This window comes from Epinephelus lanceolatus, chromosome 10, assembly GCF_041903045.1.
Source record: "Epinephelus lanceolatus isolate andai-2023 chromosome 10, ASM4190304v1, whole genome shotgun sequence".
Classification (NCBI taxonomy): Eukaryota; Metazoa; Chordata; class Actinopteri; order Perciformes; family Serranidae; genus Epinephelus; species Epinephelus lanceolatus.
Genome location: NC_135743.1, coordinates 2,440,833 through 2,670,130, shown reverse-complemented (window position 1 = coordinate 2,670,130; position 229,298 = coordinate 2,440,833). Strand labels below are relative to the sequence as shown.

At 42.8% G+C, this 229,298-nt stretch overlaps 3 protein-coding genes and 1 long non-coding RNA gene across 5 annotated transcripts; 1 reads left to right on the top strand and 3 right to left on the bottom strand.

Moving 5' to 3' along the window:
• Positions 1-52,247: 52,247 nt before the first annotated feature.
• Positions 52,248-53,280, bottom strand: LOC117265452 (uncharacterized). Its single transcript, XR_004502412.2, has 3 exons — positions 53,203-53,280; positions 52,765-52,878; positions 52,248-52,611 (listed from the first exon to the last, which is right to left on the bottom strand). It is a non-coding gene; the product is annotated as an uncharacterized LOC117265452 (long non-coding RNA).
• Positions 53,281-77,712: 24,432 nt separating this feature from the next.
• cpne4a (copine IVa) lies at positions 77,713-194,587 on the bottom strand. The gene is made up of 16 exons (XM_033640977.2): positions 194,398-194,587; positions 172,516-172,708; positions 146,369-146,548; positions 137,171-137,242; positions 130,678-130,752; positions 129,827-129,910; positions 127,836-127,925; positions 116,429-116,527; positions 104,439-104,525; positions 99,444-99,503; positions 93,305-93,438; positions 92,481-92,535; positions 89,449-89,500; positions 87,242-87,375; positions 85,766-86,002; positions 77,713-82,448 (listed from the first exon to the last, which is right to left on the bottom strand). Exons 2-16 carry the CDS (start codon positions 172,684-172,686, stop codon positions 82,317-82,319), a joined length of 1,662 nt encoding a protein of 553 aa, XP_033496868.2. The 5' UTR covers positions 172,687-172,708; positions 194,398-194,587; the 3' UTR covers positions 77,713-82,316.
• Positions 194,588-199,642: 5,055 nt separating this feature from the next.
• Positions 199,643-228,723, top strand: cmtm6 (CKLF-like MARVEL transmembrane domain containing 6). Its single transcript, XM_033641467.2, has 5 exons — positions 199,643-199,775; positions 202,677-202,797; positions 215,408-215,584; positions 222,854-222,952; positions 223,232-228,723. The coding sequence occupies exons 2-5, from the start codon at positions 202,684-202,686 to the stop codon at positions 223,394-223,396; spliced, it is 555 nt and encodes a 184-aa protein (XP_033497358.2). The 5' UTR covers positions 199,643-199,775; positions 202,677-202,683; the 3' UTR covers positions 223,397-228,723.
• Positions 216,377-221,892, bottom strand: LOC117266328 (uncharacterized). 2 transcript variants are annotated; one of them, XM_033641466.2, is made up of 4 exons: positions 221,361-221,892; positions 218,703-219,250; positions 218,452-218,586; positions 216,377-216,766 (listed from the first exon to the last, which is right to left on the bottom strand). In XM_033641466.2, the coding sequence occupies exons 1-2, from the start codon at positions 221,718-221,720 to the stop codon at positions 218,894-218,896; spliced, it is 717 nt and encodes a 238-aa protein (XP_033497357.2). In that variant the 5' UTR covers positions 221,721-221,892; the 3' UTR covers positions 216,377-216,766; positions 218,452-218,586; positions 218,703-218,893. The 2 variants fall into 2 exon arrangements, with proteins under 2 accessions (XP_033497357.2, XP_078027400.1); XM_078171274.1 differs by having other exon boundaries at positions 218,294-218,586; positions 221,361-221,890.
• Positions 228,724-229,298: the final 575 nt, after the last annotated feature.

Genomic DNA, 229,298 nt, shown 5'->3' with positions numbered 1-229,298 from the left:
CCCACCAGCGGGAGCATTCATTGGTCCACTGCAGCGCAGTGCATTCTGGTAGTTGTAGGTTTTCTACCTCTTGATCCACAGCAAATGCCGCAGCTCTTTGTCTGTTTTCTCTGATTCTGTGGCACCAGTCTCAAAAGTATTTCGATCCTCTTACTTCATAGACAGCCCAGTTTTATGAGAAGAGCATCTTTCCAACAGTGAAATACTTTTTAATGCACCAACTTTATTTACATTCCTTTTAGAAACTGATACGTTGGAACAGATTGTGTTGTGTTTCTTTGTTTAATTACAGAGAACAATGTTTACTGAGATTTTAGTTTAGGAAGATCAGCCTGAAGCTAAAGTGGTGGAGGGGCAAAAACAGTATGTGAAGTATTCACGTCACAGTTTACTGTTCAACTGACTCGACAGTTAATGTGGCAGCTTTCGTCTACGGTAGTTCCCAGGATCACATCAGAGCAAGGATACGGGATACAGCTGAAAGATTTGGAAAATATGTAAGTACACCTTGAGTTTATGATTTTTATCAAAGTGTCATCCAGATATCTTTTGACTAAAATAAGTCTGTCGGCATGGTGGAGCAGTGGTCAGCATTGTCGCCTCACAGCAAGTGGGTTCCTGGTTTGAACCCAGGTTGGAGGAGCCCTTCTGTGCGGAGTTCACATGTTCTCCCTGTGTCAGCATGGGTTTCCTCCAGGTGCTCCAGCTTCCTCCCACAGTCCAAAGACATGTCCGTAGGTGTGAATGTGAGTGTGAATGGTTGTCTGTCTCTATGTGTCAGCCCTGTGATAGTCTGGTGACCTGTCCAGGGTGAACCCTGCCTCTCACCCAGTGTCAGCTGGGATAGGCAGTTACAGAAAATGAATGAATAAATAAGTCCTTTGTGCATCTTGTAATAATAGTAATAATATTTTCCTTGCATTTTACACATCTCAAAACCTTTACATAAATCTCCTAAATGGAAGTCAGCCAGGGTTAATGACCACAGACGTGTTTAATTTGACAGATTGACTGATAAAAACAGATTATATATTTATTACATGAGTTAATGAACAGCTATAATTGATTAAAAAGGAATCAACAGCAAAATTGAACAGAAGTCATTGGCGCTTGGACACCAGAGAGAGATATTTTGTGATTGAGGGAGATCTGAACGGCAGCAAGATAAATCCCCCCATGGAGTCCAGACACCGGTGGTGCAGGTGGCTGATGACTGTAAGGCTGATGAGGCTTAGAGGATGATGAATCTGTAAACTCTTGAAAGAATTGTATCCATCCAACTTCACAACCATCTTAAATCAAACAGTCTGTATGTAAAATTCCAATCTGGTTTTCGTCCCTCCCACAGCACCGAGACAGCTCTCATCAGAGTCACCAATGACCTCCTGATGACCTCTGACTCCGGCTCCACTTCCCTCCTCATCCTTCTCGACCTCTCTGCTGCTTTTGATACTGTTGATCACCACATCCTCCTTCACCGCCTCCAACACGACATCGGTATCTCTGGCACCGCCCTTCAATGGTTTCACTCTTACCTCACGGGAAGGACCGAGTTCGTAGCCCTGGAGGATGCTAAATCCCACCCCCACTCTGTTGTCTGTGGGGTCCCCCAGGGCTCTGTGCTCGGTCCAACCCTCTTCACCATCTACATGCTCCCCCTTGGTCGTGTCGTCAGCAGGCATGGAATACAATTCCATTGCTATGCTGACGACACACAACTCTACCTCAAGGTCACCCCCTCCTCCACTTCCTCCTCCTCTGTCACTCAACTGGACTCCTGCCTGGAGGAGATAAAGGCTTGGATGAGTGAAAACTTCTTACAGCTGAACAGCTCCAAAACGGAAGCCATTCATATCGGCACCCCTCACCAGCTCCGTTCTTCCCACATTTCCTCCGTCTCTTTTCTCGGCCACAACTTTTCCCTCTCTCCTTCCGTGACTAATTTGGGAGTCAGGTTTGACCCCCATCTTAGCTTTGACGATCATATCAACCATATCTGCAAGACTTCCTTCTTTCACCTCCGTAATATCGCCAAACTCCGGCCATCTCTCTCTCGTCCTGCAGCAGAGAGGCTCGTCCATGCCTTTGTCTCCTCCAGGCTGGACTACTGTAACGCGCTCTTCATCGGGATCCCGGGCAAGAGCCTACAAAGGCTCCAATATGTCCAAAACAGCGCTGCTCGGGTCCTGATGAGAGTGCGTAAACATGAGCACATCACCCCCATCCTTCACACTCTGCACTGGCTCCCCATTCACCTCCGCATCGAATTCAAAATCCTCCTTCACACCCATCACTGTCTGCACGGTGTAGCCCCCACCTACCTCACCGAACTCCTCAACCCACTTACCTCAGCCAGAACCCGGTCAGGCCAACTGCACTGTCTGCGCCCGCCCAGGACTCGGCTCAAGACCATGGGCGACAGGGCCTTCGAGGCTTCTGCTCCCCGTCTGTGGAACGCCCTCCCCAACCACCTCAGGGCTCCACAGTCGGTGGATGCTTTTAAAAAAGGACTCAAAACCTTCCTTTTTCAGAAAGCCAATCCTGACTAATCTTATCTGATTTTATCTGCTGACTTTATTGTTTTGTTCTGTTGCTCGATTTTACTGTTATTGTTGCTTTTATTTGCCTTTGTACTGTGCACTTTGAGATTTGTATTCAAATGTAAAGTGCGTTATAAATAAAATCTATTATTATTATTATTATAAAGACCAGGTGGTGATGGGGAGGTGGAGGGCGTGCACGACTACAGCAAGAAAGAACTACGGCAGAAAAGAAGACATATTTAAAATGAGGAGCAGTAAGATGATCAGCTGACAGAGAAGGTGAAGGCACAATCACCTGTTTTTTTAGTCTGGAGCGGGGGCAGTCAGTAGGTCCTGTTCAGAAGACCTAAAAGACGACCTAAGAGACGAAGAGGCGATATATGGGTGGAGGAGTGTTCCTCAAAGTTCAGATTGTACCTGCTCATTGTCGCTGTGCTGTTGGTTGATTGCGAATCAGCTTAAGAACAGCTGATGACTCAACTGACAGACCTGCACACGTAGAGATAGTGATCGGGAGCGAATGGCAGGGTGAGAAAGAAAACTTTGCGTGAAGCACGAAAAGTATTTTTCTCCTGATTGAACTTTCGCTGAGCTTCATGAGTCTAAAATTAAAAGTGAAGTTTTTCCATTATTATTTTTACTCCTGTTGTTCTGTGTGTTGCAGTTTGTTCTGTGTGAATCTGCAGCAGTTACAGTTTTAAACAGCGACACATATTAAATGTCTGATGTGATTCGTGACAGCGTGGTGGAGCCTCCTGCTGAGATCACAGGTGACAGAAGGTGAAACCGGCTGCAGGTGAGTTGTGTGGTTTGTCTCCTGCAGTTTGTGTCGTCGCTCAGAGCGATCAGGAACTCTGTTTCATCTGATGTGTCAGAAAACCTGTTTCTTTTTCATAATGAATAATAGACAGCTGACAGAGACGTCTTCTGTCTGTGAGCATAAAGTAGCGTTCTGCCATCCACATGCTTTTATTCACATTTTCAATTTGCATATTTACATATTTAGATGGAAACTTGTCTGCGCAGACCTTACAGGTGTTTGCAGTTAAAGCTGAGTGATTGTAAAGGCTGCTGCGTTTAGGAGACGAGTCAAATCATCTGAAATCCCTGAGATTAAAACGTCCACATGCTTCAGCCGTGTGAATATACAACTAAATATACTGAAGGAGTTGTGATGTGAATATTTAGCCAACTGTCAGATGACCGCAGCGTGATTAAGATCTAATGAGACGGAAGTCAGTAAATGCTAATGAGAGCTCTGAGATGTAATGAGGTTTGTTCGCATTTTAAAGGTGTCAACAAGATATAACGGCAGAAAGTGAAGATCAACACTCGGAGAGAAGGTAACTCTGACCCTGAAACTATCTGCTGTGATTTATTAGAAGGGAAAATGATTAAAAGAAAGGAGACTGAGAGGATTTATTTTAATCAAACAGACAAAGAACAAGGAGGATTATCCAGGAGGGAGGACGTCTGCAGGATGTGAAGCTCGGCTAAAACAAATGAGGCTTTTTCCTCCATTTTCTCTCTGCAGGCTGTAATTAGCCTCCAGCTGGAGGACGAGCTTCACTTTGACCCTTTGACTCAGTCCTGGGGAGACTAAAACCTCTCAGCCGGAGAGCAGGTCACAAAACTACAAGAACACCACGTTTGTTTTTAATAAATCAGGTGAGAGGAAGGACTTCCTGTTTTCTTATTCAGGAGTATCTTTTAAATAAGAGCATGACTGCACTTATTTAATCAGAGTTAAATCAATTTATCAACATATTTCTCTGTTTAATGTGAAAAGGTTACACTCACTGGCCACTTTATTAGGAACACCTGTTCAACTGCTCATTAACACAAATATCTAATCAGCCAATCAGGTGTCAGCAGCTCATTAACATTTAGTTATGTAGACATGGTGAAGACGAGCTGCTGAAGTTCAAACGGAGCATCAGAATGATGAAGAAAGGTGATTGAAGTGACTTTGAACGTGGCATGGTTGTTGGTGCCAGACGGGCTGCTCTGAGTATTTACTGGGATTTTCAGCACAACCATTTCTAGGCTTTATAGAGGATGGTCCCAAAAAGAGCAAATATCCAGTGAGCCAAAATGCCTTGTTGATGCCAGAGGTCAGAGGAGAATGGCCAGACTGGTTCAAGATGATAGAAAGGCAACAGGAAGTCAAATAAGCACTGGTTCCAACCAAGGTGTGCAGAAGAGCATCTCTGAAGCAACAACACCTTGTCCAACCTTGAAGCAGATGGGCTACAGCAGCAGAAGACCACACCAGGTGCCACTCCTGTCAGCTAACAACAGGAAACTGAGGCTACAATTCACCAAAACTGGACAATAGAAGATTGGAAAAACCACATTCAGATGGAAGCATGGATCCATCCTGCCTTGTATCAACGCTTCAGGCTGCTGCTGCTGGTGGTGTAATGGTGTGGGGGAGATTTTCTTAGTACCAACTGAGCATGGTTTAAACACCACAGCCTACCTGAGTATTGTTGCTGAGCGTGTCCATCCCTTTATGACCACAGTGTACCCATCTTCTGATGGCTACTTCCAGCAGGATAACGCACCATGTCACAAAGCTCACATCATCTCAAACATGACAATGACTTCACTGTACTCCAATGGCCTCCACAGTCACCAGATCTCAGTCCAATAGAGCACCTTTGGGATGTGCTGGAACGGGAGATTCTCATCATGGATCAACTGTGTGATGTCATCATGTCAATATGGACCAACATCTCTGAGGAATGTTTCCAGCACTTTGTTGAATCTATGACACCGAGAATTAAAAAGGGGGTCCAACCTGGTACTAGTAAGGTGTACCTAATAAAGTGGCTGGTGAGTGTAAATGGAAAACAAAGAACAAATTGTCAGATATTCGTATTGAACTCCTTAATTGGAGTGAGGAGCAGCAATTCTTATAGACCCTTTCAAGGCTAACGTTGCAATGACATGTTATCAGCTGGAGGTGCAGCTGCCTCTCCCCCACAGGGCTGTAGGCTCCACAGGAGTGTTAAAATGTGTTTGTCTTGTTGAGTTATTGGGAGCCAGAATAGAAGGAGTCATGGCTCAAAACCAGCCGCCACTGCCCGTCAACAAAACAAAGACAACTATGGTTAAATGTGATAAGACCCAGATACAGAAAAAAAATGAGCAAATTTTTTTTTTGACCTCTCAGATATTGTTTTAGGAGGCCTCTGATGCAGAAATCAAAGAGTTTTCATTTTTTTTACATTTTACTAAGTTTTTAGGGAAATGTTGTAAATTTGCAACGTTGGGCATAGTTGGGAGCAGAACTTCTGTGTTTGTACTCACTTTGTCTGAACAGATATACAGAACATTTAAGTATTCATTTGCAGGGTTGATTGCTTACTTAGCCCCATAACAGTATATATCATGAGTAATAATCACACAACAATCATAGTTTTATGAATAAGCATTTATTAATAAAAATATTGGAAAAAATATATTTGCAAAACTTTTTCCTCCGTCACTTTCAGTGTGGTTTACTACAAACAATACTGTCTGGCTGGCCTATTATGCTCTCTGCTTATCATACTAAAAGGAACACGTGCATCCCCCCAGAGCACTTACAGGTTCACATTCAAGACCATTCGCACCTGTCCCTGAACAATGCAACAGGCATTGGATCGTTAAATTCATGGGCTAAAGAGATACTGTTGGTCCACTGATCCCAATTAAGGTGATAAAAACCTTTGGATGATGGCAAATACATTCAGTTTCTTATTTTCATTTTCAAGACCACATCACATTACATACAATAACAGAAGGATGGCACACGGCGTGGCCAAAGTACAACCAACGTTACTCAAACAGAGGAAGAACGTTCTTTAGACAAAACACCCAGTTAACAGATGACTTTAGATGGACGGTTCAAATAAAACTTTGGCTAATACCTTTCTCTGGTAGTCATTAAGCCTCATTCTGACATTCAAACTGAATATGAAACTCATGTCCCACACCATCATCATCATCGTCATCACCATCACAGAGGTTACAGATCCTCTGGTTTCTGTCCAGCCTGTCACATCTTCACTGACTTCAGGACTTCTGGTGTTAAATACTCTAAAGTTACAAACAGCCTTTTTTGTTTTCATGCCACAGATCCTTCTCCAGTTTAAACCCTTGTTTAAATATATATTATATACCACATGATGTATAACGTCAACGGGAAGTTTGCAGGTAGAGTGAGTTCATGGCCAGATGACCAGACCTATAAACACTTCTTCTATCCAATAGCATTGTGAGGACAAACAATAGGACCCATTAACTATGTAAATGTGGTCTTGAGAAAAAAAAAAAATTTGCAGGCCTTTTTTTAGAATTGTTAAAAGTGATGTTGTAAATTTGCAACAGTGGGTTTTACAGGGTTAAATGTGATAAGACCAAAGGACTGGACGGAGGCCATCATCAAAAATGCTCACATGTGCAGCGCACACTTCATATCAGGTTAGGGAAAAAGTATTTCCTGTTGTAGGGATGAATAAGGTTATGTGTATTAAGGGTTATCATGTCCACCTCATCAGAAACTGGGGAGGGATTAAGAGGAATATTGGATTTCTCTGCAACGCTAACTTTTTAGCACATTAGCTAACGTTAGCTTCCATAGCAAAACAAACAAGTGTGGTCCTCCTTTGTAAGATTGGCTTCCTGTGACATCATCATCGCTCTGCTGCTCCATCTCCACAGACAGAGTGTCCAGAGTGCGCTCCCACACTCACAATGAGTGTTTCTGAACGCACCCTCACATCATCTTCCTCCATCATCTAAAACAAGACAACACAACTTGTTAGCTAGCGCTAGCTAATGTCTGTGGAGGATTGTTTTGCCTCCAGCTAAGCCCCGCCCACCAAATAACATCACACTGTTTACTAACAGTAAACTGGGCTATTCAACTGATCTTTTTCTCTTTCAGTTGTCAGTCTGGTTAAACCGTACGGTGTTTTGTTCTCCACGTACAAAACAAATGCTTCATACTTTATAACATTTATCTGTAAAGAGTATTTTCTACAACCTAAAACAAATCAAAGACCGATCGAACATATGGAGTCGTCCTCTCACACATCTGACTGGACCTGATCGAGCTCTGTGGCAGAAGACTACTGAAGGTAATGTGTATGCTATTTCATCCATTTTAAACTATCAAATGACAAATTATGATACGGTGGTTATTTTCTTTCCATATTTGTGGCGGTATAAAAACAGATAATGTTGTAGTTCTGTCTTTACTACAAAGAGCTTTGTCAAACAGTCTTTGACTCTGTTTAGGAGACCTGTAAACATATCGTGTCTTTAATATGATAAACTGTTGCATGGACTGCTTTAGTTTGAACAGGTTGTTTCCAATAACCTGGACACTGAGTGTGTAATGTATAATGTAATCCTGCAGTGTTTTCCTGCTTCACAACACAAACCTTCTGTTTAACGTCAGACTTTTTCTCTGAGAAACAATTAAACTCTTTAATTGTCTCTTTCCTTCTGTCGGAGCTCAGCAGGGAACAAAAGCAACAACATTTCCATCCAAACTGGTTTTATATTGTTGGGGGGGGGGGTCGGCCTCCGTCACAGCTCTGTGGAGCTCAGCAGGCTGACAGAGAAGAGCTCCAACCCTGCCAGAGGTTGGAGGTTTAAATCCCACTGAGAGCTGGTTTGGATGAAAGCTTCAGCTGAACAACAGATACATCTGCTTTTTACACCACAAAATCCTTCCAGCAGCAGAGAAACATCCAGGAGTTAAACAACTCTCTGAATTATCAGCAGCAAACATGAATTACAAGCTTAAAGTCACTGAAAACATTTCATACAGCAGAATCAGATTCATGATTTGAAGGATGTCGTGCTGTCAGACTGTCTGGTGTGTGGAGGTGGGGAGTTCCACGAGTCTGGGGGCAGTGCAGCTTACAGCACCCATGATGCTGAGGCGTGAGGTCGGACTGGTGGAGAAACCAGCGGAGGAAGAGTGCAGGGAGCGGGAGGAGGTGTGAGGTAAGTGGAGGCTATGTTGTGGAGGGCTTTGAAAGTGAGCAGAAGGATCTTGTGGTCAATCCAGTACTGAACAGGGAGCCAGTGTAGTTGGATGAGAATGGGGGTGATGTGGTCGGATGATTTGGTGCGGGTGATGATCCAGGCAGCAGAGTTTTTAATGATTTGAAGCCTGTTGATGAGTTTGGTGGGAAGGCAAGAGAGTTACTGCGTCACAATAGTCAGTACGAGATGTGACAAAAACATGGATCAAGACCTCAGTGCTGGACTGAGACAGTGATGGGCGGAGTCTGGAAATGTTACGGAGGTGGAGGAAAGCAATCCAGGTAATATTTTTTATGAGTGGTTCGAATGAAAGAGTGCTGTCCAGAATGACACCAAGGCTCTTGACATGGCTGGAGAAGGGGACTGGGAAGTTATCAGTGATGATGTGAGGGACGTGGGTGCTTTGGATTTGGCCAGGGTGTTTTTGGAACCAATGAGTAGGGCTTCGGTTTTACTGCCATTGAGCTTCAAAATTACCCTGGAAATCCAGAGTTCTCGCGAGAGCACAATTTGAATTTGCTCAGCGAGTCACTCTGGCAATCAGTAATGATGCTCATTACCCATGCCGTTGGAGCCGAGCTGCACCAATCACATCAGGGTATCTGATATAGGCAGGCCAGAGGCGAGCTAAACAGATGATGACAGCGCTGCGATGACGAAGTCCGGAATCAGTCAGTAAACATTGCAAGATGGCTACGGATGAACACCAGTCGTTTGAAACGGCTTTGGCCGCTACAATGAACGAGTTAGACTTGGCTTTTTCTCTAAAAGAGGAACAGAAGATGGCGCTTGAGTCTTTCCTTTGCAAGAAGGACGTTTTTGCTGTTTTGCCGACCAGATACGGCAAGAGTCTAATCTACCAGTTAGCTCCGCTGGTAGCTAAGCTCTGGATACGTCACCCCGTGTATTGTTCTGATTGGTCGTAGTGTTATCCAATTGCATGCAGTGATATTTTCAAATGCATGCTTGGTGCCGCCCCTCGAGTTGGGCCATTTGCATTACTCATAGCCAGACCCTAAATCTTTCTAGATTTGGGTCTGGATTTCCAGGCTACTTCAAAATGTTCTTGCTCATCTAACTCCTGATATCCTGAAGGGAGGTGGGAGGAAGGGCAGTGGCGAGTTTAGTGGAGATGTAGACCTGTGTGTCATCTGCATAGCATAACACCATGGTGACGGAAGATTGTGCCCAGGGGAATGAGGTAGACGATGAATAAAAGTGGACTCAATACTGATCCCTGGGGGCCACCCAGTAAAACAGAAGAACACCTTGACCTGTGGTTCCTCATCTGGACAAACTGTTGTCTGTCAGTAGGATATACGTGACCCACGAAAGTGCAACACCAGTGATCCCAGTGTCAGCCATGCGTTCCAGGAGTAGTGGGTGGCAGATGGTATTGAACGCAGCACTGAGATCAAGGAGGATAAGGATGATGAGCAGTCCAGAGTCAGCTGCACAGAGGAGGTCATTGGTGATTTTATCCAGGGCTGTTTCAGATGTGTGTTTTGGGTGGAAACCAGATTGGGAGGGTTCATGGAGGTTGTTTGAGTCAAGGATGGACTGAAGTTGAGCAGCAACCTCCTTCTCCAAGATTTTGGATATGAAGGGGAAGTTAGAGATTGGCTTGTAGTGGTTAAGGTCAGCTGGGTCAGTACTGGTTTTTTGAGGATGGGTGTAATTGCAGCCAGTTTGAGAGTGGTGGGTGCAGTTCCAGACGTAAGGGAGGAGTTGATTATTGCAGTGATCATGGGGGACACGGATGGCAGGCAGGCTTTGCGGAGAGTAGTGGGAAGGGGATTGAGCTGACAAATGCTCTTTGGCATGTCAGAGACAGGCTGCTAGCCCAGCACCTGCTCATGTGTGCTCACCTTTTTTCTCTGATAACTAAAGATCCAGATGTTCAGGAGGTTTTCACCAGGAGCTGAGTTATCCACAGAGGTCTCTCTCTCTCTCTCTTCCTCTCTCAGAACAAACTGACTCTGTGATTTAAACCAAGAATAGCACTGAATAAAGCAGTTTCACGTTTTAAAAAGTCTGCGTTTTTCCGATGCTCTTGTCACAGAGGGGCTGCTAACTAGGGTGGTGAAGACGCCCTATTTAGAGCCAGTGTTTGGTTTGTCTGTCCTGGGCTACTGTAGAAACATGGCGGTGCAATGTGGCGATCTTCATAGACGAGCACTTGCTATGTAGATATAAATGGCTCATTCTAAGTTAATGAAAACAGGACGATTATTATTTCCAGGTGATTATACACTAAAGAAAATATAATCACTATATTATATTCCGTTTCTATCAATACATCTCTCTAACTTCTACACACTGGACCAGGTCACTGAGTTTGGCGGCCTGGCCCTTGAGGGGCCTGGACATCAAAAAGCTTGGTCACCTTTATTGTAGCATGCTGACTTCAGCATTTATCTGCACAGTGTGTAAGTAGAGCCTCACAGAGCTGCCAGCGTGACTGCAGAGTCTTAGTGTTAAGTTACTGTTTGATCGTCGCTCCAGAACCTCATTTATAACCACAGGGTTAGAAACTGAAACACTGCAGTTCAGACAGACCTCGTATCACACTGAGAGAAGCCAGTTAAACTGTTCAGTGATATATAATTATGTTTTTATCCTGGCCAATTACTTAACGGTCCTTTAAACTAAACGTGACTCTCCTGGAAAACTTGGGATCCCTCGGTTGGTCGTTAAAAGTTGAGGCAAGAAAGATCCAAAGGAATCCTGAGGCTCTGTGTTCAGTGGATAATAAGTCTTTATCACAGGAAGTTAAGAGTTTAAAGTTTAAAGTTTCAGCGTGAAATTTGGTTTTTATTAATACAGAGAGATGTTTGAGGTTCATGAGATATATTCAGCATTAAGCAGCAGCTGGAGGTTTGGTTCTTTGAGACCCAGGGCGCTTTCAGTGATTTAGAGACCAGTGTGAGGTCCTTATAGCTGGTGAACAAACACTGTGTGGAGGCAGCTCTTCTCAGTTTAAAAAGCCACAGAACTAAAAGACAGGCTCAGGACAGAAGAGACGATATAGCAAGAAAAAGACTATACGTATGTTAATTCTTTTTAGACACAAGTATCTAACATGCTTCTTCACAAAGCACTCGAACATCCACTGTTCTGCAGGGGTAAAGGACCAAAGTCCACAAATCTGTGTGTGTGTGTGTGTGTGTGTGTCTTCTGATTGAGGCTTTGGTGCTTGACTGGTGATCTGTGTCGGATTAGTTTGACAATCCAGTTCAGAGCTCAAGACGTGACAAAGACATGCTTATACATTAAAGCTGGAGTGTGGAACTTTTACATATAAATGAACATCTGGTACATTTCAGCCCTCGCTAAACGACTTCACATAATGCTGAGTCAGCCTGGGTCATTGCCAGGGAAAGCTTTCTGTATTTTAAGTTTACCAGAGTTGCTGTTTCTGCAAATCACAAATACATTATGTTTGCACTTCTTACAAATCATATCAATATTTCTAAAGTGACATAGTGTATGAGCTGGAGGTGGAGGTGGGAGTATAGTCAACGAGTATCGCTGACAGCTGAATATCGCTGCTTTGTCAGCAAGTTTCACGTCTAAATATGACGTGCTAGGTATCCTCCTGCATCTCTTGCTGACGCTCCAGGATGGTGTATAAATTTACACTTGTTACATGCATTTTGTCTTTTGAAAATATACGATTTTTCACAGGACATGTATTTAGAAATCAAAATAAACTTAAAATGAGGGTAAAAAACCTTGTTTTTACGTTTATTTCCTGGTGCAACAAAAGCTTGTGGTTACATTGAGAAAGGACATCGTTGAGAGAGTCAGGAGATTGTCGGGCCCCTCCATCCTCCCTGCTGCCTGCCCTATGGGGACTTTATAGCTCTTTATATTATGTTGTTGCCGGCGGCATTACAAGCTGATGCCTCTTGGCGGTGTATCCCACATTGTGAAAGGGGCCTTTGTGCGTTGGTATCTGATGCCAAAATCATAGACAAAGCGGTGGTATTTAACAAGTTGGGAATGAGAGCGGGTCATGATGGTGGATGGCATGACGCCTAGATGAGACACCTGCCAATCTGCAGACCAGTGTTCGACACTTAGAAACAACAAAACCTGTTGTGATTTTAAGAGTCATTGCTGTGTTTCCTGCAGGGTTTTTTTTGGCATGAAAAGAGTCAGTTTTTTCATTCTTTCTTCAGGATTGTGCCCCACAACATTATTTTTCTCTGACCATAACCAAGTGGTTTTTGTGCCTATATATAACCACATGTTAAACACAGTATTGTGGAAAAATTGTTTCAGTATAACATGCCAATGTAATGTGTTCATAGTTTGCAAACATGTACAATGTCAATTTTTTTTGCTGGTGTCAAGGCAAACACAGCCCCGGGCTCTTGATACTGTTACTTAGGGCAAACACTCGTCTAGGGCTTCCAGGGCTCGGTTGCGTGTACATATATTACCAGACAGAGAGCGTTTAGCTGCCAGACTAAAGGTCAGGGATGTGTGCCTAGCTGTTGCCTTCCTGTCCTGATCCTGATCCGATGGCCGTCACTCTGTCAGCTCGCTCTCCGTGGTCGAACAGTGTTTGGCTTTGGCACTCCTTTGACCGATCTGTTCTCATTTGAAAGTCGTCTAATACTGCTGCTTTGTCAGTGATTTTAGCACAAAAGAAAAAAGCCATCCTTTCGTGGAGGTATGATACGCTGCTCGGAGGTGTCAGTTTGAAATGCTGCGTTTTTTTCATTTGGAGATTTTAGAGACTTTTTTCAAAGCAGTGCTTGTGTGGACGGGATTTTTTTTAGAACAAAGAAGGATTAACCTAACCTGTTCTCTTTCCACCTCATCAAATACCACTGCTTTATCAGTGATTTCAGCATCAGACACCAACGAAAAAAGGTACCTTTTATGGTGGTACGATACGCTGCCGGGTGTCGTCACTTTGTAACACCAGAATGCCGTAACAACATATTATAAATGAGCCAAAAAGTCCCTGTTGGCTGGGCGGGAGTGGTGCTGGATGGATCCAACAAACCCTAAACTTTCACCTGGTAGCCCGCCGTTCACTTCCTGTATGAATGTTGAGCCAAACCATGATGTCTCTTTTTCTAAACCTGACCACATGCTTTTGTTGCACAATGAAATAGAAGTAAATATGAAGAGTTTTACTGATGCAAGTTTATTTTGAAAAAGAGTGCATGCATCTAACGAGCAGTAAAGTTCCTGTGAAAGTGTATTCTGAAAAGACACAACGTGTGTAACAGGCATAAATCAACATGGCGTCCCAGAACATCAACAACAGACGCAGGATACCTTGTTCGTCATATAGACGTAGAAGTCCACTGACCAAATGGCGATACTTGACGAGATGGAAGTGAGAACATGTTGCGTTAACTGTTAATTTGTTGATATAAAAACACGCAGACAATAACTGGAAACAAAACTTCACAGGGAAGGAAGTAACTCCACTGTCAGTATTCCTCGCAGACACATCTCTCATCACCTGCCGTTTTCCACCTGGTCTGAATTGTCTCACTAAATTACTTCACCACGCTCCCTTTCAAACTCACAGAGGTTCAATGCAGAGCTAAGCCCAGCTGACAGAGCCTGTGACAGTGTGCTGTGATGCTAGGACTGGGTTGACAGTCCCACTCAGGTCTTCTTTCACCAAAAGATCTTCAGGGACAATCCAGCATAAAAAAAGTTTTTATTGTCATCTCATAGATTTCATTTCCAAACCTCATGGGGGTCATCTTTGTGCCCTTATTCCTGTGTTGCCTTTTTTTAATGAGACCAACTGTCTCCTTATCCGTCATTTATCCAGCTGCATTGCAGGATCTTCACTAATTTGCTGATCTTGCTGCTGCTGCTCAGGTCGCTCTGTAACGGTGACGGTGCAGCCGCTGCTGCTGGAGGCCGAGCCGGAGTGATGGGCACCCAACCACCTGTGCTTCTGACCCACATGTGAACTCTGAATGTTGTGAAGCCTCGAAGGCGTTGTGCTGGATACTCCCCCCACCGACTGGTCCAATCATTATCAGTTCACACTGACACACACACACACAGACACACACACACATTGTTCTATTGTTCAGTTTTTGGATGGCAGTAATCTGTCAGACCCAGAAACAGCTGCAGTCTGTCTCTCTCCAGAGAGTCCCAGAAACTCCTTCTCTATACACACAGTCAATAATCATTATCAGAATCAATAATCAGTCTCTCACTAATATCTAACATCAAACAGTTCACAAAATTAGTTCCAGAAACATTTTCATCTCATCTGTTGTTTTTCTCTCTGTCTTTAAAATAATGTGTGTGTGTGTGTGTGTGTGTGTGTGTATTAATTTGTTTTGGACGGTGTCTCAGTGCTGAGGCCCCCTTCAACATCTGAAAATGGAGAGATGTAATACGGCCAAGGAGAAACCTCTCTGAGCTAAAAATGGAAACACTGACCCCAGCTGTCTCAGGTGCAGTTTAACCAACTGAAGAGTGACATCGAGGGCTCTAGTTTCCCAGTGCAGCGCAGGTGGCGCAGGGTGGCGAACCCCACGCAGAACTAGTTTCGAGCAGCGCAACCCGAGGCGCGCTCAGTTTCGTAGTTTGGCAGACCAAGGTGCGCTGAGATGGGTGTGGCGGTGCAGCAGGGGGAGGTGTCCACAGATCCAGCTTGGCGCAGTGACAGTTTCGCGCCAAAAGGCTTCGCCGAAGGTGTGCTAAAAGCTCGCCATCTGAAACCAGGTCTACTGTCAGCGCAGGCGGAGCGCAGCCGGTGTAAGCCGAAGTTTGGCTGACCGGCGGACAGTGCGCACACGTCACCAAAACCTCACAGGCAGGTTTCCAGAATATCAGGCACATTAACAATGCAATAAATACCCACAAAAACCACTATTCAATGCAACTATCTGCAATCAGCACATAAATGTATCTCTGTATCGACTGTCCCGTCACATCTGATGTCAGATCAAAGGGGATTGGCACCGTTTGGCACGTTTGGCACGTGTAATGGAAACCCAACCTGATTTGATTAAACAGCTGCAAACTAATAAGTTCACATCCCTCTCAGCCAACCACAAACAGCCACAGCATCAGATAGGGAGTATATATTCAGCATCTGTCATCTTAGAAAAGTCAAAAGAAAAGAAACAGAGTGAGACTGCGAGAGAGAAAGAGAGAGCGCGCGCACGAGAGAAACACAACATTGATTTACAATTGTGGTGACCTCCTCCCAGGCTACCTTTGCATCATCAGCCCGTGGAGGTCTGCTCGCAGTTCCGTATATTCAGACGCTGCGAGCTTGGACCTCCCGGAGCAAAACATCAGTTTCCTCCTGGGAGAAGTTTGGCCGTCTGACGCTGCTGCTCTCTTCTGCCATGGCGAATTGAGTAAACTCTCATTACGCCTTTGCGCGGCGCATTTAAGGGGGAGGAGAGGGGCTCATTTGATTGGTGTGCTGTGTGTAAAACCCACTCCACGCCTTCTCTCCTCCCTCCTTCCGACTTGTGCAGGTAGGAGGGACGGAGGTGGGAAAGAGGAGTAGCTGCGCCAGCGCGCACGGTGTGCCAAACTTACAAAATCCGCCTGGCAACACCCAGTTGGTGAAGTGCAGATGCGCTGCACCTCCACCTCGCCCGGTCTGCGAAACTAGAGCCCCATGTGAGGTCTGAAAAACGCAGTATTGGAGGAAATCACTGCTGCAGCCGACAGCGTTGCAGTGGACAGTCAATCTCCAGCTGAGGTTGGAATATCTAATTTACACATCCATGATATTTACCCATTTATAGCCCTACGTGTATTGATAATATGAGCCTATAAATTATATAATTTAAACATTATTATAATATTTATATAAAAGCTTATAACTGACCCAGAGTGAGGAGCACGTGACTGTGCGTATCAGGTTTGAATCCATCAGGCAGAACAGATGGTGAAACTTTAATCACCTAAACTGATTGTATGTTAATAACGACACCGTTGCATGATTCATTTCTTTTAAATAATAAATAAAATAATGAATAATTTTCATGATAAATGATATAAACATGCTTTGGTTTGTCAGTGTTTAAAGAAATGAGTAAAGTTTCAGATAAATGAGAGTGTTCATCCTTCGTCCACTCAGAGCCAGGCAAACACCAGCTGTGTTAGAGAGCACACGTTGATGAAGGCCTTTACGAAGTGTATTTCCTCATTGACCAAACATTTTTAAGTGATTAATATGTGGCTGCAAATACTTATGTCAGTCACAATATGGTTTGATAACAACTCTCCAGCTCAGCCACATTTACTGTGCTGCACCAAAAGTCCACGCTGACCCAAACTTGCTGAACATGTTGAGACCTGACCTTGTTCGTAGCTTCTGCTCACGTCCACATTGATGAATGCTAAGTTTTTTCCGTACGCCCAGTTTTCTGTCGTACATTTGTTCCAAAAATGAGAGTTGTTCAGATCAAGAAATATCCTGAGCCATGAACCTGGTCTCACCGAAGTTGTAAAAATCTGGCACTCAGTCAGTGACTTCTGACATCAGACATAGACGAAAAAGCCATCCTTTCACGTTTTTAAATTTATTCCTTGTTTACTTCAGTAAATTATAATAATGTTGTTGTAAGCTACTGTTATTACCTGCATCTCTCTCTCTCTCTCTCTCTCTCTGTCTCTCTCTGTCTCATTGTGTCATATGGATTACTGTTAATTTATCATGTTGATCTGTTCTGTACGACATCTATTGCACGTCTGTCCGTCCTGGAAGAGGGATCCCTCATCAGTTGCTCTTCCTGAGGTTTCTACCGTTTTTTTTCCCCGTTAAAGGGTTTTTTGGGGAGTTTTTCCTGATCAGCTGTGAGGGTCATAAGGACAGAGGGATGTCGTATGCTGTAAAGCCCTGTGAGGCAAATTGTGATTTGTGATATTGGGCTTTATAAATAAAATTGATTGATTGATTGATTGATAAATGGAGTGTTCCCCTTTTTTGGATTCTCCGTACCCTGTGAAGGCATGATGGGAAAAATAAAGTTTTCTTCAACAATTCAACGTAACACCAGGTGAGTAACTGATGTACAAATGCTCATTCTGCAGATCAAGTGTTCCTTTATAACCCGATCTCGCAACAAAGTTGTCCGACGTCAGACACCGACACATAAAGCTGTCCTTTCACGTCGTCATGATAGCCGGCTGGTTGCCATTATTGTTTAACGGCTCCTGGCAGCATCAGGGGGAAACGCGGCTGGACAAGAACGACATGTAACGCATTTTTCATTTCATTTCATTTATTTGCACATATGAAATAAGCAAACAGAACATAGAAGTAATATAGTCATACATAGCATGTGCAGGTGAGGTAGAAACCCATTGCAGGCTTATGTTAAGAAACCTCACCGAGACAAACATAACAAAACTATGCAAAAAATAATGATAAACAAAACATACACGATAACAAACAATAAACAAAAGTGGACAATTGATTTGTTTCGTCTTATATACTGACAAAGACATGGAAGCAGATAATAAGTAATGGTACATGTTCCATAATTGTAGTCCCCTGTATCTTAACGAGTACTGTGCTCGAGATGTATTAAACATAGGTAAATAAAGGTTATTCATTTGTCTGGTTGTGTAAGAATGGATTTGAGAATTACAAATAAAATATTTTTGAAAGATATTTTGCAATTTTGTACCCATGAATTTCACTTTGTAGACAAAGGTGCATATTTGAAAAGTGTTGATATTGTTAATAACCAAAATATTACATTTGGAGAACAGTGGAGAGGATGCATCATAAGACTTGGAAGAAGTTGCTATTCTTACAAAACGTTTTTGCAGCAGCAGTATCCTGTGAAGGTATGTGGGACAGGTACTAGCCCATACAATGTTACAGTAAGTGAGATCAGGATATATTAGGCTGTAATATAAAGTTAAAAGACAAGATAAATGTACAAAAGCTCTAATTTTCTTAATAATCCCAATAGATTTATTAATCTTATTGCAAACAAAACTAATGTGTTCTCTCCATGAGAGTTTTTCATCCATGAAGATCCCAAGAAATCTTGTGGATGTAACTTTAGTTATTCCCTCACCATCAATAGACAACTTCAATAGCTTCGGATCATAATACTTAGGCAGCAGATGTCAGAGCAGGGCGGGTCGGAGGGAGGGGTGGTGGATGGGTCCAACACTGACTGACCACTGACTTTCACCCAGGAGGCGGGTGTTCACTTCCTGTAAGACTGTAAAGTCAAACCCTGTTCTCTTTTCCTAAACCCAACCACGTGTGTGTCGCTGAAGGAAAAAAAACGTGCTTAAGGTTGAGGGGTCATGTTGGTCAGCGGTTGACGAATGAACATTTACCTGCACTTAAAATTAAATTAAAACACTCGTGATTTTCATTGTTTCACACTAGTGTTTCATGAAGACAGATTCCCAGTTAAAACAGTCTGTTAATCGAAACTCGTGTTACCATGGAAACAGATCCCTCCAGACCAACCTGTTCCTGGCTCCTAATATTAAATAATTACTGTTATTAATTAAGTTCAGTTGTTTTTTTATCTTTTAATAAATTATATTGAATAAAAACGTAAAATCCTCTTGATGCAAAAACAAAAAGATAAATTCTGCTTTTTGCTTTTCAGTGAAGCAGTTTTTCCCTCAGCGACAAAATTACATAAAGCCAAATAAAAACTGATTATGAAAATCAAATGAGACGGATAAAGGCCACATTTAATGTTTCTTATTGTTTTTAGAGAGTTTTGTGTTTGTGCTGATAATGTTCACATTATTCTCTTCAGCCAATTATCTCGTAAAAATAAAATAAAATAAACCACAGAGTTATGATCATCGTTACTGTCACTGAGAAGATATGGCAGTAAAACACACACACACACATACACACACACACACACACACACATACACAGTGAAAAATATTTCCAGTGAGTAATTATACTTCAGCTCATATCAGAGGAGTTTCTTCTTGTTCCCTGGTGAGTCATAGGGAGTGCAATTAAAACAAACGGCTGTGTGTGTGTGTGTGTGTGTGTGTGTGTGTGTGTGTGTGTGTGTGTGCGTGTGTGTGTGTGTGTGTGTGAGAGATAAATCTCACAGATCAGTGTGTAGGTGTGTGTGTTTCTCGTTGTGTTTGTGTTTGTGAACAAATAGCAGGAGTTTATTGCTGGAGGCTCTCTGGAGTGAAGACACGTAAACCAGCCGATAAATGCTCTCTGTGTGTGTGGAGACTTTCAAAATAAAAGCCCCAGACATTTCTCTTCACAGACAGTGTGTATTTCCCTCAGTGATGGTTCAGCTTTAACAAACACACAGTAAACAGTTGGTTGTTGTTAACGTATCAGTAAATTGAGATGCTGGAGGCACTTTATAGGTCAACGCGTGATTTCTGGATGTTTCTCCTCATCTGAATTACATGTGTAATTAAGGGCTGAGCCACAGCTGATGTTGTGTTGATAGAGATGTTAGTGTAAATGATATCCTGTGAGTCTCCATGGATTCATGAAGGCGTCAGAATGAAGAATGAATCAGAAAAATGAGTTCCAAACTGGGAAAATTTCAAGTCGTAGCATCAACTCAGAAAGTCAGTAAAAAGTTTGGCACCCATCTGTTATGACAGCTTTACTGGTAGTTTAATGAATGCCTTGTAGATGTGGGTGTGGTTTAGGCAGGGTCAGCACTGATGTCACACTCAGGAGTTGGTGCATTGACTCATTAGGCGCTAGTTGCATCACCTGAAAGGAGAGCTGCTGAGGCCTTTGAGCTGAACGAGCACGCCACGAGGAAGATGCAAGAGGCAGGACATTCTGAAGACAAAAACAGACTGAGAAAACTTTTAACACGCAACCACAAATTATCTGTGTAAATACACCTTTACTCTGAGCACAACGAAGAAGAGCGAGCTTGCTGATTGGTCCGACGAAACAGTACCCGAGGGGTGTCCAGGAGAGTCACCCGGTGCAAGCGAGCTGGTCAGGAGCAAGAGCGGTGGCCTGGTGGTGAGTCAAACTACACATAACCCCCAGATAGCAAAAGGTCACACTCACTCAGGGAAGTCTAACTTACTAGGTTTTGCTCACACGTAATTTGTGATATAACAGCCTTCTAGGTTGTAAGTGTTAGTCACTGTCCACTGAAGTGACCGAGATTAGTTAGAAAAGTTATTTATTAGCAGTAACCCTGATAACGAGTCAGCATCCTAATTTATTCTCACCAACACCTTTTGGATGTCCATATTTATTCAACATATAATACGTCAGTGAAGATTCTCAGTCATCCAGGTCATGGTAATCATAAGTGCTATATCGAAGCAACTGGACCTGCTTGAGTTTCTTGAAGATGCTTCCCTTCTAATTAGGTTTGGCAACCTAACAGTACAACTGAAAAACAGGTTTGCCAATATGCACAGAACAGCAGTGAAGATAATTGGTATGAAACAAACAATGAGTCCATAGAGAATTTGTACAACCAGTCGGTCATGAAACAAGCAACAAAAAGCTCTTCAGACTCTACTCACCAACTGTCCTCTGAATATGAACTCAACAAACAGCCTCAAATTATCATTTGTTCCAGCCTCCATTAAGCTGTTGAACAATGTTAAAAAAACTAGTGCAACAGAGCAATGAACACACAGCACCCAAGCACTCAGCACTTTTTCTTGCAGTTTAGACGTCTCTGTATGTCCCTGTGTTGTGATTGTTAAATATAGTCCACGTCTGTTTTATGTGACAGAACTGTCCTTGTGATGATGATTTTATCTTGTGTTGTGAAGCAATGAAATGTAGCACTGTGCCCAAGACGTATTTCCCTTGGGGGACAATAAAGTTTACTTTACTTTACTTACTCATCCAAGAAGCTTCTTCAGTTCCAAGAATCCTGGTTAAGTTTAAGAAAACTTTTTTACCATCCAAGATTTTCCTCGATGCAATTTAAAAGAATGTTGACAGTGCATGGATCACAAGGTTTAAGCGGGAGATATAAGTGAGTGTCGTCAGCGTAAAAATGGTAAGAGACAGTATGTTTTCTGAAAATAGACCCCAAGGGAGGCATGTACAAGGAAAATAAAATGGGGCCTAACATGGAGCCTTGTGGTACGCCACAGGAGATGAGTGCAGAGGAAGAGGACACATTGTCGATTGAAACTGAGACAGATCAGTTCAGTTCAGATCAGTAGGTCGGAGGCAAACCACTGTAGGGCCGATCCATGAATGTCAACAACATGCTGAAGGCGGTCCAAGAGGACAGAGATCGACTATGTTGAGGACAGACGAATGTAGCATTTGTATATTTTTACGGATTCAGCACAGTGAACAAATCCGGGACAAAATCAATCATATAAAGCTTTAAACTGTGATTAACATGTTTTTAAATGCTTCTAGCAACAAAATACCAACTGGTGAACATGAATGCAGCATAACTGCTCTTGTTAAGTGTGGCAGGAAACAACATCCTTGGGGTCAAATCAAATAATCAAGGGTCTTAATGAGACGGACCAAATGAATAATTAATTTCATTATTGAAGCATAAACTTATAGTCGGGCAGGTTTGACCATCTATTAAGAACCTTGTTGTACATGTGGGTGCTTCACAGCCTGGTTTAGGCCGGGGGAATATTTAATTTCCAGTGTCATAAACACTGTCGATCATGTCACACAGTCACTCAGATACAAGCTGTCGGCTCATGGTGGCCTGTGACAGCATCCAGTCAGTGATGGTTTGACATGGTGAGTGAAGCTGTAGCCACAGAACCTCCACACTGTCAGGCCTGAAGACTCGACTCATCTTTACTGGGATGTGACTTTGAATGTAATGGCAACCCCTCCTCTCTGCAAGTTCCTATCCTTTCTGTAAACATGTCATAACTCTGAATATTCACTGTATTATCAGATGATGTATAATCCAGGTCAGTGTCTGCTGAAATATGGATATTATTTATGATCAATACACCTGATATTTGTTTCTCAGACTGTGAACATGACCATGAGCTGCTTTCAGCCCTGTCCAGGGTAGTTTGGATAACACTGACGTGAGTTATCAAAATTTGTGTTTCACCCCTGGGTCTCTCATGAAACATTACGCCCCACATTCTTTTTTTACTTTGAGTTTATGTGTCTCTCTGAGCTGTGATGATTAATTTGTCAAACTGAAGATCACCAGTCTTTCGTCTTTCTCTGGCAGCTATCAGGCACGAGTTCTGTCCTTCGTTTGATGCTTAGCCTCTAAATAAGTGATATTATTGGTCGTCTGTCTGTCTGAAGATGAAAACTGATCTGCAGTCAGTCTGGAACTTTATTAGAAATCTGAGAGGAGGGAAAAATAAATCGCTTTCATAAAGACAGTGTCGGAGCAGCAGCAGATAATATCATCAATATATCTGCATGATATAAAGAAACACCTATCTATCTATCTATCTATCTATCTATCTATCTATCCAGTTTCATTTTCTTCACGCCTCAGTGGGTCTTTCAATCTGAGCTGCAGAATATTTCAGGTTTCTCAGTCCGACCTGTGTCAGATGAGCAGAGATCCTTCTTTCCTGTTTCCACATACAATCAATCTGCTGGATTAGAATAAAAAGGGACAAAAACAAGGCAAAGCTTTAAAAAACAAGTCAACCTGCTCAGTGTGGTGACGGCCTCGTTAGTGTCAGTGCGTCCAGCTGAGCTGATTGTTGATTACGCTCAGCTGTCAGTCACTTTGTGTTTCAGCTCTCAATCTTTCCTCTGTCTGTTTGTCAGAAGTTTTGATTCTGACTTTATTTCTGAGTGAATACACACTATCAAACTTCCCTCTGCCTCTGTCCACTTATCCACAGAGCACCTTTGAACTCTGACTCTGATAGTTTTTGTCATTTCACAAAATGTTCCTGTTTCAAAAAAGGTAAAAACATCCGAAGGGATTTCTGCTTTCATTTTGTAAATCATTCGGTGAATCAGATTCTGTCTGAAATCACAAACTAACTTTGAGATTAATTTACTGAATGAAAGTTTGTGTCAAACCCACCTCCCAATAACAAACTGAACTGACAGCATCAATATTTCACTGATAGGTCACTAGCCATGTTTCCTTCAGCCTGTTTAGATGAGCATCTAGAAGTATCTCATCAGAAAATTATGATGGAAACGCCAAAATTCAAATTCAAATCCCCTGATTCGCACAAACTAAAATACGCTCGCTTTAGCCGGGTTTTGGTTGATTCGAAAAAAATTTGATTCGCAAAACGGGGGATGGAAACAGTTATGTTCGAATTAAGTCTGACGTAGTGCACCTCTCTCCATGGTGATATCCACACTCTGGGTCGGGAAGGCGGTAATGCATTTACAAGCTGGTTGCCAACCGCCAGAAAATGTAGAAGAAGAAGAAGAATGCGAGACTTGTTTTGTTTCCGGTTCTGCGGAAAACTCACGCAAGTTCATAGTTTTCACCAAAGTCCGTACATTTAATGGAAACACACAGGATTTGTATTTCTTTTAATGCGCATTTCCCAATGATTCAAATCACTTTTGGATGGAAACACAGCTACTGATAGGTCACTGTGACCTCGTCACATGTCCACGTTTGGTCATGGACTTTCCACGTCTACATATGACGTCCAAGGTACCCTGGGTGTGTTGGTTGTTGACGTTCTGGGACGCCGTGTCAACTTCAGCCTGTTACATGCATTGTCTGTTTTCAAACTACACTTCTGTTTTCACAGGAAATGTACAGTTTGCATACAGTCTCTTTCAAAATAAAAGCACTACGTCAGTGCAACACTGTAAATTGTCGTTTTTTTCCTTCAGTAACAAACACGTGGTTGGGTTTAGGAAAAAAGAACAGGGTTTGGCTTTACAACCTTACAGGAAGTGAACACCGGTCTCCTATGTGAAAGTCGGTGGTTGTTGGGCCCATCCACCACCCCTCCTGACCACCTTACTTGGATTTCTGCCATCTTAACTTTCGTTGTTGTCCCGCCGTGTTTCCCCTTGACACCACTGTCCGCCATTAAACAATAATGGCAACCAGTCGCCTATCATGGCGACATGAAAGGACAGCTTTATGTGTCAGTGTCTGACTCTGTATGACACTGGTCAAGCATCAGACAACTTTGTTGTGAGATCGGGTTTTAAGAAACACCCACAGAATGACCATTTGTACATCAGTTACTCAGCTGGTGTTACGTTGAATTGGTGAAGAAAACTTTATTTTTCCGCCCTCTCTGGGAACAGAGAACCCAAAAAAGGGGAACACTCGTCATGAACTGAAGTTACCAGGGAACACATTTAACAACAGCAACACTATTTAAAAAAGATCTTTTTACAAACTGTCACATCTCATGCAGTATAATCCAAGTCTCAGTTATCCAGTCGTGTGAGCAGTACTTTTTTATGCACATACATTTTCACTAAAGCATCATGATTTATAACACGTCAGTACAAACAATCTCGTGCACAGCTGAGCAGCACCTGTGTGTGTTTGAACTCAAGCAAAGCTCATACGCATGTGTGGCTCAGGGTGCTACTGGTAGTTAGAAGTGTTTAATTCATAATCTTTTAACTGCATACGTTGGCATGATGAGTGTATTGTCTGTCTACTGTGTAGATGAGAGTATGTGTGATGGATGAATGCATTTATTTATTTATTCTTACTTTCCATTTATTTATTTTTATTCTGAGTCCGATCTTGAATGCAACTGAATTTCGTTGTATGTTCTGTACAATGACAATAAAGTAGTCTAATTTAAAATGCCTGTTTGTGAAGCACTAAACATACAACTGGACAAAAGAGACTCAGATTATACTGCAGGGGTTGTGTGAGTTTCTAAACAGATGTTTTGATATAGTTTTGCTGTTAAATGTGGTCCCTCTTTACTTCACTTTGTTTAGAAAATCCTTTTTTGGATTTTACGTTCACTGTGGAGGAGTGTGTTTTCTTTCCAAATGTAACCCAACCCAACTGTGAGTAACTGATATACAGATGATCATTTAGTGGGTGAACAGTTCATGTGAAGTTGTAGCAGTTTCCACTTCATGTTGGCTGCATGTCATGGCTGATTGGAGGGTAATTCAGATCACCTGTTGTGCAGGGTGTAGGCATCGACTCCTAATGAAGACTGGAGAGCAGCTTGGTGTGTTTCCCCTCTGGACCAATCAGGGTGTGAGGACGCCCGTCCTTAGGGCTTATGAAAGGTGAGGACAATCAGGACATTCTGACCCTTCATCAATCCAGTGCAGACCTCATGTTAGCAAACGCTGTCAGACAGAAACTCTGGTCTCTGGGTCTGTTTGATGATTCAGTGCTGTTTTTTTCTGAGCTGTGAGCGGGTGGTTTAGTGCATCTTAAATCTCAGTGGAGGGAATATTAAAGAATCCCTTTACACTGAGTCACCTGCATGTGGGCCCCTGTGGTTGTTTACGTGCAGGAGTTTAGCTCACCAAACAATCACCTATTTATTATTTTATTTTATTAAGACCCAACATAACTTGTACCCACCTATAAACACATTTGTTCGTTTTCAAAGAGGCATTTTTTAAATATTATTGATCTGGAGGTATTTTCATTGTAAAGACTCTTGTGAGACTTGTTTCTACATGTGAATATATATATTTTATTATGTGGTTGGTAACTGCTTCTCACACTTCTTCCTGCTGAAATTTGGGAATCAGTACTGCCACAAGATTTTGCTTTCTTGGTGGAAAAACAAATCAAAATCAATCACCAGAAGAAAATGTTGACATCGTAGATTTCTGTGAACCACTGATACGTTACATTTGTTTGTTGTTATTGTGAAGACAATATATAATGAAAATTAACATTTTAGCAACACACTGGCTGACGTGCAGTTGGGTTTAGGCGGTAAAAGCACTTGGTTGTGGTTTGGAAAAGATGATGATTTGGCTTAAAGTATCCAGATTTTGGGGGCCTGCTCTCACGCCAAAGTCATCAAGATCCGGCGTTTGGTTGGTGACATCAATCAGACATCAACAAAAAAGATGTCCTTTCATGTCAGCATGACACCTGGCTGATTGCTGTTATTGTTTAATGGCGCCTGATGGCATCAGGGGGAGATGTGGCGGGACAACAGTGAAAGTTAAGGTGGCGGAAGTCTGAGTAGGGAGGTTGGGAGGGGTGGTGCATGGGTCCAACAACCACTGACTTTCACCCAGGAGGTCTGTGTTCACTTCCTGTCAGATTGTAAAGCCATACCTTGTTCTTTTTTCCTAAACCCAACCATGTGTGTTTGTTGTTTAAGGAAAAAAACGTCAGTTGGTGTTGTACTGATGTAGTGCTTTTATTTTGAAAGAGACTGTATGCAAACTGTACATTTCCTGTGAAAACAGAAGTGTATTTTGAAAACAGACAATGCATGTAACAGGCTGAAGTTGACACGGCGTCCCAGAACGTCAACAACCAACACACCCAGGGTACCTTGGACGTCATATGTGGACGTGGAAAGTCCATGACCAAACGTGGACATGTGACGAGGTCACAGTGGTCTGCAGCGTGGCAGCCATCTCGCCGAGGTGACACACCATATTCTCCACCTCAGACGACAGTCAGCTTATGTACTACGTCACTTCAGAAACATTTATTAGATACGTTTGAAACATGTAAGTGTTATGTATACGAGGTTTGCAGAAACATACAGCGCCAACATTTTCTTCTGGAGTGTGAAAAAGTGTTTCAAGTATTTCCTGAAAAAGTTCTGAAAAAACTTTTTTATTGCTTCACTGGATTGATTGTTTTTTTTTTTGTTTTTTTTTTGTTTTTTTTCACTTCTAAAGTAATCAGGTCTTTGGGTGTCGACAAATGACTCTGTAATAAACATTTATTTTTCAGCATCTTCTGAACAGTTTTGTTTTGCTGAGTTTATTTATTCCTTGTGTATTTTTGAGCCTCTTAAATAAACCTGACGAGGCTACGTGAGGGTATTTGAATGTCTGTCCAGAGCCCGTGAGCTCTCCGTCAGTCTAATATTTACCTCATTATCTTCAGGACGTCTGCAGCTATTAGAGAAGAAACCCTCCAGGTGTTTCTGAGAGCTCCTCTAAAGTTTAAATGTGGAGTTAACTTTCTCCTCAACGTCCAATTAACTCATGAAACTTTATATTTTAATACAAATGATGGCCGCGAATCAAATGTCAGCTCAGACCTGAACTGTCTCATTACATTTTTACTGAGGAACACACTGCTCACCTGACAGTCTGACACCTAATTTATACTTCTGCGTTGAATGGCATGGGCTCCACGTTGCCGTAGCCTGATGTGCACCTCCCCAGAGTTGTAACTACGCGTCGACGCAGACCACAAAAACTTTGATTGGTGATTGGTCGGCTTGTAGGCCGCATATTTCCTGCAATGCATTTGCGGGTGCTCAATCTTCAATCTGTAAACATGGACCAAATGGAGGAGAGGCTGATCGAGGTCCACAAATACGTGCATTCATACGACTCTTCGTCACCCCAATACAAAGACTCACAAATGGCTGTAAACTGGTGGAAAGAGACTTCACATGACATCGGTGTGGACGTGGTGGAGTACACCATGAAGTGGAAGAACGAGGGTGAAGCTTCATGTAAAGGAACAGTTCAACATTCAGGGGCAGTTTGTCGTGGGAGTGGTTTGTGGTGAACAACAGACAGACTCCCCCCAAAAACCAGGCAACTCAGACTCTGAAAGAAGTCAGTCCTCACATTTTCCTTTAAATTAGGAACGCTGACAGCAAGTACTGTTGTATAAAGAGTGAGAAAGTTAGTATATGGTGGGAGGAGAGGTGAAGGGTCAAACTCTGGACTTTCACCCCAGAGCCCGCTGTTTGTTTCCTGTGTAAAACTAAAAGTCAGTGGAGATATTTTAAGAACAACACAGTGTGCTAATTTGTGTAAAATGCTGTGCTAGCGACAGATGTGACATCACATGACTTAAAGATGCTGGTAAGAACAATATTTATTTCAAGCCAAACCATGATTTTTTTTTATTTATTTATTTTTTTAAATTAAGCAGGGACTGCAGTTGCCTAAAATTAAGGAAATTAACCTAAAACAATAGTGTGTCTCAAATCTCATACTTCTGTAAATAAACTTCAATGTAGTACGTAGGCTACGTACTTCTTGCATGGTGCACTAATTTCAACAGGGTAGTGTTGTCTCAGATTGGGCGCTGCTGTTTCGCACTTACAGACGTGACGACAGCTTTTTTTCCTCTTTTTTAAACGCCAAGTTGCAAACAGACAGTGGAGCATTATCGCTAACGTTTGACCGCTATCTCCACCCACACATAAACCAAACTTACGCTGCGGCATCGCTGCTGATTAGAATTTGCCATTGTAGCTGGGAGGAAGTTTGCTAACTAGCGAGTGCTAACGTTTGACCCCCCCCCCCCCCCCCCCCCGAAGAGTCAGAGGGGGATCGTGGAACTAAATCATCTCAACAGGTTGCTGGTCAGACCACTTAAAGAGGCGCACCCACTGGATCACGCAGAATACACCACACAAGAAGGAAAAGGGCGCGATTTTTCTATTGTTTAAATACAGTGTTTCCCATACATTGACTAATTTGCCCCGCCATAGTCTCCAAAAAGATATAAAATGGCCCCCATTGAAACTGGCCCAGAACCGCCACTGCTTCTGACGAAGGCGCAAGTTTCCACCGAAACATGTCAAAGTATGTTACATCCTAACGTGTCTGAGATAAAAGAACAACCAAAGTCATGTATAACTTCCATCTGTAAAACGCAGCTCAGGCTCCGTGTTGTCTCCAGCCGCCATGTCAAAAGTTGAAAGCCAGTACAGTATGTCACAAAGATGGCAAGCGCTAAGGGGGACAAGTGTCCGTCATTCCACACTCAACTTCTTGACCATTTTGAGTGCACCAGTAGTACACTGCATTTTACCGTACTATGCAGTGTGAACGCACTCAGTGCACTCACAGTATTAAGTGTTGAGTACAGAAGTATATGATGTGAGACACCCTCAAAAGAAAAAGACACAAAACATGTGACAAGCGTCAGTTGAGATGATGGCGTCCCTGAATGTCCAAACTGACGCAGGAGGCTACGCAGCGTCTCATGTTTTGACGTGTTGGTCCACTGACAGAGCGACTGTATCTGATGAGTTGGGATGGGAACGAGTTGGTATTTCCAAAAAATAATATCTAACCACATCACTGGAGCATAAAAAATAAGATGTTTGAATCTAAATGAATGACTGGATTAGTTTGGTAAATAAATTCTGAGTCATTGAGTGCTGAAATAAACGTTGATAAAACTGACAGTGTTTGTTGAGATCTCAGAAGAGGAGCTGATTGTTTGTGACAAAGAGACAGTCTAACAATTACTCATGTTTGTCCTCCAAACTCTCTCAGACTCTTTGAGATGATTTCTAAAAGCCTCACAAGGTCAGAGTTTCTGTTTCATCACTTTATCATTCATAAATCAGTGAGTGCAGGACGCTGCAGTGAAGCCACACTTTATTCTTCCTAAAACTGTTTTTGCAGCGCTGCCACCGGCGCCTCTCTGCGTCCTGATTTGAATAAAGGTTAGCGAGCTGGCCTTCAGTAACTCTCAGCCACCCGACTGCATTAGAATTTATGAATGTTGATGCTCTTTAATTGCTGCTGGTTCAAACATGCCCTCTGTTCCCACTTTTTAAATACCAAGACCCTTTTTTAACCAGCGCTGTCAGGTCACCTCTCAGCTCCACAGAAACACTAAATACAGTTTGTTCATAGTCATTAAACACATCACGACAAGTTTAATGATTGTATTCATTCATTAGCTCACAGAACTGTTGCATCACCGCATGCTGGAGGTCAAAATCATCTGTGTTTTTGTAATATGACCACGTCTCTCACAAAATGTACAACAGATCAGCTGCTGACAGGACGACTCACTCTTAAATTTCACATTTTCAAAATTCTCTTAAATGATAAAAATTAAAGGTCAGATTATTCGAATACAACTCTGTAAATTACTGTAAACGTTTTAAACCCTTTTCACTGCAGACCTTTTTGACTTGTCAGAGCAAGAAAATCCAACACATCCTCACTGCGACCTCGTCACATGTCTGACGTCTGACATCTCATGTCTCACATGACACGACGTCCAAGGTACCCTGGGTGTGTTGGTTGTTGACATTCTGGGACGCCGTGTCAACTTCAGCCTGTTACATGCATTGTCTGTTTTCAAAATACATTTCTGTTTTCACAGGAAATGTACAGTTTGATACAGTCTCTTTCAAAGTAAAAGCACTACATTGGTACAACACCGCCAACTGATGTTTTTTTCCTTCAACAACAAACACACATGGTTGAGTTTAGTAAAAAAGAACAGGGTTTGGCTTTACAATCTTACAGGAAGTGAACACCGGCCTCCTGGGTGACTATCCGTGTTTGTTGGACCCATCCAGCCATGTATCATGCCGTCATGAAAAGACAACTTTTTTTCATTGGTGTGTGACGCTGGAAGTCACTGACCAAGCACCAGTGTTCCATGACTTCAGAGTGAGACCAGGTTGGAAAACACAGATGTTACTATTAACATTAATGATATGTCCGTGTAAACCATGACAGTCTGACAATGAGCCAGAATGTGCAATATGAGGACCATCCATGTCAGAGATAATCAAAGTCTCACAGTAGAAAATACTGCTTATTAAAATATGACCACTTTATCTCCAAATTATGGAACTTTTTCTCAAAGTAATCCAAGATCTTCATAAAATGTAAAACACAAATCCTGCTACCTTTCAGAGAACTCAAACTCTCTTAAATCAATTAGTCACATTTCCCTTAAATTAAAAAAAAAAATACAGCACCAGGTTGCTTGGATAAAACTCTGTCAAGCACTTTCCCTCAGCAGATATTTTCACCTGTCTGAGCATGAAAATCACATGTGTTACTGATAATGTCCCAGTAAACCATGACAATCAGTCTGTCTCCAGTCACAGTGAAGTGGAGCTACAGTCCCAGCTGGACGAGGACATCTAACTGGCCTACTGTCCTTGTCCCAGTAGACAAGCACGGGAGGGGAATCCATTTATTGAGCCAAGTATGTGTGACTCCTCTATGATAGGTGGAGATATGCCCCCTTTCAGCTTGTTAGTATTGGACCTTTTTCCTGTTGACCTATTACGTCACAGACCAAACAATGGACAAGGTAGTTATTAATAAGAGAATGTAGGTGAAGCCTGAAGTCGCCTCTACAGTCATGAAAAAAGGAGGCAGCAGCAATTTTAAACCTGTGTTTGGACGAGGGAGGTGTTGTGACCTTCAGTTGAGTAATTAAAGTCATGACTGGGCAGACTGTCAGACTGAGGAGAATAAGGAACATTTAGAGCTTCACTTTGCTCTCAGATGTTACTGAATGTAAAGCAGCTGACCTCAGACTGCAGTGTTAACCCTGTGGAGTCACTGTGCACTGAATTAAACCCTCTGCTGGATGTCGGGTCGTGGATTTCATCTCTCGCCTCATCTGCTCTCTACATGTTGCTGTGAGGTTGCGTCAGCGTTGCCACACAGTCTGACTGAAGCAATCTGCTCTCATGAAATTGGGGAGAGAGAGAAAACTGCCATCAAGATGCTCTTTGCCATTTTTCAAAGCCGTTTCCATCAGCGTCAGAAGACGACCGCTGCCGAGATCCGAGGCCAACAGGACCAACACTTCCTGTTAGAGAGGACGCAGACCTGCTGCAGCCCGAGTCTTTACTTCTACCTGAAGCTTCCTGCTGATGCTATCAGAGTCGCTGACACACCGTGAAGGATGAAGTAAAGGTGATCTGAGTGCAGCCTGCAGGTCGCATCATTATTCTGCACTTCAGCAACTTCCTGTCAGAGTCACAAGTCCACTCCCGATGTGTTCAAGGAACCAGTCTGAGCAACATGAAGCAGTCAGGATCTGATCTCAGACCTGCAGGCTTCAGGTGGTTTTCTGTCGTTTTTGGTTTTACTGTGTGTCTTGGTTTGGAGATATTCGTCTCTGAGATTCCTGCCTCCTCCTGCATTCCCTGTCTTAGTTCCTGTCAGCACATGTGCCGCCACGTTCTGGATCAGCTGGAGAGTTTTCAGAGACTTATTAGAGCTACCTGATGACAGGGACTTACAGTAATCCAGTTTGGAGGTGACAAAAGCGGGGACCAATTTTTCTGCATCTTTTTGAGACGCGTTAGGCCTAATTTATTGCAGTGTTACGCAGATGAAAGAACGCAGTCCATCGATCGATCTAAGAATTCACATATGGGAATGTCTCGTTGGAGTTGTTATATTGTGGTTTTGTATCTTGCTGTGGTTGTTTTGTCTTTATGTAGTTGTGTGTCTTTCTGACATAAAGTTGTGTCTTCTTATTGTCATTTTGTTTCTCCTTGTGGTTGTTCTGTTTTGTGTTTAATTTACGTCTCTTTGCAGTTCCTTTCTATCTCTTTGTCGTCTTTTTGTGTGCCGTTTGGTGCCTCCAATGTTTTTTCTCTAAACCTAACCATGTACTTTTGTTGCCTAAACCTAAAAGTAAACCAAAGAACAAGATTTTTTTTCCTGTGTTAATTTTGAAATGAGACTGTTTGCGTTTAACAGGTCACTTCCTGTGAAAACAAACTTTATTTTGAAAAGCGGTAATGCATGTGACGAGCTCACATTGACATGATCTCCTTGAGTGTCTGAACTTCTCAGTTTGTCTGAAACAGAATCACAGGTGTGAAACCTCCCTGGGCAACGAGAAGAGTCTTTGTCGCTCCTTTGTTTCCTTTCGTTTCTGGTGTGAAAACATTTTGTTGGATGGTTCGGACTTTCTGACCAATCACAGGAAGTTCTGTCAGGCTGTTGACAGAAACCAACAAAGAAGAGGAGAATAACGGTTACAGGAAGTGAAACCTGACAGACTTTAGAAGCTGTGATCCTGTCCTTGACGCCATCTTCAACACACAGGTTGGTTTAGCTGTTCCTCACATGTACAGTATATGTCGTGTGTGTGTGTGTGTTTCCTGTGTCTGCGGGATATTTGTATTTGACAAACCTGCAGAGACTCAGTGAGTCATCGATGGACCATCCATCAACTCACTACAGCTGATATGATTCTCTTTATTTCTCTGGAGCTCCTGTCAGCTGCGCTGCCACAGAGATCCAATAAGCAGCCTCCTCCAGAGTCTGTTTATCCCTTTAAAAAAAAGCCTCCGTCAGCAGGTTGTTATCGCCCACAGAGGAGCAGGAGGAGCAGGAGGAGCAGGAGGAGCAGGAGGGCCGGACGCTGGGCGGCATTTTCAGGTTTATTTCTATGTGGCTTCTTTTTACACTTTTACACAGACTGACAGAACTTTAATAATTCATCAACGTTCAGTGGTGGAATGTTGTAAAGTAACTGCAGCGGCCGTATTAACTGCTGCAACTTTTCTCTGCAAGGTTGTAAAATGATTTTGTCTCATCATGAATCTTTGGTCTGATCTGAGCTTCACTAACAGCTGCAGAGACGTCAGCACAGCCGGTGTCAGCGTGCTGGTGGCTGGCGTTCGTCAGCGCTCGGTCTAACCAGCAACAGGAAGCTGCTGATCAGCCTGCAGGGAGTCGGGCGGCCCAGGGTCAGACCGCCGCCTCTGGGGTTTGCTTTGGCTGAATTTGAGTTGCTAGAGCAGCGAACTGAACAGTCATGTCCCCCCCACCACCTCTGATCACTGGTTTGTCTGGTTGTTACTGTGGTGTCATGGCAATGCATGTAATACTTCTTCCTCCCCCATCAACACAGGCCTCAAGGGAGTTTCTTTAAAGACCGCAAAATGGACAGAAACTAAAACAGTAAAATGAGGTAGATGATTATAAGATTGATGGATTTGACCGCTGCTCTAATTAAAATTGAGCTGTTGCCCCATTTAACGGACACATAAAGGCTTTTAATTTCCTGCAACACCAAAACCTCATTTATCGATGGCTCCGAGGTGTTTCTTTAAAATCATTTGATCCTGAACGTTTCCGTCTTAGCCCGAAGCTAATCTACTTTTTCCAAGGAAAGACACATCAGGACACATTTCACCGCTGTGAGAATGAAATCAGGCGTTAACAGCAGCCAACAGGTGACCTGCAGCATGAGGTGAAGAAACATGTTCAGGTTAAAACATCAGCTGTGTTCAGGTGAATAAAATATGATGTTTGGCAGGTTGAGCTGCAGTCGCCCACTGAGCGTCTTCACACCAGGTTTACATCCAAAATGATGCATCTGTTAGAAACAGGATGCTTTTTAAATCAGCGCTTCACAGTTTGAGTGCGCTGGCGTCAGAGACAGGAACGGGAGGATTCATTCTGCCCTCAGAAGAGCGACGACAGTTTCACATGCTGCTAATCCTCATTTTGGGTTTCGGCTCAAGTTCCAGCAAATTGGTGAAGCAGGAAGTCGGTTTCATCAGCTGTCAGATGTTAAATATGTGAGAGAGGAGGAAATGAACAACAGTCTGCATGGTTTACATTTCCATAAATGAAGGCAGCTGTTAAGTGTAAAGTGCTGCTCTGTGTCGCAGCAGAGGAACAAAGTCATTGATTTTTTTTAAGTCAGCGACTTCACATCAAGACAAACAAGTGCTGAGTCAAGTCTCATGAGGGCGTGGATGGATCAATACCAAAATATCCATACAATGCTTTGATTTTAAAGATTGATTTTAGCGTCAGGATCGATTGGAACGATGGAGAAGATTCTGTCCTCTATGTATTTGTGTTTCAACAGTAAAACTGTCTGTGTCTCTACAATATCTTGTCATGAACATATGCAGCTACTCTGCTGTTGTCATGTTGTGTGCACTCAAACAACATTTACATAGACAACATGCACGTCGTACATCAGCACAGCGCAGCCTGGTTTAAAACTCCAGTTTGTAAGATTTATAGAGATTTGGTGGCATCTATCAGTGAGGACTGCAAATTACAGCCAGCTGAAACTTCTCCTGGTTAGTGGTTGCATGTTCTCCCTGTGTCAGCGTGGGTTTCCTCCAGGTGCTCCAGCTTCCTCCCACAGTCCAAAGACATGCAGGTTAATTGGTGACTCTAAATTGTCCGTAGATGTGAATGTGAGTGTGAATCGTTGTTTGTCTCTATGTGTCAGCCCTGTGATAGTCTGGTGACCTGTCCAGGGTGAACCCTGCCTCTCACCCAGTGTCAGCTGGGGTAGGCTCCTCCACCCTTTTATCAAGCAGTGGTGGTGAATTTATTTAGTTTGTGTTCCTTCAGTCTGGACTGTGTTACGAGACCGTCTGCACAGGTGGAGCTCAGATTAAAGATTATTCGGGTGACGCTTCCACCATCTGTGCTCCATCAACCGCTGGAGAAAAGAAGAAGAAGACGAGGAAGAAGAAAAGGTCGAGGAGATGGAAGGAGATCAGTCAATCAACTGATCATTTAGAGACCAATTCCTGATCACTACTGGACCCTGAGGGCTCTTTAAAGGACATCAGTGAAGGTTCTACAGTAATACTAGTGTGTGTGTGTGTGTGTGTGTGTGTGTGTGTGTGGTCAATATCCCAGCAGAGTGTGTCTGAGCATCAAAGGTCAGCTGAGTTTATTCTGTTGTCTGAAATGTCTCTGAAAGGTCAAACAGCGGCGACACAAACTGTGTCAAACAGAGTGTGAGCGCTGCACTTCATCATGAACCAGAGGACACACCCTGACCCACGCCTCAGCCTCAGACCGCTGCAGGTGATGAAACAAAAAGGCCCGCAAGCACCTGTGGATACAGACATCAGGTCCAGTGAACTCTGACAAGTTGCTGAGCTTCTAGCATCGTCTATTTTGTGAGTGTGCTCAGGTGATCTTTGCTGTGCCCAGCAGTGTTACATTTGACAGCTATTTTAGATTTAGTGAGACGAAAATGACATTTACACAGAGCTGAACTGTGTATCGATGACGACGATGTCCCCGCAGAGGAGGCCACATCCACATCCATCCCAGATGTGATTCCTCCCCTAGAAGGCGAGGGTGAAGACGACGCTTCCTGCATGGAAGAGGTCGATTAAACTAACCCTCCCGCCCCTGATTTCTAACACTTTAGCCTCACTTTTCAATTGTTCATCCTTAAATCTGCAGTAACTGCAAAACAAATAGTCATTCATGGTTGTTACTGACCAGTATTAGCATGTTCACCAGCTACAGCAGGCACATTTCTTCCCTCCAGGATGGTGAGGGCAGTAGAGAGTTACTGCCCCAAGCCAGTTTAAGTATCTCAGGGTCTTGTTCCTGAGTGAGGGTAAAATGGAGCGTGAAATGGATGCTGATTTAGTGCTGCAGACTAGGGCATTAACGACTTTGATATTTTTTAGGTTGACTTATCTGTCAATAAAGTTGAAGTCGAGTCGACAAGTCATTTGATGACGTCATCACATTGACACGGCGGAGGAAAGTGAAGTATCTCCACACATGTGATGTGTGTCTGTCAAGGCCCGAACATACTCGGGCGGAACGTACGCAGAACGGACTCTGCGGAGGTCCGCGCAGACTCAAAGCGGACGTCCGCAAGCCCTGTGCGCGCAAAGCTCAGATTTTACGACTGCGCGGACTCTGCTCCGTGCACCACTGACTGCTAGGCATGTATTTTTCACATCGCGGGGATTTGTCACGGACATTTTTACAGGAAACTACATCGCGGAAGTGCGCTCGACTATGAAAGCCCGAATGACTGGAGTCTGCTCCGCCTATAGTACACCCGAGTACGTCAAGGATAAAGTATCAGCATAAGCCAATCAGAGGCAGCGATTGCATTCCGTACACAAGCACACAGAGAGAGAGAGGGGAAAAAAACACACGACTTGTCGGCTCCTCCCGGGGGGTGTCGACTTGTGCCACTGACGTCGACATGTCGACAAATCGACTTTTCTGTTAATGCCCTACTGCAGACTGCGCAGGGCTGGGTGAAGAGGGAGCTGAGCCAGGAGGCAAAGCTTTTGGTTTCCTGGTCCATCTCCGTCCCAACCCTCACCTATGGTCATGAGCTCTGGGTAGTGACTGAAAGAATGAGGTCACAGATACAAGCAGCTGAAATGAGTTTCCTCTGTAGGGTGTCTGGGCTCAGCCTTAGAGATAGGGGGAGGAGTCAGATATCTGGAGGGAGCTCGGAGTAGAGCCGCTGCTCCTTCATGTTGATGTGGTTCAACATCTGATCAGGATCCTCTTAGACGCCTCCTGTTAGAGGTGTTCTGGGCACGCTCATCTGAAGTGAAACATAAACCAACGATGCAGAATTTAAAGGTGCTGATCACCTGAGGAGTCTGTGGAGACGCTGGAGGATCATGACACAAAAACTAATATATAACTCTGCAGCAGTCACAACAAAGGCTCCACAGTCTGAATCCCTCTCCAGCCAACTCAAACATATCGTTCAATTAAAAAAGCCAATTACTTTTTGTTTTGAAGTTTTTTTTTTTCCTCCGCTGTGTGTTAAATGACCGAAACACATGAATCTGAAATGAAAGCTGACACGAGAGCGATTGTGTATTCATGAATGTGTCGAGCATCATCAGTCAGAGAGAAGCTGCAGGCTGTCACACTCACTTCACTCTGCATCACTGATCAGAACTTTGTCAAAGATCCAATTAAAGATTAGTTTATATTAATGATGGTGAGAAGAACACATTACTCTGAATCTGAAGGATGGAAAATAAGCGGTCTGGTTTTTACAGTGTGGAGCGTGTTTTCTTCATGTGAGTGCTCACAGATGCTGCTGACGCCTTCTGCAGATTTTATTCAAAGAAACTCAAAGTGAGTGATTTTAGATTTTTGACTCAGCAGATGTAGACTGTAGCTATAAGGAACCGTACATATGGTGTGTTTTTTGCGCCCTCAAATTCATTGTTTTCAGCGTAGACTCACAGCAGGCGTGCTAAAACGCCAGGGCGATGCCGTCGTGCACGCATTCACAAGGGCCTATTTTTCAGGGCACAGCCGTTGCACTGTGAGATAAACAGAGTTCAACTTCTGGAACGCAGCATCACGCACCACATGTCACGTGACGAGGACCAACCAATCACAGATATCTTTCCCTTCTTCTGTAAATATTCAGTCTGATAAACACGGAGACGTTGATCATGTTAGCGCAGGGCTCCCCAGAGCTTTACATCTGTCCCACAGACGACAGGCCTACACACTTATTAACAGCTCCTGGAAGAAGATCAGCTCTGCACTCAGACGCAACCTGCCGCTGGGATCTTGAAAGCTGGCACAAAAAAGGCACATGAGTAGAGCCCAGTGCCTGACCTCATGTTCTCCAGGTGATTAAAGACACGGCAGGTGTACAGGTCCTAAACCTCCCATTGGGTCACTTATTTCAGCCGGCGTTCTCTCTTCATTCTGCTATTTCCATCTACCATTTCCAAATTCCCTTTGCTACGGGAAACAACAACAAACACCTCCAAGCTAACAAGCTATACGCTGAAAATGGCACTTTTTTACATAGATTTTGGATCGTGCAATAAGGACGCCTGCTTTGTTGTTTCAGGGAACTGTTGTAAAGATCTACAACAAATAAAAGAGTTTGAGAACGCCCCTCAGAAAAACCCAGACTCCTCGCAGGACTCTCATGTCTGATGTTGATCTGTTTTCTGCCAGTCAGAGTTGACTGTCCACATCTTTAACGGCGGCAGCGTGTGCCGGTGACACTGACGTCACTCACGTACTCATCTGTTCCACTTCACACGAGCTTCTGTGATACCGTCTTTATAATGTTCTGCTCATACAGTCAACCAGTCGTCTGTGGTTTCAACAGATCCACTGAGCTGAATGTGCAGATTGTTGGAACACTTACGGACATTTGTGCCAAATAATTGAAGAAAGATGTTTCTGTTTGGAAAAATCTCAACTTGTATTTTATCATTTTCAGAGCTTTACCCACATATTTTAATCAACAGATGTAGATAAGTTGTGAACTTCTCTGATTAATTCAGGGAGTCGGGGGGTGCATGTTGTGGAGCTGCACCTTCATCAGTATCTTATGAACAGGTCGAAAACTGTGCAACAATGCAACAAAATAAAGGATGACTCCTGGGTTAGCATTATTACACCTCTAAGAAGGTAAGGAGGGGATTTTAATTACAAATCACTGATTAAGTGCACCCAGAGAGTCTATGTGACCCAAATCAAACACACCCAAGTCTGACTGCAAAGTGCAAAGTTTGTGAATTCTCATCCAAGGATAAACTTTCTTTGATTAATCGCACTGAGGCAGGCGGCTGTATATTTATAAGCAGGGTTTGGTTCCAGGAGTGGAGGGACACAATCAGGTCAGAGGTTTTTCAATCAACCACACACAAAAAAGAATTACAAATGCCATGTAAATTGTTCCTGCAGCTCTGTCACAGACTCAACAGCCTCCATAAATACACTGCCTAAGAGGCAAACCCAGGGCAACAGAAGTCCACAAAGCTCTAGTCCATCTATGAAAAGGTAATTTGGTGTGGAGAACAGGTAGCTGCACCTGCCGTGGTGATTCAGTGGCGTCTATCAGACTCTACATACAGCAGAAGTATTCAGAGGTATAAGTACTGATATCACACTGGGAAAATACTCCACTACAACTAAAGTTCTGCACCCACAAAACAACCACAGCCTCTTAACAACACATCACATGGTGGTGGGATGTTATGTGTTAAAATGATCACCAGCACTGAGGAAACAAAGTCCATTAGGATCCTTGGTTGTGATGATACAAACACCCTGGTCATCATCACACAAGAGGTAGAGCAAGAAAGTTGGCGTGGGAAGGAGATCGGAGTGGTGGACAGGTCAAACAAACACAGGACCTTCACCCAGGAGACTGCTGTTTGTGTCCTGTGTGAAACCAAAGGTCATCATTGAGTCACTTCAGCTTTAAACTTTCAATAATGTAGCATGTTCATCTTTTCCAACTCCAGTGTTACAGCTCTGCGCCAACTGGTTTTGGGCCTTTCGGGTTTTCTTTTGCCTGGTGGTGTCCATCATAAGGCGACTCTCGTAATCCGGCCCTGTTCCCTTCTTAGCACATGGCCTAGCCATCTCAAACGTCTATTGACTTAGACATAATGATGGTTAACGGGTCGGTTCTGGTACTGAGCTTTACAGGTACGGGCAGGTGAAAGTTTTCAAAAATGCACCCACGCAGGACTCTGATCATGTGACAAGCATTAATTGGCCGGCCGGGGCACTCAGACAGCGTCAAACAACATCAAAATACGTCCACTAAAAGTGCTTTTTTTTCACACAGATAGGCTCGGATTGTTAGTATAATTATCTGACAACATAACGGAAAGGAGAAATGAACGTGTGTGTTTACCTTTAGCTGCATTCAGACATGTTCCTCTGCCTGTTGCTGCTCCCTCTCTCTCCTCGTCTGCTCTTCAGTTTCAATGAGCTCTGCATCCGTGTACGTCCGTGTACGTCCGTACACTCGGACTTTTCTCAACACCTTAACGAACACTTCATCCTTCAGTTCATCACAAACACTCAACATCAGCACATCTGGAGATACATGGTTTCCACTGGACATGAAGGGGATGAAAAACTGTCATCTGTCAGACAAATGTAGAGCAGTAAGAATACAATATTAACCTCCTGAGATGTGGAGGAAGAGGAAGAGGAGGAGTATAAAGGAGCACTGAGTGGAATGAGTAAACTACAAGTGCTTCAGATTTGTACTTGCTAATGTATTAAGTTCCATTTTTCCACCACTGGTTGTAAATTGATTGTGAGCTCAGATTTCCTCTTCTCACTCTTTAATTTCTGTTTTATGAGAGATGAGTGGTTCATCAGAATCTGATAGCAGGCGTTTTGTCTGTAGTGGCGGGTTAAAGCGAAGGGTTGGTCTCTTCTTCTTCTTCTTCTCTGTTCTCAGCTCTGAACATCGATCTCTGCTGTTTTTATCTTGTTAGTGAAGCTTCAGTCTTCTGGCTGCAGCTTCATCGTTTCTCTGAGAGGAAGAATCCTCAACTTGCAAACTTTGTGCAGCTTTAATGAGGAAAATGTGACGACACAGCTGAGCTGGCAGCGCTTAAAGTGTGTGTGTGTGTGTGTGTGTGTGTGTGTCTCATCCCTGCTGACTGCAGTTACTTGATGTTTCTGTAAATTGGATCAGCGCTGCGGCACTTCGCTCTCTAACAGCCTCTTTAGCTTTTAAAAAATCGTTGGTGGCGGTCGGTTTGACTGAAGTGTTACCCATAATCCACTGCTCTCCCCTCTCCTCAGCAGCGTGGACAGTGATGCTGCTCCAAATCGACTGCTGAACACACACTGATGTAGCTACTTCAGCTCTGCAGACACAGCGTGTGTTTCTGCTGGAGGTCAATGACTGTTGTCTCATTGATTCTGGTCTGAGCTGCAAAACTTCTGACTAACTTTATAATGTCAACATCGTTCATTAAATTCAATAACAGCCCTCAGAGTTATAACTTCTCTCCCGATGTGTCAAGTTTAGATCGTTAAGACGTAGCAGGGAGAGCGTTTGCTCATTGCCAAGACGTCGCTAAGACTTCAAGAAACAAATCCCAACTTCACCACTGTATTTTTTTTTTTTTTTAGCATTTCAGCTGTCTTTTAGCCAGATTGAAGGGTGTGGGTCCGTCACTCTGCTTCATTTAGTGTGGAAACTGTTAAATAACGGGATCCGGCGTTAACTCTGTTAACTGTTAACAGCAGCTCAACAATCAGTCCTTCATCTCCGAAAAACTCCTCTCCGCTCCTCTCCCAGACAATTGAGCACATGTCCAGGGCCCCAGAGGTCAGGCCGGGGGGCCGGGGGGCCGCGGGACCACAGGTGGCAGCTCCGGCACTTCCACTTTAACCCAAAACGAGTGCTCACGATGACCAGATGAGCAGATAACGTCAACTAGGGGAAATAAAATGAAAACACCAGAGTTGTAGCCTGTTAGCTAGCATGAGCTAAACCGCTAAACTAGCTAACAGCTAACGAAAGATAACGTTAGTTGGTGGGGACATGTGCTAAGCTATATACACCCAGTCGCGCCTCGCCACTCACCAGGAACCTCTTTTAATGGTCACAGAATAAACAACAAACCAATTTCCGCCAATTTATTCCAGTTAGCTTACCTGAAACCAACTGCGATGAGATGCTGTGTGCTGCGAGCTCAGTTCCAAACAAACACCACGGAGATGAAATTCCGCCTTCATTGGCGACTTCCGTATGTGGGCAGACATTCTACGGCACTGGGCCGACCCAAAGCCGACGTAACAGAGACGTTTGATGAGCTGGGACAAAAGAGTATTAAATTTAACGTCTTGTCTTCAGGGCCGATGTGTCGTCCTCAGGCCGACGTCGGCCAGATGTATGTGTGCTATCTGGGCTATCTTCATCAGTTATAACGAGACACTCGGCAGGTTTTGGACCCTTCGTTCCTATTACATCACCTCTTAAACTCTCCATTCAAACATGGAACTGTCACATCAGTAACAGGCAGGTTTTCCATTTGTTGGTTTTAGACGGTCGAGGATAAAACCATCTGGGACACAATGACAACTGAAGTGGTCGTAATCTGAGGCTGCTGTCAGCCCTAGAGTGGTCTCCTCTGGTCTGAATCAGGGACTCATGTTGTTCCAAAGTTGTATAATTGCCTAGAGTTGGTTCGTGTTTTCACGGCAGCATTTACAAGAGGACCAGATCAAATGCCTTGTGTGAGAAAGCTGCTCTTGATTGGTCAGAATTTCCATGTAGGAAAAATCCAGGAAGTAAAGCAAACGTTGAAGAAGAGTACACTTGCAAGATAAATGTGACACTTTCTAATGTCACAATGGAGGGACAACTACGCAGGTTGATTTTAGCGCTGCTCATCGTGGACTATATTGCTGTCATTGTTCATTTTAGTCAAACCATACAGTTTGAAAACGAGGCGCGGCTCCAACTAGAAAACAATGTTTTGATGCATTGGATGTGCTGAATGTGCATATTAAGGCAGTACAGGAGGAGGTGCACATTAATAATCCTCCAGGACTGTAACATGCTCATGTTTAACCCAAACAATGTGTCATGTGACTGCAGTTGCTTCACATCCAGGTCGGAACACCTTCTCACCACAAACCAACCGCACCAGAGTTCCTTTGGAACCGGACTGAGACCACCTCTTCAAGAAGGTCTCAGTCCGGTTGTTTTGCTGTGTTCACACCTGCACAAATGAACCACACTGAGGGGGCAAATTAACTTGAGTTCGACTGAACTGAACCAAACAGGGCAGGTGTGAAAGCAGCCTCAGGCCTCAACCACATGTATTTTTTAAAACGGGGGGAATAAGTGTGAAGCAGCTGGGATGAGAGTCAAATTACAAATTACATAATAAAATTCCCACAGAAAAACACAACATAGACAAACACTCTGTACTCTCTGTCCTATTCCTCCCCTCTCATGCACATCACATGTAAACAAGTTATGGAACCAACGCCATAAATATAGACGTGCATACAGTGTGGTTGCGCTGGGGCCTGTGAGGTGTGGGGCCCATAGAGAGTGTGGGCCCTCCAACAGTGTGTTGGGTGGACAGTGGGCCCTTATGAGTGACTGCTGCCTCATTAATATGCCTATGTTCAAACTCTCATTAAATTCAAAAGGAGGTCCTGCTTCAGGTGGAGGAGTTTAAGTATCTCGGGATCTTGTTCACGAGTGAGGGTAGGATGGAGCGGGAGATTGACAGGCGGATTGGGGCGGTGTCAGCAGTGATGCAGGTGCTTAACCGGTCCACTGTGGTGAAGAGGGAGAAAGCGAAGCTCTCGATTTACCAGTCGATCTACGTTCCAACCCTCACCTATGGTCATGAATACAAGCGGCCGAAATGAGTTTGTGATGAGGGTGGCTGGGCTCAGCCTTAGGGATAGGGTGAGGAGCTTGGACATCCGGGAGGGACTCGGAGTAGAGCCGCTGCTCCTCCACATTGAGAGGAGCCAGTTGAGGTGGTTCGGGCATCTGGTAAGGATGCCTTCCGGACGCCTCCCTTGGGAGGTGTTTCGGGCATGTCCAACCGGGAGGAGACCTCGGGGCCGCCCCAGGACACGCTGGAGGGACTACATCACCCGGCTGGCCTGGGAACGCCTCGGGGTTCCCTCGGAAGAGCTGACGGAAGTGGCGGGGGAGAGGACTGTCTGGGCTGCTGCCCCCGCGACCCGGACCCGGATAAGCGGAGGACGACGAGTACGAGTATGAGTGCCATTTGCTATATTTGCCCTTGAAGAAGGTAAACTCATCTGTCATGTTTTTTTTTTTGTAAAATAGTAACATTACATGCTCATTCAAACTCTACATAAAATATAAAAGGATTGAATTAAATTAATATTTTTTGGTATTTTTTTGTCACATACAGATGATTGCTGGGTAAAAAATACGCTGATGTTGTCCAGTGTTGAGTCTCTGTTTGATCATGTGATGAGACGATATGTGCACAATGGCGTGACCAAGGATCCATACTTAACATGTGCACTGGGGCCCGTTATAACTACCTTATGCCTATGGAGCTACATTTGTTTCTCTATTATTCAATCAAACAGAGGAGGTGTTGCAATCAAAAAAGATTTGAGAGCAAAAGTATCAATATTGTAATCAAAAACTGTTTTATTGCAAGTAAAAAATGATTGATTAAAAAATGCAAATCCTAAAGTTTTGTTTGCGAGTCATTTTTTTCCGTTTGCAAGTCAAAAAGTTTTGCAAGTAAAAAGCTGAACCTGGTGGGCGGGGCCTAAACTGAAAGCAAGACCCGTCTCTATTGGCCAGTCTCGATCGGAATGACAGCTTGCAAAGCATCATGGGAGTTCTGTAGTTCACGGGGAATTCAGTGCGGGAGCTGTGGCGAAAATCAATGAGCAGGTATGTTTATGCATAACTAATAATAGCAAGAATGACATTTATCCAGTTCCAATCTGGAAGAAAAAGTCAACTTCTCCATCACATATATATCATGTATTACATCCACCCAGTCCTCCATCGTAGGAGCCTCTGCCTTCAGCCATTTTTCGGTTATAGCTCTTAAGATGATTTCCGCACTCTGATCTGCGCTGGTTTATACGACGTTGATAAATGAGGGCCGTTGTCTTTTACATATGCAGCGGCTGATATGGCTCAAGAGCTGAGAGGGTCGTCCACTAATTGGAGGATTGGTTGTTTGATCCGTGGCGCATGTCAAAGTATCTTTAGGCAAGCCATGATAGGATAACGTGAGTGTTGGTGGATGTTTATCTGATGAGCACCTTGTTCAGAAGGCTCGAGTGTCTCAATGTGTGTGAGCTCACACAGAAAACTAGAAATCTACAAGTCTATACATTATTATAAAACTATTCATTTCAGCTGCTGCCTACACAGACAGTGCTCTGAGCAGAGTGACTCAGTCGTACTGATGTAACCAAAGCTGTGGTGATGAACATTAGGATGAATTTTTAAAGGTAAACATGGAGGGAGTGAAGAGTTTGCATGACGCAGAGCGACAGATGAGACAATGAATAAATAAAGAGCCAGGACTCAGTTTGAGGATTAATTGTCTCTGCGTGCAGAGATACCACGAGACGAAGGTGAAGCAATGTGCTGTTGTGTAATTTGGATGAACTGACCCTTCATTATAGAAACCATCATGTAAACAATAATGATGGTCTGCACAGAAACATCATTACGGAGGACTTTGAGACAATGACTACGGAGAGAAACCTCCATCTGCTCCATTGTTGTGGGCGAACCTGCTTATTACGGCGCTGGATGACTTCTCAGCGAGCCGTTCGGGGAGTGAATACAGGCTCCCCTCCCCCGACTGTTTATCTGCAGGTGACAGCAGCGAGGCCGACGCTCAACAGCCGACCTGAGCAGAAAAAACACCCGAGCACGTGTAAAGTGAGACGAATGATTTGGTATTTCAGCGTTAATAAGTCAGAGAGAGCGATGGCGCTCGATACACGCTGACAAGAAACGCTGCTCCTCGTCAGGATCATTAACGCCGCCTCAGCCCCGGCGTGGCAGCGTGATTTATGTCGTCTCTCTGGAGGTGAGGGAAGATGGATGGTGGATGTACCTGAGGAGGGGGAGGGGCGACTCCAGGTCCTCCTCCCACAGGCCTGAGCTGACCTCTGACCCCTGGATCGAGCGTCTGCTGGGACATTTCTGCTCAGCTTCATTTTAATGGCTATTTAATGGGGAGTGTCCTCGCAGCAGAAATAATTTAAGCTGCAGAGAAACACACTTCCACACTGACTCCAGCCCATCATGTTAATTGACTGTTAATAATTGAACATGTTTTTATAATCAGGCTCGTTCAGTCACACACGTCCAGACTTTATCAGAGACACGGAGCTGAGAGACTTTTTCACTTTGTATGAGCTGAACAAAGATCCAAATGTTCTCTTTACCTTTTCTGAGCTTTAATAATTTACACCTCACTTTGTCTGTTAACATCAGAGCTCCACAGACTTGTATGAAATATCAAATATTCACACTGCACTTTGTAAAATACACGATTAGATCAGAAAAACCACCTAAAAAAAAAAACACATCTGTAACTAACAGAGGGTAAACGGAGTCTGGTTGGATAATGAGCTGATGTCAGCTAAACACAGTCACACCATGAGTCAGATCTGAAGATAAGAAGCTTTTATTGATCCCAGAGGAGAGATTCAATTGTTGCAGCTGCACAAAGACAGAAATAGTACAGATACACAGAAAATCAATAAAAATCAGAATTAAGCAAAAATTCACAGCACGCCGTGGTATCCATCCATCCATCCATCCATCCATCCATCCATCCATCCAGTTTCATCTGCTTATCCTGGGCCGCGGGGGCAAGCACGCTAAGCAAAGCACCCCAGACGTCTCTCTCCCCAGCAACACTTTCCAGCTCCTCCTGGAGGATCCTGAGGTGTTCCCAGACCAGATGAGATATATAATCCCTCCAGTGTGTTCTGGGTCTGCCCCGGGGCCTCCTACCAGTGGGACGTGCCCAGAACACCTCTAACAGGAGGCGCCCAGGAGGATCCTGATCAGATGTTGAACCACCTCAACATGAAGGAGCAGCGGCTCTACTCCGAGCTCCCTCCGGATATCTGACTCCTCCCCCTATCTCTAAGGCTGAGCCCAGACACCCTACAGAGGAAACTCATTTCAGACGCTTGTATCTGTGACCTCATTCTTTCAGTCACTACCCAGAGCTCATGACCATAGGTGAGAGTTGGGACGGAGATGGACCAGGAAATCAAAAGCTTTGCCTTCTGACTCAGCTCCGTCTGAACCACGATGGTCTGGCACAGCGCCTGCATCACTGCAGACACCGCACCAAACCGCCGATCCATCTCACGCTCCATTCTACCCTCTGTCAGATTTATGTTCATGTGTTTGACTTGACTCGAGTCAGACTTAAGGTGTGAGGACGTTAGACTTGCTTGGCTAACACTGATAAAATACTTGACTTGGTATTCATGACTTGGGACTTGAGAAGCTGCACTGTGCCACATGGATCTGATTAACTTGGGTACAACATCAGGTTTGATGTCTGCAGACTGTACGATGACAGCGTCACTGAGTCACAGGCGACGACGTACGATTAACAGCTTCACATACTGAGTGATGCTGCAGGGTTATTACTCCAACTGTGGAGAACAACATATGGGGTCACGTTAAAGATAAAAAAAAAATAGATAAAAAATAAAAATTTATAAAATTATTATCATTAAAAAAATGTCTGAAAAAAAAAATAAAATGCTCGAAAAAATATTAATTAGATATCTGAAAAATATTTTTTTTTAAAAGTCAGAAAAATATTATTAAAGTGTTTGTAAATGTCTGAAAAGTATCAAAAAATGTCAGAAAAAAAATGTTAACAAAATGTCCAAAAATATTATTGTCATTTTTAAAAATATTAAAATGTCAGAAAAAAATGTCTCAAACAATGTAAAACAACAAAAAACTGAACTTTTGTGGGCACTATATACACTGCAGTGTGTGTGTGTGTGTGTGTGTTTGCTAGCTGCTAGGCGTCTCACCTGGCAGCTGTAGCTCCGCCTCTATTTCCTTCCATGCTTCGTCCTTCTTTACGCGATCATGGTCAGAGCTGGAGGACACATCATACAGACAAGGCTTCACAAGCTTTTCCTCTTTGCTGGAATCACACACATTTCTTTTAGGGTGTTTTGCCTCCATGGCGAGCTGCTGTCTGTCTGTTGGTTTGGGTTTAGTGCTGATCAGTGCGTCATTTCATGCTGCGTTTCTATTGGTTGGTTAGCAGACGTAGGTGGTAACAGCAGTCACACAGTGAGATGGTCATCCCAAATTTTATCCCAGGCCGTCTTTGATCACAGACGATGACAACAGCCATCCTTGAACCTCTCACAGTGTGATGTTGGACCACTGTTTTAGAGCCACGACCGAAGATATGATCATGATGGTCTTTCGTCTGGGACAGAAGAAGATCACACAGTGTGTACTAGGATTAAGACTTAAGACAGATGTCTCAAAGACTTGACTGTTTTTTAAATTAAATATTTTGCCTTTTTCCAGACTTTGAGAAGTTAGATTTTGTCTATAACATGATTGTGTGATTTCTTGTGCAGTGCCCATAAATCTGGCAGCGTACCAGGACCAGCAGAGGCCAACCTACACGGCAGCTATCATGGAGGGTGCTGTCCCAAAAATAACACGACTTGGTTTTAAGGATTATGTTGTTGATGACGGCAGTAAAGAGAGAATCACATTACGCAGAGTCTGCAGCTCAACAATCAGCGACACGACCACGACAACATCCAACTTCAGCCATCACCACAAAACCCTCAAAGAAAAAGAACAGGAAGGTTTTTGTTTTTTAAATCTTACAGTTTCAGTTTCAGCTCCTGATGCTCACTTCAGCACTTTCCAGTTAATTTCAGAAAGTATTCATAGAAACACGACCCTGACAACCGACTCAAGGTCGATCATATAAATCACATTTTATTTATGGCTCCATCACTGATTCACAGCACTTTGTCCTTCATGTATTTTTATTCTGAAAACTGTCCATATAGCACATGATTGTGTGTGTGTGTGTGTGTGTGTGTGTGTGTGTGTGTGTGTGTGTGTGTGTGTGTGTGTGTGTGTGTGCTTATCTCAGGTGGTCTCAGACATCAGCGGCCTGATTTCTGACACAAATGATGGATGTTTCAGTGTGAAGATGAAAAATGATGCTGACACGTTCACAGCAGTGATTAAACGTCAGTCTCACTTAGAAACACCAGAGTCCACCATGACGTATGACATCACAACTTTTATTTTAGTCTTAATGCGAGCAGAACTTCTGTTTCATCACATTCTGAAAACCACATCAGGATCACCTCAGTAAACATTTACAACCTCTGCACCAGACCACAGGTCATCTGTACAAACAGCTTATTACAACACATATTTCTTGTAAATGTAGTAAACTTAGTGTTTGATGTATTTATTCATTTTATTTATTTAACCTTTATTTACGCAGGAAGTCCCACTGAGATTGAAAATCTCTTTTACTACGGAGACCTGGCCGAGGCAGCAGCCAATCAGAACACATTCAAATGCAACAAATACAGCATATGATACAAAAATACACAATAAAACAACAGCTATTCAAACATGGCGGCCTCTCAAGAAAAACAAGCACATGTCTCTGTCACATGTTCTTTATGATGCCCTTAAATTCACTGATGGATGTAAGTGTATCTGATGTTAGATCTTTTCGGAGGTTGTTTCACGTCCATGGTGCCTTGTAATTATGTCTTGCAAAAATATTATGTGCAGCTGTTTGAGTTCTCCTTTAAATTGTCTGTGTCATTCCATGTTCGCCATGTGCAGCATGTTGGGCAGCATGTTTGTGTGAAAGGTGCTTTATAAAGTTGAGTTGAGTTGGTAAATGGAAAGAGCTCCACCTTTAGCAGCGACAACATTAATGTCCAGGTAAAGTAAAATTAGAGACTTCTTTCTAAACGCATTTAACATGTTAGAAAATACTTGTTGAGAACATGTGAACAGTTCATGTTTTTTACCATTTCTGAGTCCAGGATATTTTGGGTGGGCCTGAAATCATGGCTTACTGACCAACTCATCCTCACTGTGACCTCGTCACATGTCCACGTTTGGTCATGGACTTTCCACGTCCACATATGACGTCCAAGGTACCCTGGGTGTGTTGGTTGTTGACGTTCTGGGACGCCGTGTCAACTTCAGCCTGTTACATGCATTGTCTGTTTTCAAAATACACTTCTGTTTTCACAGGAAATGTACAGTTTGATACAGTCTCTTTCAAAATAAAAGCACTACGTCCTTACAACACGGTGAATTTACTTTTTTTTTCGTCAGCAACACACATGGTTGGGTGTAGGAACAAAGAACAGGGTTTGGCTTTACAATCTTACAGGAAGTGAACACCGGCCTCCTGGGTGAAAGTCAGTGGTTGTTGCCTGCCTAGCTGCCTGTTCTAATCATTTAAATTTGGCTGCGTGATTAACAGCACATTTTTGTTGTGTGACAAACTCATTACACATTTATTTTAGCTTTAACAGGACTTTAAAGTGATGAACACAGTACTGCATCAATAAATATAATAATGCATAATAATGAGTGCTTTCAGTTTAACTTAATGATCTGAGTACGTCTTCTAAACACTTAACACATGTATTTTCATAATCAGTCTTACTGAAGTATGTCTAATGAAACAGCCCCATTAAACAGTGAGGTCTGTTACTTTATAATATTAGTGTCTTCAGTCAGTCGTGCTCAGCTGGCAGTGAGCATGCTAACAGATTAGCTTCATGCTAGTGATCCAGGTGTCCTGCTGTTTAAAACATGAGCTCCACCTGTGATTATCTCATGTTTCTGCAGTAACGAGCTCTCGGCTGTAATTTGTGTTGGGTGAAGGTGAAACATGACCGGAGGGTCGGTGGGTGAGGAGGAGGAAGAGGAGGAGGTGCAGGGGGTGAAGCCCCATTATTACCTGCCCTGATGGAGCAGCTCCAGGCGGGCATGGCCTCATTTTAAAGAAGAGAAGGGAAAATATATTTTCCCGCTCAGACTCTGGGGAGCAGCTTCGGGGGGAGGGGTCGGATGTATAAAAATAAAAAGGGTCTTTTTATTTAAATTGCCTCGGCTCTCATTTCTGTTCTCCTGTCAGGTTTCTCATCTCATGCTCTCATAGTTTCTGCCCTCTGGCCAAAATAAACTGGACTGATTGATGCAGTCAGTCACTTCTGTGTAATCAATATATTTAATTTAGTTCACAGCCTCAGATCAACAGTACTCAGGTCAGGTGTTTTAATGGGAGACACATGACTAGAGGAGAATGCTGAAAACAACCTGTTTTTATTTACCTGTTTGTTTCCTGGTTTCTAGTCAACATTTCAGCCCCGACCACCACCTGTCTCTGAACTTTAGTCATTTGTTTTTGTGTCTTAACCAAACCAAACCCCGAGGATACAGGTGGCAGATCACATTATAGTTTCACCTTAGGGTGCATCTGACAATTATTTTATTTATCAGTTCATCATTTGACCAGTTTTTGATGAATTAATAGGTTGTTCAGCCGGTAAGCGTCACACTGACCCAGAGCCCAAAGACACATTCTCAGATTAATCGATAAATTAAATTTAAGATATTCAGTTTAAAGAGACGTACGACCCAACTCATCCTCACTGTGACTTCGTCACATGTCCACGTTTGGTCATGGACTTTCCACGTCCACATATGACGTCCTTTACATTTCTGCACAGAACCAAACGACAGCAGCAGCATCACGCTTTAATGTGTGATTTCAGACAGTGTTTTATCATTGGCCAACCAAAAGAGGCGTCTAATGTGACCAGCACATTCTCTGACCTCATCACCTCTTGACGTTTGGTCATGGACTTTCCACGTCCACATATGGCGTCCAAGGTACCCTGGGTGTGTTGCTTGTTGACGTTCTGGGAACACCGGCCTCCGACTTCCATTGCCTTAACTTTCACTGTTGTCCCACAGTGTTTTCACCTGACGCCACCGAGTGCCGTTAAACAATAACAGCGACCAGCCACGAATCATACCAACGTGAAAGGGCGGCTTTTTCTGTTGGTGTCTGACGCCAGAAGTCACTGACCAAACGCTGGATTTCCACAGCTTCAGAGTGAGACTGGGATGACCTGAACAGAGAGAAGCAGAAACTCTTCACACGATGGCAGTCTGAGACTTTTTGTCAAGTAAATGACAAATGACAAATGACATTTATAGCAGTTTTGAAGGACACCAAAACAAACAAACATTCACAGCTTGATTTGGAAGAGTTAGAAATAAACCTCTAGAGAAGTATAACTGTGACAGGCTGGATGTCGACCGCAACATGTGTCCCTGTAAATCTGCCGACCAGCTGCATCTTCATGCACATCAACATACTGAAACACTCCTGTCTCCTGTAGCACAGCACACAGCACACAGAGGCAGACAGTAGTCATAGTACGGTAGCCTGAGGGCGACAATCTAGGAAGAAAACATGATGTAATGCTGCTTTCCTGACGCTGGACAGTGGACAGGAAAATATGATGTGTAAAGAAGCTGAAATATATCAAGCTGTCTCTGATGTGTGTTGCTCATATTTCCCAGCGTCAGATCATCAAAGCCTAAAGTGATTCTTACATTCTTTAACTATAGAAATGCGTAGTCTATACACTGACTTTAAAAAGTTATAACATTTCATCAACTAAATGTGCATTAAACGTGTAGGCTGGCACCTTTACCTGCAAAAATATCACCAGCGATGGCTACAGTCGTCTTGAGTCTTCCTGTGGATTCCACATCCAAAACAGCAAAAGTCTACAGAGGAGCCACGTAAGGGTTAATGCCCGACGAGGTGTCCATTATCAGGAATTAATGGACGACGCGGAGGCGTGAAGGCATTGCTTCCGCGAAGATAATTTATGAAGAGCATCAGATTGGATTTAATAATGCACCCATAGTAAACAAGCCAAGTTAGCCTTAGAGCTAATGCATGCTAACTATGCTAATGACAGATCAGAGATGTGCAGCAACATTTTTAGATCTTCAAGTCTTAAAGATCTTAAACAAAAGCCAGTGTCATGATGCAGGGTTTTTGTCTGTAGTCTTAATTCGAGGATTATGTTTGTTGGGTTTTCTGTTTGTGTTCTTGTTTCATGTTTCAGCTGTTTCCTGTTTCTTTTCCAGGATCCACTCCTTATGTGTCATGTCTGCTTTTATTTCCTGTCTATTGGTGCGTTTGTTTTGTACTCGGAGGTCGGAAGTCAGAAGTGGGAATGACGTCACCTCCAAGTTGACAACAGTTTTTGCATTCTAGTTGACAACGGTGGAGAAGTCAGAACAAAACATGGATGCCCGCAAGAAAGCCTTTGTTGCCCTTGCACTTTCAGAGTATATACAAAACCATCATGCACTGTGATGAACGCCACACATGAGGCTGACCTGATGTAAAACAAATAAGATAAAGTTGTTATAAACAGTACTTTAGCAGAGCGTTGACTCACTATATATGTGACCAGCAGCCATCTTGAATTTGTAAATCTGGGTTGACGCCGTTGCTCCGAGTTTCTGAGTTGGAAATCCGACCTCAGGGTGCGTTCAAGTTTAAACTTCCAACTAACTGGGAATTTCCAACCTCCAAGTACAAAAGGAATGCACCATTTGTATGTTACCTGGCCTCAGTCTTTGTCCCTGATTACTTTCACTCACCTGTTCCTACTCCCTCTCCTTTACCCAGCTGCACACCTGCCCTGCGTCAGCCTCATTGGTCCTTCTCTGCTCCTGACTTTTCCCCCAGCTGGTCAGCTTCCTGCCTCGTCTTCTGCCTCATCATATTATTCCCCTCACCTGAGCTCCTCCACCCCTTTTCTCCACCTGCACTTCATCCCCTCATCAAACTAGTTTGCAGGTAAGTCCTGGTTGTGTTTATTTGGTTGTGTGATCTCAGTTCCTGTTCCCCTGATCTTTTGGAGCTCCTGTGACCTGCTGTCTCCTGCGTTTGGGTCCACCTGCTGCACACCACATGACAGCCAAAAACTATATCATGTTGAGTTGCTGTGAGTTGTAAATTCCAAGCAGAAGGCAGAAGATAACAAAGCCTTTCCTCCTCCAGGCAGCTGCCTCCGTCTCACTCAGACTCACCCTGGGTCTGTGTCTGCAGCGGCCTGTACTGGAGAGCAGTGTGACAGTGAGAGCACTCACTCTGCAGCTACTTTTGGAGACAACGTTCCCACGAGTTCCACTGAATGACAAAAAAAGACTTCAGTCGACTGATGATTTGAATCTTCACCTTCCAGCGGGCAGCTCTACTTAGCATGCTGTCATATGGAAGTTAACAAGGAGGCCACTGAAGTCAGTGTTAATGGTTTCCTTTATAAGCTGAAGTGCGCTGGGAGCCAGTGAATTCATGAGCAGGTGATAATGAGGAGGAGAAGGACGAGGACAAAGAGAGCCAAATATTTAATCATGGCTTTTGTGGAGAAATGGCTGCACAGAGTCTAATACCTGGGATTTTTTAATGAAAATGCACATTTGTGAAGTACTATTTTATTTTATTTATTTCATTGTCTATTTTAGTATTTTATTTATATCTTCATCTTTATCTCTTGTTTCCATTCAAGCTGTTTTTCTATTTCTACTTTGCACGGAGCATTGGAACAAAAACAATTTCCCCCCGGGAATTAATAAAGTATTCTGAATCTGAATATGACTGGATAAATAAGACTTGGATTATACTGCACGAGTTGTGTGAGAATTTGCTAACGGATGTCTTGATACAGATTTGCTGTTGTTAAATGTCTTCCCCCGTCCAATCAATAAATCAATGTTCCCTATTTTGCATTGAGGCACGTGTGGAAAAACCACGTTTTCTTCACAAATTCAAGAACTGATTTACAAATGATCATTCTGTGGGTGCAGTGCTCCTTAACATGGATCCTTTCTTCAGTAAAATGTCAGAATAGTGAAAAACACCAACAGCCCAAAACCCAAATATATTTAGTGTATTATCACCGAATGTCTATTGATCATAAATCATCACATTTCAGAGGCTTTTTTTGAGAAACCAGTCAATTACCATAACTGACAAAAGCGTTTTGTTGTTGTGTGACTGTGAGCTGCAGCCCTGTCAGGACGGAGACGTCACATTAACAGCAGGTGTAAAAGCCGGGGCCTGTGATCAGATAGCGACTGTAGGATCTCTCACACATCATCACACAGAGCGCCGTCAGTCAGTGAGAGGTTCACAGAGGCTGCGGTGCTGCTCAGGGATGTGAGGACGGCCCTGCTGCTGCTGCTGCCGCTGCTGCTGAGGACTATCCTCCTCTTTTGTTATCAGGATAAAGCAGCTGCTGCTTCAGACCACCTGAACAAAGCCGAGCACAGACGCAGCTCAGAGATGCCTGGTCAATAATAAAATGGAGATTACTCCACCTCTGCAGCTCCATGTCTGCACACCACCGACACAGCAGGGAGATTAGAGCTGCCAGCTGGGGGGAGACGTTAATGCCTCCCGATGGGTTCGAGACCCCCCCGAGTAAAGAGGGTGTTAGAGGAGGAGGTGGAGGAGGAGGAAGGTGCAGCTGGAAATGAGTTTCCCAGTGGGTGCTATTCATGCAGTCAAGAGTTCCTGAAGTTGTTAGTGGGGGAACACATGATTGAATATTATGGGTTGTTGTGAGCGGTGCAGGCGGTGATTAGTGTCACACTGTACAGTCTTTATGCTAAGCTAAGCTAATCTAACCAGTTGCTCCACATTCAGTCAGGTAAACATATTTTTCTCTCAGTGTCAGAGCTCCATTTTCCAAAAGTTTCCAGAGTGCAGAAATGTTAAAAGTCATTCTGGGTGTTTCAGTACCTTCGGGGACAAAAAGCTGACATAAGCTTGTTATGATGTCTGCCTCAGGTGAATTATATGAAGTCTAAAGCCCCAGATCAGAGACAAATTGGCGTTGGCTCAGTGCTCACAAAGCCAACCCAGTGTCACTCAGAAGTCATTGAAAACAAGCGCTTGGTCCTTGACAGCGATGGAAAAAGCCGTCCTTTCACATCCCCATGAAAAGTGGCTGTTTGCAGTTATTGTTTAATGGCACCCAGCGGTGTGTCAGGGGGAAACGCGGTGAAAGTTAAGGCAGCTGATGTCCAAGTAGGGTGGAAGGGAGCGGTTGTGGATGGGTCCAACAACCACTGACTTTTATCCGGGAGGTCGGTGTTCTCTTCCTGTAAGATTTTAGAGCCAAACCCTGTTCTTTGTTCTAAACACAACCATGTGCGTGTAGTTTGAAAACAGACAATGCATGTAACAGGCTGAAGTTGACACGGCGTCCCAGAACGTCAACAACCAACACACCCAGGGTACCTTGGACGTCATATGTGGACGTGGAAAGTCCATGACCAAACGTGGACATGTGACGAGGTCACAGTGAGGATGTGTTGACATAGCAGCGCTTGAGCACCATGTATAAACTGCATTGCAGACGCTCCCCAGATATCTGGACCTGTCCGGGACCTTGTTGGTAAACTACAGCTGATTAGAGCACAAGACAGGAGTTGAGGACAGAGTCTCTGAACCAATCAGCTGTAGGTCTGACAATGATATGCCTAAGGGGGGGATGGCAAATATTTTTGGGGATCCGGTGTAGCTAGCGGATATCAGAGTCAAGACTGTGCGGCAGTCAATTCAGCTGGATCTCTATAAACAGATATTTGCATATGAATGCAGAAACATTTTTGAAAAGCTAATAAAATGTTTTATTGTATTTAGCCAATGAGTTCCACCTCTTTTGCTTTCCACACAGACTGTTTACCTGCAGGCAACCAAAGCCCGCTGAAACATGATTGGTCAGTGCTACTCAGACTACAAACGTAAACCAAAACACTTCTGATATCAAGATCTGGCACCGTTGCCTATGTTTGCAGAGATTAAAGAAAGAGAGGACTGAGCACTGCTTTTTGAAGCTTTTTGCTCGCTTGTGTTGCTACGTGCCTCGTGATTCTGCGCTATAGGCGCCTGGCGTTTTTGCCGGAGCGCTCTGAACTCTTTGAGTTGAAAAAACTTCAACTCAGAGCAGAGAAGCGCTCTGTGTCATCACCGTCTTTTACTCCATTGTTTGTTTGGATGATTTGAGAGGCGGGGCTTCTGTGGCGGACAGACTGTCATATTCATATAAATACCAGCTCCATTTTCCTCAGACAGCTGACAGATTGTAATTGTTGCTTTGTGCCTTATTTCCTGCCTGAACCCTGTAACCTCCACCTGCCTGTGAGCTTATTTTCCTTCCTTTCATCAGTAAATCACAGAATTCTTCCTGCCTGCCTCGACTGCCTGTATTCAGATCCTTCGCCTCTGTCCTTTGTAACAAAGCTGCTCAGTGAGGGTCGACTGTGTAATCTAGACCGAATAATTCATGCACTTATATCTAGGGTACCTTGTACGCTGTACCTTTACATGGAAACTCTATGACTAAATGTTCATATGTGACGAGGTCGGAGTGACAATGTGTCTCTGTGTCGACAGACGTCTGTACTTAAATCACTGGACACTCGTGTTTTCACACTGAAACTTTCAGTTCCCCTCCACTGAGAACGTTTCTGTGTTAGTATGATTTATAATATTTGTCCTCCACTGTCTCCTGACTGACAGAAACAGAACTGTCATTCTTACAATCTGTGTCAAATTCTATTAAAATAAAATGATTTTTCTCTCAGAGCCCGGGGAGATGAAATGCTGCCGCCTCACTGAACATTATCATATATTCGCTTCTACAACCGTTCCTTCATATCACTGCGAATACTGCTTCTCTTTCTGCTCTCCTGCTTTAATTCTTCCTCTTCCATGTAGAGCTTCTTTCTTTTCATTTCCTTTACTTTATAATTTAATATCAGCTGTGTGTCTCATGCCTCTGTCCTCCTCTTCTCTTTACCTTTTTATTTATTTATTTATTTCTAAAAAACATATCATTTTAAAATAGTTTCCTCTCTGACCCCGCGGCTGCTGCTGCACACGTCGTTTCATCACTTTCCAGCACGGCTGCCGTACAAATATTACAACTGATTAAATTATTCAAATATTTCTTTGAATTAATGATAATGTGGGCACATCTGGAAGGAGGAATCCATCACAGAGGAGTCCCTGTGTCTCTGTGTGTTGGCAGCAGTGTTTAGTTGGATATGATAATGAGTTTCCTCTGTGGAGCAGCGAGCCGTCACTCAGCTCCTCTCTCTCATCCTGTTCCAGTATCAGCAGCTGCCAGCAAACACGACACTGTTCATCCCATAATGACTGAAAACACTCATCTCATCGACCCAGAGCCAAAAAAACTTTTAGTTCCTGTAAATCTACTAAATTCTCCACCTGAAAAATTAAAAAATATATTTGAGTGAAAAGATCACATATCCAGCACATGGTCAAAAGTATGTGGACAGCTGAACATTCCCTCCATATGTGACATGTGGCAGCCTCCGCTCTCTCAGTCGTCCCTCCAGATGTTGAACCTGCTGCAGAGATTTGCTCCCCTTCACACACACCAGGTCCGGCTCACAGTTGGTGTTCATCCCCGAGGTGCTGGATGGGATTGAGGTCAGAGCTCTTTGCAGACCAGCCAAGCCCCTCCACACCAAACTGGGGACACCATGTCTTCCTGCAGCTGCTTTGTGTTGTGTTGAAACAGGAAAGAGACAAACAGGAAGTCAGGGGAACACTGTTTCCTAAATTGTCATTATACTATTCGCACTGTTGCCTCACAGGGAGAGGGTTTCAGGTTGGAACCAGCCGTATAGAGCCCTCCTGTGTAGTGTGTGCATGTTTTCCAGGTCCGAAGACGTGCAGGTTAACTGGTGGCTTTAAGCTGCCTGTGTGTGTGAATGTGAATATTTATCTGTCTCTGTAGCCTCTTTACACTGCCTGTTGAAGGCTGGAACATCGCGCTGTTATGCCCCCACACTGTCCTGTATAAGGTACGGAATGGGGGACAGAGTGGTCTTGGCTTTAAGCCGCCACAGGACGTAGTAACAGCACCAAAATGGTGTCTTTATAAACAGGACATCCGACTGGACGGTGTGATGTTTTGACTTCTGGCGTCCGACACTGACGAACGAAGCCCTCCTTTCACATCGGCATTATGGTCAGCTGTCATTCATATATCAGACAATGTTGCAACCATTGTCAGTCTCACTTGTCACCATATTGTTGACCATGATGGGGTTTTGTTATTTCCCACCTGACAAGAAGAAGGTATACACTGTGTGATTTTGGGCTGTCCCAGACGAAAGATGACCATCGTGGGAGAAACGTGGCGATATCTTTGGTCGTGGCTTTAAAACGGTGGTCTTACGTCGCACTGTGAGACAGGTTCAAGGACGGCCGTTGACAACGTCTTGCGACCAAAGATAACCTGAGATAAAATTCTGACAGTGTCAGAAATTTAGGATGACTATCTCACAGTGTGACAGCTGCTACGCCCTACGTCTACTAATCAACCAATAGAAATGCAGCACGAAATGACGCAATGGTCACCGCGACACCGGTGCTAAACCCAAACAAATGATTGCTTGCCATGGAGGTAAAACGAACAAAAAGAAGTGTGTGGAACTCCCAGAAAGAGGAAAGTTTGGTGGAGCTGTGGCAGCAGAAGCCTTGTTGATTTGATGTTTCCTCCAGCTGCTATCATGACCGCCAGAAAAAAGATGCTGCACGGAAGGAAATTGCAACTGCAACTTCCAGGTGAACAAGCTACCTGTGGTGGTGCAGATGGATGATGTACGCTGATGCGGTGCGTAATGACGTATGGTATAACCTGCGATTCAGTAGCGAACAGCCATCGTACAATCTGACCACATCAAACTTGACGTCGTACCAAAGTTTATTAGATCCACGTCTCACAGTGTGTCATGCAACGGTCTTATAAGATTGCTAAAATCACACAGTGTATAGAGGGCATAAGACTGTAAAGCCGAACCTTGTTATTTTTTCCCAAACGTAACCACGTGTTTGTTGTTGAAGGAAAAACGCATCAATTCACAGTGTTGCACCGACATAGTGCTTTTATTTTGAAAGAGACTGTATGCAAACTGTACATTTCCTGTGAAAACAGAAGTGTATTTTGAAAACAGACAATGCATGTAACAGGCTGAAGTTGACACGGCGTCCCAGAATGTCAACAACCAACACACCCAGGGTACCTTGGACGTCGTATGTGGACGTGGAAAGTCCATGACCAAACGTGGACATGTGACGAGGTCAGAGAATGTGCTGGTCACATTAGACGCCTCTTTTGGTTGGCCAAAGATAAAATACTGTCTGAAATCACACATTAAAGCCTGATGCTGCTGCTGTCGTTTGGTTCTGTGCAGAAATGTAAAGGAGGCATAAAGAAGGGACTCTGTGGTCCTGTGGTGCGATCATGGTGTGAAAAGGGTTTATATGTCAGCTCTGTCACAGTCAGCCTCCTGCCTGCTGTCAGCTGGCTCCAGCCTCCCCTCTGTGAGGCCCCTGTATGATAAGCGGTTACAGATAATGGACAGCTGTTTGCTGCAGCATCAGCTCCACCATGGTGATGTTTTCTTGTGATTTGCCAAACCAGGTGTGGTGGGTTTGGCAAGGAGTGGGCAGAACAGGGCATGTTTACGATCAGATGTTACTGCCACAATATTTCAGTTCAAATAAACACAAGAAGTTTGTGCTCTATAGAAAGGATCGACACTCAGTGAAAACCTAAGCCCTATGATAAGCTAATATGGCAAGGCTTAACTATACAAACCAATGAGCAGTGATAACTAACATGTCTTTGGGGTCACTGGGTGGGAACCTCCTTTCACCAGTGTTTCGTCTAGTTGGTCCCACGACACCTCCAGGAGGCTGGACAGTGATCTCCAGCGTCCCAGAGACACTCCCCTAATGCCAGGTATCACTGCTCCCCGCACCAACCCAATAACCTCCTTTACCTTACTTACACATGGCTTTCTCAGCCCAAACAGCACTGCCACCTTCAACCAAACCCAGGCTCCGTACATGTGAGCTCTAGGTAGAAACAGGGCTGATACTACCTTTCCTAGCACATTCACCATACTCTATTTCACGCGCTACATAGCATAACTACAATATAAGCTAAAGTTAAAGGAGCTAAATGAACTTACAGGATCAGCAAACACACTCACCTTGCCGCATGGCCTCAAACAAAATGGATTCCAATAGGCCACTCCCACACTTAAATAACCTTCCTCTTCCTGGATTTCCTCCTGACAGGAAGTGGATCTCTCCACCTGATCTCAAGGAGTTATGTGCCCTGCTTAGTAGTTCCCCCTGCTGGCCCCCAGCTGACATTATTTCTTTTCTTATAGATAAAGTGGCTACATTTAATTGCTTCATCTGACATTTCCCTCACTGTCTTCCTCAAATTCTGTCCCCGCACTCCGAGTTCCCCCAGGAGCGAGACAGCTGATCTTGCTATGAATCCCCTACACCCCACTTCCACTGGACAAATCCTAGTCTTCCATCCTCGCTGCTCAGCTTCTGCTCCTAAGTCTGCATATCTAAGCTTTTTTCTTTCATAGGCTTCTTCCACTGAGTCTTCCCAAGGAACTGTCAGCTCAATGAAATAAACTATCTGTTGACTCACTGACCACAACACTAAGTCAGGCCTCTGCCTGGTACAGACTATTTCCTGGGGAACAACGAGCTTTCCCCCTAAATCTACTTGCATTTCCCAATCACAAGCACCTTCTAGGCGGCCACACCCTTGCCTCTTCACTAACTTATCTCTTCTGTGTTTCTCTCCCTCACGGACAAACTGAATTACTAAGCCCCTATCCTTAACACCTTCTGAATTCACCTGTCTTCATTTCCCTTCGATGCCTGCAGCTAAACATTTCAACACCTGGTTATGTCGCCATGTATATCGGCCTTGTGACAAGCTAACTTTACAGCCTGACAAAATATGCTTTAAGGTTGCGGTACGTGAACACAACGGGCATGATGGGTCCTCATTTACCCACAGTTTTAGGTTCTGGGGGGTTGGTAACACATAATAACAGTGTTGCCAACTTAGCGACTTTCAGAGCCTTGTAGCGACTTGCTGCTCAGAGCAAATTCGGTAAGCAGTTCCTCTAGCGGCGTCTCTCCCTCCTCCTCCTCCCTCACTGTGCACAGTTGCTATGGTTACGGGCATCTGTGTCGCCAGGTCATTTTGTCAGAGCATAACCCTGATCACTCTGAGTGTAGGCCTGTGTGAGTGTGTGTGAATGTGAGACCGTCCCTGTAACATAACAGCCTGTCAAAGATGATGCAGGTCTGTAAACTAAGTGTTTGTGTGTGTGTGTGTGTGTGTGTGTGTGTGTGTGTAGGGTGTGTGTAGGATGTGTGTGTGCTGGTCAGCCCTGAGTGACAGAGTGTACATTTTTCTTACAACAAAATTCATAACTCACTCACAAAGACCACGCCAACAGACTCAGAGATCGCAATCAGTTCACTACATATGATGGATGAAGGGAACGAGGGTCGAGGGAAGGAGAGAAGGAGATCGAGAGATGTGAGATGAAGGAATGAGGGTCATGGGATGGAGGGATGAGGGGTTGTAGGGATAGGGAAGAAAGGAAGGTGTGAGGATGATGTGAGAAATCACGGTCGCAGACAGGTGGAAGATGGAGCGAGATGGTGGTCGGCTGAAGGGGGGAGGTCGTGATGGAACCAGGAAGTTGACACAGAGTGGGGAGTTCATAAAATCCTAGAACTGTAAAACTATAAATCATAAAATCAAGTAAGATTTTAAGAGTTGCAGCAGCGTGAAGTGTAAATTTTAAGAGTTTCAGACCTGTATCAGGACGTCAGAGCCAGTTAAAGTCTAAAGTGAACAGATATGTTTTTAGTTTCTTTTAAAAATATTTAGCGAGCAGCTTCTCTGATATCTACAGGAAGTGTGTTCCATAGCTTTGGGGCGTCACTGATGACGGCTGCATCCCAGATCTTCATCCAATAAACCAGCAGCAGATGATCGCAGTGTTCTTGGAAGCAAATAGTTAACAAGGGAGTTAGCGATGTAGCTCTGTCCCAGCCCATGTAAGGCTTTGTATACGAGGAGGAAGAGCTTAAAATCAACTGTAAATGTAACAGGAAGTCAGTGCAGAGCAGCTCAGACTGGACTGATGTGCTCTCTCCTCGTGGTTCTGGTTCATAGCCGAGCTGAAGAGTTTTCAATCAGCTGAAATCTCTCAGTGGTGTTTTTTGGGAGGCCAGTAAAAAGTGTTACAGTGGTCGAGGCGGCTTGAAATAAAGACATGAATCAGTTTCTCTGCATGTTTTTAATTTAGAAATAGTCATACTTTAGCGATGTTTCTGAAGTCACCTTCGTCACCTTGTTAATTTGGGACATGAAGTTCAGATGTGAATCAAGGATCACACCAAGACTTGAAACCTCGGATTTAATCCAGGGAGTTAAATACCCCAAATTATTTAGCAGCATTTCTCTTTTTGTTTTAGCAGGATTTCAGTTTTGTCTTCATTTAACTTTAAGAAATTATGCTCATCCATTTATCTTTCGCCAAAAGACAGGTAGTGATGGAGTTAATGGCTGCAGCATCGTCTGGCTCAGCAGAGATGTACAGTTGCGTGTCATCAGCGTAACTATGGAAACAAACAGTGTGTTCTCTGATGATGTCACGTGGCAGCAAAAGAAAAAAATGCGGAGAAGGATCGCTCCCTGATTCCAGTTCAGACATCCAGGATGAGCCGTCCAGTGTTGAAGTCATGTTTACTTGTATCGCTCATGCCACAGAAAATAGCTGTGTCACGTTTCTGACCTGTTGAATATAATATTTACTGTCAGTGACTTCACCATGTTTCCAGCCTGGAATACAACCCACGTGCACATGCTAAATATAGACAGAGAGGAAGTGTTTATAATCAGCCTGATGCATACATTCCTGTGTCAGCAGCTGCCTGTTATGTTTACAACGCGCCGCTCATGGAAATCAAATTCCTGCCCACAGACTCATGTCTACCACCGGCTTGCTGCATGTCTTGGTGTGTTATTGACACTGTTTAGCATTAAACGGCGACACTCATATGTTCATGTGTAAGATACAAATAAAACTGAGACTAAATCATGAGCTCCATGCTGCTGCAGGCTCACATCAGACAAACTGTCACTACCAGAGTCTGATTATTTATAGTGCTCATATCAATATGTCATGATTACAAGTGGGAGACAGATGTTTCTGAAAGCTCTGACGTGTCTGACTTTAATGATACAGCAGGATCTGAAACAAACATGGAGACCTCATGATGTCAGCCAAAGTTCAGTGTAACAAATTAAACAGATGTATTGTTGTAATGTCAGTTTATAGTATTTTAAAGACGTTTGCACACCAAATCCATCATCTGAAAAAGTTACACACAGAAACCTTGCACACTGAGTCTGTTGTATTTTATTGTTATAACTGTTGCCAAAATTCACAATAGGAGGCAAAATGGAAAGACACTTTGGTCCCTTGCTTCTTTCCACTGTAGTTACCCATCTGCCTGTTGCCATCATCTCCCTGTATCGTGCATTTGGCACTGTGGCTGATGGGCCTGAGCTGTCCTCCCTCTCTGTCTGTGTGCAGTCCACATCCTCCTCGTCATCATCATCCACCAGAATATTACTATCTGACCTGCTGAAAGTAGCTGTCTGACTTATGACATGTGACTGTGCGCCCTGTTCCTCTCTCTTGTTGCTGACGTGTCCTGCCGCCACTTTTTCTTCACTGCTTCTTGGTCAAACAGCTCTCTGAAGGCTTTTAATGACAAAAGTTTTGGAGTCAGTGCCCAAACATGATTGACACAACGTGAAGTCGTTTGTGACAATTTCAGATGAATGTTAACTTGGTGTGCCAGTGGCCTCAACTCTCTACCATCCATGATCACATTGCGTGAACGAGACATCAAACTGAGAACTTGACCCACATCTTTAAGAACTGACTCAGAGTCTGTCCTGGATGTTTTTTCGGAGCCTGAATCTGAGACCAGACTCTTCTTTCTTCATTTCATCCCTTACTAACTTTCAGAAGTGACCATATTTCAGCGAGACTCTGGCACTGTGGGGGAGTCGGTGGTGGATCTGACTGAGAGGCCATGGATAAAGATTGAGGAAGTACAGATCTTTCAGCAAAAGTACCAATAACTTTGTGTGTTCACTGATGAGCTGCAGAGCAATCCATCCAGTGTGTGCTAGGGGCAGCACTTTTTGAATTCACTGTCTTAAACTGAAACTTTGCTCAGGCAACACATATGACATGTCATGCCAGAAAAGCTCATTGAATTGAGAGAGAGAGAGAGAGAGAGAGAGAGAGAGATAACAGCACTAGCTAACCACAGACCTGAGAGAACAGGTTGGTCTTAATCTTGCTTTTAAAAGACAACACAGTTGTCTTAAATCTTCAATCATATGAGAGTTTGTTTGTGTGGGCCCATAATATCTGAATGCACCGTCACCTATGATGAGTAAAGTCAGGAGACCAGCGTCTGATGATCTGAGAGTTCTAGAGGGTTTGTAAGCAGTAGATCACTAAAGCTGAAAACACATCAGAGCCACAGCGGCTTCAAGTGCCGCCCCCAGCACACACTGGATGCGTCGCGCTGCAGCTCGTCAACAGACGACCACACAAAGTTATTACTACTTTTACTGACAGATCTGAACTTCCTCCACCTCTGCATTAGCTTAACATCATGTGTGGACAGCCACTATTTAAACTTGACTTCTCACCTGAAGAGCTGATCTCCAGAGGTATGACTCAACAGCAGGGGTCGCGTTAACCGGATATTCTCAGTCATTGGTGCACACTTTATAACTTGCTTGTTGGATTTATTAAAAATGAACGAATGAAAACTAAATGTCTTTGAATGTCTTTATTATCATTTAAAAATGAAAATTAAAATGACTGGTAAAAATAGATTATGACCGGATTTTGATTACCCTGTCGGTCAAAATGACCGCCGACGAAAAAGTCTAGCGCAACGTCTGCTCAACAGGAAGTATCTTTTTGGCCATTGTCTTTATAATGACAGGACTGTGGGTCATTAGCTCGGGATGTTTCTCAACCTCAACAACGAGTCTCTCCTCATCCATTCTTCGTCACACACGAGACACAGCAACAGCAACAGAGTTCTCTTTACACATCCATGGTGAGGAGAGGAGTCGAGCTGCCACAGGAGCAGAGGAAAAGATCTGCTACAGGAGCTGGTCTGTACAAGCAGAGAGCGAGTGTTGAGGCTGGAAATAGGACAGGGGCATAAGTGCCACTTGGCACATCCAGGAGCGCTGAGGCGCATCTAGCCGTCCCTGGTGTGGGGTTGTACATTGAAAATAATGGCGTATTTTTTGACACGCCTCAAATAATGATGTAACCCATCTGATGTCAATGCAACTAGGGAATGGGAAATGCTTTGGCCCAACTTCTGTGATGGTCCAACTTAGGGCACGACACTACACAACACTACACTGCAGTTAAACTCTTGATGGAAATCAACCCAATCAGTTTGACTCGGCACATCAAATAGAAAAGGTCTGATAGTGGACCTAACCAGGAAAAACAGACTATAAACTGAAAGGCAGGAAGAAAGGAGGGAATTAAGAGACAACAATAAATAAATAAAAACACATCAGAAAGGAGGAACAGGTGTGTCCACAGACTTGTGCCAACACGGTGTGTCAGATCATTTGTATTTCACAGAGCAGGTGGGTGTTTTCTGGCAGTCTGGACCTGACTGTGCTCCAACCTGGAGAAAGAATTCATTTATTTTTTGTCTGATCTCGGCTGATGTTGGCTTTTGTTATGGAAAAACATGGTCTCCATGGAAACAGAGCAGGACATGATGACTGTAAACACAGTATTAAAGCTCCTCACACATTTAAGTTAGATCATCTGTCAGCGTCTGAGTCACACGTTTGTTGTTCAAATAAAGATTCTTTCTTTTGGGCGGAGCTCCTTCTGGTTATAGCACAGAGCTGCATGCTGGCTTCCTATTGGCTGCTCCTCATTAACCTCCTCGTTAGGCAAGAAGACCTCCTGCGCTTGTCAGCTGAGGTAAAGACCTGCTGAACCTGTTTTAATTAAACAGTTTAAATGGAGACCTGCGTGGGTCAGTGTTTCACAGATGTGGCGTTTTAGAGAAAAAGCAACCGAAGGTCTCGACATTAATCTGCTGTTTGTGACTCAGAGCCAATCAGAGGGAAGAGTTTATGCTGAGTCATGGTAACCTGAATGAAAAACAAACTTTACTTCAGAAAAGTTTTACTTGGAGGAAAATTTGATCCAAAGTTTTGTTCAGTTTGTGTATTTTTAGCTGCAGCAGACGTGGTCGCTCCACCACTTTGGTTCAAACACCTCGACTATGGGATAGATTGTGATGAAACATGGTTCAGACGTTCACGTTGTACACAGGGTGAATTAAACTTACAAGGAATCTGTCTTTCAGTGTGTTGTCACAGCTCCAGCCAGCTCCAAGTATTCATCCTGTTGTCTGCTCTGTGTTTCCTGCCACCTTAATAGGCTTGTTAGACATGAGTTGCGGCCTGGAAAGAGTTGTCGACTGCAGTCAGGGGAGGAATCACAGAGCCTGAAGTCAGACAGCTCAGAGTCGGCTTCACTCAACCTGCAGCTTGGTTTTACTTCATGGAAAATGTGTTAAGTTGTTAATGTCAGAAAGGTACTCATGAAATTCATTTGTCACTGCTTAAGTTGATATAAACGCTATGGAGTAATGATTCAAAAAAGATAATGGCAGTGTTGTGATTAATTGTGAGTGGCACCGTAAACCAGAGCCATGAGGGGAGTTTCATCAGCAGCACACGTTAAAAGCCATAGCCTGTAAAAATCATGGACGTAGCAACTGTGACTTCACCCACTGGTTTTTGAAGTCTCAGGTGCACATTTTGGCCATCACCATCTTTTTATTGGAGCCAGAAGTTACCATAATTGGACAAGAGGGTTTGACTGTGACAACCTGGTTCCACTCTGAAATCATCGAATACTAGCGTTTGGTCCGTGACATCCAGCGTCAGATACAGACGACAAAGCTGTCTCTTCATGTCGGCATGATAAGCAGCCACTTGATGTTGTTGTTTTACGGCACCTGGCATCGTCAGGGGGAAACTTGGTGGAACAACAACAAAAGTTGAGGAAGCAAAAGTCTGAGTAGTGAGGGTGGGAGGGGTGGTGGATCGATCCAGCAACCACTGACTTTCACCTGGAAGGCCAGTGTTCACTTCCTGTAAGATTGTAAAGCCCTTTTCCTAAACCCAACCACATGTTTGTTGTTGAAGGAAAAAACATTAACTGTACATTTCCTGCGAAAACAGAAGTGTATTTTGAAAACAGACAATGCATGTAACCAGCCTCAAGTGGCCAGCTGAGGAAGTGCAGTTTGTAGCACCTCCACCACCACCATCATGCAATACACTCAGCTAGACGGCCATCTGGCTCATCTCAAACAAGCCTAACAACTCTCCTGTCATTACAGATCGAGCCAGACGGCCCTTCTTCCCCTTTAAACATCACCTGACCTTTATGATGGGGACACGGTGGGGCAGTGGTTAGCATTGTTGCCTCACAGCAAGAGGGTTCCTGGTTCCTGGTAGGTGAGCCCCTCTGTGTGGAGTATGCATGTTCTCCCCGTGTCAGCGTGGGTTTCCTCCAGGTGCTCCGACATGTTCTCCCCGTGTCAGCGTGGGTTTCCTCCAGGTGCTCCGACATGTTCTCCCCATGTCAGCGTGGGTTTCCTCCAGGTGCTCCAACATGTTCTCCCCGTGTCAGCGTGGGTTTCCTCCAGGTGCTCCGACATGTTCTCCCCGTGTCAGCGTGGGTTTCCTCCAGGTGCTCCGACATGTTCTCCCCGTGTCAGCGTGGGTTTCCTCCAGGTGCTCCAGCTTCCTCCCACAGTCCAAAGACATGCAGGTTAATTGGTGACTCTAAATTGTCCGTAGGTGTGAATGTGAGTGTGAATGGTTGTCTGTCTCTATGTGTCAGCCCTGTGATAGTCTGGTGACCTGACCAGGGTGAACCCTCGCCTCAAAAACGGTTTCCTGTTCAAAGCCCCCATCCTGCTGGGCCCCTCTGTGCAGAGTTTGCATGTTCTTTCCATGTCAACATGGGTCTTCTTTTGGCTCTCCAGCTTCCTCCCACAGTCTGAAAACATGCAGAGCCAGATGTTAATTACTCACTCTAAATTCCCTGTAGGCGTATAAGTCTCTATGTGTCATCCTGCAATAGTCTGGTGACCTATCCAGAGTTTACCCCGCCTCTCGCCCAGTGTCAGCTGGGATAGGCTCCAGCTCCCCCACGATCCTGCGCCAGAATAAATGGTTACAGATAATGAATCAAATTAATGATATGATAAATTGCCTGTCAGAAAATATATGAAAAAACACCACCAAAAAGTGCAGACTTAATTAATTCCTCCAATCTGGTGTGACAGTGTCATCATGTCAGGTCAAAGTTCAAGGGTCAGAGTCAGCTAAACTTGGGGAGAGATTTGCGGTAGTGGGAGCTAATCAATAGCCCAGACAGGCTGGTCTGTCCAACACCATTCAAAATGAGATGATATAAATTTTGGCACCTGCAGTTGAGAGAGAAGCTGGTGTCTGAGGGGTTGATGTAAGTAGCTGTAAATACATCTGAACATTTTCTGTAGCTCCAGTAAGCATGGGCACACACGCACCTGTATCTCATTTCCAATCACCCTGTCAGTTCTTATATCAGCCCTCATTCCCCAGTCTGGTGCCAGTGTTTTAATGTTGCTTATCTATTTGCTTGCCAGCCATCTGTATCTTTACCTGTACCTGATTCTGCTTCTATGTTCCAGTTCCCGACCTTCTCACCTGTCCAGCCCCTCCTGGATTTATTGGGCTGCCATCCTGTAAGCCTGTTCCTAACTTTAAGCCTTCAGTAAATTCCCTTTCATCCTGCCTGCTGATCTGGTGTGTTTTGTCTGCATTAGAGTCCTCTCTTTGTTGCTGGACTCCACAGGCCGTGACATTAAAAAATGCTTTCCTCTGTGCCACAATAAGAACAAATACAATAAGAAAGGATTAGGTCTACCCAGAGAGGCACAGAGTTCAGCAGCCAGTGGGAAAAAGCTGGTAGACGGTGGTGGTTCTGGTAACGTCAGTGATCCTCTGACTTTATCAGGTCAGAATCTATATTTTTGTCCGATACGTGTCTGTGTCTAATGCCTGCAGAACTTATCAAACATTTAGCACAAGCTTTAAGCAGGAACCGATCTCTCCATCTGTCCCCGGGGCTCCTCCTCTCAGTTATTATCGAACGATTTCAGTGGGATGTGTTCAAGAGCTTTCCCATCATCAGTGATCATGTTAGCTGGAGAATATTAAAACCAGTTTAGCTGTTTCATGCCTCTGTTGTCATTGCAGACTTTCCTGCTTCTCCCCTCAGCCACCAATGTCAAAGCCCTCAGGGGGACATCTGATTGGCTGCTATTAATAGGGCTGTGTGCATCCAAACTGATCTAATCAATAGGGTCACTGTTAATGAGGAGTGTATGATACACACGTTCTGAAGCTCGTTTCACTTCCATGAAGATCACTGCTTCAGTCTGTTGTGTAAAATGAAGAACACCAGGTGACTGATGACGTCCGAAGCTTCAAACATCTCCAGGGGGCGCTGGAGGGTTGGAGGGGAGGCAAAGATACTGCAGGAGATCCTCATAATGTCTTCTGATATCTGTGTGTGTTTCCTGTCTGTTTTGGAACACACACACTGATATCATTCCTCCTTCCTCAGGTTGTCATTATCTCTGATTTCCATCCAGGATAAACCTCCATAAACTTAGACAAAAATATGCTGCAGAACTTTCCTGAGAATATCATGTTCTAAAGTTTTCTCCCGTATCACAGTGATCCAGTGACGGTTGTCTGTACGTCTGTGGGCACGTCACAAACAGGAAGTGCTGATTGATCATTCAGCGCACTTTTAATGCAGACTGTTTGGCTAAATGAAGCGCAATCAGGAAGACTTTCTTTGTGCTTCATCCATTCACAATCCTCTCCATCAGACTCCCACTGCTTCCTTCAATCAGCTGATGATAGGTGTTCACTCTTTTAGTTATCCAATCAAACTTTGCCACAATCTCTATCAGCCAATCAGGTGCCACTGCAAAATTTTGAATCTGCTCTCTCCTCTGATGCTGTCAGCAGCAACCCATTCACCTGCAGCCATTGTATCCAGAGTCCAGGACGAGCTCACCAAAGGCTCATTCCTCTACTCATCCAGATCACTAAAGAACGAAGACCAGCTCCTCCAGGATTTCATGGGCTGTTTGTTTGGATCATCACAGCCTGAAACGCCTGATTCCACGGCAGCTTTTCTAAAAAAGAATTGCAATGCACGTTGTGATGTTTATAGATGTGTTTTTTGTTTGTTTGGTTTGTTTTTGTTTTGCAAATAAATTGGTGGAGCAAGTAAAAATAGCAAAAGCAGCTGTGATGCTGTCTCAACTGGTACAGATGACCCTGGCCCAAGGCCAAGGGTGGGGCCCATGTAAAGGTCTTAACCCTTAAATTGGATCAAGTGACAGTATAGTTGCATGTATACATGATAAATGTGATTTTATAATTGTAACACCTTTCAGCGTGCCATCTGATGCTCCCACCCCCCTGCAGGTATTGTGAAATAGTGTGGTCCATTTGACATGGGGCAGGTGTGGATGCAGAACTCACAAGTGCCGCTAAGGGCCTGTTTATACGGTTCCATATGTTTCTGAAAACGGGTATCTGTCTTTGCGTTTGCACCTATCATTTACACGTAACCGGCATTTTTCTTGACGAAAACGGAGATTTTCAAGAACGGCTTCCAAAGTGAAAGTTTTTAAAAATATCCGTTTCTATGGAGACGTTTAAACAGGATAGACGGAGATTCTGGAAAACGACGACGTTGCAACCCAGTTCGCACATGCCCATTAGGCGCCCGGTAACCACAACAACAATGGCAGGTATACTATGCCGGGTTGTTTATGTTTTGTTAGCACTTTTGGGACTACTTACGAGTTTACAAATGAACTTAGCACTGCTGCATCAACATCACCGCTACATCGGCGCACAAAGACGTCTGCTGTGCCCAATATTAGTGCATAGCAGCTAACTATGCTACATAAGGTTAAAATGTAGTTTATCATTGTTTTTATCACTAGCGCCAAGAGGAAAGCAAATCACTGTGCATGTGCAGAACGTTCTTCTATGGTGTTGGACATACAGCTTATCGCCACCTACTGGCCTGGCATGCTAATTGCAGCAAAAAGCTGCAGTTTTTGCGTTTTCGTGTAAACAGGGATAACGTTTTTACAACTGATGGTGTAAACCCAGAACGCCTAATGCCTGCCCTGCCTCCCTGTAGCTGACATTACAGCAGATCATGTGATGAGCTCTTACAGGGAGCCTTCTTTCCTGATGGCTTTAAGTCTTTCTGCTGTCACACCGGTTCACAAACAGAGCTATATGTTGCTGTTTGCATGTTGGCAAATATCAGATTATAACATTTTTGACTTCCTCCACATTTACACAGAGGTCAGATTTCACTCTGAGCTGATAAAATGCAGCAAAAGGAGGAAACTCAAAGATCCGTTCGCTTCAGACAGGATTTAAAAGACAGGAGCAGCCGGCTCACAGACACACAGGAGCTCATTGAGGCTGTAATCATTATAGGACAGTGAAATGATTTGAATCAGCAAAGTGATTCATGATTTCCAACCTCAGCAGTCACCAGGCTGAAGGTGGAGGGACGTCAACTGATTAAACTCACCTGGGCCCCGAGGCTTTAAAAGCTGGCTCATGTGTTCACTCTGTTTCTCCCTCCTACAGCTGATATCCACCCTGTCACTTTGCTTTACGTTTGCACCTTCAACACCTCCACACCACATTTATCACTTTAAACACTCCATCGTTCATATGACTCACCCGGAGGTTTAAAGGAACACTTCACCCACAAAATGACCATTTTATATTAATGTGTCAGGCTGTGTCACCTCGAAGTCACAGAGAAAGCTTTGTTTTGAAACTGAGAACATATTGATTTATTGATTGATTTGGGGTTTAACAACAGCAAGACTATATCAAAACATCTTTCACAAACTCTCACACAGCTCAGGCAGTATAATCCCAGTCTCATTTACCAAGTGTCATCTATGTCGTCGTAAATCTTTCTATTTGTAACTGAAAGTGAAACTTGTCATAAGTCAAACTCCAATATTTCTTTCTGTGAAAATCCATGTGTTTGTGAAGCACTGAGCCTTCCACTGGATAAATGAGACTTTGATTATACAGCATGAGCTGTGTGAGAGTTTGTAATGTCAGATATTGTGCTGCTGTTAACTGTGGTTCCCAGTCAATCAATAAATTAAAATGTTTGCTGTTGTCTGTGGGCAGCACGAGGCACAGAGATAGAGTGTTCTTCAGGAAGTCAAGCATGGCGTGACGAATAGATTTGTAAATGCTCATGTTGTGGGTGAAGTATTTCTTTGCCTCCACTTCACCTTCATTTGAACCAGTCTGTGACACAGCTGAGCAACTTATCAAGGTTTAGTTTACACTGACAGAGTCTCAGAGCCTTTTCACACATTTTCCTTACATTGTATTTGATAGTTAGATTTGGTTTCACATCGCAGTTATGCACACACCACCATCCCCTACAGGAGCTGTGTCTCCCTGTACTCGACACAGATTGGTGTGTAGATGGGCTCTGCTGTGCTCTCAGCCTCTCAGATAATAACTGAAAAGTGTCGAGAGTTTTTCCAACTGACTCTATAAAATCATCTCCTCCTCTCCCCACATGCTACAGCAGCTCTTTTTGTTGTGGTGTTCATGGACAAAACAACACAACACAAGCGTTAGGAAATATGGACGGGGACAACATTTTCCAAAGTGGCCCCTCCTTCCACACCCATCAGGAGGTTGGGGAGGGTGTCAAGTCACTATACATATCATAGCGGCAAATTTCATGCTGCCTGCAATCGACCTATGGCTAAGCCACGCCCCCCTCCACTCACTCGGACAAACTAAGGTCCATGTCATTGGTCCGACGTCCCGTTGTTCTGATATGTGATTATACTAGGCTATACTCTATTTGTGTACCATAGAGGATCAGCAAACACAACAAAAGTAAGCTACTGGTCGAGATACAAGTGTCATAGAGAGAAGAGAGTGAAACACCATAACCTTCTGTTATTAACTCTGGGGTCCGGGTTGTGTGGGGAGCTCTCCGTGGTGCTGAACGGCTCCCGGCGGGCGTATTTCTGCCTTGATGGTGCGCTGCAACCGGCTCTGGGTCAGCTGGGAAAGGCTTGAGGCGAAGCAGGCTCACAGCTTATGTGTTTGTCACTTTCTTTTTCATTTTAACCCACACCATGATCTTTTCCTGACCCTAACCAAGTGGTTTTTGTGCCTAAACCTAACCAGACCTTAACCACAGGGCATCATGATGATTTCGGAGCAGTGGGTTTAATATGGTTGGAACAATGGGATGTCGGACCAATGGGCAGTTCCCCAAGCTATCATCATTCAGTGAGCGGCGCTATGGCAGGTGTCACAGTACACGGCATTTCACAGGAGGCAACTGATGATTTTTGGGGACATAACGATCAGATGTCATTGAGAAGTAACCAAAAGGGCCTAAACTACGCATTGGAGGGATATATTCATCATTTTATTGTTGAGAAGGTCGATGAAAAGCTTAAATTACAAGCCAAAATTTACAGGTCACAGTGTACGCTTGTGAACCGCATCTGGTTGCCGTCACCATCAAAGACAACAAGTTAAAGTGCCACTGAAGTTAAGGTTTTTGGCTCAGAATATGAGAAAAGGATAACGGCCTTTTTACCATCTTTACCAAGAGTGTCTCTCCGTTAGTTTGGTGCTACAGTATTTACACTGAATCATTCAGCATAACGTTTGCCAACCTTTGTTATCTCTGCCATTACAGATAAGTTAATGAAGCTAAGCTCCAGAAGTTAACGTTAGCTTAACTAGAGCCCTTTGGACAACAGCTAACAATGATGTACGATCACCAAAGTACAAAACTAGAACAAAATAGGCTAATGAACTCCCAGCAAACAAGGTGACATGATGAACAACGCAGCTAGGAGCTAACGTTAGGCTAACTTTAGCTAACGTTAGCTAGAGATGTTAAAGATAACTTTATATTTCTTTCCAGCAAAGTGACAATATGTTGCCTCAAACACAATGTTGACTTACCTTAGAACAGATGTAGACATCATTGTTAATCTTATTCACGTTGAGTTGATGTTGTGGTCTAACGTTACCACACAACTTTATCCAAAGGAGACACTTTTCTCGGTTGAGATGTGGTTTAAAGTGTAAAAAATACACGTGGTCGCCCAGCCTCTCAGGATACCTTGTGTCAGAGTTGCATGTACCCCATGCACACCGTTTGACCATTTTTAAACTTCAAATCTCAGAAAAAGGTCATAAAACCGAACAAAACTGGGCGGGACTTAGCCATGGGTCAATTATAATCCAATTAAACATATTTCCACTTGTGTTTTGTATTTTTTTGGGCTGCAGAAATGCCCTCCAATGAATGATTACAGAAAAGTATAATCAAACATTGACTGAGGAAATTACTGCAAGGTATGACATCATAAAAAAGGCAATGTTCCTTTTCCCCTCGCCAAAATTTAGCGTAACTTAGGAGCATTATTTGGCCCCCATTTCCAACAAGATAGCATAACATGGTTAATACCAGTGGATGCTTCATCTCTTTTAGTTTGATAAGACGCCTGTTTTTTCACCGTAGCTTCAAAACTAAGCCGATACAGCAGGTGTTATTGGCTAACATTACTCTGACTCTCTTCTCACCTGTCACACCTGCTGCTTCTACACACTTTTTTGTCAGATATGTGGCCGTTGTCTCTCAGCTCCTTTTATTTTCTTGTTCTCTCCGCACCCTGACTTTCTGTAAGGAGACCCTTATGTTTGGTGAGGCACTTTAAAGCTAATCAGGCAGCAGTTCACCTCACATGTTGACATTAGAGGGGCTCATGTTATTAATTGTAATTGCTATACGTGATCCAATTTAAAGGTCAACCATAGACCTTTTCACTGGCCCCTCCTTTGCCTTGGGCTGGGATCACCTGATGGCCTGGCTCTGAGTGCCACCATTGTCACTCTCACTGTTGCAAAACCACTGGGGGGCTATGCTGCTCTTATCACTTGACAGTAGCCTGACAATTGGTCTGATTGGTTCCTGTAATTGGCTCAAAAATCCAACCCATTCAAATAATGAACCATTCAGTGTGATCCAGACTGTGGCAGCCTCCTGCAGGGTCTAGTTGTTTGGTTTCAACTGTGGTCACCTGTGATTTTGGTTCACATCAAACTGAAAAGTCAAAAACTCTGCACCAAACCAGTTAGAGAAAGAAAGAAGAGCCTTTTATCTGCAAAAAATGAGAGGTGTGACCAAACTAGATATTAGTAGAAATCTCTACAGCAGAATAAAAAACATTGTGGGGAGGTGTGTTAATCCACCTGCTATGTGTCTTTACTCTTTAAGTTTACCTTTGACAAATTCAAGTGCATTGATCCCTTTGAATTTTACATGGTATTAGAGGGTACTCGAGGGTTTTACTACCTTTTTTTTAATGGATTTGATCATCAGTGATCAGATTTCTTCATCCAGTTACCATTTGAGGTTATTTGGAAGCAATACTGACATATTTGGTGATGTTTCAGAATCAATGTAGTGATGATTTATTTAACACTAAAAGCAGTAGTGTGAGTTCTGGCCTGAATTCTTGATTGAGATGTTTTCGCTTGTGTCTTTGATTCTCCACACTGAGCAGCTTCAAAAACCTGTTGCCTTGTGTTGTGTTCACTGTGACAGCAGCTTTATGTCGAGTCTTTTGACGTCTTTTGTCCTGTTGACAGAGTTAATGGTTTCCTTTCATCCTTCTCCTCCTCTTTTTGAACTCGTCACGCCTCCGAACAAACAGCCAAGAGCTTTAATTACTGCTGCTGTTGTTTGGGAATCACACTGAGGATGTTGGGACAGCTGGGAGATTCTCCTTCATTTTCTTCTTTACTCTCACAAGGTTGAACAGCAAACAACCCACAGTTCAACACACACACTGGGAGCTGATACACACAGAGACTTTGTGTCTGGAAATAATTTTCTCATATAAAAATATAAACTAGCCTAAAGGTTCCTCTGACTCGTTCACTCCAACCGATCTCTCATAAAACACTGAACGCACTCAGATGTTACTGATAAAACTTTTATTATCATAAGTCAGTTTGTCATTGTTTTGCACACAATACTGCATGTTAACACAACAATAAGTCATGTGTCCAACACCTGTCCGCCATCTTCTGTCTTTGTTCAACAGAACGAACAAAAATGCAAAGTGCCTGTACATTTCCTGTGATGATGATGATAAATCAATTATTCAAACAGTAAAATTTAAAGTGTCTTTGAAGTACTTTGAAATAATATGAAAATGCTGTATTAATGCAAAATGCAACACATGAAACGCAATCTGCAGATAAGGTTCCTGAAGTAACTCGCACAAGTCATTAATGGGGCAAGATTTTTACTCCTATCAATGTTCTGTTTGAGTTGATTGGGTACAGTGTTGCCGACTAACTGACTTTCTCACTAGATTTAACGACCTTTCAGATCCTCTCAGCGACTTTATTTCTAAATCTAAATCATCTGGCAACTTTTGAAGCTAGCGCACTAGCAAGCAACACTGATCAGGTAAAACAAGCTAATTAGAACGTCCAGGATCAGGAATTCAGGAGTACTTCATAGAAATTGTGCAAGAAGACAAAAATTGGACTTGCTATTTTTTTTTTTCAAGAAGAATCCAATAAAACTATACCCTAGGCTTATTTCATGCTGGCACCCCCACATCAGTCAGATCAAACCATTTAAATCATCACATAGTGAAATGGTGAATTGGTCCCTTCAAGTTGGGAGCGAGTCAGTGCCTCGGATGAAGGACTTCAAGTATCTTCAGATGGAAGATGGAACACTAGATCAGCCATATGGTATTGTTAACAGCCTTTTGGGCTTCAACAAAAGGGAGTTGAGTCTTAAGGTCAAGTTCTTGACGTTCAAACTCACCTTTGGCCATGAGTTTTGACCTATAGAATGAGATTGTGGACACAAGTGGCTGATTTGGTAACACTTTGGGCAAGGGGTTCAGGCATCCAGGAGAGCTTGAACTAGAACCTTCTCTACCTCTTTTGCATTTCAAGGAACTTGTTGAGGTGGTTCCTCTGTGCTAAAGTTTTCTAGGCACTTCCACCTAGGAGAAAAGACCCCAGGGCAGATCCAGAACACAATGGAGGGACTGCCTTTCTCATCTGGCCTGGGAACATCTCGGGATCCTCCAAAGTGGACTTGAAGGATGTGGTTGAGGAAAGGGACTGCCTTGCATAGTCTGGTGCCACCATGACCCGGATCTGAATAAGGTTGACTGGTCGATTGGTGCGTCAGCAGTAATGTGGATGTTGAAGGCAAAGCTCTCAGTCTACATTCCAACCCTCAGCTGTGGTCATGAGCTTCGGGTAATGACCGAAAGAGTGAGAACATGGACAAAAAAAGCTGGAATGAGTTTCCTTCAGTGTCTGACAGGGCGAAGATCTTGGACATCCAAAAGATGCTGAGAGTAGCAGCTGCTCCTTCATGTTGAAAGGAGCCGGTTGAGGTGCTTTGTGCATCTGATCAGGACGCTTGTTGTATGTCTTCCTGTGGGGGTTTTCTGGACATGTCCAACTGGGAGGAGACACTGTGGCAGACTTAGAATTTGTTTGAGAGATTAGTCCCAGTTGACTGTGGAAAACCCTTGGATCCCCAGGGAGAGCTGGGGAATAGGAAGAACCTCTGCACTACCTTACCTAGCATGCCATTGAAACCAGGACCCAGATAAGTGACAATGGATGGATGGATCATGAAGTTTGATCCTGACTTAAAGACTTTATCAGGATTTGATTATGCTTACATTGTCAATAAAGACACAAATTGAGGCGCTTTGACATTTAAAAAGAGTTCTACTCCTGTTATCTCATAGGAGCCAATTAAGGTGGTCTGGGCATCTGATTAAGTTGCCTCCTGGTCACCTCCCTGTGGAGGTTTTTTCCCGGTATGTCCTACCAGAAGGAGAAAAGGAATCAGACCCAGAGCTTGTTCAGGGATCATTAACCTTATCTGGCCAGGGAGCAACTCAGAATCCCCAGGAAAAGCTGGATGACATGGCTCGTGAAAATATGATATATTTCGTAGTGCTTAGTCAAAGGCAAGTGGACTTCAGTCAGATTATTGAAGATGCCTATCATTCAAAAGCCTTACTGGTACCAGTCACCTTTGACTGAGCACTTCTAGTTACACCATGACCTGAATGACTGAGAATCTTCACAGACACCTGGGTATAAGGATGTCCGGACTACCTTGTTTAGCGTGCCGCCACAGCAACCTGGATTTGTATGAGTGGTGGAAAATGGATCGGCAGGTGGGGCGTGAAATCTGATCCTGACATAGGAATAAAGCCAACTGTAGATTTGAGGAAGTTTGCACTGAAGGTTTTCTACAAGTGACAGGAAATGATCTCACTTAAAAGAAATATAGACTGAAAGATGCAAATATGGTTGCACCCTTAAAAGGTCCAAATCCCAGAAGTAATTATTTAATAAAACCAAGTAAAACAAAAGAAAATGAATCAGTTCCTCAAAGACAGAGAGAGATGGACAGGTGTTGTGGCACAAAGAGACCAAAATCTATCACCATAATCTAGAAATCTCTCCAAGGATACTCAGGTTGTGCTTTTAAATCTACTCACACATTTTCGTTTACACGTGAACATGCTTGAGAGTAGAACAGCCCCATCATCGGGTACATTGTAAACGTTATTATTACTCATATTACTCACTACCAGGAAACAGAGAGCACAGGGACCGGGGAGTCCTGCATGGAGATTTGCATGCAAAACAACAGTTCATGCATCTGCCTCGCCTTTAGAAAAAAACAGTAGAGGATGCAGACGTCTGTGAAGGCAGCTCGCTTGTTCATCTGGCAGAGATCCAAAATGCTTTACAACGTACGAACCTTACGAAATTTAGCAAAATATCAATAAACTCTTATAAAACCAAACCAGAGGGGGAGGAGGGGGGTTCATACATTCCATCATTGACTGTTTCCCTGCCCGTCATGCTGTCTGCAGGGAAGCAGTGATTGGGTTGGTCAGTGTTGTGTGTTTGTGTGCTTTTCACATCCTGTAAAAACACTCCTGAAGGTTACGATCAGCTCAGCCTCTGTAGGCCCCGCATGCACAATGGATGCTAAAGGTGCAACAGTTAGCATTTTTATACATGGAACATAAGTTGTACCACAAGATGAGATGAAGTTCTTCCTCACCTCACTGATACATTTAGTGCTACTGTTCATCAGACCTCTCTGCTCTCTATGATGTCGATGTGATGTGGGACTGAAGATCCCAGTGTTCACAGTTTGTGAGCCGTCATGTCATCGGTATCCACAAACTGGGCAGTGTTGGAAACTTGGTGATACAGGGACTACTTGCAGGCCTAGTTGGCAAGCTACTGTGGCTGGTGAGCTAACTGCTATCATGCTAGCTAAACAGTAATATGCTGACCCTAGCCAGCCAAAATAGCTCAACAGGCTAGCTGACTTGCTACCAGTCAGCTAACTTGTGTTTGGCAAACTAGCTGGCTTAGTTGCTAATTGGACTAAACGTTATCACAGTTTATTCAAGAGATTGTACCATAAGTGTTGGCAGTTTTTTACTCTGACAGAGAAGTATGCAAAATTAGATGGTGCTACAAAGCTAATACGATAGCATCCTCTTTTTCAGACTCTGCTTCATCTGTTACGTTAAAAACAATTGGTCTTTACCTCAACATGCATGTAAGTCCACTACACACTGTCCTCTACACAAAAGCTCTGCATAGATTTACTTTGCCTCCATCTTAATTCCACTGAAATGAATCTTGTTGTTGCTGAAATGTTGCTGTCATGAATGCTGATGTGACCCGGCTGTCATTGTAAACGCTATCACAAAACAAAAGAAACACAAACGTTAGCTACAATTCTTTAAAGCATATCAAAGGTAATGCTACATAGTTAGCAAATATGCTTACAAAACAAGCTACTAATAAGTGTAAACCCTGGTTTCTAGTGGTGATCAAAGTTGGATCATGACGTGAATGATGTTTACAAGTTAGAAAATTAGAAATTACAGTTACTCCCACATGAGCTCTAAGATATAGTCGCATCACGCTTACGTCCTGTACTCAGGTCTGAAAAACATTATGTGTTGGATCCTTTGTATGATTAACTTTTCTGCATTACAACCTTCTGGTTTTCTATGTCAGCCATGGCTGCCTCATCACTACAGGCTCATCACTGCAGGTTGACAAACTGCATTGCATCACGGCCCTCACTCCTAATTTTATCACAATGCTCTTTGAATTGGCACGTTAGCTACTTTGACTTCTTCTGTCTTTTATATCCAATGTGTGACTGTAAAGATATCTTTACAATTCCCCCCTGGGAGCATCCTAACTACCCTAGCACTTCTGTGACCAGCAGCTTCACCTGCTTCTTACTACTGTTTCTAAAAGATGACGACAGGTAATGAAACGCCTTCTACCTGTTTTGTGCCATAAAGCAATCCAACAAAACTTCCTGTTAGTCCAGCCTGTACACTGACATGAGCCACTTCTTCATGGTAAAACGCCACGTGTAGCACCTTTAACATCCACATCAACAACAAACAAAAGACAGTAAACATTTTTCTCAGTCCAGGAGAGGTTGTGCTGTCCAGGAGCAGCTGTGGAGGCGGCACTCACGGGCCGAACGGCCTGGAAGACTGGTACTCGCTGGGCACTTTGGGCTTGATGCCCTTGCTGTTGTAGTAGTCAACCACCTGGTTGGGCACCTCTGCTAAGACGCTTTTAGCCAGAGCAGCTGGAGACGCCTGAGGAGGAGACAGAGAGAAATATCCATCACACTGTTCATGTGGTTTAAACATGTATAATTTAAACCCATGCTGGAATTGAACATGTTGTAAAACAGGAATGAAAGTGACGAACATTCCAGGTTCCTATCTAAAGGACCATGACGGTGGTCTTGCATTTTACAGCTAACTAAAGAATCAGTTTTACTTCACATTCACGCTGAACGTTTTTCCATCATCCATCAAGTTGAGGACGGACTCTTCCCTCCAGGCAGCCATTTGTTTCAGTTCATTACTGTATGCTGTGAAAATCAAGTTGCAGATTTTAACTTTCTGCAGATCCATCACAGTCATATGATGATATAGTTGTAGGCGAGAACTGTTGTCTCATAGTTTTCTGTTTATGGATGCTCTGTTATTTGAAATTTGAGAATTGGCTTCTGAAAAGTGACTTTTCCCCACCATAGTTGGGTCCAAGTACAGAAGTGTCAGTCTGAGTCTACCTCTCATCAGGCTTCTGCATCGGATATTCAACAACTTGTAACCATGTCTGACGTTACTGAAATAAGAGTGAGCACCTACTCTGAGGCAAAGGAACTCTGCCAGATAATAGTTGATTGTTGCTCAGTTTGAGTATTTTGGGGTCTTGTTCATTTGAGAAATAACATGAAGCATGCGACGAAGTAGTGTGGCGTCAGCAGAAATGCAGGTAATGAACCAGACTGCCGTGGTGAAGAGGAAGCTGAGCCTGTAGGTGAAGCTCAGAATTGACAGGTTGAGCTACGTTTGAACTCTCACCTGTCGCCATGAGCTTTACGTATTAACCAGAGAGAAATTTGATCATGGCTGCAGACAGGTGATGGGCTTTAAAACCAACCACCGGTGATTTGACCAGTTGAGTTGCAGGTGACACCATCAGCCAGCTTGAGTCGAGCTCAGACCGGCCAGTTCGCACCACTGCTACTTTTCTCTGCAACGCTCTAAAACGATTTTGTCTCGTCGCCAATCTTTGGTCTGAACTGGGATTAATTTAGCCAACAAGACAAGAAAAAGACAAAACATACAATATTTTGACATCCAAAACCTAAGACGATATTTAGTCTAGCTATCTATATCTAGTCTCACAATATCAAAAAATATCAATATATTGCATAATATACTGCAGATTATAAACACTGTTATTCTGCATTGCACAGAATAAAAGCATCTTTCTATTAAAACCCAAAATCTGCTCTTGTGAGAAATCACAGACAGCAACTGTGGTCGTCTGAAGTCAGTCAGAGCTGCTCTGCCTCGTTCTGCTGCTGTCAAATGAAAATTGCTTCCTTTTGGGCCAAAGAGAGAAACTCTCATTCATCACACAGATTAAACCCAGGAGGGAAAATGCGTCCAGTGTCTGTAAAATGAGTCCAAACGGTGAAGATAAATCTCCTCTGTACCGTAGAGTCTGTAACCTTCAGACTCGTTAAAGACCCAAAATTAATTTGAGAGAAATAAAATATTTCCCACTTAAGATCGGTTGGCAGATTGCCACCCCGTCTTACTCCTTAACGGATGAAAAACTCATTTCTTCAATAACTTCACACCCTCATCTTGTCCTCCTCCACTTCCAATATGCTCTGAAAAACTCTCTTTCTACTCCTCTCCTCCTGGCTTATTGCTTTCATCCACTGTTACGATACTACGGGGTCACACAAAGTTATATTTCCACACTGTATAATTTTCTATCAAGAAGACAGCTTTCAAATTAACACACCATCTGGTGCCCATATTTAAGGGTGTTATTTCCTGGATAACAGAGGCTGTGAACAGCTGAATGTGTTTGTATTAATAACTTCATTAACACAGCAAACAACACGTGCTTTACAGTGAGTAATAACAGGGGCTGGAAGGAAATTTAGAGTTTGGGGAACTGTTTCTGTTTACATTAGCAAAATCAGAAAATTATTATTTTATTATGAATTATTATTTATTTATTTATTAGATTATTATTTTCAAAAAAGCGACCAGAGGGTGTGTTCCAACTCTGGGAAAGTTTACCCCAGGGTGCTGGAAAGGAGGCTCGGACCTATTGTTGGAACTCAGATTCAGGAGGAACACCGCAGCTTCGGTCCTGGTCATGTAACAGTGGAGCAGCTCTTCATTCTTGCAGGGCTGCTGAAGGGGTCGTGGGAGTTTGCCCATCCAGTCTGCATGTATTTTGTGGACTTGGAGAAGGCTTACGACCATGTCCCCTGGTAAGTCTTGTGGGGCACTGCAAGAAGACGGGGTAGTGGGGTCGTCGATACAAGCCATCTGGTCCCTTTATGACCAAAGTGAGAGCTGCGTCCATGTGAAATCAAACACATTCTTGGTGGGTGTTTTTCCTCCACCGGGGTTTTCCCGTGTCACCGATCCTGTTTGTGACCTTCATGGACAGATCTCAAGGTGCAGCTGGGGGCAGGAAGGGGTCCGGTTTGGGGACCTCAGAATTGCATCTCTGCTGTTTGCAGATGATGTGGTTCTGTTGGCTTCATCGCACCGTGACCTCCAGCATGCACTGGGGCGGTTTGCAGCCAAGTGTGAAGCGGTCAAGATGAGAGTCAGCGCCTCCAAATCTGAGGCCATGGTTCTCTGCTGGAAAAAAAGTGGATTGACCCCTCTGGGTTGGGAGACAGTCACTACCTCAAGCTAAGGAGTTCAAGTATCTCGAGGTCTTGTTCACGAGTGAGTAGAATGGAGCATGAGATTGTGTGCACAAAATAAAACTGTCACTTTTTAGGACTTTAGCGGCTCCACAGTACAGAAAGATGCAGCATTATACAGCATTTTTAACATTTCTGTTGGGCAAACCTGGGTGCTATGGGTGAAATCCACATTAACCATTATTCCAAAAAATTTAAACTTTATGCAAAATGCTATATATAATATCAAGCTGTACTCTGTTCCACTGGTATGCATTAAATCAAATAAAACTATTCATGTATGACCATGCATTTACACATAAGAATTTTGTAAAATTATATCCAAAAAAGGCTATTATCACAATAAATAACTGTCATTTGACTGTTTTTTTTGTTTATTTATTTTACTGTGATATAAAAGGCATAAGAATATACAGGCCATAGCAACAGAAAATACTTTGTCTCACGTTTCCTCAAAAGGAACTTTGTTAATAAGAAACAATAGAGGACCTAAAATTGTGCCTTGAGGAACTCCTCAGCAGGAATGATCTTGAGAGACGACAAAGACAGTAAAAGAGAAACTTGCTCCTCTTTAGGTAAATGCACATCTGTGTTTAAACTGGGAACTGAATTTTTAAAATTTAATTTCACTGAAAGTCCATTTGATAGACTCACATGTTTGAAGTTGCGAAAGGGGACAAACTGGACAATGTCTCGTAGGACGGGCTCTCCTTTAGGCGATCGAAGGATCCCGTCATCTCCGTCCAGCATCTGCATGTCGCTGAAGTCTGCGTTCCCAATTCCAACAATAATAACAGACATGGGGAGGTGGGAGGCCTGGACGATGGCCTCCCTCGTGTCAGCCATGTCGGTGATGACGCCGTCTGTCAGGATCAGCAGGATGAAGTATTGCTGCGAGACAGAGAATATAAAAATCGTCTCAGTTCTCTTCTTCAGTCAAACTGTATCAGGAAATCTAACTCAGGTTGGTTATCAGGTTGTCATATTCAGTATTTCATATTTATTTATCTTTATATTGTAATGTAAACTAAAGCTCAAAGATGGCCTAAAATACTTTAAAAAAGAGAGGTAAAATGAGCAAAACAAAAACTATAAAACAAAAATAATAGATATTGTTACTCATGAAGTTAATGGTTCACTCTTTGATGCACCTGCTGTATTTCAGATTTGAACTGAAAGTGTTTTGTGATGCAGGAAAAACTAACTTCACATCTGTCCTCAAAATGTCAAAGAACCAAACCTGCCCGTAAACTAACCCTGTCAGATGAGGGCCAAAGAGAGAGACGTGTTACATAAGTATCTATGTTTCCTTTTCTTTAAACTTTCATGTATTTGACATTTCTGTTTTCAGCAGAACCTTTGGCTGTAGTGGCGCACAATTAATGTCAGTTGATTTGCTAAAGTTTGACACTGGCAGTTTGACAGCTTTCTCAGAGTATGTGAAGAGAAATGATAACTGCCAACAGAGTTGTTGCTGTAGTCTTGTTATGTGAAATAATGTCACTTCACTTCACTGTCTCTGAGATTTCCTGATCTTTACCAGTGATTTCTGTTGGAGGATACCAGATAGAATACCAGCCTGGACAGATCTGCCCAAAGATATCTCATGACAACCTCTCCCTTGAGCGAAATGTTTTGATTGGGATATCTCTGAGGCCACAGAGGTGGAACTATGAAGAGAAGATTCTGGTTTCAGTACAGACTGGTGTCAAAGCGACAAACTTCCCTGCCTCAACTCAGACGGCCGACTGTGGGTGCGTTCTGAATCGCATACTTTTTCTTTTTAGTGTCAGTTTGTACTGCAGCTGTCCTTAAAAAAGTATGCACTGCTGCATGTAGTATGCACACAGTTAACACAGCATTGATCACTTATAAAATCAGTATTCCCATTATTACTGTTCGAAACCAGAAAAGCATGCTGGTTGCAGACTGCAAAATCAGATCTAATGTAGAAGTACCAATCCTGGTATTTTTGGCATACCACATTTGACATACTATGTATTGGGACATTATAAATTGTTCTCTGGTGTACTATATAGTTTGGTAGTATGGGGCTTGGAATGCACAGTGTGACTGAATGAAGGCTGAAAAGAGTGACCAATAAACTGGTCCCAGCCCAGCGGCTCTCACCATGGCCTCTTTGGTGTGGACCTCCTGCGAGGCGGAGTTGGCGACCTTCTGGATGATGGGGGCGATGTTAGTGGGACCATAGAGCTGCAGTTTGGGGAGGCAGGCCTGGTAGGCCTCCACCACGCCCTGAATACCTGACAGCAAATATTAATCAGTGTCAGCGAGTAAAAACATGAATAAACTCTGTCAAGATGAAGAATCCAAAACATTCCTGAAAAAAACAACAGAGAGCTCACGTGTTCCTGAACATTAAATCCTTCAGTCAGCACACACACACACACACACACACACACACACACACACAGTGAGATGAAGCCTCTCCAGACTCTGGTGGTCAAGTTCACTCCATCTCTCTCAGGACGTGTTCAGAGGCATCCCATCATGCCTGGCGGCAGCAGTGATGTGATTTACTGTCTGAAGGTCATTGATAACACAATCTCCTTCTCTCACACACACACTGAGTCTTAATTAAGAGTGTCAGTGTTGAAGTGTCTCTCGGAGCTCATGAATGACCTTTATAGCCGAGAGGGCGAGAGACCTTCAGCTAAACAGAGTCTGTCTCTGTCTTTGACCCAATAAATAACGACCAGGAGAGAATGACAAAAAGCAGCAGGATACAGTTCGCCTGAGTCCACCTTGCAACAACTACAAGTCTGTCTGACTTACATGGTGTCTCTTTACATTACAATCATGTAGTCAGCTGGGTTTAAGATTCAATACGATGTGATATGTCTTCACTGATCCTTAGAGGGAAGATTCAGGTGTTGTAGCAGAAGCAGCACAAAGTAAATGTAAATATATATTACACTAAATAAAATGATATACAACCAGTATAAGAAAATTAGTAAACGCATGTAAGAGTAAAATTAAAACTAAGCTGTTGTGTGCAAACAAATAGCTCGTTCTTTTCATACACCTGTTCTCCTCACCATGGGTATATAAAGAGAACTCTGTAGCTGTTGCTGTGTCTCGTGTGTGACGAAGAATGTAAATTACAGTAAATCAATTACAATAATATCCCGAGCTTAACAACTCACAGTCCCGTCATTATAAAGACAACGGTCAGAACAATACTTCCTGGTGAGTCACGGCTCTGGAGAGCTCTCAGGTCAGAAGTCAGTTTTAATTAATGGCTGTCCACACATGATTTAAGCTAACACAGAGGTGGAGGAAGTTCAGATCTGTCAGTAAAAGTAGTGATTACTTTGCGTGGTTGTGTGTTGATGAGCTGCAGTGTGACATGTCCAGTGTGTGCTAGGGGCGACACATGATGCGCTGCGCAGTACAGGTGTTTTTTCAGCATCAGTCAGGTAAAGCAACATTTTAGTGGATTTAGTAGATAGTGTGGGACAAAATCACCTCATAAAACTTCAGCATGTTTTCAACACATCTTTGACACATCCAAAATGTTTCCATGTTACGACTTAAAGCTCATGAACGGACTTCCCAACTCAGAAGAAGGGAACATCCTAGGTGCACAAACTATAACACATATCATAGTTTAACATGAACACTATCTTCTGTCTTGGATTCTCATTTTTTACTTGAACTACTTTCTTTTCATACATATTTGTATGAGCATTGTTGGAGAGAGCCTGAGGTTTAAGATTGTCATTGCTATTGTCATCTTATCTGTGTATATGACAATAAAGAACTTAATCTTGAACTCTGGAATGAGCTCGTGTGTCCAGTGAGCTCTCAGGTAAGGCTGCATAAAAAGACTCAAATTTCCCACTGGGCTGATTAAAAAAAGCTAGAAGGACAAGCAGCTCAGAAATCCACTTTCAAATACAAGGAAGGGATTTAAAGGACAGGGGGACAAAGCAGACCGATCACAGAGACACAGCAGCTCATTAAAATCACTGACCAGAGCAGGTTCTTTTAAAACCAGCACACCTCCAGAGCAGACACAAATCCAGTCTGCACGGAGCTTTACATAAATGAATCTGACTCAGACTGTCACCCTGCAGACTGGAGATCCTCCTCAGTGTGCTCGTACACCTGAGCTGGAGTCACCTGCAGACACCGTCTCTTCCTCCGTCATCGAGGCCTCGGAGTGGTGAAGCTCCTTCAATCTGAACCCTCGTCATCGTCAAACTAACTCTCACATCAAAGAGTTTCCTCTGCACTCGGACTTCTGAGCTTCACTATCAAATATTGGACTCCTTCTATTTTTTTCAAAGACAGCGTGAAATCAAAGCACCTACCTGCACACTCTGGGTTCTCCTCGTTAAAATTCACTGCAAAGTCGTGGGAGACCTGGAGAGGAGGGGGAGAGGGTGAGGGTGGAGGGGGGAGAAACAGGAAGTCTGTTTGATCTCTTCATCAGAAAAAGAAAGAGCTTCGACAATGAAATAACCTCCCTCTGTCTTCCTCTCTCTCCACCTTCATCCCTCTTCATTCTTCTTTCATTTTCTTCTCCCTGACATCTAATCGCAGCAGCTCACTGACTCTGTCCTCCCTCTGTATTATTGAAACAACCAATCAGACTCACAGGACAGGGCACCCCCCCACTCTGTCTCCTATAGGTGAGGCTGGAGGGTGTCATGACAGGAAGTGTCAATCACTGCTGTGACTGATGCTGCGTTAATGAAAACAAAAGCGTTTATGTTTGTGATGGAAAGTGAAGCCATGAAGGAAGGTGGAAAGATTAAAAAATTACTTTTGTACTATTTCATATTGTTTTTATTGTCAGTAAAACCCCTGAGGAGAATCCATCAGGCATGGGTTTAGTGTGTGGCTGCCAAACTTCACTGGCAAATTAAGCATTTTAATGCCGTAAAGTAACGTCCAGGAAAGAACACACACTTTAAACCACATATAATAAATTCTTCTCACTATTTCAGGATAAAAATGATCCTCAGTGAGAGCGCGTTGTGTTGTGGACCCAGGATAACAAAGGATATCCATGGCTTTACAATGTGTCGTCTCCAAGTTTGGTGACGTCACCGCATTATCTGGGGCTCTGTCGGCAAGGGCTCAGTGGAGAAATCTTGTGGTGTGCACACACAGGTCGTAAGGCAGTTGGCGAGACCCCCACTGACAGAATCGCACGTCGCCAGGTATGAACACTCAAAAGATTACGATAGTCTCCACGACGCAAAATCAGGGTGAAAATCGTGTAATGTGAACTAGGCTTTAGTCGCAGAAAAACAACGTGAAACTCTATGAGGAGCTGCACCTTGTCACAATAAATCCAAACCTATATGACTGGACCATGTGGGACTTTACTTTGAAAGGACAGACACAGGAAGTGTCCACGCTCAGCAGTCAGACAGGAGTCAGGTTAATCTCCAGGGCTGGTACCTGCGGTTATTCCACAGGCTAGTTAATAACATGTCGGGCAGGAAATCCAAAGTGTGGGATCATTTTGAGAAGGTGAAGGACGAACCCAAGGTGATATGTAAACTCATCTTCATTGGTCGACTACAAACATGACGTATCATCTGAAACATGGAAGTAGCTACATGCCCATTAGCCCACAGCGTCATTAACAGGCGGCTCGCTCAGTGTGTGACGTGCACTTGGAGATAAAATATAGGCCTATATTAATGAAGGTTCATTAGTACGGTTTGTATTTCTCTGTAATGTAGCACAGTGTTAACAATGTTACTGATACTATTCTTTCTCACACCTTCAACTCAAACCACCAAAATATATCATTTAATCATTACATTCATATCAGAAACATGCAGGAGACTAGTCCACTGATGGACCCTGATGAGGACTGTTGGTCCACTGATGGACCCTAATGAGGACTGTCGGTCCACTGATGGACCCTGATGAGGACTGTCGGTCCACTAGGAACAGTCTTTGTCGGGGCCCTAGTAATCTACTAAAACTATCATTATAGTTTTTATCAAACAAAGAGAGAACACAGGTCTACCACAGTATTATATATATTTCATTTTTTTCTGTTTTATAGACGTTATATTTTATTTCTATATTTTATGTTTATGTCTTGAATTCTCATTTTTAGGTGAGAATACACTTTTCTTTTTATACATTTTGTAACTAATTTGAGAATGAAGAATTTCATTGTCATTTACTGCTTAATGTAATACACCCTTTCACTGTTCTCCACAGACATTAGCTAGCGCTAGCTAACAAGTTGTGTTGTCTTGTTTTAGACAATGGAGGAAGATGATGTGAGTGGTGCGTTCAGAAACACTCATTGTGAGTGTGGGAGCGCACTCTGACACAAACTGGAGCGTTGATAAATTGGGAGCGCTGTCTGAATGTAGCGTTGGGTTATCCAGAGCAGCGCACTCTCAGAGTGGCAGAGCGCACTCTGGACACTCTGTCTGTGGAGACGGAGCAGCAGAGCGCCGAGCGGAGTGAATGTGTGATTAACTTAACCGTTGGTTCATTCATGTAGAAATATAACGCTGCGTTTCTTCCACCAACAGGGCTCTCATTTTAGTGTAGAGCGTCAGACTGAATTTACCAACGCACCATGTCAGGTCACTCACTCTCCGGGACCGCCAGTGTTACTTGAAGAAGTAAACACTGACCAACGGGACCAGACTGGCCGACCCGTATGCTCTCACTCAGTGGATGGATGATGTCACAGGAAGCCAATCTTACAAAGGAGGACCACACTTGTTTGTTTTGCTATGGAAGCTAACGTTAGCTAATGTGCTAAAAAGTTAGCGTTGCAGAGAAATCCAATATTCCTCTTAATCCCTCCCCAGTTTCTGATGAGGTGGACATGATAACCCTTAATACACATAACCTTATTCATCCCTACAACAGGAAATACTTTTTCCCTAACCTGATATGAAGTGTGCGCTGCACATGTGAGCATTTTTGATGATGGCCTCCGTCCAGTCCTTTGGTCTTATCACATTTAACCATAGTTGTCTTTGTTTTTGTTGACGGGCAGTGGCGGCTGGTTTTGAGCCATGACTCCTTCTGTATTTAAAGTTTGCTGAAATTAGTCAACATAAGCCATCATAACCAAACCGCTCTCACCACACCAAGAAAGTTACATAATCTGACTTTGGCCTCTATTACTCGAGACTCAGCTGGATGTTAAATCACAGAATTCTTATTGGAGATAATCAGTGCGTTTTATCACATGATGTGAATGCAGCATCAGACAAGCACCTGCCAGGCGCCACATGGAGGCCGGCCGGTAATTACCGGCATCTGGCTGGGGTCACCTCACCCTCCCCAAGCCTCCCCCTGCAGGCAGAGAGCATGCTGGGAGAGACGGCAAGCTGAGCAGGTATATTACCTTGTAGTCAGGAGGGATCTGAGCTCCGAAGCCAAACGCTGGAAACATTTTGTCACTGCGAGGAGAGAAAAAAAGAGACAGAAAGGTCTGAGTGTAAAAATGGAAAGGAGAGGCTGAAAGAGGGTCTGTGATTGGCTGCCAGCAGGAGTTAACGAGCTCATTCAGAATGCCGCTACTTCAACACAAAGCAGAGAAATGAACCCTGATTACTTACAGCTCGGATCACACGACTAAAAAGGTGACAAACAGTGAGGGAACAGAAACACATTTAGGTCTCATAAAATCAAAGCACATAAATGACTGTTTGTGTTTTAATGCCGATATGGCTCCAGATGCAAATTTAAAATATCCAAACATTAAGCAAATGACACCATCAGAGGACTGTGGAGCTTCTGAGTGTGTTTTTCAAACTAAACATTTCATTCTGCCGTCGCCCTGAAGAAAGAAAGAACGATCTGTTTAACTTTGAACATCAGGGCTTCTCTTCACAGAGAATAAAATACAACCTTTTATAAAAAATGTAAAATTATAAAAGCCTGTGTGGGACAGAAAGTGACGCCTGAAGGCTTTTAAAGTCTCTCAGCCAGAAGAAGAAAACTCAGAGAGACAAACCCGACAGCTTGGAGCGAGTTAGAATTAAGAGCACGGGCGGACGTGAGTCGTTATTTCTCCTCTTCAGTTCTTCTGGATGTGAATAAAACATTTAGTCACAGGAGCAGAGGAGCATCACTAACTGCCTCTAATTTAACCTTTAACCTAACCTGTATTTTTCCTTTAATAAATGGACTCATTTGATTGGCTGCTGTGCTGTGATGCAGACCCACCTGTCGTAGTCCTGGCAGATCTCGCCCACAGCCACCAGAGCCTTCAGGTACTCGTTGGGCTGGTACGGGTGGATGTAGTGCAGCGAGCAGCTGTTACGAGGATCTCCATTAGAGGCCGTGAAGTCGATGGCTACCTGCAGACACGACAGCCAATCAGAGACCAGCATCAGCTCATCAGTTAGCTCTAACCTTTTACAGTTTCCTCAGATGTTAAAGTGCTGTCAGTGTTTTCGTCATGTCTCATTCACATCAGATGAAGCCTGTATGATGCAGGTCAGAGCTCACGTTTGTTTAGCACTGACCTGCGAACATTTGTTTTCTCTAACAAGCTAACGGGATAAACATTATACCTGCTAAACATTAGCATGCTAATATGCAGTTTAAAGTGAGGACAGGTTGGGCTGTGTTTGCTCTCAATAGCTCAGCACCTATGACTAACCAGTTCATTTTTAAGTAAAAAAAAATCAAAATGATGTGAAATATACGAAACCTGTTCTTTAGTCTGGCGCTCCATTGACTCAGTGAGCCACATTTCAAAGCGCCATCCATTTAGAGGTGGTGAAATTCTGATGTTTTGTGATGTAAATGTTTCGACTTTTATTGTGTATTCTGTTGGCTTTGCTGACAGACAGCATGTAGTGCTACTTCCCACCATCTGGTCTCCACTGGTCAGCTAGCTTTGGCCGCTCTGCGCTGTGGGAGCTAGCTACTGGCGCCGCTCATCTGCAATTACCGCTGGTGACACCAGTGGTGTGATGGAGGGTATAGGTGGGTATATGGGGTATACACACCTCTTTTTATGTCCTTTTACAGTGTACCTGCCTATCAGTCAAAAAGCTATTTGACTATAAAAGGCAGTATACCCACATTTGCCAGGTTCAGACTACATGACGTTTGTCACTATTTCAGATTAAGCGACTGTGGAGTCATAAAATCTCGCCATGACTTGGCCGACAGACATGAGAGACTACGTTGGTCACTGGTCACTATTTCAGTCACTGTGTCTGTTCATGTTTCAGCCGAATGTAAAAAGTGTCACCAGATGGGCGGAGCTATATTTGAAGTACCGCATGAAAACTATGACAGTCACTGAATCCTCCACAGGAAGTTTCAGCAAATATTTCACAATAACAGCCTGTTTAAAGAATAAAGGGATTCTCTCAGCTGAAATGATAAGGAGCTTTTAATTTTAAACAGATACAGGAAGTGTTGAGTTTGAAATGATGGCGCGATGCATTAAATCAGAGATATTGGATAAGCTCACTTCCTGATTCAGTGACGTCAGCGCCACGCCCCCGTAGGAGACTTGCGGCAGCTCTGAATGTATTGTCGTCAATGAGGAAAATGAACGTGATCACAATTTATGGTCACTTCTTTCGCCCTGTAGTCACTAAAGTAAATATTGGGTTCGTTTTCCACAAGCCACACATCTTACCAACATTCTGACACTAAAGCTGCATTTTTCATCCGCACAGATCAAGAGAAAGTTAACTTTGTTTGAACCCTGTCCGTCTCAGAAAACAAGTTCTCGCAAAATCTCGTGATCTTGATAAACAGGCAGTAAAATCAGGCGCAAAGAGGGAGAACAGGCTCTGATTGGAGGGAGAGCTAACCACGCCCACTTAGGAGACAGGAAGAGTAACCGTTTTCTTAAGCCTGTGGTGGGGTATCTCCTTTATCCAATATCTCTGATGAAATTAAACGGGACAAATGGGAGTGGATTAAAGATAAAATGATCAAACTACAGAGGGAATGTGAAATTAAAGCCTGTTTCTAATGTGGTAACGTCTCGAGAGCAAATATCTAAAAGGCTGGGCTGTTGTTGTCGTACAGTTTCCATGGCAGCAGATTGCTCTGTGTTCCTACTGGTCAAAGTCACAGCTGTGACGGGAGAAGTCGTGGAAGACAAAGAGAAAAGCAAGCATGCAAGACTTTCTGTTCGGACGTGACGTCGGTTGCCATCTACTATGACACACTGCACAAGATGAAAGGATGGATTATCACAATCGAAACTCATTGTTGTTCACGATCTGAGCCGACACCATAGGACGCCATGTTTGGCTATAACCGGGCTGATTTCGTGTAGCCTGAACCCGGCATTACTCTTCAGTAACCTACGTATCTACGTCATAGTACACCCTCTCCATCAAGCACCACTACACCACTGAGTCCCACTGTCTCAGTGGCAGGATGGAGGTGTTGCGATGAATATAAGTGTCACATGGAAAACACTTTTTCTATATTTAAATATAGCTTGCACAGATATCATTGAGTTATTCTATAAATATAAATCAACTTTAGCAGAGCGTAAGTAGAGACTCAGGCTCCAGAGAGAATCCTTGTAAATTAAGTGTCTGTCTGTAAATACAAGAAGAAAGAAAAAGTCTCGTCGTCTTTATTCAGTCGACTGTGAACCAAAATAACCTGCAGTCAGAGTTTCCTCCGGAGACGACATGAAGCAACAAACAAACAGCTGATTGGACACGCCACTGCAGAGAAACACACCTCGCTCCTGTTTTCTTACTAAACTGAAGCTTCCTGGCTTGTTTACCTGCTGAGTGAGTTTCTGACCCTCCTGGGCGATTAAACCTCTGCACATTAATTCAGAAATACTTTCCTTTCTTCTCCTGACTGACTGCAGGTTGGAGGAAAGTGTTTCCCGCTAATTAAACATTTAAACACTTGGGGAGAAGTGGGATTCGGCTGCAGGAAGTGAAGCAGCTTTGTTGTGCTGTTGAGCTGAATGTTTACATGAGTGAACAACAGGAAGACGCTGAGCGGCGTCGTGTCTGAATCTGACTCAAGGAAGATGTTTTAAGATGTTAGAGGAGGAAGTACACAGAACTGAAGTCAGTGTTCCTCTGAGTTTCAGGGGAGTTGAGGTGTATTTAACTGTAGGAAACGTTTTGCTGATGACCTGAGATCTTCAGGACAAAGCTGGAGATGAAGAGCGTCCTCATACTTTTCAACAAGCAGTCAGAATAAAAACAGAAGTTCAGTACAGGTCAAGCTACTGGGAAAATGTAGTGAGCTCAGCTACCAGTTACTCTACATCAAATAAAGTTTTACTACACTGAAACTGTCTCCAGAGAAATGTTGGAGCTAAGCTATGAGGAAATGACAAAATTAACTGGTGCTTGCAAAACTATTATTTTTTGACTTTATGTCAGCCAAACAAACAGGCAGCAAAAAAAAGTTCAGTTGGACTGTTTATAAAATAACAGACTAATATTAAATTAAATCAAAATTAAATTTATAATATTTCTTCTTCTTTTGCCATGTGAACATGTCCTCCAATAACATGACACCATCAGTCGGCCTATTTCTGTCTGTCTTCCTCTTTAACACGTCTCTGTCTCGGCCTCTTTCAGTCGGCTCTCTGGCTCTGTCACTAATTCAAAAACTGAATTCCAAACTATATTTTTCACTCAATTAAACCATCATAAATAAAGACTGTAATATAAACAATAAAAATAACTTTTTTTTCTGGACATTAGAACATGAACATGTCCTGCAGATAACACGTGACATCAGTCTGTCCCTCTCTGTCCTCTGTCTCTCAGCTCCTCTCTCGGCCCTTGTTGTGTCTGTTTCTCTGGTGTTCACTGTGAATCCACTAAATATTCACAGTCTGTGGACGAGACACGAGAGAGACGCATGAAGAAGTGCAGTGTAGCCAATCAGAGGCAGAGGAGGGCGGGTCTGGCCAAGAAAAGCCAATAGCGAAGCAGCAAGCAGAATAAACTGAAGGATTAGTGTGTGATGTCATACAGGAAGTGCTGGCATCAGTCACATGACTTATTCTCAGTTTGATTATCCTCATGTCCTGTTCACACCAAACGCAATGCAAATTTTCGCGTCGTGTTCCTCACGTAGGTTTGAATGCTGGAATATTTAGTGTTGACTCACTTCATACATGTGAATGACTCGTGCCACACGCGCATGAAATCACTGAATCGATGAATGAACTTCCGCCGGCATATCCTTGGCGTCATACGTCCCCCAAAGGATCTCACTGCTGATTGGCTATCGCTGCGCCAGCTGGTCGCTGAAGTTAAGATTTTTCAGTTCTTGTGAATAAGCATATGATGCGAAATCGCACTTCTTGCTTTATAGGCAGCACTTAATTCGCGTATTTTGTGTCAGTTGTGTCACGTCCATTGGGTCCATCGCACCAGCTGCTGGGACTTCACGTCTAAACGTATCTTTACATATAATTCATTTACACAAATTGTTTTATTCGCACCAGTTTGCATCCAGTTTTATCCAGACCTCTGCAGAAAAACAGTCTGCCGCACCTCAGAGTTTTTCCTGAAAAAATAGCTTGTAACTTTAGGAGACATTACTGCGCTACTCAGTCAATTAATCAGCTTCACTAGTCTAAAGATATTTGACTCAAAAAGTAGTGATGTCACCACCATGCTACTGAGAAATGGAGTTAGTATCATCATTACTTATAAAAAAAAAAAACAATAAAGTTTATTAGCTTGAACATTAAATATCGTCTCTTTTTAGTTAAAGGGAAATTTCGGTTTATTTCAACCTGTCTCCTATCGTCCTAAATTTGTTTCAAGTGACTAGTGACATAGAAATAATAGTTAGCATGTTAGCCGTTAGCCTAGATACAGCCGGGGCGCATAGTAGCGTCAGACCTGTTAAAACGTAAGTGAACGGGCAACCTTCAAGTGCAAAGTTAGTCCACTAAACAAGCTTTTTTTCCACAAAGACCGCCTCATATCGTTAGGATAAATGTCAGAGAACATATAGAAAACGACATGTAAACGTGTTGTCTTACCTTACCGGTGTGCTGCCATGATTGTTTACCATCTAGCTCTGCTTTCCAAAGCGCGGCCGAAATATATCTGGCGAGCTCTAGATAAAGCCCAGCTGGATACTACTCCAGGTGGAGGTGTCTCGTCCTCGGTCACATCCAGACCTTGAAAATAAGGCTGCAACCGGTCCCATTCCTTGCAACAGAGGCATTCCTCTTCTGTGGGCACTGGGGCACAGCATTCACAGGTACACCACCAATCTCCAGAGCTACGCAGCCTTGCAGCAGCCATTCCTCCTCTCTCGTCCTCTACCTGTTGCGCCTCTCTCTCTCTCTCTCCTCCTCCGTTCTTCAATTTCACGAAGCTCTTCGTCAGTGTGTTCTGGCTCAAATAAGTAAGGGCGGCCATCAAACTCTGCAAAATCAAATTCCTCCTCCACAAAGTCGAAGTCTGGCAAAAAGTCAGCCATTATTCTATAAATCTTTCATAAAATAAATGAATGAACTTTTCATGCTACTGTCCGGTTCTGCCTTCCAGCTGTTGCTGCTTGTTCTCGCGAGATTTCAGGCACGATATGAGATCGCTGTTGTTCTCACAATATTTCGGCCGCGCTTTGTAAAGCAGAGCTAAATGGTAAACAAACATGGCAGCACACCGGTAAGGTAAGACAACACGTGTACATGTCGTTTTCTATATGTTCTCTGACATTTATCCTAACGATATGAGGCGGTCTTTGTGGAAAAAAAGCTTGTTTAGTGGACTAACTTTGCACTTGAAGGTTGCCCGTTCACTTACGTTTTAACAGGTCTGACGCTGTATCTAGGCTAACGGCTAACATGCTAACTATTATTTTTATGTCACTAGTCACTTGAAACAAATTTAGGACGATAGGAGACAGGTTGAAATAAACCGAAATTTCCCTTTTAATTGAACATAAAGTATAAAGTTTTAAAAATCATTTCATTCTGTTTTTATTTAAGTCTTACACACGTCATAACTTCATTATTTATTATAATTTACATTTCAGTGTGTTTGTGTGTGAATCAAGAGATTTGAAGGAAATCTGTGGTTTTATAAACTTTGTCCCACATTGTTTTAAAAGTTTATGAACTAAGGAATATTTACAATAATGAGAGGAAATGAGCAGCAGCGTCGGGCTGCTCACACTGGTCACACCCCAGTGAGAGATGCCGGTGTTAACTGGGACACTGAGGCTGCTGAACGTGTCACCGTGGTTACCGTTTCCATGGTGACATCAGAAATTACTCTCAGAAATGGGATGCACTCCTGACGGGAATATGAGGCAGGAAGACGACCTGAGTGTGAACTCTGCGCACGTGTGTGTGTGTGTGTGCGCTCGCACTCACTGTAAACTGGATCTGACAGCCTCCCATGATGTAATCCAGGAAGGAGTGCATCTTGATGATCTGCAGACAGAAAAAACAAAGCAGACACGTGAAGATGAATATTTAATAATTCAGAGGCCTACATGATGTAACATCAAACGGAGCGCTGAAGTCACACTTGCATCAGCTGTTTCATTCATCCTCAGTGAACAGCTGTTTGTCGACCAGCTGACGAGTCGCGTCCAATCAAAACTCACGCAGGTTTAAACAGAGATGTTTTAACGATTTAAAGGTTTCACTTAAACATCATGTTTCATGAAAGAGAACAACTTAAAGGGCCATGCCACCACTTTTACACCTGAGGATGAGTTCACTGGTCCTGGTCTGTCCTCTGCTTGAGGCGCAGACTTCTGCCAGTGCCGTGGCCTAAGGTTAATGACATCATATATTTATTCATATTTGATTTTGAATCATCACCTGTCACCTGAATTTAGTTTTCCTTCACAATAATAAATACATTTCCACCATAAATTGATGCAGTAAAATTCACCAGAATGCAGGAAATGAAGTGTTCGAGGCTCAGAATTTCCTAGAGGTGGACCCTCAGACCCTCCATGTAATATGTGTCCCTGGCAAACATAATAATGCCCTCATCTGCATCACTGTATGGGGATTAAAAAAACAAGTAGTGTCCAGGTCAAAAAATACCAAAGTCACCCTTTAATAAAGATGAATGCTGCAACAGTTTGTCAATTTAAAGAAACTTTAATCTGCAGCTATTTTGATGATGAAGTTATAATTGAAGTCACTTTTCAAGCAAAGCTTCTACATGTTCCTGAGGTCTTCTCCATATATTACAGTAACCTGAATATCCTCATATCTCTGGACTGTTGGCATCATGCCTGAGGCCCCCTGGGGCCCCTGTGAATCGGCCCCTGGCTGCTGTGACAGAATGAGATCAGAGAGGATCTTTATGAAAGTATGTGCAGCTGGATTATCATTAAGCATCAGCTGATGTAAGGAGGGCAGAGCCGCAGCTGAAGATGGATGAACCATCATAACCTGGAGCTGGTTAGTAAAGCTGCTCTCATTCTGTCATCTCCACACCAACTCCTCCTGCTCTTAAAACATTTGCTTTCATTTCCTGTCTCCACTCAGAGTAAATGAGCCCCCCGCCTTCAGTAATTTGTTTCTGTGTTGTGCTACACCTCGCTGTGTGTCACTCTCTTCAAGCTGCCGTTAACTGGCTCTGAAGCGAGAACTCTTCATGTGTCAAGTGTCATCAGGCTAAATGTAATCTGGCTTTCATTCGGCGGCAGGATTCCCCCGACCCCCCTTGCTCGGCGTCTGAGCGCCGTTCAGCTTCGTCTGGCAGGAAATGTCAGGTTAGTCAGGCTGCTCAGCGCCGCATAATTGGCTCCGTCTGTCAGCCAGACGCCGACGGCAGCCTCCGAAAAACAAGAAGCTCAGAGAAAAAGCTTCATCTTCACTTGAATGATCAAGTTTTAATGTCTTTAACTGGGAGGAAACATCCAGTGACGGGACACTTCAAGGGGAAAAAGGGAAAAGATAATTTTTTAAAAAAAAATCAGATGCTGTTAATGTCACACAGTGTCCCTCAGCTGTGCTCACAGTCTGCCTCTCTGGTCCTGTCTGCAGCCACATTCACCGTCAGTGATATTCTCTGCAGGCCTTTCCCAAACCGCCCCCGACACACTCACCCTAACCACTTACACTCTATTTCCATGTTAATGCTGAGTGTCCGCCACACTGAGTGTTGTCCCAGACCAACTAATAAGAAGTAGAAGTGATTTATTAAACCCTCCAACAGCGAGCCTGCACCGTTGCACCAACTTACTGTATTGACCACGTGCAACACAGAACTGTGTTCGTCATGGAAGACACTTGTACAAATAAAGTTCACACGTCTCCCCTGAGGAGTGTCAACTATTCAAATTTAAGCCCTTTTTAAACAGGAATTGTGCAAATTTGCAGGAAAGCGCAATCAGTCTTTTTTCAGCATTGGCAGTATAAAAACAAAATCGGGGAGTGCAGCAAAATGCTGCCTACCTACTTTTGTTTATACAGAATGTGCCTTTTTTGGGGCAATGGGGGGCGTGAGCAAGTAACAAAACATGTAGCTCAGCGTGTGACGTAAACAGTGACGTGGGAGGGAAGCCGCGGCTGGTCAGTCCTTCGGTGATTCTCTCGTAAGTCGGCCCGTTCTTCACCGTCCCCGTCATCTGACGGTTAATGGCCTCTTCGTTTGCGAGGACAAGGAGGGCGCGCAATTCCTTGTCTCCCCAGTTGATCATCTTTACAGTGTCTGTCAGCTGTTTCCTGTTTATCCACCGCCAGTGGCTCACATGTGCGGCGTCATCAACAGCTCCTCCCACAAGTCATCAACAGCCCCTCCTGTAGCAGAAGGGCACCTCGTTCTTTTTAAACCAAAAAGGGTTCCACCAATATGTCTAACCTACGAGGCGGAAAATTGGGCACCTCGGATCATCTCGCCAATCCACCTCTGTGTGTCTAAACACTCGCAGCTTGCCGGCAAAACGGCCCAACATTCGCTGAAAATCTGGCAGTGTAAAAGGGGCTTAAGAGACATTAAATTTTGTCATACAGATGCTAACATCTTAAATGCTACATTTGATTTAGGATCAAATCTACACCTCTCTAGTCTCTGTAAACCTGAAGTCATGTTTATTTTAAAGTGTAACAGGAACTGTTGCAAAAACCAAGCAGCTGAGAAAAACAAAATGTTTAGAAAAGTAAAAGACAAAAAATGTCACCAGTGAATCTCAGGGATACGTTTTATTCCCTTTAATGTATGGTTTGTTTATTTACTTATTTATTCATCAATTCATTTATTTATCTTGGTGGCAAAAAGATTTTATACACCACCAAAATTAAAGTAAATAGCAGCACAAATCAAATAAAAGTGATACAAATACGTATAAAAAACATAAAGTGGGAGTTATTCTACTTTTCTCCATGGTTACCAGATATAACGACAGCTCCTTCTTCCACTGCAGAGAGGGAAGTTTGTCCTAAAGCTGCTGCTGTATTTAAACCCTACACCTTGATAAAGGAGCTTCATTCAGCTATAAACTGAGTTACAGTCCTTGACGGAGTGGGAGTGCGTCTGGTTTTGGAAAGGCCCTGTCTGTCCACCTGATGACCTCACACTTCTCTCTTCTTCACTCCCATCTGACCTGCAATCACTTCATTCCCCTCAGCTGAGTGTCCCCGCCCACCTCCTCACCTGCACCTCATTCCCTAATCAGTCCTGCAGTACTTAAACCAGCTGCCCTTCCTCAGTCTGTGCCAGCTGCCATGAGTCTCCTGTCTTATCCTGATTCCTGATTCTGTGCTAACCATGTTTGATAAGCCATCCTGTTCACGCTGCCTTCGTTATTTTTGCAACTTCCTGATTAAATCAATGAGCTGATCTTGTCTGCCTGCTTCTGTGTGCATTCAGGTTCTTCCCTTGTTGCCTTGACAGTTGAAGAAACCATGCATGTCTTAAAAAGTCACTAGTTAAATCTTTAATTAGCCTCCAAATACGATGATTACTCATAATCTAAAATGATGTACACTGATCCCACTGTTTCTTTATCAGCTCACTGACAGCATGTGTTGAGAAATGGGTGAAAAACAACAGTCAGTCTGGAGAGAGAAATATAAAGGTAATGAGGTGTCATTAAGGATTTTAATATCAGGACTGTCAGTTTTCTGTCAGGACCAGGAGCTATGAAGCGCCCACAACCACAACTGAAATAATTTCTCCCTCAGAGTTACTGGTTGGTTTCCATCCGATGTGGAGCAAACTGCAACTGAATTTTTGTGCTTGTCCCTCCACTGCTGTGATGTGAACGCTGGGAGTTGGTTCACTGAGGTAAGGAGCAGGTGGCACTAATTGTCCACTCAGAAGTCTGCAGAAGAAGATGATGTAATCAAAAGAGCTCCAGTTAAACCTCAAACAAAGGAAAAGAATGGATGCATAATAATGGAGAGCACAGTGGCCTTTGCAGTGATTTTAAGTCATTATTTATTAGTTGAATCTGTTTGCATTGCATTCATTTACATTTACCTTTTATCAATAGTGCAACATTTAAACCTCCCTCAAGCATAGAAATGGTTTTTGCAAAGGTTTTTAAGCACAAATTTAAGATGCAGAAGACTTTCAGCAGGAGAACTGTGACTCCAGAGAAATAGTGAGTCATCTCTGTTTTAACACATATTCTGACACAAAGCAGAAATTATGACACATTGTTTTCTGAAAGTTGTGGGTATAAAAATAAAGTGGTAAAAAATGTGCTTTAATATCAAAATATTTTCTCTTCCACTTTCAAATTTAAACCAAACCAACATATTCTCACTGTGATCTCGTCACATGTCCACGTTTGGTCATGGACTTTCCACGTCCACATATGACGTCCAAGGTAACCTGGGTGTGTTGGTTGTTGGTGTTCTGTAATTATGTCGTGGACCCTCGTCATGAGCTTCATGAAGTTTAATTTATGACAACAAATGGAGTATGTTGCAGAGAGCGGTATTGTTTTGTTCACTTGTTGGGTGAAAAGTTTATTTCATTTAAAAAAGAAATGTTTTTATAACGAGGCAGATAATCCCACAGGATTAACAGCTACATAGAGTTGAGTGTCGTCTGCATAGAGACGAATATCAACACCGTGCTCACAGATCATGACCTCTAGTAGTGACATATTAACACTACAAAAGCAGTGGACTTGGGACAGAGCCTTGTGGCACTGCAGATGGAATATTTGTTTTTATAATTAACAGCTCTTATACTGTCATTGCTAAGTAGTGTCATTAAGATTTGTCGTTAAATTTTGCTTTTTCGGCTGCTGTTGGATTGTTATTCCAGGTTTGATTTTGTTCAAACCAAACTGATGCTGTTTGTGAGCCTCACATGTCAGATTTTGCTGCAGCACATGAACACAGCCTGAGTGACAGTTTTAATAAACCAACAGATTAATAATCACTCACCTTGCACTGGTTCAGGATGACGATACCAGAGTTCTTGTAGTTCTTCTTCTTGGTTTTGTATTTGGGATTTATGCACGGCCACTGAACCTGAAAACACAGACAGGCAGAAAATAAATGTCAGGTCGTCCTCCTTTATAAATCAAATACTTGTTTTACATAATATATACTCTGTATTTACAATTCACCAGACAAACAGAGGTCATTCCATCTATATTCCTGTTTCAGCCTACAGCAGTTAACGAGGATTTCATTTGGTGCATAAAATAATAACAATGCAAAAACAAGTAAAAACACAGTATGACTATAATCAGACAATAAATCCTTTTTGTACATAACAGAAATAAAAAAAGAATAAATATTTTTGTTTATTCTTTTTTTCAGTTTTTCATTTCAGTCTTATTGAGATCAATTTTTTTATCAGAGACTTGAGCACAAGACAAAAATATGAGCATGGACATGGACAGAGCAGTGGTTTCTACTTTGAGAAAAAAAAAATAAAGTGGAATTCAAAATTCTTGAGCATTAAAATATTTCAAAGACAGAATTAATTTTATTATAATTTTAATTTTAAAACTTTTTGTAACTTACTACATTTGTAATCATGTCATCATGTCTCTCACGCTCCTGTTTTGTATTTGTGTTCCTGTTCATAATTTTTAATTTCCTTCTGTTCTTTTAATTTGCATTTTAATGTCTTATCCTGCTTTTCTTTCCTTTTTTATGTTTTTAATTCATCATGTAAAACACTTTGAACAGTGTTTAAAATGTGCCTTACAACTTAACGTAAACCTAAACTGAAAAAATAAAGAGAGAGAGACCACCACTGCTCCTGATGTTTGATACAAACTGGTGAAAAATTCAAGAAACACCTGCATGAACATGATGGAATATGATTGGATGTGTTTCAGGTCAGCTGGTAACAAACAGCTGATGAATGAGTATTTACAGACACCAAGAGAGCAGCTAAACACCAAGCAGCTGCTGCTTCCAGGTGAACACACCAATCACTCCTCCTCAGTGTGTGTGTGTGTATGTGTGTGTGTGTGTGTGTGTGTGTGCGCGTAGCTCAGGGATCTGTGTGTGTGTGTTTGTCTCACAGTGATAATCTGTGTCTGCCCGAGGAGACAATCAGCTGTTTGTTTCCTGTCATCAACATCATCAAACAACCTGCAGCACCTGGCTCAGGTGATTTCAAAATAAAAGCCTCCAGCTGATTTGTGATCAGTCAGGTTTGTCCTCTGCAGGTGAAGCTGATTGCTGAGATGATAATTCAGCCATAAACAGGTTGTATAAAAACCATGAGTGAGTTCTCACATTAAGGTTATAACCAGAGGAGCATGACTGCATTAACACAGCTGAGTGACTTTATATGTCTCAATAATCTCTTCAGTCTACAGAGATACAGCTCGTTTAAAAAAAGAACATCATTAGCAGCCATGTTGAACAAAATTAAAGTCGTTTATTGCAACAAGCTGCAGCGCCTCGCTGCTGAGGCTTCACCCTGTCTGCATGTATTTAATGTAAAAATGATATACTGTATGTAATGTGTATTTTTACTTTATATTATGCAAATAATCTCATTAAAAAGTAAAAATGCAAATAAATTATTTATCTTAAAGTATCAGTGCATTAATAATAAAGTCATTATTCCCAAAGCTTCCCCTCCGAACTGTTCATGAATAATACAGATGTTTACATCAGGATTTTAATTATATAAAGCACAATAACCAATTTCATCCTAATGTATTAACTGCTATTTTTATTTGTTTTTGGTTTGTTTTAGTTTTAAACTTAATTTATTGTGTCCTTAATGTGAAAAGTAGTTTATGGTTCTGTCGAGATACAACGTCCAAGGTACCCTGGGTGTGTTGGTTGTTGACGTTCTGGGACGCCGTGTCAACTTCAGCCTGTTACATGCATTGTCTGTTTTCAAAATACACTTCTGTTTTTACAGGAAATGTACAGTTTGCATACAGTGTCTTTCAAAATAAAAGCACGACACCAGTACAACACTGTGAATCAATGTTTTATATCCTTAAACAACAAACACGTGGTTGGGATTAGGACAGAAAACAGGGACAGTCTTACAGGAAGTGAACCATCCCACCCTCCCTACTCAGGCTTCTGTCACCTTAACTTTCGTTGTTGTCCGGCCATGTTTCCCGCTGACACTGCCAGGCGCTGTTAGAAAATAACAGCAACTCACTGCATCATGTGGACATGAAAGGTCGGCTTTTTTTGTGTGTCTGACGCCAGAAGTCACTGACCAAGCGCAGGTTTTTAACAACTTCGGATTTAGACCTTGTTGTCCAGACTAAAACAGCCCAGTAGCCAATGTTGCCAGGAACATGTTGTACGTTTCTGCAAACCATCAGTACATAACATTTGTACATTTCATACATATCATATCAACGTTTCTAAAGGAACACAGTTTATGAGCTGACATTGTCATCTAGAGGTGGAGGAGAGGATGGATGGCTCAACACCTGGGCCAGACGCCTGCCAAACAACAAAACCAGTTATCATACATGTTTCCAAGTTGTTTTTAATGTGTTTTCTAGCAACCATAGTTTCACCGGTGATAGTGCAGCAAAAAGCAGTTGTTCATCATTTCATCACTTCTTTTCCAGTGCGGATTGTGCCCCTAAAACCAGTCATTTTACATCTTGATTGGTCAGAATTTCCATGTGGGAAAAATCCAGGAAGTAAAGCAAACGTTGAAGAAGAGTACACTTGCAAGATAAATGTGACACTTTCTAATGTCACAATGGAGGGACAACTACGCAGGTTGATTTTAGCGCTGCTCATCGTGGACTATATTGCTGTCATTGTTCATTTTAGTCAAAGCATACAGTTTGAAAACGAGGCGCGGCTCCAACTAGAAAACAATGTTTTGATGCATTGGATGTGCTGAATGTGCATATTAAGGCAGTACAGGAGGAGGTGCACATTAATAATCCTCCAGGACTGTAACATGCTCATGTTTAACCCAAACAATGTGTCATGTGACTGCAGTTGCTTCACATCCAGGTCGGAACACCTTCTCACCACAAACCAACCGCACCAGAGTTCCTTTGGAACCGGACTGAGACCACCTCTTCAAGAAGGTCTCGGTCCGGTTGTTTTGGTGTGTTCACACCTGCACAAACGAACTGCACTGAGGGGGCAAACCAACTAGAGCTTGATTAAACTGAACCAAACAGGGCAGGTGTGAAAGGAGCCTAAAACGTCTGTTTCACTGCACCACAAGAACACTGTAAAGTTATGTCTGTATTTATGCTATATAAATCAGCAGTACAGGCCTGATGTATAAATTACTTATATGTAATCTCATAATCACAATCTTGGAAAATCCCTCGACCAAAGTGAAGCCGCCTCCAAACAGAGCTTGTGCTGAGAGAGAGGAGGTCTGTCAGACGGCCATATAAACCACAAACCCTCCGGGCTGAAGACAATCCTTCAGCTGCCCAAACGCGGCCGCAGAGGATTCACTCTGACTCCATTACATGAAACTGTGGACACCCAGTGACACACAGTGGCTCAGACTCTATTTGTGTCAGGATAGATGGATGGAGGAGCGTGAAGAGAGAGCTCCCCCGGAGGTTTCAGCTCGGAGGGATTCTCAGAGTCGGGAGCCGACTGTCAGCTGAGGAAGGAGGCCAATAAATAAAACCTGAACAGAAGAAGAGGAGACAGAGGAGGGGTTCCCTGGCGGGACTTTCTGACTGCTCTCAATGTTTCTCCTCCTCTGCTGGATGACAGCAGGGATGAAAAGACCTTCTGTTTCAGAGGGTTTACAGTGAAAGATGTCTCTGACTAATCAGGGACCTACAGTGCCCCCAGACCTTCAGGTCACAGCTTGTGGTTCATAAACATGTTCAGGACACAAGTTCTCAAGATGTTAAAGTTTGTGTTTATATTTTCATTTATTTTTAAATAGTTTTAATTGTACTTTTCCTTCTAATATCATATTTACATGATGTGTTAGGTGCTTTGTGTTCCACTGCTGCGAAGCCAACAGCCCCACTCAAAATTAAACACATCAGTATTTCTACCCTAACGGTGTTTTTACAACTCTCTGTAGTTGTTTGATTGTCTTGGTTAAAGTGTGTTGTTTTGCTCTTTGCTCTCTTTGTGCTGTCCAGTGAGAAATATTCTAACAGTCGACAGTAAAATAAAATAAAAGGTCACCTCATCAGTGTGGTGCAAGTTCATGCTTCACAACAGTGAGCTCAGAGTTCAGTTCTCACAGATTAAAATGAAAAAGGTCACGTTCACAGTTCACAATTTGAAAATGAACCGAGATCACAGTCCCCCAAACAGTGGACCAGTTCATTTCTGCAGTTCATTTTATAACATATTAAAATCTTGATTGTCGTCTGAATTGCTGGTTGCAGCAGCCATGCAGGTGTTGTGTCGAAGTCTGTTCCCCATCCTGTTGTGTTTCCTTCATGTTAAAATGTGTAACAGCCTCCACCATGGTTAGGTGAAGAAAATGGATGGTTCAGATATATTTTCTGTAACCACATATCCTGTCGGGGGTCGTGGGGGTGCTGGAACCTATCCCAGCTGACATTGGTCGAAAGGCAAGGTTGCCAGACAACCATTCACACTCACATTCGAGTCACCAATTAACCTGCATGTCTTTGGACTGTGTCTTTGGACACAGAAGGGCTCCCCCAACTCTCTTGCTATGAGAGCTAATGACTACACCACTGTGCCGCCATTCAGATTTAGGTAGGGAGAAACACATATCGCTGAGGATACAGGCTTCAACACACCCGCATGCCACGAAAAAATGTTTGCATTGTACAATTTTGCAAACAACAGATACGTCACATTTATTATGTAGCAGATACTTTGAAACTTTGTGGTTAATGTGCGGTTTTGTTTGGCACAAAAATAGATTTGGCTTCGAATACCTGGTTCTGGTGGCACAATCATGGCGGGTGACGCTGCTGATGTCTCCATAAAAAACGATGCTTTTTTTAGTGGCACTATCCTGGCAGGAAACGCGGTGATGTCTCATGGCACTATCCCCGGTGGAAAAACAGCAACATGTTGCTAAGAATCAATCAGTTTTGTTGTTTGTTGGTCTTGAACAATGGTCTGCAGATTAGCAGGTGTCTCACCTGAGCTCAGGCCTCCACCATCCCATCCACCCTCAGATGACCAGTCAGCTCTTACATTACATCACTGTATAAACTGTAATATGATGCGTATGAAACGTACAAATGCAACATATTTTGCAGAAACAATGGCAACATTTTCTTCTGGCAGCGGACAGTTTAGGCCAGTGTTTTATGATCGTGTTTAGGGCTGCCTCATGAAATGCGGAGATTCGAATCAGTCAGAGACCTCTCAGTCCACTTAGATTGTTTCAAGTTGAACAGTCTTATTTTTTGTCTTTGGCTACTCAGTGAGCTGTGCAGTGTATTTCTGGGGACATTTGGGTCCCCAGATTTTGCTGCAGAGTGAGCGCTCTTGACTTACACTCTACTCTTTGCTAAGACAGCTGCGGACGTGAGGCAGCGGCGCAGAGGAGAAACTTCCCACCGTAATGCTTTGAGGTCACATTATCTTCTCTCCTCTGCTTCAAGGTGATGAATGTACAGCTCATAGATACTTAATACGACACAGTCTCTGGCTGTGGCACTGACGTCCCCTGTTTAAACTTTAAAACTTTATATGGAAATAAAAACCTTATTATTGAATATTCGTATTAAACGGCCAGATCTGATTGGACTGACATAATTCTGAGTTGGGTACAGTCCTCATCATGTTCATGCACAGCTCTGCACCTCGTACAGCTCTGACAATAATGAACTGTGTGGAGCCTCCTTCTGGCTGCACCCTGCTGCTTGTTGAAGACATTTACTGCCAGAATCGAGCCAGCTTTTGGGCGTCAGTCCAACTTTTCAAGGTTGAGCGTTTTGGTGAACTCAAGCAATTAAAATCTCATATTGTTCCTGATGCACAAAGACAACCAGAGCCAAACCTACTGACTAATGATGAGCACGAAACAACAGCGAGCTCACACCTCCGCTCCCAATCCTCCAAACTGGGGAACAACTTTTGTTGCCCTTCTGCTCCTCCAGACTCCCAAATCGCTCTCCAAAAACTTTGTTACACATCTCCTTGTCTCCCTTATCCCAACATTCAGACATTCACATGTCTGCACATTCATTAAAAACCTGTGTTTGTATATTTATTGTGAACAGATCCATCAAACCAAAGTTTGTAAAGTTACTGCTCAGACACCCAAAGCACACAAGCCAGCATGCTTTGTTTATTAACTAAAGACATCTGCTTACTAATATGTAGTTAGTAAATAAATAATGGATTAAGTTATGATTAGAATGTCTCATATTTTGTTTAAAGAATAAATGCTGCTAAATTATTTCTACAAAGTGGAAATTATATTAATTTATCATATTTTTATTATTTATCATGTCAAAATATAGTTCAAACTACAGGAACTGTAACTGAGAGACATTTTTACTGCAATTTAATTGAAATGCGTTTCATATTTTCTGTCATAATTTCCTCAACATTAAAATTCATTGTCATTAAAAACTGATCAAAAATAGGTAGTTAAAGGGTAACTTTAATTTAAAGATTATTTAAAATATACCACCTTTAAAAATATTGTTCAGTTAAAGAAAACTGTTGTCCTTTTATGTAAGTTTATTTTGATTAAGAGTAATGGGGTCACACCTGTTGCATTATGGGCTGAGGCAGTACGGCGGCAGAGAGCACTAACATGGCTGCAAAGGAAGTACATACGGCCCCAAAATAATAATGTTCTGCATTGACCAAGAGGCGCACATGGTGACTGCCATTTTGCACCTTTATTTGGTTTCTATCTGATCATATTTGTTTAAGTGGCCTGTTTGGACAATTCAATATATTTTCTGTTGCTGCGCTAACTTTTTGGGACCTGTCTATTATCAGAAAATTCACATGGGAGACTATTGTTGGGCACGTCTAAATGCTGGACATCTGTTGAGAGACTCTAGTAATAATTGTATTTGTTTTTTGTTTTTTATTTTTGTAAATTTCACAATGTCTGCGGAGAAGGATGGAAATAAAACTTAAAGACTGGACTGGTGTAGTTACAGTGACTCTCAGCCTCAGAACAGAGGGGGATGTGAGAAAGTATCGACAGACAGACTAACATATTGATGGTCTGGGTCGGAGAAATAGACGGCTACGTCGGAGAGTTTTCTGTGTCATCAGAAACATGACAGAGTGCTGGTGGAGGAGAGTGAAAGGTGAGATGATCAATAACTGTCCTGAGTCCAGGTGACAGTAAAATAAATGATGCATTTATCAGTGTCATGTTTCAGCCTCAGAAGATGGATTTCATTCAAATGTGTCCAAAGTGGAGGAGGCGAGGCTCTGACAGAGGCATTATTTTATCAGACCACTGTCACCGAGGATCATTACAGTGAAAACACTCTCGTCACTGATAATGAGACAGCTCAGAGGAACGTCTCTGCTTAACAGTCACATTGTTAGTGTGTTTTCAGCCGTGTGGTGTCATCTTCAGGGAGTTTCCAGAGAAAACACACAACCTGAGCATTTGGAAACAGAGCGGCGTTAACATGGAGCACTTTAATTAGCGACTGCCTCATTTCTGTCCAACAGCTCTTCTTCTTGACAGCTGTGTCTTCATTATGTCTGCCTCTGCCTCCGGCGTCCCAGGTAATTACATCACACCGGCTGTCCACCTAAACCCTACAGCGTCATAGTCCCACAGGTGCGTTTTTAAAGGGCAGGTCACGCTGCTAATTGGCACTTTCAAGGAATCCTGGAGCTGCAGGACCTGACGGAGATCAGGTAATTTCTTTTTAAACCTCCAGGGGTTAAAGTCTGCTGCAGACAGTTTGTATTCACATTAGCGCTCCAGGGAGGATAATTCCAGTCAAATGGTTGCTACTACTGATCCATGTTTTCAGCTGGAGACGGTTGTTGTCTTTCCCAAAGAGACACACAAGATGAAGAGTCAGCCAGGGCAGCATGCTCACACTGACAACACTAACTCGCTGATGTTTAGCAGGTTCGATGTTTCCCACGTTCATCATCTTTAAACGAGCAGTGTGTAGGATTATTGACACCCAGCTGTGAGGACTGCAGATTAGGAGCAGCTGAAAGTTCTCCCATGTGTCGAGCATGAACTCCCAGTCAGGATTCCTTCAGGGCTCATTGTTTTCACCAAGAGTCAAATTATCTGAAAAGCTCTCCTCTCCAAAACAGACCAAGTGATTAAATCAGGTAGCAACACTGAATGAATCAGTTTCACGTTACAAACCGAGGTTTCTCACCTTTTATCTCTGATAACTCAAGATCCAGTTGCACAAAGCATCCTAAGTAAATAAAGTCCTTTAAATCTGAGTTAAGATTTCCCTTAAATAAAATCAGTTGCACAAAAAATCCTTAAGGTTTCCTTGAGTTTTTCTCCTTATCTTAATCTTATACTTAAGGAATTGCTAAGAGTTTTTTAAACCATTGCACAGAGGGCCTCAGCGACCAAAGTAAAAAACACAAGACACGCCTGACTGCATCTCCATGGCAACATGGCTGAGTTTTTGGTGACCAAAGAGGAAAATGAAGCATCCCAAGAAGAGGACCTGATGGACACCGTTAATGATGAGCAACTGATTTTGTACTACACATTTGACCATTAAGGTTAATTTATGATTTGGAGTTGGAGCTGGATCACTCAACTTTCCAAAGCTGCACTCTTTCAGCCCTGTTACAATTAATGATTGCTCTGCGGGTTTATGCAACGCGATCTTTCCAATCAGTTTTTGGCAAAGCAATTCATGTACACAGCTCAACTGTTTGCCACGTCGTTCACCAGGTTTCAAACGGCCTCACCCGTCTGCTGAACACGGTGGTGAAGTTCCCGTCCAAACAGGAGAAGGATGAGATAGCAGCACTTCTTTGATGTTGCTGGCTTCCCAAAAGTGTGTGGGGTGATAGACGGGACCCACATCAGGATTCAAGCGCCCACACAACAAGAGGATCATTGTACAGTTAGTCTGCAGTCATGAAAATAAAATAACCACTCTCCACTCTGTTTATAAAACTTACTCTGACTTCTGAATGCAGAAGTTTCGCTGGCGGTGGTGTATTGTCTCAGTGTTCTGCTGGATGTGGATGTCGACATAATAAAACTCCACGAGCCTCCAGTGTGTGCGGTCTGCTGTGTGTAACAGTGTGTAACAGTGTGTCAGTGAGTGTGTGAGCTGGTGTCACTCAGTCTGACGCTCACTGAGCCTCTGAATTGATGAATTGATCGAGCAGCTGAAGGAGAAACAGGACTTTCTGTCAGACATCTGCCTCCCGGAGGAATCTGAACCAAACAGCCTCCAGCCACAGCTGTCTGCGTCTGTGTCCACAGCCAAATGAAATATTAACCTGAACTGCTCAAACACCTGGAGTGGAGCATTTACACAAGTTCTTAAGGACAGTTCAGAGATTCTTTTACTTTGCTGGAATATTTTTAGGATACTTTATATATCTAGCAATTATCGGGCACTGTAAGAGGAACTGACAGGATGCCGGCCAGCTTTTCATTTCTGTGAGAGTCTGACATGGTAAGCAGGAGAGAGAAGGTATATCGTTCATAAAGCGTGGGCACTTCCTGTGTCCACTACGTGGCGCTGGAGAACACAGTGATTATACGTCATGTTGCTGTAAATCAACTACAGACCGCACCATGTAAATTCTCTTTTAATCAAAAGATATATTGAAACTACCCAAAAACATATGGAGCAGAGAAAATGAGCTTCACCTCAACTGACTATGAAATGAGGGTTCTGCTCACATATTTCTACATGATTAAAGCTGATGTAGGCAGTTTTTATTTTGGCTTCATTGGGCAAAAATCCCTCAGTAATCTCTGAGCGTGTTGTATTTAAAGAGGACTGAGAGAAAACTACACCCCTGCACCTCCTCTGGGCTGTTTTCAGGTCATTCACAGGTCATTTCAGAGAGACAGCGTTCCTGTTGGCTGCTCTACAAATGCAGATGAACGTCCCTTCAGTGAAAGCCTGATTCAATGGAGGAGAATCCTGCAGAGAAAGTTGCTGTTCGAGCATTTGGCAATGACTGTCTACACTGCAGAGCAACACCCAAAAATGAAGATGGACTGATTGAATAGAGTCTAAAAGAGACAATAGTGTTTCAGAGATGGAGAGAAAATGTTGGTAATAGTTTAGCCTTCTGCTAACTGGAGCTAAAGGCTCACGGCTGTGGCTTCAAGTTCAGTTTTCGTAGCTACTGTTAGCGTAAGGTTTGAATCACAGTGTGTCTTCTGTCTCAGTCCCAGCACCACAGACCACCTTGCCAGGAGGAGAGCAATCAGCAACCTCAGTTACCCAAATCCAGCCAGTGCAGACCCCAGTTCTAGAGAGTGAACATCCCCGACTCCCTGCCAGATTTGCGAACTTTCTGTTGCTGCCATTACACAGGTTAAAGCCAATGCTGCTGCTGTGACACCTGTCGCTGTAGGCTTTATGCAGAGCAAAGGGCCGTCTCTCAAGCCTCCAGCTCTCCTCCCAGCGAAGCATGGACAGCGGTGAGGAGCGAGGCGGAGGGAGCGTGGGGTAGCTAGCTGCTAATTCTTGTTGTATTTGTGGTCTGATAAACAGAGAGAGGGCGGAGCAGGGAGGGGCTGAGAGAATGAGCTGTGGGCAACTCAACAACTAAATGAGATTAAATAAATCAATGTATGGGAAACACTGAGGGTCTGTATGAAGCGTGTGCATATCCCAGTGATCGTCTGGTGGGAGGGGCTTAGGACAGAGCAGGAGGCAGGAGGAGGGTGTGTTTTCCTGATCCTGATGACAGAGACACTCTGTATATGTGCATTGAGCATCGTGTTAGTTCAGGCAGGTCACAATGTCAAGCTCAGCTCACATCCCAGCTACATCAGCTGATCTCAAACAGCCCAATCAACTCAAAGATCAGCTGATTGATGGAAGGGAGTCAGCTGATAGATCACATCATTCCTGTCTCATTCAGGGCGCCCTATTTAAACTGCTCTGGCCTGCCTACTGTTGCTGCTTCCTCTGCAAGCTGCTCTGCAACCTGCCTCCACCCCAGCTCCTCCTTTTCATGCTGTGTCTGACTTATCAATGTCATTTCTGTTTGTCATTAATGCTGCTCTGTTCTGCTCCTGGAGGGTCTTTGCTGCTGCTCTCCCTGTCTTAGGCATTCCATGTAGGCGCATGGAAGGGCAGAGAGGTGTGGTCTCTCCACCTTAAGCTTTCTACGTAGGCATGGGGAGAGTGGAGAGGTCCCAGAACACAGTCATATCACCAAATATCAAATCGCAAATAGTTTTCTTTGACTGAGGTGGTCCTGACTGAATTTTACTTTTGAAATGCTGAGTATATTTGTGGCTAAAACTTTGTTACTTTTTCTTAATGCAGGAGTTTTAATCATAGTGGAGTATTTTAATAGTGTGTCATTCGTACTTTTGGTTAGATAAAGGATTTGGATACTTTCCAGCACTGATTAAGACTCACATCAGACTCGTACTTAGAGGGAAAAGTGCCCTTCTACATGATCCACCTGCCATCTCACCATGACAAGCTTCACTTCTGTGCAAGAAAAGACACCACCTGTTTCTTCCTCTCAAATTAAGGCAGAGTAAACAGTTTGTTTAATAATACACCAGGATGAAACTTTAAGCTCTGTCTAACCTGGTGTTTGTATAAATCGTTGGCCTCAACACTCTCAGTGATTACGTAACACCCTCCAACTCATCCCATCACTGAACACTCTCCTGTGTGACAAATGTTTTCTCGGCTGATTTAAAATCTACATGTTTATATAATTCATCATGAATTTAAATGCAGATATTAAAAGCATTTAAGGTTCAAACAGCGGAGACAGAAAATGTGCAGCACATCTCTGCAGCTGGTGAGAGACTCTGAGAGGCTGATCAATGGAGGTGTGCAGGAATCCTCTCCTACCTGTCGTCCATCGATGGCTCCTCTCATCTCTTTGAACGTGGCCTCGAACTCGCCGATGTAGTCGTGTTTCCCGTTTGAGTCCCAGTCCCACACGGTGCACTGAGAGGACAGAGAGACGGAGACGCTTCAGAAAAAGATTTAAGAGGAGAGATTTCAGTTTGTTATTGTGTCATTAAGTGAAGCTTCATCACACTCTGATTACAGTAATTATCATTCAGTCACATTAACGATGACACGCAGCAGTTCATGTAATTGTTTTGTCTCTAATTAGAAGTCTGTTGTTGCAGATGAAGATCACGAGTCTGTTTACTTGTTTGGCGGCTTTAGATAAATGAGATTTTACAGAAGAGGTCGCAGCTCAGTCAGCAGATACAGTGTGTTGCTGAGATGTTCACAGTAAATGGCCAAAAGTGTGTGGACAGATGAACATACAACACTGCTGAAAAGTTTGTAACATTCATGGTCAGTACTTGTCTCTTTGTAGTGTCTTCATGTCTCTCTGTAGTCATCTAGAATCTCTTTGCGGCTGTTTTGAGTCCCTTCGCGGTCATTACTTGTCTCTTTGAGTGACATTTTGCAGGTAAAATCCATGGGGCCTGTCACTTTGGGCCCCTGGGCCTGTGCCCAGTGTGCTCCTTCAGTAATCCATCCATGTTTATTAATGTGCTGCTGTAACCTCTTTCCCAGCCGTTCCCATCAGCTGACCTTCCCGGCCCACCTGCTCCTCCTGTCCCTCATTAGTCCTGCAGTATACTCATCTCCACTCTGCCTCTGCCAGAGCTCCTTGTTTGCATCCACTCAGCCCCCCAGCCTCTGTTCTTCCTGCCTGACCCTCAGATTGATGATTCTGTGATTCTGTGGCGGAGCCTTCTCTGGATAAGTTTCCCTGCTCTGACTGATCACCTGGTTTTCACCCTCGCCTGTTTATTGATTCAAGTGACCTCTTATCTTCACCTCTGCCTGTGAGTCATGCTGATTGGTACAAGCTCGCTGTTTTCTGAGCCGTGACATCATGTTTTATCCACAGAGGTTCAGCTTTCCCAGCAGAAATTCATCACAGTTCGGATATTATTGAAACATGAAATATACATCCAAAGCTCCATGGATGAAACATTTCTTCTCATAAATCTGGACCCCACACACATCACACAGTTTGCTTCTCTTAAGTAATATTTTGTGGTTTAAGTTTAACTCTTAAAGGTCCAGTGTGCAGGATTCAGGGGGACATATCTGCAGGAATGGAATATAATATAATTAGTCTGATTTCAAATATAAAAATAAGAACCACTGTTGTTTTGTTACTTCAAAATGAGCCCCTTATATCTACGTACAAAGGGAGCAGGTCCTCGTCTACAGAGATCGCCATGTTGCACCGGGATGTTTCTACAGTGGCCCAGAATGGACAAACCAAACACTGGCTCTCAAGAGGGACATTCGTGTTTTCACACTGGGCACTGTAGTTAGCAGCTGCTCCATCACAGGAAGCGTCTTCTTTTTTTTAATATAACGTCTTTATTCAGTGTTTTAACTGGTTTAAATCAGCTGGTCTGTTTGTTTTGCAGAGGAAGAGGCCTCTGTGGATAATTCAGTTCCCGGTAAAAACCTGCTGAATGTCTGGATCTTAAATTATCAGACAAAAAAGGTGAGCTCACATTAGCAGGCACTGGGCTGGCAGCCCGTCTCTGACGTGCTAAGCAGTGTAGGATAAACCAACACATCATGTTGATCTGTTCTGTACGACATCTATTGCACGTCTGTCCGTCCTGGAAGAGCGACCCCTCCTCAGTTGCTCTTCCTGAAGTTTCTACCATTTTTTTCCCCATTACCTAGCCTGTTACATGCATTGTGTGTTTTCAAAATACACTTCTGTTTTCACAGGAAATGAACAGTTTGCATGCAGTCTCTTTCAAAATAAAAGCACTACGTCGGTACAACACTGCAAATTGTTGTTTTTTTCCTTCAACTTAAAAGAAGAGGGTTTGGCTTTACAGTCTTACAGGAAGTGAACACCAGCCTCTCAGGTGTTTCCCCCTGATGCCGCTGAGCGCCGTTAAACAGTAACAGTATCCGGCTGCGTATCATGCCGTTATGAAATGATGTCTTTTTTTTGTTGGTGTCTGACACCAGGAGTCACTGACCAAGCACCAGATTTCGACGACTTCAGAATGAGACCGGTTTGAAAAAACACTGAATTTTGACCTGAAACTGTTTTATTCAGTGTTTTTACCGATTTTAATCAGCTGCTCTGTTTGTTTCTGAGAGGAAGAGACCTCTGTGGATAACTCAGCTCCTGGTAAAAACCTCCAGAACAATGGACACTTCAGGAATTCTAACCAGGAGAAGTTTCAACTGGTTGCAATCTACAATTCTCACCGCTGGACACCACAAATCTGCCCAAATCTTACACACTGCTCGTGTTAATTAAGAACTGCACCTGAACTTTATTGTATTTTGGACACACAATACATGATGACACATGTTCACAAATATGACAACATATAAACAATACACAAGAGATTGTGGGAAACTTTCTGGGAGAAAAAAAACATCCTTTCATTTGAATCTTTTGTTTTTCTAACAAGAGATTTTAAGAAGAGTCCTGTTTATAAATTCATCCATATTTCCATCTGATTTGTCTAAAAATGAGCACCACGTGACCTAAGGCAGAATATTTTTACATTAACATAGAAAAACAAAATTGTACTATGACATAAATATAAATTATTCACTCAAGCCACCAAAACTGACAAAAATAAAACGTATCACATGTGACAGCAGTTTGTTTTTTATCTGATGAAAACAGACATTCAGATACTGATGCTGAAAGTCAGACTATCACTTGTTAAACATGGAGATGGGTAAAAATACACTTTAGAGTCCTGCTGGACCCTCCATCCACATGATGGGTCCTCCCTCCAGAACCACTGGGAGTGATTTTACCGGCAGCACTGGGACCAGTTTGACCGGCAGCACTGGGACCAGCACGAGCAACAGGAAGTGAATAAATCAGACAAGGACTGAATCAGGACAGTTTGACCGAGTTCATGAAAAATAGATCGGAGGACGTGAAGAAGAACGCCGACAGTCTCCGAGCGAGAGGAAGACCACGGTCTCATGAATTTACAGAGCACACACACACACACACACACACACCCACACACACACACACACATGTGCTCCAGTTCTCATTTCAGTCTGGTGATTTTATGTTTTCATATATTCATGCAGGAGTTTCAGTGGGCCATTCACCAGACTGAAATGAGGACTGGAGCGTGCGTGTGTGTGTGTGTGTGTGTGTGTGTGTGTGTGTGTGTGTGTGTGATTAATCCTGCTCTGTGAGGCAGAGAAGCAAAATTCCCCAATATGTAAATATATATCTGTTATATTGCCCATAAATTCTTGACAGCCGTGTGGAGCAGTGGACACATGAACATATTAACTCACAGCAGCACATCACCTGCAGGCTGAGCTACAACAACATTAAAGTGCACGTGAGTTCTTCACACATTTATCATTTAGACGGTTAAAAAACTAAGAAAAAATAACAAAAACATTAAAAACCAAAGCTGATTTTTAAATCCACACATTCCTCTTCTTTATCAAAGCCTGGTGCCTGTATTACCCACAATGCAACAGTTCTATCTATAGCACATGAAGATGTGGTACACAGGATATATCTCCTTATTATTATTTTTTTATTATTTGGCCGTCCAACAACCACTGACTTTCACCCAGGAGGCCGGTGTTCACTTCCTGTAAGATTATAAAGCCAAACCCTGTTCTTTATTCCTAAACCCAACTACGTGTGTGTTGTTAAAGGAATACTCCGACGATTTGGGAGTTATGCCCTTTCTCTATCATTTTCATATTGAGACAACGTGATCGATATCTTTTTTGTGTCTGTACGTCCAGTGGCTGGGTCTCAGCGGTATCCCTCCGCGGATCACAGCGCAGGACGTAAACACACTATAGTTCCGTGTATCAAACTTCTTCTAAAACGACTAAAAAGGACTCTCGTTTTTCAAATTAATGTTTAAACATGTTTATTTTAAATGCACGTGCAGAAATACCAGCTTCAGGGTTTCTGTAACGTTCATTTGTTCACTTTTACGAGTAGGCTACTGACCCCCTATAGACTTCAATTGTATTCGCTAAGCTAAGCCACAATGCTAACTGCTGAGACCCAGCCACTGGACGTACAGACACAAAAAAGATATCGATCATGTTGTCTCAATATGAAAATGATAGAGAAAGGGCATAACTCCCAAATCGTCAGAGTATTCCTTTAAAGGATAAAGACGTCAATTCGTGGTGTTGTACCGACATAGTGCTTTTATTTTGAAAGAGACTGTATGCAAACTGTACATTTCCTGTGAAAACAGAAGTGTATTTTGAAAACAGACAATGCATGTAACAGGCTGAAGTTGACACAGCGTCCCAGAACGTCAACAACCAACACACCCAGGGTACCTTGGACGTCATATGTGGACGTGGAAAGTCCATGACCAAACGGACATGTGACGAGGTCACAGTGAGGATGTGTTGGACCCCAGGAAGTGTGCCTTTACCCTAGTTTTCGTTGTGACCAAACAATAGAATTACAACGCCCAGGTCAGTCACATGATTCAATAGGGCCAAAACAAGAAACTGTCCAAGAGACTTTGTGGAAGAGACGTCTGTAAATCACTGGATCCACTGAGCGACTGAATCGTTTTATCCCCATTCAAGTTTGTGGAGGGCGACACCAGAAGGCTCGACCGACGGAAGTCTCTAGTGCGCCTGCTCTATGAGTCGAACTGTGTGGCAGCAGCCCTGATCGTCCGCGAAAGTTTGTAAGCAGCAGATTAATTTTTTTTGCTTCATGCGCCATTGGGGCGGCTGTAGCTCAGCAGGTGGAGCGGGTCGTATACTAATCAGAAGATCAGCGGAAGTTCAATCCCCGGCTCCTCCAGTCCACAAGTCGTACCCTTCCCAGGTATCCTTGGGCAAGATACTGAGCCCTGAACTGCTCCTGATGGCTGTTTCATTGATGTGTGAGAGCGTTAGAGTGGTTACTGAGTATTAATTAGATGGCACCATGTATGGTAGTGCTTTGAGCGGTCAAAGACTACAAACATGCTATTCAAGTGCAGTCCATTTACCACTGAGCAACTTTTATAGGAAAGAACAGGGCCTCGCCTTGAATGCTGGATCCAGTTCGCTTTATACATCCATGGTGTTTCCTCGCTCTAAGCTCCTCCAGCGGCCTCCTCTCTCCTCGTCTCCTCAAGGTGCATTTAAGGGATTGGGAGATCCTTCATGATGGCGGAGGGGGAGTGATTTCCAGGTCATGTGAGGAGAGAGGAGGCGTGATGAAAAGAACTCTTTGTGTTTCTCGCCTCGCAGGTTCTTGGATTGTGGTCGCGCCTGCTGTCGTCTTCCTGCTTGACGCCCACTGCTGCTGTTTTTATTGTTATTATTAGTCATGCCTCTATTGTCATTACTGTTGTTACTGTGACTATGAATAGTACTCTATTATATACGCACTGGTATAATTGGTATTAGTCATATTTCTATTATTATCACGGCTGTTAATTACTGTGCATCTCTGTGTCTTTGTCTCTCTGAACGCAGCTGACGGAGGCAGATGGTCGCCCACCACAGAGTCGTTGTTCAGCTGAAGGTTTCTGCCTCTTTAAAGGAGGTTTTTCCCGCCACTGTTTCACATTAGAGGAGCAGAGTTCTTGCTCTTGGTGAGAATTTGTTTTCATCCTCGGGTCTAAATTGTACCGTACGGTCTCAACCTGCTCGATATGAAAAGTGTCCTGAGATATTTGGTCATGATTTTGGGGCTGTATGAATAAAAACTGACTTGACTGTGTGAGTGTCCTCCACACCTCATTAAACTGAGCATCACAGCAGCAGAAGTGATGGCTGTCTTCCTCTTCCTCTCTCTCTGCGAGTCTTCACACACATTAACCTGACCCCTCAGTGTTTAAAGAGAGAAAATCTTTTCCGTTTTTCTACGTGAGAGGGAACACACGGAGAGTTTTAATGAGCTGTCACACTCACAGCCTCATTCACTCAGCTCACAGGGGAAAAAATTCGACTAAATTAGCAGCTGGGAGGTTTCCTCCCTGAAACCTGCTGAAATCTGTGAAGTCCTGCTCCAGGTTTCTAATTTAGCGAACAGACTCGCAGCGAGGTGCAGACCTCTGTGGAAGTCCATCAAATTAAACCTGTCCGGTAAGGTCTGAACTCCTTCAGGCTTGAAGTCGTTAAACAAAGCTGCTCTGAAATTGTAAATTATATCCAATGATCTTCATCAGCAGGGTTTACCCAGTGGACGAGGAGAAATGAACATCTACAGACTGGGTTGGCTCTCGATTAGCACAGATTCACTTTAAGTCTGCAAATAAAACATGATTCCAGTAGAGCTGGTTATGAAATAGAGTCATACAGTAATCTCTCTCAGTAAGATGGCACTCCATCTTTTGTCTTACGTCCAGTGCGTGAGGAAGAAACTGAATCAAGACGTTCACATGGTCCCCTGCTTCCAGAGCAGATGATAAGGTCTTGTGTTGCGTGGCTGTTTCCCCGGCTGGAAACAACTGAGTCAAACTCTGTAAAGTGAATTAAGAATGAGGACAGTGTGGATGTTTGCAGCTCAGGACACAGAAACAACAACTCTTAAATCAACGTGTCTTCAATCAACTTGATAAATGTTCTGTTTATGAAGAGGAAATTCAGTTTCATTATCAGAGGAACAATAACAGTCACTAAACTGACTTAATGTCTCTCTCTGAGGCTTTTATTCAGGACAAACCTGAGCTCCAGGGACTGACGACTACAAGTGAAGGAGCCTGTAAATAATCAGGTGTGTTACTCGAGCAGTAACCTGCAGGGCTGAAAAGTGAAGCCAATGTTGAAGTGCCAAAAAACGCAGTTCCTCTAATGTCCACTTGAGGCAGGCTCCAAGAGTGAGCTGTCCAAATATGTCACAGTGTGCACTTCCGACCTGCCATACATGCCTTTCTCTCAGTTCACCCAGTAGCTCCGCACTCACCCGCCTCTCCACTAGACCTACCTGCCAGCCTATCACCTGTCCACACATCTCCTGCTCCTGCCGGTCCCCCACACCCACGTCACAAAGCCAGCTCCGCTCACCTGTGGCTCATTGCTCCCTGGCACTATAAAGACCCCAGCATGTTCTTGGTCATTTTCACGCAAGACTTTCCAGCGTTAATCCCTGGACTGCTTCCTTGTTGCCGACCTCGCCTGCCTCTGACTCTCCTGCTTTGTCTGCTCCCTGGTGAACCACTCAGCCTTCTGTCCTCCACGAGGAGCCCTGCTTCTACATTCCTGGTTTCTGTTTGCCTGTTTCCCGTGGCTGTGTTATGCTATTAGTTACTATATAACTATATATAACTGTACTATAATATCAGTATAAGTGAGTATAAATATATGTATGATATGTATTTTAAACTACTACAAATGCATGATCCCCTCCAGGTGTAACATCAGCACACACTGAAGCATTAATAACAGACCTCAGACTTAACGTTCACAGACAGCAGATTAATTTGCTCATACAGCTCACAGAGAGGGAGAAATTATTCTGTTTTATTCTTCTTAATAAGAACATTTATTCGTCTCATTTCAGGAGACATAATTAACTGCAGCTCTGCGATGTTGCTCAACTGCAGCGACAAAGTTTCCTGCACTCACTGATCATTCCTCTGCTTTTACTTTGTCTTAAAACTTCGACCTGGAATATAAAATGTTTGTCTGGTTTCTGTCAGACCCTGAAACAATGCTCAGATTTCCTTTGTCTTCTACAGAATCTTTATTTTGTTATATTTTCTCTCACAGACAAACAGTTTGGAGAAACGCTGCAGATTAGTTTGTTTATGTCTCTATGGAGAGAAATTTTAAAAGCACAGAGACGTCACGATTCGCATCCTGCTGCACCGATCAACAGCTGCAGGCAGTAACGTGCTGTCAGAGGCAGCCAAGAGAGAGGAGGCTGAAAGGAAGTAAAGATGCATGTAAACAATGCAGGATTTAAAAATCATCTTTTCAAATGTTTTTTTTATGGGGGGAGAAATGCATGTTTGTCAGAGCTCAACGACTCTCAGAGAAACTGACAGAAACTTTACAGCAAAGCTGCAGAGAAGAGATTTATGAAACACGGATCAACATTTAGAGAAACTATTAGTGCAGAGTTAAAGACTCAAACTGCTCGAGCATAAACAGACTTTTATGTTTCTCAAACACAAATGTTATTGTGAAACCAAAAGTCACGCTCGCCTCCAGCTCGGCTTCTTACTGGTTTCAATAGACGACATCACATCACCCCAATCCTCCCGTCTCTCCCCCGGCTCCCTGTGTGTTTAATACTTCACTGATCACTTTTAAAGCTCGTCTGGGACTGAACCTGAGCTACATAGCAGAAATGTTGACCCTGTTTGAGCCGGTTCACAGCCTTAGATCCTCGGGTGGAGCTACAGACCATTTTAGGGCTGATGTCATGTTATCAGCTGGAGGTGCAGCTGCCTCTCCCCCACAGGGCTGTAGGCTACACAGGAGTGTTAAAATGTGTTTGTCTTGTTGTGTTATTGGGAGCCAGAATAGAAGGAGTCATGGCTCAAAACCAGCCGCCACTGCCCGTCAACAAAAACAAAGACAACTATGGTTAAATGTGATAAGACCAAAGGACTGGACGGAGGCCATCATCAAAAATGCTCACATGTGCAGCGCACACTTCATATCAGGTTAGGGAAAAAGTATTTCCTGTTGTAGGGATGAATAAGGTTATGTGTATTAAGGGTTATCATGTCCACCTCATCAGAAACTGGGGAGGGATTAAGAGGAAGATTGGATTTCTCTGCAACGCTAACTTTTTAGCACATTAGCTAACGTTAGCTTCCATAGCAAAACAAACAAGTGTGGTCCTCCTTTGTAAGATTGGCTTCCTGTGACATCATCATCGCTCTGCTGCTCCGTCTCCACAGACAGAGTGTCCAGAGTGCGCTCTGCCACTCTGAGAGTGCGCTGCTCTGGATAACCCAACGCTACATTCAGACAGTGCTAGTCTGAGTGGGTGGAAGTTCGCTGCAGAGATCAGCCTCTCATTGGGCGGAACGAGCCACCCGCTGAAGTCCCGCCCTACCACCTCCGGTTGTGTAGCAGTTTTCAACTGTTTTCAACACGTCCTTTACTAACTTTTGCGGTGTTTGATCTTGCGGGGATGTAGCCATTTTTCTGCCATGGTTCGCGTCCTGTAGGTGATATTTTTGTCGGCGTGTTACACCAAAACCTGTTTCCCCCCGGCAATATTTTTGCAAGCGCACCGTTGCTGCGTTTTTTTCTCCAATCTCAAAGTGAGAGTCGGCCCAGCCAGACCTTTCTTTTCTTGAGAAAGGTCTGGTGAGCGAGACTAAGACAGCGCTCCCAATTTATCAACGCTCCAGTTTGTGTCAGAGTGCGCTCCCACACTCACAATGAGTGTTTCTGAACGCACCCTCACATCATCTTCCTCCATCATCTAAAGCAAGACAACACAACTTGTTAGCTAGCGCTAGCTAATGTCTGTGGAGGATTGTTTTGCCTCCAGCTAAGCCCCGCCCACCAAAAGATGTCATACTGTTTACTAACAGTAAGAAGTACAACAGATATACTGTGACATACACTGATATATATTTTCTTTCTCTTGAGTATCAGTGTGTGTTAATCAGCAGGTTTCCTCCACAGCAAAACAAAATGTGACCTACTTAGAACAAAACAAAATGGAACAGAGCTCTCTTTGAACTTCTTATTTGAATGAATTAATTACAGACACAGCGAGCTCTGGACTTTAAATTGTTAGTATATTATATAAATGAAACACACTGAGCTCTGCTTCAGGTTCAGTCTGATCATCTCTGTGTAAAGATTTAAAGTCCTGTTTGTATTCAGAGAGGTTCTCTAAAAGTCATTAGTTTGTCTTGTCACCTCTGAACAACTTCCTGTTCTGATCATTTCTACTGGAGGTCGTTGACCCTCAGACCTCATCTCTGTGCTGCTGACAGGGGGCCCAACCTCTGGCCCCTGAGCTGATTGAGGGGCAGCGGCGTTGATAATAACAAGCCAACAGGACAGATGATGGATTTGTTCCTCTGGACCAGGAGAAACAGTCGTGTTTTTGCATCACATCCTCACTGTGACCTCGTCACATGTCCACGTTTGGTCATGGACTTTCCACGTCCACATATGACGTCCAAGGTACCCTGGGTGTGTTGATTGCTGACGTTCTGGGACGCCGTGTCAACTTCAGCCTGTTACATGCATTGTCTGTTTTCAAAATACACTTCTGTTTTCACAGGAAATGTACAGTTTGCATACAGTCTCTTTCAAAATAAAAGAACTACGTCGTTACAACACGGTGAATTTACTTTTTTTTTCCTTCAACAACACACACATTTGGTTGGGTTTAGGAAGAAAGAACAGGATTTGGCTTAACAACCCACTTTAACTTTCGTTGTTGTCCTGCCACGTTTCCCCATGATGCCGCTGGGCACAATCAAACAACAATGGTGACTGGTCATGCGTCATTCCGACCTGAAAGGACGGCTGTTATTGTTTGCGTCTGACACCAGAAGTCACTGACCAAATGCCAGATTTCACAGACTTCAGAATGAGACCAGGTTGGTTTTAGTTGTTGTCCAGATGTTTGACACAGTTTCCCAACAACATGTCAAACATCAACAATAACAACAAGCACCACTGAGCTAGCTAACGTTTAGCCGAGGAGGACGCCATTAACGTTTACATCTCGTGCTGTCACACGTCCATGAGTAGATGCACACTTCCTTCTGCATGGTGATATGGTTGGCCGGTGTAGTTTGGTAGACAGAAAATAGTTCCTACATGAAACACAACAACCCGGGTCATGTTCCCTGGAGAGAGACATTTCGGCACTCTGAGCTCTGCGAGCCATGTTCCATCAAGCTCCAGTATATTAGAGAGAAGGCAGACATCCTGACAGTCGATATCTCCAACACTCTGCAAAACAATCCAGACTGATGAACAGCTCTACAGGTGAGAGGAGAAATATGTGTTGTTGATTTGGGGATGAACTCTCCACTTTCTTCTGTCGGTGTGAAATCGTGTCTGCTCCTGGTGCCGTTAAATGATGACGGTCTGTATGCTGCCATTTACCAGCTTTCATAAAATCAATAAATGTCAAAATAAAAGGAAAGTGGAGATACAAGGTTTCCATCACCATCACATGCTACCTGTAAATATCCAACAGCCGTCAGTTTGACCTGCAGCCAATCAGGCGTCCACATTTAGACTGGAGCCACAACATCCATCGACTGATACAAGAGACACAGTGTGTGTGTGTGTGTGTGTGTGTGTGTGTGTGTGTGTGTGTGTGTGTGTGTACCTGCAGCTTGCGTTCGTGGTCCCCGCTGCAGAGCGAGTTGAGAGAAACTTTGAAGGTTTTCCACACCGGGTTCAGATTATTCATCACAGTCTGTGAGACAGAAAAAACCAAACTGCTGATTTTCTTTCTTTACGATCAATGAAATGATTTTACAGCGTTCACAGAGACGCAGGAGCATCTTTCACAGATTATTACTCTCATCCTCAAACGTCTCTGTTGTCTCCAAAGCTCCGCTGTGGTTAAATAAAACTGAAGGTAACGTTTTTGATGAGCGATGAAATCACACTCTGAACGTTACATGAAGTCGATTTTATATCAGAAATTAATCTCAGAACTCGTGTTTACATCAGTTTGTGTCTGACAGCTCTGAAATGAAATGACAGATATAAACGACGCAGTGAGACAGAGCTGCCAAAAAACAAATAATCACACACACAAACCTCAGACTTCACTTTTCAAGGCACAATATTTGATATTAAGATAAGGAACTGTTTTGTCATTATTCTGCTGTGCAAGACAACAACACAGGAAGTTAGGATGGCTCTACCTGATATCGAAATTAAGTCCTGTCCGGTCTGCAAAAAAATATATATTACAGCATAAACTCTTGTTGTAACGCAGGACACAAATGAATATCAGCAGCAGTGTAGAGTTTAGCAAGTCGGACATATGGATGTATTTAACCAACACGTTCTCACTCCCACCTCGTCCCTTCTGTTTTCACAGGAAATTTGCAGTCTGTTTCAAAATAAAAGCACTATTTCAGTACAACACTGCAAATAATCTTGTTTTTTTCCTTCAGCAACATGTGGTTGGGTTTAAGAAAAAAGAACAGGCTTTGACTTTACAGTCTTAAGGCCCACCAGACACACCAAGCCGATGGCCGAGTTGGGCCGTCGGTGAGCGTCTGTCGGCCTAGTTTTTGCGGTGTGTCCCGCACCGTCAGCACTTCGGCGTTGGCGGCTTTGAGCATGTTGAATCGGCAGCAGAGCTTGTCGGTGAGAGACATCACTCTGATTGGCTGTTCAGGTTTTATTTCCTCGCCCCTGCTAACCGGTGCTTCCTCCTCAGGCTCCACTTCACTCAGCTGCCCCACAGATCCGCTGCTTCTTCCCACTTTAACCTGAATAACAAACCGGAGCTAGCTGGGAGCGGCTAGCGGAGCGTTAGCCGCAGCATGACCGGAGGGAAGCACAGCCAGTTAGCCTCCGCTAGTCTCTGAGCTAGCCCCGGCTCTCCGTTTGGATCCAACCGGAGCACCGAGCCCCGGTTTGTTATTCAGGTTAAAGTGGGAAGAAGCAGCGGGTTTATCGGGCAGCTGAGTGAAGTGGAGCCTGCGGAGGAAACACCGGGACCGTCTGGATGTAATAGTCCGTGGAGGTGCTGCGGTGCTCGGCTGCACAGATAGGAAACCCCTCGGCTGACAGGATGTACCACTCTCTCACTCCGCTCTCTCTCACGCAGGCGCAGAACGTACGTGCTACTTGGCCGTCGGATGTAGTCCGTGTAGTGTGTTCAAATGCAACTGACACAGGGCGACGTGAGGCGACGTAGACGACGCAACTGTTGGCTTTTGTCACCGCTAGTTCTTTGATGTCGGTTTGGTGTGTCTGCACCTTTACAGGAAGTGAACATTGCCCTACTCAGACTTCTGCCCCCTTAACTTTCATTGTTGTCCCGCCACGTTTCCCCCTGATGCCGTCAGACACCATTAAACAATAACTGCGACCAGCTGTGTCACATGCCAACGTGAAAGGACGACATTTTTCGTCAGTGTCTGATGCTGCAAGTCACTGACCAAGCACCGCATTTTGATGACTGCAGAGTGAGATTGGGTTGGTCTTTTCAAAATACACTTCTGTTTTAACAGGAAGTGGCCAGTTTCTGCTTGTCAGTTGCATTCAGTCTTTTTCAAAATAAACTTACAACATTGGTCAGACAGCAGAGTGTGTGTTCAAAATACGGGTCAGTGTGTGGTTGTGTGTTTGTACCTCAGTTCTGTAGACGAGCTGCAGCGTGGCGTCATCATTCAGCCTGTAGATCTCCAGAAACGGGTCAGATTTACTGAAGAAGTCCTGCAAACACACACACACACACACACACACACACAGATTTTTAAAGGGAGAAACTATTGACTGAAGACAAACAGAGGAGAGCTGTGCTGAGAGTTATGTCTGGAAAACTGCTGCTTTTATTTTCTGATATGTTTGAACATATTTCCAACAGCAAAAGGTTCGTTTAAATATTCTGTCTCAATAATCACTCACTGTTTCATCATGCAACAACACTACATGTTATAACAGTGTTTGATGGAGTTCACTTTCATTCAGACTGACATGTTATTATAAGACACCTGGTCAGAAGTATTCTAACTCTGCACACTCACACAGGTCATTGTTTCATAATTAGTGGAAGACATTAATACAAACTGTGTGTCAGCTCCAACTACTGTACTCTTTCACATGATTGATGGCTGATTGATTCAGTTGACTGGTTATTGAACAGTACCGTAGTTTTTAACGCTGCTTTTTACTGCTGTGTGAGATTTCACTCAGCTCAGTGATCTTAAGTTAAGGAAAGGGAAAGTCACAGCTGACAGTCAGCTAAAATGAGAAGTATGAAAAGTTCTGAGTCAGCTTCTCCCAAAACTTCGATGACGATGTGAAGTTTAATTTAAAAAGGTTCAGCCTCAACTCACAAAGAGCCTTCGATATTTAACTCACACTGCTTCTGTATCAATGAAAACCTGTCCGACAGTTTTATTTTCCTGAAACAAGATGAAGAAGTTACAGATAACACACACACACACACACACACACACACACACACACACAGCAGTTACCTTGTCGTCCAATTTCCTGGCGCTGAACGAGAGCTCAATGTAGTCGTCGTTCCCGGTGAGCTCCTCTGCTGTGATCTGTGCACACACACACACACACACACACACACACACACACTTCCCTTTGATAAGAGGCTCATTATGAAGCGAGGACACCGACATTAAGTCAACAACAAACACTGAATATTCAGACTGAGACCAACAAACACAGCCTGCACAAAACAATGAGAAAGATTTAGATCCTGAACCGTTTCTGTTTCATCAGTGCAGTTATTATTATTATTATTATTATTATTATTATTATCATTAAGTCAGCCCTCAAACGTGTCAGACACTGCTGGAGAAGTGACCGCTTGGAAGTGTGCAGAAAAAAAAGTAGTCTAAATGAAATGTTTAAACAACCTGTCACCTTGATTCTAATTTCTGACACATGAATTAGTCTCACTGGATTAGTCTGAAGAGCATCCTCAGAACCCATCGGCTGTATTCGGCGTCTGACTTCCAGCGTCTGACTTCCAGCGTCTGACTTCCGGCAGACGGCGATACAGCCTCTGGGGACAGACCCCCGATTTTTTGGCATTCTAGTTTGATTTGGGCGGAGGAGGCGAATTTCTGTTTCCGACTTCCGTTCATATTTAAGTAAATATGCTGAACCATTGCGATGGATTCAGAGTTTGCAGTGACACCAATTATGTTCCGCCTCGTTAGTTCACCACACGGACCGTTTAACCTGGCAACAACTGCAGCCGGCTCAAACGTGATTGGTCAATATCACGCGGACTACAAACAGCCTACAACTGGAAACCAGGGCTCTTCCGCTTTTCTTCCGGAGGCAAGATCTCCGGGGTTTGCCCACAGACTCTACATTCACTGAATGTAGAGTCTGTAAATAGAGACTATTTGAAGAGAAAAACATATAGAAAACATGTCCACTAAAATGTTTAAAATTTTTGTCAACTAAAATGTCACAAATATTTGCTGGCTAAAATGCCATGAATTTTCATCAACAAAAACGTTTTGAGTTTTCGTCAACTTAAACATTATAAATTTTTAGATGACAAAAGGTTTTGAGTTTTTGTCGACTAAAATGTTTTGAATTCACATTGACGAAAATGACACAAATATTTGCTGGCTAAAATGTCTAAACGGAATTTTCTTCAACAAAAATGTTTTGAATTTACGTTAACTAAAACATTTTACATTTTATTAACTAAAATGACACAATTTTTTGTTGGCTAACATGTCATGAATTTTCATCAACAAGACATTTTGAGTTTTTCTTCAACTTAAACATTATAAATGTTTTGGTGAATAAAGGTTTTGAGTTTTTGTCGACTAAAATGTTTTGAATTCACGTTGACGAATATGACACAAATTTTTGGTGGTTAAAATGTCATGAATTTTCCTTGACTAAAACATTTTGAATTTTCATCCAAAAAAATGTTTTGAATTTACGTTAACTAAAACATTTTACATTTTATTAACTAAAATGACACAATTTTTTGTTGGCTAACATGTCATGAATTTTCATCAACAAGACATTTTGAGTTTTTCTTCAACTTAAACATTATAAATGTTTTGGTGAATAAAGGTTTTGAGTTTTTGTCGACTAAAATGTTTTGAATTCACGTTGACGAATATGACACAAATATTTGCTGGCTAAAATGCCATGAATTTTCATCAACAAAAACGTTTTGAGTTTTCGTCAACTTAAACATTATAAATTTTTAGATGACAAAAGGTTTTGAGTTTTTGTCGACTAAAATGTTTTGAATTCACATTGACGAAAATGACACAAATATTTGCTGGCTAAAATGTCTAAACGGAATTTTCTTCAACAAAAATGTTTTGAATTTACGTTAACTAAAACATTTTACATTTTATTAACTAAAATGACACAATTTTTTGTTGGCTAACATGTCATGAATTTTCATCAACAAGACATTTTGAGTTTTTCTTCAACTTAAACATTATAAATGTTTTGGTGAATAAAGGTTTTGAGTTTTTGTCGACTAAAATGTTTTGAATTCACGTTGACGAATATGACACAAATTTTTGGTGGTTAAAATGTCATGAATTTTCCTTGACTAAAACATTTTGAATTTTCATCCAAAAAAATGTTTTGAATTTACGTTAACTAAAACATTTTACATTTTATTAACTAAAATGACACAATTTTTTGTTGGCTAACATGTCATGAATTTTCATCAACAAGACATTTTGAGTTTTTCTTCAACTTAAACATTATAAATGTTTTGGTGAATAAAGGTTTTGAGTTTTTGTCGACTAAAATGTTTTGAATTCACGTTGATGAATATGACACAAATTTTTGGTGGTTAAAATGTCATGAATTTTCCTTGACTAAAACATTTTGAATTTTCATCCAAAAAAATGTTTTGAATTTATGTTAACTAAAACATTTTACATTTTATTAACTAAAATGACACAATTTTTTGTTGGCTAAAATGTCATGAATTTTCATGGACAAATTTCTTTTTAATTTTCATCAACTAAAACATTTTACATTTTTTGGTGACAAAATGTTTTGAATTTCCATTGACTAAAACATTTTAAATTCTCGTTAACTAAAATGACACAAATTTTTGTTGGCTAAAATGTCATGAATTTTCTTTAACAAAAGAATTTTGAATTTTCGTCAACTAAATCTTTGAGGGACAAAAATGACTAAAATGCGACTAAAACTAATAAACATTTTCACCTTAAGACTCTAAATCTATAACAGTTGTCAAAACAAACACTGACCAGTCGATGTGTTAAAACGAGCATTAATAAATAACATTTAATGTGATCAAAGTTTTCTGTCTGTGAAGCCAAGTAATGAAAATATTCCAAGTTTGATTCACAGAAACATCTTTCTCTTCTTCTTCTTGTGTTTCCCCTGAAGCATCAACACATTCCCCTCCGACAGCGACTCCACAGATAATAGATGTTTTACATAAAGAGGAAAATATTCAGATTAACAACAGATCACAGATCAGACACAAAGACACGCCTGCAGGCTTCATGTGACATGTTTTCACTTTACTGAGGCAAATAATAAATATAAATAAATTCAGTTTGTGTTTATCATCATGTAAAACAGACAGAAACCCCCCGAGGGAGGAAACACAGAGAGAGAGAGAGACGACAAGAAGAGTCATTACAGAGGGAGGAGAGAAGAGAAGGAGGGACTGAAGACGAGAGGGAAGAATGGAGAAGGAAATAAGGACTGAAGGAAAAGAGAAAGGATGATGAAAGGAAGGAAAGAAGAAAGGAGAAAAACAAGGAATATGGAGAAGTGAAAGAAGGAAAGAAGTAAGACAGAAAAAAGTTGGGCAAAAAGAAAGGAGAGGAAAGAAGAGGAAGGAAATAAAAAGGATGGAAAGAAAGTAAAGGAAGGAGAAAGAAGGGGACAAGGAATAAAACAGAGGAACTTTTAAAGAAAGGAAGAAAAACAAAGGAAAGAAGGAAGAATGAGGAAGGGACAAAGGAAATGAAAGATAAAAGAAGGAAACAAGGAAAGAGGGAAAAAGAAAAGAAAAAGACAGAAGAGAAATGTAAGAACAGGAAAAGAGGAAACAAATGAAGGTAGAAGAAAAGTAAGAAAGCAAACAAAAAAGATAGCTAGGAAGGAAGGAGAGGAAGGACAAAGAGACAATAAAGAAAGAGGGGAAGATGAAGGACAAGAAAGAAGGGGAGGAAAATGTGCTGAGGAGAGACGACAGGACTAAAAAGGGGAGGAAATAGACAGGAAGGAAGAAAGAAAGGATGGATGAAAGGAAGGACAGGAGAAAAGGAGTAAAACAGGAAATGTGGAGAAGAACTGAAAGGATGAAACAAACAGAGGAGGTCAGAAGTAACAAACTAACAAAGGAACGATGAAAGACAGAAAAAGTCAGACAAAAAGAAAGGAGAGAAGCAACAAAGGAGAAAAGGACAGGAAAGAAGAAGGACAAAGAAAAGGGAGGAAGGAAATAAAAGAGTTAGAAAGAAAGTAAAGGAAGGAGAAAGAAGGAGAAGAGGAACAAAGCAGAGGAACTTTGAAAGAAAGAAAGAAAAACATGAGAACGAGAAAAAATAAGACGGGACGAAGGAAATGAAGGATATAAGAAGGAAACAAGGAAAGAGGGAAAAAGGAGAAAGAAAAGTAAGTATGAAAACATGGGTGGGATGGAAGGAAGGAAGAGGAGGAGAGGAAGGGGAGGAAGGAGATGATGAACCAAAAAGGAAGAAAGACAAAATGAGTTGAAAGAAATCAAGGAAAGGAAAGAAGGAAAACAGAACGATGAAAGAAAAGACAGAAAGAAAAACACTTCTTCCTCTGTCTGATCAAAAATCTGTCACCTTTTTCTATCTGTAAACAACAACAAAAACAACAACAACAACCTGCAGCTGAACCAAACCTCTGAAACTGACTGAAGTTCAGTTTCTGTATCAAGACCAAAACAATGAAGGGAAGAGAAAGAGTGAAGGAAGGAAGGAAGGAAGGAAGGAAGGAAGGAAGTGACCCAGGACACAACATCCTTCAGTGAGAGATGGAAAGATATGAATAAAAGAGGAGAAATCTGAGAGGGTGAAAGAAAGGATGAAGGACAGAGACAGAGTTAAGAGTTCAGAATACAGAGATGAAACAAGTGAGGAGCAGGGGATGATGAAGGAAGAGTGGAAAGAAAGAAGATGAAGAAAAGAAAGGAAGGATGAATAAAAAGATGAACAGAAAACTAGAAAGAATAAAAAGAAGGAGAGCAATAAGGAAGGAAGGCTGAAGGACAAGGACAGGAACAATGAAGGAAGAAAGGGAAGGAGGGAAGGAATGGAAAGGAAGGATGGATGAGAGAGGAATAGGAAAGAAAGAAAGAAAGAAAGAAAGAAAGAAAGAACAAGGGATACCTGTAAGGACACAAGGAGTAAAGAAAGATGATTAAAAGTGAGGATGGGAAGAACTAGGAAAGGATGGAAGGATTAATTGAAAGGGAGGATGAAAAGAAAGAGGGAGGAAACTAGAAAGGAGCGATGGAGGGGAAGAATGAAAGAAAGGAGGAAGGAAGGACCAAGAAAGAGAAGGGAGTGGAGAATGGTAGAAAGAAAGGAAAGGGGGAGGAAAGAAATGAAGAAAGAGTAAGGGAAGAAAAGAAGGGAGCAAGGAAGGCAGAAAAAAGAGAGGAGGAATGAAGAGGAGAAAAAGAGAGACACATCCAATGATGCAAGCAAAGATGAAGGTAAGGAAGAGAAGAAAGAGGAAAGAAAGGAAGGATTAACTGTGGAGAAAGAAAAGAGGAAGAAGAGCAGAGGAGGGAGAGGAGGGAGAAAAAAGGAAGGAAGGATGTAAGAATAATAGAAAGGAAGGAAATGCAGGATGGATGGACAAAAGAAAAAAGGTAGGAAGGAAGGAAAGAGGAAAAGAGGGAGGGGGTTAAATATGAAAGCAAGGAAGGAAGGGAAGAATGAAAAAGTAGGAATGAGGAAGGATGAAAGGAAGGAAAGAGAGAGAGTGAATGTCAAGAAACTAAAAATGGAAAGCACCAGAGAAGGAAAGACGGGAAAAAGAAATGTGGGATAAAGAAAGTCAAATGAATTAAAAGAAAAACAAAGTTCAGAGAAAGAAAAGGATAAAAAAAAGAAATAAAAGCTTTGATCTGTGATTTGCTGTTTCCTGCGCAGAGACCCTTTCACAATAAAACCCCCTGAAGCGTTTCATGTGTTCACAGAGGTGAAGAAAAACATCAGAGGCGGATTTTCCAGCTGTGAATTTGTGGATGAATGAAAAAGAAAATCTGTGACAGAAATAAATCTGAAATCCCGTCGGTGCGGCTCAGAGGATCCGACTCCTCTCAGCTGATTGGAAAAACCTCCCAGCCACCCAAAATCCCACTTCCTGTCTGACGGAGGTTTAAAACGTTTCAGACTGAAGACAAACAAACTTGATGTGGACGGAGAGGAAGAGGAAACAACACAGACTCTGACTGTGTGATGATGTCACCGCAACAAGAACCTGATCCCTCACTGGCTTCCCACCCATCAACACTGACACCTGGGTTAAAGACGAAGGAACATCCTCTTCCTTAAGGAAGGAAGGAAGCAAGGAAGGAAGGAAGGAAGGAAGGAAGGATTGAGAAAAGAAAGAAATGATTGACAGAAAGGGCAAAGGCAGAAAGAAAGAAAGAAAGAAAGAAAGAAAGAAAGAAGGAGGGAGGAAAGGAAACAAATAAGCAATAAGGAGGGAAAGAATGAAAGAAACAATGAAGGAAGGATTAAGAAAAGTTAAAAAAAAGGAATGAAAGAAAGGACAGAAATGACAAAAGAAGAAAGAAAGAAAGACTTTTGTTGGTTGATGGACTTCGACCTTTGACCTTAACAAACCGTCTTTTCAGAGCTGACCTCTGATTGGACGGAGGAAGCTATCGCAGCTCGTCAGCTGTGTTTGTTTATTGTTTTGCTGTGAGGTCACATGATCACTGTGACACGTGTGAGGGTGGAGTCAGAGAGAGACGCTCACCGTGACGATGGCCTTCCCCACGGTGCCTCCTGGTCTGAGCAGAGCTTTGGACAGTTTCCTCTGAGAGATGATCTGCACACACACACACACACACACACACACACACACACACACACGTGTCAAATCACATCATCAGAATCAAATCACAGCGTCTGATTTAATGATGTCATCACACATCAGTCATCAACGCTCCACGCCAAGTTACGGCAGCAGCAGGAAGTTACAGGTGGTCGTCTCTACAAACACACGTGTCCCGTTATAATCAGGTTTAAGAGTTTTCCTGTGACTCTGATAGAAACCAGGATATTGTGTCGTGTCCAGGTACAGAGCTTCATGGCCACGCTTCCCCCTTGTTGCCGCTGGGTGCTGCTCAACAATATGGCCGATCTCATTCAGGGCGCCCTGTTTAAACTGCTCTGTCCTGCCTACTGCTGCTGCCTCCTCTGCAAGCTGCTCTGCAACCTGCCTCCACCCCAGCTCCTCCTTTTCATGCTGTGTCTGACTTATCAATGTCATTTCTGTTTGTCATTGATGCTGCTCTATTCTGTTCCTGGAGGGTCTTTGCTGCTGCTCTCCCTGCCTTAGGCTTTACATGTAGGCGCATGGAAGGGCAGAGAGGAGTGCTCTCTCCACCTTAAGGCCCCGATCACACAGAAAGTGTTTCAGCAGCTGGAGGGAGCTTTAGATGACAGTTTTTAATGAGAATGAAGCTTTTTGCTTGCAGCTGTTGCGCTGTGATGCAGCTCACATTTCTGCACTTTCTGTGGCTGTAATTTTTGTCGGAGAGCTCTGAACTGAAAAAACTTCAACTCAGAGTGGAGAAGCGCCCCACGTCACCTCTTTTTTGTCATGGTCACGACAACAAGTTTACAGTTAGAAACTGGTGGTAGTGGTTGCTGGATACCCAGAGCTATACGACTTTACAAAGCACAGTTAGCACCATCTGAATAGAAAACAGCAGATAAGTGCAGTACTGTAAACGTCCATGATGGAGGAGAAGCTCCTGGACCAACTGGTGGTACTCCCCATGATCCAGCCTCTTTTTTAGGGTCTCATGTACCCACACAGATCTCTGTTTATCTGCTGACAGCCTCTCACCCTCAACCAGAGCTACAGACAGCACCCTCTGCCTCAACATGGCAGCAGCTACACACTGATTACTGCAGGACACATAAATGGTGGATTGATTACATGGGAAGGTTCGTGTAAGGACGTGACGGGGTGGTTGCCTGAAGCAAGTGGGGTTTTTTTTACTCGTGGCATTCAATTAAAAAAAAAGGCAGTGCAGTGCGCCTTGTGTTTTGCAACCTGCAAAACACTTCCTGTGTGATCGGGGCTGAAGACTTTCCATGTAGGCGCATGGAAGGGCAGAGAGGCCCCAGAACAGAGCCACCAAATATAATACTGCAAATGGAAATAAAGTTTCCTTTGACTAAAGTGTCCCTGACTGAAATGAATATTTTTAATTTGCATGTAAAAGAAACTCCACCAGCTGTTTCTATAAATCATACTAACAGTCTTGAGTCATGTTTTATTTGAGGACAGATGTTGTTTATTTTGTTGGAAAACAACAGAACGACAAATAGGAATCAGTTTTTCTTTGATTCAGGTCAAACTCTTCACACTGACATCTCTTTTTGTTGAAATCCAGTCGTCCTGAGTGAAACAAACTGCAGAGTCAGCAGCCTTGAAAAGTAGCACTAAACACCGCTCCTCTTCCTCTTCCTCCTCCTGTGAGCCCGAACTGTCTGAGTGTTCCTGAGTGTTTCTTCCAGGCCTGTTAGCAGAAACCTCCGTCACTCCGTCAGCCATCTGGAAGGTGGAGGAGCTGGCAGCCGAGCCGAGCGACGTTGCTGGCAGAGACAAAGACGAGGAGATGAAGCCGAGGAGGAGGAGGTTTCTCCCGACTCTCCAACCGTCATCTGAGCGGATTGTTTCATCACAGGCTGCTGCTGCTCTTCTTCTGCTCTGCATGTTAAAACTCTTCCAGCACAGGAAGCTGAAAACGAGCCACAGCGTCGCTCCACCGTTTCACAGAAGCTCCCTGATAAGAAGCATTAACTCCAGTTTATAATGAGACCAACAGCAGATGGAGAAGAGGTCTGTTTCCTCGTCTCTGTCCATCAGGCTGTTAACCCTCCAAACACAAGACCAAACACACAGTGAACATTTGTTTATCTGTGAAGGCTGTTTCTTGTTTTTATTTTGTTTTAAATCCTGTTATTCTGTCTGGCGTACAGGAAGTCTGACATGAGATGATGTCATTGATTAATTATGTGTTTGAAGTCGATGCCACAATCCAACATTTTCTCACAAACATCAGCTCATAAACATTACTGGGGAAGTCCTCATACCAGTAACAACGTCACCATATTATAAATTTAATAATCAATACAAGTGTAATCCCATAACTCTTGATACCCAGTTTGATTAAACTATAATAAAACTATAAATCCCATGTAGTTACACATACACTCCTTTATTAAAAACAGTTTAATCAGTTTAAATTACATTTTATTTTTAATCCCTGACAATCTGCCCCGAGCACAAAGTACTCGTCTGTGTGGGCTCATGAGATTAATATGTGGCTGTTCTAATAAACTGTTTTCCTACAAAAGGTAAGGCACCAAAATTCGTACATATCCTTCGTAATCTCGAGCCAGTAATTCATGACCAACCCATGTATTTTGGAAGGCTGCAATCACGTGACGGATGCATTGACAGCAGTAAAGAGGGAAGCCGTCCCACAAAGAGGCGGGATGGAGTGGTGTATAGGTTCGAAAAAACAGGACTTTTCCCAAAGAGACCGGCGTTTGAATGATGTGAACTCCGAGTCATTTTAAGGTACGTCCTTATCAGAGAACTGGATCCTGAACTGAAATCAATGAAACAGCCATCAGGAGCAGTTTGGGGTTCAGTATCTTGCCCAAGGATACCTGGGAAGGGCACGACTTGTGGACTGGAGGAGCCGGGGATTGAACTTCCGCTGATCTTCTGATTAGTAGACGATTCAGTTGATCATGGGATCAACTCCTTGTAGTGAAATGAGTTTTTATCCTCTGATTTACAGACGTCTCTTTCACAAAGTCTCTTGGACAATGTCTTTTTTTGGCCCTATTGAATCATGTGACTGACCTGGACGTTGTAATTCTATTGTTTGGTCACAATGAAAACTAGGTTCAAGGCGCGCTTCCTGAGAAACACTTGTGTATCCTTCCAACACATCCTCACTGTGACCTCGTCACATGTCCGTTTGGTCATGGACTTTCCACGTCCACATATGACGTCCAAGGTACCCTGGGTGTGTTGGTTGTTGACGTTCTGGGACGCCGTGTCAACTTCAGCCTGTTACATGCATTGTCTGTTTTCAAAATACACTTCTGTTTTCACAGGAAATGTACAGTGTGCATATACTTTAACCATCGCAAGTTATTTACGACATAAACTGAACGAACAAGAAACGTAATAATGCAGGTCATCTTTAAGAGAGCAAAATGTTTCACCAACCAAACTCAGACGGCGGGCAACAGCTGGATGAATATGTAACGTACTCCATAAGGTAAGTCCTGCAAGGGTTGTGTGAATGTATGCAGAACTACCAAGTGTGCACCCTCGGTCGCGCTTAAGAAACAGAGGGAAGAGGGATAACAGTGAGGTTGAAATGAATGAGAGCGTGTGTGTGTGTGTGTGTGTGTGTGTGCGCTGCCCACAGTCAGTGAAAGAGCCGCTCCGTCACATCATCCCCCTCCTCCTGGAGGTTAGCGATGTGCGGGGCGGCTTCGTCGCAATCTCTTTCAAAATCAAAGCACTACGTCGGTACAACACCACAAATAGACACTTCTTTTCCTTCAACACACACACATGGTTGGGTTTAGGAAAAACGAACAGGGGCTGGCTTTACAGTGACCTCCCAGGTGAAAATCAGTGGTTGTTGGACCCAGCCGCCCTACTCGGACTTCCGCGTCTTAACTGTTGTTGTTGTCCCGCCCGCCTTTCTCCCTGACACTGCCATGCCGCCCAGCAATGCATCATGTCCACATGAAAGGTGACAGTGGTGACAGTGTCACTGAGCAAGCACCAGATTTTGACAACCTCGGAGTTTTTCTCCTAACCCTAACCACAGTAACTTTCTTTACTCTGTAACTTTATGTTAACTATGTAAATCTACGTTAAGTACGTGACATCATTCCTGGAGCGCCATTCTCGGAACCCATCGGCTGTATTCGGCGTCTGACTTCCGGCAGACGGCGATACAGCCTCTGGGGGCAGACCCCCGATTTTTTGGCATTCCGGTTTGATTTGGGCGGAGGAGGAGAATTTCTGTTTCAGACTTCCGTTCATATATAAGTAAATATGCTGAACCATTGCGATGGATTCAGAGTTTGCAGTGACACCAATTATGTTCCGCCTCGTTAGTTCACCGCACAGAGCGTTTAACCTGGCAACAACTGCAGCCGGCTCAAACGTGATTGGTCAATATCACGTGGACTACAAACAGCCTACAACCGGAAACCAGGGCTCTTCCGCTTTTCTTCCAGAGGCAAGATCTCTACATTCACTGAATGTAGAGTCTGTATATAGAGACTACTGGAGCGCTAACTCATAGGATATCATATGAACCATTGTATAAGGATATGTTGTTGTTGTTGTTGTTGTTCAGCACTTGTACATGGTGGGCTATTTGTCCCGCCCCTCCTCTGCTGTCATTGGACTGCTGGGTAGGAAGTGACTGTGCAAAGAGCAGAGTTTTAACCAAACTTGAACTTGTTCCAACTCTTGGTGACCACAAAAAAAAAAAACACCAAACGTGCAGAACAGACACTCAGCACCTCATCACACTGCTGGGGTTTGTGGCAGCAACCTGATCTCACTCCAAAGTCATCGAAAAACCAGCACTCAACGCAGTGTCAGGAGGAAACAGCAAGACAACAATGAAAGTCAAGGCAGTTAAGAACCACTGACTTTCACTCGGGAGTTCACTTTCTGTAAGATTGTAAAACCAAACCCTGTTCTCTGTTCCTAAACTCAGCCACGTGCTTTTGTTGCCTAAACCCAAACTGTACATTTCCTTGGACGTCAACGTGGACGTGGAAAGTCCATGACCAAATGTGGACATGTGACGAGGTCACAGTGAGGATGTGATGAAAAGCTGCTGCCAAGCCGCCTGATGGTGACCTCACACATTGTTGGTTTGAGTGTGCTTCACATGGGAACTGATGATAATAATGAAACAGCAGACGGTCTCTGAGGTAGTTGTTATTCTGCTTTTCTCTACAACAACACTGCGTCCTTGACCTGCACGGTGCAGAAATACAATATGAATACTTAATTAGTTTACTAATTAGTCCAAATGAGCGCTGACATTTCCTCTTCTCAATACGTGCACTTTTCTATATTGTTAAGTGATTTTTTTTTTCATTTGAGAGTCTATTATTTGTATTTCCACCAAACTCTGTAGGAAAAAAATCAAGAAACTCCAGAAGACGTGGAAACACTCTGAGTGCTGCAGGAAGAGGAAGAATAAATGTTCAGAGTTTTATTCTGTCACTTTGTTTTTTTCGTCTCTGTTGTGAATGTTGTGAGTAGCAGCCGGCGTGCTGACAGCCTCACTGATGTTCTCCCAGAGAACAAAGGCGATAATCTACATAAGCAGAGAAAGCTGATTGTGTTGGTATTGTCAGGAGAATATTTTCAGATTAGAATCTGTGTGTTGTGCTGCGTTCAAGCTGTAACGGAGCCTCTGATGCTGTTTTTATCTTCTTCAAAACACTCAGCTGCCGTCTGACGAAAAAACACACCAGTGTTTCCAACAAAAAGCTCGAAGAGACGGAAATAAAAGTTTCTTTCTGGTTTAAAGCGATTTTGTGAAGTTTTGGTCAATTAACAGAAGCTTCATGACCACCAACCATTTACACTGTCAGCTCAGGTGACTGACAGCTGATGTTTACCTGCAACACACACACACACACACACACACTTCCTCTGACAGATCTCAGTCTCACTCTTCGGTTTTGTGACACTCATTTATTTTTGAACTTGTTTACTGCAGTTGATTCACTCTCTGACATATTTGTTTTATAATATCGGATTAATTAATATCAGAGAAGTTCTATTATACTTTGCTTACGTCTACACATTTTTAAGTTAAGTGTTAAATAAAATCTTTATAGAAGACAAGACATATTTTGTATGTTTGGTATATAACTCATATTTGTGTGACCCCTCAGCAAGACGGTCTGGTGAAACTTTTTGGCTCTTAAAAATCTGGTTCTGCTTTTAATAACTCACAAAGAAGGGCAGCGGTCCGATCATCTGGATTTGACTGTTTAATAACACTTTTTGTTTCCATTCAAGTTTTCAATTTGCATCCAAAATCCCATGAGAGAGAGCATTTGGAAATAACCACCCTGTCATCTTGTTCTTTCACGCTGTTAAGCTTTACACTTTGTTATAAGGTCAAAAATCTTTTTGGTTCCATTCCTGGCTCAGCAAACTTTCCTCTGAATTGCTTTGTCACATATTTGTTCCACCAGAAACACCGCCTGTTCGAGGCAGAAATGTTGCACCATTATGCTGCTGTTCAGCATTAAAGGTACAATCACAGAGTCAGGAGACAGCATTGTCACGCCTTCGAGGTGGCAGGACGGGACAAGTGTCAGGTTTTAATGACGGGTTATGTTTGCCAACCACCACTGGGAGATTTACAAAGCAGCTAACAGCAGTTAGCAGCTAACTCAAAGAAGAAAAACAGCTGAAAATGTCAGTAAAGTGGGGAGACAGTGAGGTGTGGGTGTTCCTTACCGCCAGAGGGCGAGATCAGCCGCCATATAACAGCGACGATAAATGATTGCCATCACTTTGTTATGCCGCTGTTATTGTTTAGAAAGTGTTGATTTGACGAAACTGAATGTTCATGTTAGTGTCTGTTGACAGGGTGAGGGGATCCTTTTGCTTTAGATGGTCAGTTGACCATTAGACTGAAGTGGAACCAGTAGCTTCCTGGAAGGACGTCAATCTACAACCCGATGGATGTTTTATAAAGTGATCAGCACAGCTTCAATGTTCAGAGGACGTCCAAACTTTTGTTGTGACACAGAGGCTGAAAACAAACCACTTGAGGATTTGAATCATGTTCCCCCAAAGAACGGTGTAAACATTTCAAACATACACTCTGAAACGACCCTTTGATTTCAGAATTTGATCCACTCAGCCCAATTACATGTGGAAAGTCTGACAGAGCTGTATGGTTTAATGATTTCATCCCCTTCATGTGTGAGGGAGCCAACAGGAAGTCAGCCAAGCAGCTCAAGAGAAGCGTGAAGAAGAAGCCTGCTGAGGCTTTATCAGCAACTTTTAGACGACTGAATGGGACGCCTTCTCTGCCATCATTTACACATTCATGGATCCTCCTGAATCTCAGCTTGTCATGTAAACCTGAGTATTAAGCGAGCTGATTGGTTGATTCAACTCCTGTCACGAGCAACATCAACATTATACTTAAAGATAGTTTCAAAGAAAACAGCCACACAAACATCTCTGAGTGACAGCTGCATGTTAAGATGCATGATGGAGCCTTTACAGCCCGTTTTCACTCCCAGCTGCTCAGTCAGTGGCTGTCTGCGTCAAATTCTGACACACAAGCACAATGGATCACTGAACCAACGCATTCTCATCCCATGTCATCACATATCACCCCTTAGTCTGTCGCCTTTCTGCATTTTTTCACGCTAGGTATCCTCCTGGGTCTGCTGTTGAGATTCCAGGACACCACAACCAATGCCGGGACATCAACAAGCACGTGGCTAGGTTCAGAAAACAACATCACAGTTTGGCTCTACATTTATACAGGAAGTGAACACATAAAAGTCTGAGGTTTGTTGGACCAAAAAGAACTGGTTGCCTAAATAACAGGAAACAGCAGCTTAAGTGACGGGAAGCACCTGATGTGTGTGTATGTGGGAAAACCTGTAGGAGCGTCACCTATTTGTGAACTGATACTGTCTGTTTGTCAACACTATAAATTGCCACGATGTTCCGATTCTTTAGCTTTCTCTTGCGATTAAAAGGTCCTCAAATGTTTATGCAACAACACCATTAAAATCACTAACAAAGCGGCAGTTTTTGACGATTTTAGAATGAGAACAGGCTGACTGAATGGGCCTACAGGGCACAGGCCCAAAGACCCAAAGTGTCAGGGGCCCCTGGGCTGCAAAATGTCACTCAAAGTGGCACATACTAACCAGGACGAGGCACAAAACAAACACAAGGAGACAAACTGCAAACTCTTACGGCTGCTATGAAACTGTGTCTACTTTGGGCAACAAAAAAGTTTGTCTCGGGTGCGTCGAAACTATGGACAAACAAAAGGACAAAAAAAAAGTCTATTTATTTAAGACATCGGTGCTAAAAGTGCAAAAAATAATAAAGAGTGAGTAAAAACAGCAGCAAACTTTTCAGTCCTTGATCATCATCAGTAATCACAAAGAGATGCACAACAGCAACCACCAGGAGCTACAAAATGACCACAGAGACGCACAACAACCACAGCAAAGTCTGTGTGTCTTTTGCCCATGTAGAAGAGGTGGTGGGGCCCTTTGCATATCTGTGCCCCATTGTCTCAATCCGTCTATGTGCACACAGCACACTTTAGAGTCTGTATGAGATGCACCAGGCTTTCAGCTAACTGATGTAAAGAGCAAGATAGTCGGCGTAGGGCAGAAAAGAGGGGCAGTGGATGGGTCAAACAAACACAGGACTTTCCCCCAGGACACCGCTGTTCATGTCCTGTTATTTTTTTTTTTTCATAATTTATATAGTTAACCCGCTGTACCTGAGCGTCCAAAACTGATGCCAGAGACACATTAAGCGTCATAGTTTGAAGCATGGGGCCGCTGACCAAGCTGCCGTATTTGACACGAGAACGTGTCGGCCTTCAACAGGTGCCGAGGTTAGTAAAGGTGTGTCTGGTTGGCCGTATATAGTTTCCTCGGATTGCAAAGTCAAGACTCTGCCTCTGATTGGCTCGCACTTGTTGCCTTGGTTGGTTGGCTTGGTTAGATTTAGGCATGAGCAGTGAGATTGGTTAGGATTAGGGTAAGGATGTGAGGGTGAGCCAATCAGAGGCAGAGTAAGGCAGACAGGAGCCGGTCATGCCTTTGCCATCCTCAGCAAAAAGGAACCTGTGTCCAGGTGACTCACCTGTCCCAGCGTGCACTCCACTGAGCCCAGGAAGTCGGCCTCCTTCAGGCCGTTGTGGCTGCTGTTGATGTCGTAGAGCTCGAGACGCAGACGCTGCACCTCTTCAAAATAAAAGTCCAATGTGAAGACCTTGGAGTAGGTGGGGTTCACACAGCTGCGAATCACCTCCGTCCGGTCCACCTGCAGGAGACACAGGACGAAACAACACGATGAAGGATTCAGATTTGAGTTTACACTGACAGACAACCATTCACTCACATTCAGTCAATGAATCGATGCCTTTACTGTCGTCACACAGCAGCACAACAAGATTAAGCGTCTCCAGTGGAAACATACAGAAAGTAACAGACAAGCAGACACAATAAATAAGTATAAAGCAGAGTAACTGATAAATCATTGCACAGTTGTGAAATACTGCACGTCTCCTACAGGCAATTTAGAGCCACCAATTAATCCAGCCTGCATGTCTTTGAGCTGTGGGAGGACGCTGGAGAAAATCCAACAGTTTACTGCAACATATAAAGCTTTACTGAGGTTTTGAACGCAGGACTGAATACTTCCTCCGTCACTGCTGTTAACAGACAGATGGCGTTCAGGCTGGAGCTCCTCCACAACATTTCATTAAAGTGCTTTTAATTGGATCGCTAAAGTTTGTCTGAATTGGCTGAAAAGACGTCCAACATGGACACCTGACGTCCTGCTAATCCTCCCGCTGACCCTGCTGGACGTCTTCCTCGATATTCACTCAGTTGTTAGACTTTCTGTGTTTGTGTGAAGACGTCTGTTGGAGTGTGTTGGCTCAGAGAGGAAGCACAAGAAGAAGTCTGGCAGCTGAAAGCAGGAATCCTGCGGCGGGTTTTATCTGCTGCGTGTGAGCCTTTTAATTTCTATACAGTACAGGCCAAAAGTTTGGACACACCTTCTCATTCAATGCGTTTTCTTTATTTTCATGACTATTTACATTGTAGATTCTCACTGAAGGCATCAAAACTATGAATGAACACATGTGGAGTTATGTACTTAACAAAAAAAGGTGAAATAACTGAAAACATGTTTTATATTCTAGTTTCTTCAAAATAGCCACCCTTTGCTCTGATTACTGCTTTGCACACTCTTGGCATTCTCTCCATGAGCTTCAAGAGGTAGTCACCTGAAATGGTTTTCCAACAGTCTTGAAGGAGTTCCCAGAGGTGTTTAGCACTTGTTGGCCCCTTTGCCTTCACTCTGCGGTCCAGCTCACCCCAAACCATCTCGATTGGGTTCAGGTCCGGTGACTGTGGAGGCCAGGTCATCTGCCGCAGCACTCCATCACTCTCCTTCTTGGTCAAATAGCCCTTACACAGCCTGGAGGTGTGTTTGGGGTCATTGTCCTGTTGAAAAATAAATGATCGTCCAACTAAACGCAAACCGGATGGGATGGCATGTCGCTGCAGGATGCTGTGGTAGCCATGCTGGTTCAGTGTGCCTTCAATTTTGAATAAATCCCCAACAGTGTCACCAGCAAAACACCCCCACACCATCACACCTCCTCCTCCATGCTTCACAGTGGGAACCAGGCATGTGGAATCCATCCGTTCACCTTTTCTGCGTCTCACAAAGACACGGCGGTTGGAACCAAAGATCTCAAATTTGGACTCATCAGACCAAAGCACAGATTTCCACTGGTCTAATGTCCATTCCTTGTGTTTCTTGGCCCAAACAAATCTCTTCTGCTTGTTGCCTCTCCTTAGCAGTGGTTTCCTAGCAGCTATTTGACCATGAAGGCCTGATTGGCGCAGTCTCCTCTTAACAGTTGTTCTAGAGATGGGTCTGCTGCTAGAACTCTGTGTGGCATTCATCTGGTCTCTGATCTGAGCTGCTGTTAACTTGCCATTTCTGAGGCTGGTGACTCGGATGAACTTATCCTCAGAAGCAGAGGTGACTCTTGGTCTTCCTTTCCTGGGTCGGTCCTCATGTGTGCCAGTTTGGTTGTAGCGCTTGATGGTTTTTGCGACTCCACTTGGGGACACATTTAAAGTTTTTGCAATTTTCCGGACTGACTGACCTTCATTTCTTAAAGTAATGATGGCCACTGGTTTTTCTTTAGTTAGCTGATTGGTTCTTGCCATAATATGAATTTTAACAGTTGTCCAATAGGGCTGTCGGCTGTGTATTAACCTGACTTCTGCACAACACAACTGATGGTCCCAACCCCATTGATAAAGCAAGAAATTCCACTAATTAACCCTGATAAGGCACACCTGTGAAGTGGAAACCATTTCAGGTGACTACCTCTTGAAGCTCATGGAGAGAATGCCAAGAGTGTGCAAAGCAGTAATCAGAGCAAAGGGTGGCTATTTTGAAGAAACTAGAATATAAAACATGTTTTCAGTTATTTCACCTTTTTTTGTTAAGTACATAACTCCACATGTGTTCATTCATAGTTTTGATGCCTTCAGTGAGAATCTACAATGTAAATAGTCATGAAAATAAAGAAAACGCATTGAATGAGAAGGTGTGTCCAAACTTTTGGCCTGTACTGTATATATGTCATATACTGAGATCCATAACTGACCCGACAACAGGAGTTTTGAACACATCATTATTAATGCATGAAGGTTTTTCTGAATCATTCCAGGTGAACTTTGTACATTGACGGTGTTTTTGAAAATCTAAATTTAAACCCAAGTCCTGAACCTGCAGAGTGACTCGAGCTTTGTTTAAAGTTTCATCAAAGTGTTGAGACCAAGTTTACATAAAGGAAGATATTACACCTTAAGTTCCTGCCATGTCTGTGAATACTGATCAGGGAAATGTGTTCAGATGTTAATGACCAAGTCTTTCTGCAGAAATAAGACAGTGGAAACAGACAGTGGACGCTGGGCTTAATTTCACAATGACGCCGTCCAGATACGCAGTGTGGAGTGGTGATGAGCTAGCCAAGGGAAACATGTCTCTACAGTCATGTATCAAAGGCTTTGGAGGAAGATGGTTGGGGAGTGTGTTTTCGTTTAATCACACATTTTTAATTTGTGAGCTGAATGTTGAACTTTGCCAAAATTTAAGGAATGAGAAATAAAAAATGACAGAGGCAAGTGTCCAGACATGAATGAAGTATAAATCAGAGTTCGGACATGATTTGAAAACCACAGAGACGCAGCAGCAGATGTTTCTGTATCTTCAGGTTCAGACTTTAAACTGAGAGCTGATGAGGTACAAACATGCTGAGTGATCCCTGCAGTCTCCGTCCTGTGTGTTTATCTCCTCTCTCTGTGCCTCTGTGTGACTCCCAGCCTTCAGCAGGTGTATCATTATTTCCTCCGGAGGATCCTTAATGTTTCACCTGATGATCAGCAGAGCAGCTCAGACTCAGCAGCTCATTGTGTGCTGTGCAGAGAAGCCTGCAGCTCACAGGCTCTCAGAGTCCACCTCAGTGTGAACTTCACTTTTTAACGAGTCTGAAGGGAGAGGCGACGGCGACGAGCAGCTTTCTGCTGTCTCTGCTTCAGCAACAGCAACAGCAACAGAGCGACAGCGACAGGACTCAGGAGGAAACAGCTCGTTTAACACATAAAAACAAACTGTTTGACTGAAGAAACTGAAGCTGCCAACAGACCTGCAGACTGTCATCAATACCACACACCAACATCCTCTGTATGCTGCTGAGCAGGACTGAAGTCTGGCATTTTCTCAACATGACACACTCATGTACTTCCTGTTTAGTACCAGAAAAAAACTTCAAAGATCAGCCCAGTCACTGCGACAAAATATTGGTGTTGTGTGTTTCTTCAGCCACAGATACGTTTGTATGTTTCATACGTATCATATCAACCTTTCTTATGAGCTGACTTTGTCATCAGCAGGCGGAGGAGGTGGTGGACGGCGTGTCACCCCGGCGAGGCATCTCAGACCAACAAGCAACACAACAGGCTGTGACTTAGTGACTCATCGCTGTGTTTCCAGCAGCTTATTAAGCACCAAATGTGGGTGTCATTCATGTTTAATCTGTTTCCTGTTTCATTTTGTAGATTCTCTCCTCTTGTGTCATGTCTGGTTTTACTTCCTGTCTTTATGTGTTTTCCCGCCTGTTTTCTGTCACACCTGTCTCGTTAGTCCTTCCCTGTTCCCAGAGTCTTCCCTTCACACCTGTTGTTGCTCCACCCTAGTTTCCCCTCCACACCCTCGTTGAGGACAGTCCTCATTGTCCTCCTCCAGCTGTGTGTCGTTCTTGTGATTAGTCTTCTGTGTATATACCTGTGTGTTTCTTCATCTGTGTTCATCGTGTCATTTCCTACTCTGTTTCCTGCCGCTGGTCTTGTGTGTTTCGTTTTGGAATTCTCCCCAGAGTTCATCCCTGTGTTCCTCGTGTTATCCTGGTTGTTTTTTCAGTTTAGTTTTGGTTCTTCTTTTCTCTTAGACCTTTAATTACCTGCCTGTCTGGATGTTTTTTATCAGCATTAAAGCTCTCCTTTTGGTTAAACCTTCAACCTGCCTGCTGCTCTGCATCTGGGTCCTTCACCAACTGTTACATGACAGTTTTTCACAGAGACATTGCGGTGTTTCCGACAGGGATCGTGCTCCCAAAGCTGCATCTTATAAGCTAAACATGTTCTTTTCTTTAACCCTATAGTGGTTTTTGTGCCTAAATCTAACCACACATAAATCACAGCTCTGCTGACACTTAAAGTTTCAACGTAACGCAACATGATAACATGCAAATGTAACTTATTCATAGTTTGCAAAAACGTATGTCGACATTTTTCTGGTTTATATCATAAAGTCTTCATGTGTTTTGTGCGTAAAAATCTGAATTTGTAAAATAAGTAAAGCTGTCGGATTGTTCGGCCTCCAGGGTCAGGGTTTGTTTTTTTAGTTTGACATGCACTCTGACCCAGAACAGGAAGTCGGCCATTTTAGTTTCAGTGTGCAGCTACATTTCTGCTGAATGGTCTCAATAACCATCTGCTGCAATCCTCTGTTTTTGCCTCTGAAAGCAGCGTTTGTAAGTATTAGTTTATCACAGAACATAGAACAGGATCTGAAAAGTATTTTTTTTTTAAGTTTATTTCATAAAGCTTCATTTCTGTACATTAGCAAATTATTAGTTCAACCACACGCCATGAATACTGTCCCTGAATCATAACACAACCTGTTAGAGGTATCCACAATATGTCGATACATGTATGTTGATGTTAATTGTCCTTTTTGACGATAAACATTTGATGTCAGACTTTAGAGACGTTAGAGAAGACTTTAAGTTTGTTAACAGGTTCTGTTTTTTTCTGCTCTAGCATCAGTGTATCAAGTAGCTGCTGCACTGTACACGTGAAGCATTATGCTACAGATACAGAGCAGCTATGTGGCGTTCATACTGCAGCATATGATGTCATTATGCATTTTGCTGATGATATTTAGGAGCCGGGCGGCTCTGCTGACAGTCCCTCTCTCTCGTATTTGCCAATATTCTCCTTCTCCTTCCCCGAGCATGAAAATAAAGCAAACTTGGCACACAGGTCCAGTCCCATGCTAAAGTTCCTCAGTGGAAATTGGGGGCCAGTAGTCCTGATGGTGGCGCTACAGTGACTGATTAAAGTTCAAAACTTTGTGAAACAATAACACCGCAGGCTGCTGAGATCAGGTTGGAAAGGACAGCTTATTTCGTCGGGTCTGACGCTGAAAGTCACTGACCAGGCGCCGGATATTGGCGACTTTGGAGTGAGACCGGGTTGGAGTTCAAGTCCTGGGTGGTGCAGATTAAACATGCTGGTGCCTCCTCAGACGTGGTGCTGTGTGGGGTAGAAACACGTGATTTATTTCAAGGTATAATGATGTTTTTGGCCTGGAAAGTTCTGCTGAAGGATCTTCATTGATTTGACTTCTTCTTCTTTTCTTTTCATTCTTCCTCCTCCCTTTCTGACCACTTCTCTATCGGTAGCTTAGCTATCAGGCTTTACACACAGTTTGGTATCCCAGCACAGGAAGCTCTACTGGATCACAGTTAGCCTTTGGAGTCAGAGGTTGTCAGTTCAAGTCCTTCGTGATGCAGAATAGTATCTTGATGTCTTGTGCTGTGTGGGTCAGAGACATATTTTCAGGTTTAATATTACTGGTCCAGAAGGTTCTACTGATGGAACATTTGTCTTCCTCTTCTTCTTCCTTAAACTCCCTGTCTTCTTCTCTCTCCCTTTTTTTTAACACTTTTCCATATGTATAACTTATCGATTCTTTGCAGTTCCCATGGCCTGGTCGTTTTACTGTTGTTTGTTTTAGAAATATATTGCAGTTTCTTTAAGCTAGATCAGGCCAGACCTCTTCTTCTTCTTGCTCCTCAAAGTACCCGGCCTCAACCCAATGCTGTGCAGCAGCTATAATTTTGGGGATGACACGCAGAAAAGAGCTACAGGTGGGAATCTAACCTGGACTGCTGCAAAGGAATTAGCCTACATGGGGCTGACATCTACTCATTGAGACTGCCCCATATTTTTTTTGTTTATGTTCTCCAGTTTCACTCATATTCATATATACATGAGGGTGACGCCTGTAAAGCATCAGGAGCTTGGGCGCTGTATCCTGACTCCTGTGTTCATTTGAATGGAGTTTGAGTTACTGCTCGAATGTGTGCCAATGCAGTGGCATGAAAAGAAAATACTCAAGCACCTCAAATTTGTACTTAAGTGCAGAACTCGAGTAAATGTGCTTAGTTACATTCCAGCCCTGCAGTGAGCTGCCTGTAACAGACAGATGAGTTACAGAAACACAATGTGACTCTTCTTGTTTCCGCCCTGCTCTTCTCACTGCGTCTCTTTTTGTCTCTGTTTCACAACTTCTCTAAAGAAGCTTCAACAGCAGATATAATAATGTCCTAAATGCACATTCATATGTTTGTATGTGTGAGTGAGAGCGGAGGATTGTGGGGGCTGTGTGAAGCTCTGCAGTGAGGTGTGAAGACTCGCAGCTAAAGTCGGATATTAATTAGATCTTTAATGACGAGAAAAATCACGGACGCTCTCACAGATATTTAATACAAATGTTCTGATGTGAAATATTTATGACCTTCATCAGAGTTTCACTTTCATGTCGATGTTAGATCAAAATGTATGTTTGAGTGAAATGTATGGTCGTGAGAGAAGAGTGAGCGTATGTGTGAGAGGACAGGGGGAGGAAGAGGAGGAGGAGGAAGAGGAGGAGGAGAGACAGCTTTAAAAGGATTCTGAAACACTGTCTGAAGGTCAGCCTTCACGTGGAGACAGCTGGAGACAAAAGGACAGAGCTGTTCTCAGGTCTGATTCTTTGACTTGTTTGATAGTCAGAAAAAAACCATGATGTCCAAACAAAGACACAAATGTGATTCTGTGACACAAATCCAGATTAAAGTCCTCCCGTGTTCTTCTTCTTTTGTTCAAGTAAACAAAAGTCTTAATGTGAATCTTTGAGCTCTAACAAATCTGCTGGATGGATTTCTTTTCCTCTCAAAGCTGATTTTTGGAATACGAGCCTCATTTCCACACCCACAGTTTGCCACAAATAGATGCAGAAACACCCTTAAACATGAGTTTGCATATTGACACTTGAGTCCCAAAGAAGAAGATCAGTTTCAACAACGCATTGACAAAGTTCTCCAACGGTGCCGGAGCAGCCGTCATTACACACGGCCGTGGATATCTGTAGCGTCCTTACCACTTATTCATCACGTTTCTGAAAACCATCGTTGCAGTTCGATTATTATGATTATCAAACATCAGAGGGATGATCAGTGATTTATTTATAGAGCTCATGTGGAAACAAAGAGAATAAAGTCACATGATCACTAACAGGGAGAGGAATACATATAATGATTTCATCACTCATAAATCATTTAAAGTTACTTTTATAGATGTGCCTTTGATATTTTTCAGAAAACTGCAGCAAAAAAAATAACACAATCAGTGACAATGTTAAATCCATCTCTTAATTTATATTTAATATCACCTGCAAATATTTCAGCTAACGCCGTGTGTACGCCTGGTCTGAAACATGTGTGAGCTGTGCACATTGTTAGAGCATGTTCTTCCTTTATAAACACCAGTTTATGTGTGGGTGCGTGCACATCATTTATGCATCTGTCCCCTGGTCTGAGGCAGTCAAACAGTCCCTGTTGGAAAAGCTGCCAAAACAATCCTTTTTCATGGCACTATCCCCGCCGGGAAAACGGCAACAGGTTGCCAAACACCCACATTTGGTGACTATAAAGCTGCTGGAAACACAGCAATGACTCGCTAAAAAACTTTTGGTTTTGTTGTTCGTTGGTCTGCAGCTTCTAAGATGTCTCACCAAGGAGACATCCACCATCCCCTCCACCTCCAGGTGACAAAGTCAGCTCAACGTCAACAGCAATTTAGAAACACAAACATGATGTGTAATGTATAAAGTATCTGATTTGCAGAAATGTACAATGCCAACATTTTCCTCTGGTGACGGGTGGGCGAAAGATGTGTTTCTGAGGTCACAGTGACCTTTGACCACCAAAATCTAATCAGGTCATCTCTGAGTCCGAGTGTTGGTTTGTGCAAAATTTAGGGCTGCTTGATTATGAAAAAATCATAATAATAATTAAAAAAAAAGAAATCATGATTATTTTGGTCAAAACTGAAATCACGATCATGCAAACGATTATGTGGCGCACGTGATGACTTATTTACACGACAGCATGTCATTTCTGTGTCTACATGGTCGCACGTTTACAATTCTCCTCTGCTCTCTGTATCACACACGGCAGAGTTTGGCCCCGATGCGCGCGCACACACACACACACACACACACACACACACACACACACACACACAGACCAACCTCTCTCGCTCTCCCTCTGCCATTTTCTGCACGCTGTTTTTGAAATCTTCCGTGATCACCTGCCACTCGCATTATTCGTAGTTCACCTACTTGACTGGCTCGTGAAGTGAATAGAGAGGAGAGGAGAGGACAGGAGAACATTTACCCTCAATTTCATTAATTTTGAAATCGTTTGACCTCAAAATCGTAATCGCGATTACCAGACGATTAATTGCAAAGCTTTAGCCAAATCTGAAGAAATTTCTTCACGTCATTTCTGTGTATCATAACACTGCAAGAAGTGGCTTGTGGTGTTGGTGTCCTGACGCTGGTATGTGACGACTTTGTAATGACAACAGGCTGGTTTTGCCAACGTACTCGACCAAGCACGGCCCCTAACTACGGTGGTCAATGCAAAAATGCGAGTGTCTCTATCTAGAGCCAGTGTTTGGTTTGTCCATTCTGGGCTACTGTAGAAACATGGCGGTGCAACATGGTGATCTCCGTAGACAAGAACCCACTTCCTATGTAGATATAAGCAGCTCATTCTAAGGTATATATATATATATAAAAAAAGGTTTCTTATTTAAGGTGATTAAACACTAAAGAAAACATACTTATTATATATATATATATATATATATATATATATATATATATATATATATCGCCCTAAATCTCACACTGGACCTTTAGAATATCCGATTTTGGGGGTGCAATCCCGGCTGAAAACGCAGCAATTTCTCTTTAAAAAAAACAATTGCTTTTCATAGCACTGTTACCAGTGGAAGAACAGCAATGTGTTGCTTAAATACACCAACATTTTGGGACTAAAAAAAACGCTGGAACAAAAATTAAACTGGTTTTATTGTTTGTTGGTCTTGAACACTGGTCTGCAGCTCGGCAGGCATCTCACCAAGGTGACACGCCATCCACCATCTCCTCCACCTCCTGGTGACAAAGTCAGCTCAGATACTACGTCACTTTAGAAACACAAACATGATGTCCGTGGTTTGTAGAAATGTTCAATGTCAACATTTTCCTCTGGTGGCTGGGGTGGGCCAAAAACATATTTGTGAGGTCACAGTGACCTTTGACCAGCAAAGTCTAATCAGATATCGCTGAGTCAAAGTGTCATTTTGTGCAAAATATGAAGAAATTCCTTCAAGTCGTTCCTGAGATATCGTGTTTATGAGAATGAGACGGACAACCCGAGCACATAATGCCTCCGGCCACAGCTGTCACCGATGTAGAGGCATGAAAATGATATATAAATACAAATGATTTATAAATATAAATTAGCCAACACATCAGACTGTGGAGGCTGTTAGGCTTCTTTTATCCAAAGTCTTTATAGTAACTAAAGATTTCTGAGACTGTGAACAAATATCTGAATATGATGAGTTTAACTCTGCAGAAAAGGTGAAGTCACTTCAAAGCAGCACAAATAAATCAGCCAGCAGTTGAATCTTTATATTTAACTGTACAGAAATTTATTTGTACAGACACACAGAGCACAGGATGTCAGTGCTGCATGTCTCCTCTCTGTAATTGGCTGACGGACGTTTGATCCAATAAAGCCTGAAAATCAGAGTCACTGATGAGTCCTGAAATCAGATCTGAGACGAGCTGACAGACTCAGAAGCATCTTCCTAATCCAGATCTGTTTGTCAGCATGAGACGAAGGACGAATCACGTGACTCCAACAGGAGAGAAACGTGTCATCAGCCCGAGTGAACTTTGACCTCCCGTCGCTTCATCACGTCACATCCAGGCCGATGTCAAGACAAACAACAGATCTGAAGCCGCTGACGGTGAAGTGAAGAATAAAGAATAAAGACAAGTGGAGATGAAAGTGGGACGAGAGGAAAATAAAAACGCACCATGACTAAGGAGAGAAGGAGAAGATGAAGGAAGAGAAGAAGCTTCGTCTGCTTCTCTCCAGCACCGAGCAAACAGCTAAAAATACATAAAGTGGGCCAACGGAAACCAGGTCTGACCAGTTCACACACACACACACACACACACACACACTCAAAATAACATCTGTAAAAATCACATCAGAAACAGTTGATACCAAACCTCGTTCACATATTTACTGTTGTATGAACTCCGACAGCGTCACGTCTCTGTGACCTCCACATCATCGACATTCAGACACTGCAGGACTTCACTGACTGTTACTGTGAATATTTTTGCCCAAATTTCCGCGCTGGCTTCTTCAGCTTTGGATCGTTCAGTGTCCCCAGTGGTTCTGATATCAGATGGTGGGGGTGTTTAGGGGGTTCATGTTATCTGAAGATCTGACTGATGGAGCGCTCGACAGTCTGCAGGGAGGCGACCTGCGACAGTGACAGCAGGAAATGTCACAGTGCATACATTACCATTTTAACTGTCTGACAGCTGACCTCAGGACAGTCTGAGCTCTCTGATGGCTCTGTGTTCAAATATACATCTGTGAGTAAGAAAAGAAGCAGCACGGCCAGACGAGAGAGGTTAAACTCATTATCATACCAAAGGCTTAAAATTATCATATGAGGAAGATTAATGAGTCGTGACCACGAGAACAAATGAGTAATTTAACAAAAAAAAATTTACAAGCCATAAATCTTCCTCATTGTTTTTTCTAAAGCAACCTGATGAAACTATGATGCATGGAAAACCCAGCGAGTGAATGTCGGCTCTCCAGGTTTCTGCAAACCACAGTTTAATTTGTACATTATTATTTAGTGGATGCGTTGAAACTTTATGTTTTAACCACGCTTTGATTCACATGTGGGTCTGTTCAGGCACAAAAACCACTTGGTTAGGAAAAGATCATGTTTTGGCTTAAAGGACCAGCATGTAAGATTTTGGGGGCTTTAGTGCCATCTAGAGGTGAAGACTGCAGACTGCAACCAGCTGAAACTTCTAGTTAGTAATCTTCAAGTGTTCATCGTTCAGGAGGTTTTTACAGACTGTTTTATTATGTTCAATTATTATTTTTACCACTTTGTGCAGACTTTCCAGCTCCTTTTATTATGTTGGTACCAGCAGAGTTTCAAACTGATGCTGTCCGACAGCGCTGTGAACGCCACCGCCGCCATCAGCATAAACGATACACTGCGAAAGGTGCTTTGTGTGTCTGGCACCAAAATCACAAACAAAGCGTATGGAGCTACATTTGTTTCTTTATTATTCAATCAAACAGAGAAGGTTTTGCAATCAAAAAAAAACTGAGAGCAAAAGTATTAATATTGCTTCGTGATATTGTTTGAGGGAACTGTAACGTAAGGTAACTGCATACGAGTGGATGCAACCGTCGCTAATGCTAGCGTAGTTCCTCAGGGATTTAAGCTGTTATTACTTTAATCTTGACGATCTAACCTGTGACAACACATTAGCTCAGGTCGTAAGGACTGTAACTGTTGGTAGCTGCTGTTGATTTTGTTTAAATATATTGAATTATAATTTTATGGGTTATTGTTTGTCAGACGATTGAGCTAAGCTAACTGACGCTAACGTCAGCTGTCACTTGTTGCCATAGTAGGCTGACCAAACGTCCTCTTTTGCCCGGACATGTCCACTTTTCACGTCCCGTCCAGGTCGTCCGGGGGGTTTTTATAAACTGATGATAATGTCCGGTTTTCCGTGTGTGTGTGTGTGTGTGTTAGAGTGCAGCACGGGCCGCATATTTCTGTCCAAACCCGAACCGAGCCCGACATTATTTAATGACCAAAGCACTGAGTCTGTGTCACACAGTGGTTACAGGCTATTTAACAGGCCGGGCGTGCGCTGTGGGTGCTCAGCTGCGGAGAGGGAGACCTCCGTGTTTGAGACGGGAGCGGGAGGCGGGAGGTCCGACGCTTCCAGCGAGAGGAGAGAGAGACATAAAACAAAATAAGATAAAATAGGAAAAACCTGTCTCCTTCGTTTATTTTATCTTCAGCGTTTAATCAAGGCGAAGGCGGGCGGCTGGAGGTCCGAGACTTCCAGCGAGGGGAGAGGTAGAAACAAACAGCCAATGTGTGTTATGTTCAGGTGTTGTCACGTAAATAACAGTGCCCAAGCAATAAACAGGACAGACAATAGGATTTTATTTTTTTTTCATTACATTTTCACTGAAAGCTGACCGAATCCGACCCGAGCCCGAATACAATTTATAGCTACATTTTTGACCAAACCCGGCCCGACCGACACTCTAGTGTGTGTATGTGTCCCCTATCTATAGGGGCCTATCTGAATTTCTGTCTTTGAGAGATATTATTTTGTAATATAACTGAATTTTCTATCCATACATATAAATTTTAAATATATTAAAATGATAAGGCATCTTTGAGTAAACTGTGAGTATCATTTAAGTAGGCTATGTCGTGGCCGGCCGAGTGTCCTCTTTTATGGAAATCAAAATATGGTCACCTTACGCCATAGCAACGGTAAACATTCACATACGGGTTTAGTGCAGAGTGCAGAATCAAGCTTCATTGTAAATATAGTTAAGATGCATTGTATTTAACACAGGATGTGGGATTTTCGTAGTTAGTAAACTTTTAGAAAAGAGCTATTTAGCGTCGCTCTGACGTCAAACAATGGGCACAGGTAATAAAACACTGAGGTTATCCTATCTACACGCAACCGCTGGCACCAGAGTCTTCCAAAAACTTCACCCTGGACTCCGGTTTCAAAGAAACGCAGTTTCGGGGGCCCAAAAATGCGGTTGCGTGTGGCCAAACAGCCAAATCGCATCGAATAATACACGGTTTCAGAAGTACACGGGTCCGTGTGGACTCGGCCTAATAATAGCAAGAATGTTTTATTTGAACTGGTGCATGTAGATTGCTTTTGTTTAGGCAGGGCAGAACTATTCGACGGTGTAACGGTCAGTGCCGTCGATGCCTCATGGTGCAGCAGTGATGCCGACCGTCGAGCGTTTCCAGTGGGAGAGAGGGAATCGTGGGTGGAGCCCGCTCTGTATGGAGCCACATCTTCTCTCATCCATCAGCGTAGGCCCCGCCCATTAAGTGCAGTTGAACTTGCAAGCAAAACTTTAACTCACAAGCAAAGAGGACTGATTTATAAGCAAAATGATCACACATTTTTACAAACTTGATTTTTGATTGCAGTTCAATAAATATGCTCTCAAAACAATGATTGCAACAAAAAGACACAAAAATACCTCCATAAAAGCGTCGGCATTTGATGACTTTGGAATAATATCCTCATTTGAAATATTATTCTATGTACATGCAATAAATCCTCTGGTTATTTCAGTGCTGTCTGTGTTAGTAAAGCCCTTAAGCCTGCCTGAAGACAACTCCCTATTGTAGTATAGTGATTCTCACTCAAATGAAATTCAAATGCATAATTTCAAAGACCAGTTACGATGTCCTCTCAGGACACATCATCAGGTGGAGACAGACGTGTTGCTGCTGTTAACGTTGCCTCAGATGCTGTGGCACAAAATGGATCAATTTTGGAAACAGAAAAGTGATGTGCGAGACAACAATGTGCCAGTAAAAGCTTTGAAACATGTGGTGAGGGGATCTGACCCTGAATACATTAAATTTGGATTCGTAAAAGCAGGCAGTGATGCAGTGTGTTAAAACCCTGTCAAACGAGGCGCTAAAACCATCGAAGCCTCAGTGACACAGAGTAGGAGGGATGTTGTGGGGGCCATGTGATGTTGGCTGTGGGTGCAACAGAAAATCATCACAACATTAACAGCCCAGTTTTTCTCCTTTCTTTGTCGTGTCATGTATTTCATCATTTATTTTGGAAGGTGATCAGAAACTTTGTACCGATCAGAAGTGGTCGTTAAAGCTGTAGTAAACTCAGCAGGACCTGTGTCTTTCCCCCCAAACTCGTCTGCAGTCAAGTTAATTTTATTAAGAAATATATTAATAAATATATTCCACTATCATTTTTAAGGAGTTAAAGAAAAATTCCCCCCAAAAATAGACAGATAAAGAACCCAAGTATCTGCAGATATTGTAGGATAATGACTCTATTCTTTATAACTTTATGGAGAAAAAAGTTCCAGTTCACGAACGCATGTAGGGGTTAAATTTAAAGTTTTATTACGTGAGCAGTGTGTTCGGAGGTATTCTCAGAAATGTTGATGAAATATGTAGATTTTAGGTGCTCTCACACTGAGTGATGCCTCGAGGCGGTGAACCAGTAAATCTTTTATTTTGTTGAAATAATAAAAACGTGGCTGAGAACAAAAGAGTTTCTGTGGCAGTACATATAATAAATACAGTATTTTCTCATATATGCAGCCTTTTTAGATCAGCAGCAGGTTTAAAACTACGGAACAGAGAAGGGATCTAAACGTGTATTTTGACATTTGTATTAATAAGTCAAGTTTGTTCATTTTAACAGGTCAAAATATAACGTCTTAATGTGTCAAATGTGCAGTAAGACGACAGAAAGTGCCGTGTTAACATGTAGCCTACACTTCAGTCATTTCATTCGTATATTTCAACGTTTAATACTGGGTGCAACCATTTCACCAGTTTCGGAGGGGAAACTGATGAAATAGTATTTGGTATTCACTGTATTCACATAAGTGTCCACTAGATGGCAGAATTAAATTAAATTAGAGAGCAGTGGTCACCGTGTTTAGTCCTCTATTCTGAGTGTATTACTGATTTTCTGTAATTCTTTAATATCACATAACGTTTATGGCTGAAGTTATTTGTTTTATTTTATGTTACTGATATAACTGAGGTCTGCAGCTATATTTGGCTTCATGTTTCACTTGGTAGAACTCTGATTTAATAAGTTAGCAGTGATAAAAATTTGAAAACTGTGTCATGAAGGCAGAGGAGCGGAGCGTTAGCTGGTAAACGTCACGTTTATTTACTTTAAATGGAGCTAAAATTAATACAGAATTATGTTAAATGTTTGCTTCATGTGTCACTGTTTATGAGTTGTAAGAAATCACAAATCATCTTTTAGGAGTAGATGCAAGCTAGCTCAGGCTCTGTTAAATTTAACAATATGCTAACAGAAAGCTAATCATGTTAAAAAGGAAACAACAAATGCTTTGAGACGGCTGTCATTGACAACACAGGTATGATCACATCGTACCGTCTGAAGTGTAACAGGTGGTGTGTTCAACATGTTTTTTCTCTAATCGTGTGGTACGTTAAGGCCACAGTGGCTAGAAAAGCTTCCAGGGGATACTAAACTGAGGCTGCGCAGATAACCACTTAGCCAAAATGTTGTCTAACCACAACGTAGGCAAAGTAGAGTCCAACACACTCGCTACATCAAAAAGGGTTGGGTATGTTGACGCCAACCAATGACATATAACCTTTAATGCATTAAAAAACTTAAGACGTCAGAAATGGACTTGTTAACAGGTCATTTTCTGTCATCTTAACACGCATTTGACGTGTTAGGCTGACTGCCGCCCTAGTACTAGTCAACCAAACGCTAGTTGACAGGAAAGCTTATTAATCGGCAATATTTCATTGGTCACTTAGTCGCACAAAAAAACAGAATAAATCCAAACCTATATGATTGGAGCATGTGGGGATTTACTTTGAAAGGACAGACACAGGAAGTGTCCACGCTCAGCAGTCAGACAGGAGTCAGGTTAATTTCCAGGGCTGGTACCTGCGGTTATTCCACAGGCTAGTTAATAACATGTCGGGCAGGAAATCCAAAGTGTGGGATCATTTTGAGAAGGTGAAGGACGAACCCAAGGTGATATGTAAACTCATCTTCATTGGTCGACTACAAACATGACGTATCATGTGAAACATGGAAGTAGCTACATGCCCATTAGCCCACAGCGTCATTAACAGGCGGCTCGCTCAGTGTGTGACGTGCACTTGGAGATAAAATATAGGCCTATATTAATGAAGGTTCATTAGTACGGTTTGTATTTCTCTGTAATGTAGCACAGTGTTAACAATGTTACTGATACTATTCTTTCTCACACCTTCAACTCAAACCACCAAAATATATCATTTCATCATTACATTCATATCAGAAACATGCAGGAGACTAGTCCACTGATGGACCCTGATGAGGACTGTTGGTCCACTGATGGACCCTGATGAGGACTGATGGTCCACTGATGGACCCTGATGAGGACTGATGGTCCACTGATGGACCCTGATGAGGACTGATGGTCCACTAGGAAAACTCTCCGTCGGGCAGGCTGAGTTAAGACGTTATATTTTTACTTATTAAGACAAATAAATTTGACTTATTAATACAAACGTCAAAAGAGACATTTAGAGCCCTTCTCTGTTTGATATAAAATGATCTGCATCTGTCAAAACAAGATGAGTCATCAACAGTACCTTATTATATATTACATAACCAGCAGACTCCCTCACGTACCATTCTGTCATATTTTATTGAATTTCACCAGAATTTTGCAAGTATTTTTATATTCAAAGAAACAATCGTGCAGATATGAGCTTGAAAATGAATCCTCAGATAAAACCCACTCTGCTTCTTTCTGTAAACAGTCCACTAAACGCAGCTAAAACTGTTCGCTGAGAAAATAAAGATTTTAATGAAAGAAGAGATCAATAAAAACCAAGTGAGGCAGCGAAGAGAAAACCAGAGGGAGGAGAGAGAAAGCCCCACAGCGCTGATGGTAATCCTCAAACCAATAAAAGTTTAATAAACAGCCACAGAGCAAACATTACCCAGAATAAACTCACCACTACAGTTTGATGACTTACTGGAATCACTGGGATCTGAACAAGGCCGAAGCATTGAGGACCACAGCACAGTTCCTGTCTCACATTATAATCCCTGCTGAATATCAGACGTACACCATGACCACACACACACACTATATATAATATACTGTGCATCATCTACTACCTCACAGGAAACACCTGTAGATACGTCTTTGTGTTTTGAGGTGGATGTCTGAGTTTCTTTCTTCCTGCTGCTGTTGTCTGGTTCAGAGCAAATATATAAAGGTGGCATAAAGACGGGACTTTGTGGCGGCTTTACAGAGTTTCACTGAGTTATGAGGAAGATAAAGAGGGAAAGGCTTAAGTCTAATTTACTTCCTGCAGCCTCCTCTTTAACTCCAGTGCTCCCCTGTGGAGGCTTTTGTCTTTGATATGCTGAACGCCCATGTCAACACAGACCACTATATCCTGTAATCCCCTGACATACTGTACCTCTGTGTGATTATTAAAACTGATAGAAGAATATGCATCTATCTCACTGTGGAGGAATATATTCGAGGGGTATTCGATCGTACTCGTACTCGTTGTCCTCCGCTTATCCGGGTCCATGTCTCGGGGGCAGCAGCCTCAGCAAAGAAGCCCAGACAGTCCTCTCCCCAGCCACTTCCATCAGCTCTTCCGAGGGAACCCCGAGGCGTTCCCAGGCCAGATGACGTGTCCTGGGGCGGCCCCGAGGTCTCCTCCCAGTTGGACATGCCCGAAACACCTCCCAAGGGAGGCGTCCGGGAGGCATCCTTACCAGATGCCCGAACCACCTCAACTGGCTCCTCTCGATGTGGAGGAGCAGTGGCTCTACTCCGAGTCCCTCCCGGATGTCCGAGCTCCTCACCCTATCTCTAAGGCTGAGCCCAGCCACCCTGCGGAGGAAACTCATTTCAGCCGCTTGTACTCGCGATCTCGTTCTTTCGGGGTCGCTGGATCAATACCAAAATATTGATAGTACAGATTCTAGGTTTTTGTTTTGAAGATGGATTCTAGCGTCAAAAGGATCGATGCCAAAAAGGGATTTGCTTCTCTACATTGAACCCATCTGTGTTTCACAAGACAATAACAACAGTTAAATGAAGCCAGAGTGTAAACACTGAGGTATCTGTGAATAAGCAGGTGGTAAAACAAAGTGATAAAAACATTAATATACATAAGTGTGTATAAACATGTACATGCATACACACAAATAGGCACGTACATAAATATGCTCCCACACACGCTCTGTGCACAAGCTCCAGCACACATACACACACAAAAACACACATACATATACAGACACTAAACACTGGGACCTCTTAGAAATGCCACCCTAAAAAAATATGTTTATAAATGTTTTTTAAAAGTGTATACAGATAGATGATCGTATCTCGACAGGAAGTGCGTTCCAGAGTTTGGGAAAATCCTGAAGTGGCTGACTTGATGATCTCAGAGCACGTTCAGGCTCATAGGGTGTTAAGAGATCCATTATATACTCAGGGGCGAGTCCAAGTCGTGCTTCAAAGGTGAATAATAAAATTTTAAAGGTGTAATGTGCTCCTTTTGTTAATGCCCATTAGAAGTCTGGCAGCAGAACTCTGAAGCAGTTGTAGCTGTGAGAGCTGCTTCTGAATAAGGTCCTGATCACACAGGAAGTGTTTCAGCAGCTGGAGGCGCCTTTCTGTAATAGTTTTAAACGAGAATGAAGCTTTTTGACTGCGGTTTTTGTGCTGCGACACGCCTCGCGTTTCTGCACTCTACGTATTTTGGCCAGAGCGCTCTGAACTACTAGAGTTGAAAAAACTTCAACTCAGAGCAGAAAAGCGCCCCACATCATCTCTGCTTTTTTCCCATTGTCCAATGAGATGATCTGAGAGGCGGGGCTTCTGTGGTGGTCATGACAACGAGTTTACAGTTGGTAAACAATGGAGGAGAAACTGGTGGTAGTGGTTGCTGGATACCCAGAGCTATACGGCCTGATGATAGACAGCAGGTTGTCTGTAAACGTCCATGATGGAGGAGAAGCTCCTGGACCAACTGGTGGTACTCCCCATGATCCAGCCTCTTTTTTAGGGTCTCATGTACCCACACAGATCTCTGTTTATCTGCTGACAGCCTCTCACCCGCCTTCTAGGTAAAAGTCTGGTGTATGTGCGATCCATGGACCACCCCACCCTTCGGCACTACTTGAACTTTCCTGCTCTGTCTGCTCTGTTATTGCCGGCGGCAGGATTGCATCAGAGTTAGTTGAGAGCCCGCTGCGTCTCATACAGACGCTGAGGGGTGCCTTGTGTGTCGGTAACAGAGTTTAAGGGACCCTGACCAGGCTGCTTCATTTGACACCCTGGGAATGAGAACAGGTTGGCACCACAGAGCAAAGTGAATTAAACATAATTTCTCACCTGATGAATCTCAGTCCAACATCAAGTCTCCTTTAGCTCTTGTTAGCTGCTGGACACTGGACACAGGTTCAATGAACCACAGACTGACAGGAAGTGTGCCGTAAAACCAAGAGTAGGAGCTAAAAAAAAGCTCCAACAGTTGATGAGAATCCTCTAAAGTGAAAATGTTTTGTCCTGAACAACCAGAGCAGCCCCCCCCCCCGAGATCAGCTCGGTGTCCTGATGAAGAGAAAAAGACGAGGGAAACTCTCTTTGATGTGACAACAACTAATGAGGAGGCTGATTTGGTTTTAATTGTGGCGCCCTCGTTCCTTCATCACGCCATCAGAGGTCGTGTTTGCTGTGTCTCCTCTGATGAGCGGCCAGGATATTAACACACTTATCAGCTGTTTACTCATTTACACCACAGAGCAGGAGACACTGAAGAGGAAAACCATGATCTAATTCAGTCCTCATTTACATGAAGAAAGATAATGATGAAGGAAACGTTTTCAGCTGCAGGTGAGGTCAGACGAGGTCAGAAAACAGCAAGTCACAAAAACAGGAAGCAGGTGACAGCGGACTTTGTGTCAGAAGAAGAAGAAGAAGAAAGAAAATGATGACAGAGAAAAGGTCTGAAAACTCTCCTCTTCATGCAGAGCAGGGTTGTAAATTCAGGATCTACGTGGAGCTCTGCTGACCTGACAGAGACATGAGCTTCACAGAAAGACTCATTTGAGACATTTAGATGGAGCTCTGAAAATGAAGGCAACACTTAAATCACACATCAGATGCTGATGGATGAACCCTAACAGCAGTCATAGTACCGTTGGCTATGACATGGAGGTCTGTGTGACCCCCCAAGGATCTGCCTCCCCAGACCATCACTGACCCACAACCAAACCGGTCATGCTGGATGATGTCACAGGCAGCATAACGTTCACCACGGCGTCTCCAGACTCTTTCACTCCTGTCACATGTGCTCAGTGTGAACCTTTTTTAGCAGTGTAGGATTTTGGGTCACATTATTACATTTACTCTATCAAGGAACATGTTACCACCCAAAATGAAGTGTTAATGGTTTCATTCTGTCATTCAGCCACATCGTGTCCGTTCTGCTGGTGTGTTAACAGAAATAGTTTCCCCTGAAGATTTTTGTGTCTTGTCATGTTTTTGCATCTAAAGGCTGCTTGAAAGCGGCAGGGATGAAGAGTTGGGCTCTGGTTTGTTTGTTCCTCTTCCTGCACTCAGCACATCTGGGTAATGCTGCCAAATGTGTGTTAGCTTGTTGGATGAGTTTCCATTCACATTTACTACAACAGTGGAGCAACACTTTTCACTGGAAGTAAATTACAGCCATTAAAGACGAGTAAGTGTGCAGTGTGAGCTGCTCTTTAACCAATAAAGAAGAAGAAGTCATTAGTGTGTGAGTGTGTTAACCACCATCATGATGAGATTTAGTTCAACGTTTACATATTTCACAGTCGCTGTGTGTTTCCTGTGTTTGTGTGTGTGTGTGTGTTTGGACTCGGAGCTTCAGACACGAACAGAAACCAGCAGAGGATTCAGTCACTTTTCTCCGTCATCATGTTTCGTGTCGATAATGAACCTGAGCAGCAATTTAACCAAACAGTCAGAGCTCCAGATGGCTGAAGAGAAGAGACGGCACAGAGGGAAAAGAAGGCTGCTTTCACCGTTATTATCACCGTCAGTGAAGTAAACAGATTATCTCGGAGAGGATAACTGTTGTCTGTCAAATCAACACCAGGGTCCAGCTCCAAAACAGCACATTATACAGCTCAGACTGACAAACTCTGAAATCATGTTCACAGACTTTGGAAATCTGAGTTTCAGCCAGATTTAAAACTTTTAAAATATTCTAATTGAATTTTAATTCAGATTCTTATCATACAGTTCCCATTAAATATACTGTGAAATATTTAAACTACAGACTCTGTCAGATGTTAATATTCAACATATTTTCCAAATATTCAGACGGACACATTTGATATCTTTGAAAACTTTGAGTCCTCTTCTAGAATTTCTGTGAGTTTGGACAGAAGAACTCCAAGAAGTCACTTTAATCCCAGCAGGACTTTTAAGCCCCGTCTCCACCAAACCCTTTCAGTCCAGCACCTTTGGAACCAGCAGTAAGCCTTCAGACATGGTACCTAGACCCTCGGTCTGTTCAGACAGTCCTCTTAAATGTGGGCGGGGTTGTTGTCACTCACTGCTCCGTCCAGCACTCGCTGTATTTCCTCATCAGCGGTGACACAGATGGAAGTCTGCACCTGGTTTATCGTCCACAGAACGAGGCTGCACGCCCACATTTTCACAACAAAATAGAACAGGCTGCAGTGAGAGTCTCTCTCCATGGGATATTTAAAAATAGCAGCTTTGTGCATTTAGTCCTTCTCAGGCAAGCTCAGGGGTTTAGTGTTGCTGTAGCCCACAGGAAGTGAGGATTAGAATATATGACCTTCACATAATCCGCTCCAAATTAATCTATATTTTTAAAGTCATTACTAAAAGTGTGTGTCATATAAAAACTAAAGTGATGCTCAAAGTTGTCACAGTGAAATTTAAGGTGTGCTGATGGATTCACGTCATCAACTCATGCATTGAGTAACATTACAAGTTAACGTTCCACCTTAAAAGTTGCCGGCAGTCGGCCCAGTGAATGAAGTTATTTTTTTCTCTTTCATTTTATAGTTGTAGTTTACTGATGTATGAACAGAGGTTACATAAAACCAGAGTGAGCGTCCTCTACTGACCAATCAGACTGCAGGGTTTCTAGCTCCACCTTTTAGTACCAGATCTGTGTGCTAGGTACCCCAACAGAGGGGGGACCAAACATGGGGACGCTAAGGAACGCTTCTGTTGGGACCATCCACAACTTTACACTGTGGAGACAGAAAACATTTTTACCAAACTGATATAGTCCACAATGAGCAGCGCTAAAATCAACCTGCGTAGTTGTCCCTCCATTGTGACATTAGAAAGTGTCACATTTATCTTGCAAGTGTACTCTTCTTCAACGTTTGCTTTACTTCCTGGATTTTTCCCACATGGAAATTCTGACCAATCAAGAGCAGCTTTCTCACACAAGGCATTTGATCTGGTCCTCTTGTAAATGCTGCCGTGAGAACACGAACCAACTCTAGGCAATTATACAACTTTGGAACAACATGAGTCCCTGATTCAGACCAGAGGAGACCACTCTAGGGCTGACAGCAGCCATAAAGTACCAGTGAGCAAAGTAGGGTTCAGACTTGTGACACATTACTGCCTCTCTCAGGCAGTCAACAGGGCTACCTGCTTCAGGCACAGACTGTGGGGGATAATGGACGTAGCCACCGTAACATCACCCACTGTTTGGACAAGCTGTGATCTGACTCTGAAGATGGTCCAACAACTCAGCGTGTTTAAAGCCATGATGGAGACACAAATCAACACAGCCTCACAGCAGCCAAAAGCTCTGATGGAAAAGCCTCAGTAAACAGCTGAACACCTCCAGAAGATGGCAAACAGTGTTTCAGAAAAGTGATTTTATTTTTCAACCAACCAATCAGGACAAGACGACATGGCCAACAGAGGAGCTGCACTCATCACAGCCTGCAGCGAGTTTTTGTTCCTCAGCTGCTTCTGAGTGCTTCAGCTGTTCACACATCAAGACACAAAAAGACAGACTCTCTGTCGTCTCTCAGGAGGACACACAGAGCTCTGATTGGTCAGTTATTCTCTCACTTTACCCCTATACTGGTGAACAACACATTTCCCATCCTGGATGCTCATTAAAGTTCCATCATACAAAAAAAAAAACAAAGCTTTATCGTTCATTTCAGTGAGACAGAAAACACTGAGGATCATCAGACAAACACATTTCTGTCCATTAAAGACTCCAGCAGGACACGTTCACTGACGCTGGGAAACTCTAGTGTCAGATGAAGGCAGCATGAAGACACACAGAGCAAATCATCCTTTGGAACAGGACAAATTTATCTCAGCAGCAAACAGCTCAACAGCAGATCAGTGTGTGTGAAGGTAACCTTACCACTCTTTATTCATGCAGACAGCAGAGCAGCAGCACTGAAAACATCCTTTAAATCAGCAGCAGTGACACTAACTGTGACAGAAAGCTGAAATTGTAGCACAGGATGGATCAACACAGGCGCCGAAATCCATTCATCTCCACGAACAATCAGAGGCGAGTTCACAGGGAGCGCAAATCAGCCACACGACACGGAGAAATAACATAATGGAAGATAAATGTCCTGCAACCACAGTCTGTCAGAGGAAATCATCGTTAACTCTCACTGCTGATACTGAATCACTGCAGCAGCTCCAGTCACGTCCCAGCATTCATTCTGTTACTGACTCATGTCGTTACAGATCCAGCCACGCCCTCCTCACCTGCAGTAACCCTTCACCTCCGTTTACTGATGATGGCCTCCGTCCAGTCCTTTGGTCTTATCACATTTAACCATAGTTGTCTTTGTTTTTGTTGACGGGCAGTGGCGGCTGGTTTTGAGCCATGACTCCTTCTATTCTGGCTCCCAATAACACAACAAGACAAACACATTTTAACACACTACAGCCCTGTGGGGGAGAGCCAGCTGCACCTCCAGGTGATAACATGATATCATCGCGTCGTCGGCCCTAAAAGGGTCTATATTACATCACTTTAGAAATACTGATACGATACATATGAAACATACAAATGTTAACATAGTCATGGTTTGCAGAAATGTACAACATTTTCTTCTGGCATTTGAGCTTCTAGTCGTCTTGTTGTGGTCGGGATGTGTGGAGAAAACTTTTTAAAAAGTGCACAAGTTAAAGGAGCTGCAGGGATCACACTTCACTGGAGCTGTAACTTGATTGATTGAATCTTCCCCTGGTTAAATTGACCTCTGTCTGTTTCTAGATTTAAAGCTTACAGTAACCTTTGCTCACGTATTCTCTACACATTAAATATTCTTTTTATTCTTCATACTAAGAACTTTTTCTCGTTCCTGTACAAAGCTTTACAGCTCTTTCATTTTCAGTCAGATATGCAGCTCATGTCACTGCTGCTGGTTTGATAAGGGATTTATGGATGAAGAGAAATAAATGTTTATCACGGCTTTGTGCCAGAGAGGATCGACCAACTTTGTGCCACGAGTGTCACAGGGATCTGCAGTAATGGATCTGAGGGCAGGATGATAAACTGAGCTCAGGGTGTGAGAGAGCAGCAGTGTGTCTGGAGATTATATCACTGTAATCTAGGACAGATAAAAAATGTTGCCTCCACTAAACTTTTCCGACGATTCAAAACTGGATCTGTTTCTGTCCAAGTTTTTGCTGCAGTTTGATGTTTGAATGTGAATGATTCATCAGCACAGACACCTAGATATTTGTGCCTCTGCAACTCTCAACATTCAGGCTGCAGAGAGAAGACGAAGATGTTGGCAGTGTGTGTTTCTGTAAACCACAGATAGGTTACATTTACAGTCGTCACTGTGTCTCCAGACGCTTCTTAGCAACCTAATGTGGGTGTTTTTTAGCACCTTGTCACAGTTTCTCCAGCGAGGACAGAGCCATGAACAGTGGTTGATTCTCACTGAGACATTGCTGCATTTGGAGATTGTTTCCCCAAAACTTAATATTTACGTTTTCACCATGTTGCTCTTCCTAAATCTAACCTCTGTGACTTTGAGTTAATTATGTAACTTAACGTAAAGGATGTAACGTCATTTATAGATACATAATGCAAAAAATACATAAAGTTACATGTGGTTTGAAGAAACGTACCATGCCAATAACATTTATTCCGGTGACTGTGTTGCAGTGTGAAGACGTAAAGACTGATAAATTCACCTGCTGTTGCTTCAACTTGCTTTTTATCTTTTCTTTTCTCTCACAGTGTTCGTTGTTCTGCACTAATAAAAACAAGCAGATTCCTCGTACGTGACAACCTACTCAGTAATAACCCTGATTCTGACTCTCCTCCGTCTGTCTGCTCTCCTCTGGCTCCTGAGTGTATAAATTGGTTTATAATGGCATTTCAGCGGCACAGGAAACCAACGCTGACTGTTAGCAGAACATCAGCTGTGTGTTCAGCTTCAGAAACGTAACATGGGAGCTGTGTTTTTGTTTTAGCGCTGAATTCATCTGATGTTCGCTCTCCTTCCTCCTGATCTGATTTTTACCTCATTCATTCCTTCTCAACAGAGACCCACAGACAGCAGCAGGAAACCTTCGACATCACCACGAACTACAATTAACCAGCTGGTGAGAGGCCAGCGTGGTTGCCACGGCGACCTACCTCCATCCACTGTCCGTGGGACTGCATCTTGAGGACGAAGCACGGGTCGGGTTTGGACAGGGCATCTCGGTCTGGGATCCCTTTGCAAGTTATCCGCAGCTCCACTTTGGTCAGACATGGACTGCTGAACAAACCCAGAGAGTTGGCCGCTGACTCGTAGATGTCACTCATGGTTGGAGGCGGGACAGGAAGTCTGCATGGGAAAGAAGGCGGGTCATAGGATTGACTACTGTGTTTTCACTGGCGAGCAATGGAAAGTTTTCAGTGTAGTTTCGACCCAGTTTAACTACGATAAAGCAAAGAGCCGATAAAAAGTCCTTTACAAAGAAAAGCAGAAGAATGACATTCATTAAAAAACTGAACAAAATTAAAGAGATAGAAGTTATGAGATTTGAGAAATAAGGTAAAATTAAATAAAACACAAATATAACAGACCATAAATACAGTTACAGTATTTCCCCAAATGCAACAAAAGAATTAAAAGTGCAGCAGAGATCTGATCAGTCAGAGAAACAGGAGAACATCAGTGGGATCATTTAAAGTCGGGACAAATTTAAGATCAACAGGAAGTCTGTTTCTTCGCAGCTTAAAGCAGTTTCACTCTCTGTGGTTCTGACGTCATTCATCTGACTGCTCACTAAAGATCCTACAGACCTGCTGAGTTTCTGTTCTTAAAGATTAGAAATCTATTCTGGCCTGAGATTTTCAAGAAGTTTATAAACCTGCAGAACTTTAAAATCTAATCTGTAACTGGAGGACAACAGGCGGGTTTCCATCCAACTGTGTTTCTGAAGAGATGCTCTTAGAGAAACTGCTGCTGTTTGAGAGATTTTCAGAATAAAAGTTCCATTGAGGACATATCAAGGGATCGAGCACCGTTTGCTTCACTGACAGGTTCCTCAGCCTGTCATCGTAACAGACATCATCATGAGGGTGCTGTCAATTGAACATAAATGTTGACGAGTACAGTCTCGTAAATTGATGTATGTCAAGACAACAACACATCCTCTTACTTAACAACAGAATAAGTCGTTTGCCAGTGACTCCAAAAACAACATATATGACCAGCGACAGGCACACATGGATCTCCTGCAACTTGAGGCCCAGACACACCAAACCAGCATCAAAGAATTCGTAGCAACAAAGGCCAGCTGCTGCGTCGCCTCACATCGCCTGTGTATCGGCCAAAATGTTGCACCTGAACACACTGCGAAGACCACAGCCAACAACCAACTAGCACGAACGTTCTGCACCCATGTGAGAGAAAATGCCATACCATACCAGCAGGTGAAAGTTATCTGTATTCCTCATTTGTACTCCGCCATTTTGTAGCAAAAACGCCTAAACTGACATACCCAAATTAAAATGTCTGTAGCTTCTGAACCGCTCTGACTACATGCATGCATGAGGTCTTACCAGAAAGAAAACTCCCTGAAGTTTCTTGTGAAAGTGTCAGAAACACTCTAGGTGATACAGAGACAGAGTAATGGGCCTCTGAAGTCAGTGAAAAATTGAAGATTTTGCCTAAAATAAAATAAAAAATGTGTTTCAGGATGAATAACTGTCTGTGGCTTTATCTGAGCAGGTAAATGACACTGTGGGGCTGTAGGCACACTATCAATGAACACTTGTTTCAAATTTGAAGAAGACTGCTCAAAGTATGACCATTCTACAGTGTTTTTACCATGAAAAGATCCAGGCGGAGCTCCAAAAGACGTGTTGGTCTCTCTGCTTCAAAACAGTACTATCAGTGATCAAACAACACTCAGCCAGCTTCAAACATTGTACCTTATTGAAATCAGGTGTGATTATGATAGCTGATGTTGTTTATGACACAGAAACACCATAAAATATCACCAAATAAAGCCATATGAAACGTGAAAGTTATGATCCCACTTTCTAGACGGTGTATCTCAGCCAAAAATAGTGGTAGGAGTGAGACTCTTACCTTTTATAAAACAGCTACATCTCTGCTAACAGCTCCACATAAGATCACCACTCATCGCGATTTTGGACTTTGTGTGTTTAGGCTGCTCTGGTGTGAAATACATAATAAATAAAAGAAAAACAATGTTATTTTTGAAAATACCAAACATCACATGGTTTGATGACGTAGTGCGCCTGGGAGATACCATTTAACAGAGGAGGGAGGGAGCGAGGATGTCGGCGTCCTGGCGGAGTTAGAGAGGTTAAAAAAGGGAAACCAAAAGACGGTCTTGACACTAGTTAGCCAGTTAGCAACAAATTACAAACCCCTTCTGCTAAAAAGAGCTCAGTGGCAAAAAAAAGAAAAAACTGACCTCAAATAACAAGTTCATTTGATCTCACACCCTCTTGACTTGAGTCAAAAGGGCGTGTAACGCTTTGACACTCTGCTGGTTCTGACACTGATTTACATGCCAATGTTGTGGAAAACACAATGAAACAGACATGACAGACAGCTTGACATTGACCAACAGCCAAACGTCAGCTTGGTGTGTCAGGGCTATTAGATACTTATGGATCATTCTGCTCAGGAACCTTCAAAAAAAAAAAAGACACTTTGACCGCAGCCTGAGAAGAGACAAAGGTCAGAGAAGTTCCTCTGTTCAAACAGTTTAAAACAGGCAGGCAGAACTTTAATTAAAACTTTAGGAAACATTCTCACGCCTCACTGCGTGAATGTGATCACTTAATATCTGATTTACATATTATAATTACATGGATATGTTTCCTGTCAGGATCTGAATGGATGGAACCAACAGCCAGCGCGTGTTTGCTGAACAAACCATAATTAAATTAGAACAGCAGATGATTTTAACTCCTGTGTCATTTTGCTCATTACATTGGTCTAATTATATTTTATGAAACCACTCTCATTATGTTGTTCAGGGGGATTACCACATTATGTTCAAAATTATGTTCATTTGGTTCATTTAATCTGGCTCCATCTCTGTCACACACACGTCTGGACATGGCGTCCAAAATGACTGGGTGTCTCCGTGCTCTGATTAAACTGTCTGAGATAAAGTTTCACTGACTGAAAGTAAAACAAGTCGGAACTAAAACGTCAATCAAAAAAATCTACTTATTAAAAACAACCGTCAGAAATGTTTCCAGAAATTGTGTCATACAAGTTTCTCCCAAAATGTTCTCTAATTCCAAAAAGTGTTCGACCTTGTCTACATCCTCGTCTTCAGAGATCGCCATGTTGCACTGCCATGTTTCTACAGTAGCCCAGAATGGACAAACCAAAAAGTTCTATTCTACCTTCATCAGTCTGCAGGACTTTCTGATGCTGAACTTTGTGGTGAGGACACAGGACAGGTTTTCTTCTGATGACTCTTCCATGGAGCTCATACCTGTCCAGGTGTGTCTGCACAGTAGAACAGTGCACCACCACTTCACAGTCTGATAAATCTTCCTGCAGGTCTTTTGCAGTCAAACAGAGGTTTTGATTTGCCTCTCTAACAATCCTATGAGCAGCTCTCTCAGAAAGTTTTCAGCTTGACCTCCACAGTTCCTGATAACTGACATTTCTTAATGACATGACCAACTGAGGAAACAGCTAACGAGCTCATTAAGGTCTGAGACCCTGGTGAAAGTTGTCTGAGAGCTCAAATGTCTCGGGATGCCCAAACTTTTGCATGGTGCCTTTCATTTGTTATTCACTCTAAAATTGTACAAAATAAAAATAAAACACTGATCTTGATTAAAATGTTGAAAAGCATGTTTCATCTTTAGCTTCATGCCTTTTGCAGATCAGTTCATCTTCTCCTCACTGAACTCTTCACAGTAAACGAAACTTTGACCAGGGGTCTGCAGACCAGATTTCACTCTCTCACTTTCACTCTTCTCCTCGTCTTTTTAACCTCCATGGCGAGGAGGCACTGAGCAAAGCAGATCTGCAGATCTACAGTACAATATACTTGTTTTAAATAGAGATTCACACAGACCCAAATTGTAGGTTAATGACTGGTTAACAAGGGTCGGCTGTCCATCACAAAAAACATTCTAATAAGATCTCTTCACCTACTGAATCTGACAGCAGGGTCACATCTGATGTTCAGAGCCGATGAATCTACACGTCATCATCATCATCATCAGCAGCAGCAGAAACCCGTCCAGTCCAAAGTGAAACCTTTCTCACAACTGCATGTGACTGCGTTCAGATTTCCAACATGATCCTGATCCCAGCCTCAGTCTCGTCGTCTCCACCCTCACTGACGATGACCTCACAGGAAACCATTTCTGCTGGGTCAGGACGAAGCACTCGTATCTGCACCTCCGCCACCACTTCATCACCTCCCTCCATTAACGCATCAGCAGCATCTGATAAAGGCTGCGGTATCCGGCTGGGCATCAGTAATGTTCTCCACAGGAGGAAGTTACAGATATCGCTCTGTAAAAATATCCTCTTCCTCCTCATCATCGTCGGCTCGGGTTACATGAGGAGGAAGAGCAGGAGATGAGGGTTAGAGTCCAGGAGTCTATTTAAAAAAACTGACCACAGATCAGTCTTCACTGTCGAGGATCCAGTTTCACACGCTGAGATACACCAGCCTGCATTTCTGCTGCAGAGAGGAAGTAAAATCTTTACTCTATTTTTTACATCAGAGAAACAACCACAATATATCTACATGGACTTCACTAGCTTCTCAATCAATACCAGTAAAGTCAATATCATTGATCACCTTCACTTCTCAGTGGCAGAAATCCTCCCAGTCTCACATGTCGGAGTGAAACTTTAAATATTATTGATGTAGTCCTTCATTTACAGCCCGAAAACACAACAAACACTTTCATCTAAATGTGTTTGATGTAAAAAAAAAAAACAACAACATTCGTTTGTCCGCTCATCTGAAAAGTTGAAAGCTAAGTAAATTTAGAAGTCCTTAATCAATAAATCAAGTGAACTTTAAGAGACGGGACGTCCTTCAGAGTTTAACAAAATCTATTAACAGCCATTTAAAGGTTATTTAATGTATTGCAGTTGTGATTTTGGGCCACTTACAAAGTCTGAACTGTTTTCATGTGCAAATAAAATGAATTTTAAATGATTCTTATTCAGTAACAACATATTTCATAGATTTACAATAAGACTGATGACATATTAAAGGTCCAGTGTATCAGAGTTAAGGGCATTTAGTGGCGTCTGGCAGAAACTTTTCCTGCTCAGAATTCCTTCATTGTTCTTTGTTCAGGAGCTGAATTATCCAGAGGTCTCTTCCTCTCAGAAACAAACAGGCCAGCTGATTTAAACCAGTAAAAACCTGTCCCTATCCAGAGCCAGTGTTTGGTTTGTCTGTTCAGGGCTACTGTAGAAACATGGTGGTGCAACATAGTGATCTCTGTAGACGAGGACCTGCTCCCTGTGTGGATATAAACAGCTCATTCTGAGGTAACGAAAACACGTTTCTTATTTTCAGGTGATTAAACACTAAAGAAAACACAGTGATTGTATTAAATTTCTGGCAGTATTTCCCCCTAAATCCTTCACGCTGGACCTTTAACATATTGAGGTGTTATCATCTCAAAATCCTGTTCAAAATCCCTCGGTCACATCTTTTTAATGAGTAACTCAATGGAATATTATGGTAAAAATATTTGGCCAGTCAGTAGTTTATACACAGACGCCATTTTGTATTTTAGCATTTCTGTCATTTTTTTGTAAATGACCAAGAACATACAAATGCACTGAGATGCTAACAAGCTAAACGGTGTGTCTGGACGTTGGACAGTTACTGTGTCTTATTGAAAAGACAGAAACCAAATGTTATGATGACGCTGTGTTCTCATTAAACTTAATAAACCTGAGAAGGTTTTTTTTTTTTTAAGAACTAAATACAGGAAGTTTTAGTCTGTTGTTTCTTTCTCACATCCAACCCGGTCTCACACCAAAGTCGTCGAATGCCGGCGCTTGGTCGGTGACTTCCGGCGTCAGACACTGACGAAAAAAGCCGACCTTTCATGTTGAGATGATGCGATGATGTGACGGCGCCCGGTGGCCTCAGGGGAAAACCAGCCAGGTGACAATGCAAGTTAGGGGGGTGAAAGTCTGACTCCAGCAGGAGGGAGGAGGGGTGGATGGGTCCAACAACACCTGACTTTCACCCAGAATGCCAGTGTTCACTTCCTGTACGACTGTAAAGCCAAACCCTGTTCTTTTTTCCTAAACAAAACCCAAAAAATGTGAACTTAACGTAGTGCTTTTATTTTGAAAGAGACTGTACGCAAACTGTACATTTCCTGTGAAAACAGAAGTGTATTTTGAAAACAGACAATGCATGTAACAGGCTGAAGTTGACACGGCGTCCCAGAACGTCAACAACCAACACACCCAGGGTACCTTGGACGTCATATGTGGACGTGGACCAAACGTCAGTAGTAGTCAGTAATAATAGTTCTTATGTGTAAACTTTTCCGCCACAGATACAGATATTTTCAGCATCCAGCGTCACCAGTCTGGAGCCACCAAACAGAACAGAGCATATTACACACACACACTGCTGTAGGGTGCAGAAAAATACGTCCTTTGGCACACAAAAACTGTCGGGCTTTTTTTAAATTTGTCATTGCATGTTTGTGTAATAATGTATGATGTTTGAGTACAAACTAATATCTATGAGACAACAATAACAGTGTCTCACAGTCACAGGAGGGGCCTTAATGGACCACACGCCGCTGCCTCACAGTGTAAATGGATTCGTGGTGACAAGCACTGTGAGTTACAAGTATGACAGCACCATCATCATCATCATCATCACTCCAAACATGCTGAGTTCAAAATAAAATGTCTTCCACCAGAACATGTGAGCTGCAAACAGAACGACAACATAACCACTGGTCTTACTTTGGGAGCAGCAGCCATCTTATAATAAATTAAAGGTACACGACAAACTACTCTGCTGTTGTCAGACTGTTGGGCTCCTCCTGTCAGTCACACTCAGCCTGTTACATGAAATGAGGCTTTGCATTAGACGTTATACACTCCAGCTGTAACCAGCTGACAGCCAGCTGACTGGATCGATGCTTCTGATCACTCACAACAAGGCGGTCCATTTAAATCTGGCCTCCTGCTCACTGAGCGCTGCCACACCAACACTGCCTCACACTGCTGCTGCTGACAAAGCTGTGCCTCCTCCATCCAGCCTCCACCTTCCTCATTCAGAGTCCCAACATGACTCTGAGGTTAAAAATGTATTTCATGTCTTGCTTTGGGCCTGCTCTTTTAAACCCAGGAAGGGTTTTCTGCACTGTGCTCCCTGTTTTGGTTCAGCACGCTGCCTGTCTGATCCAGAGAGCATCTTAAGAGCACCAGCGCCAAACAGAAGTGTGTTTCATTTGTTGCAATTAATGGTTAAATCTACGACGAGTGTTTGTGACTGAACTTAAGTAGCTCTTCGTTCTGCAGGAATCTGGTCTCATTTAAACCATCATGAAATGGTGCCATGCCATCGCTCCAACAGCCCATTATTACAAAACCCCAGCAGTCTGAGAAAAGTCCCTTTGGATCAAAAGACCATTTGTCCGACAGCCCATCATCCTAAAAACAAACCACCATTGCTCCACAAATACACACACAGGTAGACATATCCATGGCCCTGTATTCTGGTCATAGTAAGAAGGTCCCATGATGTCATTCTGCATATTAATTGGCTGTGTGCTTGTGTTTTGGAGAGTGTGTATTTTTGGAGCAGTGGGCGTTTGTGTTCAGGATGATGGACTGTCGGACAGATGGGCTCTCAGTGCAGCGGGACGTCTTTCGTACTACTGGGGTTTCAGAATAATGGGCCGCCAGAACAATGAGCAGTCTTTCATTAAACCTGGTTTACTCGCAGTGTCTCCAGGTAAACAAGATTTCCTTTTTTTTGTAAACATGCTTAACTAGTTACACAAACAGATAAGAACCACCACTACCACCACTTAGAATATATAGCGTTATAATAATGATAATAATGACTTTAGTAAGGACACAGAGAAAGGTCCATAGCATACAACATAAACAGAACCAACACACATTATGTAAGTTCATATAAAAAGGCATAATTTAATAAACTGCACCCACCAACAGTCTGGATGAAACCTGACTGAGCTCAGCTCACGTCGGTCAAGGTCTGGATGATATAATTTTCTGCAACCGAGCCGCACATATATCAGATATTAAGATTTCATATTAAAGCAGACATTTGGCTGACACTGCACCATCATGTAAGTTTAAGAAGCAGTCTCATGCCATCGTTATAGGCCACATTCAGTCTTTGCATGTTGCTCTCTCTATATATATCTTATCTTACTATATAGTGATGAAAACTCTGTGTGTGTGTGTGTGTGTGTGTGTGTGTGTGTGTGTTCCATGTTTTTCTGCTCACTGACTTGGTCAATCCATGTGAAATTTGGCACAGTGGTAGAGGGTCATGGGAGGATGCCAATGAAGCAATATTACATCAACTGGCCAAAGGGGGGCGCTATAGCAACCCATTGAAATGTCAAACTTTGAATGGGCATATCTCATGCCCCGTATGTCGTAGAGACATGAAACTTTGCACAGAGATGCCTCTCCTCATGAGGAACACATTTGCCTCAAGAACTCATAACTTCCACTTATATAGATTTTCCGCCATTTTGAATTTTTTGAAAAACACTTCAAATGGATCTCTTCCTAGGAAGTTTGAGCGATCTGCATGAAACTGGGTGAACATAATCTAGGGACCAATATCTAAAGTTCCCTCTTGGCAAAAGTTGGAAAACTTACTAAAACTGAGCTTCTATAAGGCAATGAATATTGCGGAGGGCGTGGCTCATCACATAAAGGTGTATAACATCTCAAGGGTTTCACCCATCACCACGCAACTTTGTAGGCATATGACCACACATAATCTGAGGGGACCCCTCCATTATTGACCCCATCAAACAAAATGGGGGCGCTAGAGAGCTCATTTCTTATCTAGGCCTAACCGCCATATGGATTTTTACTAAACTTGGTAGATATGTAGAACAGGACGCCTCAAGGTGACTGGAGAAATTTAACTCTAATTGGCAACTGGGTGGCGCTATAACAACAGAAAAATGCTTCAAAATGGCTAAAATGCGACCGATCGCTGTGGCTCCCCCTGTGGACCAATGTTGGTGTTTTCTTCTAATGTTTGGTATGACTAAGTCATGGTATGGTATGCTGTACATAATCACGGAAACTGTCAGTGTGTCATTCTGTCAGTCAGTCATTCTGTCTGTCCCACGTTTTTCTACTCACTGACGTGGTCAATCTATGTGAAACTGCACATAGGCATTGAGGACTGGCATAGGTAGAAGGTGACAAAGCTACCAATGGGTATGGACTAGTAAAAACAAATAACAATTATTAAAATAATAATCAGAATTGTTTAAAAAAACTACATACATCAAAATAAATAATAAGGATAATGTAGTAAAACAAAATGTAGAATTTAAGCACACATTTGGGACTGTGTACAGCACACTGTCCTTTATGTAGGCCCTACATTTCCAAAGCATCCTCAGTGTTATCATTTTGTTTTACAAAGTCCAGAAACTTTTCCCACATATCAATAAACTCCAAAGCCCTATTTCTCATTCTATAGGGGAGTTTTTCAGGAGCCAAACTCGCTGTTAAATCTTTCAACCAGCAGCAAAGAGACGGTCGACACATTCACACAGGATCAAACTGTCTGGAAACAAGCAGAGCCGAGGACTTAAAGGTTTTGGGGATGAGGTCGTCCGAGACACAAACTGCAGCACCGACCTCCAGAATGTTTTAATGTCAACACACCCTCGTAAGCAGAGATACAAGGTCCCCTGATGTGTGTCGCACTTAGAGCAGCGGTCAGAAATATTCAGATCGTATTTGTTTAGTTTCGTAAATGTGATATTTGTTCTCATTTACCTGATTATACTGTAGTAATCTCAGTGGAGTATTAATGGTTTGAGCCTTTCTCTAGAATGTCCTCTTGTAAGTCTGAATCCATCCTCTTACTTTCAGTGTCGTCCTTATCAACCAGCGGACCGTATACATTAGTGATGAGGGGTCTCATTTATAAACACTGTGTACGCACAAAACGAGGCCTGAAAGAGGCGTACGCCACTTCCCACGCAAAAGTTGTGATGTGGACTTGATGGGAGAAACTTTGACACATGCTGACCAACACTTTGGAGACGGGAAACTGGCGACACAGATGGTGAGGTGGAAGTCTTAATGTAGAAATTGTCGAATATTTTTGGGGGCACGCTGTTTTTGGCTTTTGTTTGTGTGTACATTTTTAGTTTGGATCCTGAACATTGTTTTATGAATTAGAGCCCGACTTTTCCTGAAGCAGTTCCCTATAGAAAAAGCTTCCAGTGTGGACAGTGGCTGCTGTGACTTTATGTTCTCAGCTGTTGTAGCTGAAGTTGTACAACAAACTGTTGTTAACACCAACCCACACAGACAGTCACATTACAGATTATTGTATGAATTATAGATTTGTTAATGGATTTTCTGTGTGAGTTAAGGTATTTTAAAGTGGTAAAATATGTTTGGTTTAATTAAGGGGAAAATTGAGGACTGCTGTGATGATAACTGCACATTGTAAAGTGATTTTTATTCACACAGAAACCCATTAAAATTGATTCATGATCTGATGAGTGCAGCACATAAAGCAGGATTCTTCTTCCTCTGTTGCTCCTGATCAGCCCTCTGTAACCTGGAGCAGCAGCAGAGCTCATTTATCTGTAAATTGGAGTGTGAGCTCAGCAGGTGGATGTTGGGTGGAGGTGCTGAGCGCCTCTCAGAGCTGGAGCTTCACAGCAGCTTTCAGCTGTTCAGCCAAGCGGTGGATGAATCCTCCCACCAGCTGAGGCTCGCTGCGCGCTGACATCCAGCAGCAGATTAAAGAGCTGCTCATGAAAATCACATCACACAGATCCCAGTACAGCTGCAGCACTACAATAGAGTTAATAATTCATGTCATTCAGAGACGTTCGCTCTGCTTGCTGTCAGCTGGCGGTTTCTGGGTAACGGCGCTGGTTTGTGCTCAGCGGTGGAACAAACAAAATGTTTGTGGTGAACAATAACAACTGTCAGAGCTTCATACAGATGCTCAGCTCTCTCTGCTGCACTGTTTCATACATCTGATCTGTCGACCTTTTTATAGTCCGGAAACAACAGGCGCTTTCACACCAAACTGTTCTGGGGACCTCCTCAGACGAACTGAATGCTGGGGAGCTCCCTCAAGACCTGCATACCTTCAAGGGCTTTTATTTCTGTTCACATTCAAACGACTAACAGGAATGCTGAAGTGACGCACTGTAAACTGGCCCTGGGTTGGTATAGCAACAACACTTATACTTCGCTTTACATATGGATCTCTGCTGTCACACAGAGCCCCGTTTCCACCGAGCGGTCCGGTTTGATTCAGTTCAGTTCACATTAGAACGCTTGTTTTTCTGTCTCCACAGTGTACAGTTGTGGATGGTCCCAACAGAAGCGTTCCCATGTTTGGTCCCCCCTCTGTTGGGGTACCTAGCACACAGATCTGGTACTAAAAGGTGGAGCTAGAAACCCTGCAGTCTGATTGGTCAGTAGAGGACACTCACTCTGGTTTTATGTAACCTCTGTTCATACATCAGTAAACTACAACTATAAAATGAAAGAGAAAAAAATAACTTCATTCACTGGGCCGACTGCCGGCAACTTTTAAGGTGGAACGTTAACTTGTAATGTTACTCAATGCATGAGTTGATGACGTGAATCCATCAGCACACCTTAAATTTCACTGTGACAACTTTGACCATCACTTTAGTTTTTATATGACACACACTTTTAGTAATGACTTTAAAAATATAGATTAATTTGGAGCGGATTATGTGAAGGTCATATATTCTAATCCTCACTTCCTGTGGGCTACAGCAACACTAAACCCCTGAGCTTGCCTGAGAAGGACTAAATGCACAAAGCTGCTATTTTTAAATATCCCATGGAGAGAGACTCTCACTGCAGCCTGTTCTATTTTGTTGTGAAAATGTGGGCGTGCAGCCTCGTTCTGTGGACGATAAACCAGGTGCAGACTTCCATCTGTGTCACCGCTGATGAGGAAATACAGCGAGTGCTGGACGGAGCAGTGAGTGACAACAACCCCGCCCACATTTAAGAGGACTGTCTGAACAGACCGAGGGTCTAGGTACCATGTCTGAAGGGTTACTGCTGGTTCCAAAGGGACTGGACTGAAAGGGTTTGGTGGAGACGGGGTTGAAGTGGCCTCCGTGCAACATAAGCAGTTACATATTACCAAGGGCTGAGGGCAAGTAGAACAACTGATGAAATGCAGCATTAATGTGAAAAATGGTTGTGGCTGTTAAAAAAAGAGAGAGAAGGTACAGAAAGAGTAGGATGTAGTGGCATCTGTTACAGATGGCAGTCAGCTAAAACTTCTCCTGGTTAGAATTCCTTCAGTGTTCAGGAGGTTTAACTCTGACCAGAATTATCCACAGAGGTCTCTTCCGCTCCAAAACAAACAGACCAGCTGATTTAAACCAGTAAAAACACTCACTACATTTCCAGTCACAGTGAAGTGGAGCTCCAGTCCCAGCTGGACGAGGACATCTAACTGGCCTACTGTCCTTGTCCCAGTATACAAGCACGGGAGGGGAATCCATTTATTGAGCCAAGTATGTGCGACTCCTCTACGATAGGTGGAGATATGCCCCCTTTCAGCTTGTTAGTATTGGACCTTTTTCCTGTTGACCTATTACGTCACAGACCAAACAATGGACAAACAAGTTAGCTACAGTTAGCTAGCAGCTAACTGCTACCATGGTGGACAACTTTACAGCTCTGTACATTTGGTGCGTCCACAAAGTCACGGCTCTGGATGTAGATTTCTCCATGTTGTTACCGGCTTCTTCTTCTCTTACACATTTAATGCTGTTGGATTTCCGGGTCAAAGCCCGGGGCGGAAACTGTGGAGCATGCTCAGAGCACCAGTGTTTTGAAACTTCCTATCTGCTGCTGTGTGTTGTGGTTAACATAGAGGCGAATGTTGATTAGAGGTCTGTGATGGGAGGTGATACTGAGCTGTTTGATTACAGGAAGGTTCAGATCGCAGGTCTCACATTAACACTGCTCAGGTCCAGATATGATTTCAGCCAGCAGCTGATAATGAGGCTCGTTCAAACACTTAAAACAACGTAAGTTCATGTTTTTCTGACCTTCTGTGGTCAGTTATACGTGTTTTGTCTCAGAAGAAAAGAAGGAAGGACTTCGTTATAAAACCACAAACACTCTGATCACCATCTCTCTCTGACCTTAACAAGGTAGTTATAGTTTACTAAAGTTGACTGAACAAACTTCGAGGTGACGGATCATTGAACACACACACATGACGACGTGTTGTTTTCCCTCCTCCGTTCAGCGTGTGAGTAACACTAAACACTACAGTACCCATGATCCTCAGCAGCTGTTGCTATGGAGACAGCTACAGTGTGTGTGAGATGAGTGTCTGTGTACGTCTGGAGCTGAAGCATCATGTGCTGTTTGATCTGTAACTGTGACTGTCACAGTGATTCATCCTCTTCATCACCTGCTGTATAAATAACTACAGGCTGCTTCTGTTGTCACGTCAGCTGACTGTGAAGCTGTGAAATACTCATCTCAATGTGACTGATCACAGATGGTGACATTCAGAAATATGCTTTCATGTTTTTATTTACAACCTTTGTGTTTCCAGGAACCAATGAGCCAACGCACCAGAGTTGCCTGAATGAATGTTGGCATGTACGTCTCTGTAAACCACAGATATGTTAAAACTTTATGTTTCAACAACACTGTGGTTAATGTGTGGACAGGTTTAGGCACAAAAATCACATGGTTATGGTGAAGAAAGATCGTGCTTTGGCTTAATATACCCAGTTTGGGGGGCTGGAGACACAATATCTTGGTAAAAAACAACCAGTTTACATGGTGCTATGTGTCCCGGAGGAAACATAGCACCACGAATCACTACAAAACATCCACGTTTGGTGCCCATAGGGAGAGGGAGTGAGTCGTCATCAACAGTGAGTTGGCCATTTTGGAAGGATAAAGTTAATGGAACGTCTTTAAAGGGAAATTTCGGTTTATTTCAACCTGTCTCCTATCGTCCTAAATTTGTTTCAAGTGACGAGTGACATAGAAATAATAGTTAGCATGTTAGCCGTTAGCCTAGATACAGCGTCAGACCTGTTAAAACGTAAGTGAATGGGCAACCTTCAAGTGCAAAGTTAGTCCACTAAACAAGCTTTTTTTCACAAAGACCGCCTCATATCGTTAGGATAAATGTCAGAGAACATATAGAAAACGACATTGTAAACGCGTTGTCTTACCTTACTGGTGTGCTGCCATGTTTGTTTACCATTTAGCTCTGCTTTTTCCTGAAATCTCGCGAGAACACGCAGCAACAGCTGGAAGGCAGAACTGAACAGTAGCCTGAAAAGTTCATTCATTTATTTTCATATATTTATCACAGACTGATATTTTGCTCTGACTTTTGAGCGCATACATTGAAAACAATGAATTTGAAGGCGCAAAGAGTGCGGCACGTGTTCAGCCCCCAAGGCGCTGATCACACAGACAACAAAACAGAAAAAAGTGTTTTTTAAACTCGAGGAGTTCAGCACACTCCAGCAAAAACGCTGGGCGCTTAGAGAGCAGAAACGTGAGGTGCGTAGCAACATAAAAACAGCGAGCAAAAAGCTGCTAAAACGCTGTCTGTGTGACTAAAGCCTCAGAGGACATCAGGACATAATTGCTTTCTAAAACTCCTCACTTTTCAAAGACAGTCTTTAGTTTTATCAGATCCTACAAAAATTAAAAATACACATCAAACAACAGCTGGGGCCTCAGGAGGATGGACAACATTTGAAAGTCGTCTTGTCCAACACTAAAATAATAAATGTACTATGTATGACTTAAAGAGAGAACTGAAGCCAATCATTAAAAGTCAGCCCAACACAAAAGTTACTTTCCTTGGTAACTAATTACTTTAAAAATAATTGTTAAAGTAATTCAATTATTTTTGAGAGACGTAACCAAGCAGGTTTTACTAATTGCTAATTTTCGATAGCTGACTCAACACTGGTGTTGAGTCAAATCACCAGAGCGAACCTGAGGCGGTGTGATGTCTCAGCAGAGGAAACTGCTCACAGAGCACAGATGGTGGAGGCGCGGGGGGTTAATATCAGCCCAGCAGCCACGACGCAGGTTCATCTCATTCAATCACATCCAAACAGCTCGGCAGCAAAGTGTTAAAGCACTAACTCGCTACAGGTCCCTCCACCACTCCGACCTAAACACCCTGAGTCTGCACATTAATACCTAGAAGACATGTGGAGATAAATTCCTCGAGCTGCTGGACCGACTGGAGACGTCGATGTGTTTGTCAGGTCACTGGGAAAAACTCCCATCAGTCCCTGCTGTGGCAGAAATAGACTTCTGCTCACTGATGCTGTTTTATTGATGAAGTGACACAGATCTGAAGTCAAAACTCCACATCAGTGATTTTGTGTGTTTTAGTCTTTAATCTCCATCAGTTCCTTCCAGCCTGCAGCCACTTCATTATATATAACAATCAACCTGAGAATCTGTCACACTTTAGTCTCTGTGAACACCGACCCTGTTGGTGTGTTTGATAACGCTCTCACTCCTGGTTTATCTAAGTTTGATACTTACCTTTGGATCCTGGATTCTTACTGATAACCTGGATAAGACTGATATTGATTACTGCTGATACACTCGCTGCTTTCTGAGTTACATCATGATGATGTAACTTTGATTGAAAAACTAAATCTATCAGTAACTTTCAGGTCTCTACAGGCTGATTTTCACCCACACAAAGTGAAACCAGCTTCTGCCTGGAGGAAAGAAATCTAAACTCTGCATGAAGAATTTAAAAATGATAATCGGATGACGTACATGATGGTTACAGGACGGTCAGTGTGTCGAGTCCAGATCAGACCTGAGTTTTATCTGTGCTTCATGTTTCAGAGGTTTTTATCTCACCTGCACAGACCAACATTCACTTCTCCTCTCTGAGCCGTTTATCTGTGTTCTTTATCTCTACATCTCCAGCGCTGGACTTTAAAGCTGAAGACCGATCCAGGTGTCAAACATTAGAACTTTGGGTCTGTTTTCCTGGTTTGAGTTGGACCTGTATAGTTCCAGTGAAGGGACTGTGTTCAGGTGTCCATACTGTGTACATGTTAATGTGAACTTCACAGTATGTTCCTCTGTTCCCGAACCTAAAGCTAACTGTAACCTTACAACCAAGCAGAGTTCAGCATTTTGGCCTTTGCCATCTTGTTTTTGTTTTTTGTTTTTTTCTGGAGCCAGAAGTGACCATATTTGGGCGAGGAGCGAGGGGTGGATCTGACTGAGAAACTGAGTACAGTATCGGCAGACAGCCTGTCACTCAAAGTGGCCCTGCTCTTAAATATGTCTAACTTCAAAGGCAGATGTGCCTTTGTGTATCAGCTCTACGCCGTAGCCTACACACGTGGTCTATGCTGTCGTGAGCATTCATACTTGTGCGGTGGTGTGTCTGTGTCACTCTGCAGCTACACCTCCAAAACACTGGTCGGCGGTGGAGGTTTCTGTGAAGTGCTGTAAAGTTGAGTTGATTCAAAACACACATTAAACACACGTTAAACACACAGTAAACACACATTAAACATGTCTTAATAGAGACAGTGTCAAACACAAATCAGCTTCACTATAACTCGCAGCATTCACAGACAAACACTTGTCTTTATCTGGACACATTTTCCACACAAATACAACATGCTAACGTTATTAGCACAAGCCTACGGCATTTTACATTGTATAAATTAGCCTGGCAGCTAGCAGACTTCTCTCTTCTCGAGCCAGGGACAACAGCAACATTTAACGTTACAAAATTTGGCTCCATTACAGCTCACGAGGTTCACTGATAAAACAACTGTCTTATACTAAACACGTTTACCAAACAAATACAACATGCTAACGTTATTAGCACAAGCCTATGGCATTGTAACCCTCTTTTCTTGACTTTTAGCGTTCCCCAGTTCTTCCGGGCTGTGGGTAATAAAGCAGGCTACAATATATCGTTGTTTCTCTCTCTCTTTTAATTATCGCCAACACGGTAGACAGTAACAGCATGCTCCAACTTCAGGGTACAACAACTTCTCTCTCTTACTCATTCAGCACGAGGCACTCACCGTGCGTCACTAATACCTGTCCCCACAAAACAAGGGCAGGTAGGAACCAATTCACTCATACAAGGGAATACAATAACTACTTAAAAAAAGAAGTGCACATGAACATATAAATGAAACAATATACTAAGTACTATAAATGACAATAAAATAATAATTAACAAGTAACTCAATGATGTCGTAAAAATACTATTACTTAAATATATTAATAATATATGTACTGTACTGCTTAATAAAAAAAAGACACAAAATGACACAATAACTTAAGTAATAAAAATAACCTAAAAATATAATGTGCAGTAATTACAGTTACAGCATTTTACATTGTATAAATTAGCCTAGCGACTTGCAGAGATTTCCTCTGCTCATATGAAGCCAGGATAAATCACACACAGGGCTTAAAGGAGAAGTCCAGTATTTTGCACTTTGAGCTCCATGTCTGGGTTGTTTATGATGAAATAGAGCGGCTCAGACCAAAATTGTGACAACTGCTCCTTTTCTGAGAATTTGTCTTTCCCCTGCCTGGCTTAACATTGCTGCCTATGGCCATGTGTGAACCTGTCCTCACACCACCCTAAACGTTCGTTTTCAAAGCCATGAAACTCACTGAGTGGTCAGTGGCATTCATTGATCTGACATACAAATCATAGCTCCTTTAAATGCTATTTTAGTGGAGGCTTTATTGTCTTCACAATTTACTGTTTCTTATCTGTGAAATTAAAGTAAATCAAAGCTTTGTTTCCACTGAGGGAAATGGTTTCAGCTTACAGAGACAGACAGGAGGTCTGCGGCACCACGACGTGTAGATACATTTCTGGAGAGGTGCACGTCAGGGTACAGTGTAGGTTACGGCAGAGGCTCTGCATCGATGCAGAGCGTATGGCATAGGTACTCTGAGATGATATTATCTTCTGCCTTCTGCTCAGAAGTGATGAATTTAAAGCTCACAGCAATTTATTACAATGGGGTCAGCCCTATGTTCCCATATTTCTAGGACATTTTCAAAATTAGGTCTTGTGTTCCTACATTTCCCTTCAATTTAAGCCCTATCCTCCCACAAGCGTTAGGGTTAGGGGGGATAATAGGTTGGGTGTAATTGGCTACCAAATTGGGAGAAAGGGGGATAAAATCTGATACAAATTTATGAAAAAGGAAATGTGGGAACATAGAGCTGTAGGAACATAGGGCTGTGGGAACACAGGGCTGTGGGAACATAGGGCTGTGGGAACATAGAGCTGTGGGAACACAGGGCTGTGGGAACACAGGCATGCTCCCAGTACAATACAGTCTCTGGTTTTTGTTTGATATCCAGTGTCAGCAAAAATGTTGCACATTTCCGATGCTCCATTAGCTTGTTTACTTGAGTACATGAATGTCACTGTCACACTGAACATCCCGCTGAGCCTCGTTCAAACTCTCAATATTCTATAACAAATAAGAAATGAATAGTCCAATATTCATACTGAACAGCCAAATCTGATTCAACTGGCATCATTCTGAGTCGGGTACAAGCTGTGATAGAAATACAAGAGCTCAGACAAACACACCTCCTACTCTACCTCCTTTCTACAATCAGTCAGCAAAACAAAAGATCTGCACCAAAACTGCAGATTCTGTTGGTCAGAATACATCTGAAAATATCTCAAATATCACCGAAGAAACATCAAAACAAAACGTGACGTTTCTTTATATCAGTTACTGCTACTGATAGTATGACTTTTTCATAAAGCAGTTCTGGGTAAACTCCCATCATGCATTTGCACTTTAAAAGCTTTTATGTGTTCTGCTCCGTTCACTTGAGGTAGCCTTCAAAAAGATCTGAAACTCAGAGAATCAGTCTCTCTGCCTGATGTTAAAGTAGAAGGGTGAAAGAATCGGTTGGTGCTTTTGATTGTGCAAAGGTATTTTAATATATCTTATAACTATATATATCTAACTTATCAATGTTTTCTATCATTTTATTGTGGTTTTTGTTGTTTGAGACCTTTTTTACGCTGCTGTCTCGGCCAGGTGTAGCTTGAAAAAAGATCGCTGATCTCATCTGGTTAAACACAAATAAATAAAAATTAAAAAAATATACTGGAAACTAATGCACACACACACACACACACACACACACACACACACACACACCTCCTGACACACACTGTGAGGGCATTACTGGAAAACACTGACACCATGAGAGAAAATGTTACTGCGTACTATGAAAGCACAGGAAGACAGGAAGCACGTCATGTGTCTGTTGCATCATGGGAGAACTGCTGTAAAATCAATAAGATAATCAACTTATTGATCGACACTGATGTGAATAGTTCAAGAAGTCAGTGACATGTCATCAAAGAAATGTCATTCAACACTTTACAGGCACCCTGTCATGTTTGTTCTCGTATGCCAGCACACGGATGGTGAACACACACAAAGGTGATGCACATTTAAAACAGCGAGAGGAGACTGCACAGTCCCACTCAGGAATAAAACACGGGCCGTCTTTTCCCTCAGAGCATCACATCAGTGCCACAAATAACCAGAGAGTCCCCATCATGTTATTAATTCAAGTGTAAGAAATAAGGAAAAAAGACTTATTGAGAACCAACAGTGTCAACACTGATGCTACGTTTATCTCATTTTAAAATGACTGTATTCAAAGTGTACCTGTATCGTCTGCTGTTCAGGTTGTTTAACTGTTTTGTATATTTCTTTTACCATAATGTTTTTTTTTTTTTACTATTCTATGATGCCTAATAGCCCCAGGCAAAGGTGCTTTAGATGAAAACCAGCCTTTCAGCTAACTCGGGTGCATTTACATTTGTTTGAATGTTGATTAATGTACATTGTCACTTTTCAAATGAAACACAAGTAAATAAACATAGTAATGTGTTGACAAAGGCAGGAAGAAGATGACAAGCTAGCTAGTGAACATGGATGTAAACATGTTGGTGAAGATTCTCGGTCATCTGAGGTGCTATATCATAGGCAACTGAACTGAAGAAGCCTCTTGGCTGAGAGGTGAAACATCGTCAAGAAACTCAAACAAGTCCAGTTGCCTACGATATAGCACTTAGGAGTTTAACAATCTGAAGCCTCAAACAGCCTCTGAAGAAACCTGACAAAATGTCCTCACTTTTACTGTAACTGCAGCTGGTCCTCACTTAGATAGAAGAACAAGATTGTCTGCACACACACACACACACACACACACACACACACACACACACACACACCCATATACATTGCTGCACAGTTAATTAACGTCCAGGATTCAGTGATCCGTTTTCTTTATAATGAAGCTATTTTCCTGTTTAAAAGGGACCTTTTAAGCTTTTCCTTATTTTCTGTCACTGATATAGTGAAACTGAACTGAACTGAACCGGACTGCTCGATGGAAACGGGGCCAGTGGTGTGAACCATCCATCTGCATCTCTCTCTCACACACACACACACACACACACATTCACACACACACACCTTTACCATTATGTGCATTCAGCTGATTCAGGGAACAGAAAGAAATGCTAAAACACGTTTCTACAAATACAACTAAATATATCACAATATTATTGAAATATTAGAAGAAATCCTCCAAAATAAAACATAAGCTTCTGTAAGGAGGCAACATATAGAAATACTACAGAAACCACATCAACACACATGTAGGAAACACTGAGAGAAAATATCACGACTAAAACTAATGTACTCTGTAAGAGAGACCGATAACTGACTGACACTTCATATAAGAAAAAGATCATAAAACATTAATAATAATGTACTGTCAATAAATGGTTAATAATTAATGACTAATGACTTTATTAATTATGCTTTATGGATCAGTTACAGGCAATTAGTAATTATTTATTGTTACAAAAAGGATTTTTCACAACCTGATGAGTCTAAAGTTTTCCGATAAACGTCTTCTGACTCATCGATGAAGCTTTAATAGATTATTAATAAACCATTAGTGATATCCTTTAAAGCATTTAAAAACACCTCATATCAAAGAAAAGTCGACACACAGAAAGTCACAGCAGCTGAATGACTGGCTGATGAATAAATGAATGAATGAGGTTTTCATTATTGTGTCACACAGCTACACCCAGCCTCACAACACCACAACACACTGACACCATCAGTCTGTTTAAGCCAGATACAGAAACCTGTATGTTCTCAACAAGTCCTAAAATAAAGAAAACCAAGTCAAATTCATCTCACGATCACATTTTCAGACCTTCAAATTTCATAAATCACAAAAATCTGAGTAAACATGAAGTAAATGTTCTAAAGTCTTCTCTTCTGTGCTTTCAGTAAATTTAAACATCAAAATAAAATAAACATTTGTTCGTCTGAACGCCACAATAAACTCTGAAATCATCAGCAGACTTTCCACCTCACACAAATTCTTCCTCATCATCCTCAGAGGAAGAGCACCAGCTGTGCAGCTGAAGATGTTTGGTTTGTAGATCTCACTATAGGAATGTTCCTGATTCATAAAACACCAGCAGAGCACAGATCATATCAGATCACAAACATCAGCACAGCAGCAGTGAAGAATGTTTTAGTGATTATTAAAACATTCGCTCAGCTCAGACAGAACAGCCGAGACGTCCGTGTGAGAACATGATGGAAACATGTGGAGAAATGAAAACATGATGAAATCACATCTTCATCCTGTCACTGAGAGTTTGCTGTTACCTGCTCAGAGGTGCATGAAGAAGAAGAAGAAGCTCAGGAGTCAGAAAAGCATCAGAAAGTTTCCAGTTTCAGCTCAGACGGACTGAACTGAGATCAGCTCCACGCTGACGGACACACAGCTTCTTCATCATCATCCTCCTCCTCCTCCTCGGGCTGCTGGAGAGCCTTTACAGCCTCCAGCCGCCTCTCACAGCTTTATAGTGGGGGAAGCCTCTCACACACACGGCGGAGAGGAGGAGGAGGAGAAGAAGGAGAGAGGAAGATGAGGAGGAGGAGAAAAGAGAGGGCTGTGGCGCCTCCTGCAGGCCAGGCACAGGAAGCACAGGCCAGGGAGGAGAGCCGGGCTCTGTCAGTGGAAACACAACTGAACAAACTCTGTGAATATAAACACACACTGAACAGGAATTTAAACGCAGCACTTTTGTTTTTGCTCTAATTTTTTACAGGTTTAAGTTAAAAAAAAATTATTTCAATTTTTTTTTTTTTAAAAGATGATTTTTTGGGCCTTTTTTGCCTTTAATGGACAGATCAGTGTGAAAAGGGGAGAGAGAGGAAGCAACATGCATCAAAGGGCCACAGGCTGGAATTGTGCCTGGGCTGCTGCAGCAAGGACTGAGCCTTTGTACATGGGGCGCCTGCTCTGTCCACTGATCCACCGATGCCCCTGTTTCTCTCAAATTTTGGCCTCAAATGTGTTATAATCAGTGCAGTGAGCTCTTCTCCTTCTCTAAGATAATCCATCCAGTTGACAGGTGTGTCTGATTAAGCAGCATCATCACTACACAGGTGTGTCTCTGGATGGTCACAATAAAAGGTCACTCTAACATGTGACGTTTGATCACACAACACAACCACACAGGTGTCCCATGTTTTGAGGGGGCGTGTTGTTGGCGTGCTGACTGCAGGAACGTCCACCAGAGCTGTTTCCTGTCAACTGAGTGTTCATTTCACAACTTTAAGACGTCTCCAGTGTCGTTTACATGAATTTGGCGGTACATCCAACCAACCAAATCAGTCACACCTGTCAGGGGGATGGATTATCTTGGAAAAGGAGCTCACTGACACGGATCATAACACATCTGTGACCACAGTTTGACAGAAAGGGAAAAATGGGAGTAAAAATAAAAATACCGCATTTGCATTTACAGTAAATTACTGCCTTCTAGTCGCATCAGTTAAGTTACTGAATCATTTCTACAGTAAATAGTTGTGAAATAACAGCTGTATACTGTGATCTCACCGTAGTTGTGCCTGCATATTACTGTAATTTAGCAGCATGCTCCTGTAAAATAATATATTTAACTGTAAACTCACAAGTGAAAGCCTGTTACATTACTGATTTAACAGTATGTTCCTGTAAATAACTAAATTTAATTATAATGTCAAAGTTTATGTACATTTGATTACTGTGGTTTAACAGTATGCTCCCATATAATCACTGTATTTCACTGTAATCTCACAGTTAAACTCCATATATTACTGTGATTTCACAGAGTACTTCTGTAAAATAATTATATTTACCTGCATGAATTTCACAATAAAATGAAATATCACAGTTGGATCCTTTAAGGTGATAATAATGTAATTCACTGTGAAATATTATTTACACATATTGTAACATTGTGGGAATAATCTGCAGTGTAGATATATAATATAAGGGACTGTACGAACATTGAGAGGAGCAGAAAGGATCATAGTCGGACTGTTTTGGGAGAGTTATATTTTGTTCTTTCTTTTACTTGTGTTGTTTACTGAATAAATAAAGAATAAAGAAAATGTCTTTAGTCTGCGTCAAACAGTAAAATGTTTCATTCAGTCACTCTCAGTCCAGAAACAGCACCTGCTCTGTAAACAGGATGTTTGTTTTGTTTATCATCATTTTGTTGATTTCACTTCTCTTTATGTAAACATCATTATTCCATTAACATGTTATATTTGAAACTGGGGTTGAGTTGAGATATTAGGAGCAGAGGTCAGTCAGAATATGCCCAAAAGACGATTCAGACCTCAAAATCCCCGTTAATATAAAGTGTTACCTGTTGTATCATCTAGTAGAGGTAGTGATGAAGCAAAAGTTAAAGGCTAGTAATAAAAAATAGAGATTATAAACATCGTGGTAGATGAGGTAGTAATACAGGTTGGAGCAGGATGTTACCACGCTGCTAGTATTGATAATTAATGCAAAGTTATAATATACATATTTAATAGTATTTATCTGTGTGTAGATGTGTATTTAAATCAACATGTTAATAGTTCCCGCAGCACCTGAACGCACCTGATCAGAAAGCCCAGGTGTAAACTTTTCAGCCGTTCAGGTGACCGAGTCAATTCAACAAAATAAAAGAGCATCAAACCGGAAGTTATGTTGTTAAATTTCAGAATAAAGCTGATTTATTTTCACTAACTTCATCAGCAACAGAATCAAAAACAAATCACTGGAAAAAACTGATGACAGCAAAGAATTTAAAGTTATGAAATTAGTATAAAAAAATATTTTAGATAATAAATGAATATTTTCATTTCATTGTGTTTCGGAACAATTAGCTGTGCTTAACTTTGACTTAAAATACACTACAACTACAACTACATCACATAAAGGACAGATTATTGTGTTTCCACACATGCCTGCTGCTTCATGAAATGCTTTACTAAATAAAAAATAAATAAATAAATAAATAAAAATCAGAGGTGGTAAGAGCCAAGATGTCAGGTTGTTTTATCAGCAGTATAAGTAGGTGCAGAACACGAGGGTACACATCAGTGCTATCTGAGCATGGTGGAGACAAAAAAAAATCTCTTTTCTTTTTTTCATTTAAATGTTATGATTATATGGGAACACGATAATATTGGCACGTCATCAGAATCGACCCCAATGTTGTTGTTTTTTAAATTTTGCACAATGAATGAATATTACATCAAATCAAACTTTATTTATTAAGCACCTTTCATACAGCCAAGCAGCTCAAAGTGCTTCACAGAGAAAAAGTAACAAGTGAGGAGCTAAACATTACAACAATAAACTATATTTATTTAAAATAAATGCCATTTAAAAAAAAGAAAAAAGAAATATATTTTTGGAAGTGTAAAATGCCCAAAACTTAAAAACAGAGGCAATAAATGAGGAGGCACCATTGAGTTAAAGCCAAGCTAAAAACATACAGTACAGGCCAAAAGTTTGGACACACCTTCTCATTCAATGCGTTTTCTTTATTTTCATGACTATTTACATTGTAGATTCTCACTGAAGGCATCAAAACTATGAATGAACACATGTGGAGTTATGTACTTAACAAAAAAAGGTGAAATAACTGAAAACATGTTTTATATTCTAGTTTCTTCAAAATAGCCACCCTTTGCTCTGATTACTGCTTTGCACACTCTTGGCATTCTCTCCATGAGCTTCAAGAGGTAGTCACCTGAAATGGTTTCCACTTCACAGGTGTGCCTTATCAGGGTTAATTAGTGGAATTTCTTGCTTTATCAATGGGGTTGGGACCATCAGTTGTGTTGTGCAGAAGTCAGGTTAATACACAGCCGACAGCCCTATTGGACAACTGTTAAAATTCATATTATGGCAAGAACCAATCAGCTAACTAAAGAAAAACGAGTGGCCATCATTACTTTAAGAAATGAAGGTCAGTCAGTCCGGAAAATTGCAAAAACTTTAAATGTGTCCCCAAGTGGAGTCGCAAAAACCATCAAGCGCTACAACCAAACTGGCACACATGAGGACCGACCCAGGAAAGGAAGACCAAGAGTCACCTCTGCTTCTGAGGATAAGTTCATCCGAGTCACCAGCCTCAGAAATGGCAAGTTAACAGCAGCTCAGATCAGAGACCAGATGAATGCCACACAGAGTTCTAGCAGCAGACCCATCTCTAGAACAACTGTTAAGAGGAGACTGCGCGAATCAGGCCTTCATGGTCAAATAGCTGCTAGGAAACCACTGCTAAGGAGAGGCAACAAGCAGAAGAGATTTGTTTGGGCCAAGAAACACAAGGAATGGACATTAGACCAGTGGAAATCTGTGCTTTGGTCTGATGAGTCCAAATTTGAGATCTTTGGTTCCAACCGCCGTGTCTTTGTGAGACGCAGAAAAGGTGAACGGATGGATTCCACATGCCTGGTTCCCACTGTGAAGCATGGAGGAGGAGGTGTGATGGTGTGGGGGTGTTTTGCTGGTGACACTGTTGGGGATTTATTCAAAATTGAAGGCACACTGAACCAGCATGGCTACCACAGCATCCTGCAGCGACATGCCATCCCATCCGGTTTGCGTTTAGTTGGACGATCATTTATTTTTCAACAGGACAATGACCCCAAACACACCTCCAGGCTGTGTAAGGGCTATTTGACCAAGAAGGAGAGTGATGGAGTGCTGCGGCAGATGACCTGGCCTCCACAGTCACCGGACCTGAACCCAATCCAGATGGTTTGGGGTGAGCTGGACCGCAGAGTGAAGGCAAAGGGGCCAACAAGTGCTAAACACCTCTGGGAACTCCTTCAAGACTGTTGGAAAACCATTTCAGGTGACTACCTCTTGAAGCTCATGGAGAGAATGCCAAGAGTGTGCAAAGCAGTAATCAGAGCAAAGGGTGGCTATTTTGAAGAAACTAGAATATAAAACATGTTTTCAGTTATTTCACCTTTTTTTCTTAAGTACATAACTCCACATGTGTTCATTCATAGTTTTGATGCCTTCAGTGAGAATCTACAATGTAAATAGTCATGAAAATAAAGAAAACGCATTGAATGAGAAGGTGTGTCCAAACTTTTGGCCTGTACTGTATGTCTTAAGGTTTAGTTTAATGTCCACTGAGGTGAAGTTCCTCAGATGTTCAGGTGGACTACATTAAAGTGTTGTGTTTCATGTCTCCATCTGCTGGTGGGCCGTCATGATAAGAGCATGTATGTATAATATGATGTTAATTCCACTACAGAAGAGACTTGATGATCACTAAAATTAGGTGGGAAAAAAGTGGATATATTGATATTGGTTATCAGCCAAATGAGTTGTTAGATATTGACATATTGGATATCAGCAAAAATAGAATATTGTGCATATGTGCATTCTTGTTTATTTATGCAAATTTGTTGATAAAACATGAAATCAAAGAATATATGCTCAACCTTTTTCAATAAAATGAAAACAAACCACAAAAAAGTGGTGTGAACCTCCCTGATCCCGAGTTACCAAAAACACTTTTAATGTGAAAGTCGTAACCGGAAATTACATGTCTTCCGTTTGGCTTGAAAAAATAAAAAACGCGGAAGTTTGGTTGAAGTTCGTTGACCAGCTGAGAAACAAAGCGACGAGTTGAAGTTGAACGTCGCAGTTGGAAACTTTGTATTTGTGTCAGCAGGAAGAGACCCGAGCGGTGAGTCTGAGCCCGAAACTTTAAAGTTTTATAATCTTTATACCGTAAAACTACTTCCTGTTTCAGCGGCTCAGTCTGGCAGATTTTAGGCCACGGTTAAAGGTGATGCCAAAACTCCGCTCGCCAGACTGCAGCTAGAATTCAGTCAGTTTAGTTTGTAGCGTCGCTTCTACAGAAAAGCGAGACTAACTCGGATTAAAACGGTTTTTATATTTAATGAAAGATCTGTTCTTCACTCCGGCGTCAGTCACACACTCCTGACACAGTTAATCTGAATACAGTCACGTCTTTAAACCTTTATACGCTCCTCGTTGTGTTTTCCATCAAACTACACAGCGGCTGACGGCGGAAAGTGTGTCTGTGACATATTAAAGGTGAGATATCACTAAAATAAACTGCGACGCGGTTATTAAAGTTTAGCCGAGCACACAGACACACACCTCTGCTCACGTGAAGGTCATGAGCCGTGTACTGTGACGTCTCTGTTTTTGTGTCGAAGCACATAAATATTAAATTAGTAAACTTTGAAAGCAGGTTTGTTACCGCCATAAGTGACTACATGAGTTTCAGGGTCCATCTGGTGGAAAATGACCTCGTGGCTCTCCGTCTGTTTTATAGCAGTATAAATGACTCTTATCAATGTTTTCATTGGAGCCTACACCTGAACTCTGTACCTGCCTGACGGTGCTTTCACTTTCACTCTCAGAATATGAGACCAATGTAACAAGGACTTAAAACACAAAGTGTACATTAGAAATTAGGAAGCCTTTATGTTGTCATTGTGTTATGCAGGATATAACACATAATGGCAGTCCCATGGTTGGTGCAGAAGAGTTGAAAAGGAAAAAAAGACACATTGCATACAATATTAAAATATTAAACAACACACATAACATCACAGAGGGAGCTGTAAAGTGCCAGAATCAGCAACCTGCCTGGACCACAGTAGTTATTGCTCAAATCCCTGCAGCTGCTGTCATGCAGAAATAAACTCTAGTGAGCGTGATGTTGTGAGAGTGCGCTAGGTGTTCATTCTGTATGTTGATTGAAACTGTGAGTGGCCTCAGACACTTTCAGGAACCTCAAACTTTCCAACAAACATTTCCAAGATGAACTTCCCTCTCTGACATGTTGGGCTCCGCTTCAGCTTCATGTTCATCAGCTGTGTGGGATGTGACAGCAGGGCAACTCAACGAAGTGCTCATCAAGACATAACAAGAAAATCAAGTTATGAAACTGGTGTTTTCATGTCAAGACTAGAATCAAAGTAGAACACAGATCATCGCACTGGTCTTCACTCGGGTTATTTTACATGTGATTTTTATTTTGACACATATAATTAGAAATATTCTAATTAATACCATGACATTGATTTTAAAGACATCAGTCAGCCCCAGCTGTGAGCTGTCAAGTCACAATCAGAGCTGCTCAGTGGCACAGGAAGAGTATGAATACCACACTGTAAAAATACAATAAAAGTTCTGCATTGAAAATGTTCCTTCAGTAAAATAATGTCAGTTAATCAGGACAATGTTTAAATGTCCTCTGTGAGTGTTCTATTGTTACATCTGACCTCATTAAATGATTCTGACTCGTGTTAATGTAAAAATAAGATTTTACTGCTGCAGTCGAGGTGCAGCTCATGTTGAACTGATGATTATATTCATGATGGATTAATCTGCTGATTATTTTCAACATTAATCGACTGATTGTTTGGTTTATGAAAATATGAGGAAAGTTTGTCACAACGATCCAGAGCTCAAAGTGACACCTTCACAATTTTTGTTTAACCTCGATATTATCACCAACACATTATTAGTTATTAACATTATTCAAAAGAAAAGTTTGTGAAGTTGAAACCATGAAGAGTTTTTACTGGCCAGAGGGAGGTTACCGTCACGTCTAGCAGGAAGACGACGAGTTTCCTCTTTACTTCCATCTCCGAGTCGGAAGCACGCTGCAGAATGAAAGGCTGGTTCTTGGCCTTTGCTCTTGCCGTAGGAGCCTTATCGCCTTCATTCTTAAAAACTGATAGCTTCAGGTGGTGATGCCTGGTTCTCACTGGCTCTGACCCTCTGCTAATTCACCCATTTGGCGATTTCTATAAGGACCTTATTGTGCCTCCACCTGTGCAACCTTCTCCCAGTGCTGTGGCACGTCGAGAAACAGTGACAGTAGCCTGCACAAAGTTGTGACGCCACCGGCAGCTGACCCAGAGCGTCACTGTTCCTTATCCACTGTGAGGGCCCAAGGACAGAGCGATGTCGTGTGCTGTGAAGCCTCTGAGGCAATTTGTGATTTGTGATATTGGGCTTTATAAATAAAATTGAATTGAATTAAATTGAAGTGAACTACTCCACGCCACACAAGTTTAATAAGGACAGTGTTTCGATCCTGCTTGGAAGTTGGATTGACATGTTGTCAAGTAGAATTGAAACTCCGTCCTTATCAAACTTGTATGGCAGTAAGTGTGCGGGCCTACTTTTTCCACACTGGTGCTTTGTGGCCAACAGGCAAGTTCTGAATTGATATCGGGATGGAAAAATGGTATCAGAACATGTGTAAAAATATGAAGTTGCACGGTAACTAAAGCTGTCAGATAGATGTGGCGAAGCAGAAGTGAAAAGTGGCATTAACAGAAAACACTAAAGTATCTCAAACTAGTACTTGAGTATGGTCTCTCCCCTCTTCCCTTCACACACACCTGGTGATATTTTGTTCTTTTCTGAGCAGCTAAATGAGACGTCTCAGGTTGAGTTCAGTTTGGAGGACAGCGTCTGCTCTGTGGAGGAAACTGATGTTCCATCTTCTTCTCATATAAATGAACCAAAGCATGTTTGTGTGTGTCAGTTTCTCCTCAGTGTGACGCTGTGAGTTTATAACTGGATTTTCTCTGTTCAGCTCCATCATGGCCGAAAGCGTTTACGCCCCGACGACGGCTCCGAACCCCAAATCCTCCTGGTTCACCGTCCCATCAGAGAATCTGGATAAAATCCACTTCATCATCAAAATCTTCGAAGTGGTGAGTTCAAAGACTTGTGACTGATCTGAATCTGAAAGTCTGACTCATGAAAAACTCACATTAAGATTTCAGAGTGATATTCATCTCTCGTGAGCATTAACGACTGTTTGCTGCTGCTGTTTGAGTCGGTGATGGTATCCATGACAACCAGGGAAACCTCAGGGAGGGAAATGATGCAACAGCTGGTTTTACTGGTGTTCCCTTTTCACCAGTAGAGAACAGAGAGGTGGTGGGAAACACTTTGTTCTCTTTGTGCACTTTGTGAACAGATCTGATAGAAACAGGTCAGATTGGTTCTCTGTGATTCAGCCCATCTGTGTTTATGCACATATATGTTCTTTACATGACCCATAACATACACACACATCGTCACCTGGTTTATACACAAAACACAGACTGCGAGCTCAAACACACTGGTGTCAGACCAGAAACCCAGTCACCAGAAAACATGTTGAATGTTTCTGCAGAGTAAGGATGTGTGACCATTTTACGTTATAATGTGGCGGATACGTTGAAACTTTATATTTCAACAACACTGTGGTCGGCAGCAGGGTTGGCGGTGGCGGCATGGCCTGGTTTGAGTCCTCCTGTGTGGAGTTTGCATGTTCTCCCTGTGTCAGCGTGGGTTTCCTCCAGGTGCTCCAGCTTCCTCCCACAGTCCAAAGAAAGGCAGGTTAATTGGTGACTCTAAACTGTCCGTAGGTGATCCGCAACCCCCAACAGGATAAGCAGTTACGGAAAAAGAATGAATGAATGAATTTGGTTAATGTGTGGTTAGGTTTAGGCACAAAAAACACTCAGTTAAGGTTAGGGAAAGATCAGATTTTGGCGTAAAATACCTGCAATAACCGCTGGAGAAGCAGGGATGTCTCGGTAAAAACAGCTGCTTTTCATGCCACTATCCCAGCAGGAAAAACAGGTCACTAAAAAGCTGCTGGAAACACAGCAGTGAGTCGCCAAATCACAACCGTGTTGCTGTTTGATGGTCTTGAACAGAAGTCTGCAGCTTGGCAGATGTCTTAACTAGGCGTCCACCATCCACCATCCTCTCCATGATGACCGTCAGCTCATCACTACGTCACTGTAGAAATGTTGATATGATGCATATAAAGCATACAAAAGTAACGTATCTGTGATGCAGACATTTCCCTCAGGCGACTGGGCTGAAACCAGAGTCAGCTCTGCAGTTTGACTTGTATTAAAGAGAACTTGGACTCATTCAAAGTGACTCCCTGCCCTCAGGCTGCTCATGGCAGGAAAACTGCTCTCACAGTTTGTGGTTTGTTAACAGGAAACAGCAAATATATTTTATATCAGTGCGTTAGTCACCGCTGAATGTTCCTGATAAAACTTCCTTAAAGCTGCAAAACTCATTCAGAAAACAAAAGTTTTTCTCGAGCTGAGCTGAGCTGAGCTAAGCTGAGCTAAGATGAGATGTGCAAAGAAAAGAAAACATGAAATAAACCTTTATTGATCCCCAGAGGAGAAATTAGGTTGCTAGTGCAGCACAAAGTAAGAAATAGTTCAGATACATAGAGAAAGAAAAAGAATAAATAAAAAGAGGTCTATGAAAGAAACTAAAATAAGAATACAATAAAAAATGACTGAACAAGAACACATCACTGACTTGAAGGTCAGCTCTTAGCCTGGGTTGTCCTTAGCCCCTTTTCACACACACAGTACCCCAGAATTTAATCTCAGCCCAGGTTCACTGTATAATGGGGTTGGTATAATCTGTTGCCTTGTTTCACATTGGCAACTTTTAGCCCAGGGGATAAACCTGCTCCAGAGCAGGTCTAATAAACTCCAGGCTAAGGTCTGCGTTAAGACCAAAACACACTGCTGGCAGCTAGAGGTGCGTCGGCACTCCAGGACGCGCTACCCTCAGCACTTCACGCCACTGTCCTGTTTCCAGCCTCACCACCCCTGGAATTAAAGGCATTTTCCCACTCGCTCTCTGCTTGTACAGACCAGCTCCTGTAGCAGCTCGACTCCTCTCCTCAACATGGACGTGTAAAGAGAACTTATAGCTGTTGATTAGTCTGGTGTGTGACGATGAATGGATGAGGAGAGACTGGTTGTTGAGGTTAGAGGAAGCTAAATGACCCACAATCCAGTCATTATTAAGACAATGACCAAACAGATGTTTACTGGTAAGTCACAGCTCTGGAGATCGGCTCAAGTTTAATTAGTGGCTGTCCACACATGATTTTAAGCTAACACAGAGGTGGAGGAAGTTCAGATCTGTCAGTGAAAGTAATAATAACTTGACATGGTCATTTATTGATGAGCTGCAGTGCAGTGTGTCCGGTGTGTGCTCGGGGCGGCACTTGATGCGACTTGATTGTGTCAGTGTGAACGTTGTCTTAGCTTCAGGTTAACAGCTCCCTTATCCTGGGACTAAGAGCGGTGTGCAAACTCTGATGGTAACATGATTTACATGGTGAGGTGACCGTAGTTGTGACGAGTATCAGCAGTAAATGAGGAAATGGTGCAACTGTGGGGACTATTTTCAGAGGCGGACTAATTGACATTTGGTTCTCTAGTGAGTATACAGTGACAGTGTTTAGTGACAGGTATTGAAGGATAACTGCAAATCCCACAGAATTACAGTTGAAACAATACTTGTCTTTCCATTTTTCTTTTCTTTAACAAACATCCCTGTCCCCTCCCACCTGTCCCCTCCCACCTGTCCCCTCCCACCGCATCCTGAACGTCCATGAAGATACATGTTAAATGACACTGGTTCTGTTAAAAGAGCACAGTAGAAAAAAGCGAAAAGGTAAATAAAAGAAAGGAACAGAAGAAGAGGGAGAAGGTCTTTTAAATGACGAGTGTGGCGAGTGTTGTGCAATTACATAATAATCCTCTCCTGTTCAGGAGGCTGCTAATACTAACTATCAAGCATCACCATTCCTTGTGCAAACTGTGTTCAGAGCCCCTGAGAGTGAATTTACCTTCTCAGGTTTGAGAGAAAACACCAGGTCTGTAAGCAGACAGTATGATGACTTCCATTATAGCAAAACTCTACGACAAGCTAATAGAGACGCACACGTCACTACATCAGCCTGTCCGGCAGGCAGAGTTGTGACGTCGTCCTTTGGAGCCCTGAACGATGCTATCAGAGTGCAGGGCTGCAAATCATTTTTTAAAAATTCAGACAAGATTCCAGAAACGTTGGCCCAGACGCTCTTTAGTTTGGGACAAAGACAGAACATATATGAGCAGCGTCTGCTCTGCAGGTCTTGCCTTACTGAAGTGGATACAGTGCAGGACCTTGAATTGTGTCAGCCCGAGGCGTGCACAGGATGGTGGCTAATGTGTCCTCGTAATAGCTGCATCCCAGAAATCTTATCTAAGTTTTGATCCCAGTTCAGATAGTTTTGTTTTAAAGAGAGTGTGTGTGTCCAGTGACATGAGATGATTATATACTTGTGAAATAAGAATCTCCAGACATTTGTCTCGAGGTAATTCAGAGGGTGCATGTAGAGAAGATGAGAACTGAGCTTCAACTCACGGATGTGTTTTAACGATACTGGAGCTCAGTGGCACAGAGGGAGATTACATAATATATCAGGCAGAAGATACACTATACTGCAGCATATGTGCAACAGTTTGCAGCAGTGTGTGTGTGAGCAGAAGTGTGTGTGTGTGTGTGCAGAAGTGTGGGTGACCCCTCCGTGACTGGACCTTCCTCATCCAGCAGCTCTTCAGGAAGCTGCATATTGGGAAGTGAAAGTGCTGCAGACTCGACCGTTTGGATGCAGAGAGCTGTCGTTAGCAGATCTCGGAGCAGCTGTCGCAACAGTTAACAGAGGAGACGGGGGCTGCATCCGGCCGGGACGCTGCTCATCTCAGTGAGTGTTGGACCAAAAGAGGATGTGCAGGGAGGGAGGACAGTCTGTGAGAAACCTCCCTGCATGAGGCCGCCGAATTACAAGCTGTCAGAGGACAGACACAGTCATATCCGCTGATTGTAGATCTGTATTGAAGCTGTTGGTCACATCTCTGGCATCGTCAGCACTTCCTGAGGTGCTTTCGCAATAAAGACCTCCCCCTGCTGTCACCTGTTGATGAGTTTTTTGTGAAACACTGACAAGAAGTGTTGATTCGGCGTCGACTCACTGCAGCGAACAAACGGGATTCCCTCTGCAGTTACCGTGGTGATTACTATCAGGTGGATGCAAATAAAAAGTTTTATCGATCTTGGATAAAACACATTTTTGTCAGTCAAATAATTTTATCTGTCACATGCACATCAGTAACAGTGAAGCAGTCTTTGTTCTCAGGCTCCTCCTCCAACAATAAAACTAAAAAGTGCATGAAAATAAAAATTGATGCCATGAAACATAAACTAGTGCAGAATTTAAAATGCAGAAATAAAATCTAATGTAAATGTATAAACAGGCAGTAGAAGTAGTATATTTTTTATTTCAGCATATTTTTGTAATGTTAACATTCAATAACATGCAGAGGAATTTGCGGTAGTGTCGTCTGCTCCTGTGAAGCCCTCAGTGCTGATCATAAAGCGTTCAGCCGTGAAGTTTCAGACTCAGATGACAACATGTTGATCAGCTGCTCTCCTCTGGTTGGTCAGGAGGACGACTTTTACAGAGATTTTAATGAAGATGTCAAACTGAAACTGGTAAAATTAAGTGTAGCATGCTCCTGATGGTGCAGCTTGTCTCATGATCAGTTTAGTTGGTAGATAAACAAAAAACACACTCATGAAAGCTGTGGGAGGCAGCTTTACTTTGGCATCATTTGGCAACACTCCCATAATAAACTTTGAGTGTGTTGTGATTCTTCTGCTCCTCCTCTTGGCTCTGTTTTTAGGCTGTAGAAAATTTGGCAGCAGACTCTGGTCAGTCACAGGTCATTTCAGAGGAGGGAGTTCCTATTGGCTGTTCTACAGATGTAGATGAGCGTGCACCGGGCTTTGACCCGGAAGTCCAATAGCATTAAATGTGTAACAGAAGAAGAAGCCGGTAACAACATGGAGAGATCTACATCCAGAGCCGTGACTTTGTGGACGGACCAAATGTACAGAGCTGTAAAGTTGTCCACCATGGTAGCAGTTAGCTGCTAGCTAACCGTAGCTAACTTGTTTGTCCATTGTTTGGTCTGTGACGTAATAGTTCAGGTTCAGTACTAACAAGCTGAAAGGGGGCATATCTCCACCTATCGTAGAGGAGTCGCACATACTTGGCTCAATAAATGGATTCCCCTCCCGTGCTTGTATACTGGGACAAGGACAGTAGGCCAGTTAGATGTCCTCGTCCAGCTGGAACTGGAGCTCCACTTCACTGTGACTGGAAACGCACAAAGTGTGTCCTCTGCCTCACTCCGCACCGCTACTCCAAAGACAGACCCGCAGCCCCGACTCCCTGCTGGATCAGCAAACTTTCTATTGCTGCCTTTACACAGGTGTGACCTGTGTTGCACTGTTGCTGGTCACCAGCCCACTGTGACATCCAGCGCTGGGGTTTTTTATTGGCTTATTTCAAGCTGCTATAGCCGCCGACTAATGGTCCATCTCCTGAGCTGCTGCCTGCTTCCAGTCCACAGCAGCGGGGAGCGAGACGGAGAGACTGTCGGGTGGCTAGCAGCTAATTTTTGTGTCATTTGCGGTCTGATGAAGAGAGAGTGCAGCAGGGAGGGGCTGAGTGGATGAGCTGCGACTCTACAATGAAATAAGATTAAATAATTCAGTGTATGTGAAACACGCGGTCACTGTATGACACGTGTGCACATGCCTGTGGTTGTCCAGTGGGAGGGGCTTAGCGCAGAGAGGGGAGAGCTACAGGAGGAGGGAGTGTTTTCAGATTCTGACACTTTTTTTGCCTTTTCCAGATTTTTGCCTCCCCCGTCTTTAACTGTGTAGCATCAAATATTTCAACACCTACAGACCAGATGTTCAAGTTTCAAATCAAAACTGAGCTTGTTAAAGTTTAATCCAGCGTCTCCTTTGAGACGTCTGTTCAACCATCACTCACACACAAAGAAACAAAATGAATCATAATGCCTCACTGCATATTTCTGCTGTTATTGTTCTGATTTGTTGACGTCGTCAGGTTTTTTCAGACGTCATGGAAACACAAACACTTTTTAACCTTGTAGTTTCTCAACCAAGAAAGTGTGGTTGAAGATGTAACTTGTGAGATCGGCTCCGTCCTGAGAACAGGCTCCACATCTGATGCAACTTCTGCTTAAATAGTAAAAAGCAGTGTTTCTCACAGTTTAGCAGCCAAACACCACACCGCCATGTTCCCCACAACTCCACTGAGTCTTTATAAAGTCTGTTAACAAGACTTGTTGGGTAATAAAACGTCTCAGTGTTGATGCACCAAAAACAGTGTGTGTGACGAGAATCAAATCCTTAATCACGATACCTCTAACTTTATATTGTAAGATATTTATTAACTAAAACAGTATACTGATGAAGTAACAAACATATCAGTTGCTGGACAATCCAGTAGAATAAATATTTCAGACCCATCAAAGAAGTGAGTGCGTGTTAAGCTGTGTGGGGAGGGATCTCAAGTCTGCATTGCATTCCCTCCCCAGGTGACTTCACACCCATTCACACCTGGTCCCATCTCACCCTAACGACACACAAGATGGCCGGGTGGGTCAATGACACACATGTGACCTCAACGACTCTGTAAAGGTTCACACCCACACTGAGTTTTCAGCTGATCGAGCATGTTGAATCGGTGGCGGAGCTTGTCGGTGAGAGAGATCACTCTGATTGGCTGTTCAGGTTTTATTTCCTCACCCCTGTAGCGAGTGAATCTGCCTGTAGTGAAACCGGGGCTAACCGGTGCTTCCTCCTCAGGCTCCACTTCACTCAGCTGCCCCACAGACCTGCTGCTTCTTCCCACTTTAGCCTGAATAACAAACCGGAGCTAGCTGGGAGCGGCTAGCGGAGCGTTAGCTGCAGCATGACCGGAGGGAAGCACAGCCAGTTAGCCTTCGCTAGTCTCTGAGCTAGCCCCGGCTCTCTGTTAGAATCCAAACAGAGAGCCGGAGCTAGCTGGGAGCGGCTAGCGGAACGTTAGACAGCAGTCCCCCTCCCCGCAGTAATGCTCCAGTAGACTGGAGTTTTAAATTGGAGAGATGTCCTCTCACAAAACCAGCCCGGTTTGGCAGGGACAGTGTTTCAAATACTTAACAATAAATTGTGCTAAATTTTGACTGTTTTCTGAGCGTTTTCCCTTTTTAGACTAGTCGACTAGTCTTAATTAAAATTTTTGTTTAGTCGACAGAAACATCCCTAATGGAGGAAGAGAGGCTTTCCACCGTAAGTCTCTGAGATAACATTATCTCCTCTCTTCTGATACGACAGTCTCAGGCTTTCGTTTGATATTTAGTGAACGCCCAAATCTGATGCAGCTGGCATAATTCTGAGTCAGTAGTAATAAAAGTTTATTTCATGTTGATAGAAAAACGTCCCAACCAACCCCGCTCTCCCCTACATGTACTTGAGAGCCAGTCGCTTTATGTTTCAGCTGTGTTTTATGGAAGAGTAATATTAAATAAATCACTTGACAACAGCAGAGTCAGAGATTCATCTTCTAAGTCTTCTTAACAGGAACATGTTGAGGCCGTCATGCAGCCAGGTGTTAATGAGCTGCAGCAGCACCACGCTGAAATCTATTAGAAAGGCATTTAACACATGTCTGTTAATCACTGAGTGTTAGTCACGATGCTTCAGGACAGAAACTGTGCTGTTGTTAATGTGCAGGAAGTGAAGATAAACATCATGTCTTCAGCTCAGTTGGGAATCAAACCCTGAGCCAGGGCGGTGCTGGTGCCTTGCTCCGCAGCTCCAGTTTGTTTAGCAGCAGCGGTTTCTGTCTGTGTTTGAGACTCGGCAGACGTCAGAGCGTCTTATTTTAGCTCTGTGGTTCAGGGTTTGTCTCAGTTTGTTTGAAGGAAACACAAAGACTTTTTATAACCTGACATTCAGCTGAAACACAGAAATATTCCTGCTGTAAAACTTGGTGGTGTAATGGGAACAGAGTCTGGAGTCTGGTTTACCACACCACCAAAATACACAGCAGGGAGGGAGTGAACTGCACTTATGTTCCCCGTCCTTTAAACTTCCACTCGTCTATTTTTTACATTGATAATGCCTCAGTTTACAGAGTAACTCCAGAGCATTTTAGCCTCGTTAGCTCCTAGTTTTGGTTTCATGGCACGTTTACCGTCTGGAGTTTGAGTTCGCTGCGACGGGAAGCAAACGACGAGCTGTTTTCAGGCTCAGAGAGATGCTTCATCGCCCCTTTCAAAGAGACGCTCACACATCTGTCTTAAAACAACTTAACACTCACATTTAAAGGATGACTGGTCCCTGCTGTAACACTTTAAGACTTTCACACTAAATAATAATAATTGAATTGAATTTGAACAGATGAGTTTTAAGAAGTGACTTGCATAGTAATACAGATATTTTAATCATCATCTTGTATTTACAGTGTCACACATTTGGTTCACACATTTAGGAAAAAGGAAATTGTTGTATGTTCATAAATTACTGAGATAAAGAATTTGTCTTAATGTTGTTAACAATAGTTTATGTTGGCTTTTAAGTTCATTTTGAAAAAAAAAAGAAGGGAAAAAAAGGCGACAACATGCGAGTTACAAAAAATTAAACAGTTGAACTCTACAGAATTAAAATGTGCTCGGGTTTAAATTAGGGATGATTGTGAAATTCTGGCCCAGTATCAACTAGAGATGTACCGATACCACTTTTTCCTTCCTGATACCGATTCTGATCCCTGAACCTTTGGTATCTGCCGATACCGAGTACTGATCCGATCCTGGCGCGTAAAATAAAAATGGATGGGATATGAATTGTTGTATGTCTCAACTCCTAAAACTCTATGTAAAATATTAAGAAATAAATACGTAACAGTAGAATGAATGCCATAAAACTTTCTTTTATTATTATTATCCAGTGTTGACACAGATCAAGACGCAGGTTAAAGTGCAGCCACACAGTTTGGTAAAAAAGACATGTTAAAGGCTACAGTAGAATGCTTTTTAAACTCTGCTCCGTTTCCGTTTCGTTTGCTTGTAGCGTGCGTATGTGTAATGACGTGAGGCATTACGTGGTATCGGATTGGTCATAGGCTGTACTCGCCAATACCACATTTTAGGCAGTATTGGAGGCATTTCTGATACTGGTATCGGTATCAGTACAACTCCAGTATCAATACAGGTGTTTAAAATAACTTTTTGACTGATAGCCTGAACTGATACTGACGACTTTGTTTGGAAGATCTCGAACACGTTTTCTATCGTCCTCGGGACAAAAGGACGCAGTTAGTATCAAGCCCTGTTATTCAATACCGATGTGCCACTAATAAATGGGTGCACCCCGAGTTGAAATGTCGGCCTGTATGATGCTGATGCAGTAAACATGAGCGAAAGCCTAGTTTTGTCTTTTTGGTCACACTTCAGACTCCTGTTGTTGCAACTCTATCTTCTTAAATTATTAATAAAATTACCCTGAAATATTGTGATATTATTTCACTTCCCCCAGCTGTGACACATTTTACTGTTCTCCGAAAATTGGAGCTCCTGCAGTTTGGGTGTTGCACCTGGCCGCATTGTGTTCTTGATAATATTTAAATGTATTGTGCCCTGATATGTTTTTGTATGATACGTAATTTAAAACAGTATGGTGGACGAAAAAAGAACAAGAGCCCAAAATGTACGGACACACACAACACACAATTTTAAAACCGTGACTAAAGTGTGAGGAGGTTGAAGCGAAGAGGGCGTGACTGAGTGTGAAAGGCTCCAACTGTCCTCCCGCCCCACCTGACCCGCTCTCCCCTTAGAGATGTGATGATTAGTCGATTAATCTTATAAAACAGAAAAATAAGAAACATTTTGAGCTTCTGCAGTGTCTCTGATTTTCTGTTTCCCTCAGTCTCATTCGTGGAGCCGTTAAACGTCACGCAGGTTTTTTAAAAAAAATTTTTAACTACTTTGACGTTCCTCCACAAAACGTTACTTTGGAATAAACGTCCTGTCGCTCACAGAGGGCGGCTGAACGTTAACAAACATCATGGATGTATGACACAGTTTTATCTCAGCAGCAGTTGTTTGTGTCCACAGAGCGAGCAGCCGCAGTCCTCTCTGCTCAGTATCAGCGGGCACGCCTTCACTGGCTTGTACCATTAAACCCTCCTGTGTGGGGGGGTGATCTGTCTCTCCAGCAGGACAGGGCTGACGTCCTCTTACTGTTGACTCAGTGTGGTTCAGGCGTGCCCAGGACGTCCATGCGGTGTGTGTGTTAGTGTGTTGGGAAGCAGCCGCCGCCCACACAAGCGAGCGGTCTGAGCGGTTTTACAACAGTCACTTACTTTTAATGAAACACACACACACACACACACACACACAGTCAGCAGCTCTCAGTGTGGTTTTATACTGGTTTCATGCTCAGACTGGGAGCACAACATGTCACATAAATCAGTCACACTGAATGCTGTGATGTTCAGATGAGTCATGTTCATATTGTGAAGATGAGTTTTATTTTATTGGAGAGATAACAGTGTCGATACAGAGAGGAAACATGAGGAGAGACGTGAGAGAGGGAGGAACGACACGCAGCAGAGTTCCCAACGTGGAGTTGAACCACAGATTTGTTTGTGTTATGAATCTGAACCACCAGACGCACCAGTGTCACGGTTTAGAGGCTGCGACTGTGTGCGCTGATTTATATCATACAGAGTCTGATATATTTATACATGCATACACACTCAGTGGCCACTGCATTAGGGACACCTTACTAGTACCAGGTTGGACCCCCTTTTTAATTCTTGGTGTCACAGATTCAACAAGGTGCTGGAAACATTCCTCAGAGATGTTGGTCCATATTGACATGATGACATCACACAGTTGATCCATGATGAGAATCTCCCATTCCAGCACATCCCAAAGGTGCTCTATTGGACTGAGATCTGGTGACTGTGGAGGCCATTGGAGTACAGTGAACTCATTGTCATGTTTGAGATGATGTGAGCTTTGTGACATGGTGCGTTATCCTGCTGGAAGTAGCCATCAGAAGATGGGTACACTGTGGTCATAAAGGGATGGACACGCTCAGCAACAATACTCAGGTAGGCTGTGGTGTTTAAACCATGCTCAGTTGGTACTAAGAAAATCTCCCCCACACCATTACACCACCAGCAGCAGCAGCCTGAAGCGTTGATACAAGGCAGGATGGATCCATGCTTCCATCTGAATGTGGTTTTTCCAATCTTCTATTGTCCAGTTTTGGTGAATTGTAGCCTCAGTTTCCTGTTGTTAGCTGACAGGAGTGGCACCTGGTGTGGTCTTCTGCTGCTGTAGCCCATCTGCTTCAAGGTTGGACAAGGTGTTGTTGCTTCAGAGATGCTCTTCTGCACACCTTGGTTGGAACCAGTGCTTATTTGACTTCCTGTTGCCTTTCTATCATCTTGAACCAGTCTGGCCATTCTCCTCTGACCTCTGGCATCAACAAGGCATTTTGGCTCACTGGATATTTTCTCTTTTTGGGACCATCCTCTGTAAACCCTAGAGATGGTTGTGCTGAAAATCCCAGTAAATACTCAGACCAGCCCGTCTGGCACCAACAACCATGCCACGTTCAAAATCACTTCAATCACCTTTCTTCATCATTCTGATGCTCCGTTTGAACTTCAGCAGCTCGTCTTCACCGTGTCTACATGACTAAATGTTAATGAGCTGCTGACACCTGATTGGCTGATAAGATATTTGTTAATGAGCAGTTGAACAGGTGTACCTAATAAAGTGGCTGGTGTGTGTGTGTGTTGCAGGTGTGTGATGATTCAATGAAAAGTGTTTTGTTTACGTGTCACATAAACAGGATCATTGATGTCTCTGAGGACTGACATGTTGGATTTCATCTTTAAGATCTCAGGTTTTAATGTTGTAAGAATCATAAATGGATCCAAACTGCTGCTCTGTTTTACAAAATCTGACGAAGCTGTGTCGGCTGATTTTCATTATTTAATCCTAAATGTTTTTGATGAGGATCTTTTAATTACGTTTTATCAGACAACAGTGACCTTTCACCCAGAGACATTTTCCAGTGTAAACATCAACCTGTCGGCGTCCTCTGGTGGACAAACTGTGTCTAACTGACCTTAAACACATCTTTGACATTTCTCTACTGACATTAACTTGCAGACATGTGTCAACTTTAGTGGGGCAGCACTGCACATATGAAACTGGAGGTGTGGGACTCACACTCAGGAAGTTTTAATATGGCAAAACTTAATTTCCTTCATCATTTTTATGCATCAGTTCAATCATGTGGAAGTCCTCCGTTACTTTAATGTTTTATTGGAGGGGGACAAATGCACATGTTCTGAATATTGAGGGGGAAGTGTCCACTGCATAACCCCCAAAATCTCCACCTGTGTATGTGTGTGTGTCATAGCCTGAAACAATCTGATAATTAGGACTGCAACTAACAATTGTGTTGGATTGATAGATAGATGTAACTCTTGTAACAGGCTGTGGTTTTAAATTCTGCTTAAATAAAGTTTACACAAACACTAACCAGGTGTCTCCCGTCTCTCTCCGTCAGCTGCTGTCCTTCGTGGCCTTCATCATGGAGGAGGTGGTGAACAGCTGCGTCAGCTGTGGCGCCCTCTACTTCTTTGAGTTTGTCAGCTGCACAGCTTTCCTCTTCACCCTGCTGCTCCTCATCCTCCTCTCCACCACGCTGCACACCAGGACAGGCATCACCTGCTGGCCCACCCTGGTAAGAGCTGAGGGTCACCTCCACCCTGATCCCATCACTCCTCCATATAAACTCCAGCTGTCTGCCTCCGTCACAGACCGGGCTTTTTATCTGTTCCTTTGTTAATGGAATAGTTTGGAATTTTGGGAAATATATTTATGTTCTCTTCCTCTCTGAGAGTCAGAAGTTCAGGCTGACACCGCTCTCATGTCTGTACAGTAACATGAAGCTGCAGCTGGTTAGCTTAGCTTAGCATAAAGACTGGAAACAGCTACCCTGGTTATTTGCTATCACAGAAATCCAGTGATAGTTCTCTTTTGACACTTTGTGATCCAGCACCCAACCCAGTGGGCTTTGGGGATGTGCGTGTCCTATTCTTTATCATACAGTTCTCTGTACATCCCACACCTCTGACGTTTTACTGTCTCGTAGTCTCAGACACTTTCAGCACAGTTTCATCTCATATGATATGAAGCAGCCTCCTTCATTTATGGTTCTGATGATGTTGCTCGTGATTAACACCCCGCCTCTTTCACATGAGAGCGCTCATGGCTGATATGAAAACCCAGACTTGACTGAACTAGTTGATAACCAGCTTTGTGTTACTGCTTATCCAGATAGCCAGTGTGACGGGTTAGTCAAACCAGATAACAAGAAGATGTCCTGGGTACGTTGATCTGGTTTCGTAGCACAGGCCTCTGGTGTTCAGGGGGCAGAGTTGTCTCAATTGTCAGATCATAACACAGCGATAAACGATGCACACACTGCATCATATGGGACCTTCTCACTGAGTGACACATACGGACACAATCACACATTCACACTGACTCTTTATTGCAGTGATGTCAGTTACACCCAGCTTTATCTGCACGTCATCACCTACGTTTGAATATTAAAACTATATTCAGGAACCATTATAAAAAACACCAGATTATTTTTTACAAAAAGTTTTCTCCAGTCATGCTCATGATGCAGCATGAAGATGTCTGTGATGTGCTGACAGTCTGTTTGGTCCGTCGTAACGACCAGAGTCAGAGCCGCCCTCTGAGCAGCCACAGTGTGCGGTGAAGCTGTCTCTGTTATTGTGTCCACGTCTCAGTGCTGCAGCTTCAGCACCAAACACACCCGCTCCTGCTGAACGATTGAGCTTCACAGGTTTATTATCCATGACCTGAATCTTCTCCTCCGTAAGAAATGGCTCACCTACAAAAAAGACAAAGATTTGGGAGATCATTAATCTCATATATTGACAACAACTCTCCCCGTCCAGCACGTAACTCTTATATATTAAAGAAGTGTGAAACCACGGCTTTAAAAGGAGGAAGTAACAAAGATGTGTACTCGCAAATTAAAGATGCTCGACTGTCTCAGTTTCACGAGTGTGATGTTACACCCTGTCACGGTTATTCAGAGGATGTGTTCACATGCACAGCAGTTACCTGGTTACTGTAATCCACACACACACACACACACACACACAGAGGTCAGTAATCAGGTTCTGCTTTGTTCCTGACTTTATTCCTGAAGCACATCTGTCTGATTGGAACTAAGGAGCTGCTTGTTTGATCACAGTTTCTCTCCTCACACTCTGAATGTGCCTGAACAGTCAAATGTTGAGCAGCAGAAACCAGCTTGTTAATTTCAGTTTCGGTCAGACATCAGGTGGAATTCTGTATTTTCATCCAGCTGCTGTGAAGCTCTCTGTGTCTGTTTTTTCTGCACATGCTCACATTAATCGAACTTTATTTTTTTTTCCAATTATGATTTCGGCTTCCAACGACTATGATGACAAGATGATCGGGATGAAACGATTGCTGCACCGCACTGTCTTCACAAAAATGCTCACGTTTTGTCTTGTACTCGCAGTGTTTGCCAACTTTTTGACTTTCTCACTGGATTTAACAACTTTATAGACCCTTTATTGACTTTATCTGTGAAATATAACCCACCGCAGGTTCAGCCTTTAGAGCTAACATTTCATTTACGGCATCACCTGAATGTGTCGATCAGCAGAACTGAGTCAGGTACATTGCTAACAAGCTCACATTCCTGGTAGTTTACTTTATGATATGTGAATGCTGGATTTTTACTTTTTACCCAGAGGTCATCATGTTGAAAGATGAAATAGCTGTTACTGTGAAAACTTTCAGAGTTATGAAATCCTTTCTGAGTATTGCAAACTGTTTCTGGGCAGAGTTTCTTGGAACTGGACTTCCTGGATGTTCTATTCTCTGAGTCTAAGTAACCAGGACAGGGTTTAATGAGGGAGGCTCATTGTCGTGTTTCTGCTTCAGCAGCATTGTTGCCTCACAACACGAGGGTTCCTCATGATGCAACAGGTTTCCTGGTTCGAACCCGGTGTGGGGGAGCCCCTCTGTGCAGAGTTTGCATGTTCTCCCTGTGTCAGCGTGGGTTTCCTCCAGGTGCTCCAGCTTCCTCCCACAGTCCAAAGACATGCAGATTAATTGGTGACTCTAAATTGTCCGTAGGTGTGAATGTGAGTGTGAACGGTTGTCTGTCTTTATGTGTCAGCCCTGTGATAGTCTGGTGACCTGTCCAGGGTGAACCCTGCCTCTCACCCAGTGTCAGCTGGGATAGGCTCCACCCCCTCATGACCCTAACAGGATAAGCGGTTATGGAAAAATGAATGAAGGTAATCCTGTCGAAAGATAAAATAGCTGTTACTGTGAAAACTTTCCAGAGTTACGAAATCCTCTGAGTATTACAAACCGTTTCTGGGCAGAGTTTCTTGGAATTGGACTTCCTGTCTGAGTAACCAGGACTGGGTTTGATGAGGGAGGTTCATTGTCACATGTTTCTGCTTCAGGATGAAGCAGAGACTTCTACCTCTGAAGTCTTCCTTTGTATCTGTTGAAAATGATACTGACCCTTTCTTGCTGTATGTCGGGGTGGTGCTCATGATGCGCTGTATGTCAGAGTAGCCATGTCAGCTCCATGGTCCCAAAGCTCAGGTCGTCCTCTTATGAAGCTGATTGTCTCCACAGCAACAGAACAGATGGATTCTGTCACCAGAAACACATTAATACGAATTCTTAGGAGGAAATACAGACTGACAGACAGCTTTATGCAGAACTGGAATAATGTCTAAAAGAATTTCACATGAACACAAACAGCTGACCTGCACCACTTTGTTTTCTTTTGTGGGGTCCAACATGAAGGTGTGGTGCAGCCCTGAGCACAGCTGGATCATCAGATGTGGTTCAGCAGTTGCCGTCTCAGGCTCAGTGTTTCTGATTATTAAAAAGTCTCCTCCTCATATCAAACGCTGGTCCAGTGAACAGAACGGCAGCAGCAGTGAGCAGCTGCGGTTTATGGAAGTATGTCTCTCAGGTGAGGAGAGGACTTCCACACACCGGAGTGTCCGCCATGACAGCTCCACTTCACCCTCATCTGTGCACCTGAGTGGAACACCTCCTTCTCTATGATGGGTTCTCCGCATGTCTGACACCTCCTGAACAGCTCCATCAGGCTGCGGTTATAAACAATAATGCAGTCCTTGTCGGCGTCTTCGTCAGACTCGTCAGATGTTGTCGCTGAGTTGAACTCTGGTTCTGAGTGGAAGCTGTCGTCACGAGGGTCGACTGACACCACGATGCAGAAGCTTTCGTCGGACGCTGCTGCTGCTGGAGGAGACCGAGAGGAGCTCCCTGCAGCTCCACCAGCCACCTGCCAACAACAGAACCAGATCATGGAGGCAGTGTAGCGTAGTTCAAGCAAGATATGACCGTAAGAGATGACAAAGAAATTTATATGTGATCATGAAGGACACGTGGAAGTATGAAGGCAGTTCTCAACATAAAAGGAAGTATGAATGAGCCTTAAAGGATAACTTAAGTATTTTTCAACCTGGACCTTTTTTCCTCCATATTTTTGTGTCTAAGTGACTAATCAAGAAAAGTTTTTGAAATCAGTCCAATGAAGCAGCTGGCAAAAGCAAAATCGGCTGCTTTGAAACCACATGGGGCAAGTGTGCACCGTTAATGTACGTCCAGTGAAAGTGTTTGTTTTTGCCACTGACAGGCTCAGATGGTTATTATAAGTGTCTGACAACATTATGGAAAGGATCCCTACAGGGTAAGACCATTTTGTCAAGGACTAAGCTCCTTTTTGTGTCACCAGAAACAACTGTAAAAATCATTATTGCCAAAACCCACCAGACTCTATTCAAATAAACTGTAATTTTATCATTCATTTATTCCACTGCTCAAACAATCACCAGCTCTGGTATGGTTCAAATTAACCCTTAATTCCCCCAGTTAGATGTGAAAATATGCTGCCTCTATACACGCTTAAATTACTCTTAATTTAAATGGAGTCTGGTTGGTTTGTGATGGCGGTTTTGGGGCTGTCTATAGTTTAGCAAAAAGGATCTTGCTCTTTGACAAAAAGGTCTATCTCTGTGTCCTTTCCATAAAGAGTAAGCTACAGACAGCCCCAAAATCGCCATCACCAAACCAACCAGACTCCTTTTAAATTAAGAGGAATTTAAGCGTGGAAAGCGTCAGCACATTTTCACCTCCACCTGGGGAAATTAAGGGTTTATTTGAACCAAATCAGAGTTGGTGATTGTTCGAGCAGTGGAAAGACGAACCAAGACAGCCTTTTTTTTTTGTTGTTGTATTTTGTACCTGCTGACTTTGAAAGAAGTTTATCTTACAATGATAAAAGTACTGTTTATTTAAATAGAGTCTGGTGGGTTTGGCAATAGTGATTTTTAAGGCTGTTTCTGGTTACACAAAAAGATCTTAGTCTCTGTCCGAAAAGTCTATCTCTGCATGGGTCCTTTCCATAATGTTGTCTAGGGTTTGGTCGGTATTAGGAAGAAAAAAAAAAGGTCAGGTTTTTGTGAAAAACTGCATCAATTCGGTAATACCGGATTTTCGGCACTTGGGGGCAGAATTGACTAATTTAAAATAAAAAACGACCATAGGACAACTGAGTGACAGTAACACATTGTTTCTTTTATTCCTTACAAATAAATTTGCAGGTTTAGCTTACTCAATCAGTGCAAACAAGGGTTGCCTCCTTCGTCTGGCTCAAAGCCGAAGTGTTGCCATATTGGCGGATTCTTAGATTTCTTTGAGACTAAATTGTCCGCCATTATCGATTCCCTGTCACTGTTAAACAAACTCCAGGCTACAGTAGAGGCCTTGGCGCATGCACACTCGTACCCCCTAGCTCAGTCCCCGCCCCACCCCCACCCCCACCCCCTCTCTCTCCTGCTCGCTGTGTGCTCGGCGAAGAGGCAGACACAGGCTGTAAAATGACGTATATGCGGTCCGGTCGGTCTAAAAAAAAAAAAAACCCCGGTCCAAGACGGACTACCGAACCAAACTGGTATTACCGAGAACCGACCCAACCCTAATGTTGTCAGACACTTATAATAATAATCTGAGCCCGCCAGTGGCAAAAACAAACACTTTTAATGGACATATATTGACAACGCACAGTTGCCCCATGTGGTTACACATTGAAGCCAGTTTTGCTGTGGTTTGCTGCAGCCCTCTCACACAATACTGGACCAGTATCAAAGCTTGTTGTTCCCAACAAAGTCATGGGGAAACAGGGTTCAGGTTGAAAATATCTAAGTTATCCTTTAGGGCAGGAAAAAGGGGGCCCCCGTCCCCCAATTAATTGAATCCGCCTCTGTTAAAGTCACTGACAGGTTAAACCTTCATTATTAAAGTCAAATGTGTAGCTGCTGACACGGACGGAAGAATAAAAGACACCTGGACTTGACTAACTACAGTCAGTGTTTCCTATAATGAGTATTTACCTGAGTTCTGGTTCTCTTTGGAGCCGGCGGAGATGTGTCAGCGCTGCCCGGCTCACCGTGCTGTCTCCCGGGGAACACTGACGGCACAGCGCCGCTCTTCAACACCGGCTTGGGCGCGATGTTCAGTATCTTAGCTCGGAAGTCCTCTTCGTAGTCCTCCGGCTGGAAGTGCAGACTGCACACTCTTACCCCGCTGTATTTAGACACCGGGGTGTTTTCATCAAACCTGGGGTTCTGTATCGCCTTCAGCCATATTTTACAGCGCTGCGGGTCTCTGGTTGGTAAACCGTGGAAAATAACCCCCATAGACTTCGCCTCGTCGTAGCCTTTACACCCGGGAACACAACACCTCCACGGCATCGGGGCAGCGCCGAACGATCCACAAACAACTGAACAAGTGTGAAATGTAAAAAAAAACTTACATTGTACTGTAGCGGTGAAATATTTGTTTGTTTGTCATGTAATCACAGGCTGTGAAATGCAGGGAGGACGTTAGCTCAACAGTCAGCAACTTCCGTTATTCTTCTTCTACTAACCGATTTCCGGCAGGTTGTAACCTGTGAGGCGCAGTGCTGCCCCCCACAGGCAGTACTTTTTTAAATAGCCACAGGTAATGGGCAGCAAAGGTGAAAGAAGTACTCGGATCTTTCACGTGGGTCTGAACTCAGATCAGTTTTCTCTGACAGAGATTAAACGAGAGCATACATAGAGAGATGTTGAGCTTTTCAAATGAAGATCAGTAAGTGTGTGCTCGTAAATCAGCCCTTAAATCTGTCAAACACTGCTGGAGACATGACGCACACATTATTTTGTACAGCCTGACACCTTGATTTTGATTCCTGATCCACGATCACTGGATTAGATTAAAGGGAAAAACACAGAAAACACAATGACTAAAATGTTTTGAGTTTTCATTGACGGAATCTGTGAAGGATAAAAATGACTAAAATGTGACTAAAACTAATAAACAGTTTTATCTCAAGACTGAATCTAAAATAGGTGTCAAAATGAACACTGGTGGTCACCCTAACAACTAAAAATAGTTGCCATTTCCTTTGGTACTAATCAAATCACGATAGCAAACAGTACAATGTCCTCTCTGTTGATTCTGTTTCTTTGGTCCCAGCCAGTCACAGCCCAGCAGGGCAGGACGAAGCAAAGCAAAGTTAGTTTGATCCCTACAAAGATGATTTGTGTGTGTGTGTGTGTGTGTGTGTGTGTATATATTTGTTAAACAAAGCATGTGTAGCCTGTTAACTCTGGAGGAGCTGGCAGGTGGATGTTGTCTCCTCTGAACAGATCCAGGCTAACTGTTCCCATCTGTTTCCAGTCTTTATGCTAAGCTAAGCTAACCAGCTGCTGCCTGTAGCTTCATATTCACTGTACAGACGTGAGAGGGAAGTGAATCAGCATGTTTTCCTTTAAAGTGAACACGAGACAAAGTCCTCAACTAATCATCTTCATCATCATCATCTTCTTCTTCTGTTTGGCAGGACTTTGTGTACACCGCTGTCATCGCTGTGTTGTTCCTCATCGCCTCCGTCGTTTTTGCTTCAGACAATGGAAACACAACGATGGAGAGAACTGCTGTGGTGAGGAAACATCAGACTCACACTGCTCTCCTTTGTTACCTCCTTCTTTCCTCCTCTACCTCCTTCTTTCCTTTATTACTTCCAACTGTCCTCCTTCACCTCCTGCTTTCCTTTCATACCTCCTCCATTTCTTTTTTACGTCCTTATTTCCTCCTCTACCTCCTTATTTTCTGTCTCCTCCTTCCTTCCCCCCCTTCCTTCCTTTCCTACTTGATAATTAAAGTTAACTTTCTCTCAGATTTTTTAAAATATAATTTATGGCTCCATCTCCTCCTGCAGGTGTTTGGCTTCTTGGCGTCAGTGATGTTTATCATTGACCTCGGCTTGTTCGTGAAGGATCGTGGGATTCCCTTTAAGAAAGACGCAAAGCAGCAGCCCAGTAACGGCGGCCCGGCGATAGTGGAGGCTCAGCCTGAGACGGAGAAGCTCAACGCTGGAGAATAAGTCTGTTTCTATGTTCATGCGTTTTTTACGCAGAGGTCACATGATTTTACGCACTATTCTTTTACCTTGGCGACAGGAGGTGGAGCGGCCATTTTGAAAGTCATTTTAAACTCTGGTTTTAGTCGTCCATCGCTCAGGACGCTCTGTGCTGCAATCATCAACATAATCAATGCTCCAATAATGAATCGATCGCAGCGCAGAGCGTCCTTCAGTGTTTTTAAAACCAGCAGGTGTGTTCTGTGTTTAATTTAACAAACAGGAAGTAGACGTCTCTTCCTGTTTGTTAAAAACCTTTTTGAAAGAAGAAGAGAGACACTAAACCACAGAACCACTAAATACTGTAAAGTCTATTTTTATCAGAGGTCAACACTCCAGCAACACCTGTAGTAGAACTAGACAACAACTTTATAACAACACGGACGCGTCTCTGCTCGTGGTGTAACAATAATGTTGTTCAGTACACGACACGTATTGCTGGAGTTTTGACGTCTTCAGATTTGTTTCCCTTCTTCATGCACCTTGGAAGTAGGTGAAGCTGTGCCAGAAACCTCCACCCTGCTTCTACCCTACAGTTTATTTTTTAAACAACACAATGAATTTAATCAATATATGGCTTTTCTTTTTTATTATTAAAGGTATACTGTGCAGGATTGTTGGCTGAACATGCTCACCAGCGAAAGTAAAAGTCAACCAGAGATTCTTCCTGTTTAGTGTTCTGTGTGGCAATATTTGCTTTTTTATTTGTTTGTTTGTTCATTTTCGGGGCTGTTTCTCTTGGATGCCTGCTGCGTACCATCTGGCACCTGGTCGCTGCGGTTTTTTAAAAAAACACACATTAAACACACATTAAACATGGCTTAATAGAGACAGTTTCAAACGCAAATCAGCTTCACTATAACTCGCAGCATTCACAGACAAACACTTGTCTTTATCTGGACACATTTTCCCCACAAATACAACATGCTAACATTATTAGCACAAGCCTATGGCATTTTACATTGTATAAATTAGCCTAGCAACTTGCAGAGATTTCCTCTGCTCATATGAAGCCAGGATAAATCACACACAGTGTGTGGAGGCTTTATTGTCTTCACAATTTATTGTTTCTTATCTGTGAAATTAAAGTAAATCAAAGCTTTGTTTCCACTGTGGGAAATGGTTTCAGCTCACAGAGACAGACAGGAGGTCTGCGTCACTGTGACACTGTGGAGTTACATTTCTGGGGAGGTGCACGTCAGGCTACAGCTTCAGTTCAATGCAGAAATATAAATTCTGCCGTAGAGTGGGTCGTAAGTGCTGATTTAAGAGAGATTTACACTTACGATGTAAACGTACATAGCAGAGGAAATTGTCGCTAGGCTAATTCATACAATGTAAAATGCCATAGGCTTGTGCTAATAACATTAGCATGTTGTATTTGTGGGGGAAATGTGTCCAGATAAAGACAAGTGGTTTGTCTTGTGAGTTATAATGAAGCTGATCTGTGTACTTGTGTTTGAAATTGTTGCAGACGAGTGTTCGGGAGGTGTAACTGCAGAGTGACACAGACACACCACCGTACAAGTATAAGTGCTCACAATGGCGAAGGCTCTGCATAGAGCTGATGCAGAAGTATAAATCCACTTTAAGAGGGGTTATTTCTGTAATCTGAGTCTATACATTGTTTTTTAGCAAAATCCTGCGTAGTATACTTTTAAATATCTTGAATTTAAAATTGTCTTAGTCTAAACTTGCCTTGAAAAACATTTTGTTTAAATTGTCCCCAAAAATCAAATTCTGTGTCATAAAATTTTCCCAATTCACTGAACAGTTTTTGGTGTAAGTCGCAGGTTCCCAACCTGTGGGTCAGGACGCTCTGTGGGGTCCAAGATTAATCTGAGGGGTTACGAATGATCAGAAAGGAAAAAAAAATCACATTGCACGCATTAAGCTCCTCAGACCACAAAAATCTTTTAAATGAACCAATCAGATGAGGAAAGATCATTGTGGTGTCGGAAACAATACAGTGTGGTATTAATTTTTTTCTGTTCGGGCCCTGACGCCTCAAAAAAAAGACAGATTTAGACAGTTTTTATAGTTTGTGCTGAAATGAAGGAACTCTGCTCAACAAAGAAAATGTGTCTTTATAATGATTTTAAAAAACATTTAAAGTATCTAACCAGCCTCAAACAGCAGCAACAAGTCGTTTCTGATTATAAGTAATAATCTGAAATAAAACAGATTATTGCTTCAACTAGAATCTGATGATGAACAGTCAAACATTACATCTCATTTCTACACAGACCAGCAGGTGGAGCTGTTTGATTTAACATCCTCTCCTCTGGACCTGTGTGGAGGGTTTGTTTTTTTTCTGCTGCTCAAGTCAATGCTGCAGAGTTTCTTAACATGCATCAAAATTTTTGTCATTACAAGAAAGGAGACTCTTTTTTTTATCCAAAATCCAGTAAAACTAACTGAAATAAATCCTGAGATTCACTGTGTTTTGACAGATTCAGTTCTGACACTTTGGGGCTTCCATATGTCACAAAAAGACCTGAATGGCCAAAATTCAAACACTTTATTTCTGTTTTCCTCGTGTTAACAAGTTACTTTGGTCATGATCTTGAAATAGAAAATGTTTTCCTGAGTGACGTGGTAATTATCTTGAGATCTCAAGATAGCGAAGTTCCTGAAATAATGAGATATAGGTGCCCCAGATATATAAAGCCTTAATCCTGCTGGAACCTTTCCATCATGTGTGGCAATGTCAGATGACAATGAGCAGATCATTACATCACATTCCTCTTGAGTCAAGGCTGATTTATGCCACGTGCTTGATTATTTTATGCCCTGCTGTTATAGATTATAAACACAGTCTTTTTTATTAGATTTTTTTATTTGTACACATAAAACTGCATAAAATCCAAATAGTAAAAAAGAAAAAATGAAATAAACATGAAAATAACGACAGAGAAATGCAGATTTAATGTTACTATGGTGGATATATATCTGCAAAGTTATAAATTAAATAGTGCATCCTGATTGTGTGCGAACAGTACGTTCTTCTGACGCGCAGCTGCAGCACCGACTGAAAGTACAAAGAAAAGAATGTAATTTCAAACGCACCCTAAATCTGGATCGTGTTCGTAGAGACGAGACGTTCAGCCAAACACACCTGAGATGTTTTTCTTTGTTGAGTTTTCAGACACCAAACATTCAGCACACAAACATCACCAAAACCTTCCTGAGAGCCAAAAGCACCTGGTTCACTCTGATGAGGTGGATAAACATCTGACCTCTGACCTCTGACCTCCCTGTGGACCAATCACTTTATTATTCCACCACTTTGTTTCCAGCTTCGTTCCTGAATTGTTCTCTGTCAGACCTTTAATCTGAAGCAGCCTCGTGACAGAGACGGCTCTGTGTTTTTTTATTTCGCCTGTTTCCTGTTTCTAAAGGCTGAAACATATGGTTTTGATATTGTTTTATATTCTCAAGCTTTTATTGGTTTTGACTTCATAATCTATTTGATCATGTTCACAGTTTTTTATTTTAAATGTTTTAATCATCTTAATCACTCTGTGTTGTTTTAAGTGAATGTTTTATGAAGGAAATGTTTCTACGAATCATTACATGAGGAAAAGTAATCAGCTGTTTGTCATCCCGTCTGGATTTTACTGGTCGTAAATTTAGTTGTTTCATTTTTTTTTCTCCTCAGGCGAGACGCACCAGGTGAAAACATTTTCATGCACTGGTCAGTTTTGAGATTTGGGGCTCTTCAGCTCCCGTATGGAGTCTGGTTTCAGACTAGTGTAACAAAAACATCCACATCACACATGTAGGTGTTCATGTCACAGTCATTCAGATTTCTCCTCTTGAAAATTTTAGCAAAACTGGCATGTTTAATTATATAATATCTTATTTGGATATTTAAAAATGCAATTGCAGAAAACTTTTCATACGAAAAAATAATTGTCTTAATGTAGGGAAGTTTCATGGTGACATCTGTAAGTTAAAGTCTTTTCACCTGGGATGTCTCTCTTTGATAAAAAGGAATTTTTACTGTTTAACAGTTTAAAGGAATTCTTCACCCGAACGTGTCGATGGTTAAGTTATTATACCAACCCAAAATATCTTTGTTCAAGGTTATGGTTTTAATGGTTTCAGGGTTTAATCACTTAAATGAAGGAATAAAAACCATCACAAACTATTTCATGCAGGATCATAATGGGCCCCTGGGCACAGACATATAAAGGGCCCCCAAACCCACCTTCATAAGAGCAAGACCTCCACGCTGACCTGTTTGATTTGAGAGGTCGTTTTGTGTTTCTTTGTGGTCGCTTTGTCTCTTTTTGTACCATGTTGTGTGCAGTTTTATGTCTCTTTGTGGTCCTGTCATGTCCCTTTGAAGTTGTTTTGTGTGTCTTTGTGGTCATTTTGAGTCTCTTTGTGGTCGTTCTGAGGCTCTTTGCAGGTGTTTTGTGTGTCTTTGTGGTCATTTTGTGTCGCTCTGTGGTCGCTGTGTGCCTCTTTGTAGTTGTTTCGGGCCCTTGTGCCTGTGCCAGGTGATCCAGTTCACCATGTCTGGGGTTCAGGGATCAAATCAAAATAATCACATTTGGGTGAAATATTCCTTTAATATTTTAGATGCGATTGCCAGCCAATCACTTGAAGAGTTAAAATTCCTTCAGCCTCCGTGGCACAAAGAGTTTGTTCATCACATTAACACATTCTGAAAAGTTGATTTTTTTCGGCTCATGTTTAAACTTTTATGCCCAGAAAGTGAAGCGGACTGCAAGTCAAAAACACAAACAACCAACTGCCATCTGTTCTTCATGTGTGTGAAATGTTTCCAAATGTTTAAAGATGAAAAGTATTTTGTTTTTTTGCATTGTTTTTAAAGAGTGGTCACATTTTTCTACTTTCACTTTGTGTCCAAAGTCTGAAATTTGTAAATTTGAGTAGTAGTGTGAAGCGAGCGCGTCAGAATCATGAGATGTTTGATGTAACTGTGACATAATCATGAGATGTCGAGTCTTAATTTTGACACATTAATAATGTACACTTGTGTTGGACTTCCGCACAGAAGGGACCTGATATTTGTGGAGAAAAGATCATCTGTTAAAAAGAAACACACGTCACAGATTAAAACCACAGAAACCATCAGATTTAATTCAGGGTCCAAACAGCTAACGATGGACGATGAAATCTGAGGGTTTTAATTTTCTATGTTTGATTTTCTCTCGCCTTACAGTGACGTTTATAATCGTGGGAACAACATTCTGACAGTCAGACAGTATATTGATAAATAATGATTAAATACACTGGAAAACCAAGTGGGAATCTTTTTAAATAAAGATATATTTTCTCAATCGCGTCAGTCAGACAATCCAGAAATCTGTTTTTATATCAAGATGACTGACTTTCATGTTCCAAGGGGAGATTATTTTGAAGAAAATAAATGTTTTTGTAATATATATATATTTCCATGATATTTCTCTGTTCTGTGCCTGTAAAAATAGATTAGTTTTTCATCCAGATATGTCCTAACACAAAGTACTGTATGAAGGTACAGTAAAGATTCACTTTGTCTTTGAAATTTGCTGCAATTTAATTTCTGATTTCATCATCGTATTATTCTGTCATGTAATAAACACATTTTCAAGAAATAAATGTGCGGGTTTTAGTTAATATTAATTGTTCATAAATTGATTGTTAAAGTATATAATTGTCGTAGTTTTTATGTTATTTCAAGCACAGTAAGGTGAATTTTATACTGAAGCTAAAACTGTGTTGCATACTTTCTTTGTTAGTTAAAAATCAATAACAAAATGTTACCTCAAAAATACGTCATAGTTTTCATTCATGTACCAAAATCATATGAATGTAAAGATATTTATCCTTTAGACTCATTTTGCAAATC

Coding starts and splice junctions, on each gene's coding strand:
- cpne4a (XM_033640977.2), bottom strand. CDS start 172,686: ATGAGTGACATCTACGAGTCAGCGGCCAACTCTCTGGGTTTGTTCAGC. Junction 127,926..129,826: donor AGCTCGTCTACAGAACTGAG/GTACAAACACAC, acceptor TCTGTCTCACAG/ACTGTGATGAATAATCTGAA. Junction 116,528..127,835: donor ACCACGAACGCAAGCTGCAG/GTACACACACAC, acceptor CTGTCCTCTCAG/TGCACCGTGTGGGACTGGGA.
- cmtm6 (XM_033641467.2), top strand. CDS start 202,684: ATGGCCGAAAGCGTTTACGCCCCGACGACGGCTCCGAACCCCAAATCC. Junction 202,798..215,407: donor TCATCAAAATCTTCGAAGTG/GTGAGTTCAAAG, acceptor TCTCTCCGTCAG/CTGCTGTCCTTCGTGGCCTT. Junction 215,585..222,853: donor TCACCTGCTGGCCCACCCTG/GTAAGAGCTGAG, acceptor TCTGTTTGGCAG/GACTTTGTGTACACCGCTGT.
- LOC117266328 (XM_033641466.2), bottom strand. CDS start 221,720: ATGCCGTGGAGGTGTTGTGTTCCCGGGTGTAAAGGCTACGACGAGGCG. Junction 219,251..221,360: donor CAAAGAGAACCAGAACTCAG/GTAAATACTCAT, acceptor TGTTGTTGGCAG/GTGGCTGGTGGAGCTGCAGG.